The 233658-nt window shown below is 47.2% G+C and overlaps 24 protein-coding genes and 4 long non-coding RNA genes across 74 annotated transcripts; 9 read left to right on the top strand and 19 right to left on the bottom strand.

The window, feature by feature from the left end:
• Positions 1 to 25255: 25255 nt before the first annotated feature.
• Positions 25256 to 26850, bottom strand: foxd1 (forkhead box D1). The gene has a single exon (XM_049737413.2). The coding sequence runs from the start codon at positions 26848 to 26850 to the stop codon at positions 25819 to 25821; it is 1032 nt and encodes a 343-aa protein (XP_049593370.1). The 3' UTR covers positions 25256 to 25818.
• A 3764-nt stretch (positions 26851 to 30614) lies between these two features.
• LOC125979310 (uncharacterized) lies at positions 30615 to 33034 on the top strand. Its single transcript, XM_049737425.2, has 6 exons — positions 30615 to 30953; positions 31129 to 31395; positions 31600 to 31824; positions 31902 to 32186; positions 32301 to 32400; positions 32483 to 33034. The coding sequence occupies exons 1-5, from the start codon at positions 30878 to 30880 to the stop codon at positions 32375 to 32377; spliced, it is 930 nt and encodes a 309-aa protein (XP_049593382.1). The 5' UTR covers positions 30615 to 30877; the 3' UTR covers positions 32378 to 32400; positions 32483 to 33034.
• Positions 33035 to 33959: 925 nt separating this feature from the next.
• btf3 (basic transcription factor 3) lies at positions 33960 to 36110 on the top strand. Its single transcript, XM_049737447.2, has 6 exons — positions 33960 to 34078; positions 34576 to 34644; positions 34888 to 35001; positions 35069 to 35270; positions 35373 to 35435; positions 35695 to 36110. The coding sequence occupies exons 2-6, from the start codon at positions 34576 to 34578 to the stop codon at positions 35739 to 35741; spliced, it is 495 nt and encodes a 164-aa protein (XP_049593404.1). The 5' UTR covers positions 33960 to 34078; the 3' UTR covers positions 35742 to 36110.
• Positions 36111 to 36159: 49 nt separating this feature from the next.
• On the bottom strand, positions 36160 to 38657 carry ankra2 (ankyrin repeat, family A (RFXANK-like), 2). Of its 2 annotated transcripts, none has more exons than XM_049737422.1 (8): positions 38105 to 38657; positions 37804 to 37962; positions 37656 to 37721; positions 37428 to 37525; positions 37230 to 37355; positions 36956 to 37022; positions 36748 to 36848; positions 36160 to 36667 (listed from the first exon to the last, which is right to left on the bottom strand). In XM_049737422.1, exons 1-7 carry the CDS (start codon positions 38406 to 38408, stop codon positions 36760 to 36762), a joined length of 909 nt encoding a protein of 302 aa, XP_049593379.1. In that variant the 5' UTR covers positions 38409 to 38657; the 3' UTR covers positions 36160 to 36667; positions 36748 to 36759. The 2 variants fall into 2 exon arrangements, with proteins under 2 accessions (XP_049593379.1, XP_049593378.1); XM_049737421.1 differs by having other exon boundaries at positions 36768 to 36848; positions 38105 to 38656.
• A 1195-nt stretch (positions 38658 to 39852) lies between these two features.
• On the top strand, positions 39853 to 44162 carry agpat2 (1-acylglycerol-3-phosphate O-acyltransferase 2 (lysophosphatidic acid acyltransferase, beta)). 2 transcript variants are annotated; one of them, XM_049737428.2, is made up of 6 exons: positions 39853 to 40073; positions 41455 to 41588; positions 41696 to 41871; positions 41970 to 42065; positions 42594 to 42666; positions 42747 to 44162. In XM_049737428.2, the coding sequence occupies exons 1-6, from the start codon at positions 39901 to 39903 to the stop codon at positions 42899 to 42901; spliced, it is 807 nt and encodes a 268-aa protein (XP_049593385.1). In that variant the 5' UTR covers positions 39853 to 39900; the 3' UTR covers positions 42902 to 44162. The 2 variants fall into 2 exon arrangements, with proteins under 2 accessions (XP_049593385.1, XP_049593386.1); XM_049737429.2 differs by having other exon boundaries at positions 39927 to 40300.
• A 126-nt stretch (positions 44163 to 44288) lies between these two features.
• egfl7 (EGF-like-domain, multiple 7) lies at positions 44289 to 49271 on the bottom strand. The gene is made up of 8 exons (XM_049737427.2): positions 49129 to 49271; positions 47828 to 48035; positions 47527 to 47649; positions 46496 to 46608; positions 46136 to 46294; positions 45166 to 45245; positions 44935 to 45091; positions 44289 to 44678 (listed from the first exon to the last, which is right to left on the bottom strand). The coding sequence occupies exons 1-8, from the start codon at positions 49145 to 49147 to the stop codon at positions 44659 to 44661; spliced, it is 879 nt and encodes a 292-aa protein (XP_049593384.1). The 5' UTR covers positions 49148 to 49271; the 3' UTR covers positions 44289 to 44658.
• A 3943-nt stretch (positions 49272 to 53214) lies between these two features.
• Positions 53215 to 54720, bottom strand: LOC125979341 (uncharacterized). 3 transcript variants are annotated; one of them, XR_007485300.2, is made up of 4 exons: positions 54322 to 54720; positions 53728 to 53838; positions 53524 to 53634; positions 53215 to 53363 (listed from the first exon to the last, which is right to left on the bottom strand). It is a non-coding gene; the product is annotated as an uncharacterized lncRNA (long non-coding RNA). The 3 variants fall into 3 exon arrangements; XR_007485298.2 differs by lacking the exon at positions 53524 to 53634; XR_007485299.1 differs by lacking the exons at positions 53728 to 53838; positions 54322 to 54720 and having other exon boundaries at positions 53524 to 53713.
• LOC125979302 (transcription factor 7-like 1-B) lies at positions 53756 to 56602 on the top strand. Of its 3 annotated transcripts, XM_068652803.1 has the most exons (8): positions 53778 to 53917; positions 54671 to 55048; positions 55261 to 55338; positions 55513 to 55574; positions 55641 to 55727; positions 55793 to 55946; positions 56013 to 56129; positions 56204 to 56602. In XM_068652803.1, the coding sequence occupies exons 2-8, from the start codon at positions 54713 to 54715 to the stop codon at positions 56480 to 56482; spliced, it is 1113 nt and encodes a 370-aa protein (XP_068508904.1). In that variant the 5' UTR covers positions 53778 to 53917; positions 54671 to 54712; the 3' UTR covers positions 56483 to 56602. The 3 variants fall into 3 exon arrangements, with proteins under 3 accessions (XP_049593368.1, XP_068508904.1, XP_049593367.1); XM_049737411.1 differs by lacking the exon at positions 54671 to 55048 and having other exon boundaries at positions 53756 to 53917; XM_049737410.2 differs by lacking the exon at positions 56013 to 56129.
• Positions 56603 to 57034: 432 nt separating this feature from the next.
• On the top strand, positions 57035 to 84990 carry LOC125979334 (uncharacterized). Of its 8 annotated transcripts, none has more exons than XR_007485288.2 (10): positions 57035 to 57175; positions 59529 to 59689; positions 67302 to 67475; positions 77776 to 79344; positions 79477 to 79534; positions 80322 to 80433; positions 80534 to 81696; positions 81762 to 83001; positions 83072 to 83916; positions 84171 to 84990. It is a non-coding gene; the product is annotated as an uncharacterized lncRNA (long non-coding RNA). The 8 variants fall into 8 exon arrangements; XR_007485287.2 differs by having other exon boundaries at positions 79610 to 80433; XR_007485291.2 differs by lacking the exon at positions 79477 to 79534.
• On the bottom strand, positions 58562 to 59632 carry LOC125979344 (uncharacterized). The gene is made up of 2 exons (XR_007485303.1): positions 59485 to 59632; positions 58562 to 58674 (listed from the first exon to the last, which is right to left on the bottom strand). It is a non-coding gene; the product is annotated as an uncharacterized lncRNA (long non-coding RNA).
• On the bottom strand, positions 69950 to 77916 carry enc1 (ectodermal-neural cortex 1). Of its 2 annotated transcripts, none has more exons than XM_049737358.1 (3): positions 77768 to 77916; positions 73208 to 75017; positions 69950 to 71101 (listed from the first exon to the last, which is right to left on the bottom strand). In XM_049737358.1, the coding sequence occupies exon 2, from the start codon at positions 75009 to 75011 to the stop codon at positions 73236 to 73238; it is 1776 nt and encodes a 591-aa protein (XP_049593315.1). In that variant the 5' UTR covers positions 75012 to 75017; positions 77768 to 77916; the 3' UTR covers positions 69950 to 71101; positions 73208 to 73235. The 2 variants fall into 2 exon arrangements, with proteins under 2 accessions (XP_049593315.1, XP_049593316.1); XM_049737359.1 differs by lacking the exon at positions 77768 to 77916 and adding an exon at positions 75805 to 75952.
• A 4824-nt stretch (positions 84991 to 89814) lies between the features above and the next one.
• Positions 89815 to 95397, bottom strand: LOC125979338 (uncharacterized). Of its 2 annotated transcripts, XR_011087996.1 has the most exons (6): positions 94827 to 95397; positions 94428 to 94539; positions 93106 to 94327; positions 91804 to 93040; positions 90889 to 91733; positions 89815 to 90634 (listed from the first exon to the last, which is right to left on the bottom strand). It is a non-coding gene; the product is annotated as an uncharacterized lncRNA (long non-coding RNA). The 2 variants fall into 2 exon arrangements; XR_007485295.2 differs by lacking the exon at positions 94827 to 95397 and having other exon boundaries at positions 94428 to 94805.
• Positions 95398 to 96027: 630 nt separating this feature from the next.
• On the bottom strand, positions 96028 to 120186 carry fnbp1b (formin binding protein 1b). 25 transcript variants are annotated; one of them, XM_049737325.2, is made up of 19 exons: positions 115948 to 116293; positions 112828 to 112943; positions 111357 to 111413; positions 111131 to 111278; positions 108754 to 108816; positions 108035 to 108139; positions 107170 to 107184; positions 106032 to 106160; positions 105796 to 105942; positions 105117 to 105311; positions 103957 to 104136; positions 100983 to 100997; positions 100691 to 100726; positions 99569 to 99678; positions 99326 to 99458; positions 99129 to 99250; positions 98877 to 99043; positions 98632 to 98790; positions 96028 to 97990 (listed from the first exon to the last, which is right to left on the bottom strand). In XM_049737325.2, exons 1-19 carry the CDS (start codon positions 116077 to 116079, stop codon positions 97983 to 97985), a joined length of 2037 nt encoding a protein of 678 aa, XP_049593282.1. In that variant the 5' UTR covers positions 116080 to 116293; the 3' UTR covers positions 96028 to 97982. The 25 variants fall into 25 exon arrangements, with proteins under 25 accessions (XP_049593282.1, XP_049593291.1, XP_049593290.1 ...); XM_049737334.2 differs by lacking the exons at positions 96028 to 97990; positions 115948 to 116293 and adding exons at positions 119022 to 119333; positions 120038 to 120186 and having other exon boundaries at positions 98408 to 98790; XM_049737333.2 differs by lacking the exons at positions 96028 to 97990; positions 115948 to 116293 and adding an exon at positions 119022 to 119424 and having other exon boundaries at positions 98408 to 98790.
• On the top strand, positions 120106 to 122449 carry tor1 (torsin family 1). Of its 2 annotated transcripts, none has more exons than XM_049737416.1 (5): positions 120106 to 120304; positions 120906 to 121171; positions 121258 to 121433; positions 121524 to 121651; positions 121725 to 122449. In XM_049737416.1, exons 1-5 carry the CDS (start codon positions 120106 to 120108, stop codon positions 121967 to 121969), a joined length of 1014 nt encoding a protein of 337 aa, XP_049593373.1. In that variant the 3' UTR covers positions 121970 to 122449. The 2 variants fall into 2 exon arrangements, with proteins under 2 accessions (XP_049593373.1, XP_049593374.1); XM_049737417.2 differs by lacking the exon at positions 120106 to 120304 and adding an exon at positions 120408 to 120700.
• On the bottom strand, positions 122440 to 124532 carry nsa2 (NSA2 ribosome biogenesis homolog (S. cerevisiae)). The gene is made up of 6 exons (XM_049737431.1): positions 124365 to 124532; positions 123770 to 123957; positions 123540 to 123690; positions 123284 to 123463; positions 122972 to 123164; positions 122440 to 122806 (listed from the first exon to the last, which is right to left on the bottom strand). The coding sequence occupies exons 1-6, from the start codon at positions 124365 to 124367 to the stop codon at positions 122739 to 122741; spliced, it is 783 nt and encodes a 260-aa protein (XP_049593388.1). The 5' UTR covers positions 124368 to 124532; the 3' UTR covers positions 122440 to 122738.
• A 190-nt stretch (positions 124533 to 124722) lies between these two features.
• On the top strand, positions 124723 to 128893 carry gfm2 (GTP dependent ribosome recycling factor mitochondrial 2). The gene is made up of 20 exons (XM_049737320.1): positions 124723 to 124959; positions 125032 to 125113; positions 125181 to 125226; positions 125343 to 125440; positions 125510 to 125635; positions 125758 to 125846; positions 125919 to 126007; positions 126079 to 126139; positions 126272 to 126454; positions 126536 to 126616; positions 126714 to 126862; positions 126953 to 127093; positions 127162 to 127261; positions 127330 to 127492; positions 127563 to 127639; positions 127701 to 127839; positions 127915 to 128100; positions 128174 to 128289; positions 128358 to 128540; positions 128621 to 128893. Exons 1-20 carry the CDS (start codon positions 124951 to 124953, stop codon positions 128747 to 128749), a joined length of 2247 nt encoding a protein of 748 aa, XP_049593277.1. The 5' UTR covers positions 124723 to 124950; the 3' UTR covers positions 128750 to 128893.
• Positions 128890 to 133078, bottom strand: hexb (hexosaminidase B (beta polypeptide)). 3 transcript variants are annotated; one of them, XM_049737363.2, is made up of 14 exons: positions 132621 to 133078; positions 132159 to 132304; positions 131947 to 132012; positions 131675 to 131721; positions 131479 to 131589; positions 131294 to 131395; positions 130984 to 131116; positions 130661 to 130841; positions 130496 to 130582; positions 130359 to 130431; positions 130028 to 130205; positions 129362 to 129452; positions 129186 to 129290; positions 128890 to 129097 (listed from the first exon to the last, which is right to left on the bottom strand). In XM_049737363.2, the coding sequence occupies exons 1-14, from the start codon at positions 132881 to 132883 to the stop codon at positions 129034 to 129036; spliced, it is 1647 nt and encodes a 548-aa protein (XP_049593320.1). In that variant the 5' UTR covers positions 132884 to 133078; the 3' UTR covers positions 128890 to 129033. The 3 variants fall into 3 exon arrangements, 2 of the variants coding, with proteins under 2 accessions (XP_049593320.1, XP_049593318.1); XM_049737361.2 differs by lacking the exon at positions 130028 to 130205 and adding an exon at positions 129634 to 129814; XR_007485279.2 differs by lacking the exons at positions 128890 to 129097; positions 129186 to 129290 and adding an exon at positions 129634 to 129814.
• Positions 133079 to 133220: 142 nt separating this feature from the next.
• On the bottom strand, positions 133221 to 135977 carry si:ch1073-398f15.1 (uncharacterized). Its single transcript, XM_049737321.2, has 2 exons — positions 135558 to 135977; positions 133221 to 135424 (listed from the first exon to the last, which is right to left on the bottom strand). The coding sequence occupies exons 1-2, from the start codon at positions 135671 to 135673 to the stop codon at positions 133426 to 133428; spliced, it is 2115 nt and encodes a 704-aa protein (XP_049593278.1). The 5' UTR covers positions 135674 to 135977; the 3' UTR covers positions 133221 to 133425.
• Positions 135978 to 136161: 184 nt separating this feature from the next.
• Positions 136162 to 140593, top strand: LOC125979301 (homer protein homolog 1). Of its 2 annotated transcripts, XM_049737407.2 has the most exons (10): positions 136162 to 136578; positions 137786 to 137942; positions 138019 to 138150; positions 138226 to 138318; positions 138567 to 138614; positions 138830 to 138972; positions 139063 to 139222; positions 139288 to 139398; positions 139473 to 139553; positions 139666 to 140593. In XM_049737407.2, exons 1-10 carry the CDS (start codon positions 136574 to 136576, stop codon positions 139852 to 139854), a joined length of 1119 nt encoding a protein of 372 aa, XP_049593364.1. In that variant the 5' UTR covers positions 136162 to 136573; the 3' UTR covers positions 139855 to 140593. The 2 variants fall into 2 exon arrangements, with proteins under 2 accessions (XP_049593364.1, XP_049593365.1); XM_049737408.2 differs by lacking the exon at positions 138567 to 138614.
• A 1364-nt stretch (positions 140594 to 141957) lies between these two features.
• jmy (junction mediating and regulatory protein, p53 cofactor) lies at positions 141958 to 149241 on the bottom strand. Its single transcript, XM_049737319.2, has 10 exons — positions 147852 to 149241; positions 145402 to 145575; positions 144154 to 144304; positions 143905 to 144074; positions 143670 to 143835; positions 143389 to 143588; positions 143238 to 143300; positions 143068 to 143160; positions 142525 to 142981; positions 141958 to 142375 (listed from the first exon to the last, which is right to left on the bottom strand). The coding sequence occupies exons 1-10, from the start codon at positions 148578 to 148580 to the stop codon at positions 142065 to 142067; spliced, it is 2514 nt and encodes an 837-aa protein (XP_049593276.1). The 5' UTR covers positions 148581 to 149241; the 3' UTR covers positions 141958 to 142064.
• Positions 149242 to 150114: 873 nt separating this feature from the next.
• Positions 150115 to 162212, bottom strand: lhfpl2a (LHFPL tetraspan subfamily member 2a). 2 transcript variants are annotated; one of them, XM_049737438.2, is made up of 4 exons: positions 161953 to 162211; positions 157237 to 157297; positions 151067 to 152209; positions 150115 to 150525 (listed from the first exon to the last, which is right to left on the bottom strand). In XM_049737438.2, exons 3-4 carry the CDS (start codon positions 151494 to 151496, stop codon positions 150269 to 150271), a joined length of 687 nt encoding a protein of 228 aa, XP_049593395.1. In that variant the 5' UTR covers positions 151497 to 152209; positions 157237 to 157297; positions 161953 to 162211; the 3' UTR covers positions 150115 to 150268. The 2 variants fall into 2 exon arrangements, with proteins under 2 accessions (XP_049593395.1, XP_049593396.1); XM_049737439.2 differs by lacking the exon at positions 157237 to 157297 and having other exon boundaries at positions 161953 to 162212.
• Positions 162213 to 162487: 275 nt separating this feature from the next.
• arsb (arylsulfatase B) lies at positions 162488 to 165905 on the bottom strand. Of its 3 annotated transcripts, XM_049737365.1 has the most exons (8): positions 165478 to 165905; positions 165094 to 165280; positions 164845 to 165035; positions 164568 to 164775; positions 164020 to 164263; positions 163438 to 163508; positions 163225 to 163332; positions 162488 to 163103 (listed from the first exon to the last, which is right to left on the bottom strand). In XM_049737365.1, the coding sequence occupies exons 1-8, from the start codon at positions 165727 to 165729 to the stop codon at positions 162844 to 162846; spliced, it is 1521 nt and encodes a 506-aa protein (XP_049593322.1). In that variant the 5' UTR covers positions 165730 to 165905; the 3' UTR covers positions 162488 to 162843. The 3 variants fall into 3 exon arrangements, with proteins under 3 accessions (XP_049593322.1, XP_068508797.1, XP_049593321.1); XM_068652696.1 differs by having other exon boundaries at positions 164568 to 165035; XM_049737364.2 differs by having other exon boundaries at positions 163225 to 163508.
• Positions 165906 to 166257: 352 nt separating this feature from the next.
• dmgdh (dimethylglycine dehydrogenase) lies at positions 166258 to 171611 on the bottom strand. Its single transcript, XM_049737314.2, has 16 exons — positions 171291 to 171611; positions 170845 to 171013; positions 170622 to 170720; positions 170375 to 170539; positions 170101 to 170305; positions 169116 to 169364; positions 168846 to 169044; positions 168615 to 168784; positions 168342 to 168495; positions 168109 to 168274; positions 167915 to 168045; positions 167359 to 167576; positions 167141 to 167298; positions 167025 to 167084; positions 166816 to 166950; positions 166258 to 166737 (listed from the first exon to the last, which is right to left on the bottom strand). Exons 1-16 carry the CDS (start codon positions 171413 to 171415, stop codon positions 166525 to 166527), a joined length of 2616 nt encoding a protein of 871 aa, XP_049593271.1. The 5' UTR covers positions 171416 to 171611; the 3' UTR covers positions 166258 to 166524.
• An 876-nt stretch (positions 171612 to 172487) lies between these two features.
• Positions 172488 to 174538, top strand: bhmt (betaine-homocysteine methyltransferase). Its single transcript, XM_049737398.1, has 8 exons — positions 172488 to 172644; positions 172716 to 172848; positions 172954 to 173066; positions 173254 to 173445; positions 173516 to 173663; positions 173735 to 173917; positions 173994 to 174222; positions 174299 to 174538. The coding sequence occupies exons 1-8, from the start codon at positions 172621 to 172623 to the stop codon at positions 174477 to 174479; spliced, it is 1203 nt and encodes a 400-aa protein (XP_049593355.1). The 5' UTR covers positions 172488 to 172620; the 3' UTR covers positions 174480 to 174538.
• A 188-nt stretch (positions 174539 to 174726) lies between these two features.
• Positions 174727 to 178834, bottom strand: LOC125979304 (secretory carrier-associated membrane protein 1). The gene is made up of 9 exons (XM_049737414.1): positions 178625 to 178834; positions 177139 to 177225; positions 176947 to 177054; positions 176760 to 176871; positions 176565 to 176693; positions 176309 to 176468; positions 176132 to 176233; positions 175941 to 176058; positions 174727 to 175881 (listed from the first exon to the last, which is right to left on the bottom strand). Exons 1-9 carry the CDS (start codon positions 178679 to 178681, stop codon positions 175732 to 175734), a joined length of 1023 nt encoding a protein of 340 aa, XP_049593371.1. The 5' UTR covers positions 178682 to 178834; the 3' UTR covers positions 174727 to 175731.
• Positions 178835 to 179246: 412 nt separating this feature from the next.
• Positions 179247 to 185835, bottom strand: prkaa1 (protein kinase, AMP-activated, alpha 1 catalytic subunit). The gene is made up of 9 exons (XM_049737360.2): positions 185623 to 185835; positions 184365 to 184506; positions 183948 to 184041; positions 183328 to 183472; positions 183082 to 183169; positions 182779 to 183003; positions 182075 to 182594; positions 181848 to 181974; positions 179247 to 181773 (listed from the first exon to the last, which is right to left on the bottom strand). Exons 1-9 carry the CDS (start codon positions 185717 to 185719, stop codon positions 181487 to 181489), a joined length of 1725 nt encoding a protein of 574 aa, XP_049593317.1. The 5' UTR covers positions 185720 to 185835; the 3' UTR covers positions 179247 to 181486.
• Positions 185836 to 186600: 765 nt separating this feature from the next.
• Positions 186601 to 192679, bottom strand: aif1l (allograft inflammatory factor 1-like). Its single transcript, XM_049737448.1, has 6 exons — positions 192505 to 192679; positions 192325 to 192386; positions 191199 to 191265; positions 189808 to 189849; positions 189475 to 189640; positions 186601 to 188030 (listed from the first exon to the last, which is right to left on the bottom strand). Exons 1-6 carry the CDS (start codon positions 192527 to 192529, stop codon positions 187940 to 187942), a joined length of 453 nt encoding a protein of 150 aa, XP_049593405.1. The 5' UTR covers positions 192530 to 192679; the 3' UTR covers positions 186601 to 187939.
• Positions 192680 to 194889: 2210 nt separating this feature from the next.
• lamc3 (laminin, gamma 3) lies at positions 194890 to 230445 on the bottom strand. The gene is made up of 28 exons (XM_049737285.2): positions 229896 to 230445; positions 226269 to 226573; positions 218698 to 218828; positions 217551 to 217735; positions 215685 to 215873; positions 215026 to 215146; positions 213429 to 213527; positions 213079 to 213215; positions 212778 to 212897; positions 210568 to 210766; positions 208714 to 208817; positions 206908 to 207135; positions 201786 to 201974; positions 201476 to 201721; positions 201251 to 201404; positions 201046 to 201188; positions 200803 to 200981; positions 199464 to 199641; positions 199186 to 199397; positions 198261 to 198337; positions 198061 to 198195; positions 197784 to 197946; positions 197570 to 197716; positions 197405 to 197507; positions 197133 to 197335; positions 196935 to 197075; positions 196763 to 196862; positions 194890 to 196573 (listed from the first exon to the last, which is right to left on the bottom strand). The coding sequence occupies exons 1-28, from the start codon at positions 230266 to 230268 to the stop codon at positions 196311 to 196313; spliced, it is 4824 nt and encodes a 1607-aa protein (XP_049593242.1). The 5' UTR covers positions 230269 to 230445; the 3' UTR covers positions 194890 to 196310.
• Between the last annotated feature and the right edge of the window lie 3213 nt (positions 230446 to 233658).

Genomic DNA, 233658 nt, shown 5'->3' with positions numbered 1-233658 from the left:
GAGCCACCACGGTGACTTCCTTCTCGATATTTGGGCCGATGGCCGGGACCGAAAACCGCCGGCGTCTATTTCGCGGCGTCAACTTTGAACTTGGTTGTCTGGTGTCGATTTGACGACCCGAATGCGGGGAGGGTCTCCGGCGTCTTTGTTGTCCGTGTTTGTCCAAAAGCTCGGCGGAGTCGTAGGCTCCCCCCCAGGCTCCGCCCCACCCACATCACTGACTTTTACGGACCATTTAGAATTGATGTGGCCGTTTGCTCTCTGCGAGGAGAACCATCTGAACAAACAGGAGGACGCTGTAACTCAATTGGGCGAATATGGACTCCTCGGATTCCCCTTTCCCCCCCCGCGGGACCTCTTGCGGAATCACTCAGACCCGACGCCCACCGGGTCAAAGCAAGACCGATGTGGGACGTGAAAATATCCTGCTCGAAAAATGCCGGCAACCTAAAGCTACTTAGCTTTAGCAACAGCTGGAGTTGGCGAGTCAACTCGACTATTTTTGTTGATTCAAAATGACTTCTATGGTTGTAATACTTCTCCGGACATGCAGTCAAATAAAGCTTTTAAGATTGCTCAAATTTTTGGACTGGTTGAATTTTTGTTATGGGTGCTCCAGCGCCCCCCCAAAAATGAGCTAGATGTGCCCCTGGTCAGGCGGTAGCACTCAAGTCTGGATTCAATCGACATGCTTGTTTTGTTCCTTTGACCTCACAAAATATTTGAACTTGATGTTTTTATTCCTTCAAATGAAATAATCCAGTCAAGCTACCTTCCAAGCACAGGCAACAAACTTGAACCCTCCGAGTCCTTCCTGCCCTTTGCATACAGAAGCCCCTCCCGAGACGAGTGAGATTTAAAACGGCCAATCTGAAGCGCTGTCCAGTCCGCCGCCGCCGCCGCCGCTGCCGCATCATCAGCCCCGAGGAGAGGGAGTGGACCCTTTCGTGCTGTGTTCGCAGAGCCGTGTCACATGCAATTTCGTCATGGTAAGCGTGTGTGCATGTTAGGGTGGCGGGGAATGACTGAGACACGCTCAAATCTTCATTCATTGTCCTTCAAAAATGGGCTGTGAAGAAAAAAAGCACAACAATGTGGTTGCATAAGTGTACACACCCACCTATACATGTTCTCCATTAGCCAATAAGATGAAGCGGCCTTTTTTATTACAATGCACACAATTCTTTAGGAGAGGAAATGTCTACTTGATAAATATTTGTATTTTGCTAATTAAAGTGTGCTGCTTTAATTGTTGACACACATGGACACATTGTGTGCTTAATTGATACACACGTGCACAATAAGTTATGAGTAAACTGTTCCGATCGTGATGGGGATGTTATTGTCGGTATCTTCCACACGTGATGTACAGAAAAGCATGTTTGCATGTCACTCTTGCTTTGAACAATTCATGAACACACACACACACACACACATTGTGCATTCAGCAGATGGTTGTTTGCATTCTTTATTTGTCGGTATCTTTCAGCATGTGTAGCGCACACGGAGCTCTGTAGCGTGTCGCTGGCGTGCAAGCACCTTTACATGCCATCCTGGCGGTACTTGATAAGTTGCGCATTGAAGAGGAAGTGAGCCACCATGCTTTGTTCTTCACATACACTTTTAAAAGTACAGGAGACATTTTGCTTTTTTGTTGTCGCGTTGGCTTGTACAACAGCTTGAAATGCATTGCAATGTGTTTCTCTTCATGCAGTGTTGATGAAGGTCCTCCGGGCACAGATGAACAAGCGCCGACATTCCCGGGACGTCCACGAAGGCAACAGTAAGTCTAACGTTTCCCCACTCGCACAAATTAGAATTGTTTGGCGGGGGGGTATTTTGAGGCGAAGAAATTTACGTTTGTATTAAAATTCCACCTCTGGGAAAACTGCCGTCGCTGCCAATTTGAAGATGGAGATGATGTCGATTCCTGACTTGATTGAATAAAGTGTGCAGTGGGGAGAAAGAAGAAAGCAGTGAGCAGGAGGAGGCGAGAATGTTTAAAGATGGAAAATCAGCAGTTATTTTGCTTTCTAAATGTCTTTAGGAGCACATGTGGTCCTCGTTTTTTTTTTTTTTTTTTTGGGTTGGGTCCGGGTTTGCCCGAATCTCCGTTGTGACCCGTGACCCCCGGCTCCTCGGAATGACATGATTCCGCCTGTCTCGCTCCCCAGCCCCAGAGGTTCAAAGGTCAACCACGGGGAGCAGCAAATTAACCCAATGTGTCAAAGGCGCCATGACACCATGTTCACATTCGGAGGCCTAAATGAATTCACGTTTGAGAGCTTCTTAATACGCTAAAGTACGAGAGCATCATCATTGACCCTGTTTGAATTGCACATTTCAATTTCCCACGTGAAATTTAAATGACCAGAACCACAAAGAAGTCACAAAAAGTCAGCCATTTTGTTCTGAAACAATCGTTTTGGGCTCATCTTGTCCCTGAAATTTTTGAAAAATTCTGCCGCTTTCACTTATGTCACCATCATATAAATGTACCACAAAAAAAGATGGGCGATGCAAACTGTCAATTTCAGTTCTTGCGATTGGATGTGAGCAAAAATGGTGACTGGAAAAAAGTCAGTTCATCGCTGTTTAAAATTCCTTCCTCATCGTCTTGGTTTTTCTTCTTCGGGTGAAAGGATGCCAAGACTCCGCCTCTTTTCCCGGGAAGATCACCTTGCTGAGCTCCCTCACTCTGCGGTTAAAGACGTTTCAGTTCAGCTGTCACAAATTATGTTCGCCTGCCCAGCTGTCAAAACAGGGCGAGTGTGTGTGTGTGTGTGTGTGTGAGAGTGTGTGCGTGCGTGTGTTGGGGAGGGGGTGTCCCTTTCATTCCAGCTCACATGCCATGAAAGGGCATGGGGGAGGGGGGGGTGCTTTAAATGTCGTGTTTGGACACAAGCAATTATCTCTAATTATTGTTTTTCTTTTCAGTTTGCCTGTCCCGATGGAGGTCCGACATGCAATAATCCGCTCCGGTCGGCCGGGATGGGGTCCCGGGCCCGGGCGGGGTCCCCGCAGGACCTGGGCGGCTTTCATCTCAATGTGAGTCAGGAGTTGATTCAAACGTGGACTGATGGGAGAATTAACCCCCGGGACCCAGCTTTCAATGGGCTCAGCCGAGAGATTATGTGTGTTGATGGCAGCCTTTTATATGCGAGCACAACTTAGCCTCTGTCCACACCTACGACACCATTATTTGGAAAAACTTACTTTATGGGGGCCACACCGGGAGTACTTTCTTTTTGGACGGTCCGTGTAAAAAAAAAAAAAGCTATTCGCAGGCTGTCTAGTGCATGCCAGAGCAGCAGGGGGCACTGTAATGCTCAAATTTAGCCACCAAATCATTTTTAGACAATCGTTGTGGCCTTAAGACTGACATTGCAGAAGAGATATGAGACAACTTGTATTTGAGCGTGGTAGGAAAATGGCGGCGAAATGTCATGACCGGCGCTAAAATAGGAAACTCCCCCTCCAAAGCAGCAGGTGGCGTTATAGCCCCACAACTGCCATGTTAAATTTAAACTTTTGTTTTGTTTTGTAACTCCAAACTCGTGATTGACCCTCCAATGCTAAGCTAATTGCGGTGAGTTCCGATTGCACGGGCGACATCTGCGGCGTCCCTCGGCGAAGAGGAAGCCAGACCTCCTTTTACAACATACCGCTTGCATCCTTTGGTTTCGGCGCGAGAGCCAAACCCCAAATAAAAGGCACACTAAGGCCGAAGCCACAAAATTGGAGTCCAACATGGCTGCCGTGCCAAGGAAAGAAAAGAAGAACAACAAAAACAGACGCGCATGTTTGTCATCCGTAAATCAATCCTTTCAATAAATTCCAAAAGTGGATGACATCAGAACAATCCAATTGGACGTTTTCACGTCTTAGATTTTAACTCCAAAATGGCCACGTATTTCGTACCTACTAGGCGGATCGATAACACTAAATTATAAATTGTTTTTGTTCTTTCCTGGGAGCACTGTTAGCTTGTAGCATTAGCATTGTCACTGAAAGCGAGGTTGCGTCTTGTGTACACGTTTGTGTGAGAGGAGTCTTTGTTTCGGGGGTGGTCCGTGTCTGTGTTTGATTTGGGCCCGATTGAAACCCAAAACTCGGGGAAAAGCTGACAAAACACCACATTCCCAGGTGGTTAATGACTGCACAGAAATGACCAGTTGACCAGCATCGTATTGACTGCCCCATGCGCCCCCAAACCTCAGTCCGCCGCCCGGACCCCCCCATCTGCAACATATTACAGCCCCCCCCCCCCTCAAGGAAAAAAGAAAAAAGTAGTGTTTGTTGAACATGTGTAACAGATGGGTGGTCCCTTGATACGTCGTCGTGAGCTCTCAGAGTTGGCTCAATTTCAAATGAGGGATTTTAACGCCTTGATTTCAAGAAATCAAAAATTCGAAAAAAATATCTTTAACTTGAACTATTATTTAGAAATATTACTGATTATCAAGTCAAATGTTAAAAAAAAAAACATTTGTGCAATTTTGACCTTTTTTTTTTTTGCACCACCAAAAGATGAGTTTGCTCCAATTTGAGCAAAGTTGCAGGTGTCAGGGGTGAGAGGTCGTAGGTCCCGCTCGTGTGGGTGGCTCTGATGGAGTCCGGTCAGCGCTTAATGAGCCCTCCGCAGACACACCCGTGGAATCTTGTCACAGTGCTGGCGGGCGCGGAGGGTGGGGGTGGCGTTAATCGGCGAATGTTCCCTTTTGACAAGAGAGATTACACGGCGGCACAATGGAGATTTAGCTCGTAATGTCGCCGCTAAAGAGCCGGCACACAAAAAGATGGCGCATCGCTCCGTCATGGAGGCCAATTAAGGTTGGCGACGGGGGGGGCAGACTTTGGGAGGGGGGGGGGGGTGATGTGACACCAATGAAGACACACCACCAAGGGACAGTGGTGGGGTGAATGCACTATTTTTCTTTTTTAATGGACTGTTACAGTAATTGGACACGCGAGACACAATTTAGTTAAGTGCAGTAAGTTGATTTCATTTCATAACCAAGATCGTGAGTCGCTTTACTCGTAATTTTTCCTCCATTTCGGGGTCTGGCGAGATTTGTTTCGGTACTGTTTCTTCCTCTATTTAGTTTCGCCTTTGGTTTACTTTGGGTGCAATTCCACAGTTGACAACTAGATGGCAGCACATGATTTTGTTTGCTACTAACGAAGAACGCAAACAGGTAGTCTTTCGGTGAAATAATATTACGGCAGGTGAAGGTGAGCCTGTTGAAACGTTTAGCGCGGAGCGACCGGGGGCAACACGTGCTTCCTTTGTCGTGGTGTCGCGGCCGCCGTGCCTCGCAAGGCTTCCGTGCGGCCAACCTGAGAAGAAAGTCTTCCGAGGTTTGCCGTCTGGCCGGGAACGGCGCCAAACCTCAGCGTGCATGTGCTACAAATGTGCATGACACGGACCACCGGGGCTCCACCACGCTATATGTATTTTTATTTTATGATACATGTGTGCGTGCGTGTGTGTGTGTGTGGTGCGCGCACACACTTGCTAACCTTTGGAGTGGCGAATCACGTTGTCTGTAAAAGTCATTGATGCGACTACAAACCGCTAATACTCGACATCATGAGCTTTCCATGTGCACCACCGTGGAGACTCGGGTCTTCTTTTATTTCCCGGCCTAACCCGGCACAAATGAGAGAAGGTTCTAGTCCTAAGAGGGGGTTCAAGGTTCTAATTCAGAGAAGAGGTTCTAGTCCTGGCAGAGGCTACTAAACCCATGGGTAGGGTCTCTTCTCAAAAGGTGTGTGTGCGTTTGTGTGTGGGCGTGTGTGGCACAGGCCCGGCCGGGACCACCCGTGTAGCCGCCATATCGATAAAAAGTTACAATGAGGCTAATTCTCCTCCTGTACTTCAGATTTGATTGCCAGCGTATGAAAGTCAATAAAATGTGGTATTTGTGGCCTACAGGGGTGGGACGTGTGTGGGGGGGGGGGTCACGCTTACAGGGGGGGCTTACGGCAAAATCCAATTTAGCATGAACGATTCAGCAGCCTGCTCTGCCCGCTCTCTCGGCGTGATGTGTAAAAGTTCCTGCGGCGCGGCTTTTAGTGAGAGTCTCTCCAAGGTGTGCTGCCTAGCGCTGACTGAGTGCTCCAATGTTCACGTTACTCAAGTCCTTGACTGATAACAGGCCGGATGCTAACGAGCAATGCTAATTGGCTCGTCCATTAGCATCCGCCAACAGCTTGTTGAGTTGCACGATGGATGATAAATCCTAGCATGGACCCTCATTTGTCCTTGACTCCTTTCCCGAGGCTCTTCTGATGCCACCCGGTTCTTCCCCGAATACCTGACCCCTTACGGTGCCGTCCCAACACGACCCTGATGAACCCCTTCGATGCTGCCCGGGTGCCCCCCCCCCCCCCCCATCCCATAAGCACACTCGGCGTCCTTCTACCGTAAAACGGCACACAATGCGAGCTGTGCGTCGCAATCGTATGTTTGGGCACAAACCGCAGCGCAAGGGGGACCATGTGGGGGCGGACCACCCATGAGTGTCACCCCACCCCCACCTGCAGCCACCACCCATGTTCCCGCGGCTGCAGCAAAAGGCGGCTATGTTTTTACATTTCTGCTCTTTGGGGGCGGAGCCAAACAGGATGTTGTGAGATTTGTCAGCTCATATGCGCTAGTGTTGTGCATAATTGAAACCAGCAAATGTCTGAGGAGGCCAAATACAAAACGCCGTGGGGAGGCCGAAGGGAATCTGTGTCTTGGAAAATTCTGGAAAGGCTTTGTTTTTTGCCTTCTAGCACTGACGAGCGAGCACACCTTTATTGCGGGTGCGCGCTGTTTGTGAAGTGATGCACCAGCATTTAAAAAAAATGCTTCCGTGCTTGTTTAGCGACTTGCTAAGTGTAAAAAGAAGCGCTGGCTAACTTGTCTTGTTAAAGTAGCGGCGCTGATCCTGCGCCGCGTTTAACCTCCTTCACCTCGCCGCTCGGCAAAGCAAACAAACGTTAAAAGCGTGCAAAATGTCTGCAATGAAAGCCAGGCTGAGTAAACCAAGCAGAGTTTACAAGATGGCGGCGCGGCCCGGGCGGGCGGCCGACCGGCCGGCCGGCGCTAATGCAAAACAGCTGAGCGCACCCTTTAGAGAGAGAAAAAAAAAAAAAAAAAAAGTTTGACAAGAGTGTAGCGGGCCGTGGGACAAGATGATTTGATCATCTTACAGAGCAGCTGCGATTTCATGTTTCTCTTCCCTTGTCATTTTTTTTTTATTATTATTTTGATTTGAATTTGATTGTCCAGCCTGCATTTGTGATCGTCAGTGTGTCGGCTCACCAAACACTTGACAGAGTCTTTAACGTAATCGGGGATCATCCCGTTTGGAGTTATTGCACTCTGTCCAGGGAATAAGCCCCCCTACACACACACACACACATCCCCCCCCCCCCCGCCTAGAAACAACACAAGGCTTCTTTTCAACTTCTTCTTTTCCCTGATAAAAGCTGAATAAACATAGCCACACAATTGCAACAGTCCAGCAAGTTGTGGAAAAAAAAAAAGCTCCCTTTCACCACCCCCCCCTCTCCTAAAGAAATGGGGGTAACTTTTACTGAAACATTGAAAGCATCCAAACGCCTAAATGTCGCTTTCTGCAGGCGTTGACTGGGTTCGACTCATCATTTTGCTCGATCAGAACCAAAATGATTTTTTAAAGCCTTTTGTAGACTTTTTAGGCCCGTGCATCTCTTTCAACATTGTGACACAGATGGCGTACCCCCTCTGCCCCCCCCCCCCCCCCCCCCCCCCGCCCGCCCCTAAAAGGCTGACCAAAGCCTTTCCAGAGATGGCCGCGCGCGCACCGGCAAAATCTCATCCCGGAGGACATTAAACGCTGGTGATTGATTACATAAATACAATTTTCCGCGTTATTATGTCGTTAGGCGAGCGCCCGCTGGCCTCCATGTAATCATTTCCTCGGGATATTTAAAACAAACACATTAGGCCCAGAGGAATCCACGAGGTGTCTGCCACCATAACGTCGGCCCTGTTTGATTGGCACGAGGCGCGGGACGGCCATTTTGCTTTCCAGTAACCGCCGGCGTTGCCCAGCTCCCGCGTAAATGACGGGATAATGGGGCGCAGACGGCGGGCGGGCGGGGGAGTCGTGTTTATTCAGCGGGCTGCTTCACGCACGTTCTTGCCGTCGGCTTCTGGCGAGTCACGCGCGGTGGTCCCGCGATCCGGCCGACCCGCGCCATGTGTTTTCACTTTGACCCCTCTGATCTCAGCCGGCCCACCGGCGGGGAGTCAAATACAAATTGAACGGTAACCATTCGCAGGCCGCTCGCTACGCACCGCGCACCCCCTTGAAGCCGTCATTGCGTCAAGTGAAAATAAAATTGAATTGGAGGAGTGTTGCAAAATTTGAATGTGCCACATTCCAGAGGTCGGTGAAGGCGTCCCGCGTGTACAGTATGACCAGATGAGGGAAAGCGGCTGCTGATTGGTGGAGAAGCAGGAAGTGAGCCGATACTGACACGGCCGTCTTGAGTGGCGCGGGCTAAGTGGAGTCAACGTTGTGCCGCCGGGCGTGGGGATTCACCCTTGCGCCTCTCTGCAGTGTTTGCTTTGATGGACCTTGGCGGAGGTGGCCATGCAGGTCTGGCAGCTGCGAAAACACACGCAGCATTAGAGCTCATTTTGAAACATTTGGAGAAGACGGGCCCCGCACTGTTTATGCCCCCTCCCCTCACACGTGCAGTTCATATGATTTGCTAGGAGGAGATATTTGGAATTTCTGAGACAGTTATGCTGTGGTTTATTTACATGTAGTACATTAGTGATGTTGCGCAACAATGTGTTTTTTCTTTCGTTTCATCCATGGTAAATCTTTGGAGCCAAACGTCAGCCTCATACTTTTGCACGCTATTTGTCCTCAATGACATGAAAGAGGACACAAAAGTCTTTCCCTCAGCTCCTGCTATTTTCAGATTTTTTTTTTTAGTGGTCATCAAAAGCCTTTGTTGATTGTTTCCTTCTGTCCTTTTCTCTTTTTTTTCGGGACCGCCATCACCACCAGCACCTTCTAACTGTGACTTACGGCCCGTCAGCGGCGCGCTAACCATGCTAGCGTCATCCGGCGCGATGCTCCGCTTGGCGCAAACCATAATTGCTCGCTGCCAAGAAAGGAGCATCCATCACTATCGGCGTGTCGAGCGCCTTCAAAAACAACCCAAAGAACGCTTCAAACATGAGAGGACGTGTAATTTATTTCCTTCTGCCCAAGCCGCAAAGGGGCCTATCAATATCCGCTTGTTGGATGACGCCATCTCTTTTGTTTTCTTATTTTTAGCCACATCTTTCAATGGTTAGCGCTCGTACATGATGTCATTTCCCACCCCCCCAATTTGTTCATCGCAAAACGACACTGTCGCCCCGACGTGTCAAAATCTTTCCACGATTATCCGACCGGGGCTAACGCGGGCTAGCTATTAGCACTTGCGAGTCCACAATTTCAGCATTTCCACCTGCATCCTAACGACCGTCCGTAAATCGGCGCGTCGTATATTTTAATGCATGAAAATCTAAATAAAGCGTGGGAAAAGCCTAGCGCTGTTGGTGGCAGCCAAATTAGCTTCCATTAATATCTGGCGGCTTTGCACACGCTCGCTGCGGCAGCTGCGGGGGGGGAAACCACAATTTAGGGCCACTTTCGGAGGGGTGTAATTTCTCTAAATGGTTCTTCAACGCAGCCTAATGTTAAATGCTTGTATAAACCAGGTTCGGCCTTCATGGGGGGCAGGGGGAGCGAAGTTAGCCGTTGACTGATGACTTTTTCTTTTTTAGATGTTTACCAAAAAGCCTGAAGAGGCCCCTCCCCCACATTCCTGGATGGCTAAAATGGCTCGCCGAGCGTCCGCCACCTGGAGGTAAGTGAGCAACAACGATTTGAGTCCAAAACACAAAAAAATACGTTCTATGACAACTTTGGGTGAGAGTTCTGAAATTTCTGAAAGCAGTAGGCTTGGCGTTATCACCGGCGGATGCGGCGTTACACTTGTCATCGTTTCTCAGCGGCGCGGCGGGCGTACCTCTTCATCCCGAATTCTCAGTTGAAGTGCGTCTGGCTATTGTTAATGCGAAACACACTGTGGAGGGAAAGAGAAAAAAGAAAAAAAGCCCACTCGGAGCGAGCCCACCGCTTCCCCTCGGCGGCCGGCGTGAGACAATTAAGAGCACATTAGATCTTTTCAAGTGCTTGTAATTTCATAAGATGAGGGAGGAGAACCAAACGGGGGTCTCTTTGAGAGAAACAAAATGGGGAAAAGGCTCAGTTCCTCAAGAGCCACTTGGGAAAAGATGGAAAGCAGATCGAGGGACGATTCTCATTGGAAAGAGCGCCACTATAGGACCACACACACACACACACACACACACACACACCTGCAATATGCCAAACACACTCCCGTTTATTTACTCTTAAAGCTATAAGTTACACGCATGATTGAAACCCTGCTTCACAATGAGGAGAAAGCTAACCCCCCCCCCCCCCAAGACGGCCTTTTGGGCCCCCCGGTGATGTATTGTCCCAATTAGATGTCGAAATATGACTAATCCTCCCAGCATGCATCACTCCCGGCGTTTATTATTCCAGCGCGAGGTGCGGCTCTGTTTCACGGGGGCCCAATCACGCCATCGTTAGCATGTTGTCGCACATGGATCATTGTCTGCCTTTCATGTCGTCGTTTGATTACGGGGCAAAAAGCGATATCAATTTATCATAACTGGAGAATTTACGATTTCTGAACTCCAAATTTCAAGGCAACAAACGAGGAGAAAAGTTGTTGTTGGGCGTAATACAAAATGCACAAGCTACTGAATTTTTAAATTTTTTTAAATCAATATTGCAATTTTTGAACTGAATCCAAACATAGAACAAACACAATGATTTTGATGATCATTTGGAACAACTAGCTCCGGGTGCCGCATCTTACTTTGATGAGGCCTAATCACGGCGTCGTTAGCACTTTGGCGAAAACCATACATCACGGCTTGTGGAGAGGCGTGGAGTGGGCGGCGGGACCCCCGCAGGGAACGGCGGGTGTCAAGAGGTTGCACTGGCCGGGCTTTGAGGTCTGAGAGCGGGGCGACAGTGAGTGATGGCTGCTGTGTAACTGCACCATCCCGCCTTTAATCACGGCTAAGTGTGCGCAAGAAAAATGGTGCCCGCTTGTTTGTTCCGCCCCACGCACTTTCTTCTTTCAAAAAAAAAAATCCAGAAAGAAACAGTAGCGCGCGCTCAAGGCATTTTCAATGCTAACCTGTCTAGCAGAATCAAAAGTTAGCATCAACCGTCGCAGTGTTCTGAGCAATAAAAAAATTTGAACACAAACTGTGGTGCAACACATGTCGACTGACAATATCACAATACTCGCAGGCAAATATTTATCTTCTGCGAAAAATGACGCTGTGAGTTGTGCTCATCATACTGCCCCCCGGTGGTCGAGGTGGACACACAGCTCAATGAATTGAAGTGAAGTATAAAATGATGAGCACACTATTTTAAGTTACAATGAATGCGAGCTAAAAATTGAATTCCATCATATTTTCAGGAAGCTTTTCCGTCTAGTCCTCCATCACCCCTCCTCCTTTGAAGGCCGCCGCCTTGCGTGAGTGGCGGCCATGTCACCTTGACCTCGGCGGGCAAAAAAAAAAAAAAAGCGTCGCTATGGTAACGGCTGAGCCGAGACTCCTGACTGACGGCCCGGGAAAACACCTTCCCCCCCTAGCCAATATCCTTTCGCGCTCTCTCTGTCTCTCTCTCTCTCTCTCTTGCTCACACCATCGCCGCGGTAACCCTTGCGTGCAGAGGCAGCACCGAGAGCGCCGCATTTCGGCCCCGCTACCTTCCGCATGAGTAGGCTTGGGAGGGGACGGCTGGGCGCCGGAGGAAAGGAAAGGAAAGGCGAGGCGGGGCGGGGCGGGACGGGACAGGACGGGGTGAGGTGGCACGGCCGAGGGCTCAGGGAGCGCAAATAAACAGTGCAAATTATTAGGATGATAAAATCTAAATTGGCAAAATGACAATCATATAGAAATGATAAAATCATATATCATTCATAATAATACAATCCAATTTATTCTTTTTTTTTCCTCCAAGTCTAATAAAGACTGAAATTTGTCAGGAATGTTGCGTAAATAAAAATCTATATTTGCAACTCATAAATGCAAATTATGACTAACTGCTCTATGAGGAAAAAGAATAATTACCCGGGTAGGCATTTTTTAAATTTCTAATTTCATAGTTTAAAAAAGTCATTGATGCAATGTCCTCATGAATTTTGTCATTGTACATGAATCATAAATCAATTATAAATCAACAACACGCGCACAGTAACTACAGAATGCAATTTTGATGACATTTAGAAATTCCACAGAAAGAACAAAAATTCTCTTTCATGAAACACATCAACGTACACGTGTAAGCTTGCAAAAAACTTTGACTAAGAAAGAAAAGAAAAGAAAAGAAAAGAAAAGAAAAGAAAATACCCGAATGTAATCCAGCAGTGTTTTTCTTGCTGTGCGTGTCGCTTGCAGTGGTGCGCCCAATCAAAACCTCCTGATACATTATTTAGCATGGACACAAAACACACACACACACACACACACACACACACACGGGCTCAGAGCAGACAGGATGAGAGAAGCGTCTGGGCACGTCTCAAAAAAAAAAAACCCAACCCATAAGACATTTTTTACAACCATCATAAAATCTATTAAATGCAAAAACACACTTAGAATGAGAACTATTGTCAATAATCCCCAAACTTTTCAATGACAAGCTCTAAATAATTGAATCTCTAATATTTCTAGGCTATATTAATAATCAATTTCCAAGTGCTTTTACTTTTCTAATCTCTTCTGGGCATCAATGATTTGATCTTAATGAATCATTAAATGAAAACCTCCATTTATTTCCTACAATCTGATCTTCTCGTTTCTTAAAAAGGAAGAAAAGTGCTTTTCGTGTCCGTTTAGGCAAAAGCGTGTTATCGACGGCACGAAGAACTTTCTTAACTTAGGAAATGGGCTTGAAAATTGGCTCAGCCTGCGCAGTGTTGCTCGGCCCCTCGTGTGTGCGTGCGTGCGTGTGTGCGCTCGTGTGTGTGTGTGTGTGTCAGATGTCAGACCATAACGTAAACCCATTTAAAGCAGCGTTCCTCTTTTAACCCTGTTAAATAACAATAACAAAGTGAAGGAGGGTGAAAGCGAAAGTTTTGGGCGGCAGAAACGGCCTTGAAGAAGAAAGTCATGCAGCGGCAATTGCTTCAACGGCTTTACGCTTGATTTTAGGGCTCGTTTAGGGTACCTTTGAGGACCTTGAAAGTCAACGGCGCAATAACATAAAGTACCGGCTTGTTTTTACAGTCAAAAGAGGCCAATTAGAAAATATTCCCACGCAAATGTGAGTCGTTCCTTGATTAGGTTAAACTAATAATCATTTTAAAAAAAACAATTCTGTGATGATTTAGACATTTGGTTCCGAAAAGTAAAAACAGATTATAACAATGTTGTGCTTGAAATGTTTGTAAAAGGAAGAGTAAAAGGTGATCATAAAAGGGATTTGAAATCATCCCAGAAAGTAGGTGAATAAATTTGATGTAAATTGGGGCTTGCTAATGTTTGCCATCAAATAAAATGTCAAATTTGTCACGTTCTTAACATAATTGAAGAACACCGACAGAATGAGGAAAACATATTTGGTGAGTTTCAGTAAACCCCATGATGGGTTTCCGTTGTAGCAAAAAGTCATGAGTTGGACTGTGGCGTTCCTCAAGGTTCAATGTCAAGTCCACTACTTTTTAAATGTTCAACCAAAGCGATACGAAAAGTCCCAGTCGTGAAGTGCATCAAAAACAAATCCCTGTACCAAAACACACAATTGTGCAATTTGTGACCAAGTCATCGCATTTCTCCATCGAGCGACGTGTTTGACATTGCGCGTAAACAAGGCAGCCGACGCGTCTCTGCTTATTGTAGCGCGGCCTCCGCTTGTTTACCACTCACGGCCCGGCGGGATCACTTTCCGCTCAAAGAACAAATGCCAAGACATGGAAGGGGGGGAGCGGGCGGTGATGTCATCGAAGGCAGCCGGCGACCGCTGAAAGTTATTTATTGACAAATCGTAAAAAGGAGGATTTGTCTGGTGACCAGAACAATCTGCTTCTCCTCAGTCTTTGAAAGTATATGCGGCACGCCGCGATGTATATACCCTGCCATCAATCCGTCGGCTGTGAACGACATGAAAGCGCTGATGATCTAGAAGTGCGTCGAGGCTTCCTTTGTTGCGCTTACAATGTCTGCACTAAAAAGGCACAGGTGGTTAGCATGAAATGTTAGCATGGAACGTTAGCATGAGATGTTGGGTGGCATTGATGTCATAAAACAGAATGTGGACGACAGCAGGTAAATAAGTAGCAGTCGGTCAAAACATCTGGATTTTGCGTCAATTCCTTCCTGCCTTCCTTCCTTCCTTCCTTCCTTCCTTCCTTCCTTCCTTCCTTCCTTCCTTCCTTCCTTCCTTCCTTCCCCTTCACGTTTTTGAAAAATTTCCAAGCATAAAAGAGACGTTTGAAGTGGCAGCGCACGGCGGATAAAATGATCATGTGACGCTGTGGAATAATGAAAGCGCTGAATGAATGAGAGCTCGTCCGCTTTTGTCCCTGCTTGTAACCGCTAACTTTAAGACTGACACACACACACACGCACACACACACACACACTTGAATGCATTGTTCCTTTGGGCTGGGAGCGTATTCATGAGTCTTATTATGCGCCAAAGTTTTGTAGCTTGTCCTTTTGATGTGTCATTGTGCTCGTCGAGCCTTTTAGGTGGTTTTCCTCCTCGGTCGGCCCCAGCAGCATTACGTGAACACCCGCCACGCACACACGCACGCACGCACGCACACTCAAAAGCCTTCGCCATCTCAAAGTCTTCCAATGCCGCTAATGATGGGGGCCAGAAGAAAAAAGAAATCAATTAGGGGGCAAATTTAAAATCAAATATTTATTACAGACAATGATTGTTGTTAATTAAAGCATCTTAGAAAGTGAATCGATTATTTTATCAGAAAGGATCTGCTTCATTTGCCTGCAGATTGTAGTCTGTTTTTTTTTTTGTTGATCAATTTGCACAGGATTTGATTTCCGCCACCCGTTTAGGCAGCAGATGTGTTGAGTGAATGAACTGCAATGCCCTCTACTGGTTGCTGGTTCATTTCCTACCTGAAGGTGCGTTGTGGTTTGGTCCATTCCGATTTCTATGACAACCCGTTTAGGCAGAAAACTAGTTGGGCTGAAATGAAGTGTGTCCTTTGCTGCTTTCTGTCAGATTTGCTCACATGAATCAATCATCCAACCTCGGCCGCCATTGTTGTGGCAACCCGTTTAGGCCACACAATGAATTTTCAATTTAGCCTTTGTGGCGGCGCTCTGTACTTGTCCAGACTCTCGATGTCGCCGCTACGAGGCCGCCCGCATTGGAGTCCCACTCGGGCTCCCTCTGTTCTGCCGCCGAGACGCATGAGCTCTCGTGACCAAAAGAAGGACCCTTGTGCTGAAGGGGCCGCCCAATTAACACCACCGAGGTGTTACGACGGCAGCTGGCGCTTAGCGGGTGGCCGGCGGGCCCGGCCCGGCCCGGCCCGGCGGGCTCGCCGGTCGGCGCTTTTTGAACTCGGGCGGCCATTTGCAAATTGGGCGAAGGTTAAATAAGATGCCGAGATGGTTGACGTCGTGTGTTAGTCTTCGTAGTAGTTGCGAGTAGTTGGAATTGGCAGTAGTTGTTGAGTTAGTAGTCAGAGTAACAAGAGTGTCATTAGTCTTACTCCTCCTGGCCCACTTTCCCCGCGGACCCTCGGCTGGCTGAACCTGACCAGTCAATTAGCCCAAGCGACCCAACGTAAACATCGCGTGCGTTCCCGCCGCCCCTGACATACATCCCCACGCATATGCCGTGATAATGACATTAAATGCACTTTGAATGAATTCATGCACACACGCAGACGTCGAGTGGATCAATTGAGTAAAAGCATCCTGTGTTGTGTTTAAGGCACCCGTACGAAAATATGATTGCAGTTAATTATATCGCAATACAAAATGTCATTTGGAAAAAAAAAAGTACTGTATTTTTTGCTGTGCAAAACAAAATCAAAACAATTCATAAATATTCACAAATGCAACATCATGTTCAAATCATGCAACTAAAATACAGCATAACTTGAAATGCTTGACTGAAATGATCCCGAAAAATGCAGTTTCAATCTCCCAATTTACTAAAATGCTGATGCATAACTTTCTGAGACAACAAACGCCCCCATGCATTATTCTGAAATACACACAACTATGTTAATGCTTTTTTTGTGACGTGTGTGAGAATGTTTCAAAAGTGTTTGAGTGAAAAAAAAACAACGTAGCCATCTTTCTGAAAAACACATTTTTTTTCAGATGATTGAATTTTGAGAACAAACAAACAAGTCATTCCATTTTACAGCAAGAGAGAAATCCCCTTAAAAAAACAAGCAGCTGCACGCCATCAATATTTAATATTTAGGGAGTGGCGCACACACACACACATTCACACACTCATGCTGCAGTTGTTCGGATTTAAAACCACTTTATTAGGTACACCTGCATGGTCTCTCTCAAGATGTACAACTGCTGAAATGTTGTTGTTTTTTTTTTAAACATCATCGGTTAACCGCTGTTGCAGTTTTGCGTGTGTGTGTGCCACTTTGCAGAGTTTGGACTGGACGAGGTCCAGTCAGGAGGTTTTACCTCAAAGCTGCACACTGCCTCACCTTTGACACGCACACACGCACAATAAACTCAAAACAGTTCAGGAATTTCAACTCCCAAATTGGTTCTCAAATCAGGAAAAACATTTAATACTTAATTTATATGTATACTAAATTTAACATTTATTTCCATTTAAATCTGTTTATTTAATAAATGTAATAACTCCGAAACTAATTTACTACAGCAAAGGTGAAAAATATCAGACCATTATTTACTGTATAATGAAATAAAAGTACTAAAATGTTTTGTAAAAGGTCACAATTTTCTTTCATGTTTTCCTAAATGAGCGTCATGACCTCCCCTTAGGAGCAAAGCTGTGTTTTCAGGCCCTTTGCCTCAATGACCCTGGATCCCTGAACCAGGCCGCCTTAGCCAGGGTGCTTAATCCCACAACATGGATTTAAACAAACAGTGTAATCCATAACTCCTTTTTTTGAGGGGGGGGGGGGGGGGGGGGGGGCGGATTCCCACACATGCACGCTATGAGGCGCGTCAACTGTTAGCATGTTAGCATCTCACCGACACCTTAGTACCTGCTTTGAAATGAACGTTTCAGGTTGAGGCGTGTTTTTTGGCAGGCTAGCTGTTAGCATAGTTGCAGCTTCCATTCTCAAGATTTTAGCATGTAAATTGTTATACATACTTTTAGCATTTACTTTACTTTGAGTGTTTCCATTTTGTTCCGGCCACATTTACAATGTCCATTTTTGGCACCCGCGTGTAAATTAATTGACATTAGAAATAGGAATAGCCTTTCAGCTGTTAACCTTGTCATTGTTAGCATGCCAATTTCATACGCTGGCTTTAAGCATTGGAATTGCTTTTGGTCGGAGCCACATTTAGAATGTCTAGCTGTTAACGTCTGATATTGTTGCTGATGCAATTTTCTTCATTTTATTGGTGCGGCGAATGTCCACTCCAGATGTTCGCATGCTAACAATTAGCATTGTTAGAACTGCCTTTTTATGTGGGTTGCTAGCCTTCTAACCATTCACATGCTACTTGTTAGCATGCTAACCTTTATCCATTGTGAGACCTCTGACATGTTAAGTGCCCATGTGGGTTATTAGCTTGCTAGCTGTTAGCATTGTTGCAGCATCCATTCTTCTACTGCCAACAATTGCGCCGCCCTCAACCTGGTGACTTCAGGTTTGCAAAGGCACCCCCCGCCCCCTTTCCACCCCCAGGCCCACATCCAGCACCTCTGTGCTCCCTTGAAGCGGTTCATCAATATTTTGGTTGGCCTTTGACTTGACCCGGCCGGTCTAACAATGGGATTTGGGGTACACTAAATGGGCCAGCTTAGCAGCGGAGGGCCGGCTAATGAGAGGATGTCGTCTTGAGTTTGGAGTCGGGTCCAGAGGGCAGCCGAGCGGAAAAACAATCCGACGTTCCGTTAAGCCGCCTCACGCAAACTTTCAAAGCCGCCCGGGACACTTTGGAATCGGCCTACACCCCCAACGCCCCCGTGTCGTTTCCCTCCAAGCCTCCCTGAGTCCTCCCCACCACACTTGGATCCAAAATGGTTCCACTTGTACTTGCATTTCTGCTTTTTGTGGCGTACGCACACCGCAGGCAAAAGAAACATTTTTCCCGTTTACCTCCGTGCGTGCGAGGCAGAGGCAGCTTTTGTGCATTTCATGTACCGCCGCCGCGTTTTCAGGTGCTCAGCTGGAGTAACCAAAAAAAAAAAAAAAACGACTGCAGAGGCGAGTGCTTTTCTTTTTCTTACTTTTCTTAAGCTTGAGTTTTGTACCGCATGCTCATTTTCCGGGGTGAGGCAAATAAGGGAATTTCACTTGGCACTGTTGCTCTTTTTTAAAGTATTATAAAAATGCTTGGGAAAAAAAAATGACATCCATTTTCAATGGAAGTTTTTAATTAAACATTTTGACGGATGCAAATAGTTTCAAATTACAGGTAGAATTGATTTTGTATTCCGCATTATTGTTATAATATTCTGCTACAATTTTTGTGTCTGAATAATTAATTGCGCTGCTGCTTTTTAAAAACGTAACAGCTCCTATTGCAATACATGTAATATATTTTTGAACGGATTGAGTTTGCACCAGTTCCATGAAAGATAAATAATAATTAGACTTCTGAAGTTCATCAAACATATTGTACAAAAATATTACATTGCTCACTTGTGTGTGTATTATACGTGGGAGACAAGTGGACAAACTCCACAAAAAATTATTTGTCAAATAAAATAGCATTTTAACAATTACCATAACAAAAACAAAAGTAGAGTTTACTGAAAACATTTTTGTAAATTAAGAATTTGACTAATTTTTAAGAGATGCATAAAAATAATATTTGGCATTTTTAAGAGTAAATAATTTGTTTATGTTTATTCTAATAAGGAGTAAGATCAGATAAGCACTATAAAGCATAAAGTGGTAATTATTGACAATTGGATTTTTGAAGTCATAATTTATTCATTTAATTAAAACTGTTAGAAATACTGCAAATATTTTATGGCCTGTCAATGTGGTGCAAATGATTCATGGTAGCTTCACTACTGCTGTTTAAAAAACAACAAAAAACAATGTGCCTTTACTATTTCATTTGTAATGAATACAGAATTATTTTTTCAAATATTTTTTAAAATGACATTTTGTATGTTCACAGACTTAACAAGTTATTTGCTTCGTGTCCATTGTTCAAATGAAAGGCTGTTTGAAGACTGTATGAATCAGTATTGTGTTACTTTGAAAAGATTTGAGTCAACTTCAAATAACACCGCGTGCTACTTTTAGAACAAGTATTTGTCTTTTAAAAACACCCACAACCAATACAAATGTTTTACTGCGTTGGCAAATGTTTCCCCCCAAATCACACTTGCAGCTTGATGCTCACTTACTCTTTACCACAATGTCGTTTGTCCCTCAAATGCCATTGGAATGATAAATATTATTATTAATTCAAACTGAGAAATTACTGCACTTGTTGAATGCATTTGATGATGTACGCTGACGCTGCAAAATCCATTTAAAAAAATAATATATATATTTACGTATATATTCTTTAGTATATATATATTTTGTACACATCATATATATATATGTATCTTTATTTTAACAGTGCAAAAAAAATCAGAATAATAATTTGCTCATTATTAATCATCGGCGTGGTGAGAGCGTGTCCGCTTCCATGTAAACTTTGATTTATTAGCTGCGGGTGCTCTTGTTTACGTAGCGGAAGTCTTCCGACTCCATCACTGCTCTCATAGTGGGAACATGTGGGCTCTTGCTTTTATTTATCTCTATGCCGGCAATATTATGATAACACACACACACACACACACACACACTCTCCATCCATTGGTTGGCTCTTTCGAGGAACCTCCTCCCTGAGCGACAGACTTCATCGCTTTCGCTCCAATAATCTCGCACAAATGCTGCTGCATGTGGCCCGAGCGTCCCAAGGCGCCTTACGCACGCACGCACGCACGCAAGACACGGTGGAGTAAGTGGGTCGGACCAGGTTAGATAGCCACCTTGTGCGTAAAAATCTTACGTGATATCAAAGTCAGCAGCGCTTTGCTTGTTTGTGGCTGTTTAATGATGTTTCGGGGAGCCTGAAAGTACCAAAAGTCATTTTTCAGTTGACAGGATATTTTGATTGAAATTTCAACAGATAGATGTTTGGAGCCGCTCTGAAGTCATCAGTTCTTGTTTAGCATGTTGGCCCGTTGTACTTTTTGCCCGCTCGCCAGTTCCCAGGATCCATTGCGGCATGCGTTGCTGAACTTATGCCCGTCTTAAATTTGCTAACGATCAGTCAATTTGTAACCCGCAACTCATCCTCCTCACCCAAATCGTTTGCCAAATGATTTTTTTTCTTTTTTTTTTCTTTTTTATTCATCCGTTGCGTGTCCGGTCGAGGAGATTCCAACGCGGATGATTCCGAGCTACGGGGCGCCTCGCCAGAAGCGGCGGTCCGTTACAAGCGGATCGTTTACAGCAGACTGACACCCAGACTTCAACCCACACACCTCATAGGCCCCCTCTCACCGCCCCCTCCCCCTTTCACCGTCCCCCGTGCCAAAGCGGCCTCCTCTTGTTGTGCCCTCGCACCTCCGGCCGACGTGCACTTTGGGTTGACGGCTCTTGGGCCTCCTCATGTTGACAAGTTGACATTTTTCGGATGGGGGACAAACACAAAATTCTGTGACTCATTTATTCCTGTGAGGGAGACAAAAAACACTTAAGCGAGCGAAGCATCCCTCGCCTGCTTATTAGCCAGCGGGCCTTCCTTAACCTTGGCGCCTCTTGAATGAGGGCCGCTCGCTCCCGCCCTTTGCCAACTGCCTTGCTTCCCTTCTGTCTGGAATGGAATTAGAGTACAATTACAGCATGAGGTCATGGCTCTCTGACCATCAAGTCAACAAAAACCTTTGAAGCTGGAGGCTCGGCATCGGCGTAATCTATTGACTTTAAGTGAGACGGAACAGCGAGGGAGGGCGGAACGTTGGCCCGGGAATTAAAAAACACTAAATGTTATGGCACCCTTACCGTGATGACCAAAGAAGAAAGACAGGAAATGACTTTTTCCGATGAACTAGCGGACCCGCACGGGATCATTTCGGAAGTCTTCAAACTTCCCTCAGGGCTTGAAATGGAGAAGCCGCACACGACGGCCAAAACGCAGTCAGGCTGCTGCTGCTGCTGCTGCTGCTGTTGTCCCAGCAAAGAGCCCAGACGTGTTTCCCCCCCCCCCCCACCTCCTAATTTTCAGACAACTCACCGTGAAACATCACAATTGTGTCACATCAATATTTTTGCGTAAAAACAGATGGAGGCTGCAGCAGTGAAAAGGCACTTTTGAAGAGCGTGCGTGTGCATGTGTGTGTGTGTGCGTGTGTGGTGGCGGCGTGGGTGTGTAAAAGCCACTTTTGCAGCTCTCGGTGGTACGAGAGGGCAAATGGAAACCTAAGTGCGTCTCTTTCTGAGCGCTGCAGATACAAAACGCCGCCATCAATAAACAGCCAAAAGCGGCACTCTCGAATCGAGACGGGCGGCAAAAAAACATGTTGGTAATCAAATCAAAGCGAAAGAAATATCATGAGTTTAATTTCACTCTTGTGACAAAAAAGATTTCCCAAAGTCTCCTCTTGAGATCAAACTAGTAATTAACAATCCTAATGGAAAGAAAACAAACACTCAGACATCAGTTTTGATATCGTTTTGGGTGAAACTCTCTGTTTATTATCAGTGATGTGAGTGCATATTTTCATTTCTAGCCCCACAAAAATGAAGGGCGGCAGGGCGGCGGGCGGGCGGGCTCGGCCACCCCTACGCGCGCGCGCCTCCTACGGCGACGTCGTACTTTGATAGGGGGCCCGTGCTCATGTTGTGACAGGGAACAGGAAGTGCTCCTGCCCGGGGAGGAAGTATCAAATAAAACGAAGCGGCCCAATCGCGCTAACACAGTTGCAGGGGTGGCGTGTGAATTGTTTTATGAATGCAATGGTTGTTAGCGCTCATATGGTAAATGTCAATATAAGAAGTTTTTGGGGAAAAACAATCCCCTCAAACAAAACACTTTTTTTTTCTTTTTCTTCTCAGACAGAGTTAGCTCATCTGCCCTCATGAGGAAAAATGCTCTTTGCATGTATGAAAAGGAATGTTGTGTGTGTGGAAGTGGAGGAGCTCTCTCAGGGGCGTCTGCCATGCGTCACATTTGCCGCCGCGTGGCAGCGTGACCAAGGGCCCGATGATGTGTTTATGAGCTCGAGGTGTTGTTGCGTGTAAGTGGACAGGCAAGGCCTGCAGCTGACAATGCTAAATGCTAAACACTCACATGCTGCCAAACTCATACGCTGCAAGAGGCAATATCAAGGCCAAATATTTCCCCATTTAAATCACGTTTTCAAAATCAAGCCGATATTTAATAACGCCAGACCTGGTGCTAGCCTATTTAGCTAGCGAGCGAGCTAACTTGCGAGCTATAGCTAGCTATCTGACTGCAAATTACCTAACCTCTCATGTTGCGCTAGCTGGCTAGCTAATCATAGATGTCTATTATGGCCATCCATGCTGTGTGACATGTTAAGTAAAAGTAAAGACGGTGACTAGGGATGTAAGACTCGAAGTAAATCATACAGTAATAATCCAAGCCAAACTGTCTGTGACTCTTTCAACGTAAGTGGAGGCAAAGGAGCCGTGCGGTCGTCAGCAGGGACTTTCCCAGTGGCCGGCGTACTTTTGACGTTTATTGTTGTGGGCCGAGTGGGACTTTGTAATGAAGGTGGCGCTAACAAATGCCTGTTATTTTATCGTGATGGATAAGCTACAATTCGGCCGGGTTTTTGTACGAGGAACAACAAACGCGCTTGCACAGCGGCGGCGGCAGCAAGAAAAAGAGAAAAATAAGTGAAAAAATGTAGCGACACAATTCTGCAGCCGATATGATGATCTGCAAGTTCACGCCGGGGTGAGATGGCCAAAATGGAGGAGAACACCGCTCAAGGGTGCTAAGTAAACCTCACGCGGTATGTTAGCTCACACGTCGTGTGAACTAATTAAGTAATGTTACGGTGACAATAAAACGACGGGTGGACAGACGGATCGATTGGGCTAACTAAAAAGAGGCGAGAAAGTGGAAAAAGGAGGAAATGGGCAGGAAGCGAATACATAAAAGCGCTGACAATTCAATTCAAAAATATTGCTGTTGTTATATACATGTAATATTGCTAATAGGTTGTATCAAAGTTAGTTGTAGTTCAAATGATCCAAGTTTGGCTTGTCTTCAGCTCTTGGGTGTTGTGCCCTCTCATCGTGACCTCTGAACCTAGCAGGTTCAAATGCTCACTGAGCATCACTTGTGCTCATGTCCATGTCATCCATCACCAAAAAAAAAAAGCAACCATTCGAATGACATGTTCTTAAAGGCTTAACGGTCCTATTTGATTTAAAACTTAAAAGTGTGGTCTGGATATTTCATTTATAGTTGTGAAGGTGACGTGTAATCAACTAATGACTTATTTTCATCTATTTGTGGTTCAAAACTTTTTGTGTATGGAAAAGATTGATTTATACTAAATACATACTGTTAGGCTTCAGTTATTTTATTACTTAATAAATAGATTTGGATTTCACTTCAACACATTTAACCTTTATATACATTTTATTTCTATGGAGTACCTATTATTTTGAATGAATAATGTCTTTTTTCAGCAGGTACACTCCAAGCGTTCTTGGGTCTCTTGAAAGGTAAATACAATGATTGTTAATGAAATATAAATTTATTATTATTATTTTTATTAAATAAAAGGTTTTGGGCAAAGCCTGCATTAGGTGTACCTAATTTTGTGACCCTCCTGTGGTTTTCTGTGTGCACCCATAATGTGGGTCATCGCACGTTCTAAAACTCGTGATTTGTGTGTCTTTCAGGAGGAAACGCGCTCATGCCATTGAGAGAGCAACACTTGCGAGGTGAGTGTGTGTGCGTGCGTGCGTGCGCATTTTCGTGTGTGGAGTGGGGTGCAGGTAGGTTATCAATGAGTTTATTTACGTTTTTCAAACCTTCAGAATGCCTCAATTCCTCAAATAGAAGCTGAAAGGGAAATACTAAGGAGACAAAATCAACACTTGGGAGTAATAGGGACGAACGAACAGCTTATGTGAAGCTGCAAGATGAACATAAGACCATGCAAACAAACAAAACATTAGCCATGTTTGTCAACACACTGTCTTGCGCTCTCTGCTTCTATCTCTCTCTCTCTCTCTCTCTCTCTCTCTCTCGCTCCCCCACGTTGCGTGTTACATCATCACGCAATGGCTGTCCTCTCGTGGCCCAGTGAACTAGCTGCGAGCGATGCACCGATTTAGCTGCCTGCTATACACTACTACACGCACAAAAAGCGGATGGCAGTCACGGAAGCAGCAGACGGTAAAGTGTAATTATCTTCAAGCAAAAGCGTTATTACTATACTTTTACCCCCGGTGGATTGGATTGGAAACAACGGTGTTTGAAAAGCATCAACGCAAAAAGTGCAGATGTTAGAAAAATGAGTACACAAGTATCGCGTGAGGGTGGGTGCACCTTGTTGTCATGAGCGTGACAAGGGTCACGCGCCCCCCGCTCTTGTGCGCATGCCCCGAAAAGTCTGACATTAATGTACAAAGTGTGAATCATTTGAATTTAGCACAATGGCTAAGAATTATTTGAAGAGCGCGCACATGCATTGGGTTCTTTTGTGTGGGCGCGATTACATTTTAACGAAGCGATATTTTTTTTCCAAGTTGGTTGAAGTGGCAAATATAAAATATATTTAATATGTCCTCCACTTACATGTTATTCTTTTAAGAGGGTCATTAAAACAGCAAAGCACCTGGTGGCTGAATATATTTGTTCATGACTATATTTATTATTAGATGGGGGGGGGGGGGTATTAACCCTCGTGGATCATTTATTTCAAAACAGAATTTATTGTCCTTGTTAAAGCAAGTTGTGTAAAAATATCACACCTTATTTACATTTTGTGTAGCCAAAAATGTACATTATTTATTTGTTGCTGAAATAAAGACACACTGCATGTTATAAATGTATGACTTATTATTTTTTTACAAGTCTTGTATTTTTATTACAAAGTTTAAAATCAAAAGCCTGTTCAAATTGGCAAAACTATAATTATTAATAGTATTAAAAAGAAACGTGTTTGACACATTAATACATTATTATTATTATTACTTTAATAAGAAAAAAAAACATGATCATTTATAGCAATTCGTCCTGAGATTGTGGCTGGAGGAAACAAAGCCCAAGCATCCTGATTTTCAAGCTCCGCAAAAATAAAAAAGAATGGAATATGAACATTAAATATCCTCTCAAATGGCGTGAACGCGCACAGCAAGTTGTCGATGAGCGCGCGCTACCGTAAACATACAAAAATAATACTCCTACCTTTCACTGAGAGGCTGTTTATTTGTTTGTTCGTTTGTTTGTTTTGTTTGTTCGTTTTATAGTCCCGTTTAACAGCCGCCGGCGCTGAAGTTCTCCAACGGATGCAAGACTGCCGGTGGGGGCCCCAGCGAGGCGGCCATCACCGGGAACACCACGGGGGAAGTCCTGGAAGGGCTTGGCGAGCCGCCGCCGATGATGCTCTCGATGGAGAAGGGCGAGCGGTGCGCCGGCGAGGCGGATTTGTGCGCACCGGCCGGTGAGACCTGCGGCCCGGTACCGTGTTGGGGGTAGAAACGGCCACGGGAGCGCTCCGTAGAGGGCAGCAGCGAGGCGGCGGGGAGCATAGTGCCGCCGTGCCGGGCGGGCTGCTGCCGTTGCTGCTGCTGTTGCTGCTGCTGCTGCTGCTGCTGTTGCTGCTGCTGCTGCTGCTGCTGGAAGGCCAAGAGAGCCGAGTGCGTGTGGTAGGACTGTAGCTGGAGGCCGTAACCCCCGCAGCCGTAGCCCCCGTAAGCGTAGGCAGCGGCAGGGAGGAAGCCCCCGTGCTCACGCAGCAAGTCCTGCGTCTGCTGCCGCTTGAAGCGCTTCCTCCGCCGCAGGAAGCTGCCGTTGTCGAACATGTCCGCCGACTCCGGGTCCAGCGTCCAGTAGTTGCCCTTGCCCGGGTTGCCAGGCTCCCGCGGGATCTTGACGAAGCAGTCGTTGAGCGACAAGTTGTGCCGGATGGAGTTCTGCCAGGCGGGGAACTTCTCGCGGTAGTAGGGGAAGCGGTTGCTGATGAAGTCGCAGATCTCGCTGAGGGTGAGCCGCTTCTTGGGGCTCTGGAGGATGGCCATGGTGATTAAGGCGATGTACGAATAAGGCGGCTTCACCAACGGGTTCTTGCCAGCCGCCGACTCCGGCTGCTTGTAGGCGTCCCGCCCCGGCTCCGAGGCGGCGTCCGACGGATGAGCATCAGGATGAGGATGAGGCGGGGTCGGAGGAGAGCCGCGTCCGTGCTCGGCCTCCTCCCCCTCGCCCACCACGTCGATGTCGGTCTCTTCCGAGAGGACCGAGGCGTCCGACATCTCGGAGCTCAGAGAGCTCAGAGAGCTCAGAGTCATGGCTCGCCTCTCACGCCCGGCCGCGTCCGCCGCCGCCGCCGGGGCCAGATGAGGAAGCGCCGCCGTGCCCCCCTCCCTCGACGAGGCTCATGCGAGGAGTAGGGGGACGGGGGGCAGGAGAAGGAGGAGGTATAGAGGAAGGGGTGGCAAGCGGGAGACGAGGGACACTTTTTCCTGCCGCTATGTCCATACGCTTCGGGTCGGGGCGGCGTACCGTACCGTGCCGTGCCGGGAAGGGCCGTGCGGTAGGGTCGCTAAAATGCCGCGCGAGGGCCCAAAGTGAATCCGATAGGGGGCGGACCGTCCTCCACTAGTTATACGGGGCGGCTGCTCACGTGACCCACCAAACGTCACAGGCCCACCCCAAAAACAAAACGAAAAAAAAAACGGTCAAAAGAAGAAAGTTGCACTTATTTCTCATGCACTTTGCATTTATTCACTGTCAAATAATACATTTATTTAGTGGTTATTTTTAAAAAACGTTTTCTTTTTTTCCAATAACCCCCCCCACACACACACACACCCATGATTAATTAATTAACGTTGCGTAATGCATGGCGACAAATAAACCAATGCTTACCCAAAATAAAATGTCATAAAATGTAACACGTTTTAATGTTTCACTCATTCTTTGTCGGCTGTGTTTTATTTCGATACTCCACATACTAAAATAAATGCGTGCAGGAAAATCATATTTGACTTAACATTGCAAATTTGGAATTTATGATTTAAAAGCCCAGAAAAACAAAAAAGTGATAAGAGGAAAAAAGATGAGAACGCCAACAAAAAGTTCTGTATCCACTTTTTTGTTAATGAAGTGGTTGCAGGACTTATGTAAGTTAAAATGCAAAAAAAAGATCAAACCAAATTACTTTTAATAACATTAAAAAAACCGAATACCCAGTACAACATTAAATGTAAAATGACAATCTGTTATTTTTTCAATTTGAATACAAAAACATCTTAGAGCACTTCCTCTGTGTCTTGACAGCCTGCGCTGTACAATAAAATAATTGACATCGAGTTGCATGCGAGAGCAAGAAGAAAAGATTTTTTTTTTAAAATAATAAACGACAAACATTTCCTCAATTAAAGAACGATTTGCCTGAAAGCTGGTGGGCGTTGCGTGATTCGCTTGTTATCTCCATTCTCCGCCAGTCATTTGCAATGGCAAACAGTCAGCTAGCTGTTAACTCGCATCACTCACGGGTCACGCAGAGCATGACACGCACGCACACACACACACACACACACACACACACACACACACACACACACACACACACGCATATCGGCATGCGTGGAACAGCAAGAAACAACAACATTTTCTAAGAATGACATTTAAATGTCAGCAGCAATAACGCGCTCGCTGCTTGAACAAAACAAAGATTACAGTAGGTTTTTTTTGTTGTTGTTGGTTTTTATCCCCAGCGGCGTGTGTCAAAGACGGATGAGAGTGAAAAGTGGCCTCTAAAATATAATACAACTACCATCCATCCATCCATCCATCCATCCATCCATCCATCCATCCATCCATCCATCCATCCATCCATCCATCCATCCATCCATCCATCCATCCATCCATCCATCCATCCATCCATCCATCTTCTGATTGTGGATCCCTTTGGGGAAATTGTTTTTACAAACACAACAGATTTTTATTATTAAAAAAAAAGATAATAATAATTGTCGTCATTCATTCCCTGTCATATTTTCAACCTTTTCCGGTGCGCGCAATCGTGAGAACACGCCACGCACGCAGTTAAAAGTGAACTCGAAAACAATCCCTCGGGCCTTGTGGAGTTGTTGCCTTTAGTCCGACGCCACCTCGGGGTGGTATTTAGACTGCACTTAGGCTTGAGAAGCGCAAGTACAAAATTGCTCTTGGAAGGGTTTCTTTGGAAGCAAAGCACGCAAAGTCCAACTCTTGTTGTTGACCTATATATATATATTTATGTACGTGTGTACGAGACAGTATGTGAGGGGAAAGGATCAATTATTTGCAATGTTACCATGAGTCATTTCTGCACACCTAATGCAATTGAACTTTTGTCAAATGAGTCAGAGCAACCGATATGATGACAATAAATGTCTCGTTCATGATGCATGCATTTTATAAATGCACGGTAAACGATTGACAGTGTGAAATGGAGCAAAAATAATAATTTAAAAAAAAAAACGTCAGGTTTTTGAAAAAAATGAGATTCTTCCAAGGGAAACGTAGTTGTGCGACAAATTATATTTTCACAATAAGGGGAATAACAGTTTAAACATTTTGGGGGGAATTTATGTTGTGGATTTAAGAGTTTATTCAAATCGGAAAAATCGATGAAAGAAGATTTTCTTGTATACATTTTAAGCCAGAAAATAAAGTATCCTCGAATACCCAATCGTACGGAAGAATGTTAGGACCAGTGAAGAAAAAAAAAGGGGGGGGGGGGGGCGACAGGATTGTGCCTTTTTTTTTTATTATTCAGAATTCTGACTTTAAAGTGAGAATTCCCACTTTAAAGTCAGAACTCTGAGAGTAAAGTCGCTATTCTGACTTTACTCTTTATTCTCTGACGGAGACGTGGCTTTTATAATGTGCATGCGTTGCAATGAAAGCAGATCAAGAATATAGACGCTGAGTATTGGCGCTGCTTTTTTTCCTTGTTTAGTTTTTTTTTCTTTATTGTGCTACCTTTCTATTGTATTGTTTATTATACGTTTTGAAACGTGTCTGCATCACCTTTCAACCCTTCTTCTCAAAGTTGTGAAACAAACTTTGGAGTTTGCAAAATAAAATTCAGCCACGGCATTATGGTCGAGATTTCCCCAGTTTACCTTTTTGTATTGAACATTCTTTTAATATATATATATTTTATTTTCTTTGAAAAAAAAATCCGCGTAATAAGGAATAACTAAATAAAGGGCTAAAGAAATAATTCTGAGTGCCATGTGATGGTGTGTATCACATGCCCACACCCACCCCCACACACACACTGCTGTGCGTGCATAGCAAGGAAAGCGTGCCAAAAAATGCGCCGCTTTAGATTGATACAAAGTTTATTGGGGTTCCCTGCAGTACCACAGAGTGAGAGAATGCGCGAGGTGCGCCAAATGCCCATATTATATAGGCCTATGCATATTTGCCATCGTATTAGTACAGTATAAATTGAACGAGTCATTAATTAGCCATTTTATGAAGATAAAAGAGTCTTATACAAGTCCCCCCGGCTGTTCCCGACATACGACGTTTGGAGGTTACGTCACCCCTCCGTTAACGCTGCAATGGAATGTTTGATATTGCATGGCCCAAATGTCTGTTTCAGACAATTATGTACAGGAATGATGAATTGAGCGGATCCAGCTCAACTCGTTGTGGCTTAAAAATTGTGCACAGGAATCGGCCATCGGCAGTTCTTGGCTGCTCGTAAAAAGCCAAAGTTACTCCAGGATGTTTTCATTGTAATGCCACCAATCCTAGTTTGGAATGCTAAACAACTGGTCAAATAGGAGGGTCAAGTCTTGATGTATTCTTTCTTCTTCTTTCTTTCTTTCTTTGCCTCGGCAGGCAGGCAGGCAGGCAGGCAGGCAGGCAGGCAGGCAGGCTGCCTGGTTTGGAAGGGATGGATAGAACTTGCAAGATGGTCTCTCTCTGTCTCTCTCTCTCAACCAAAGGCCACTTGGAGGACACCGGGGGCACCGGCCGGCTACGTGTGGTCCTTCCTTCCTTCCGTCCGTCGTCGTCGTCGTCACAGAGGCTCCCGGCTCGTCATCAAGCCGCCGTGGAGCGCATCCAATCCTGAAAAGCCAAGTGTGCAGAAGGCTCGTCAACTTTCAAAGCGTACTTTCATGGCGACTATGACGACCGAACACGCGCGGCCTTTGTGGGCTTTGCCGCTACGTGCTCGTCCGTCGCTCGGCGGAGCCCTCCCTCGCTGCTCTGCTCTGCTCTGCTCTGCTCGCCTGGCTTGCTCACATTTGCCGAAGCAAGAGAAGAAGGAACGAGACACTTTAACACCGTTCAATCGATAGCGACCAGATGGACACTTTCCGGCTCCGGCTGCTGCTACTGCTGCTGCTGCTGCCGCCGCTGCCCGTGATCACCGAGACGACAGGTGACGCGCGCGCGCGACATTATTATCATTTTTCGTATTATGATTGTTGCCCTTCCGATTGAGATGGCCACCAAACGTGCTAATTTGGCCGCGGCGCCACAGTCGAGTCAGCACTTTGAGCACAGACTTGAGTGCCGAGCCCGAACGCTGATTCCGCTTGTTTGTGCTTTTCCAGATGTTGACTGTAACGGCACTGAAGACCAAACTAAGGACTGCAAGTGCGAGATTGGACAAAACCTCAAGATGAAACCCTCATCCGCCGCCACAGGCTCTCTAGTGTGGAAGGACCCTGATGACGAAGTTATTAGCACGTCTGGTGGCAGGTACGTAATGGCGAACAGTGATATGACACTCAAGGAAGTGGAAGTCGGCGATGCCGCCAAGATCTACACGGTCAACTATCTTACTTCCAAGTTCCAGAAGTTCAAAGTTATCCCTTTGGGTGAGTTTGATGCTGCCGCTCGGTCACGCCGCAAAGCTTTTTGCAAGGAAACCAAACAAAATGTGTAAAGATTATTTGATGCTTGTGGGGAAAACAAAAGTTGACAAAACGGGGAGTGCCTTGCGTCTATTTGTCGCCCGAGCCAGCAAGCTCAATGTGTGTGTGCACGTGTGTGTGCCGTCTCTGCTTTTCTGCTTCTGACAGTCGTGTGCGAAACCAACAACAAGGTGTGCAACACAGAGTTGGGCCAAAACGTCCGATTGAAGGCTGGCAGCGATAGCCTCAAATGGTACTTGGGATCCGCTGGGAAAACAACAACAAACGGCAACTTGGACATCCTTAACATCGGTGTGCCTGACTTGGGGAATTACGTGGCCAAAGCGAACGCTGATAGCGCCGCTCAGAAGACCATCACCCTTGCTTTTCCCGGTAGGTTGCATGTCGCCGAGCAGTCTTGCGCTGCTGCCTGACCCTAACTGGAACACTGCTGCGCCGTGCCCGGCCAGTGAAGAAAAGTTCCCCCACCTTGAAGCCTGTCCGCCAGGTTGAGGTCAAAGCCAGCAGCGGCCTAGCCAAGATGGGCACCAAATGGAGCCTGGAGTGCGTGGTCACCCAGAACGGCACCCTCATCACCGACGTCACCGTCTTCACCTGGCTCAAGGACGGCAAAAACATGATGGGCAAAACCGCCGCCACCGTCGACTTTGCGGCCCTCAAGGCCACGGACGCGGGCACATACGTGTGCGAGGCCGGCAAGGACAAGTCCGCCGGCTACGACTTGACTTTGCTGGGTGAGTTAAGTGAGTCGCGGCAGCCTGGCTTGGCTCGCCTGCTTGCGCCCTCGCTTGCGGTGGGTGCCCTTAATTGTGAGCATGTGTTTGTTGTGTTTTTTCGTCTTTTGCAAGACGGCGCCATAGCGGCGTCCTACTCGCTGGCGCTGCTGCTGACGATGAGCCTGCTGCACCTCCTCCTGTGCTACTAGATCTCCGGGACGGCGCCCGCCAGGTGGGCTCGCCAGGTGGCCTTGGCGCACCAGCTCGCCCACTACTCGCTGACGGAGCGTCTTTTTTTTTTTGCCTTTGTGCAGCTCGTCCCCGGCCGGGAGACGCCAGCTCGGGGCCCGCCCGGAACCACCACCGCCGCCGCCGCCGCCGTTTGTCCCACGTCTACACCCAAAAAAAGCAGAAAACGTGCATGCTTAAAGTTGGAAAAAAAAAAATTAGAATAAAGCACTCTCAGTTGTTACTCATTTTCTTTGTGTGGCGCTTGGATTTTTTCTTCTAAGAATAGGAATAAGAATAAGAGCGCACTCTCGGTTGGTACTCATTTTCTTTTTATGGCGCTTGGATTTTTTTTTAAAATGATAGCATAATAATGAGAGCACTCTCACTTGGTACTCATTTTCTTTGTAGGACGCTTGGATTTTTTTTTTTTTTAAGAATAAGACTAAGAGCGCTCAGTTGTTACTCATTTCCTTTGTAGGGCGCTCGAATCTTTTGAAGAATAATAAGAATAAGAGCACTCAGTTGTCACTCATTTTCTTTGTAGGGTTTTTTTTTTTTTGCTCCCCATTGCGCTGCATTCTTTGGTCTCCTTTTTCTGCTTCTGCAAATAAAAAAATAAAAAGCATTTGATTGTACTTTTGGTTTCTTACTATACAGTATAGCTGCGTACGCTTTGGGGCCTTGCACATTGTGTATGTTTACAACAAAACAAATGACTAGAAATATAGTAGTTCAAAAGGATCGCGCGGAAGAAAATGATCTGTGGCCATTTGCAGAATACAAGCATTTCTGTACACGGAGGTTGATCATTGTTGACTTTTTTTTTTTTTGCATCTTTTTGCAAACCGTTAACCAATAGAAATGAAACAGCCGACCAAAAAGACCCAAGTTTGGACTCCCGCTTGAAGAGCCATGCAGTCAAAGGGTGGTGCAAGGAGAAGGACAATTCTGCAACATTCAAAGACAATACAGGTTCTTTTAACGATGAACTGGATAAGACAGTATGTATGTGTGACAGATTTGTAGTAGCGATTTGTGTATATTTGATTTTCAATTTATTTGTGTATATATTTTTCTGTCTTGACTTCAGCCTCCTCCTATCGTCCTCGACACCAATTTGGTCATTTAGCACATTTACATCGGTGAGCTTGACCTCTCCAGCGCCAGCCAGCGTCTGGTCAAATCTGTTGATTGCAGTGAATTCAACCAGTTTTGCGCCATCTTGTGGCATCCAGAGGCATGCAGCGCAGAGAGCGAACGGACCAGCCCATTGGGGATGAAAGAACACGTTGCAAATTTAGATGCCGTCCATCCAACTCGTTTCGCCGACAGCATTAACAAATTCAATCGTTTTAAAAGAAATGGGACCTTCACTGAGTAACTTTGGAAAAGTTTGCTTCAGTGTGGTTGAGGTGTCCGTCTGAGGATTGACGTGAAATCGAACCCTTCGTTTGGTCAAACGAAAAATGAAATACTCAAAAGTATTAAATGGTAAACGCCTGGAATTTGCTCTTACCCTTTCACGTCAGGCTGCGTAAGAACCTGCGAGACATAGTGGAGGGCAATATACCCAGTTGGGGAAAATATACCAAGGCGACGGCACTTCTACCCGACGTCACTTCCGTCTTCCTATTTGGTGTCCATCTTGCTCCCCGCGTGTGTCTGCTGTTAGCTTACAGGTGAGCGCGGAGGTTTTCAGCCGCTTGTTTTGGCGCGCCGAGGGTGAACACAACTTCTCCGAATCTGTCCGAATGTGTGGGAGGGCGGACGCATAAAGTTGCTTGCTGCCTGTTGCGCGTCGCTTGCCCGAGGCGGCTGAAAGCTGACAAGCTAGCCGACGTTAGCTGGCCGCTAGCCGTTCCGAAACATAGCCGCACCTTGTTTTGCAAATTGTATTTTTTGATCGTGATGTTGACGTGTTTGCTTATCGCGTTTACCCACCAGGAACCCCGATTGTGAATGTGTTGGGTTTGGCTGCGACAAGTCCAATTCTTTCGCGTCCAAGTTAGCCTTAAAAAAAATAAAAAGCTCAGGTGAAACTATAGGTTTCAATAAAGTTGTCATTTGAACTTGGCGCACAAGGTGACGCTCACATGCTGTAAAGATTCATGTCTGCTTCGGTGAGAACCTCCTGCTGCACGGTGTTGTGTTGATGGATGTCGCATTTTTCTTACAGATGAAAGAAACTATCATGAATCAGGAGAAATTAGCGAAGCTGCAGGCGCAGGTCCGCATTGGAGGAAAGGTAAGTCCCGCGCTCAGCCAACATGTCAACATTGCAGTTGTTCAAATGCGAAGTTTTATGATTTGGAAAAAAAGGCCAGGAAAAGCCGTCTACTAAGTACTCATACTTATTAACACATTTAGTGACCAATTATTCTGAACTTAGAAGTTTGTTTGCTCGAGTAGGTAAGCTAAGGTAAGGTAAGGTAAGGTCCCATCCGCCTGGTGTATGTAAAGAGAATTTTGCGCGTCGTCGGTGTCCCAGGGCAGCGCCCGGCGAAAGAAGAAGGTGGTGCACAGGACAGCCACGGCGGACGACAAGAAGCTGCAGTTTTCCTTGAAGAAGCTCGGCGTCAACAATATCTCCGGTATCGAGGAGGTAGGAGCCAAAAATGGGTGTGGTGAGCCTGAGGGCCCCAACTGAACAGCTTTTTGGACTTTGGCAGGTGAACATGTTCACCAATCAGGGCACGGTGATCCACTTCAACAATCCCAAAGTGCAGGCGTCGTTGGCCGCCAACACCTTCACCGTCACGGGCCACGCCGAGACCAAGCAGCTCACGGAGATGCTGCCCGGAATACTCAACCAGCTTGGCGCCGACAGCCTTACCAGCCTTAGGAGGCTCGCCGAGGCCCTGCCCAAGCAAGGTCCTCCCCCTCTTCCGGATTCTCACATTTTCAAAGCCCAAATAAGAATATATTGGATATTTGTCGTCTTAAACGAGAGCGTGGTCTCTTCTTTTCCTGCAGCCACAGACGGCAAAGTCCCCATCGCCACAGTCGAAGAAGAAGAAGACGACGACGAAGTGCCAGGTCAGTTGCTCTTTTTCCTTGACTAACCAAAACGGTTCTTCTCAATAGCAACCGAGTGGCTGCTGCGCTTTGGGCCTTTAGGTGGCAAATGCTAAATAACTATATGTATATGTAAAAAACAAAACTGCTTCCTCGTGATGATGAAAAATGTTGTGGTGATTAGATTATTGACAATGATTTTGGAGTTATGATTATCAATTGCTAAAATTCATGACCAATCAGTGAACGATTTCACTTTGCACTTTTTGTGCGCTTTCAGATCTGGTGGAGAACTTTGATGAGGCATCCAAGGATGAAGCAAACTAGAGGACCAAGTCGGGGAAAAATGGGGGACCTTAAGACTGGACCGAGGGGGAGGGTGCCCAAATCTGCGTGCTTTTTAGTTCCCCCCCCCTGCTCAGTCCTGCCCAATGATTGAATGTAAAATATTTTCCCTCCGCGTTACTGAATCTTGTTCATATGTGGCCTCGTTTAACAACAACAAAAAATAGCCATGTCTGCAATCAAAAAAAGTGTAGCTACTGTCAATCAACAAATGCAACTTTGCATTTTTAGCGACTCGCGTGAGCGTGCGGCGAAGATAAACCGTTTTAGACTTCATTCCGTTTGTCGTTGCGATGATGTACTTTGGAGCGAAAGATGAGTTGAAGGAGAATAAAAAGATGGGAGTAGAAATGCTTAACTTTTTTTTTTTATAAATCAAAACACCACAAAGACAACCGTGTAGGCGTGCGCACGATTGTTTACTTCCAAACAGGAACAAGTTTGATAAATACATGAGGGACTTAATGCCTCCGACACACATTACTTTACAAAATTGTAATTGAATTTGAAATGTAATGACACAATTTCTATTTTGTGTCTTTTGAAGGGAAGATTATCATTGCAAAACTTTTTTTAACCACAAATTAGTTTAAATCGTACGTATTTTACATTTAAAAACAAGTGACGATTTTAAATTGCACTTGAAGTGCAGTGTAATTAAAAGATGCGTACATAAAACTAAAAACTCAATTCCTATTTAAAAACAGTTGTTAAATTAAAAATAAATAGAACATCTTTTTTAAGTAACCACATCGAGAGGCTTGAAATAAATAATGTGTGATGGGTAACGTGCAGCGAAAGCAACCGAAACAAGCGTCAAAAGAGCTCCGAGCAGCGCAGTCGTCAATGGCGTCACTCTCGTATGGCCATCAGCAACCTGAGCAGGTGCGCCTCCATCACCTGTTGCACTGCACACGCACGTGCCCGATTAGCATGAGCAACAAACCTACGTTCCTTTCACGTCCTGCCTTTTTTTAGCGGAGCTCACCATTCAAATTGCCTACGTACCGTTGCGATGTCCCATGGCCACTGCCATGTCCATGGCGTTGAATCCCGAGTCCGACTCCACGGTGGGATCGGCGCCGCTCTCTGCAAATGAAAATGATTTGATTTATCATTGCGCAAATGTTTATTTCTCACGACCGTTGTTCTCGTTGGGAACCTCTAGCGGGAGGTGCCTGTGTGTGCGTGTTTACCGAGTAGCAGCTCCACGCAGCGGATATGATTGCCGTGCACGGCGTAGAGTAGCGGGGCGCCTCCGTTCTGAAAGCAGCAGCAACGTGAGCGTAAGGTACTTCCTCAAATATGACTGTTCTTTGTCTTAATGGGTTTATTTTTCCACAGCTGTGACTAAGCACGGTTGCTGGTTAACACCCCCCATTTGTACATCTCGTCACAGCTCATTTTACTGTTCGAATTTCACCTAGTTTGGCAACTTAAATTTCAATAAAAATTGGATGTGTGACCGACCCAGTCGTACTCGTTGACGTCCACGCCGCAGTCGATGAGCATCTTGACAATGTCCGTGTATCCTTTGCTACACGCCAGCGACAAAGCGCTCTCTCGTCCTTTGGCCAACAAGTTTGGATCGGCGCCCTGCACGCGCGGCGATGCATCATGGTTATTGTGCTGATGTTTATAGCACCCTACGTGTCTGAATGCCTTTACATTCTGGAGCAGAAACTCCACCACAGCAATCTGCCCATGTGCCGCCGCCCACATGAGAGGAGTGAAGCCTTCCTCGTCCTGTGCGTTAATCACCGTCTCTTTGGAAAAACACAACAGTGACGTTTCCCATGAGAAGATTGCGTTACTTTCTCGTGATGGAAAATACAAAAACGTGACAGGTTTTTGTAGACTGGATGGAAAGCCTTAGCAAAGCACGGACACGTGTACCTTGCTCGATCCTGCTGGCCAGAAAGACCATCTCGCCTTGAGCTGCCAGCTGATGAATGGATAAAGCTGGCAAGACAAACAAAAGAGGAGATTACGTTTTGCTGCGAATGACAGGCCAAGGTGCGGGTGGCGGCAGCAGCGGGCGTACAGTGCACGAGGAGCGGCGTGGAGGAGACCTCGTTGCCGCGGTGCTTGTTGGTGAGAGTTGTGGACTGCTTGATGGGGGAGAAGTGCTTGGTGGTGGAGGGCGTGTACACGTGGCGCACCTGGATGCCTGCGGACGGAGACGTCTGGATGTTGCACTCCGCTGAAAACATAACAGGCACATGTTCGTGCAACATTTAGGAATACGGGCAGCCAGCTGTGGGCAGAGTCAATGGTATTTAGTTAAGTATACTGTTTTTACATCACGTCTAACGATTTTGTTATAATTGTCATTCCGTGCAAACCTTTGAAGAGCACGGATGCGACCTCCAAGTCGGAGTTGACCTGGTCTTGGATGTTCTTGCTGTCTTCCTCGTTGAGCGACTTGACGAATCGGGAACAGACGTTCATGTCGAAGCGGTTGGGCAGGATGAACTTGATACCCATGGCCACGTTGGGATTGCCCGCCTCCTCCGCACCGCTCACTGGCAGCCCCTGCTCCGTCTTGATGGCGTCCAGGGGTAAGACGCCGCTGCCGCCCAGGCCCTCCATGTCGTCGGACATGGCAGCGGTAGTCCCCGCGGACGCCGAGCCGGACACTATGTCCATTTCTCGGTCGCCGACTGATAGCTCCGTTGTCAACACAGCAGTAGCTAAGTTGTCATAACGCTTCGAAACAAATAGTCGGCACAGTTGATGTCTAATGGATAAAATAGTAGCATAAAATAGGAAATATAAAATAAATGCTAAAAGCGCTTTCAAAAAAAAAAATGTCGTAATAATTTTAAGATGAAATACCGCTACAAAACGCTACGATAACGGCGCCATCTTGTTTTTTTGACTTCTTCGTTTGCCAACAAAAGCGTGCGTGCGTGACCGCCGTCCTGTGGACAAAGGAGTGCACTACAGGAAAATGAGAATCTATGTTTCCTAACAAAATAAAGTGCATGTTTTCATTTCAGTTAAGTTATTTCTACATTTCATATCATCCTTACAGCCGTTTGTATTCAAAGATTTATTTTTGTACATGTTTTTTTATTTCATGCAATGTATTTTAATTTACTTATTAGTAACGTGAAATTTTCCTCCGACATCTTAGTGCAGTGTTTATGTTCAAATTTCAAACTGAACATAATGTTGACGTAACTTTTTTTTAGTTGAGTTGTTGGCTACAGTAATGGTGGGTAATTTTGTCATCGCAAAACCCTTGCATTTAAAAAGTGGTGTGTAGACTTGTTTTGTCTTCACTGTACCTAAATTTGGTTGGGAATAAACTGCCCGAATTTGTTTTGAACGGATGTATTTCAACTGTCTTGGAGGCATAAATGTCTTTGGTGTTTAAAGTACATTCAATTCATCCCCGACTAAATAAATAAATAAAAATTGGTGGTTTAGCAGCTGCCATACCGTTTGCCGTGCTCATAGTTATACTCATGGATCAGGATTTGATCAGGACGAAGGCTCCAACGATCCCTCCTAATCTTCCAAATTGTGTCAAGTGGAGTCAAAAAACTCCAAACAGACAGCCTCAGATTATATGGCCATGGATTGGATTAGCTCGATAATCCCATTATGTACATGCTAGTCTCATTCTGGGGATTGAGTAAAGTGAATGTATATTTGGCAATTACACCAAACTAACCAATTAGTTTTTTTTTATACTAATGCTAATTTAAACGAACAATTTACATATTGTGCCAAACAATGACATTATATTACAGGTATTATAGATACAATTAAGTAAAAGGGTGGGAAAATGCAATATTAATACAAATGTGTGATATTGGTTTGGAAGTGCTTCACAATTCTTCCAAATAAATTGCAAAGTAATTTAGCATGTATTATTGTAATTTTCCCTCCCGTTACCTAGTTTCCGCATCTGAACTTTAATGATAATTTAATCAAAGATAGGAATTGACAAAAATGAGATCAATTCAACCAAATGTTTGGAGCTAGCGAGCCAAAAATGTTTTTATTTGTGTACAATAACGTTTTAGGATGAAATAATTAGCATCTAAAGATAACGGTGCTGATGACGTCACATACAGCCGTACAAGCAGTCGCCGTCCCGGAAATTGGAGAAGAAGAAAAAAAACTGCGGATGACGACGACCGTGTGCTGGCTGGACTCCACCTCGCAACAGATGAATAGCGATACATGGTCGGGAGTACCAACTACCGTGTTATGTTTGACCGGCTCGCGGCGCCTCTCCTTTGCCGAGCAGCGTGAGCGGAGCCCCCGCCAGCCAGCCGAACAGCCAGCCTCAGCGAGCAGGCGAGCGAGCTTTCCCGCTTCCCTCTTTTCCCCGCTATGGATGTTCTCTTGTGGATGGCCCCGCTGGTGGCGCCGCTCGCGGTGTTGCTGCTGCTTTGGAGCAGCGGTCACGCGTTAATATTTTATTTCAAAAAGATCTTCTACGTGGCTTGGATGATGGTGCTGGCGTTGGTGGCGATACCGCTGTGTGTACTCAAGAGCGGCGGCAGGGACGTCGAGAACATGAAGTGAGTTTGGACTTGGGCTCGGTTTGACAGCGCGATCGGCTGGCTGCCCGTTAGCTCGCAAGGCTAATAGGCTATCCACCAAATCCAATGTATAAAAATCTGTCTAAATCTCTACTGCCGATGTCAACAAACGGTTTCGCTTCCTCTTTCGTTCCAATTCGTTTTAAAGATTCACATTAAAACCAAGCTAACGTTAGCGTATGCTGAACCTCTCACAACAAAATCAACATAGTCAAATTCTGGAATATTCTCTCGTGTGCGTGTGCGAGCGCGCGCGAGGGATACAATGCTACAGCTGCAAAACGGTCAACTGTCTTTATTACAGTTTCACTGCTTATCTTCCCAAAATATGCTTTCTAACACGAGATCATCCGCACGGGACTATCCCGCCCCCTATGTGGTGTGTGCGCATATTATATTAAGAGATTGAATATTTACATGCATGTGGGGTGCAGGTTAACATATTTACATCCAACATAATCTCTGAGATTGGGTCCCAAAGCTCCATTTTAGGCCCACCGTTTTAGTTTACTAACATCCCTTCTCGATCTAGTTGGCCCAGTCAAATCAAACGTGGAGAAAACTAACCTTAAGAATCAAACAATTTGCTTTTTATTTTTTTTTATTTTTTGTCTGCATTGAAATGTTTCCATTGAGTTTAAACTACCAAGGGACAGCCTTGAGCATGACCCCTTAGCAGCTCAGTCCTTTGTTGTTATGGCTGGTTAGAGAAAAAAAAAAAAAAACTGCAGCACGAAGCGAGGAATTGCATAACTGACGGCTTTTAAACTCTTGCCTTATCAGTGACCTGATGAGAGATAAGACAAAAAGATTCTGACATCTTGGGTAAAGGTTGCATGTTAAGTTTCGTAGTGCTACAGTTGGAGCCAAAGTAAGCCAAGCCAAGTGAGATCTTGCGATATTCACAAAGCCAATACGGACAGACTAAATGGAGACCCTCTCGTGCTTGGGGTTTAAACGAGGACGCGCTGCTGACAAAGGGATGTGGTGCAACAACGTGTCACGAGTATTTAGATGTCGGACCAGTAGTGACTTTTTTTCTCCCAGACGAAATGTCGTCAAAGGTGGCAATCCACTTTGTTATCCCTCGCTTGAAGCCCAACTTTTTTTTCCTTTTTTTCCGTCCTCATCAGGATTGTCCGCGGCCTGGTTCGGCACGTCAAGTATTTCCTGGGCTTGCGCTTCGAAGTCAGCGGCTGGGAGCACCTGCAGACGCCGGGCCCCTACGTCATCATTTCCAACCACCAGAGCTCCCTCGACGTTTTGGGTGGGTAGTGCCCCTTACTGCCGATTTTTTTTTTTCTTTTTCCGATCAATCGACCAATTCATTGGTTATTGGAATATCGTGGTTGATGTTGTGGCTTCCTCCCGCAGGGCTAATGGAGATCCTGCCCGACCGCTGCACCATGATCGCCAAGAAGGAGCTGATCTACGCCGGCTCGGTGGGCATCGTCTGCTGGCTGGGCGGTATCATCTTCATCAACCGCAAGAAGACCAGCGACGCCAAGAGCGTCTTGGGCGACGCCGCCAAAACCATGTTGGACGAGCAGGTAACACTTTCAAGCACGCCTTCAAATCGAATGTTGAAATCAGACCCTGCCGTTTGTTTCAAATTATTTTCAATGTGTTTGTGCGTGACCCTCCGTAGATCCGTCTGTGGGTGTTTCCGGAGGGAACGCGGAACCAGCGGGGAGACCTGTTGCCCTTTAAAAAAGGCGCCTTCCACTTGGCCGTGCAAGCGCAAGTCAGTACCTGTTCAAAATGTCACGTACCTAAAGCCACACGACCGACCTTAAGATGGATATTGAAGCTCAAGGGGCTTTCCATCAATTGTGCCCGTAACAGGAAGGCCCGTGGCCTCAATTTGTTCTCCAACAGCGACGATTATGATTCGAATGGTTCTTGTTCGTATTTGTTTTCGATTGTGGAGAAGATGGCGTCACTCTGCCACGGGGCAACCGACAGCTGCGCGCCTTAATGAGCCGCATCACCCCCCCACGGGTCACGAGCGTCTGTTCAGAGCCCCTGCTTCAGGCCGTGGCAGGTGGAAGCAACTTTACCAAATGAGGTCATAAAACATTGTGTGTGTGGGGGGGGAATCTACGTAGTTTATTTCCACATTTTTAAATGATTCTATACGTATAGGTTAATGGGCAAAGTCATTTGAATCTGCGTACGGGGGGGGGGGGGGGGGGGGGGGGTGTTGACAGAGGAATTTCTAGCAAGTAGTGGCATGTGGCAACAATCTCCCTGACCCTAACCCTGTTGGCAGGTGCCCATCATACCAGTGGTCTTCTCCTCCTACGGTAACTTCTACTTACGGAAAGAGAAGCAGTTCAAGTCGGGTAAGCACTGCTGGCAATTTTTTTCCCCCCACCCTCCCCACACAAGTCCCGAGTGAGTACTTTTGCCACCTGTGGCGCAGGGACCATCCGGTTGAAGATTCTCCCGAAGATTGAGACCAAGGGCATGACGCTGGAGGACGTGGCGTCTCTCGCCGACAAGTCCTTTGACGCCATGCGCTCGGCCTTCCTGGACATCTCCGGCTTGGCGTACAGCAACGGGCCCGTCAGGCACTGAGCGCTTGACGCCATTTTGTCAATCTCAGCCCAGTGCCACTTTTACCTCTCGCGACTCTCCGGCTAGGCGGCCGGTCCGCACAGTCCTGACCCTCACGATGTACGCGAGCGGAGTGACGGACGGCGAGCCCAGCTGTACGGATGTGCGTTGTTTTTCGTGCATGCCCTCGCGCGTTCTTCCGCTTTGGATGCAGGTTTTTGTTTTTTGTTTTTTCTTGGGGTGATCCTCTCATATTGCCTTTTTGTTTGGGTTGCTTTGGGGGTAAAAAATTGAAAAAGTTCTGCCGTATTGCATTTTCTTTCACCCTGATGACATTTTAGCATAGCGACTTAACCCCGTAGCGTTGCTACAGCAAACTTTGTAACAAATTTCACCCTCAAGTCGTATTTTGCGAATGTGTCCCTTGTTTGGGATAAGTGTGCGAGCTACTAACCACCACTTAACGTCTTTTTTGTGTGTGTGTGTGTTGCTAAAGTGGGCTGACGTCACTGCGCGCTAAGCTAGCCTTGGAGCTAGCACGCGTCTATTGAGTCAATATATAGCTGGTTTGACGAGTGACGCTTGCCTCTTCATTCATGTCGGCACATGCACACACATGCCATAGCTTAGTGTTGCATTCAAATGTCGTAGGAATATGACGTACTTATGAAACCAATTATTTGGCTTTTTTTCTGCCATGACTTAATTCTCAGAGATTTTTTATTAGCTGCACTGTCCCTTTGTTGATAAGTTTGTTTACGCCAGTTGTGTTGAAGCTAAAAATCAGTTTACTCTTATAAGATTGAGTTTGTTTTGAAAAAGTTTGAATTTAAAATTTTCTGTAAAAAATATAAAGTACAACACTCTTGGCTTCTGTATAAGAATTACTTTTGTCAAATATTTGCATTTTGAATGTCAAACCAAACCAAAAAAAATGCTCCGAACTGAGTATTTTTGATCCATTTTATACTCTGTTGCTTTTGTTTGCTAATGCATCAGGGATGAAGAGCCCGCCCCTTTTTTGACCATCCAGCCATCTGATTGGTCGAGCAGTAAGGATTATTATATGGGTGATCACTTTCATACTAATTAAAGTGTGGCAATTCATGGCGAAAAGATTACTTTTGTATTTTTCTGTGCTTGTTTTGACTCCACCTTTCCTGTCATGTTGAGGAAAATTAAGATGCAAATTATTTTCTAACATGATTTCTTTGGTGCTTTTATTTATTGTCTTTTTTTTTAATTTTCACCAAAGCTATTAAAGACGGGGTATAAGTAATAACTTGTAGCGTCTGTGTTTGTGTGTGTGTATATGTGAGTGCCCCCTCCCCCCCATTTGCAGTATTCTATTATTGAATATATCTTGTTTTTCAATAGACTTAAAATAAATGGGATAATTGTGGAGGCCTTGCAAAATTTTTCAACACACTTATCTCCATTTTATTTATTATTATGTCTTGTTCCCTACTTCGTTATTGAGCACTCATTTCATTTTTGCTTGCTGATGTTTTATTACAAAAGGTTGTATAAAAAAATCAAACTGAAAACTAACTGGTTGTAATTTTAAATAAAATGTAAAAGACATTTTTAGAAACATTACAAAAGGTATCAAAGACACTATTAGAACCATCAAAGACATGTTACAGTTGTTTAAAGCAAGACAACACTTTGCGAACATGTGAGGAAACATCCCCTTGCTGATTTGTTTGACAATTACTCGATGATCATGATCTTGATGTGTGCGTGTGTCAGCCATGTTGTTTCAGTTTTGGTTGCGGCTAGTTTTCCTGGCAGGAACCTAAAGGAGGGAGAAAAAAAATGTTTTTACAAGGTAATCCTTAGAATGGTTATAAGCTCGAATCTTTCAAATAAAAAAACTTGAGACACTTTGATAGTTGGGGTACACATTAAAAAATTTCTTTTAGCAAAAAAGAAAAACAAAATGTTAGTCCTCTAGGTGCTTTGACTTTGTAGGACGCCATATTTGTGAACTAACACATTCCCTTCACATTTTTTCTTTGTTCCTGGTTTTCCGGCGTTTAAGCTTCACTTACAGGTTCCCAGACGCTCCTCTAGGAATCCGATCTGCTCGCTCAGGGAGTCGATGCGGTCCAGCTGGCGGAAGGAGTGCGACAGCAAGGTGGCGCTGTTCTCCGATACACCCTCCTCTGGGAAAACGCTGCTGTACGGCGCCAGCGCCACCTGCAGCTTCTACAGGGAATTGCGAAAATTAATCATTGGAGAAGAAATCAAATATACAGAGAAAAATGCGTGTGTGTACGTACTTGTTCCAGAAGTTCCATTCTGCTCTTTAAGTTCTGCACTTCCTCCGTCACGTTCTTGAGAATAATACCTGAAGTTCCGCCTGCAGTGTTTGGTGTAAAGCGTAACGTTAGCGGGTGGGGAAATAAAAATGGTTTCCCCTAAATGACCGCCGTTTCCCCACGAACCTATTTCATTGACAAACGAATACAAGTTATCGCGCTACGGAGCCGAACTTTCTGGTCTGGCAGTGGCAGCCTTCAATTTCTGGTAGGTTCCCCGTAATTATATTAACTTGCTACATAATATGAATGTCATTTAAAGGTTTAATTCAAATTATGATTCAATGGTGATTAGAATTTTTATATTGGTCCATATGCAGTGGCTGATGGAGGAATTGCAGGGAGGCTGAGGGGATGTTTTGAAAGGTGACTTAAAAATGGACCTATTTAGCGCCCTGAACTCAAACTATGACATCATGCAATCGGAATCAAGATTGACTGGAAGCAAAAGCAGCAGCGGTGCCGGCCAAGCGGGCCAACAAAAAACTCCTCCAACAGCGGAATGTTGCTCTCTGCTGACCTAGCATTTTCATAGCCAGACATGGAAGTCTCCTCCACAAATGTTTCCAGATCAAGGTACAGCTGCAGCCGACAAACCTAGCTTAGCATAGCCTACCACGAAAAACTTTTTTGTAAGTTTGAATCGTTTAACAATTTATAAACGTTTATTTAAAAAAATGGGAGGAGTCGAAGCATCATGTGGAAAAACATATCCTGTCATTCATACTTTTGAGAGAGCTGTAGGGGGCGCCAGTCGCAGTGCATTATTACTCACGGTACGAGTTGAGAGCGGCATAGCGCGTACCAAAAGTAATAATGAGCCGCGAGGCTGGCTATGATCTCGTCTTGGTCTTCTTCATCTTCTTCACAAAAATACACAACACACACACACCTGTGGATACATGTTTGTTTGTGTTTTCCCTTCACTCACCTGTTGGTGGCGCTGGAGTGGAATCGGATGTTTCCATACGTCGGCAGGAGCGTGAATCCCCAGCTAGGAAGAAACCGTCGCGGCAGAAACATCGGAAACTACCGACTGTGTTGACGCACCCTTGAGAGCACGGATGCTGCTCCACACACTCGTCCACATCTGGAATACAAAAAATGTTTCAAGAATGACTACATTTTCCACGACAAGTGCTACAATTTGGCCCGTTAGTCCAACCTAGAAGGGCTTCCTCAAATTGTGTCCCCTGTTTTCAACCAATAGAATCTCTTGTCGAAATTTTAACCTCGCAAAGTCAATTAGCATGTAGCTTAGCGTGGTTAGAAATTTGTCCTAAATGTTTACCTTGGTTACAGTTGAGCGAGTGAAAGCGTCGCCATCCCGGACAACATTCCGGGTAGAAGTTGGAGAAAGACACGACTCTGCTCACCTGGCGATACGCTACCGTGTACACTGTTCTGTCGAGACAAAAAATGTCAACATTTCAAGAACGACCTCTACCAGGTCAGAGCCACTTATACTTAGCAACGTGAAACTTTATAGCAGTTACTATCAAGAATAGACCAACCAAAACAAAGATTCTCGACAAGTCGTGACCCAAAACACACAGGAAGTCGGCCGTTTTGATTCGAAACGGTCATTTTAAGGTCATTCATAGATGAGCTCCTTGTCGAGATTTTGTCTGATGTCCACTAAATTTAAACAATGTTAAGTACTGCAGACGGACGACTTTTTTTTTCATTACGTGTGTCCAGATTTCTTCCGCCTACTCGCCAGTTTGTCGCCACTTACATGTATCTGGTCTTCCCATCTTGTTTATAGCGCACTGATGTCAAATCGGGACTTTGAGGATTGCTATGAATTTATGTAAACACTCTCTGGGCCTACCGCAGACGTCGGGAAAAACGTGACTGCGGAGGACAAATATATAACCAAGAAGAAGATATCCAGCTGTCTTCCATCCGCCCTTTAACTTAGATATCTATGAAAGCGCACAGCCTGCATGAACACTAAAGTGAATGCTTTGATTTGACCAGGGTGGTGCAGCGAGAGTTAAAAAAAAAAAAAAGTTTAAAAATGGGCTTGGCTGTGGTGGGAACAAGCGAGCCAGGAGAAGGACGACCAAAATAAACAACTCGAGCGGTCTCAATGGGCGCACATTTCCCGTAGTTACACAAAATACTTGATAACGAAACTCCATTCCACTTTGACCCACTCGTTATCCTCTCGGGTAAACACTTTTTAAACCTTCCTCAGTATTTCTTTAAAAACATTCAATTGTGAATTTAGTGTTTTTTTTTAATATGAAATGATTATTAGTTCTGAAAAATTCTATATTTTGCGTGGTAATATTCCTGTAGATTTGGACGACTCACTTGTAGGTGCTGCAGAGGCGGTGGCCCTGGCACGCTGTCATGTAGGGCTTGTGCAGCGGCAGAACGTACGACTCTGTTGCCATGACGACGTGATGATGCTGGCGGCCGCTACACACTCTCCTCCTAGCAAGAGAGCCAGACAAAAAATGTTATTACTATTGCATCTAAAGCACGTGAAACCAAGGCAACTTTTAAAAATTGAAGAAGAAAAAAAGACTTTTATTGAGCAAACGATATGAATATATATATATTTTTTTTCTATACATGTATATTGTGTTAAAAAATAAGGGCTGTGATTTACCCGTAGTGAGCGCAGGCCAAGGGTGTGTGTGCGACGTGGAGGACGAGGAGGGCGGCGAGGAACGTCGTTTGGATCATTTTCCTTTCCCACGACGTTCCCCCTCTCTCTCTTTTTCTCTCACGCTCTTCCGAGCCGTGCCAGCCGTAGCGAAGAAGAGGAGGGGGCAACCGGGGTGGGTTGCAACGCACTCCTCCAACCAGGGGACCACCTGTGAGGCAGAAACTCGTTTCATTACATCACAGAAAACTTTTAAAACATTAACAAATGTGTAATATTTTGCAAAGTTACATCATATTCCGTTTTCCGAAGTCATTTTTGAATTTTCAGTCAACACTGTGTCATGACCACAATTGTCCACACGAGGTCGCCGTTTCCCCAACTCCCTCCCGAAAACGTCGACTTCCAACACTCACGACGCGCGCGCGCACGTTCTACTGTCGCGTGCACGTACGAAGCGGCGAAGCGAGCGCGTACTCCCGCACGTACACGAAACGGAAAGAAGCGCGCACTGAAGTGTCACCTTTGCTCTAGGAAGTGTCCAAAAAGTAGGAAAAAACTTGCTTCTGGTTAATCGTCCAATTCAAATAAATTTGTTATAATTCCAGTGATGATCATCGGAGTAATAGTCTTAAAAAATCCATTGAGCGTGTGTGCGTGTGTGTGTAGCTGGTCAGTTCAGACTGTCACACACACGATGCGCATGGGGGGTGATGGGAGCACCTCCCCCCACTCATGACCCCCCTCCCTCGGCACCCCCAGCTATTCAGTGACGTCATCACGTCTCCAATCCTTTTTGTCTCTTTGAAAATCCGAATTACAGTCGGATTTTTTTTTTAATTGTGTTTCAAAGCGTATTTTGCTGTGGTTAGATTGAGAAAATGACTGTTTTTAGATTTTTGTGGCTTTTACATTTTTAAAATGTGTTTATAAAAATAATTTAAAATCTATTTTATTGCCTACATGCAAAAAATTCCGATGTTAGGGACTAATATGGTTCTTTTGTTTAATATACTATTTATGCATTTTAATTTGTATGCAATTTTAAAATAATGAATCGGGATGTGAAAATCTTACATTTTTTGTATGCTTGTATTTGAATTTAAATACACAACTTTCTTTTTTTTTTTTTTGATTTGTATTAATAAATAACACAGATTAACCGACATATGGCTCGTAACAATCTTTTCTGTTGCTTAAAATCAACTCAAGTAAATTTTTGGCCTCCAGCACAACTGCGAGTCGTCATTGCAACTACAAACTGTGAAACAGAATGTTTTGAAAATACATCTGTTATTGTTTACCTTTGCATGTGCAGGCCATTAATTGCGTGGGCAAATGCCCCGGTGGTTCCCCTTGAGCTACGGCCCTGTGGCCCAGCGGCTGCCTCCATTGTGTAGTTGTCTGTGGTGTTGGTTCGTCTGGTCCCGGTGGCAGTGGCAGTCCTCCTCTGTGCTCCAAAATGATCTCTGGGCGTTTTTCCACTTGGTTTTATGCCGCGCTTCCTGTTGCAACTAAGGCAGCCAGGAACTGCACGGACAATCCCCAAAGCGGACTTCCTGTCACTGTTAGGCCCTGATAAAAAAAAAAAAAAAAAAAGAGCTGCACATACGTGTTCTCATCTTGTGACTAAAAGTGATTTGGAAGCACTTTTTATTTCTATTGGTTTGATGACACGCTCCACAAATGAGATTTTAAGCTGTGCAGACGCGAGGGTTTTACTTCATGTTTGGACCATCCCAATTTAGATGAGCGTCCTCATAGGAAATTGTGGCAATAGGATGAACCTGTTCCCAGGTCAAAGGCAAGAGCGCTAACTTCATTTCGTCAGGAGACTGATTTCAAGTCACTTGGTGCTCTACAAATGCCCTGTATGAAAAACGAAACAAAAACAAAGTAAGCTTTTTTTAAAACAACCCTATTAAAAAACAAAATAAAACTCAAGTTGGAACATTGACTACACAAGGTAGGATGCAAAATCAGTGCGAGGAAAGCGCCAGCTTTCGTTCTTTGGAATCCAAAAGCGCATCGGCAGAGGAGGCGGGGTCAGCATCAGCACCGCTTCCTCCTCCACAGGAAAGAGGAAACGGCTGCGCTGCGAGATGGCCGTGCCGGCTCCTTGCGAACAATACCAATCTCGCTCGCGCAGGAAGCGGATCTGCGTCAGACAGATTTGGCTAAAGGGCCAGCGGCGCTGACCTCGGAGCCGGGCCGGGCGGGGTGGGGTGGGGTGGGGCGGTTGCCCGCGCCGCCACTCAAGCTTTATGACTTGAGAGTGCACACATCAGCGTGATGAGAGCTGCTCAAGACATTTTGTGGGGTCACGTTTTAAGACTTGATGTTTTTGCCACATTCAGCCAGACACAGAAAGATAAGGGAGACTGTTGTCCAGTGTAGGACAGAGCCACCACTTGCCAGAACGCAGCTCTCCGAGGTCCACAAATTGGCATTTTAAAACATTTTCCCAAACTCTTAAATGGAGAATTGTTGGTCATATTAGCGGGACTTGAATGTTTAATAGTAGATTGTTGTCTCGTATAGGAAACAACACGTACTTGGCATAAACGCTCGAGGTTTGAAAATTGCTCTTTCTTTTGGGGCGGTTTCCATGACGACTTGTATATTCTGGACGCTGTTGAGTGCATTAGCAGAGAGTAAGAAGATCACCTTGACCGTGTTTGGGTTCTGCGCTTTTCCCTCGCAGGATTGTAGCAAATCTTTGCAATCACGAGTAGTGTCACGTTTTTTTTCCCCTTTCTCTTCTCGGTGGGGTTTCCATCCAAACAGGACATCCTGCCATCCAAGGCCTGACACCCTTTTCCTCTACCAGCCTCCTCCCCGGCCGGCTAAGGCAAGCTTGTCTGATGCCGCCCCTCCCCTCCCCTTCCCCCTTTTGCCTCGGTGGTCCCGGCGCTTCCTGGTGTAAAGCCGGGATAATGCAAAACGTGTGTGCGGCGAACCCTCGACTAATAATGCGCATATTGGGCTGGTCGATCCACATTGTGATTTCCCTTGAACGGCCTCCCTCCGTGTTTCTAACCCCTGCGTACTCTCTTGGATTTTTCCAAATGTTCCTGCGAAAGCCTCGTCCCGGAGTGACTTCATACTCACTCCCGGCGCAAATCCATAAATATTAGACGGAGCCGGCGGACTCACGCGGGGGATTTGATGTTTCTTCAAGTCGGCTGGAGCCTCGCCAACGTTTGCTGACAGCTTGACAGCTTTTATGGAAGGCGAGACGATAAATGTTTGGAATGTGCTGTAGTGATTCTGGCAAAATTAGCCCTCCCCTCACAGACTGGACATAGTAACAATACAGTAGATTGTTGTCACGTATAGGAAGCAGACAGCACAAGCCACAAATCCCTGCACGATTCCCGTGGGCCAATAGCGTAAATATTTTACTGCCAGACTAAGAAAAACTACATTCGATTGTTGTCACGTGTAGGATATACCCGGCCGGCACTTGCCAGCAATTCCTGCAGCGACGAGGTTTCCCTGGGCCTTAAACATAAAAACGTCATACGTAGAGCATAGCTTCATACATATAGTGAATCATTTGGCCGAGACCGAGAACAAACACGTGGCGATTGTTGTCACATATTGGAGATTGCACTTTTTGGAAACCCCTAATGAAATGAGGGCAGAAAAAGTTCATTGTGAAACATCATCCATGAATCGGAGGGACTTCATTTATGCCCGCCCCTCTCAGCAGTGTCCCGGGGGATTCAATCCCTGTCGAATTAGCTAACGTTTACTGACAGCCTGACAGCTTTTGCAGATGGCGGAACGCCGGCTAAAGGCTAAATGTTTTGAATAGCTCCGTTAGCATGTCATCAGATACTGGAAGCAACCCGGCCGCCACGTCCGACATCATGATGATGACTTTTTCTTTTTAAAATTGGAAGCTAAACCAGAGCGTCTGGGAAAATCAACAGCGTTCACCTCGGCGAGCTCACATTGAGAAAAGCATGGCGGGCGGTCCGCCGCAGGATGTGAGCAGGGCGCGGCCCAAGGTGGGCGACGTTGTAGAACTCGCGGCTCACCCGCAACTTAATGAACTTGTTTTGAATTCCTTCACCCCCGCGCCACGGGAGCGACATTCCGAGCCTTGAAAATAGCGACTTCAACAAAGACGGGAAGTGATGTGAGAGCACTTCCTGCCCACTCCCCTCTGGATTTATCTCGATCCTGCAGACCGGACCCCCGTGACCCCCCTTCGTGCCTCCTTTTTGCAGGGATTTGCACTTTAGAGGCAAACTGCTTGAGCCAAGATGGTGGACATCTGAGTATATGGTTTCACATGCTGCTAATAGCTAGCCTAAGCTAATATTGAATACAAACCCTTAGTGATAGTTTGTTGAATCAAACATGCGTTCAGGGGCGAGCGTAGGCCTAAGGACTTTTTGGGGGGGATGGAAATGGGGTGTTGGAAGACAGGAAGCGTCATTTAGCTACCGGCTTCAATCTCCTAGAGCAGAACTTCCGCTGGCCGGCTGCTTCCCCGCAACAATAACACGCAGGTCAGTGTCAGGGAGGACGAGAGGGGCACCACAAGAGACGGAATGTGCCAGAAGCGCAACCCAAAAAACACAAAAAAAGGCCAATCATTGACACCCTCCTCTCAATAATCAAATGATGAACAGACAAGGAGGGTGCTGGCTGTTTTTGTCTTTGCGGCAGCTTCTAATAAAAGTCAACAATAGTTGAGGATGACGTGAGCGCCCGCAGTAAGTCATGAAAGCTAATATTTGCAAGCACGCTGGCTATTCGTAATGGCACGCTAACAGTTCTTTGGCTGCATGCGGTCAACCGGCGACCGGTCATCGCTCCGCATGATTGATTGGCTCCCAGCAACCGGGCGCCTCGGCCTGAGATTGAGTGAGTGTTTCATAATAATGATGAATGAGCGGCTCCCCTCGCTAACGTTGTGTTTTCATTAAAGCTCCAGATGAAAAAAAAAAAGTCTTCGAAAGACTTTTTTCTTCTTTTTTTTCATAAAGAGTGCTTGCGTTCATTGTGAGGTCCAAGTACCTTTCACACAGAACCCAGCAAAGTGGTGTAATACTGTGCGGTTTCACACAGCTGATGCAGAATTCCGCATTTAGATGATCAGATGCAAAACAGCAGGGCAGGAGAAGCACACTGCTCTGTTGCCTCTGTGACCCCCCCCCCCCCCCCCCCCCCCCCCCCAACTTCCATAATGGGTGCCTTTCACACAGAACGCTCGGTTTGACCCCCTCGAAGCTCCTTTTTGGCCCAAGTGGCCTCTACTGCGCTGTCATCGCTGAAAAGAAAGAGACGGGGGTTCCCAAGCCAACAGGGCAGAATTAAAGTCGCCCATAACAAGGAAAATATTTGTGCTCAGTGAGAGTCGTACACTATCCAACTCCAACAGATTTTTTATTTTTATTTTTTTTTATTAGCCTGCAGTTACTTTTTCTTGCCGCACTTGATGAGCATGAAGCGCGTGGAGACTCTTCTGCACCAAGCCAGCTCGAGTGGCGCGGCACAGCTTGCTCACGTGTTCACTCACTTTCTGGAGAAAGAAAGAAAGAAAGACAGAAAGCTCACTCTAGATAATCAGCTAATCAGTTCTCGTTAGAAATAAATGTCATCATGTGCTATTATAGAGTTAAAGGTTGTCTGGAGTTGGATTTAAAAAACAATTCTTTGACATGTATATAATATACATTCACCTGTTTTGGGTTTGAATGAGTCGCCGACATCTTTAAACGCCGCCAAACTCCCGCTGAGTCGCAGGAAACATTTGGAAACCATAAAGTGTTTTTGTGCTCAAATGCATGAGGCTAGTTTGAGGGGGGGGGGGGGTGCATAAAGCTGAAAACGCGTGTTATATATCCATAAAAAGCAGATTGTTTACGGAACCGTGGATGACTCACGTGAGCTAGTGACGCGGCTGAGGTTACCATGGCGACCCGCTTCCGAAAGGTGGGGGCGGAGCTTCCAGCAAAGTCCACTTCATCGCAAGATCGAGACCACTTGACCGCAAACTGCACAAATATCGACAACAGTGGCCAAGTTGTGCAGTATCACCAGCACGCAAGACCGACTCATAAACAACTACAGTCGGTAAGCCGCTGTCTATAAAGCATACAAATAAAAACATTAAAAAGCCAAAGAGCATTTGTACAACTTGGGCGTTTTAGCTAACTGCTAGCTGAACACGTCAAGTCAAGTGTTAGGTAAAAAGTACAAGTTTTAACAAAACTATTTTTTTAGGAAAAGGAAAGCTTAGTGTGTTGTTGTTATTATTACACATGATTGTATACGCCCAACTGCGAAAAACCAAACACCATTCAATTCAAATCCTCATTTGTGAGACGGCTACGAAGTTCTTAAAATGGTGCCGAGCGCAAAATGTCCGCTCTGTCATTAACGCAAATCTTGTCTATTTTGAGCACTTTATTCCTTCTTTTACCTCGCGATGATAATTAAATAAAGAGTATGTACATGTATTTGTATGCTTAACCTACCACCGGTGTCTAGTCTATGTGACGTCACGCTTTCGTCTGCGCATTTTCAATGGGATTGCTCGCTACTCGTTGCATCATGTTTGCATTTGTCCTTTGATCAACTTGGGCTGCGTACTCTTCACTGTCAAGTGCTCCCAAAATGAACGAAAATAAGATACCGGAGATGGTCTTGAAAGATTTGATATCTTTCGGTTATAAGCACGTATTTCTACAACACGTATTTCTCCTTATTCCATATTTGTCAATTTCCTTTGAGGATTAATAAAGCGCTATCTGGATATCTCTCTATCTAATTTGTGTGCGTGCGTGTGTGTGTGTGTGTGTGTGTGTATGTGTGTGTGTGTGACAGCTGGAGGCCAGAGTTAGGGCGAGCTAGGTCATCAGGGCACTGATGGAGAAGCTCAGGGAAGAGTTTGAGCAGATCGTAGGCGAGCTCGAGTGGCAGGATGTTGCCGACACCCTGCAAGAGTTGTGCTCCAACATCATGTGTGACCCCACCAACACGCCCCCCCCTCACCCGCCCTTGAACCCCCCACCGTCTCCCTTGTACGGCGGGATGTCGTTTGACGCCCGCCCTCAGCCGGCCCGCTTCCCTCCGCGCCTGCCGTTTATCCCGCACGCCCAGTTAGTGCCGCTTCCCAGTATGAGATACGGGCCGCAGTTCAACCCGTACCTCATGCACCCCTATCACCTCAGCCGCCAGGCGGGGTCTCCTTTCCGTCTCCAGGTAAGTGGATGACGAGGAGGCAGGACTAGAGCTAGTCGATCAGGCAATGGCTCAGACTTGTGACCACCATCCAGTTTGAGCACACAGACAAAAGGCAAAAATGAAACGCTTTTGAAGCTAAGGCCACTCGACCCAGGATGTTTTTGTTTGCCACGAGAGTGTCGTGCTTATGTTTACATTTGTCGTTTCACACCTTTTCCCTCATCCCACAGTACTTACCCTGCCAGATGACGCCTCAGGTGGTCCACAGCCAGCCGTCCTTCAGCTACCCAACGGTGCCACCGCAGCCGGTACACGCACGCATGCGTACACACACACCCAACTCCGTCCCTCAGCAATCGGAGATTTACAGCTTTTGATTTTGGTCGGATAGCTTGCCGTCCAGACACATTTTGAAACATAAGAACTGCACACGCTGACATCTAGTGGACCCGTGACACCACTGCAGCCTTTTGTGTCCCCAGAAAAAGAGCCTCCCTGTGGTGCCGCTTCCCGAAGGTGCCACGCTGCACGCCGTCGGGATGCTGTGAGTCCCGCACACGCAAACACGCAGACTGACACTCCCGCCGCTCACATCCTGTTTGCATCGTAGTAACGGCGAAGTGTTGTACGCGGCGGTGGACGCCTCTCAGGCCGCGCCGCCTCCTCTTCCTCCCCCCACGACCACCTGCTCCTCCAGGTAAGACCTCGGCTGTCCCGGAAGACACTTCCCATTCATTTGACGCACGCGCTCTGGTCCCTCAGTCTTAAAACGAAGCGCAAGCGGCGACGCAAGCCGGCCGGGGTCAAAAAGCCGCCCAACGCCTTCATGTGCTTTCTCCGAGAGCGACGCCCGACGCTGAAGAACCAACTGGAGCAGAAGGACAGCGTGGCTGTCAACAAGTTCCTGGCACAGCTGGTGAGTCGAGCAACGCTCACGGTAGAATCTCAAACGTTGAGTTCCGTCTCAATTTGGTGTTGCCAGTGGACGTCGCTGAGCAAGGAGCAGCAGGCCAAATATTACGAACAGGCCTACGTGGAGAAGAAGCTGAACGAGCAGCTGTCCTCCGACGGCTCCAGCGGCAGCGACAAAGACGACGCCGTGCGTCCACGTTCCCGTCAATCGGCCCGGCCTTTTCCGACGTCTTGACGCGTGTTTGATTTTTGTGTGTGCAGGCCACCAAAAAGAAGAGGCGGCCCTGCGATGCCGCAGCCGCCAGCCACGAGCACAGGAACGCGGGCGATGACGCGCCCGCTTCCTCCGGCTCTTCTTTCGTCTCCTCCTTCTCCTCCTCGTCCTCCTCGCTCTCTTCGTGGCTCGAGGCCGTCATCTCCGACTCTCCCGCCGCACCGTGTGCCACCTCGCCCGCCCCCAACAAGTGTCCCGACTCGGGCGATGAATCTGACATCGAGGGCATGGACGCCAAGCTGCTGCACCTGCTCGGATGCTGTTAGTCTTGTTGTCGCTTTTATTTTTGTGTCTTGTAAAATGTATGTAAATAGTGTATAAAATAATGTAATAGTAATTTTTTTACTCTTCCCCCCCTTTCATTAAAACACCGTTTGGTCTTACTAGCTTCCTTTGGTTGATTTTTGTGGAGGCCAAAACTTTGGCAATTTTTTTTGTGGCCACAATTTAGATTGTGGAAGCACATTAAGCACTCTAGAAACAAAAATGTAATCACAAAAGCCTTTGACCCATTTGCTAGACCACCAAGATGTTTATGATGAGATGGCGCCATCTGCCGGTCACCACTGACGTCCGTTCCGTTTGCGGTTTGGAGACCTGCGGCGTTCAGGTACCCCTGCGTGAATGGTAAAATTGACAAAACCCACGCCAAGCATCAATTCGTCTCTCTGTCGTCCACGTAGCTTATGTAAGATAATGTTCATTAACACAATAATCGCCTACATCAAGTTTTTTTTTTAAACTGCACAGCGTAAAAAAGGACATTGGCTGTAGAGCGTTTTGTAGCCACCAGACGGCGCTCGTGTCACGCGGATGTAAATTCACTTCAGCTTTTTCTCATCAAGAAGAAGCAGGGTTTTTTTTTTTGTTGTTTTTTTTTTTTTTCTCCCATCCCAAAGTTTGGTGTTGCAGCGTTTTAAGTTATGCTGAGCCTCACAAAGCTGCTCGACACTCTTCAGGTGAGTTATTTTTGTTTCCATTTGTAGGTTTTATTAGCGTAAAATGCCACAGTCGTAAAATCCCCCATTACTAGCCGATAATGAAAAGCCAAATTTGTGCGCAGTTCAGTGCTCTCTGCCGTCTATCTCTAAGATGCTCTGTTGAAATCACTCTAAAAATCTCAAACCTCAAATATAACGCAACAAAGATTTGGCCTTTTCTTTGTGTGCGATAATGGGAGGACAAACATGTTTTTTTAAGTACGCGTGCTCACGGGCCTTCTGATCTCATTTGCATATTCAAATCCTTCGCATCCTGCCCACATTGACCTGTGCAGCTCAGGTGACCCGTCACATTCAAATGATTGTGTTTATCTGCGCTTCAGGCCGCAGTGACCATCCTCAACATGTTGCCATGTAAATCTAATCTGTCAAGGGCCTTAAGAATCAAGAACGCCGGCAATTTGAACTCCTGCTAAGAAACAGACAGCATGAGCAGAATCATTTTGATAAGAAGCAAGAAGCTCAACGGAAGGCAACCGCAAAGCCCATTTTCAAATGGGCACTTTTAAGGTGTCCCCTGAGGTTTAATGGAGCTGCTCCGGAACGGTCCGGCAAACGCGGCGGCTCCTTCCACAGCTCTTGATGTACGAGCTGCGATAATGAGCGCCATTTCGGCTCCATTTGTCCCCACCGCCACGCGCCAATAAACATCTACGTGATGGATGGTAATTAAAGTGCAGCAAATAAAAAGGCCCGCTGCAATAATTAAAAGCGCCGAGGCCTGAAAGGTTCCTCAATGATTGCCTCTGTGTCAGAAAAGCAGTGGGGGACAAAAGGACGCACTGTTCCCCGAGGGGCTTCAAGCTAGGCCGGCGCTGGGCTAACTTTAACCATTAATGTGACCTATCACCTTAACAACTCAATTGACTTTTTTTTGGGGGGGGGAGGTAGGCGTATATCATTTTAAGCAAACAAAGTAATAATAAACAAACAAAGTAAAACTTTCAGGGACCCATCAGCTAAGCTAAAAGCTGCATATTTTCCGAATCAAAACTCTTGATTTAGTTCTCGCAGACTGTGCGAAGGCTCACCTGGTTTGGTCTTTGCTTCGTTGACTTGTTTCGGTCTTTTCTAGTTGCTAGGCAACGCTGGAGTTGTCCAGCAGCTTGGCGAGCCCCAGGCAACGGGTCATGGGGTGAAGTCCCAGGCCTGCTCTAATTGGCTGCAAGTCATGTCAATGTGACAAGCTCGTATGAGCGCTGGGAGCCAAAACACTGGCACATTTCTTTTTTTTTTTACCCTTGTCACCTTTCTATATAAATGGCAACCACAAGGGCCTTTTAGCCCCTCAGAAGCTTGAACAAAGACATATTCCAAAACGTACAAATTGTCTTGACCTCTTGGTGACTTATTTCTAGATGTGTTTTATTTATTCATGACAAAGGTGAACAAAGAATGTCGACTTCATGTTTTCATGTGGGTTGAATTGGATATCATCAAACGCGCTCTTGTCTTTGCTGTGGGCACACATGAGAAACGGCGACAAGGTCAACAAACGAGTGTACGCAGGTCATGTTCTCAAGGCTGGCATCTGGTCTGTCCTTCCAGTTAAAGCCCCGCCCCCCTCGGTGCCCCCCCCCCCTCTACAAATAGGAAGTGACAATCAATGGCTCCTCTATGCTCCGGCAGTGGGCTGAAGCGGCGATATCGATTTATGCACATTTCGTTACATCCGGCCTCCAAATTCATTTTTGGGACGTTAGCAAGATGTCATGGCTAACTGTACGGTCATGTGACGGTCTGTGGCGTCATTCCAAGTATTCTTGAGCCGGACGTGTATGTTCGGTGACCTCTGATGTAGCATGATGCTACATTAGCTTGCACTAATGCTAGTACTAAAAGTAGTGGTTGAATTTGGGGGCGCAAAGGGATGGGGGAGGTCGGGGTCACCATAGCAACAAGACATGAAGTTGCTCCATACATGCTGCAGCTTTTTACGTCTTAAAGGCTTTCCTGGTTCGAGTCTGACATCTCATCTTTCACATTGGCACCACTTCTCTAATGCACACTTAATATCATTCAACACACGCGCGCACGCATGCTCGCGCTCCCCTTCAGGGACACAATCAGGCAATTTATAGTTCACGCCATCTGTTACCATGACAGCGCACCTGGCCCTGTACACACGCACGGCCACCTGCAAAAATCCCTAAAACCCTGTTATTGATCCCCGGGAGGAATTGGGAGAGCAGCTGGAAATCAAGCCAAGCAGCTTGAGCTGCAAGATAGTCGTGCACTTCAAATTGCGCTGCACTCGTTCGACTTACTCATCTTGTATTTTCTCCTCGTTTGCGACTCGGCCTCACATCAGCGCTCCACGGTCGAGACGCCAGCGGGCGGGGATGACATGTCGTGGTGCCCGCCACCGCGCCTAACCCCCTGACCTTGGACGGCCCGTTTCCATGGAGACCGACGTTGGCGACGAGCAGGGCCAACAGGGAGCGAGAACAGTTGAACCTCAGCGTCGTGCTGGTAAGTAAAATGACATCTAATATTTATTGCTTTCAATTTAGTTCATTTCAATGTATTTATTATATTAAAAAAAGCCAATTAAAATCGGAGTTGTAAATAAAATAATGCATAAAGAAAAATATATTTACCTTTCGACTGCACACAAAAAATTAGTGGCCCAGCAGCACGTACGCTAGGCGTGCCGTTGCCAACGGCGACAGGTAGAGCGTGCATACCAACCACTTCCTGTCCCCATGTGACGTGAAGTCACAAGATGGTGGATAAGCTTGAAGTGGAGCTCTGAAGCTCACTTCAACATAGTTACTTGAAAGCCAGATGGCGTCAAAGCACTATACCAGACTGCAAGTATGCGGAGGATTACTGTACCCCAACAAAAATAGTGACCCAGCTCGCCATCCATCATGTTTATCCCCTCTGTCGCTGTTAAACTTCAAATTGCCGCGACGGCTTCTTACTCCGGAGGCCCCCGAGCGAATCTCATCTCATCACCTCATCAATTTTGAAGACTCTGCTCCGGCGGGCCGCCATTTTACGGCGCCACGGCCCACTCTTACCAGCTTTCACCTCTGATTTGTTTCCATCTTCTGGAACTTACAAATCGAATACGGTAGATCAGTAGACCTATTTGACCCCCAAGGATTTGATAGCTGTCGCTCGGGGGTCTGCAAAAAATGTCAGTGAATCATTCTCATAAGTGTATACAGTTGTTAAAAAGTTTAAATGATGACAAGAATAAGCACACTCACATTTAGCAGGAGTTTGAATGTGATTGGATCATTATGAAGCCATCCCCAGATGTAAGCGGGTGTGTACACTTTTGCAAACTACTTCTTTTGGGACCCCCCCCCCCCCCATCAATTGAATTGTACGGCTCTTCACAGTAGTGGGAAAGTTTATAAAATAACTAACGGCGGTCTCACAAAAAATGGCTTTTGAGAGGGGTGTGTAGACTTTTTATAATCATTGTAAGTTCGGCATCGATGCGTGAAACATTCCGGGACAAAAAAGCTTGTCTTGTTTTTTGGGAATAGAGTCGTGTTTCATAGATAAAGGCGCGATAATGCGAAAATAATCCCGTTAGCAGCTAAAGACGCTAGTCTTCCGATTTTACGTCAAAGTTGGCCAAAGCAGAGAGTGGAAAGTGTTATTTTGCTGAGTGCGATGACGTCTGCGACCAAATAAATGTGAAGAACGGCTGTAATAAGGCTTTTATGGCCAGCCACAACAATATCCAGCACATAGTGCCGACTATAGATTTCTCCTGGGTGGGATTGCAAAGACTGGCAATATACTCGCTGGTGACGCTTCCAACCACAGGAGGACCATTTTTAGACCGTTTTTATATTTTCCAACGACGTTGCTGTTTGTCAGACTTTCTTCTCTCCTGGCAAGTTGCAGAAAGTTGCTGACATTGCGTTCCGATTTTGTTTTTGATTTCTGTTTTGGATGTTTGTTGCGTTGAGCGCTAGATGGCAAACGTGACCTCGTGGTTGACTTTGGCGAGCGGCCGCCAAGCAACGTCAACTTTGACGCGGCGTCAACTCTCGTTGACGGGAATCGTCGGTGGGTGCCGCTTCCTTCACCGCCTTCACAAATGTCACACCCGGGTTCCGAATTCCCAAAGCTTGGGAGCTCGTTGATCTGGCTCTTTTTTTTTTCTTTTTTTTTTTTAACCACAAACAACACAAAGGATGAATAGCATTGATTGGCGCTCCATGTTGAGTATTCTTGGGGGTTTGGTTCCTTTTAGCTACCTTGTCGACACCTCAGGCAACAAGAACATGGCACACGGCAGGAATGTTGACGACGTGTCGCTTTTGACACCTCATCCCGAATCTTCCCAGCCAAATGCGGTTGCATCAACATGACAGGAAGGAACTGGCAGAGCGCTCCGTGCAAGATTTCGTAATTGCTCACCTACGGTCTTGTTGTTGCAGGAGAGAAATGAAAGGAGGTCTTTAAAAAAATAATAATAATAATGATTCAATTTAGAAAAAAAATAAATAAATGAATGCAAATATTGAAAAAAAATGCAATGAAAAAATCATATTGCCAATGTGTCACATTCTAAATCTTTAAGAAAGAAAATAGCGTGAAACCTGCTTGACCCTCATCATAATAATGAATAATAATAGTAATAATAATAATGATGATGATAGTTAATATCAATCATGGCCAGAAAAGAAGACGGAAATGTCTCGTCGTCCGTTTTTCTTGTTGCTCTCCTCCCTCGGCGGAGGCTTTTCCGTGTTTGTCGACTCGGCGGTAATGACCTCCTCCCGGGCTCTCTCTCCTCCCTGCTCATAATTTGACGCCTGCGGGGATCCGCTTGGCACGCTCGACATCAACCTGTCTGAATTAAAGCAGGCGCGGGCAAGGAGGGAGCAAAAAGCAGCACAGCGGGAGGCAAGACAAAAAAAAAAAAAAAATGAAAGGGAAAAAAAAGGCCGCCAGCGACTTGACGCCAACAAAGGGAAAGCGTCACGAAATATTTGCTTTGGATTGCAACGCAGCCACATCGACAACAAGTGCGACCGACCTCCTCCAGGCGTGGAACAAACCAGGAGACAACTTCGGATCACTTACCCACTTACTTTGTGACTTGGTTGTTTTTGCCTCCTTGTTTGATTGGCAGCCCGCTTTGTTTCTCAACTGTTAGTTGTTGCTTGGTTGATTGGTTGTTTACTTGGTGGTTGGTTGGCTTAAGTTGGTAGACTGGTTGGTTGGTCTAAAACCAGCCTCCCGTTTGCCCCAGTTTTGTCAATTTTAAAAGAACTAATAATGGTTCTGCAGAAACAATCATCAGTCATCACTTCTTCCTTTGTCTGGAGAGCAGAATGGCTCCGCGCTCATCCTCATCCTCATCTTCATCTTCCAGCCGCACTCATGAGTCATCGTGACTCACGGCAACAAGTGCGGTCAGGGGACACGCGTGTGGGAGCTCCGAAGCACCTCGCCGTTTCTTCGGCGAGCGATCCCGCTGCCGTCAGCTTAACGGCAATTTTGAATAAAAGTCCAACAAATCGAATCGCACCCCGCAGTGACGCATAAGGTGATGGAGGGGGTCGCCATGGCAACAGTGGACTAACACGCTCACTGTTTGAAAACAGGAAGTGAAGATCCCCAGGCGTCTCTAAAAAAAATCCATCGCCCTTCACTGACCCACTGATTTGTTTACCTTTCAACACCTTGTGACTACTTTTGTTACCATGGCAACCGAGGTGCCCCAAAAATAAAGGAATCAGCCATCACCTTATGATGGTCAGTCCCCCGGACGTTTTCAATCGATTTATTTTTTTTATCTATTTTTTTTATGGACTGCCTTGAGTGAGCGATGCAGCAGCTCATCCTCGCCGCTCGCTTGTTACTTGATGAATCGTCCACTCAGCTTGTTTGAAGTCCTTGTTGTCGCTTCACTTTTGCCGCTTGTTAAAGAAAATATCTTCCCTCCTCAGTTCTGGATTCTCTTGATTGTTGATAAAAACGTTCTATGAGAATATTACATTGTAGTTTTTTTATTTTGATTTGAACTTCTTTTCATTTTGAGAATGATTCTTTTTTTTCGGAAACTTGTCCCGTGGGAGTCAAAAGTAAAGCTTTGAAAACTTTGATAGCAATGTTGGCATGAGAAATTATTATTGGCAGATACGCTGGGAAAAAAAGCCGCCGCTCTTTTTCTGCTTCTTCTTCCTCGTTGTCACTCAACAAAGGAATGTTGGCGAGAGGTGTGAAGAACAAGTGAAATCAAAATTCCCAGCACAGCAGCTCACAGAACGCCTGAGCTGCCTTTCGAAGTTTCCGACGTGGGAATTCCTGCACGGTGAATGCAAAATACAAATACATTGAAAATAAAATATCAATTTAAAACGTATAATACAAAAATCTAGCTAAATTAGAATGAGGGAAAAAATACAAAATATAATTACAAAATAATCCAAATAGATATTTTGTAATGCAAATTCTGATTTACAAAATGGGTCAATATGAATGCAAGTAATACATGTAAAAATACTTAGCTACATAATGAAATAAATGAACTAAAAATATTTAAAAGATTATACAAATATTTAAACATGAAATGGAAACTCAATGTATCTATAAATAATTTGACATTTGATATATTTATGATTTTTTTTTTTTTTTTTAAACACACACACACACCCAAAAAAAAATCCCAGCTGTGGATCGTCTTTGTTGTGGCCCTTGTGACATCCACCAAACATTCCTCTTCTTTTTCTCAGGTGCCGCGCACATTCCGTGCTGCTTTCACACCTGTATTTTGCACACCTTCGGAATCCTCGCCTATTAGCTAATACCTTTCAAGTCCGCCCGGCTGACAAAACTTTCAGTCAGACCTTGCTTTCAATTGTAGTCACAGCACTTCACTTTTGATCGTCCTTTTAAAAAAACTTTTGTCTTTAAAGGTTTTTGCATTGTGCTGCTCCTTCTGGCATGCTCGTCTTGGCCACCAGGAGGCGCTGTGACACATACGGATTTATTTGCCGAGTTGCTTAAGTTAAAAAAGTTAAAGTCCCAATGACCTCTGTAGTAGTGGTGCCGCGCTCGGGAATCATTTGGTGATCTAACGCCCCAATTCCAACCCAAGGTCCAAAGTCCAGATTTCACGCTAAGTCCTTTTGTGAAAGAATTGAGCCCGACATTATTTCCTTAAGAATACCTCTTGTGACCTTTTTGTTTGTTGCGCCGTAAGGTTTTCCTGCGCCATAAAGGTCAGCGGACAGGCGGCATTTGAACAACATCAGACAAACATCAGAGGTCAAGCGATGAAATATTAACTGCAGCGAGCGGCGTCAGCACTCCTCCGGTAACGGTGAATAATTCAAACTTTCCGACGGGCCTTTTAGCCGAGGGGCGGGGCCGCGGGGCAAAAGCAAGCTAATGAAGGAACAAAAGGGCGGCGCTGGTGCGCGTGCGCCGGCCGGCCGGCCGGCCAGCCGCCGACCCTGGCCGCATTCCATCCCTTTGTGGACGTGGACAAAAGTCAAAGCCAGGAATGCTGGAGCGAGAAGTGAAGAAATGGGGGCATTCTCCAAAATGAACTTGGATGATTACAAGTGAAGGCAAATTCATCTGGATTTGGGATGAATAATATCCCCTTCTTCTTTCGGTAAATCTCATTTTCCCGGCATTATCGATTTCCCATTGTTTGTCGCCATCGGGGTGACAGATGAGCCTTTGGCGCACTCGTCATTGCTTCCATTTATTCATCTGTCTCGACTGGGACTTATATTTGCGTCTCTCTTTATTCAACGTTCCACGAATGACAATGATGTCGCCCACAAAGCCCCCCGTGAGTCACGTTGTCCCGTAACGGGAGGATGGGATGACTCATCCTGCAAAGAGATTGATTGCACATGCAAACTGCTTCTTGTTGATGCTCAGAGGTTGCAAAAGTGCTCACACCCTGTACTTAAGTGGAAGTATATGCCTAGTTATGCAGTCTGGCGGGCTTTTTCTTTATCTGGTAGTCACACACAGCGGTAATATGTCATCATATTCTTTTTTTTTTTTAATTCCCACTTGTTTCTTCCTCAGTACAGTAAGAAAGAATTTGTTCGTCCTGAGTTGCCACCACTGGGAGAGCGAGAGGCTTGTTCACAAAGCTAACGACTTCATCTTATGGGCGCTCCAACTTTTTCTTATTTCTCGGGGAGCTGCCGCATTGCTTTTGCAATTGTGAGCGGGCGCACACGTAGCGCTCAGGGAAATGCGCTGGAAATCTCATTACGGGAATCGTGTTGGCTCGGGGGCACACGAGGCGAGGCGTCTTCGCTTGCATGGCAAATAAGCTCCTTCCCACGGTGAGAACGTAGCTTTTTTGGAGAGGGTTGGAGGTCAAGTGTGGCAGTGCCAACACGGACGAGCAATTGTGATTAATCTCACTCTTTCACAGATATTTTTTATTTTAGCCAATATTACAACTTTTTTCTTGCAATTCTGACTTTTCCCAACTAATTTTATCCCCCCCCCCCCCCATGTGAACTTTAATACACCTTGGAGAATATCTTCATTTAAAGCTACTTTAAAGCTAAAGGTTGTTGTTTTTTTAATGCTTTGAAAATAAACAGGTGGTAATTGAAAATTTAAAAAAAAAAAAAAAAGATCCTTTCCTCAATGTTCTCTCAAATTGATCTTTATTTTTTATTTTTTCCAGTGTAAACACATTTTAGGACCTCTGAGCATAGACGCGCTTTAATCTGTTTGCTAATCTCCAATTAAAGGGACCATTAAAGATGTTTGGCCAATGCAGCTGCCACTGGTCCTCCTCCAATGTCGCACACACACGCACACACACACACACACACACACACACACACACACACACACACACACACACACACGCACACGCACACACACACACACACACAGGAGTGTCCTGCATGGACTGACCTAGATTGAGCCAGCGACTCATTTCTGGAGACACAAAGAAGGATTATCAGAGATTAAAAATGACAAGGTGTGAGGATTGAGGAGCAGCCGAGCCAGGCCAATTATAATTACTGTCCGAGCATTTTTCAAAGATATATGAAAGTTGTAAACAGTCTGCGGCTAATCCAGTGGGTGGAGGTTTTGGGTCATTTGCCTCGTGCTGCCGGGGACCAATAAGGGAGGCGCAATATTTTGCAATAAGGGCAAAGAGGACAATTAAAGAAGAAGGAAAGAAGTCTTGAAGCAAATTCCAAAAGTACACTCGGATGCTGAATTTGCTTTTATTTTTGTATGACATTGTATGTTCCGTCTAAATCTATTTCGCCTTGAACTTTGCCGTCCCTGATCTTTACGAGCGAGTTTTCTTATTAGTTCGGCGGCTACTTTCTAGTTTTAACGTCGGCCGCACGACTCCCAGCACAGCCTCGGCCCCTTTTGGATGCGCGCCAGCGTTTTCATGCGGCTGTTCGGGGTCGTTAGTGTTCACTTATTAGGCGCTGGGGGCGACTTTGAAGGCCGGCGAGCGACGGCGCGCTTATCGGCTTTGCGAGCTGCACCTAATAAACGTTTAGCGGGGTTGGCCTGCCTCGTAACCTTGCTGAGGTTCCTTTTGAAATGGCTGAGCGGGGGATCGTTTCATGAGAGCTACTCGCCTTGCAATTTGAGTGTTTTTTTTTTTGTGTGTGTGTATTTGACCAGAAAAAATGCAGTTTTGATTTATCTTCAAACTAGAGAAAATTGCCACAGTATTTGTTTTTGTTTTTTGGATGTTTTTCTTCATCCTCCTTTCATGTGAAAAACCAAAACAATCCATGAAATTGCGCCCTGGTAATTAAAGAAAGAAGCATCATGAATGCTGGCTTTGTCTTCTTTCAGTCTTGGGTTGAACTTTTCAAAGAGATGAGATGACAACGGTTTGTGTGTCAGCTCAGCTCTGACCTTTACTGTCCAAACATTGTTATATGGCCTTCCATCATGTGCCTCTTTAAAATGCTTCTTTAAAATCAGTTAAAAAAACAAAAGTATTTGCTGACTATTTGATATTCTAACTCACCCTGGCAGGCATCGCTTTTGCCATTTCAAATCCCGACTCCGGACGGGTTGCCTCGTCCTTAGTTGGCTTCTTATCTTCCCTGAGAAATGTTTTTTTTTTCTTTTTCAGAATGGATGTTGTCGTGACTCAGCTGCGGCCCGACCTCGGCTGTCAGATGAAAGGTCATGCGTGCAAACAACTTGAGGCGACGACGGCGCGTCCAAACAAAATTGCTGGAATGGAAACACATCTGCGACGGACGACGCCACGTTATCGACCACCGCCTGCAGTGATGCTTAGCAGGTACGTGGCGCTGGGACCGGCCGGGCTTGACGTTTTGGGGTTTATTCATCTTCAAGAGAATATTTTTGCATATTTTCATGAATAATGTAGATTTATGAAAATGGAATGCTTTTGAAAATGAAGGAAATTCATTTAGCATAATTTCGTGAAAAATAGTATATGTATGTATATAATTTATATATACATATTATATATATATACATATTATATATATATATATATATATATATATATATATATATATATATATATATATATATATATATATATATATATATATATATATATATTTGTATACTTGTATTTTTTAATTGAGAAACAGGGTTCTATTTTTTAGAACAAACGTATATTTTTTAGCAAAAACATTTCCAAGGAAAACAATTCTTTCAAAAAAAATTTCCTAATATGTATTAAGAAAAAAAAAAGTAGTCTAATTCCAAGGATAAAGCGCTCAACTTTTGAGGCAGAAAACGCATCGGATACTTTTGTGCTGACGTAAGGTGACTTGATGATGGGTAGGGGAGGGGCTGCATTTAGGTGCGGGGACCTACCAGGAAGCTTTGTAATTAGCACATGTCTGACAGCTGGATGGGATTTGAGCGTACCCCGTTGGTTGCTACGTTGTACCTTTCAAGAAAAAAAGTATTACATCATGGGGCCCCCTGACAGCGGGGAACCCCCTTCAACTTTTCCAGGCATAACTCGCTCCAAATGACGTCCGGACCGGCACATGTGGTCCCCATCGGGGTGTCGGCGAACGTAAAGCCCGATGAAACGTCGCCGAACAGCGCCCGAGTGTGTGTGGTCCACACGCACACACACATCCAAACGGCCGCAGACGCACACTCAGTTGGCCACAAGCACTTAAACGCTGGCTCGCCGATGCGCCGCAAAAACTTCTGGAAGCCGCCAGAGTGTGATGAGAAGTCAGTGGAACTTAATTACATGTTAGCGACCCCCCACGGACTCGTCAAATTTTGCTCGGACGCGGCGCAGATGTTTTCTACTTGTATGCTGCCGAGATAAGAAGTAAAACGGAGTCCCCAAAAATCGGTTTTACACCTTAAGATTTTTGTAAAAAATGGATTCAGCGTCGCTGTCACTTTGGTTCTCTTATTTGCCTGACAAATATTTGTAGCAAGTGCATGTACTATGTTTTCCGTTGAGCAGCTTGCTTGTTTTAGAGATTACATCTGCGTGCAGTTTGGCAGCATTCCCGCCGGCGGGCACCGCTTGGATGAAAAAGTCTCTCTTCGCAAACATAATAACTTTCAGACAAGACCATCGATAGAGATAAAGAAATTTGAACAAACTCCTCCCAAGGAATTCTCCCAATTGCTACCAAATTCAAGCCCCAAGCCAGTTTACTTTCGGCCCATGCAATTTGGCAGATTTATCTTTCATGAGCAGACCCACAAAAAAAAAGTTAGACAGGTTGCCAAAAAATGTCCATCTTGTTTGGAAGCAGCCATTTTAAGTTCATTAACTTTGAATTTTTGAAAATTTGGTCGATTTATCTTTCATGAGCAGACCCACAAAAAAAAAGTCCATCTTATTTGGAAGCAGCCATTTTAAGGTCATTTTAGCCATTTCTTTGCAAAAGCCAACATGTCCCCAGAATTTTTTGGAATGTAAATCCAATCCTTGAGCAACATGGTAATTTGCTCTTGAGTAGACCCACAAAAAAATCCTTAACAAGCCCCTGCAGGAAGTCTGCCATTGTGGTTTGAAGTAATCATTTTAGGTGCTTTCGGGCCAAGTCTCTTTAAAAGCTAACTTGTTCACAGAAGAAAAAAAAAAAGATCATCACGTGTTGGAGAGCACTGGTGTGGCCTCTGTGTGTGGGAATAAGTCCAGTTTCCTGCCGGACAGGAAATTCAACTTCCTGTCGTGATTAATGTGACGGCTCTGGACTTAGCGCGGGGGGGGGGGTTGTTTGAAAAGTGGGGCTCCCACCCACACACAGCGTCCCCACATTTCACTTTAAATGTCAGCCTTTGTTAGCAGGCCACACACGCCGGAGAAAAGATCATTTTAGTGGCTCATTGCAACATCTCACCACTGAGATTGTTTATTTCTTTAGTGGCTCGGCCACCCCGTCGACCTTTTGTGGGTTCGCGAGGGTCAGGATCCAGTCAAACTGGTGTTTCTCAAACCCGTGTCACAAAGAGGAATGTAAACAAGCCAGGAAGAGACGATTAGATGATTTTTTTTTTTTTTTTTGCGACATAGCTATTTTAAAAAAAAAATGATGAGAAGTGTGAGAAAGGAGGGAAGTGAGAGGAAGAAGGGGTGCTTTTTAAGATTTCATGTTCTCCTCCAGCCCCCACAGTTTGCAGATAATGGTTGCCAAGGTGACTCGGGAGAGAAAGGGAAAGTATGCGGCTCCACTCGCGCGCAAAGTAAAACCAGCGACAGATTTCTCTGTCCAATGAAGTTTTCACTCGCCTATGCAAAGACACACACACGTACGATTTTTATACAGCCAAGAGGAAAAAACTCATGTTTATTCAGCCATGGATTTCACATTGTGAAAAAAGAACATGTACAAAATAATGCCATCGAAATTGAACGAGTCATGACATCAATGACAACAAAGCATTCTCACATTTTTGGTCTTTAGGAACGTAACGACAAAATGTTCATCGGGATGAAAGCGGCGAGGTGAACGAACTAAAACAAAGAGAGCACTCGGAGATGAACTGGAACGGGAAGGTGTTGTTTTGCAAGGCGATGTCTGCCACACAGCTAACCAGCTAGCCTAGCTAGTCGCATTCTTGGCCTCATTGGCCGCTAATCTGCTCCCGCTAATTGTTGCGGCTTTTTTTCTTTTGGGCGGGGGTGCACGTGGCGCTTGATTTAAGGCATTGGAGTTGGAATTCTTGTCGCTCGACCCCCCGCGGCCTTTGCGGCCTCACGCTGTGGGTAATCTGAGCTTCCTCCTTCTCATTAGCAGGTAGCCGCCCTCCCACACGCCGAGGGGAAATAAATAGCATGAAATCATATCTGTGCCAAAGTCGCCACCTGCCGTGGTGGGGGGGCAGCAGCTCGTGTTCAAAATCCATAACGGGCGGTTCCGAGTTATTAGCGCTCGTGAAGTGCAGCTGTTCTTTTTGTTGGGTCCGTTTTTTTGTTCTTTGTTTCAAACTGTTGCGTAGCAAAAAGTCTTCGGCCGTTCAAAAAAAGCAAACGCGTCCACCGCCGGCTTTCAAAGCAAAAGCATTCAATGGAAGGGCGAGCCGGGCGCATGTGAACAACTCATGCCGCAGTCAGCAGTCGCAGGTGAAAAAAAGCAGCATCAGCGACAGAAAGCGGCATCCCCGAAACATTGCGCCCCCCCCCTCCCCTCACAAAACTTCCGCCCTCAGCTCTCCTAAGCGGGGTTGGGGGGTCAGAGGAAGGAGCTTATTAGCGGATGAAGAGCTTTGTGCGCATTCAGTCCAAACGCATGCCAATCACTGAGAAAACATCAAAATGTAGGCGAAATGTGCCACGCTAGCCCCATTTGGTTCTCTCTTTTTTTTTTTTTGGTCCAGCATCCATCTCAGAGGTCTTCTCTCGGAATGCCTCGTCACAGTCGAGAGTTCAGTAAGTGATGAAAAACAAAACAAAAAGCCAAAGGAGATCTGGAAGAGAAAAGAATAAAGTATTTGAAATGAGTTAGGTCAAAAGAAAAACATGCCATCGTTGGTGGATGTTCGGCTTCCCTCGGGGAAAGACTTTTATTGCCATCTTTCTCCACTCGACCCCCCCCCCCCCCCCCCCCCCCCTTGTGCCTTTACCCGGCGAGCAAGCCATCAGCCTGAACCGTGGCGCGTACAAAAGGCCAGCTGAGGTTTAAATAAGTGGCAGGATTAAAGTCCTCGGGGACTGTTTTGAGCGAGGGAGTAATCCGGCACTATTAGCCGTTTCCCGGGCGTCATCCGACGAGGATGTACGCCACGGACGCTCGCCCACGCCTTGTTGTCAAGAGCTGGCAGCCATGTGTGGGTGACGGGTTGGCGCCATGCCGCCCCCACCCTGGCCGGGCCCGGGGCGACTGTCGCCTCCTACGTCGAGCCTGCTCAACATCATCGGCCTCGCAAGGAGGTCAGGGGGAGAGCGACGTGTTCACAAGGCAGTGCTGTTCAGATTTTAATTCAGGGATCAATTACCCCCCCGAAAAAATCTGAAAAAAATATTCAGACAATTCATTAATGAGCGAAGTAATTAAAAAATGCACAGTGTTAATGTGAACAAAATAAAACAATGTAAAAAAAAAAAAAAGAAGCTAATTTTTGCAGAATAAATCAACCAACCGATCTGGCTTTACTTTTCGACTTTTACTCCCTGAATTTGAAAACGACTTTGTATTTTATATTCCTTAGGCCTGTGCGAGTCGGCCCGTCACCTAGCGTGGCAAATATTCACACTTTCACACATCAGCCCCGAAGTCCCGCATTCAAATAATTCCATGGCGGCGCCGATTGCTTTTGACACACGATGGCGGAGAAGTGTTGGATGTTAAATTTCGCACCCTCGTTGCGCCTATTCCCACAGACTCGAGCTCCTTTCACACCGCGTCAGAGGTGAGGCGGAACACAGCAGATCGAGAATCCTGCATTTAGATGAATGGAGCGTCTTTCTAGAATGTGGGCCAGAACTCTCAGGCGAGCATGCTAACGCCTAGCATGCTAATGAAATGCGTCGCTTATAAAATGAAATGTGGCTCTTGGAGAAAGCACCGTTGGGAAAAAAAAAAAAAGTGATAAGTGCTTGTATTTTCACTGGCGGAGGCAGCACTTCATCACAGAGCCAGCGAGTTACACTTGTGAATTAGCATAGCATGTTGCTAAACACGAAAGATTGGCTTTAGTTCACACTCGAATGGGGCGGCACGGCGTTCAAGTTAAAAGTCGCAGGAGCCCGCAAAAATGTGAACGCTCCAGAACCACACCCCGGCAAGTCCAGTTGTAAGCCGTGATAAATGCTTCCCAACGGGGCGGCCTCCTTCTGGCCCGCCCGCCACCGAGAGCGTGACCTCATCAAAGGGAGGCGACGGAGAGTGGATTAGCCCGGCCCAGGCGTTGCAGCCTGCTGGCGTGTCCCCCCCCGTCTAATTGGCCAACCGTCTTGGAGTAACCTCCCCCACAGGAGCAATAAAAGTATCCTATTCTACTTCAATTACCCTCTCTGTCCTCTGGCACGTCCCCGCAGTCACTTAACTAACCCATGCAAACCCGCGGCCGGCCTGCTGGCCGGCCCCCTCCTCCCAGGCCCTCCCGCCAGTCGCCCGCCTTAAGAGCCACTCCGACATTCCTTTGTGTCCAAAGAACCTGGAGAAAGAGTCGGAGAAGTAAAGAGCCGGCCTGAATTGAAAGGTCTTGGAGCTTGAGACTCTCACTATTCCCACAATACTAAACTGGAATTCCCACGGCAAGAATTCTAGTAATGCCCGGCGGTAGGAACATTGACGACCGCGTGGTATCCCACCCCGCATCTTTTGGGTTTCTCACTGCATTCCGATACACAAAGAGAACCCGAGTACAATTAGATGGAATGAGACAGCATTTCAATTTGTATGAGCTAGCTGGAACTCAGACAAAATGGCTGCTTCCAATTAAAATGACCGATTTCCTGGGTCCTTGAGGATTTTTCAAAATTTGCGACGTGGCTAAAGTTTGCAAATCTTTCCAGTGGATGCAAGCCAGTGACTTTTAGGAGAAGCGTGTTGTCGCTGAGACCCTAGTTACCTTAGGGACCGAGTCCAGCGGGCGAGCTTCAGGCGGGCAGATGCTTCCAGGTGCTGACGAAGGCGGTCGGGATGAGGGAGTACGGCACCGTGGTGATGCTGTTCCACGCGTCCAGCGTGGGGTCGTAGCAGTCCAAGGTCTTGCAGCGCTGCGTGCCAAAGTAGCCCCCCACCACGTAGAGTTTGTTCCCGGACGCCACCGCCTGGCAGCTCATGCGCTTGGCCGTCACGTCGCCCACCTTAGTCCACTGGTAGCTCTCGCTGCTGAACTTATAGGCCGAGCACGCCGAGAACTCGGTGTCGCCGCCCATGACGAAGATCTGGTTGCCCAGGACGGCGGCGGCGGTGTAGCGCCACGGCTGCGGGCAAGAGGCCGGCACGGTCCAGCGGTTCTCCTGGGGGTCGTAGCACTGGACCTTGGGCAGCTTGTCGTGGGTGACGCTGGTGCCACCGAAGGCGAAGAGCTTGAGCTTGACGCTGACCACAGCCGCGTTGCTCACGCCCTCCCTCAGGGGCGCCACCATGGTCCACTTGTTGGCCGCCGGGTCGAACTGCTCTACTTGTTTGAGCGACACGGACGGCGAGGCGGGGAGGCAGCCGGTGGCCGCCGTGTGACCGCCGACCACATACAGGCAGTGTTTGAGTTCGGCCGAGCCGTGGCCGAACCTGGCGATGAGCATGGGTGCCGCTTTGGACCATTCCTCGTGGACCGTGTCGTAGACCCAGACGTCTTTGGAGACGCCGTTTTCCGAGCCCCGCCCCCCCGTGATGTAGACCTTACAGGCGATGGCGCAGGCGCTGAATTCCTTCCTCGGGCTGGGAATGTCTGCCTTGGGAATGATCTCCTTGGCCTTCTGGTCCACCAGATACAACTTGTCGCACATGAAGGTTTGGCCGCCGAGGAGGAAGAGGGCGTGGCTGGTCTTGCGGGGGCGGGCGCACTGACTGTTGACCACGCCGTCATTCTGCAGGATCCTCAACTTACAGCGGATGGCCTGGTCCACCAGCTCCTTGCTCCCGGCCTGGGCGTTGATCAGCTCCTCGGTGGAGACGTTCTCCATCAGAAAGATGGCCGGCAGCAGGGCCAGGCGGACCGTCCCGAGGAGTTCCGGGAGGTCGCAGTGGCGCCTCTCCAGGTCGTAGTTGATCCAGTTCAGGGCGGCTTCGTATACCAGCCGCTCGTCCTCGGTCTCCAGCTCTTCGTGGGACAAAAGCTGCACCACCATGTCTTTGGGCAGCTGTAGGAAGTCCTCCGTCTTGCAAATGGCGGGGAAGTTGCTGAGGCACATGCTCCAGGAGAGCTCCGACAGCTTGGTGCACTGGTGGGCGTCGGAGAGCAGCAGCATTCCCAGGCAGTTGGACGGGTGAAGGTTCCTCTCCAGGAACTCTGCGCAGGCGTCGCGGATGTCTTGAAACTCCAGCATGTCGCCGGCCTCCAGCAGCGACTCAGCGTTCTCCTCGTTGATGACCACCCGCGACGTGTACGCGTAGTCCAGCAGCAGCTCCAGCACCTCCGGGTGGACCGAGTCGTGGAAGTCTACCTCGCTGGCCTGGCTCTCGCGTAGCCCGCCGCTGAACATGGCCTCGAAGTAGCGGCTGCAGGCGGCGAGGACGGCGCGGTGGCACGGGAAGGAGCGGCTGCCGGCGTGGAGAAGCACGTCGGTGAACAGACGCTGCTGCCGCAGGGAGTTGAGATGCATGAGCACGCTGTCGGCGTACGACGACTTGTGGAACAGGTAGATGTTCATGGATCCGGTGCTGGCCCGGGACTTCCGGTTCTCATGGACGCACACGGACATTTTCATTGATTCCTGGAAGTAAAAGAAAGGAGGGATTGAAAAAACAAAATACTCAACTCACAAGTTTCAGAACACGCCAAAGTTTCTGAGAAAACAGAGAAGATGTCGTCGTCCGTCCACTGACAATTTGAAGCATCGAAACAATTGGAGGTGACGACGAGGTCGACGCACGGGGAAAGAGATGCCGGGGATTCCAGCTAGGACGATTAGGATTGACGTGTCACACGCATGAGTGCTTTTTCTCACTTGCTGGCATTCCAAGTATGCGTGCAGTAAAAGTTCACACGGCTGCTGGTTAGCTTTTTAGCTTCGCTGGGGGGGGTGCTAACTAGCGCTTTACTGCCAACAAGCATTTTGAAGACAGGATGCGATGGATTAAATACGCTAATCCCTTATTTGCCGAGGTTAGGGAACGGGCACTGCAGCCAATGGCAAAAAATATATATATATATATATATATCAACTGAAACTCCTGTCAATGTTTTTATTTTGCAGTTCCAACTGTAAACACAGCACAAGATAAGCCTTCTCAACATAATAATTGGACATCAAATGTTGCGCAATATTCCTGCACACCAGCCAACCCGACTTTCACATGTCACGGTGAGAGCATCGGGAGCAAATATCAAACAAAGCGCCAAAGCATCGGCCCGGCAAGACTGGTTGCATTCCAGCGCCGACAAAGGCGACGACGCGTCACCTCGTAGCCGCTGGCTCGGCTAAGACGACAACCGCGCACACGCGCGCGCACACACTGTGCCAAAGCTTGACCTAATTAGTCAATAAGAAAAAGGCTTACTGGTGAATTCACATGTCGGATTGGAGTTTGCTTCAGAACAACCCTCAATCTGGATCAGAACTGGATTCTAGTCTTTTGGTGGATATTAGCAAAAATACTGAGTTCAAACAGCTGTCCTTCTCTCTGCATTGATGGAAATCATTTCCTGCTTCTCCCCAAAGAAAACGAAACAATGTGTCTGTTGTTCCCACGCTCTCAGTATGACATTCAAAGTTATGGGTGGAGTGGTTTTTCTGTAAATAATTACTTCAATCACGCCAGACATGACTAATGGAGCCATGAGCTCATCCTAACAATCATCAGGCAATCCGACTCACCAAGGTCCTTTCGAATTCACAGCCGGCGACTTTTTGAAGTGGACGGCACAATGCATGCGAGTAAACAAGTTGATTTATTTCTTTTTTTCTGTTTGGACTCACTCTAGATTGGTCGTAATAAGCCACAAACGCCAACAAGGAGCGAGAGAGCCTCTGGCCGCCGTCTGAGGCCCGGATGGCTGGCTGGCTGGCTGGCTGGCTGGCTGCATGTAAACTTGAAATTATTGCCAGGTGTCCACAATCACGGACTCAGGAAGAGGGATGGGAATGTGAAAATGGAGGAGGGGAAGTTTCCTCGCAAGTAAACATGGGGCTCAGATGGGCCACTTGGACCAGACAAAAAGGAGATGATGCAGCGGAGATCATTGGTCAGCATCCAAACCCATCTGGATCTAATTTAGCGTCTCGGGCCAGCTGTCGTTGCACACGCGCCGGTCTAAAACCTCATTTAGTCGCCAGCGACACCTGATGTCGTCCATTTTATGTCTTGGGAAAGCGTCAACGACACCTCGCGCTCTCGCCAAGATCTTGCCCATAACCAAGGTGACGATTATGTCCGTGTCATATGGCGCAGTGTTCCCCGATCATTATCGAGGCAAAGTACAAATACCTGACAGCATTTTTTTTCTTCTTAACTTAACGTCACAATATTGTTAATAAATGCTAATGTGTCACTTATCCATGTTGTGACAATCAGCAAATATTTAATCTGTTGAATTATTTCTTACCTGCTTTCTGAAAACATTCATTCTAGTACGACTTGGAGTGTTTTGAAATGATGATGAGCTGGTCTCAATTTACTGGCAAATGTACTTAGTCAGTGTGAAACGTGACCCTTGTTCAGTTGAACACAAAACAATTAAAGGTAATTGTTTGTTTCATTGTGAAGTGTTCTTTGTGCAGTCTAGTGAGAGCGAGCGCCTTGAACTGCTCCGCCTGTCACTAACCGTCGCTGCCGTCCGGCATCGAGTCCGGCATCGAGCGCAGCGCAGCGCAGCAGGCGTCCTCGAAGCCTTTACGATACCAAAACCAATTGCGACTGTTAGAATAATGGTCAAACACAGCGTGGACGTCCACCAAGGCTGTCAAGCAGTGATCTTAATGACCAGAAAGAAAGTGTTTACATTGCTACGAATTGCTCACTCTGGATCCCATCCGGATTCAATTGATTAGTTAGTCACTGATATTTTAGAGGGAACACAAGCTTTTGCAGCACTCTTACTGTCACTCTTACAAACTCTTGGATCTTACAAACTACAAATATATATACGTACATTCATCCACTGGCTATGCACGCGTGAAAGATCCAAGTGTAATAATATAATAGAAGCATAATAAAATCAGGTGATGCTTGGGTTGAAAAATATTGACTGTAAAGTTGTATTCGCTCTTACCTACTGTATTGCCCACCAAAATTTGGTGAAGATATTTACAATTTCTGCGTTACTGTATTACACGACTCAATATTTGATGGCCGTAATTCCTTCTCGTGGCTGCTCTTTGTTCCTGTTGCGTTCTGTGCTGCATACTTGTGCATGGTGTAAATACCGCTGCTTGTTCCCTATCTGAACATAAGAATGCTATATGAAGTAGCAAAATCATTGCTTTTGAAATGTAGAGATGAAATGATGTTCTCTCTCACCGACCTCTTTAGGGGAACGCAGGAGTTCAACCTCGCCCGGAGAATCTCTCGGACATACCCGCGGTGAGAGAGCCACGATGCGGCCGCCGCCTCCCCGGTTCTTCTTCTTCTTCCCCTGTCACTGCAGCGCTCAATCTCGTCCCAGTCCTCCACGACGTGACTTGTACGTGTAGACTTCAGACCAAGACGGTGATCTTGGAGGAGGTGATGATGGCGAGATGGTGGTGTCTCGTCGCTTCTTCCCTTGTTGTCCAGCTGAGACTGACGCCCGTGCTCGCTGGTGCTTCGCCTCAGTGCTTTGGGCTGATTGGGCGGGGTTGTGGTTAGGGGCGGGGCTGATGCAATTCGGGGAGCCAATCAGGTGGGAGCGCCAGGGAGGGATGTTGGCATGCAAAAAAAAACAAAACGTGCGGTAGTTTGAATAAACCCACAACCCATTCATCGTCATTTGCCTACAATCCCCGCACATTGAACAAGTCAGTATGCTCATGTGGATGTGTTCCTGAATCCATCAGATCTTGGAACTGATGACATCATGTAATATGGGAAGAACCTGTTGGAAAAATCTCCATATAATGCGTGTCTATGTATGCAAAATCTCCTGAACGCAAGTGAAAATAGGGCTCAGTAGACTTTTTATATACAGTTTATGTGTGCATTATAGTTAAAGGCAGTTAAACCTCGAAAGCCAGAATTTCTCAATCGTATTTCTGTTCGTAATTTGGGCCATTTACTGTATTTTGTTGTTGTTGACTATTTGGGACGCAGTTGTAGTGTGACGTAAACGGTCATTTAATAAGCACCTAATTGAAATTATTTTAATTCGCTCACCAAGGGAGGGAATCTAGATCCATTTTTGTAATGTTAAAAATATATGCATCGGCTCCAAAAAAGTCACTTAGGTTTCAACGTTAGACAAAGAAAAGCAAACATATGGGACAACAGTGACACCCAGTGGACAATGTGTTTCACTTCATAGCCTCATATATAAAACGTCAGTAAAATCAATTGGCACAAGGAAAACATTTATACGTTTCTCTACATGTACTTGTCGGAAATGACGGGAGAACGACAAAATATCAGTTAAGACAAATTAGGGGGGTGGGCGTCCTATTTAAATATAACGTCCTCTTTTACGAGGTTACTTGAAGTAACACTGAGTGAACTGGCGTCCCTACGGTAAACGAGAAAGCTCAATTCAAATAGAACCAAACGCGTTCTTGCCAAGTTCCTTCTTTTGCTTGTCACTGACGCAGCAGATATTGCGTTTTAAACTTTATTTATCACAACTTTGCCCACATTTACAAATGCAATGGGCTGTTATTAGGTGTGGCCAGTTATGGTGTATATTACATTTGTCCAGGAGGCACGTCACAAACACAACAGCCAATCAACCATTTCCACAGTAGTCATGACAGGCGACCACCTGGTGGCGTCAGTGTGCCGAGCGCCGTTGGACGATCAGGAGAAGAAGATTTGAATCGACGGATGTGACGTCAGGGCTTTAGGTCAATTGAAGACAGCCGTGCTCGCTCAAGGGGAGTTATCATATGCAGGTGCCACCAAGCGCGTGGCGCTCGGGTAAGCGAGCATGCCAGCAAATGTTTGTCGTCTCCTGCCGTTTTTCACGACGGACGCCGTGTTTGTTGCACGATTGGCACGCTTTGTTGCCTTTTCTCACAAGCCTGTTTTATTTTATTTTGTTTGTTGCAGGATTGTCGTACTCTCGTGACTCGGCAACGTCACGTCCACCGCGACGGTGGGCCTGGAGGTAAATTGTAGTCCGCAGGCCATTTAGCCCGTGAGCAAATGTTTGCCTTTTCAAACAAGCCTTTTTTTTTTGCAGGATTTTCGCTGTCTAGGGAGTGCTTGAGGTTTCGGCACGGCACGCCACAATCCACTTTGCGTTGCGCGTTTTGGTGGCATTTTAAATGTCTTTCGCCGTGGTTGTTTTTTTTAATGCTTTTTTCCATTCGTCTGTCTGTAGACGGTTCGTCAATGACGCCGCCGATAAGCGCGTGTTTGTCTGACTATAGGAAATGTTAGTTTGACTCTAGTCAACTAAACCATTTTTTATTATTTTATATGATGCGTGTGCCATTTCCGTGTCATGCAAACTGGTGAACGCAACGTATATGTTACGTCGTGTCCAAATCCGACCAAATCCATTCAAAGATGGCGCCCGCCCGCTTTCGTTCCGTTACGCAACAAACATTTGCGCGGCGGGTTATTTTCTCCCGTTTTGGACGCCGCCAACCTGGATCATCTGTCCAATGTGAGGGAAGTTGTAGATGAAATTAAAATATGAATTATAATCTTTAATAATTCTTGTAATTTACTACAATTTAAGGATTATATATTTTTTTCAAATGTAAAACTACTTAGAATGTATAAAATTAAAATATTAACTATAATTTTGATAAATTATCATAACTTACTACAATATAATTTTTTCAAATGTAAAACTTCTAGTATGTATAATTGTTGGTAAAAAATCATGCCATTGGCACTCGACTCAATGTCTCTTTTTGTTGCAATAATTTGCTTGTCTTTTGTAGCACTAAAAAAGGCTGCCCAGCCAGCATCCTTCTATACAAAGCAAGCAGGAGGCTCTTGAAGGAGCCCTTTCAGTGATGTTGAGGACACTGAGGAAGAGTAGTCCTAAATCAGGTGAAAACCTGTTTTTGTCAAGTTTCAGCTTCCCAACACACAATGGTTGTCGAGTTTTAGCTTCCCAGCACACAATTAATGGCTGTCTGTGTTTTTGTAGGCTGCAAGAGGAGCCGCATGTGATAAGTATAATTCCATTTGAAAAGGCACAATGGCCTAGCCAAAGGAGCAATGGCCTATCCAAAGGAGCAATGGCCTATCCAAAGGAGCAATGGCCTGTCCAAAGGAGCAATGGCCTGTCCAAAGGAGCAATGGCCTGTCCAAAGGAGCAATGGCCTGTCCAAAGGAGCAATGGGCTGTCCAAAGGAGCAATGGCCATATCCAAAGGAGCAATGGCCTATCCAACGGAGCAATGGCCTATCCAACGGAGCAATGGCCTGTCCAAAGGAGCAATGGCCTATCCAAAGGCGCAATGGCCTATCCAAAGGCGCAATGGCCTATCCAAAGGAGCAATGGCCATATGCAAAGGAGCAATGGCCACATCAAGTGAAGAATCAAGCAGCGCGCCGCAAAATTCGACGTGTGCGGATCATGTGCCCAGGAGGGGGCAGCGTGGTTGCCATTGGTTATGGGTGCACGACGGCAAGGTTGCAGGTGTGGACAGTGTTTGGGGCTCTGATGGTTGGTCTTGCTTTAGAGGTGCGCTGTGGTTGTGGCTGGTCTGGATCCAGCGTTGTCTTGTTCTTGGTTGCCATTGACGGCTCACTTGAGGGAGGACGTGGTTCCGTGGATGGACACAAAACTGAACTTTGAGGTGGAGCTGAATGTCCAATTTTGCCATGACTTGTACCAGTTTGTATCTTTTTCTAACCTGCCACTGTCGTAGTTGCTGCGTTCTTTGTTCTTTCCCCTCGGTCTAGGGTGGCGTTGGAGCGAGCCCATCTCGAATGTCCAATTTTGCAATTTGACTTGACATTTTCTTTTTCTAACCTACCACTGTTGCACTTCCTCTAACCCTAACCTACCACTGTGGTACTTGCGTTCTTTGTTCTCCCCTAGGTGTTGGAGGAAGACAGTCACATTGCGTCTTTTTCTAACCTAGCACTGTCGTGCTTGATCGAAGCCACTGTGCGTCCTTTGTTCTCTAGGTGTAGGGGGCGGTGTTGGGGCGAGCCGGTCCACGATGAAGACTTAATGATGCGAGCGGCGCCCAACTCATTGCATGTTCTGCCTTTTGCAGGCCGGACGCAAAAGGGTGGGGGGGGTGCATGGCCCGATTCGACCCGGCGACGGTCACCAAGAGTACCTAACCGCTGTGATAAAGTAAGCAAGTGACCTACAACTTGGGGTGCTCTTTGAGTTTCTAACATTTGTTTCTGTTTGTGCAGATGGCGACCGGGACGCGACATTATCTACTCAGAGATGGACGGACCGCTGTGGCATCGCTCTGAGGTAGCAGAGTTCTGAGGGAGACCCGCTTCCCTGGAGGCGTCGACCTGCGCAGCTTCAGCATGTGAAATGGATTTTTATTTTTATTAATTCACACCAGCGGTGTCCAAATGTCTGTTTGAGGGCTGCATACTGAATCAAATAGAGAATTCTTTGACACAAATTCATTAACTCAATCACAAAATGTTGCCATTCATATTTTGTGCTACAAAGCAGTGTTGCGTTCATTCGTGTGGTGTGTTGATCAAGTTGGCCCGAGGCTACCATTTGGACACCAATGGTGACATGTGTGCAGGGCTGCACCTGGATTGGAAAACTGTCATATGGTGGTATAGGTCATTGACATGCACTTGAGGAAAACAAAGATTATTTTCTATTCATGTGGCAAATGAAACACGTTTTCTGGCCTCCTAACTATTTGTAATGAGTTTAGAAGATAACAAGTCATTGATGCAAGTTAAAGTTAACTGATCTAAGTGATGTCATTGCGATCAAATAGTTCCTCTCCATCCTAGAATTTTGCACAACTTTGCTCAATGCAGTGGTCTGGCCCAATACTGCCATATCGTTGGTTTTCCAAAATGTTGTGCAGCCCTCATTGAGTGCCAAACGCGCAGCGACGGCAGGCGCAAGCGACCGCGCAGCGCCGGCAGGCGCAAGCGACCGCGCAGCGACTGCAAGCGCAAGCGACCGCGCAGCGACTGCAAGCGCAAGCGACCGCGCAGCGACGGCAAGCGCAAGCGACCGCGCAAGCGACCGCGCAAGCGACCGCGCAAGCGACCGCGCAAGCGACCGCGCAGCGCAAGCGACCGCGCAGCGACGGCAAGCGCAAGCGACGGCGCAGCGAGACGTTTGTGCTTGTCTTGCAAGGTGGAAGAGACGATGTATGAAACGAAGAGCCGGTGGACGGAGGCCACCAGACCCGCGATTGGTGAGCGGGGTGCAAAGGAAGCAATCACCCAAAGAAAGCAGTCGCCAAATGTTGAAGAGGAGCCTGATGCATGAGTGGCCAAGGCTGGCCAGAGGTGGTGACATGGCAATCCAATATGCAACGCACATGTTTTTAATTTGATTTCCTTATTTGTCTGCCGTTCAGGGTTGCCGGGGCGGCCGACGGGACGAGCGCCAGCCTGCACCGAGAGGGACTGGGCTGCACCCACAAGACCAGGGAGGGGGCAGGTAATGAGTACATTGACAGAAGTGAGCCGCATGCAACTGAGTGCCGTTTGTCTTTATGCACTTGTGCGAGGCGGGAGACGAGTCCAACACCGGCCGGAGCAGACCCGGACCTTGGCCCGTGACGAGCGGCCCACACGAGACTGATGGGTGCAGATGCAGCCAGTGTTTCGGGGGGAGTATGACTTGGTTTTTTTCTTTTGAGCTTTCCCTACCCCTGTCTGTTTGAATAGGGTAACTAGTAGCACGCACAGGCATTTGGGTTGCTGTGACCCTCTAGATACGAATTGGCAAAGTAGACACCCCCTGCCTCCCTCCCTCCCTCCCCCTCCCTCTCTCTCTCTCGCTCTCTTTCTCCAATGCGCCCGGCAGTACCTGCATGGCCTGGTGCACTCAGGGTGGAACGTGGCTATACCTTGCCCTTTGTGGAATACCAGGGTATAATGTCTGCCAGTCTGGGTCCCAGTGTCGTCGACGGTGTCGAGGACAAGGAGATTCTCCGTGACGCTCTCCGTGACGTCACGTTTTCCTCTTTTTTTTTTCCTCTCGGGGCCAAGCCAGCTCTGCTCAGGGGGAACTGGCCGGTTGCGCTTAAGTGCGCACCAAAGCCTCTTATCTCCTCTCGCTCTCTCCCTCGCTCTCTCCCTCCCTCCCTCCCTCCCTTTTTGTAAGGGGTTAAACATTTCATAACCCGCATCGCTCCAATGCGAGAGGGCCGTATGAGACATGTGCCAGCCCGTGCGTGCCGCTAGTTACCTGATTCAAACTTACCTTAGTCAAGGTTTGGGGGGAATGCTAGTGAAAATGTTCCCCTTGCCAAAACCACCACAATATGTCTGCCTTTCAGGATTGCTGGGCGCAGTGGATCAGACGAGTGCCTGCACAGAGAGGGACTGGACAGGACCGCGAGACCAGAGGGTAATAATAAAAAACTTTATTTGTAGAGCACCTTTCATACAAGAAATGCAGCTCAAAGCACTTTACAACAAAGAAATAAATTATAAATATTGAATTCTTCATATAGGAACAGACATAAAAAAACAAAAACATTCATGTATGCATACGCAATTAATAAAGGGAGTTTAAAATAGGAGCAAGCTTTAATAGACAGGTACTGAGTATGTCCACAGAAGTAAACCACATGCAACAGAGTGCCGTTTTTCTTTTCGCAGTGGCACGAGGCGGAGGATGAGTCCAAACGTCGAATACCGGCCGGGGGGGGAGCCAACCATCGGCCGACCTTCGCCCGTGATGAGCGGCCGACACGAGGCGGACGGGTGCGGATGCGGCGAGGGCAAAGCGCCCAGCCAGCATTTAAGGAGAGTATGACTGTTTTTCCTTTTGTGCTTTCATTCTTTCCCTCCCTCCACTTTTTCACTGGGTGTGCACACTGGCCATCTGCATGAGGCCTCTCTCTTTCCCAGCGCTGCGTCATTTTGCAATATTGTTGTTTTATTATTGTGTTTTTTTTAAATACATGAAGTGAACTGTTTGTACTGTAATTGTGTGTGCATGTACCTCTGAACCTGAATTAAACTGTGAACTGAATTCAAGTGGTCCATTTTAAACATTTTAATCATTTGAGACATTCCCAATGACAAGACATTTGTAAAGTTAGTCTCAAACCAAATTGTCTTGTTAAATATGCCTTTTATTTTTTTTTAACTACACAAAAGCTGCATGCATTCTAAATTGTTGACAAAAGCCAAGTAGCCAGACACCCATGGATGCAAACTACAAGCGTACAAACGGTGTCTGTTGCGATCAATAAGTCATCTTTGGCAACCCTGCTTTAAAATGGCCACCGAACTCAGAATCTTGCAGAATGTTGGTACATTTTTCTGTATGAGTTAAAGCTGGTATTTTAATCTAGTCAGCCATTTTTTGGTTTGTTTTGAATCATGCATCATGTGGGCGTTCTTGTGAATAAAATCAACAGTGTTTTCTTCCTGTTGGTGGTCTTGTAAATAAAGTCAACTTTGGTGTCAGTCATCATTCGCGATGAGCCTCAATTGAAGCTGCATCTCTTGAATGTGAAACTTGCATGTTTTGTTGCAGGGCTTGACGTCTCCATTGGCTGTCTGACTACAAAGAAGGCTGTTTCTGTACAGTCCAGGTTGTTGCTGAGGTCAATTGAATTTATAAACATAGCGTGTAACGTTTAGGACCTTGGCTTTCAATTCGAAGCACAGTTTCTTAACTACACGGCCAGCCTCGGTACATGTACTGGGTGGTACCACCCAGTTCAGAGTAAAGTAAAGGCCAGAGTGGTCGTGTTAATACCAGCATCCTCATGAAATTGACCATGTCAGACAGGCTAGATCAGGGGTGTCAAACTCATTTAGTTTCGCGGGCCGCATTGTAATCATAGCTTCTGTCGGAGGGCCGTTATGACTGTCAACCCAAATAAATGTACGAGCACCTCATATTATATACAGTAAAAGCTACAAAACAAATTGACAAATCATTTTCAAATCAGATGAGTAAAAAGTGGTAAAAAAAAAAAGATATTAAAAGTGAAGACCATTTGCAAATCTGGTAATGACACACGAATTTGATGCACAGTTAGTCTTCGCGGGCCACATAAAATGAAGTGGCGGGCCGTATCTGACCCCCCCCCCCGGGCCCTGAGTTTGACACCTGTCGGCTAAATGAATTCCAAGTGCTACCACTGGGTGGCAGCATATTTGCCTCAAGCTGTCTGGTGCTGGGTCAATGCGATGCGTCTTTCGTTGTTTTGCCCAAAGCAACCTAATACACAATATTTGCCTCAAGCTGTCTGACGCTCCATTGAACTGTATGCAATAATTTTTAACTTGAAACAACTACATTACAAATGATAGGCGCCCTAATGAGACAGCTGGGTCAATGTTACCCGTCTTTTGCGGTTTGTTTTGCCCAAAGCAACCTAACAAATACGCATAGGTACTGCCGCTATCTCGCCAATGTGCATGTCTCTAAAATGTACAAAGCAAATTCATTTGCATAGTAAACTTCCAAACCACATGCTAAAAAATATTCATGTGATGCAGAAAGTCTTCTTCTGTAGCTTGCTAAGATTTGCCAATTTGAGCAATGCCGTATCTGAACCCGAGGCTGGGGGTTGCCCGTCCATGTGCCTAATCGCGCGGCCATTGATACATCAGCAATGCTTCTTTTTATGTCTCCTCATGTCCTCAGCACTGCAAACCTTTGTGCCGGTACACCATATGAAGTAAATGACGGAATGTTTTTTTTACACCTCCTCTAATGTGTATCAACCATACCAGATGGTGTTTTAGAACAGCCTAGAATAGTAAATTACAAAAGGTAAAAAAAAAAAATTAAAAAAAACTTGTAAAGTCCTAAAAAGTTATTAATCGCTGTAAGTGGGAAGTACAGGTAAATGTCTGTCTATTCATAGCTATGGCTTTGTGGAATATCGCAGCGCGGCGTATGCGGTAGGTGGCGCAGGCGGCGTGTAGCGCAGGCGGCGTGTAGCGCAGGCGGCGTAGAGCGCAGGCGGCGTGTAGCGCAGGCGGCGTAGAGCGCAGGCGGCGTAGAGCGCAGGCGGCGTGGAGCGCAGGCGGCGCAAGCAGCAAGGGTGGGGAATCGAACCCTGGATCTCAGGTGTTCAAGCGCAGCGACGGAGCCACTCGCCAAGCGTGGCGAGCTCGGCAGTCACCCCGCTTTCACTTCGAGTCATTCTTACACGTTCAGTATTTCGCTCCGCGCGCGATGGGTAAGTACAAAAGGGAGCTGACGGCCGCCAGCTGCCAGGTCACACTGGCCGACCGGTTAGTGACACGGCCTCATACCCCGTACAATGCTGGTTCGATCCCAGTGGTGGGAGCTTTCTCCAGCCCACTTTTGTAAGTGTCTGAATACATGCATATAGACTGCATGTCTACGCATTTATTTATGTGTAAATACCCAGTGCGGCCCCGCCCGCAAGTGGGCGGGGCGATGCAGCGGGCCCCGCCCCCACCGAGATGGCCCCGCCCCTGGCCCCGCCCCCATCGAAATGGCCCCGCCCCCTGCCCTACTAAATGACTGTAGGGCAGGGGGCGGGGCGAAGCCCCGCCCCCTGCCCTACTAAATGACAGTAGGGTAGGGGGCGGGGCGAAGCCCCGCCCCCTGCCCTACAAAAAGACAGTAGGGTAGGGGGCGGGGCGAAGCCCCGCCCCCTGCCCTACAAAAAGACAGTAGGGTAGGGGGCGGGGCGAAGCCCCGCCCCCTGCCCTACTAAATGACAGTAGGGTAGGGGGCGGGGCGAAGCCCCGCCCCCTGCCCTACAAAAGACAATTGAAAGTGTATTGAAAGACAGTAGGGTAGGGGGCGGGGCGAAGCCCCGCCCCCTACCCTACTGTCTTTCAATACACTATTAAAAGACAGTAGGGTAGGGGGCGGGGCGAAGCCCCGCCCCCTACCCTACTGTCTTTTAATAGTTCTTAATTCAATTTCAATACACTATTAAAAGACAGTAGGGTAGGGGGCGGGGCTTCGCCCCGCCCCCTACCCTACTGTCTTTCAATACACTTTCAATTGTCTTTTGTAGGGCAGGGGGCGGGGCTTCGCCCCGCCCCCTACCCTACTGTCATTTAGTAGGGCAGGGGGCGGGGCTTCGCCCCGCCCCCTACCCTACTGTCTTTTTGTAGGGCAGGGGGCGGGGCTTCGCCCCGCCCCCTACCCTACTGTCTTTTTGTAGGGCAGGGGGCGGGGCTTCGCCCCGCCCCCTACCCTACTGTCATTTAGTAGGGCAGGGGGCGGGGCTTCGCCCCGCCCCCTGCCCTACAGTCATTTAGTAGGGCAGGGGGCGGGGCCATTTCGATGGGGGCGGGGCCAGGGGCGGGGCCATCTCGGTGGGGGCGGGGCCCGCTGCATCGCCCCGCCCACTTGCGGGCGGGGCCGCACTGGGTATTTACACATAAATAAATGCGTAGACATGCAGTCTATATGCATGTATTCAGACACTTACAAAAGTGGGCTGGAGAAAGCTCCCACCACTGGGATCGAACCAGCATTGTACGGGGTATGAGGCCGTGTCACTAACCGGTCGGCCAGTGTGACCTGGCAGCTGGCGGCCGTCAGCTCCCTTTTGTACTTACCCATCGCGCGCGGAGCGAAATACTGAACGTGTAAGAATGACTCGAAGTGAAAGCGGGGTGACTGCCGAGCTCGCCACGCTTGGCGAGTGGCTCCGTCGCTGCGCTTGAACACCTGAGATCCAGGGTTCGATTCCCCACCCTTGCTGCTTGCGCCGCCTGCGCTCCACGCCGCCTGCGCTCTACGCCGCCTGCGCTCTACGCCGCCTGCGCTACACGCCGCCTGCGCTCTACGCCGCCTGCGCTACACGCCGCCTGCGCTACACGCCGCCTGCGCCACCTACCGCATACGCCGCGCTGCGATATTCCACAAAGCCATAGCTATGAATAGACAGACATTTACCTGTACTTCCCACTTACAGCGATTAATAACTTTTTAGGACTTTACAAGTTTTTTTTAATTTTTTTTTTTTACCTTTTGTAATTTACTATTCTAGGCTGTTCTAAAACACCATCTGGTATGGTTGATACACATTAGAGGAGGTGTAAAAAAAACATTCCGTCATTTACTTCATATGGTGTACCGGCACAAAGGTTTGCAGTGCTGAGGACATGAGGAGACATAAAAAGAAGCATTGCTGATGTATCAATGGCCGCGCGATTAGGCACATGGACGGGCAACCCCCAGCCTCGGGTTCAGATACGGCATTGCTCAAATTGGCAAATCTTAGCAAGCTACAGAAGAAGACTTTCTGCATCACATGAATATTTTTTAGCATGTGGTTTGGAAGTTTACTATGCAAATGAATTTGCTTTGTACATTTTAGAGACATGCACATTGGCGAGATAGCGGCAGTACCTATGCGTATTTGTTAGGTTGCTTTGGGCAAAACAAACCGCAAAAGACGGGTAACATTGACCCAGCTGTCTCATTAGGGCGCCTATCATTTGTAATGTAGTTGTTTCAAGTTAAAAATTATTGCATACAGTTCAATGGAGCGTCAGACAGCTTGAGGCAAATATTGTGTATTAGGTTGCTTTGGGCAAAACAACGAAAGACGCATCGCATTGACCCAGCACCAGACAGCTTGAGGCAAATATGCTGCCACCCAGTGGTAGCACTTGGAATTCATTTAGCCGACAGGTGTCAAACTCAGGGCCCGGGGGGGGGGGTCAGATACGGCCCGCCACTTCATTTTATGTGGCCCGCGAAGACTAACTGTGCATCAAATTCGTGTGTCATTACCAGATTTGCAAATGGTCTTCACTTTTAATATCTTTTTTTTTTTACCACTTTTTACTCATCTGATTTGAAAATGATTTGTCAATTTGTTTTGTAGCTTTTACTGTATATAATATGAGGTGCTCGTACATTTATTTGGGTTGACAGTCATAACGGCCCTCCGACAGAAGCTATGATTACAATGCGGCCCGCGAAACTAAATGAGTTTGACACCCCTGATCTAGCCTGTCTGACATGGTCAATTTCATGAGGATGCTGGTATTAACACGACCACTCTGGCCTTTACTTTACTCTGAACTGGGTGGTACCACCCAGTACATGTACCGAGGCTGGCCGTGTAGTTAAGAAACTGTGCTTCGAATTGAAAGCCAAGGTCCTAAACGTTACACGCTATGTTTATAAATTCAATTGACCTCAGCAACAACCTGGACTGTACAGAAACAGCCTTCTTTGTAGTCAGACAGCCAATGGAGACGTCAAGCCCTGCAACAAAACATGCAAGTTTCACATTCAAGAGATGCAGCTTCAATTGAGGCTCATCGCGAATGATGACTGACACCAAAGTTGACTTTATTTACAAGACCACCAACAGGAAGAAAACACTGTTGATTTTATTCACAAGAACGCCCACATGATGCATGATTCAAAACAAACCAAAAAATGGCTGACTAGATTAAAATACCAGCTTTAACTCATACAGAAAAATGTACCAACATTCTGCAAGATTCTGAGTTCGGTGGCCATTTTAAAGCAGGGTTGCCAAAGATGACTTATTGATCGCAACAGACACCGTTTGTACGCTTGTAGTTTGCATCCATGGGTGTCTGGCTACTTGGCTTTTGTCAACAATTTAGAATGCATGCAGCTTTTGTGTAGTTAAAAAAAAATAAAAGGCATATTTAACAAGACAATTTGGTTTGAGACTAACTTTACAAATGTCTTGTCATTGGGAATGTCTCAAATGATTAAAATGTTTAAAATGGACCACTTGAATTCAGTTCACAGTTTAATTCAGGTTCAGAGGTACATGCACACACAATTACAGTACAAACAGTTCACTTCATGTATTTAAAAAAAACACAATAATAAAACAACAATATTGCAAAATGACGCAGCGCTGGGAAAGAGAGAGGCCTCATGCAGATGGCCAGTGTGCACACCCAGTGAAAAAGTGGAGGGAGGGAAAGAATGAAAGCACAAAAGGAAAAACAGTCATACTCTCCTTAAATGCTGGCTGGGCGCTTTGCCCTCGCCGCATCCGCACCCGTCCGCCTCGTGTCGGCCGCTCATCACGGGCGAAGGTCGGCCGATGGTTGGCTCCCCCCCCGGCCGGTATTCGACGTTTGGACTCATCCTCCGCCTCGTGCCACTGCGAAAAGAAAAACGGCACTCTGTTGCATGTGGTTTACTTCTGTGGACATACTCAGTACCTGTCTATTAAAGCTTGCTCCTATTTTAAACTCCCTTTATTAATTGCGTATGCATACATGAATGTTTTTGTTTTTTTATGTCTGTTCCTATATGAAGAATTCAATATTTATAATTTATTTCTTTGTTGTAAAGTGCTTTGAGCTGCATTTCTTGTATGAAAGGTGCTCTACAAATAAAGTTTTTTATTATTACCCTCTGGTCTCGCGGTCCTGTCCAGTCCCTCTCTGTGCAGGCACTCGTCTGATCCACTGCGCCCAGCAATCCTGAAAGGCAGACATATTGTGGTGGTTTTGGCAAGGGGAACATTTTCACTAGCATTCCCCCCAAACCTTGACTAAGGTAAGTTTGAATCAGGTAACTAGCGGCACGCACGGGCTGGCACATGTCTCATACGGCCCTCTCGCATTGGAGCGATGCGGGTTATGAAATGTTTAACCCCTTACAAAAAGGGAGGGAGGGAGGGAGGGAGAGAGCGAGGGAGAGAGCGAGAGGAGATAAGAGGCTTTGGTGCGCACTTAAGCGCAACCGGCCAGTTCCCCCTGAGCAGAGCTGGCTTGGCCCCGAGAGGAAAAAAAAAAGAGGAAAACGTGACGTCACGGAGAGCGTCACGGAGAATCTCCTTGTCCTCGACACCGTCGACGACACTGGGACCCAGACTGGCAGACATTATACCCTGGTATTCCACAAAGGGCAAGGTATAGCCACGTTCCACCCTGAGTGCACCAGGCCATGCAGGTACTGCCGGGCGCATTGGAGAAAGAGAGCGAGAGAGAGAGAGGGAGGGGGAGGGAGGGAGGGAGGCAGGGGGTGTCTACTTTGCCAATTCGTATCTAGAGGGTCACAGCAACCCAAATGCCTGTGCGTGCTACTAGTTACCCTATTCAAACAGACAGGGGTAGGGAAAGCTCAAAAGAAAAAAACCAAGTCATACTCCCCCCGAAACACTGGCTGCATCTGCACCCATCAGTCTCGTGTGGGCCGCTCGTCACGGGCCAAGGTCCGGGTCTGCTCCGGCCGGTGTTGGACTCGTCTCCCGCCTCGCACAAGTGCATAAAGACAAACGGCACTCAGTTGCATGCGGCTCACTTCTGTCAATGTACTCATTACCTGCCCCCTCCCTGGTCTTGTGGGTGCAGCCCAGTCCCTCTCGGTGCAGGCTGGCGCTCGTCCCGTCGGCCGCCCCGGCAACCCTGAACGGCAGACAAATAAGGAAATCAAATTAAAAACATGTGCGTTGCATATTGGATTGCCATGTCACCACCTCTGGCCAGCCTTGGCCACTCATGCATCAGGCTCCTCTTCAACATTTGGCGACTGCTTTCTTTGGGTGATTGCTTCCTTTGCACCCCGCTCACCAATCGCGGGTCTGGTGGCCTCCGTCCACCGGCTCTTCGTTTCATACATCGTCTCTTCCACCTTGCAAGACAAGCACAAACGTCTCGCTGCGCCGTCGCTTGCGCTTGCCGTCGCTGCGCGGTCGCTTGCGCTGCGCGGTCGCTTGCGCGGTCGCTTGCGCGGTCGCTTGCGCGGTCGCTTGCGCGGTCGCTTGCGCGGTCGCTTGCGCGGTCGCTTGCGCTTGCCGTCGCTGCGCGGTCGCTTGCGCTTGCAGTCGCTGCGCGGTCGCTTGCGCCTGCCGGCGCTGCGCGGTCGCTTGCGCCTGCCGTCGCTGCGCGTTTGGCACTCAATGAGGGCTGCACAACATTTTGGAAAACCAACGATATGGCAGTATTGGGCCAGACCACTGCATTGAGCAAAGTTGTGCAAAATTCTAGGATGGAGAGGAACTATTTGATCGCAATGACATCACTTAGATCAGTTAACTTTAACTTGCATCAATGACTTGTTATCTTCTAAACTCATTACAAATAGTTAGGAGGCCAGAAAACGTGTTTCATTTGCCACATGAATAGAAAATAATCTTTGTTTTCCTCAAGTGCATGTCAATGACCTATACCACCATATGACAGTTTTCCAATCCAGGTGCAGCCCTGCACACATGTCACCATTGGTGTCCAAATGGTAGCCTCGGGCCAACTTGATCAACACACCACACGAATGAACGCAACACTGCTTTGTAGCACAAAATATGAATGGCAACATTTTGTGATTGAGTTAATGAATTTGTGTCAAAGAATTCTCTATTTGATTCAGTATGCAGCCCTCAAACAGACATTTGGACACCGCTGGTGTGAATTAATAAAAATAAAAATCCATTTCACATGCTGAAGCTGCGCAGGTCGACGCCTCCAGGGAAGCGGGTCTCCCTCAGAACTCTGCTACCTCAGAGCGATGCCACAGCGGTCCGTCCATCTCTGAGTAGATAATGTCGCGTCCCGGTCGCCATCTGCACAAACAGAAACAAATGTTAGAAACTCAAAGAGCACCCCAAGTTGTAGGTCACTTGCTTACTTTATCACAGCGGTTAGGTACTCTTGGTGACCGTCGCCGGGTCGAATCGGGCCATGCACCCCCCCCACCCTTTTGCGTCCGGCCTGCAAAAGGCAGAACATGCAATGAGTTGGGCGCCGCTCGCATCATTAAGTCTTCATCGTGGACCGGCTCGCCCCAACACCGCCCCCTACACCTAGAGAACAAAGGACGCACAGTGGCTTCGATCAAGCACGACAGTGCTAGGTTAGAAAAAGACGCAATGTGACTGTCTTCCTCCAACACCTAGGGGAGAACAAAGAACGCAAGTACCACAGTGGTAGGTTAGGGTTAGAGGAAGTGCAACAGTGGTAGGTTAGAAAAAGAAAATGTCAAGTCAAATTGCAAAATTGGACATTCGAGATCGGCTCGCTCCAACGCCACCCTAGACCGAGGGGAAAGAACAAAGAACGCAGCAACTACGACAGTGGCAGGTTAGAAAAAGATACAAACTGGTACAAGTCATGGCAAAATTGGACATTCAGCTCCACCTCAAAGTTCAGTTTTGTGTCCATCCACGGAACCACGTCCTCCCTCAAGTGAGCCGTCAATGGCAACCAAGAACAAGACAACGCTGGATCCAGACCAGCCACAACCACAGCGCACCTCTAAAGCAAGACCAACCATCAGAGCCCCAAACACTGTCCACACCTGCAACCTTGCCGTCGTGCACCCATAACCAAAGGCAACCACGCTGCCCCCTCCTGGGCACATGATCCGCACACGTCGGATTTTGCGGCGCGCTGCTTGATTCTTGACTTGATGTGGCCATTGCTCCTTTGCATATGGCCATTGCTCCTTTGGATAGGCCATTGCGCCTTTGGATAGGCCATTGCGCCTTTGGATAGGCCATTGCGCCTTTGGATAGGCCATTGCGCCTTTGGATAGGCCATTGCGCCTTTGGACAGGCCATTGCGCCTTTGGATAGGCCATTGCTCCTTTGGACAGGCCATTGCTCCTTTGGACAGGCCATTGCTCCTTTGGACAGGCCATTGCTCCTTTGGACAGGCCATTGCTCCTTTGGACAGGCCATTGCTCCTTTGGACAGGCCATTGCTCCTTTGGACAGGCCATTGCTCCTTTGGACAGGCCATTGCTCCTTTGGATAGGCCATTGCTCCTTTGGATAGGCCATTGCTCCTTTGGCTAGGCCATTGTGCCTTTTCAAATGGAATTATACTTATCACATGCGGCTCCTCTTGCAGCCTACAAAAACACAGACAGCCATTAATTGTGTGCTGGGAAGCTAAAACTCGACAACCATTGTGTGTTGGGAAGCTGAAACTTGACAAAAACAGGTTTTCACCTGATTTAGGACTACTCTTCCTCAGTGTCCTCAACATCACTGAAAGGGCTCCTTCAAGAGCCTCCTGCTTGCTTTGTATAGAAGGATGCTGGCTGGGCAGCCTTTTTTAGTGCTACAAAAGACAAGCAAATTATTGCAACAAAAAGAGACATTGAGTCGAGTGCCAATGGCATGATTTTTTACCAACAATTACACTTACTAGAAGTTTTACATTTGAAAAAAATATTATATTGTAGTAAGTTATGATAATTTATCAAAATTATAGTAAATATTTTAATTTTATACATTCTAAGTAGTTTTACATTTGAAAAAAAAAATATAATCCTTAAATTGTAGTAAATTACAAGAATTATTAAAGATTATAATTCATATTTTAATTTCATCTACAACTTCCCTCACATTGGACAGATGATCCAGGTTGGCGGCGTCCAAAACGGGAGAAAATAACCCGCCGCGCAAATGTTTGTTGCGTAACGGAACGAAAGCGGGCGGGCGCCATCTTTGAATGGATTTGGTCCGATTTGGACACGACGTAACATACGTTGCGTTCACCAGTTTGCATGACACGGAAATGGCACACGCATCATATAAAATACTAAAAAAATGGTTTAGTTGACGAGAGTCAAACTAACATTTCCTATAGTCAGACAAACACGCGCGTATCGGCGGCGTCATTGACGAACCGTCTACAGACAGACGAATGAAGAAAAGGCTGGCCGGCATTAAAAAAAACAACCGCGAAAGACATTTAAAATACCACCAAAACGCGCAACGACGCGACGCGACGCAAAGTGGATTGTGGCGTGCCGTGTCGTGCCGTGCCGAAACCTCAAGCACTCCCTAGACAGCGAAAATCCTGCAAAAAAAAAAGGCTTGTTTGAAAAGGCAACAAAGCGTGCCTGCCAATCGTGCAACAAACACGGCGTCCGTCGTGAAAAACGGCAGGAGACGACAAACATTTGCTGGCATGCTCGCTTACCTGAGCGCCACGCGCTTGGTGGCACCTGCATATGATAACTCCCCTTGAGCGAGCACGGCTGTCTTCAATTGCCCTAAAGACCTGACGTCACATCCGTCGATTCAAATCTTCTTCTCCTGATCGTCCAACGGCGCTCGGCACACTGGCGCCACCAGGTGGTCGCCTGTCATGGTGACGACTGTGGAAAGGGTTGCTTCGGACTATCCGTTGAAACTTTCAACACCGAACATGTTTGGATGGAGTCCTATCAATATGACCAAATCTCCTTTTGTTTCCGAGCAGGATGTGGTCGAGTGGTTAACGCCATTGCCTTCAATCAAATGAAAATATTTGTATGGATAGTTCATCCTAAAATGAATTGTTCTTGCAAAAATTCTGCGGCCGTTGCAGTGCTCCCGTGGACTCATTTTCAATTCAGTTGCTAAAAAACACCACACCGTTGCACAGAGACGATTCTTGAGTCATATCAAATCAATGATTTTCAAACGGGTCCAAACAAGTTTTTCCGTCATGGCTACAAAGATCTTTACGTTCACTCTCGTTCACTGAAAACATTCGTAGGGTTTCAAATAAGGCTAATATGTGCTGATTGACCAAAAAAAAAAAAAAAAAAAACAGGCGTGACTTTCAGGCATTTTTAATTGGCACAGTAAACACAATACAAAGTATTCAGTGCTCCAGAAAAGAAAAAAAAAACACAAGTAAATTGAACGATAGGCAACGAGAAGCAAACACGCACACACATGCACTCACACACGCGCTCACTCAAACAGACACACTAACATACGTGTACGTACTTTTGCAAAGCGACGCACTCCCCATAGTTAAAATTTTCACTTTGCATCTTGAGCCTTATATTTATATTTTCTATATTTATACTCTCATGGGAAAACGACGCCAGGAGCAAAAAGTGGTTCGATTTGACCAAGGAGTGGACACTGAAAAGAACAAAAATGGATGCTCTTAAAAAAATAAGTCGCAAGAATTGTAATATTACGACAAGTTTTGTTAGAAGCATAAAGTTACGGATAAATACTGTCAGACTTTTGTCGTTTCGTCCTCTCAAAATGTAACCTTTTCTTAATATTAAAACTACATTCTAAACTTTAGTAACATTTCTTTTCATTAAAAAAATAACTTTCTTGTCATTGAATTTGACTGACTTTGATTCTTGTCACATGACATCTTTGTTATGACTGCTTATCTCTAAATCACAATTTCAAATTAAAAGAACTACTGTTGTAATTTTCTCACATTGATCTCTCAATATAACTTTTTTTTCCAGAATTTTTAAGCAGCTTAAAAACCATTTCTATTACAATTTGTCATGTAAAACAGTCGACTTTTTTCTTCTTTTCAGCATGACACTCCGTGGCCGGCCGCACAGTTTGTTTAGTGGTTTTTCTCCTCAAGCAGAAAGCGTCCCATCCCAAACAAACACTCTTGCAGTAAAGTGGCTTTTCAGTGCCGTTCCGTGGCAGCAGAACACACGTTTTCTGCTCTAGATCATGAAAATCATCATCAATGAAAGACATATGTGCCATTACGAACATAGTTGGTGGAACAGAACAGCAAGTGTCAGTTGAACAGATAAAGCAGGCTCAAAAGTTAGAATGTTGTCATCAACGCAACAAGCTTGGGGTGGGGGGGGACGAACGATGGCAACACAAACCCTAACCTTAACCCAAACAGGTCAAAGTGAGAGGTCGGGGCATGCTATGCTCAGCACTAACAGAAATTACAATACAGAATAAAAACATTATCTGAATGACTCTTTCTGGGGGTTGGACAGGGAAGGGGAGGGGTGAGGAGGCAGACAGGGCAAGCATGCGGCAAACCATCAACGCCGAGACCCGATTGGCTGCAGAAGCTAGCTAGGTAGGGGTGGAGTCAACAGGTGCTGGAGGCGGGGTTAAGTGCAGGTGACAGGAAGGGGTGGGCGGCGTTGACGTCAAAGAGAGGAGCAGATGACATCATGACAGGAAAACACAGCCAACACCACACCACTTCAAGTGCCAAGCAGGTACACTTCATCCAATTGTAATTATAATGCTGCATTTCTTGTCATAATATCAATGTTACAAGTTTTGTGTCATGTATGTAGCATTAAAAAAAATGGATTGGAATGTTATTTTTCCATAATAATATTTTTTAATAAAAGTCCTAAAAATTAAATCCAGTAACATTTAATTTATATTTTTTTTGTTGAAACATTTGTAACATACTAATATTATGACAATCAAGCAGCTTTTTTTGTCACAATCTTCTGAACGTGTTTTGTTGTGCTATTGGCTCCAGGATGGATGGATGGATGGATGGATGAGGATGATGATGAGAAAATTGGGTGACGTGGTCCGGCGATGCTTCTGCCTCCTCTCTCTGACTACGCCGTTGCGGGTTAGTCGGGCGGCTGAGCTTGACTTAAGCGAGCCGAGCTGTTAGGGGCCACAAGCGTGTTAACAATTTGAATGTGGAGGTTTTTCTAAAAGTCTCTCTCTCTTTTTTGTTTGTTTTTTTATAAAGAGGAAGAGGTCCCTAGGCCGCTTGCCCTGCCGCTTCCTCAGCCAGCATCTGCTTTAGGAATCTGCAATGCAGGACAGGAAATAAACAAACAAAACAAGTGACACAAAGAAGAAAAAAAAGAAATGTTAGATGGCGCTGGAGTGGAAAAAAATGAGAATTGCATTGATTTGAAAGACAGCCATGACGACAGAATAAAAGCAAAGGCTTCAAGTACAATGACATCAATTGAGATGAAATGAGCGTATACATTTTTTTGGAGCTCGTGCTACGACAGGACGTACTTTCCTAGAAAAATAACTTTTCTCACACCTACTCTCATTGGTGTCCGACCGATATGGATTTTTTATTTTATTTTTTTTAATGCCAATTACGATATTTGGCAGAATTAAAGTTGATTTGAACCGGAAAGAAAAATCATCAAAATTCAGCCAATAATTTTTCTTTGATTGTGGGAATGTTTGACTCATTTGTCTTATCATGTGTTGAAAAAAAAAAAAAAAAGAACTAATCGGTCGGTCGGTCGGTCGGGCCCTACACTATTTATGCCCCAATTTTACAGCAGACGACATTTGGCATGCGTTCCAGTGAGATACGGCGACAAGTTTACATTCATTTGTTGCGCGGGCACGACGGAAGACGACGCGGCCGGCGGTGGGCTTGGAGGGGGCGGGGCTAATGACAGTCAAATGTAGGTCATGGCACCTTTGGCGTTGGTCCCCAAGAAGACCTCCACGTAGGAGGTGGGCACGTAGCCCTCCTCGTCCTGGTTGCGGCGCACCCGCGTCCAGCCGTCGCCTTTGTCCTCCTCGATGACGTAGAGCAGCTCGCCCTCGGCCACCGAGATGGTGCCCTCGTTGTGGCCTGAACGAAAAACAAAATTTAATGTTTTATTTTGGGTGGGCTCTTAATCCTATTTTTCCTAATATCGCTTGCAACTTTTCACTTACCGTCAAACGGATACAAGGCTTTGCAGTTTCCGATGGTGGGCAGCGACTCCTCGTCGTCAAACTCGTCGTCAAACTCGGGCGTGACGGCCACCGGGGGCTTGGCGTTGGCCACGTTGGCCTTTTCGTGGATCTCCGAATTCTGCTCCTCCGTGTAGCTGCCGTCGGGGCTGCTCGAGGGCCAACGCCCGCAAAGAGAGTAAAAGCTATGAAGGCGTGTCCGGGTGACTCCCCGCCGAGTCGAGTCTACCTTACCTCTCTCGGTCCTGGGCGCAGTTGTTGTTGACGGCGCCGCTGCTGTGGCTCTCGTAGAGTCCGCTCCGCCGATGCGTGTCGCTCTTGGAGGGCATCCGCTCCTCCACCTCGGCCAGCCAGCCCTGAAGCGGGTGGTTGCCACAAAGTCAGGTCGCCGTCTCGGCGAGGACGAGCGCTACACGCTGACGTCGACTCGCCTCAAATTTCTGCACTTCAAACTGCAGCTTCTCGATGTTCTGCCCGAGCTCGGCTAACCGAGGGTCCAGGCTGGCGGCGTCGCCCATCTGCGGATTCTTCACGTAAACGTCTTTCATCTTGGTCAGCGCGTCCCTTGAGGAGGAGGAGGGGCAAATGGTCATCAGTGTGTCACAAGTTAAATGAGCTTACGCAAAAGCAGCCTGAGAAGAAGAAGATGTATTTCAAAAGTTGAATTTTTGCACCTCTGGTCCGTCTCCTTTTGAATGTCTTTGTTGAGCTCGTCCAACTTGCCCTGCAGCTTCTTCCTTCGCTGTTCCGGCGGCAGGTGGCTGAAGTCCTCAGGTCCGGAAGCCTAAAACAGAAAGTCGAAATGCCACAACTGCGGTTTTTGTTTTTTTTATGGGGATAATCTTTTTCTATTCTTTTTAAAGCCAATTCATGGACACTGGCCAATATGATTAGGTGACATTTACTTGTTGTATTATAATTTGTTTTGTTTACAATACTTAAGGCATTGTTTTGGGGACGGCAAATAAAAAGACGAGCGATGGACTTGGGAAGGTGGATGGGTGTGTTTGGATCTCATTGAGTTTTGCTCAGCACAGGGTGTGACTGCTGGAACTACAAGTGCAAAGGAAGGGCTACACATGCTTGGTCACCATGGCAACCGTCCCCGTCGACAACGGGTGGGCTGACTCCGTTTTGCAACACGGTTATGAAGACTAATAGGCATTGCAATGCATTTCTTGACTTCAAAATAGCAAAACGGAGTTAGCCCACTCTAGTCCGCCCACATGCAACACTTTCTGGACACGCACACCAACACACACACAGATCCAACCTGTCATGCACAACATGCACAAAGCTACCAGATCAAAATCAGACAGTTGATTTGCATTCGTAGTTTGGATCTTCTACCAACCGGCTACAGAGTGTTAACATAGCATACCGGCTAAGGGTTAGCGGGAGCTAGCAGGTTAAGCATTTGTCGATTGTGACGATAGCGATTCGGTTACGATGTGTAAACTAATTCTTTGTTTTATTACAAATTGGGTAGAATGGAATTCATACTAATTAACTAAATACTAGTGATGGGACTTGATTTATTTTTGGGGGAGGGACAATCATTATTCATTTATTATTCTTATAATCTGACACCCGATTGGCAGAATTGGCAAAGTTTTCAACCAAAGCAATCGACCAATCAAACGCCAGCACCTGTGACGATGACAACACTCAAGTCTTTCACAACGATGAGCAATCATGCAGTGCCGGCCAAGACACCGATGGACGGCCGCGACTCCAAAGTTAGTATTTTGCTGATAGGAGGGCGGCTACAAACGACGACAGTAAAACATGATCACCTCAATGAGATTCCGGACGTGGGAATTGAGTGTGAGCTGCACCAAAGAGCAGGGGATGAGGGAGGGAGGGAGGGAGGGAGGGAAGGAGGGATGAGGGAGGGGGGGACAACAAAGCCGTGGCATAAAAAACAATTCAACAGAAATGAAACAAGACCCGTCGTGAGGTCACAGCAGATCCAATGGAACGACTACAGCACGACAACTTGCGTTATTGACAGATACACGTGTTACTGGGTGGGCATGCGTCATGCTGAGGATGATGGCGGTGATGCGGTTACACGGTCATGCTTACCAGCTTGAGAGAAAGCTTCATGGTGAGGGAGCAAATAAAGGGGCGAGGGGAGGCGGGAAAGAGAGAAACAACACAATCAACGTCAAGGGGGAAACAAAGAGGGACATTGTGGCTTTTCAAAAAATAATTGTTGCGCAGTCTGACAGCGGTTCTCAAAGTCACCCGTGGGAATAGATCCATCTAGTTACATATAAAAATAATTATAATAAATATAATTTTTTCGGATGATTTATTTCTTGGAGAAAAAAAAAGATTTGACTTGTCACATTAGTAGTCCCCCACAAACTAGGACAACTTTAAAATTGGGGCTATAAATGGTATTTAAACGTAATTCTGCTAAAAATATCTCCCATGAATGACAAAATGTTTGAGAACCCCTGTGCTAAAAGATTAAGAGTTTAAAGGGAAGTGGGGTAAGGAGAAGTGCATGAAAATGTGCCCCCTCCCGCTACATCCTGCTGCCATGACACACGCTGGACAGCAGAGGGCGCTGCAAGCACGCAAGCAGATCTCAAACAAGGAGGCAGATGATGGACACTGCAACGAGATATACTGTAGACGCCTTTCACATCCTCCAATCCATTCACACACCCGCCATTTTGTAGCTCAATCTGCACAATAAAAGCTGCTGCGACTCAGAAGCACTTAAGTCCCCAAAAAATAAAACCTCCAAAAGTGTCATGCAACTTCAGCTCAGTGACCATGTGAAGCAATTTCGCTGCATGACGACGCTACCATCCATTCTGGCCACCTTAACAATGCCTTTAAGCAGTCAGACAGACAGATATAAAACACGTATATTGCGGGAGGCAGCAGGGCTCAATTACAAGGCCCCCTGATGTGATGTGATGTGATGGGTGGGAGGAGCTGATGAGGTCATCGTCCCGGATCAACGGACCCAAAAACAGCTCAGGGGGGAGGCTTCCTTGATGAGGCTGAACTTACGACGTACTGCCGGGCTTCGAAAGCGTACGTGGGCCGGCCCAGAGTCCTCTTCATGAGCTCTTTGTGACAAACGAGCGAGCGCGGCGGCGGCGGCAGCGGCAATTGTTGCTGCTGCTGCGGAGGTGCTCGGTGAGGTGGTCGGAGAGAACACACGTCAACTCACACACTTCAATTGTAGTCTATGCAAAGCTATTGCAGCACTTAGTATCTTAAGGTCCATGTACTCGCTCAGTCTTTGACCAAATTTGCAGAGATTACTAGTACATGGGCCTTAATTTGGAAAAGGATATCTATCGCTCATAAAAATGCTCCAACAGGTATTACAAAAAAATAATAAATGCTTATGCTTTACACAACACCCCCACTGGCACAACTGCTCCACACCGAGTGGTGATCAATGCATGGCTATACTTTTTGTGTGTGTGCAAATTTGCACTTTATTTCTGGGGAAACAACCGCCAGTTATTTACTAGAAAAGGTGCCACTTCCATTATACCACAAGAGGGCGACAAAGCCACGTCTGGTACTTGGTATGCGTCTATACTGCTTACAGTATATTGGGTATTTCTATTGAAATAAAATCATCTGTGTTTAAAAAAAGTTAAAATCCAAAAGGGAACAAGAAAAATGCTATTTGATCATGAAAATTCATTCCAATTTGTCAATTTGATGAATAATGTAATAATTAAACGGTTTTGAGATGGTTCAGTGTTTAACCACTACTGATGTTTTAACTAATTAATAATCTCAACGAGACAATCGTTACAATTTAGCAATATGCAGCAAGTATCAAATAAAGTATCTGCGATACTGGCCCAGTATTTACTTTGTATCCTCTTGACAGTAGATCTTCGACAGATCCCCGGTTATTCATTTTGTGTGCCAGTGGGGGTGGAATTGACAAAGTATCATCCCTAAAGTTTGTAACGGACAAACATGGATCGACACGAAACATAGAAAAGTTGAAGTGCTGACTCTGAAAAGACACGTGGTGAAAATGAGCAGTTTTCATTTCAATCATCTCCATCTGAATGCTCAAAATGTGAGCCGACGCGTTGGTTATCGCGCTTTCAAAGAACCGTCGCAGCCCTTCCTACTTTTCAAAAGCTTCCTGCTCGAAAAAAAAACCCCTCACTTCCTTTTTTTCTTCTTTTCTGCCAAACTTGAATGGTTTCCTCGACACTTTGCATTGTGCCTTTCAAATGTCACATTGACGCCTATTCAAAGAATAACGACTGGCTCTTTTGAAAGACAAACTGCAATCAAATTGGGGAAAGCGATAAACGGGTTGACAGATTGCTCAAAACATGACCTTTGTGAAGCGGACTGCACCGTTTGGATGACTCAAAACTTTCTCCAACTTAACGTCACCCATGTGTCACGTCATTCAAAATGTCCTTTCCACATGTACTCGTGTGCAAGACTCTCCCTAAGAACCCAGGCTAAACTTAGCTTGCATACAAAGCTTGTCTTAGCCGAGATGAATCACCAAGATACTTTCCTGGACCAGTTACTACTTTCCTAGTTGGATGGACATCTTCAAGCGTTTCAGACCAAGCGCAAAAACGTGACAAAGGTGAATCTGCTGCAGATGACGATGAACAATCTGCCTCCAGCAAGAACCAAAATGCGTGGCTAGGACGAGGACGGGGCGGAGCGGGGTTGGCGTGTCGTGAAGAGTTAAGAGAAAGACGACACAAGATGAAGAAGACACGGCAGACAGCCATCACTGATTCATGGGAACGGGAAGCAGGTGAGAAAAAAAAGAAAGAAAAAAGGACCTGGACCCCGCACTGTATGAGTCAAAAAAGCTCACTTCATTAAAAGAATAATAAAATGCATGCCGTACTTCAAATAACAAATGCTTTGAATATCAGGCAAATTAAAAAAATTGTATTTGTGGCTGTTGATGCTTTGTTGGCCCATACAGTGGCGAAGGCGAAGCGCTCGCTCGGGTGCGGAGACACGCAAAAGCATGCACGAAGCTTGGCGCACACACGCACGCGCTGGCACTGGCACACACACTTACCCCTCGCCTCAGGCTCCGCAGGCAGTGCATTTTGGGCTTGGAGGCCATGAAGTCGTTGAGGCGGTGCGAGAGGGGCTCCTTGTGCTGCTTGGGAGATTGGGAGTCGGCAGAGGGTGAGGGCGGGGAGGAGCCCGGGGGGGCGGGCGGGGGCTGGCGGGGGGACGTTAACAGGGACATAAACTACCGGTAAGAAAAACATAGAAGAAGAAAAGGGGGGCCAGAATCCCAACGGAAGGAAAAGGAGGGAACACAAAAATCAATAAGCCTCCTGGACACCATCCAAAAAATGAAATCTAACACAACATGAGGATGTCAACGTGTGAGAAGAAAAAAAAAACCGCAAAAGAAGACAAAGCGTTAAAGCAAGCAGCCATCGCAGCCCGAGCGCATGCAGGCGGCCATTTTGAGCAAGTCTGGCAAAAGTTATGCCGTGAGCTGTGATGATGTCATTCCCAGAAAGTAAAGCCAAACACTATCAGGTAGCGCAACCCCCCCCAAAAAAAACGGCTATTCTGATGCTCGTACAGTAAGCCCCCGCGATTCACGAGAATCGACTCCAAACACTTTAATACGATTTCATTCAAACATTTTAAAAATAAAAAGTCAAATGTTTGGCGCAAGGACAGCTAGGATAAAAAGTACAACCTGCGATTTTATCATACGTACTACTTTCCTAATGATTTTTTATATAAGTGCATTTTTTTTAACAAATAGCTTTCACCCAAAAAATAAAATAATCGTGAATAAGTGGGGCATGACTCTCATACACACCATAAGAAGGACACTCATTCTAAAAATACTCAAGCACCCAAAAGTGACATGAAAGCCTCGAGAGGAGTGAAAAAAAAAAAAAAAAAACGACCAGCCCGCAAGTCAGAAATCAGGTATCACTGCTCCAAGTGGACAGCCAGCGAGTCAGTCGGTGGAAAACAAGAGTGAGGCGGTGGCGGGTGAATTATTACAAAGTGGCGGGAAATGCATTAGTGTGTGTTACAGACGGGACGGTCGCTCCACGTCGGTGTGTGTGTGGGCGGGCGGGGAGGGAGTGGGGGATTATAAAGCAGCATCAAAACACGGCGGGAGACAGCGCCGTACAGTTTGTGAGAGTTTCTGCTGCGTGCGTGCGTGCATGCGTGCGTGCGTGCGTGTGCGTGCGCTACCTTGTTTTTGTTCTTGATGAAAGGCCAGAGTTTGCCTTTGCTTTTGCCGGTGGGCCTCTCGCGGACCTCCCCCCGAGAGTTGCTCAAGCTGCTTTCCGACACCGCCCTCTTCATGGCCTGCTCGTAGTCCTCGAACTCCACGTCCCCCGGCGGCTCAAAGCCGGACTTGTACGACTCCACGACCTGCTTGGAGTCCTGCAAAAAAAAAAAAAAAACACGTTTTGATGAGAAAAATTCATTTTGCATGAGATCTCCGGGTGGCCAAACATTTGTCCCTGGGCTCATCTGTCAAAGTGTATCTTAACACGGCGCTGTCTGCTTCCTGCGATTCTCCGACTAATCGGCGGAGTCAACAGATGCCCAGCGGCGGCGTGTTTACAGCCGGGCTGATAAGAGCCAGAGAAGAATAGGGCACAACTGGCTCAATGTGTCAAGCGTGACGAAAACAACCAGTTGCGGGAAGGGGAAACATGAATCAGCCCGACACGGCATTCAAGTCAAGCCCATTTGGTTGGTTCTGAAAATCAAAAGTGGCGGCCAATTGAAAGCACATGACAGGCTGGCGCCGTGCCAGGCGGAAAGCATGAAATAAATCTCCCTCGGGAAACCTTTTCTTCACGCGGCCGGCATATGACTCGCCGACCGATTCCACACACTTTTTGTTTTTTTGTCGGCTCACCGTTTTGGCCTCGATGGCCTCGGCCGCCTTGCTCATGCCGTCCAGACACTTTCCCACGATGGGGATGACCTGCCGGTCCACGTCGGCGAACGTCTTCATGCACGTTCCTAACCTCTCAATGCGCTTCTCCTCCATGTCTTGGAGTTTCTGTCGACCCCCAAAAAAATGAGTGTTTACAGCAGAGTTGAAACTATTTCAAAAAAAAAAAAAAAAAAAAAAAGGAATGTCTTCCGTACCTGGAAGATGTTGGGTATGATGGTGTAATAGTGTTCGTTCTGCTCCTGGTTGAACTTGTGCAGGTAGGACGAGTAATCGCCCTTGCTGTCGGCCGCCATCTGGTGCCTGACCTGAGCCTGCTGCCGCGCCTGAACAAAAACAAAAATAAAAAAAAAAATATATATATATATATATACATGTTGCTATGACAGCTATCAAAACACAGCTGGAGCACAGAAACATGAATTGCTATTTTATTGTGTGTACATACAAGCACATGCAGACTTTATGTATTCTCAGAAGAATTTCAGATTTGTAGAAATTATTGTATTATTTTATAAATTATTATAGATAAAAAAAAACTCAGTTGGACCCCATTAAAAAAAAAAAAAAAAAAAAGAAGCAAAGTTCCATTGCCACTCTTGCCTCCACATCACAATGAATCTTTTTTTTTTTTTTTTGGCCGTCTGTGTAATCTTGGTCCGGTGGGATTTGAAGTTAATTTGGCTAATTTGACATTCATGATGATCAAGTGCAGCAGGAGCAGATTTATTCCAGATCGCAGCAGATGGAGATGAGATTATCTCAGTGTGTGTGTGAGCAGCTAAACTTGCTAAGCATGTCCGTTTCAACTGCGCAACACAAACCCGACATCACTTGCCAAACTGCTCAGCGCGCTTTGACGTACCAAAAGTGTTGAATGTCGAATAAGGGGGGGAGATATGAGTTGAGCTAGCCGTGTTTGAGTGCCATGCATTTTTCTTTTGAAATTTTACAGACGCACACACACTGACGGACGGATAAGCAACAGCCGACGTCATAGATTCCAGCAGGGGAGGCACATCCGCTCCCAATTCCCAAGTGTGGAAGTTACAACCTACGCAGAGGGAAGGTGGATACGGCTAGATGAACGTTGAAAAGGGGGGAAAAAAAAAAAAAAAAAGAAGTGCATGTGTGAGCATGCAAAGTGCGCTTGCACAACACCGAGGTGTGTCGCCACGGAGACCAAATCACCATTTCCTGACAGCCGACGTGTCACATATGGCAGATTTCAAAATCACCCTCATTTTTTGCACAGGTAAAAAAAATAACGACAAAGTGCGGCAAGCCACGGACGTCCAGACACACAAGGAACTGCCTGGCGCCCACCGCACCTACCTTGAGGGAACTTCGCTTCAAGGCCAGCCATTTCAAAAAAGTAATATACAAACACATAAACACAAAAGAAAGATGGTTAGGCCTTTCCACAGCAAGAAGGAAACAAAAACCAGCCTCGGGGCTGATCTGGGATGCGAGTCTAAACCCCAAATTATAGGCCAGGGAACCATTTGAGGTTTTGGCACGTCCGCGGCGTAAAAAAAAACAACACAACTGACAACATGACACGTTAATGACGGGAACAGTCACGGGCACCTAACTTGTCAAAACAATAGCACGCGTGCAGCAAAGCCGCCCGCCACGCGCGTATGTGTGTGTGTGTGCGTGTTCGGCACATCCAGTGCTTGAGTCAAAGCCAAGAGCAAACAAAAAAAAGTCACAAGACGACTTAATGGTGATGAAGTGTGGTGGAATGGTTCTGACTGTCAATAAAAATGGCTGCCATAATGAGATGAGATCTCAAAGACCAAGAGGATGATTTTGCAAAGGTCCAAGTCAGAGCCCGGGACCCCCAGGTTGAGAAGCAGTGACTCAGCATTTTCTAGACAACTCATATGATGTTATTGTCGTCACGGCGTGGGCTAACTAATGATGTGCGATGCACGAGGCTTGCGTAAACGCCTCCACTGTGGACAGCAGACAACGCGGCTCTTGTTTGGCCCGCTCGCTCCGGGGCTCTGAGCTGTTTGTGTCCATTGAGCAGAAAGACTATTTATTCGCCGGCCCGTATTTGCATAATAATCGGCTCCGAATTGTGTCAACTGCTGAGCCGCGCAGGCGAGTCGGAGGACTCTTTGGATTGGATGTCAAAACAGGAAGTGGCAAGTCGAAACCGGGAAGGAGAAGGTGACGGCGCTCGACGTACCTTTTCCACGTCGGCCTTTGTCACGTTGATGTCGGCGTCCATCTTGTCAAAGTACTGCTGCGCTTTGTCGGCCTCTTTGCAATCCCGCTCAAACTTCCTTTTGCACTGGAAACAAAATTGTCATTAATGATGTATTTTTTGTAATTAATATGCCTTGGAAATTTTATTCTACCAATTACAGAAATCAGCATCCCAAAAAGATTTTGTGACGATTCAAAACATCAATGCGGCGCCAAAGCGACCTTTTAACCGAGCATGCTAATGAGTGTCTGCAATGCGTCACGTCAAGTTTTTTCTACGCAACACGGGTCATGTTATGACACGACGAGGTTAGACATACGTTCATAGTGGCGTTTTACGTGCGCAAAAATAAGCATTGGTGCAAGCCGGCGTCGACGGCCCCTCCCGGGCAACAATCGCCAGTTTGTCGGCCTATCAGCCTCACAAAGAAATCATTGAACGCAACTCGTGCTCATTGTGGGGAGGGGGAGGGGAGGCACAGATAAGACCCGCCGTTGCTCTCCACTAAAACAAATAGATGAGACACGGCCGCATCCGAGTCGGTCACACTCTGGACAGACGACATTTGCGACTCATTCAAAGTTGGAGTCGTGACAATTTTTGGTCAAGAGCGATTATTTGTGTGTGTTGTCGGTCGTCATCGCAACGCTGGTCTTTAATTAAAAGCAAACTTGAAATCTGTGCTTGACGTCACTCACCGACTCGAGCTGTTTCCACGAGCTCTCGATGTGCTGCTGCGCTTTGCGGCCATCGTGGAAGTGCTGTTGGAAGACCAGAAGAAGATGATGTTGATGACGGCGACAAATGATCATATTTGGTGAATGTTTTGAGATTGTTTGGAGAAATCTGCTGGATTGACACGGCCAATTTACCATAAGAATAGTCACACTTCCCTTTCCACTGAGTTTCAAGGGAAGCTGGTTAAAATAAGGAAGTGCTTGAATGTTTCAGAGGAAGTACTCCAATGCGTGGCCAAGCCTCAGGGGTCCCGTCATGTGTCTATTTTTTTGTTGTTTTTTTTCAGCCGCGAGGCCTTCACACTTCCAACAGCACGAGAAGACGGCTTCATTCCCGCGAGCCAATGTTTCCCCACTTGTGGAAAATATTCGACATCCGGTTGGCTTCCAAGACGGCCGTCATCGCGACCCGAAGCCTCATCGCAAGACAAAGCCGGTACTCTTTCCACAAAGGAATCCAAGCGCCTTTCAGGTTATCAGACGGCAGCCGAGGCGTGCGGGAATGCGCCGGTGCCAACGATTTTTCTTTTTGCTCTCCGTCCAACAAAGAAATTGTTTACGCATGTGTCGGGGGGGAAAACAGAACACTCTGTCATGTCCAAACTTTTTCCCAAATATAAAAAGGGGCTATTAATTAGAAATAGTACACATCTGAATTTTCTAACAAGACTGATAAGTGATCCATGACGTGCTTCACAGGAATTCACCCCCTCCACACACACACACACACACACACACACACACACACACACACACACTCCTGCCCAGTTGGCTCCACACACAATAATCCGTGTAAACAGCCACAAATCATAGAAGAAACGAGGGTAACTCAAAAAAGGCCAGCTAGTCTTGGATCTTGACTGTGGCTCACATTCGGCACCCTGGGCTCATATCGGTTTACGCTTCAGCTGTCTTAGTCTTGCTAGTTTTTGACTGAATCTGTGTGCGGTTGCTTCAGCGGCCTCTTTTTGCGCTTGCAGCTTCCCCAGCACCGGCCCAAAGATGTCTTACACACATACATTGTGGTTTTCAGCTGACTTTTGCGTACTTCCTAAGCGAGGCCCGAGTAAGATGTCATCTTTCGAACTGGTTCCAACTGGTCGAGCGCAACGGATAAAGCGCTAAATGCCGAGTCGCGTTAAAGTAGTTAATGGAGATGATGGAGACGTAAGCCTGAGATCAGCGGCCTGTTTGCTGACTCAACAACTTTGAATGGCTCCTCAGAACACTCGTATTGCGCAAACAAAAAAAGCCTCGCTGTCCTATCCGATCACAAACACAAGTTCAAGACTTAAGTTGAACTTGGATCTCTAGTTTAGTTCGTTCCAATCAATACTGCATACGTGTCTAAAAATGTGTTTTCAGAGCCTTTTTTTGTTTGAAGCATTTTGGTGTCATGGCAGGAGGGTTAAGATTGTTTTTGTTAATTTGCTAAAGGAATGTAAATGGTCGATTTGACCCACAACATAAGAGGCGGGTTAGAATTTTATAGCAGTTTAGCAAATAATTTGAAGGTCTCAAATTGAACCGAAACATAACGAGCATTTTTTTTTTTTTGCGATGCCAAACAGGTCAACTTGACCTGCAAAATGCTTTAAGATGTTTTCTTTAAAAAAAAAAAACTTTTTTGCTGCATTTATATTTATAAAAATGAACATCAGGGCGTCAATTGGACGCACGACTTAGCTGCAGAGAAGAGCTGTGGGAAAATCCCCACAAGTGACACTGGACGGAGAACGTTCCAACTCCAATCCGGCCAAAAGAGCAGGAAAAGGACATGATTGGTGGAGGGGGCTTCACAAAAGCTTACCCCCCCCTCCCCTTGCCCTGCTCCCCCTCCCCCAGCTATGGAACAACATGAACAAAGTGTCACATAAAAAGTGATGGCTAGCCGTGACCCCGGGCAACATGTCAACATGCACTTAAAAAAAAAAAAGGGGTCAGTGTTGCTTTGAAAAAGAGCCTCTGCTTTGACTTTTTTTCCACTCCAGTTCCCTCAGCTGGGGGCTTCCGTGATTCCAGTGACCCATGTGACTTTTTTTTTTTAAAACATTTTCCAGCCGGTCACATTTGGCTTAATAAGCGCAGACACGTTAGCGATGACTAACAAGCATCAGGTCGGCAACTCCTTTGCGCATCACGTTTAGCCGAACGTCGGTGACGTCGGGAGAGCTTCTGGGCGAAGCTATATTTACTCGAGCGCGACCTCAGCGCGGGGTGAGTGAGGCGAGCTCACCAAATTCGTTCCCTCTGCTTTCATTTTTCAGACTTTTTTGCTACGTGCAAATCTGCAGCATTTTTGCCATAAAAAAAAAAAAACACGACCGAGACGACTCACCGACTTCCTCTCGGTCTTGAGATCCTGCAGGTAGCGCGAGAGCTCGGTGATGATCTGCGACGTCAAGTTCTCGGCGATCACCTCGTGCTGCCCGGCGTAGTCGTTGAGCTCGTTGAGGGTGGTCAGGAAGGCCTTGCAGAACGTGTACCTAAAGCCACGGCGGGCGTAGCGGGTGACGTGTCGTTTCAAAAAGAGTGATGGACGGCGTTCACCGTGCGGCTCTTACTTGCTCTCCTCCTCTTCCCGCGAGTTCTTCTTGGGTTGGTACTTCTTGGATAAATTCCTGTGAGAGTCATTTCATCTTTGTTAGGCACATGAATTATTTGAGTGGTCCCAGACCGAGGAACATTACAATGCGGCCGTTTCCAGACATGACGGGTATTGTGACACAGTCCTTGCCGAGCTGTCAGAGCGCCTCGGCTACGACATCTCCATCCTCCGCGTCGGGTCATAAATCATCCGCCCGCGAGTCCCCCGGGGGAGGTCAAACGCGGAACCAGTCACCAGAAACTACGGAACCAGTCACCAGAAACTAACACACTGGCTTCTCAGACGCGCCCTTGTTGCAAGTCGGGCTGAGCGGCACGAGACGGGAATGCTACGTGGCCTAATGAGGATAATGGAATGGACGTTACCACTTAAGGAGGGGAAAATATGTATCAATAATAAATATTGGAAGGGGCGAGCTCTCCACATAGTTGATCTTCATCCTGCTTAATGTGCCCTTATCCCTTATGATGCCCTGCTTACACTGTTGCTAGGCAGATTTAACCATCCTAGTCTTCCCCCACCTCTTTCTTGTCTAATTTTAGCACCCAGGTCGCCATTCAGTCATTCCAGGCCAGATGTCACAATTGCTTGGACCTACTTAAGGAAACGTGTCAGAATGAAAGGTACTAGTCCTGGTTGTCACCGGGCCACTGTGGACTGGAATGTATAGCCTGGACCGGAGCATTGTGCATGTTTACACCACTACAATTGGAAGAGGATTAGATGTGGATTAGTGCGGCGTGTGCGGTTGCTATGGGAGGGAACAGATATACCGCATGCTGTAGTCCTTATTATTGCTTTGTATACTTGTTAACGGGTCATTAACTGCAAAATAGATTCAGATGCAACTGCAAATATATTCATGTGACAAGAAAATAGGAGGAGATATGTCACAATTTCCCCCCCCCCCAAAAAAAACATTATCTTTACCAAAATAATGATTAATTTAAACTGAATAAAATCATAACATTGTTATTTGAAGTAAATAAAGTAATTAAATTCCATCATCGGGTTTTGTTGCTAGGGAAACACCGTGACGGTATGTGTGAAACAATATTGCCAGTCCTCTTTAAACATGACTAATATGTGTGTGTGTGTGTGTGTGTGTTGTAATCCCCCACTATGTCGGGCTGCTCATACACTCATCGCCTAGTGGGGGGCTGGACACTTGTGGTTGGCGGAACGCAAATCTGGGTCAGACCTAGGGGGTATACATAAGGCTGATACCTAGATGTCGCCATGGAAACGCACAAGCACCGCCCTCACAACCCACATCACGCCATACACACATAACGCCTTTCTCTCACTTGACGTCAACAACACACAACAGTCGTGCATGTCATTTCCTGTTTCCAAAATTCTTATTTATTACACTTATCAAAGTTAATTTGTCAATTAAAAAAAAGAACTCCTGCTCAAGTACTCACCTAATTTGTTTGGCATAGTTGATTTCGATCTCGGACCTCTCCTTGACAAATTTGGCGTACTTCTCCAGAAAGTCGATCCCCCACTGCGTATGCTTCTCCAAGTTGTCAAATTGATCCTGCAGGAAAGACGGACATCACAAACTTTTAGAGGCCCACAAACAAATGTAGTTGGACGAGGGACCTACAAACTACACGCTAAGCTAAGCATTAGCATACATGTTTATTATTTTTGTTATTTCCCACCACAATCACACATTTGCTCGAGCAATGAGCAACCGGTGTTTGTGTGCAAAAGAAACAAAATCCACGAGCGTACTCACAACACTGTCGCTATATTTTTGCAGAGAGAAACACGTTAGCTTGGCGTGGCTCTGGCAGCTTCCCATCCTGACATCTACCACATCTGGAGCGTCCGCTCGATACATTCATGACCCGAGCCTGCGGGCGACGTTGACTGACTGATGCAGGAAAGCGTGTTTTGTGACACAGGAAGTCGCTGCAGTGTGTGTGTGTGTGAGAGCGTTTCCACACATCTCGCGCCAAGTTGCAACTAGATTGTGGTACGCCATTTTTAACAGACTAAGTTTTTGGTAAACTTTGATTCAGTCTCTCTTTGACCGCTACATTAGTTAGCCACGACGTGTACATGTACAGTCATCGGATGTCGGATGAAATGGCCTTCACCGCTGAAACACTCAGAAGGTGGGGAACAAAAGATAGCGCCTTGAGTGAGACGGGAGTTTCCGGACAGCTTTTGTTTGCTCGCTTCAATGGGCAATCACTCATCACGGGAGTTACTCGGCGGACCAGATAACTGCAGACCACTTGAAAAAAGTCATCTCCTTTGAAAAGTGCTAGGCAAATTGAGGTCGGCTCCACATTGTTTACTCCGTCTGACCTGATACAATTGTTTGTTTGTTTTTTCTCTCTCCTTTGAAACCTCTGAGGGATCCCTGAATCTAAAATTTGAGAACCCATGATTAATCAATACACACACACACACACAATATATAATGAAAAGCACTACTTTGCGCCTAACCCGAGTTACCCTTTTTTGCAACGGCACCATCATCTCCGGCTTTCCTCTGGTGAAGACCCAAAACTCAGGTTAGTCCGAGACGGCGTCCGTCCGCAGGAGCATATCCGGTTGGGAACCGTACCCGTTGCGATAAGGAGTTCTTCCCGATTGTCGGGCAGAGAACGCCGGTAGAGTCCGCTCTCGGGAGTCAAATGCGTAACGCGGCGCCAATGCTACATCGGGCGTAAGGTGCAACGGATGCGATGGCGGAGGAGGTCAGCGAGGGAGTGGAAGAGAAGAAGGGAGGTAGGGACGAAGGAAGGGAGGGAAGAGGGATGGGCGGGATTACACAGGAAAGGGATTACAATTGAGGGGGGAGAGTTGCCCTTGAACCTCCCATCCCTGCAAGCCTTCACCAATGTTTTTTCTCCTTTCAACCAAAATAATAACGTTACAATCCCCAAATTTGATTCATTTTGAGCCAAACTATCCATTTGGCTGCATGTGAAACTTTTCAAAATCACCAAAGAGAAAAAAAACACATTGATTTTTTTCCCCTTGTATTAATGATTTTGAAAAGTTAAAAAAAAGAAATATTTCCGCCTGTTATTTGAGCTACCGCTCACCGTGTTTTGCGCTCCATTGTACTCGCCCATCAGGGAAAACAAATACAAGCGCGCAGCTAAACGTTTTTTTTTGTTATTATTATTATTCAGGAAATGGAAAGAGTTCAAGCTCGGACAACAAAGGAGCCCCGAGCTAAATATAAGTACACAAGGCCCATGTGACAGCAAGCAAACAAATAGGCGCTTGTTGAAGGATCAGCCCGCTGACCCACAGGACGGGGATTAGGTGTCGTAGAAAAACGTGGCGTAGCGCCACCTCATCGCGGCTAATGCACGTTATTTAGCCTCCGCTGCCCAGGGAATATTGATCTGCTCCAGCCAGATAACAGGAGTGCTCCTCCTTAAAGAGCGCAAATGACTCAATCACATATGATGCAATCAGGCCTTCCTTCAGGGTGCTTACTGGGCTAATTTCTCCAACCTTTCCAGGTTATGATTGATCTGATTTACTTCCTCATCTGCTCCTTTCACAAAAACCTGTTACGTCAACGCAAAGCAGATGTTCCGACAGCGTCTTTGGGTCTGCGGGGGTGGGGCCCCGAGGCCTATTATTAGGAAGACAATGTATGGCAGAAGATTTGATCATCGGGGAGGACAAAAGACAGGATCTGCTGACGATGCTACGACCTGCTAGCGACGCTCACGTCACCTGCTAGCTTGGCTGAAAATGACAATCATCAAGAGGAAAAGTCTTGTCCACATCTCCTCCATTAAGGCTGTCTTCACATTTCTGCTAGGCCGCTTCAGTGCAGCAGGCCGTGGGCGAACGCAAGCGCGGACAAATATTTGGCGGACATGCCGAGCCCTCTCTTCCGACACACACGGCGCTTTGTCCGAGGAAGCGGGGTGGAATAATGTTCCCGTAGCCCCGAGTAACCTCCTCGCAGGGGAACAAGGGTCGGAGAGAAACAGCCACGAGTGCCAGAACGAGGAGCTTTGGCCAAATTCGACAGCTATCGGGAAAAACTAAAGGAAGTCGATGTTGAGGCATATTTTTAAAAACAATTTTAATCTGCCTCTTGTGAAAAAGTCATCTCTTGGAAATGTTCCCGTTCAGTTGGTTAAGTTAAAGCTAAAGACCTCGAGCAAGGAGCAGCTGTTTGCTGACCTTAAAACGAGTGGCCGTTTGCATGCCGCGCGGCTATTTATAGCGTCGACGCCTCAGCCCCGGCTGAAACGCAAGACCGCGCTCGTATGACGAACGCCTGCACAACCAGAGGCGCTTGAAAGCAACGTGACTCACGCTAACTGGAAGCCTCCACGACTCATCCGGTTCCTTTCAGGTTCTACCTCCAATCAATCAATCTCAAACTTGGCTCCAGAAACCCGTGAGCCGTTAAGAGAGTCCCCAAAATAATTAGTAATAAATAATCCTGCAAGAATATCTTGTGCCCTGGCACAAAAGTGGATTAATCCCGGTTGTTAGCTTTTGAATTCAATGCTGAACTTCTGATTGGCTGCCTGGCGCTCACTCACGGTGCTGGTCATCTTCATTTGGAGAAGCACCTGCAGGTACTCTTGGTAAGGACTCAGCTTTCGCCCGACCTTCTCGGGTTTCGCCGAAGGGCTGTCCAGGAAGATAAAGAACTCGCTACTTCGGCGCAACATGACGCAACCAAAAATGTTATATTTTAAAAGATCCGAGGGAGTTCAGTCCATCTTTGGTCAGGAGCAAAAAAGTGTGGAGGGCAGAACAAGGAGTAAGAAAATTAAAATGAGCAGATATTTATCGGATTACGACACCTAGCCAATGAGTGGCCGGCCGCTCTTCGCTCGATGGATTAAAGCCGCTTGGCCTTCAAGTACACATCGGCCATTGTTGCGGCTGAGCTGTTTTTCGTTCCTCCGCAGGAACAAAGCTCTTTAATGCTTACACAACAGATTGTCTGCAAATACTAAATGTGCTCAAGTTGAATAAATGTTATTCGAGGAAAGACCATCGTCACTTTACCTTAAGCTGCTGCTGTTTGAGGAGACTTTCGACCTTATCCATATTGCCCGAGCGACAACCAGACGACACGACACAACACTCATGGGCTCGTCAAAGCATTGAAAAGAGTTCCTCTCTAATTCCCAGTTCTTTGGAGAAGTGAAATTTTCAAGGTGAGTCAACAGAGAAAGGTGAACTGATAACGTTCACATGCGGAAGCTGCTTTTGCCAACGGTCGACGATAGAAAGCAAAGTAAATCCATCCCTTTCCGTCGCACTTGCCCAACGCTTTAAGTGGTTGCCCAGCTCGACATTCTACAAATGTGATGTCACAGTAGCTCTGGATTTGGAATTAAGATTTTGCAGCTGCTCGAGTGGAAACATTCCTTTTTGTTTTGTTTTATCCGGAGTCTATCTGGTGAATTTACAAGGCCGATTGTCGTCATTTTACGGCAGTAAGTGAAGGCCCGTTTTTGACAGGCGGGTACATTTGGTGGACATTTTTTTTCTTCTTCTAGCCAATCTCCCCAATTTTTCGATGAAACGGCAACCGCAAAGCCTCTATGTTGCTTCATAAGCGTGCTTGCGGGAAATTGCGAAATCCTGCTTGACGGTGACATCACTTCCTCAAAGATTAGTTGGTTTCCTGATCACAAGGTAGCGGGCATCTTGTCAAAAAAAGACATAAAATCAAATCTTGTGAGGCGTACAAAGGCACTGAAATCTCTTCAGCTATGTTTTCGACTTGTTCCATGCACGCCGCGTTACTCAAGTGCACCTGCGAACGGCAACATCCTGCTCGCGCTCTGCAGGAAGCCGCGGTCGCTGTCGTTATGTTTCCGTTTGTTCTCATTTGAGCGGACGGGGCAAAAAAAAGTAAACACTGTCTCCAATGACAACCACATGTGGAGTATTGACGCGCCCGGTTTCGGATGGCCGCGACAGGTGTCGGCCGTCGGCATCTGGATGTAATACAATACCGTCTGTGCGAGAAGCTCAGTACAGTGGAGGAAATGTTTTCCAGATTTCAGGCCAGTGTGGAAGTCTGAGAAGTAGCTCCAGGCTTTGTTGTACCAATGTAAAAAAAAATACACGGACTTCAGAAAGACCAGGCAAAGAATGCGGCTTTTCTCTCTGAACTTTGCACCAGGTGAATTACTGGCAAGGGAAGGAGGCTTCGCTTTCCCTCCCGTGCGTCCCCCAGTTAGAAAAATATATCCCGGACGGACTTAACTATGTCCAGGCCTCCTCCTGCTCCCTGGGAGGGAACAAAAGATTGGATTTTGGAGTTGACTTAAGGCTCCGGCTCACCTGCAAACCGAATCACGACAAGGCTTATTGAAAAGCATGGATGGAAGACGCCGTTGCTTTTAAGACGAGGCCGTAGCGGGGGGTTGACATCCCGTGTAGCGACTTGCAAGCATACCAACGCTTGTCACCGTGCGCGATGAATCCCGCAATGACAGGCCGCCCGCTAAGCTTTTCCACAACAAGCCCAGGAACGCCACAATCCTCGCCACCTCTTATTATCCTCTTGTTTGTCACGATGGAGACCCGAATGTCCGAAAAAAAACACAAAAAGAAGCTAATGAAAGACTTGCCGGTGTGACACAACAAGACGGGAATGTGCTGGGAGGCATTTAATGTGCACCTGTAGAAGAGCCTGAAAACCACCTGGAGCGCTCCGGTGGCGTGTCAACACTTTGCAATTATTCATCTGCAGTGTATGACGGTCACAAACAATCGTGGAAGATGCAGCGAGCTTGTTGATTTCAAAGCACCTCAATTCGGTACCAAGCACTACTTTTATCTTAAAGCTCAACTCACTTCTAGTTCCTTGAAAGCAAGATGTCAGGAAGTAGAGCCCATTTGCTTTATTGACGGTGTCGCTTTGAATGCTTTGATGGCATTATGCAAATTTCTTTCGTGTTTGTGAATGTTACTGTACAAAGTAATCTTTGAACTCGGGACTAATTTGAAGAAAATCATAGCTCAAAAATCATAATATCTGCTAGAAAAATGGCAATTGCATCTTTTCCTAAACTCTTGCGTTTTGAAGGACTATCATGTTTGGGAAATCTTGTCATGGAGAGCATAAACGGAAGCAGCAGGGAAGCCATAAAAATTCTTTAACGGGCAAGGCAGGTGGGGACAGAAAAAAAAAATCAGTTTGCAATCAATCAATACCTGAAACTAGATGGAAAATTTGAACTCTACACATTTAACACAGCCTTTACGTTGTGATTGTGTATGACAAATGATGACGTAACGCACGTGATGTCTCCACTGGACTTTTTGCAGATGGATACATCTCCATCATGACCGCATGATGGTTGTTGTAATAATACCTAATTAACGTGTCGGCCCAAAATGGACGACGACGTGAAGACAATATAACTAAGGATGACGTCAACAAATAAAGCTAAGAAGATAAAAGCGATCAAAGACGGCTAGCTATGCTAAAATAAATTAGCTCAGATGCGTTTTATTGGGAGCTAGCCAGGCTAATGATACTGGTTGGATGTGGTTTTTTTAACGTTATATCACCAGGTTCAAAACAAACACTCGGCGGGGAATAAAAGACAGTAGCAGTAATGATGATAATCAAAGCGAGACTTACCCATAGCTCTGAGCCCCAGCTCATGGTTTCGGGACGATGTCCTCGGAATTAATCCACGACGCGGCTACTGGGTCTTATTGTTAGGATGATAATGGTGGTTATCACTGGGAGCAATCCACCCCCAAAAGCCTCTTTTTTCTTGCTGTTGTGGTCAGCGTCTCATCTTGAGCTTGCGGATGGATTCTCGATCAATGCAGCGCTCGCTCGCGCGCGCTCCCGCCTGGACTCAATGACAGCTGCTGTGGTGGTGCGCGTGCACGATGGTGGGCGGCAGGCGGTTGGGGTCCCGCTGAGTGGACTTCTTTAGTCGTCCTGTTGCAGCAAATAATGCAAATGTTAAAAGTCTCCTCGCAGATGTTTTCACGTGAAGTGAGGCTTGAAAGGAAAGTGGGAAGGACGGCGGGGGTGCAGTGAGAGAGGAGGAGGAGCACCCTCCCTAAGGACACACCCACCCACCCACCCACGAACCAAGGCAGATGTTTCATTGAATGACACCCCCCAGTGGGCTTAACAACTTTTCACATCACTTCTTTTTATGGCCTCATTGTCTTCCATAAAATACTTGATACACACACACTGATATACACCGAATTACACATCCCTGTTTGAATTTAACGTAACGCACGAGCAGCATATTCTTCTGCATAAAAAAAAAAATAGTAGATGTAGAACATGTTTACGCATCCCTGTTTGAATTTAACGTAACGCATAAGCAACATATTCTTCTGCATATAAAAAGTCATTCAAATATACATTGCACGCATTGGGGTCGGAGGCGCGTGCTTGGGACAGACCAATCACGCGCGTCTTCAACATTTAAAAAAATCTTAAGGTTCTTCAGAAAAATCAAGACAAGCTCTTACATTATTACATATGCATTCAGGAACGATTATGAAACCTGGAAAACTTGGAGAAACACTGGAAAACTTTGAGTCTGTGTGTGACGTCACGAAAAACTACTTCCGGCAAAAAAAACAAAACGCAAGACTCCCGGTGCGTACGAATGACGTAATTACCCGAAAAGCTTCTCCAGAGTTTTAACCACTGGTGGGAGTGGACTTGCAACAAGTAGAAGTCGTCCGTCATGTGGCGCCGGGTCGTTTTGTCGTTGCCGCCGCTATTGTTGCTGTACCTGACCAGTTCGGCGGCAATCGAGCCCATCAGCACCAGCATCGCAGTGGGCATGGCGGCCGCTTTGACGGGTTTTTTAGCCAGCTACCAGAACATTTTCTACTATTTTCACGAGAGCTGCCGCCCCGAATGGATCGCCTTCAATAGAACAGGTGAGAACAAAGACATGACTTGCTCGTTTTACTGTTTACGTCCTTCTTGACACACAAACAAACAAACAAACAAACAGTGGGAGGAGCCTGTGGGGTTTGTCGCGGGTTGATGACGTAGACGGAAGTGTCTGGCAAGAAAGCAAGCTTTTCACTTTAGTTTTGAGCGCTATGTCCGTTTATCGAGCGCACCAAGTGTTGAAAATCGGCGTTCGACAATGAAAGCCAGGCGCGCATGTTTGTGGTTGCACGCTTTGTCGACTGTTGCGGTGCTGGCCGCTGCTTTTGACCCAATTACAACCACCGTGGCGGTCAGCATAGGCGCCGCGTTGAGCCGAACTCTTTATCAATATTTACTCGAGAGCTGCAATTCAAATTGGATCGCCTTCAATGCCACAGGTGAGACTCACCTTTTATTATGCATGACCTTTATGTTTGATTTATTCTCATAAAATACCACAAAATCTTTGTTTGATTTATTCTCATAAAATACCACAAAATCTCAAAATTAACCAATACAACACTGGCAAAATATTCACATAGTGCTCTAACGCCATTCTTGGGGGCTGGATGTTAATGAATGTGTTGTGCATTGTCTGGGCAGGTCTGGAGGAAGACCTTAGTACCAAACTGTTTGGGCAGCACCTGGCGTCGCACATCATCACCAAGGCAGTGAATGGCTTCATGAACAACCCCAGCCCCAAGAAGCCGCTGGTGCTGTCTCTGCACGGCTGGACCGGCACGGGCAAGAACTTTGCCAGTGCGCTCATCGCGGAGAACATCTACAAAAAGGGCATGGACAGTAAATATGTGCACATCTTTACCGCCGAGCTCCACTTTCCGCACGCCGGCCAGATGGACACCTACAAGGTACGATGAGCAAAATTGGGAATCAATATTTTAAATAGGTGTGGTGTTTTTACCTGCCATTTTGTTCTTGCCGTTTGTTGCTGCAGACTCAACTGCAGCAGTGGATCAGAGGCAACGTGAGCAGCTGTGCTCATTCCATGTTCATCTTTGACGAAATGGACAAAATGCATCCGGGCCTGATTGACAGCATCAAGCCCTACTTGGACTACTACGACAAGGTGGACGGCGTCTCCTATCGCAAAGCCATCTTCATCTTTCTCAGGTCAGACCCAGACTCAAGACTACCAAAGCGTAATTAAGGACATCAGCTTATGGTGACTTTTTCTTCCCCTAACATCTTTTGGCGCCACAGCAACGCTGGTGGCGAGAGCATCGTGCAGACGACGTTAGATTTCTGGAATGCGGGCAGAAGTCGAGAGGAGATCGAGCTGAAGGACGTGGAGAACTCGCTGGCGCTGTCCGTCTTCAACAACAAGAAAAGTGAGTGGACCAAAACGTGCAGACACATCGTCTTTTGGCAAAACGACAAGTTGTCCTACAACTCTTCCGATAGGCGGCCTGTGGCACACGAGCCTGATCGACAAGAACCTGGTGGACTTCTTTGTGCCCTTCCTGCCTCTGGAGTACAAGCACGTGGTTCAGTGCGCCGTGGCCGCCATGAGGGCTCAGGGCCTGGAGCCCGACGCCGTGGTGGCCGACAAGGTGGCGGCGGACCTGCTCTACTTCCCTAAAGCCGAGCGTGTGTTTTCCGTCAAGGGCTGCAAGACTATCGACAGCAAGTGGGAATACTACACATAACGGCGGGACCGACGCCGCGCTTTCAGCATCGCCGTGTGAACTTTCCGACGAGCGAGGGGGGGGGGGGGGGGGGGGGACTGAAGTGGGATCGCATGCACTGAACTGTAAAAAGAAGTGATTTCCTTTTTTCCTACCATGTGATTTTTAAAAAAACGTTTTAGTAACAGATGCCTTAATTCGGTTTTGTTTTTCTATTTTTTTTAAATAATTTCTCCCAAAAATGAGTCATCTACTGCGGTTTTTCTGCTCAACATGGGGGAGGGAAGATGTCAACACAACAAGCAAAAGTGGACATGCTATGTTCCCACTGTCATTTAAAAAAAGTCTAAATGTTTTTTAAGTGTTGGTGACCAGAAATGTCTAATTTATTTTTTGTAAGTAAATGTTTTCGGACGATTTAATTGGAATTGGATCATTTGGGCGCACCTTGATGGGGGTGGGCATTTTGGAAGCTGAATAATAAACACTGATTTGAGAAAACCTTTGCGATGTATTTATTGTACTTGTGAAGGGACAGATGAGACGCAACACAAAAAGCACTTAAGGACAATTCTGGAAGCTGTCACGTCATCATGCCTATCACCGACAATAAACGAGACCTTCCCTTTGAAATTGTATTCACGTGTTTGCTCTAACTTTATTGGTATCAACTGTTAGCACGAGTCGCACGTTGACCTCGTTGAGTGTCCGGTATCTGCTTAAATTAAAGTCCTCACACCCAGCACATGTCTTCACCAGGCAGTCTTTAGTTTTGAGTGAGTAAAGAGTCTTAAACCAGAAGGACTGCGTTGATGCAGCCGTCGTTCTCGGGGTTGTTGGTCACCTGCGCGTATTTACCTGAAAGGGTTGGGGAGGGGCAAAACATTTCAATTAGAACATTGTGCTATGACCTCCAAACCAGTGAGTTTGTCTTCAAAGGACCCCTGAAAATGAAGCCTCAAAAGGCCTTTCCAACCAACAATCAACCTAAAATGGTGGCAACATGGCCCGGCCTGAACTTACCCCACACGACTTTGCCTCCCTGCGTGACCAGGCCCAGCTCGCTGACGTTGACTTCCACCACGGTGCCCTTGGTGATGACCCCCAGCTGGGTGTAGAGTGGCGACGACGGGTTTTTCTTCACACCCAGGATGGGAAGACAGAAGGTGGCCTTCAGCTCGGGATGCGTCACGTGCGCCTTCTTGAAGCGCAGACCCTGCAACATCCAAACAGTCTTAGCAAACGTACGGAATTGAGGATGCCCGATGTACTTAAGCCATGTGATTTTTAAGTAACAGTCCTCCTATTTGAGTCCAACGTTTGTGACCGACTCACCATCGGTCTGATGAAACGCTCGTATTTGGGGGGTTTGCGCGTGAAGCCGTCGCCCACGAAGCAAACTTTGGTCACCATTCGCTTCCAGGCCTTCTTCTGCCGCTTGCCTGTCCGGATGACTTTCAGCACCTCTGTCTCACCCTGTGCCCGCACCTTGGGCAGCGGCACCTCCCATTTGCCCTGAAAGACGACATCGATGTCAAAAGCGCAAACGGCGAGGATGAGAAAGGACGACAGCGGCGCTAACGAGACTCACCGCCTTCTCTTTGCGCTTCTGCTTGATCATGTTGGAGAGGACCTTGGCTCTGGTTTGGCCCTCACGGTCCAGCAGGTAGGCGGGCACGGCGCCCTTGGGGGTCTTGTCGTCATCCTTCTGCTTGGTTTTCCTCTGCTCGTGCATTTTGATGCTGAGAAAAAAAGTGGCACACTTAAAAAATAAACACGCCTACAGGCAGATGTTGAAATCCAGACGGGCGGGCCACTCACGTCTTCTTCATCTGGATCTTCTCGGAATGCCGCTGCTTGTGGTAGAGTTTGGCCTTGAGGCCGATCATCTTGCGGGCCTTGTGCGAGCGAGTGTGAGCCTCACGGCTCTCCCTCTTGCGCTTGCGCTCGTGGTAGTCCAAGCGGTAGCCATGGCGCTTGCGGTGAAGCTCGATGTGCTCGTTCTGGGGCTGGAAAAGAAATACCAAAAACATTTTCTCAATTCACAATTACCATAAAATTGGACACATTTAATTTTTGGGTTAAACTTGATTAAATAATTTATACATTTTAAAGAAGAAAAATCTATATCAGGGGGGTAAAATAATTTTAAAGAAAAATGTCAGTTTTTCCTAAGAGAGTAAATCTTCAATACCTGCGACTTGTTGACTTATTTGACACGGTTAACTGAATAAATAACTTCTTTTACTCGGCCTTACGATCACAGAGGAGCAGAAAAAGTCATTTTCCATAAAGTGTACCAAACTTAAACTCGCTTGGTTCAGACAACCACATGGGGGCTAGCTAGCCTTAGCATCTGGTGCTGTTTATCGCGGTAATTATCCCAATACTGTGCTTAACACATCATTCTACTCACCATGTTGTGTTGCGAGTGTTACGATGTTCAGATGAAATTGTTACTGCTGTAAAAAAGTAAACAAGAGGATGTTTTTGTCTGGAGGCTCGGGTTGTTTAGGTGTCGATGCCCCGAGCCGAATTATAGAGGAAGTACGTCACGGTGTTTCTTATCTAATGACCGGCTGGTCAACGTGGGCGTCACTACAGTGCCAGGGTAAATATATCCATTAAAATGCACTGATTTGATAAATATACGTTACAATTTGTAGCATAATAAATACAAAATAAGTGTAAACATTTTTTTAAAAAATTAAAAAACACTTTTCTCAGGGTTGCTTTTATTTGCGAAACAATAGGCGTTAAAAGTTCCGAGGGGCACGTATTTCGGAGACGTACCCAATAGAAATGTGACTTATGACAGCTTGGAATGGTGTGTTCAGTGTAAACAGAGTATTTGCTATTTTTGTCCAGAACACATTGTTAAAAGTATATTTTTTTTCCAATGGAAAAGTCATATTGACCTAGGCTTAAGTAATCTCCCTCGTAAAGAGTGACGAGGAGGTCAAACGGATCTTAATATGCGGGTGTCATTGGACATTTAAAGGATGATTTGGGTAAGATGGGGACCGCGAGGTCAATACCGATTACACCTGCTCGTGTTGTGAAACGTTCACTGTCCTTTGCAGGGAAAGTATTTTATGGTACTGCGGTGCTGCACATGGAGACCGAGCAGGTTTCCAAAGAGGAGATACAGCTTTCTTCCTGGTGGTAAGTCATTTAACACATTTAGAAACATTATAGTTGTTTTATATGTATAATGACCACACTTTTACAGATGATGTGAAATCACTGAGGTCTGTTGTCAGCCCGGATGTATCCAAGTAAGTGGAGTAGTTTTACTTTACTTTAGTCTCGTGAAGGGGTTTATTTTTACACTGAGTATTGAGGAGTGTCATCGTGTTTTTTTTACATTTATAACCTGTTAAACGTTTCCTAGGATCCGCAACATCGGCATCATGGCCCACATCGACGCGGGAAAGACGACGACCACGGAGAGGATGCTTTACTACTCGGGCTACACCAGAGCGCTGGGAGGTGAGTTGGTAGGATGGGGGGGTGCGAACAAAGATGACAGAAGGCATCGAGTTGCTTTCATCCTTACAGATGTGGACGACGGCGACACTGTGACGGACTTCATGGCTCAAGAACGGGAGCGCGGTATCACCATCCAGTCAGCGGCGGTGACCTTTGACTGGAAAGGTCACAGGATCAACCTGATCGACACGCCGGGTACGCATAATGACTCAATTGTCGTTTTCGAGACATATTCTTACGGTCATTGATCTCGATTTGCTTTTATAGATGTTAAGAAAAATAAAATGTATGCAACTTTCTGTGTGACGCCATACCAGGTCACGTTGACTTTACTCTTGAGGTGGAGCGGGCTCTTCGAGTTCTGGACGGGGCCGTCGCCGTGTTTGATGCTTCTGCGGGCGTTGAGGTTTTCACGTTTCTGCTTCAAGTTTTTTTTCCCCAAGAAAACAGTTTGAATGTGTTCATGTGGATCTGTTAGGCCCAGACGGTGACTGTGTGGAGGCAGGCGCAGAAGCATCACATCCCGTGTGTTTGCTTCCTGAACAAGATGGACAAGCCCGCAGCCAAGTGAGGGCACTTAGATTGACTAATTGTAATGTATTCAAATGTTTATATAAAGGAAAACATTTTTTCCTTAGTCTCAGTTTCTGTTTGGAAAGCATCAGGCAGAAGTTGAAAGCCAATCCCATCCTGCTCCAGGTAACATTTACAGGAAAACATTTCTGGATTATTTTAAAAAGAAATTCAAAATGTGCCCAAAAAATCTTAACCATGTATGTATCTATTTTAATTAGAAAAACACTTTAAAATAAATATTTACCTGCTTTGAAGCTTCCCGTCGGCAGTGGGAGGAACTTCTCCGGTGTGGTGGACTTGTTGACCAATCAGAGGCTGACGTGGAAGCCAACGGACGACGGGCGTGTTTTTGACACCAGGCCCTTTAGTGCATCCCAGGAAGAGGAGGCGGAGCTCCTGCTGGAAGTCCGCCAGGCCAGAGCTGTGTTGATTGAGCAGGTGCAGATCGAATTTTGGAGTTTGGGGAGGAGCTAAGTCTAACCTGGGTCGTCCGCAAAATCAAATCAAAGCGTATGACAGGTTGCGGATCTGGACGACGACTTTGCGGAACTATTGCTGACCGACTTCGGGGACAATTTTGACGCTGTTCCGTACATAAAAGTGAGTTGTTTGCTTAAAACGGCCACATCAAACCAAGAACCAGAATTTACCAAATGTTCTATGATGGCTGGCCTCCTAAGCAAGGTTTTACCCTCAGCTCCAAGAGGCAGTGCGTCGGGTCACTCTGACCCGTAAAGGCGTTCCGGTGCTGTGCGGAAGCTCTTTGCGCAACAAAGGCGTTCAACCGCTTCTTGATGCCATCACAGCCTTCCTTCCGTCGCCCGACGAAAGACCTCGCGACCTGGTGTGCGTGAGAAGCGCGTCCTCCAACTTTCGACTTGGTTGCAATTTGAAGGTTCAGACTTTTGACTTGCTTCCTCTCTGGGGTTCTAACAGGCGCTGGTACAAAGACGACTTGTGCGCCTTGGCCTTCAAGGTTCTCCACGACAAGCAGCGCGGCCCTCTGGTCTTCCTTCGGATCTACTCGGGAACGCTGCGAGCGCAGACGGCGGTGCACAACATCAATAGGAACGGCACGTAAGTATGGAGCGAAGCTGTCAACGTTGTGTCGGAATAGATACTTAAGATTCCCACTTTGTCTTCAGTGAGAGGATGAGCAGACTACTGGTGCCTTTTGCCGACCAACATGTGGAAATCTCCTTCATGACGGCGGGAAACATCGCCCTGACCGTCGGACTCAAACAGGTGAACTTGGACACCGCCGTCTCTTCTGAATGTTCTTTGATAGACCGCAAGTGCGTCCTCTCTCTCAGACAGTGACCGGCGACACCATCGTCTCCTCCAAAGCGTCGGCAGCAGCCGCCGCCCGCCGAGCACAAACCGAAGGCCGGACAGGCGTGGTTCTATCCGGGGTGGAGGTCCCCGACCCAGTCTTCTTCTGCACCATCGAGCCGCCCACCATGGCCAAACAAGCTGGTGAGTTTGCACGTGAGGCTTCTCCCCAGCCTCACTTGCTATTCACCGCAATTATTTTTTTTCCACCCAGATCTTGAGAATGCGCTGAACAACCTCCAGAGAGAAGATCCCAGTCTCAAAGTTCGGATCGACCCGGATTCCGGACAGGTGACCCCCATCGCACAGTGGCGCTTCTTCACGCGAGAAAAATGACAGCTCAACTTTGCAGACGATTTTGTGCGGTATGGGAGAGCTGCATATCGAGATCATCCACGATCGGATACGAAGGGAGTACGGCATCGAGACCCACCTGGGCCCTTTGCAGGTGGCCTACCGGGAGACCATCCTCCGTCCAGCCTCAGCCACAGGTACAGTTTCACTTTGACGACAATTACTTAGCTGCTTGAAGGATCTGCCACAGCCTGTTTTTTTGATTGCGACAGACACTCTGGACCGCACGGTGGGCGATAGGAGACACGTGGTGACGGTGGAGCTGGCCGTCCGACCCGGCGAGGACCTCGGTGCTGCCGGGTCGTGTCAAGTGGCGTTCCTGGAGGAAGCCGCTGGGACCTTGTCGCAAGACATGAGGGAGGCAGTGGAGAACGGAGTGCAAAGCTCGTACCTCCAAGGTGAGCAGTTTAAAGTCCTCCTCGCCATTAGTTGGCGCTATACTGTGGACAATTTCTTATAATTGCCATTCAGGTCCACTGGTGGGCTCTCCTCTCCAACGCGTGTCTACACTGATCCAACGTGTCAACATGGAAGCTGGAACGTCTCCGGCCATGGTTTCCGCCTGCGTGTCCCGTTGCATGCTGAAGGTTGGTGAGATGACACGCTGCCTTTTGAAAGGGCATCTTTGCTCCAAAGCTCCTTCGTCCGTGCCCAGGCTCTGAGGCTGGCCGGGGGGCAGATTCTAGAGCCCGTCATGTCTATGGAGGTAACAGTGGAGGAGGAGCACTTGGGGACCGTGTTGGGCGACCTGGCTCAGAGGAGAGGCACGATCCGGGACATCCAGAGTCGCCACGAGGACAAGGTGCTGCTGGCCAGCGTCCCCCTGGCGGAAACCAGGGTGAGTCCCGAGATGCTGTATTTTTGTCAGCGGCACTTATTGACAAGCTCACTGAATTAGTGCTTTCTCCAACGGCAAAGGGCTATTCCACGGCCCTGCGAACGTTGACCTCGGGGAAGGCTACCTTCTCCTTGGAGCTGGACACCTACAAGGCCATGAGCGCGCAGGAGCAGAACGCGCTGCTGAAGCGAATGGCCGGCTTGGCGTAACTGGATGTTGATTTGGACCAAAGACGCGGCAGCTGAAAGAACTCTCTACCACTCTGGACTCAGCTGACTTTGGCGGGATTCAAGCCTCCGAGCTCAGAGGCTGCCTGAACAATGATAATAATAAAAAAGTGTACGCCAGCTCAATTTATCAGCATTTATATTCACAGTCAGTCTTACAAAGATAAAAGAGTGCATTGATCAGAGCGTGTATGTGTGCGTGCGTTAAAAAAAAAAAGGTGCCTTCTATCCGCGCTGGCACACTTGATTCCTCATTTTCTTGCTTCTCATATTCCCTTGAACTCGTGGGGGCAGTAGCTGGAGAACAACGGCTCGGCGGCGATCCCGCGCCTGCCGCCGACACGGGACAAAAAATCTTTCGTTCACCCGCTGCGCCGTTTTCTTCTAACGGGAAAAAAAGGCAAGCGACGGTACTCACTCGACCAGGCGGCAGCGGTGCGAGGACAGTCTGGCGTAGGCGTCGTTGACGTCCGTCACGTCCTTGGCGCTCCACAGACGCTCGGCCACGGCGCTGGCGCGAGGCCTGGCCAAGCAAAAGCGTGAAAATTACTTTCCCATAACGTTCGAATTATTTTCTGCATGGAAAGGTCGTACCAGAGTCGCGGCGTGAGGTTGGTGGCGTCCACGTATTCCCCCCACATGCAGGCTTCTCCGCCCATCACCAGCTTCTTCTGCGCCTCGGTTCCTATTTTGGGAAAAATTGACCAGAATGAGGATTTAAATACGCTAAAGTGTTTTTTTTTTTTTTTAAGGAAAGGGTCATTCAACAGGCTTACACTTATTTGTACAGGAGCTTCGATGAAAATTGGTGAGAGTTAAAAGTTTTGGGACTTTTTCCATTGCGCACTATTTTAGGGGACACAAACCCTGAAAGTCCTGCGGGTCGGCCTTGTAATGGCCCTGCCAGTCCTGGCCGTAGGAGATACGGTTCAGGTACCAGGGGGTGGACAGTAGGGTCCGGTAACCGGCCGCCGTGACGTTGGCCATCTCATTCTGGTATTGCTGCTCGCTGCCTTTCCACACGTGGATGAGTGTGTCGGCCTTCAGCTACACAACACACAAGACAAGGCGAGCGTGTCACAAAGCAGGTGTGCCCAAAGTGCGGCCACGGGGCTCTTTACGGCCGCAAATACAAAAATTTAGGTTTGGCGATGATCTAAAGATTACTCGAGATAAACTAGCCTCATCTTCCTTAACATTGCTGTCACGCCTGCACATTAAGTGTAAGCCCGACAATGACCACCATGTCCTCGGACTGACCGTTGAAGCTGAGCGGTTCCACCTTGTAGTACTGGACCCAGTCCTGGGCGTAGCTAATGTAATTTAGGTACCAGGGTGCCGAGAGGATGGCGGTGAATCCGGCCGCCGTCACGTTGCGCAATTCGTCGGCGGAGTTGGCGCCGCCCATCCACACGTGGACTACGGTATCCGGCTTGAGCTGCAACGCGCCGAGTTTAGTGGCGCCGCTTGCGGCTCGCGACACTCGCCTTTTGTTGCTCGCTGGATGATATTGATTTTGATTTGTGCGTGGATGTGCGATTGACTACTTCCCCCTTAAATGAGAGTGGCAGTGGCATAAATGTGCATTTACCTTCACGCCATTGTCAAAGACCTCCTGCCAGATGATGTAGCCCTTCTTGGTGGAGGTCACGATGTCCAAAAGTCTACATCCAATCAGAGATATTGATTGCCAAAGATTCAGCCTGCTGATGAATTTTCCGTTCCCACCGTTGAATATAGAAGGATTCCAGCTTGCTGTAGTTTTTCCCGAAGCCTTGCTTCTCCATGAACTTCTGGATGTCAGGGTTGGACTTCCTGCAAAGGGGGAGAAGATGTCCAGTTGAGTGTGTTGACGTGGAGACGTTTGCTTATGTGTTTGAGCGCGAGGCAGACCAGCAGGTGAAGTCCACCTCGTCACCTCCCAGGTGAACGTAGTTGTCCGGGAAGACGGCGGCGACCTCCTGGAAGAGGCGGCTCATGAAGTCGTAGCTGGTGTTGAGGATGGGGTTGACCGGGCCAAAGCTACCAGATGGTTCGGCGCCGGCAAAGCACGGTGTCAGAAGATCTGCCTGTCCTAGGGATTGATTGAATCAAGTCTCCAATGAGATCAATAAACCAATTTCAGGATTTCAACTCAATTTGGTTGATATGGCGTCAAGTGCTCTCGGGTCACGAGTTCTGGCAGCTTAATGCTGAGGCTAACACAGGACACCGACCTTTGCCCCAAGACTGCGTGTGGCCCGGAGTGTCGAATTCCGGGATGACGCGGATGCCTCGCAGGCGAGCGAATTCCACGATCATCTTCACGTCGGATGGGGTGTACACGTGAGTGTACGGGTGGTATGCCCCCTGTAGGCGAGGTCGTGAAAAGACATTGGCTAAGCTAAGGGGCTAATCTAATGAGGCTAGCTACACAACAAGGGCAGCAAAATGCAAGCAGAAATGAATTTATTAGGCAAACTAGTTTAAACTTTGCTAGCTAAGTTAAACAAGGCTAGCTGGTTGACCAAAAACTTCACTGCTGACCTTCTGGCTGAGGTCCGGGAATGTTCGGCTCATGTAGGGAAAGGATTGATCGTCTACGATGTGCCAGTGGAAGACGTTAAACTTGTTCATAGCCATTGTTTCCTGGTGTCATGAGGAAAAAAAAAAATGACAGGAAAACACTGAGGGATTAAAAAGTTAACAGTTTGGATTTTTCTTCAACATACCAGATTGGTCAAAATGACTTTGACAGGTAGGAAGTGTCGCGAGGTGTCCAATAAGATGCCGCGGTGAGCAAATCGGGGGAAGTCACTGATTTGGGTCCAATTGACACTTTTCTGGAAGACAAACCCAAAACCGAATGACGCAAAGAACAATTATGAAGAATACACTGATTGTGAATATCAATTTAAGTCCACTTACAGCCCCAAATTCATCTTCGTAAACCAACTGGCTAAAAGTTTCCAGACCTGAAAACAGACAAAAGACATCCTGACCAAACAAATATGAGTGTAACAGTTATTTCCATTTTTTTTTTTTTTTAATTTGTCAACCGTTATTACACAATTGTTGCTTTCGTTACACAATTCCAGCCTGCTTATTCCTCTGTGTGAGTGACAAAATATCAAGAGTAAGCAAGGTTTTTTTAAATCTGATTCTGAGTGAGGAATGATTCAAAATAAAAACAAGCGTACCATGCAAGGCGCCCCAGACTTTTGGTGCCTTCAGGATTGCAATGGGCTGGTCCACCAACAGTTCATCTGAAGACACAAACATGTATTTTTTTACTGGCATCTTCATGTGACATTGTGAAAGAACTTTGAATAGGTTTATAGCTCAGAATCTAGGCAATAATTGCCTGCAAGCGACTTTAAAGAGATTGGAAGTCAATGTTTGATGAATTTACATGACTCATCGGACGAAACACTGGGGTACTGGTCACACTCCGGGTTTGGGTCTGTGATCAACACCTGCAGACCCATCAGTTCAGGAAAGGCGTCTTGTGTGTGTGGCTGTTTGGATTTAGCCCCACCAAACATGTACTTGTAGTACCTAAAAATCAACACACAAAATTGATGTAATTTAGTACATTTGTCTGATTGTTGTTGTTTTTTTAGCTTTGTTCCCCTTTTGGCTAGATCTGGGATTTTGTTTGTGCGTATTCGCATTGCAATTGTGAATGTGCTGTAAAACCGCTTTAAACTATGATATTGATTTTAGTTTTCTTTCTTCCAAACTTTTGACTTTTCGTGTAGTGTACTTGTTTTTCAGATGTCGTTTCCTTTTACAACTATGTATACGTAATTACTTACGTTACTCCCCACCACAGACCATATAAAAAAATGTTTTTAATTATTATTAACAATACCTTCTGTAGGCGTTCTGCAGGAGGTTACAGCTCGGCCCCGCCGACGACGTATTACCGTCGAAGATTTGAAAGCTGGCGGCTGCTAACTTGAACGACACGTCAAAGATGTCCACTCGCTGGGGTAGCGGCCACAACGACCCCCATTTAGAAGGCTGTGTGTCCCGGGCGAGCTTCTCGTCGACCCAGGTTTCCTGCCGGTTCCCCCAGCAGGAGGACGAGACCCCCAGCAGGAGGCAAACATTGACGATGATAGAAGAAAACATGCTGTGACGAGAGTGACAGCGAGTTAGAAGATACTGACACTTCGAAAGCAAAACAGCATCCGGGGCTGAAGTCTAATGGGCGGGGCCAACGTGACACATGCGGAAGTAACCTCGCAAAAGAGGATGTGTTTAAAGAGAACGCTCACTCTTTTTTTTCCACTCCGTTATATTAAAGTTTGAAACTCAATATCTCCTGCGTCAGTGACTAATCAAAACAAGGAACCTTGGCAAGAACGCGCTTGGTTCTATTTGAATTGAGCTTTCTCGTTTACCGTAGGCACGCCAGTTCACTCCCCGCCCTGCAGGGGGGGTGACTTTCTTTTGAGGGCCATACAAATAACTTGACACATTCACACTTATTTGTGCAGAATACTATTATTACACTATTACACTAACTATTAATTACAGGTTCTCATCTCAGAAAGTAGTATACACATTTTCCCCAATAGGTAAAACAACTAAACAAGGCTTGAGCGTCTGCAAGGTGTCACCCACGATAAACAGATTTACTGAATATTAATTTTGATTTGAAGAGAATGATACTAAAGAATGACACAATTTGTTTTTGCTGGCTTGATGGGCAACGTTGCCAAATGATCTTGTTTTTCCGGATGAACCTTTTCTGACTCGGGTGCTTTATGTTGTACTTGCGTTAAAGCTACTTCAATGTCCTCTAGCGCGATTGGTTTCTCATCAGTAATGTCAGCAGATGTGTTGCCCTGAAGAATGTGAGAAGGGAGTGAGACCTCCTGATTTTCATCCTTCTCATTGCTGGTCTTGACCTGCGTCTCTGTCTTGTCCTCTCGCTGTTTTTCCCCGGTTGGCGTATCCTCGGCCGGAGTCAGAGGAGCCAGGGCCAGACGCTCCTTCGGGGGGCATCTGGTTTTTCTTCTGGGAGGAGGGCAAGGTTTGAACACTTCAGAATCTCGCAGCCACATCTGTTGATTGGATCGCACTAGAGTATCAATGTCCTCCGAAGTTACGTCGTCAACATCCATCCCTTCCCAGTCAGGCTCGGAGGAAGTCTCAAAGACCTCAATGGGACCTTCTGGAATCCCGGTGTCTCCTACAGCTGTTTCTGTAACACAACTTGTAGGGGATGGACTGCCGTCGTCTTCTCGTGAAATAAGAAAATTCTTGATGTCACATGGAGAAGAACTAGCACTTGATCTAAAGAAATCTGTAATTTCCTCCTCCGAGTTTGGCATTTCACACTCAGGGGACGTGAAGGGAAATTCAGCAAAACCTTGGGATAAAAGTGAAGATCCGAGCTCAAGAACTGGTTGTGCCTCCACCACAGGTGTCTCATCTATGAGGACATACTTCTCCAAGTAGCCCCTGGCTTCCCGATCTGAATGCCTGCTGTGGAAGGACTTTTCAGAAGTCACGCTCTCTGTATCGTCTTCTTTTTTCCGACTTCCTGTTGCCTCCTCGTACAAGTCGTTATACAAAAAGGCCATGGCTTTGGGTTCTTCTAACAAAACGGGGTCAATAATCTTGGGCGGCCCTTCAGGTAGAAAGACCGGAGTCAAGATATTCTCTTGGCTTCCAAACAAAGTGCATCCGTTGAGTTTAGACGGAGGCGGGGAGACTTTGGGCTCTCCGAGGGGATCCTCGCTGTCCGGGTGGCTTCTTGTGAGGTAGTCGTCCGTACCGCTGTAGAAGAATTCCTCTAGAGCCTCACTGGTGAGTACGGCATCTGGGCTTTTGTGATCCTCACCTGTTGTGGCGTCTTCGCCCTGAACTGGTTCCTCTGGGACAGGAAGTCCAAGCTTAGGTGGCACCACAGCGGGACTTCCCGGGGCGTGATCATCAATCAAGGCGAATGCTTCAAAGTAGTCCACATTACAATCAGCGTCCTTTCCTGGTGGCCTCGCAACAGGAGCTCCTGGTGGATCTGAAACACTTGGAGCGACCGGTGGCGTAGGTTGGGCTTGTGCAAGTGATTCTGCTGAAGCGTCCTTCCTCGGCTTGCTGTCCTGTTCAAAGGACTTGCCACAGGTCTCCTCTTCTTTGTCGTCAGCTTTAGAAGAAGATCCTTCCCCCAGATAGGACAGGTTGTCTACCATCACCTTGCTTTCCTCTTCATCCACGCTCGCCAGCTTGTGAGGAACAACAATGTTGAGGATTTCTGAGCCTTCAGACACTAAACTAAAAAGCCTTTGCTCCTTATCTTGACGAGGAGCCCGCTCTTCTTCTTCATCTCCCTCGTCTTTCACATGCAGTGGGGCAAGTCCCACTAAGTCGGGCTTTTCTGACCTGCTGCCACTTCTCTCTCTCTTTTGTCCTTCCGCTTCAGATTTCTTCCGCCTTGACATCAACTCCTCATCCATGACGAAGATAATCCTTCCTGCCGGAGGGCCGGATTCCTCGGCGGGTTCCTCAGCTTTGGGTGCCCAGGATGTGGAGCAGCGAGTCGGGGTGGTCTCCCAGGCGATTCCGCTGTCCTCACTTTGCATGGTCACCATGGAGAAGGAGGTGTCCATGACCAAACACTGCATTTTTGGACGAACGTTGTCATCGTGGACGGCTTCACGTAAACTGAAGGACAGAATGTAACATCGCTGATGAGATGTTTGGAACTTTTGACACATTTTTAAAATTTGATCTTGGCCAGGCACCCTCTGAAAACAGCTTCAGTGTACACAAACTTAGTGGCGCCTATCCAAACGACCTGTTTTGAAGGTTCTCCACTTCATCGACAGTATCCCGGTCCGGCTTGGCGACATCATCAGGTGTCAGAACTTGCATCTCGGTGTCGACATCGTCGTCCCCTGTTAATGCCTCCATCGTTGGATCTCCCTGATGAGGTTTTTCCTTCACCCTTCTGCTCTGCTTGTCACGTTGCAAACAAGTTCACTCGAGTTTTCCGACTCAGCGTACTCTTGAAATAGAAAACTGGTCTTCCTGTGTTTCATGAGAGGCATTCGCTCCATGTCGGACGTGACTTGAGCTGGGGACTTATTTTGTCAATTGACCTTTCGCTCAAAACATCCACCCTACAACAACAGTCGTAGTTGCATAAGTCAAATTTAGGGTGTTAAAATGGAAGACACAGGTTTTTATTTTCAATTTTCAAAAAGTTCTATGGCATTGTTGAAACAAATAATCATACAATTATTTGAGTTATTATAAGCTGCCTGGAAGATGAATGAATGAATACATTACAAACGTGTCACTCGTTTTTTAAAATTATTTTTGGGGATCAACAACATTCAACCAATCGCGTCAAAGTACGTGATGACGTCGTCGACTTACTGTACATCCAACGAATGGATGTACAGTAGCGAATTTACATGGACATTTTTCAAAAAACAAAACATAAAGAAAACAATACTAATAATAATCTGGTTCGAATGCATTTGGCATCAACTCGTAAGAAAAGTGAATTTTAATTCGCTTACAGCCGGGTGCAGGGGTTAGTGTTAAGGTTAAGTAGTGGATACGAGTGATGCTAGCAGGTGTTAGCAGGTTCTAGCCGGGCGGCGGGCGGAGGAGGAGGGTTCGCTCGCGGTCATCATCATCATGCGCGTCCGGGCACGCATGCACCCACGGCCGCCAACACGTCAGGCCATGTCGGAGTGAACCGTGAAGACGAGGAGCGAGGGGATCGAACCAGCGGGGACGACGGCGGTGGCGGCTGGAGGGGAGCGAGCGTCTTCGGGACCCACTCAGATTACACCAGCAACCATGGGGTACGTTTTATTAGTTGTTATTTGCCGTGCGGTGCTTATGCCAAAGCACGAGTGCGGTTTGTTTTCGCGCACCTCTGCACATTACTGCGCGTCACTGTCAAGATCGTAAACTAACACCACCAGTGCAGCTCTTGGAACATTTACTAGCTTAGCCTAGCCTAGCTGGCTAGCCACCGCTTGTTCGCTAATAAACGCTCGGAAGGAGATTAAAGCCGCTCGTGAGGACAGCAGCTGTCAATAAATCCACTCACAGACTGACACATTTTGTCATGTGTCAATTCTGCAACACCATTCGGAATGTGGGTGGAGACGCACTGGCAGGGTTGTTGTGTGTTGCCACCAAAGTCTGCGGTTGGTTTATTTGTATTTTTTTCTGGCTAATTCAGTGAACCCCCTTTATCACGGGTCTAGTTCCTGACCCACCTCTAATAAGATGCCAGAGAGAACATATTAAAAGCAGATGTTTTAGCCCTGTCACATGCTTTTTGTCACATGACATCACTGATTAAAACACAAAGTATTCTTTGATGCCTGTCCACAGTTTGAGATAATTCTCCAAACATGAGGCAAACCTTTCTTCTTAGGCTTAACCCTAACTGTAACCCAAATCAAAACAAACCCCCATACTTTTAGCAGATCAGATCAGACTGGCTGAGTGAGTATTTGTGGAAGGGTAAGAGAGATGCGCTCACGTGGCTTGTTGCCTCGTTGCCATGGCGACGCAGCATCTAAGTAAGTAATGCCGGTTTGCGGCTGCCAAAACGGCCGCGTGTTTTGCAGTCAGATTATTTAGAATTACGCTGGTGAGGAGCCCTTCATGTGCACAGCTTTTATTTGTCGAATCATTCACGCGGGGTCACAGGAAGGTCTTTATGAAGGTGTGACCAAGAACGGCCAACTCTCACCACAACAGATCTACTCGTGGAATGCTTTCATTCCCCCCCCCCCCAACATTTGGCTCAGCATCCTCATCCCATCCATCCAGTGGATTCCTGAACTCATTGTTCCTTTTCAATTGGATAGCGTAAAGGGATTATGCTTGAACAATGGCAAAACACAAGGTCACATTTGGATCCAGGTTGTGGTGGAACATCACTCGCCTTTTAAAGTCACACACACTCAAAGTCACACTATTTAAGCGGATAACGACCAAAGGTGGTCAACGATATTCTTAATGTAAAACTCACCTCCGTCTGTCCCCGTGCAGTGAGCAGCCCATCTTCAGCACGCGGGCACACATCTTCCAGATCGACCCGACCACCAAGAAGAACTGGCTTCCCACCAGCAAACACGCCGTCACTGTTTCTTACTTCTTTGACAGCACCAGGAATGTCTACCGCATCATCAGCCTGGACGGAACCAAGGTTTGCACTCATTGTTTCAGTTATATTTGACTGTTTCAAGAAATGAAATCAAATCTTAATCCAACTTGTCCGCCAGGCCGTCATCAACAGCACCATCACCCCCAACATGAACTTCACCAAGACCTCGCAGAAGTTTGGTCAGTGGGCCGACAGCCGCGCCAACACCGTCTACGGCCTCGGCTTCTCGTGCGAGAGCCACCTGAGCAAGGTCTTTCTTTTATTTGTTGTAACTGCTAGTTTGTTAGCATGCGGCTAACCGACTTACGTTTATTTTTTGACCCAGTTTGCGGAAAAGTTTGCCGAGTTCAAGGAGGCAGCGCGACTTGCCAAGGAGAAGTCGCATGAGAAGATGGAGCTCACCAGCACGCCCTCGCAGGTATGAGTTATGCTACTTATTTAAAATATTCATCAATTCAACATTTATTCCTACCACCACTTTGAATTACACGAGTCACTTAAAAAAACTTTTGTTACCCTATAATCTCGGTTAACCGCCAAAATCAGGGATTTATTTCGTCATTACTTTAACATACTAGCTTCACAACAATTGAGCTAACGGTCAATCCAACGCGCAAGCTAACCTTGGACTAGTGTAACTTCCTGTTGTGCCCGACAACACCGCAGGGCAGCGCTGTCAGAAGGAACGTGTTGCCCGCCAACAAACCCAAGAAGGTAAATCTCACGTGAACCCTCCGTGGTGACCCTTTTTTCTCACTCACACCCTCGCAAAGTTTCCCTTTTGGTGGTCTGCAATTGTCGCTCTTCCCTCGGGCAAACCCCCGTGCTCTGTTTGAGGCTTCGTGTAGCCATGGTGACGGTTATAAATGGTTTCAAGGGATATATGTATACACAAATAATAAATTGATATATTTTTTTAAAATGTTGAGGAGTCCACCAGCTGCCCTCCACAGTCACCGCTGACGCCGGAGAGCGTGAACGGCACCGAAGAAGAGAGAGCGGCGGCGGGCACGCCTCAGCCCGCGGAAGCCCGAGCGGAACCTTCCCACAACGCACTTCCCTTCTCGCACAGGTGACGACGTCAACAACCGTGTTCACACACAAAAAAAACTAAACGATGAATTGATTAACGGCGCCGCGGTCTCTTTGTCAACGGCTGTAGTTCGTCCAGCATCGGGAAGCACTTGGAGGCGGAACTGGCGGCGCTAAAGGGCAACAACGCTAAGCTCACGGCGGCGCTGCTCGAGTCCACGGCTAACGTCAAGCAGTGGAAGCAGCAGCTGGCCGCTTACCAGGAGGAGGCGGAGCGCTTACATAAACGGGTAGGCACGCACAGTGCTTCTTTTATTTTTTTGTTTTCTAATAACTTTTTTAAATGCCATCAAAGGTGACGGAGCTGGAGTGCGTGAGCAGCCAAACCACATCGGTGAAATCGGAGAAAACGGAGTTGAACCGCACCATAGAGGAGCTGGAGGCGGCACTGAAGGCCAAAGAGGACGTACGTGCACGGCGATCACGCCTCGACTTCTGACCTTTTACCCTCAGCTCAACCCGCTACGTTTCTCTCGTCAGGAGTTGGAGTGTCTCAAAGTCGAGGTGCAGAGTGCCAACCAGTTTCGGTCCCAAAGAGACTCGCTCACGCAGAAGCTACAGGTGAGCGTTGGAATGTCTTTTCAAAATGGCCGCTTCAGGTTAAAATGGCTGGAAAACGTGTCCTGTCCTAAAAGTTGCGCTCAAGCATCCGTGCGATTTTCCCCTTTTATAGCAAATGGAGCGTCGGAACGAAGCACTGGAAGTGCAACTGGGCGAGCTGGAGCAGCGCGTGGACGCCAACCGGCAGGAGCGCGAAGTCTTCCGCCAGAGTCTACGCTCGATGCTGCAGCTGCTGGACGGCAAGATCTTCGAGCTGACCGAGCTGCGGGACGCTCTCGCCAAGCTGCTCGAGTGCAGCTAGAGATGGACTCGCAGCTGGATTGCAACTCGGATGGAACTGGAGCGCAGCTCGGGCGCCACTTTTCACTGCCGCCATCACGTCGCCACGACACGGGACCACAACGTCTCGAGATGTTTACACGCTTTCTACGCATTTATGGTACTCGCTCACTTTTTGCCACGCCCACTCGGATCGTTTACAGCAGCCAAGTGAACGGCCGGGATCATGATGATGCCTTTACCGCCGTTACACTGGGACTTTTTTTCGTGTGCTTCTTCAATCATTAAACTTGGAGGGCTCGCTCCCGCCTTTTCCCTCCTTTTTTTCCGAACGACATCATCAGCCAAATGAATCAATGGTGCGAGGACTTGACAAAGGTGCGCTGTAGCACTGGGGCGGGCGACGGCGAACCGCCAAGCAGCAATACAAAAGATGACAGCCAAGGGTTTAGCCTAAGCTTTGTCACTTTCAGGTACTTTGTTTTTCACCTTTGAGGTGAGAATTTTGACTGAATTTGAAATATAATTATTTAAAAACTGGCAATATTTTTGAACTATTTATCAAGTAACTAAAGCTTGTTTGGATTTTTTTTTTTGGGCCAAATGTTTTTTTTTTTCCTTCTGTACAGTTATTTTTTTGCTGACATTGCCTTTTAGTCAGTTGTTGATTTGTTGCCAAAAAAAACGTCGGAGAGACACATCGCAACTTTAAGGGCTTGTTGTCAAAAGTATTTGAAATAAAATGTTTAAGCTGACTGTCATTTTGGAGTTTTTAACTGAAAGCTTAATCACATGTCTGTGCTTATGCATTTTTGTCATATTCTAAGATAGAGAAAAAAGTAAATGTTGGCTTATTTACATATATTATATAGGCATATATTTTAGTCTATAAATGCAGTGCTCAATGATCAAATTAAATGTTCTCAAGGGACTAACACAAAATTTCCATTGCAAATATATCCTCAATCATAAATTACTCATAAATTACTCAACTGTAATTCAACTTTTTGGGGGTTGTTTATTTTTAAAGAAAAAAGTAACAAGAAATGCCAGAGCATTAAAAAAAACAAATATGCAAATCTTTTTAAAATTTAAAGCATCAATAAATACTTGAATACACATTAGGCATGCAGTATATATATTTTGAACGTGTACGACGACACGTGGCTTATTATTGCACGTTTGCTGCGAGGTCCGAGTACAAACTGTCAAACTTCAAAATAACCATCACAAACGCAAACTTGTTCCTCAGAACTTACATACAAAAAATGTAGCGACACGTTAGCGGCTTTCGGGAAAAGAATTGTGAAGTTATACTCACCGTTTCTGTCTTTCGGTTGTTAGCGTTGTGATGCTAATGCTGCGCTAACTCCCTCCAAACATTTTTGTTTGTGCTATGATGCTGAACTAACTCAAATTCATTTATTTCTTAGCAATGTGATGATGTACCACTAAACTCCACTTAAAATGTATGTTGTTAGCACTTTGATGCTAACTCTAAGCTAGCTCTCAGCTCAACTTTTCCCGCGGATGCTAGCATGTTGCTACACGCGTACGCTCAACACATTTTATACGTGATGGGACGGATGTTAATAACCAATCAACTCGCACACGCACAACACACGTGATATATAAAGGACACGCCTCGAAAAAGAAAATGTAGAATACAAAAATCAATAAGAAAAACAAACTTAAACATCAGAATCGGCATCAAAAGGTTCTTAGGGAGCAATGTCGTTCGTTTAAACGGCCGATAAAATTCAACAAATTTGTAATTGCTGTTTCCAAAATATCTCATCAAAATTTGCATATTATTACTTTAAAAGGCTGATTAAAAGGACCTGTGGAACTTGCATAAAATTGTTGCTTTAAATAGATAATAAAAAAAAAAGCTCCAGAATGTACTTCCATTGCTTTAAAATCGCTGACAAGTGAATCCCATTACTTTAAACTGTCACACACAACACAAGCTAGAATCATTACAAAACATCTTGAAGTTCATTCTATAAGATGGTGAAGTAAAAAAAAAAAAAAAAAAAAAAAGATTTAAAAAAACTTGGGAATACTTGATGTGCATTTTTATGTGGACCTCCTTCAAGGAAAGTACAGTACGACAGTAAACACAGGTGACCAAATGCGTGTAGTAGTCCACTTGTACAAAACCCACTTCAGATACAATTTCTTCTTCTTGTTCAAATTGCACTCAAAGTCACAGCCAACCGGGCGGGTGCTCTAATTCTCCCAGTCGGTGCAAGGGAGGCCCTCGTCCTCTGATTCGGATTCGGGCGACGCCTCCTTGATTCTGCGCAGAGCCTCGTGGATGCTTCGCGTCAGGGCGTCCGCCGAGTGCGCAAAGCGATCGGCGCGGCGCGGCCGCTCCGGCGGGGCGCGCACCTGCCGGAGACGGACGCCCTGCCGGATCTGCGCCAAGATGTTCTCGCCGTCGTCGTCCGGGTCAGGGGCGAGGACGCGCAGTTCGGCTTTCCGCAGGTGGAAGCTGCCGCGCTTCAGGGACGCCAGAACCTCGTCCATCGGGGAGCTCGCTGAGCACAGAACAAAACAACCATGTAAAGTAAATAACATTCAAAAATGGTTCCAAGCTACAACCATTTGTATAACTTCAAAATATATGTATTCATTTTAATAATTAACCTAACTAAACAAATTGACCTTTAACATTTTTGTCTCTGACCTCTCCTCCATTGCGTGGCGTCCTCAGCCGACGTCTTCCTCAGTTTCTTCCTGGCCGTCAACAGCTGGCTGCTGTCGAAGAAGCGTGGCGAGATCGGACCCAGGGGCAGCGAGGCGGGCTTGGACTCGCGCAGCAACGCCGGACGCGGCTCCACGGCTACCGATGGCGGAGGAGGCGGAGGGGGAGGAGGGGGCGGCGGCGGAGGACCTCCACCCAGGGTGAGAACGGCCGTCGGCAGAGAGAGGAACGGAGGACACGACTCCGGGTCGTCCAGGTGGATGGCGGGTAAGGACTCGCAGGCGTCCTCAAGAGGAGGCACCGAGAGCTCCGGCAGGTCCGAGGCGACGCGGTCGGTCTGGACGCCGGCCGCCTGCGTGCAAGGAGGCTGATTTGCTCGCCGCTGCGTCTGAAGCAGCCTCAGACGGCTGGACTTCAGTGTCACGTGACCTGGATAACGCTGAGTTGCAGGAGAGCAGGAATTAGGGTCCGAGAACATCAGGAATCATCAATAACTACATGAAGGTGCCAATGGAGACTCTTTACCTGATTGTGGCTGCGAAGTCGGTCCAGAGTTCTCTGCCTCTCCAGACTCACTTGCGCATTCCGCTCGGCTTCCTCTTCCTCCGTTTCCCGCATCTGCGGAACCGAGCAGCAACGACCGTCAAGTCGGGCTCAAAGTTCATCGGGGATGTTGGGCGGCTGCGAGACAATACCTGCGGGGTGAGGACGCCCTGACGTGCTTCCATTTTCTGCTTGTGATTGGAGATGCAGATTTCCTGTCACGAGAGGAGTCAAATGAGAAAGGGACAACTTGGAAGCCCTTTTGTGGATCAAATTCTCCAATTTTCTATGTGGCCAGGTCACCTTCTTGTTTTTGAGGTAGACCTTCTTGGTGGTGATGCGTCCCCTGCGGGCCTCCAGCTGCCGAGTCCTCTGGCGCAGGATCCGCAGTTCTTCGTCGTCGCGGAGGGGCGGCAGAGGCGGCGGTTCGACCGGGTCTTCCGCCCCCTTCATGGCGTCGGGGCTCTCGAAGGCATCATAGTACACCACCTCGTCCTGCCTCTCTGCAGACAAAACAAAAAAAAAGCGTCTTATTTGAGGAGAAACCTTCAGGGTGGACACTGGCGCCGGGTGATGGGTCTGACCTGTGATCTGTCTGCGCAGGCTCTGCAGCTGCGCGGTGAGCAGCAGCTCTTCGCAGCGCAGCACCTCGGCCTGGATGTCGTACAACTGCAGCTGGAGTTCGTAGTACAGCGCCTCCAGCTGGTCCAGGTGCAGCATGGCGTCCTCGCCGCCCTGCAGGCTTCGCATCTGGCCAAGAAAAAAAAAACAGGTGATGAGATGTTGATCGTGACATACTACACACACACTCCACCCTACCTCCTCCTTGAGTCCGTGCTTCTTCTGTTCGAGGCAGACCTCCTTGGCCCGCATGAGCTGCAGCGTTTCTTTGGAGACGGAGTACTGCAGCCGCTCCATGCGCTCCACCGCCGCCGCCCACGCCGACTTGCCGAGCCTCCTCTGGTCGGCGCGCATACGCTCGAACAGCGCTGAAACGCGCACGCCCGAGACGTTTTGTGTGCGCTATGCAGTGGCGGCGTTCGATGCGCCCGAGCGAGCGCTGTTTACCTTTCAGCGCTCGATTGGTGGTTTCGAAATACTTGACAGTCAGGTCCTGGATGGCGAGGACGGCGACGTTCGCCTTCTTCTGCCACTCCTCGTCCTCCCTCCTCAGGCCTTCCACCCGGCGAGGACCCAGGCGCTCCGTCTCCAGCGAAATCTGAGCGACGAGGATTAAGAAGTCAGGCAGGTGTAATGCGCACGGCGGCCAGCAGATGGCACCAAAAGTGAGGGAACGGATTATTTCATGATCTTTTTACAACGGAACCAGTTGATAGTTTTACTCCATTAGTTGGCCCACTATGGCAAAGGTTGCCCTAAAATGGAGGAGAAAGACAACACTTGGTGGCCTACATGGAAAGCAAGGATAAGAAATAAATGCTGAAACGCCCTGAACCACATTGGCCTGGTGTGCGTTAAAGGAAGAAAATGAACTCCCAGCCGGGGCCTAAATGTAAAGCAGATGTGTGTGTGTGTACAGTCTGTACCACGGCCAGCAAGTGTGTGTGTGTGCACGTGAGGCAGCAAAGCAGCGCAAAGTTAGGAACAAGCCGGGAGGAATACTCAGAGAGATTACATCATTGACCAGAAACGTGTACAACTTCTAAAGAACCAGAACACAAAGACGTCTCTGTGTACTGTAGCTGTGATATGGCCATCAAATCAAATCTCTGGTTTTAAAAAAAGAACAATTTTGATCACCTACAAAAAGAGAATGACATTTTTCAAAACAAGTTTTGCTCTATTTAAAATGTAGCATTGTAATAATAGCATTTGCTGTCTTCGCATGCTAGCTGCCGTTAGCAAGCAAGACAAACGAGCTAGCGCTGCTAAATTTAACGCCTCCACGTTTACGGCCACTTTGTTGGCCTCTCACAGCCGTTGCGATTCGTCTTCACGACGACTAGCGCCGAAACTCAGACGCGTTGCACGCTAGGAAACATGGCGTCTTTCTTATCTGGCGCGTGAGGGCGTTAATTTTTGCGTAGTTGACTCCGCCCACCGGGCCGAGATAAGCAGGAGAAAGCGCAGAACAGACGACCAACACATGAAAGCGGTCACAAGTTGTTCTGTTTTGTCAGCCCTAATCAAGAATTGAATTTTAACAATGACACATCGTAGACAAGATACAGCTGCAAGTGTATTACGGCGAGTATTTGGCTTTGGGGGCTTGCTCCGGGGCAAACTAGTTAGTCGCAACCGCGACTAAGCCCTAAAACAGATGGATTTGTGTGTGCGCGTGTGCGTGCGTGTCACCTTAATCTGCTGCCGTCGGAGCATGGCCAGCTCCCTCATGTCCCGGAAAGGCTGCAGCAGGTAGTGGTAGAGCTGCGTGGCGGCCTCCAGCATCTGGCCGTACGCCTCGTCCTCCTCGCCGTAGACCTGCAGCAGCTCCACCATGCTGTCCAGGGCCCGGTGCTTGTCCAGAACCTGCAACCCAAGCACACGTTCACAACGACATAGATATTCAACAGTTGTGATGTTTTGAATTAAATAATAAAATTGATATGCTACGTTACTGCGGGCTGAGTGCTTTTACATATCGACTGACCATCAATGGTGTACCATACTTGTGGACTTCCAGTGAGGAATCCGGTGGACACGACGACTACGCTGTTGAGCTGCGCTAAGAGCTCCGGCCACAGATTCCCTTTAATCCCAGATTAGCAAAGCTTGGATTTATGGTTGGGATTGCAGCGATTTTTCCAAATTCAGCCAGTTTGTGCATGTCATAATCATCATAATAAATAATGTATATATTTTTGAAAAACCTGCATGTATTATAAAGATGGAAGAGAGGCGCTTTTATGGGCAGCAGGCCGGGTCAGGGTCTCACACAGAGGACCATTCAGGCGAGGTAACACTGCTCCTACTGTTTACAGCCCTGCACCGTCTCCATGACAACCACACTCCCCGTGTGTGTCCGTGTGTGTGTATGTGTGTAAAGGGAATGCTGGACAGGCGGGAGAGTTGTCCCTTGGTGTCAAAAGCGTCGCCGTCTGACAACTGTTTTGTACGTCACGCTATAATGAAACATGGTTTGTCACAGAAGCTAGTTAGCATTTAGCGGCTAGCTTTGAGCATACACCTCGGAAAGGTCTCCAGTCAATCACCGGGCTCATAAAGAGTCCTAATCACAACAAAGAACAATTTGACTAAACCTAAGAAGCATGTTCCGGGCTTCCAAGGAGTTCTCACGTGCTGAATTTAGCAGCAACGGCTCTGCGTGTAATTACAGGACGGCGTTTTTGCCGCCTCAGCAGCGTGAAACCGGTCATCAACGACCCACTCTACCAGTTTGCTCAGAACCGGAGCTGCTGCTCAGTCTGCCTAGAGCACTTTTTTTTACCCTTTGGAAACAACACGCCCTGCTTGCCAAGTTTTGGTTGAAGAAGAAAAAAAAAAGAAGAAAAAAAATCAACTTAGACATGAGACAATATGGGCAGATTTGCCACTTGTTGCTAGGCAGAATTGTCACAATAGCCTTTCTGTGGTTCTTCCAGTCTCTTTAGTACGATGGCAAAAAAATCAAAAATGATGTCAGTCTGTGACATTCTAAGTTCCGGCGCCACTTCCTTCTGAGAAAAAAAACAACATTCAAAGCCGCCACCCAAACGTTTGTTATTTCCGAGACAGACTCGCCAACCACACGTGCAACGTCTGGCTCAAGTTCATCGCGTCATCTCGTCTGCTTTGTGGTCAATATTTGACAATCACGCCTGACTCGTGTTTGCCTGGCCGGGTGTCACATGGTGATCACCGCGAACACAAACACGTCGGAGATTTTGAGCGGCGGCGCTGAGATTCTTTATCGAGGCAAATGTTTAGTGGCACACTGCTCCAAATATTTGTTAATGGAAAGGGTGGAGCGTTTATGGAAAATACCTCATCCTGTCAATGATGTCATGAGGAAGTGCAAGTAACACACTCATTGTGCTTCTTTTAGCAAATATTTTCTATATCTTGGCAGGTGCTTGAGTCAACGGACAGGTTTCAGCAACAAAAGAGGAAGAAATTAATCTTTTATACTCTCAATATCCTTTGATTGAAATCAACAAGATGATCTATGGAGTCACAAAAGCCGTACTGTTATTTAAGACTTTTTCCCACCAAAATAAAACGTCTCAGATGTTTCGACCCAAGCTACTCCCATGAGAGGACAACAAAGGGGTGGAATTTCTTCAGTAGGAACAGTGTCAACTCTTTCCAGGAAATAGTTGATTCTCCAAAAAGGAGTCGTTTGTTTCGTGTCGCTCGCATGTGCCGTGCGTCATGTGACGTGTCGCATCCTGGGAGGAGGTCGACAGCTGCTGTAACTCGAGCGCAAATTGTTGTCTTTTGTCCCCGCTAACACGAGGGCTCGATGTGTGGGCCTCGGGGCCGGATCGGGTTACAGGCGTGGGGAAGTACGGTGGCAGATGGGAGGTGGCGGCGTTTGCAGCCGTGGGATAAAGGAAGGGGAGGGGATTTTGGAACAATTGGAAAAAGTGTGCATCTCTGTCACATCCTCAAAAAAACAGCGTGTCGGATAAACGTCATGATTCGCTGCCAGTCTGGTTGGACAAGGTGGTAGAATAACAGAATACCTACGTAGTCAGCCAAGGTGCCAAGAGTTAGTAGCACACGTCAGTTAAGGTACTAGAGTTGATCATAAATCCAAATAAAGCATGCAGATGATGTGTATCACGTTAAATCTGTTGCCTGACCTCTTGCAAGCGCCTCTTGGCTCTGTCCAGCCCGTCTTCGTAGCCTTTCCTCCGCAGCTCGCTCAGACTCTCGTAGTACTCCTCGGTGTCGTCGCTGTCGGTGAACAGCACCTGCGAGAAGATCTTCCAGCCGCAGGTATCCAGAGCGTGGCTCAGGTACACCTGTAGCTGGTAGCACAGCGCCTCCGTCTCCCGCTCCGACGAAGCGGCCGAGGCGCCGAAAAGAACCGACCACACGCCGGACGGCTCCTCCGGGAATGCCGGCAGGCAGGGCTCCAGCTCGGCGTTGACCGCGCACAGCTGGAGGTGAACCGCTCGGAGGTCCTGGAACGAGAAGAGGCCGGCCCAGCTGAAGTCTTGACGGCCGTCCTCCGCGGGGGAGAGCGGGGCCCCCGCGGGGTCCACGAACTCCATGTCGGTGACCTTGGGCGACACCAAGTCCCAACTGTCAACTTTTCCCTTCGGAGAAACTTTCGCCGAACGACCTCCGTCTTTTGTCGACATCATCTCGGGTTGCTTGTCGTCCGCGTACGGGCACCAGTCGAGGAGCGGGTCGAGGAAGCTGGTCCGCTTCTGTACCGTCCGGTTGTGGCAGGTTATGGCAAACTTTCCCTCGATGTCGTTCCAGGCCACGATGAAAGCGAATTTGTGTCGTTCTTTCTCGTCGAAGGCTTTGGGCCGGACGGACACCCAGCCGGACTCCAAGTTGTCCTCCATGGCGAAGGACATCGAAGCCGAAGCTTGACAACGAGCGGACGGTGATCACGAATGTTTGGTTCAAAGGGGGAGAGTGGTACTAGGCTGTCGATGCTAAGTGCTAATGCTAACTAGCTGGAAAAGTACAATTTGTAACAAGCTAGCAAGCCGATTAGCACGAGACGAGCGGCCGAAACAAAGGCTCTCGGCTCCGTCCCCCGGACACGCGAGCTAACGGCGGCCCGGAACGAAGGCAGGCCCGAACAAAGCACGTCGACTGTCATGACACCCCCCCCGGCCCGCTCAGATCGGCTTGGCTTCTGGACGGCTCAGTCCACTGTCTTCTTTCGAACCTTTTCTCGTTAGTTTTCTTTTGTTGTGTCCGTTCCGTGACGACGACGTCGACGAATCAGCTCAGCTCAGCTCAGCTCCAAAACAGTCACGTGTGAGCTTGTGTTTACAAGCCGAGCGCGTGCACGCCAAATCCGGGGGAGGGCTGCTGCGTTTAAGAACCATCGAGAAAATTGTACATGTAGCGATCACAAATAGTCGACCTACTAGAAATGCTCGATCAAAGTGCTAGAAATTAGTATGTAGTTAGAAAGGTAAAACAAATAGACCTGGTTAGCACATGTAGTAGACTTAGTCAAGGAACTAGCAATGTTATCCAGTCGGTATTATTTTTTCCATGGCGAGCGCGTGCAAAATCTGTAGGGGCTGACGCTCTACGTTCAACAAGTGGCTTAAGACAACAAAGCACGGCTCCTATGTCTTTTTGATCGACGTTGTTTTCTTTTGTATTATCGATTAAATGAGTAAATATGTTTAGTTAAGGAGACGTGTGCCATTTGTCTCGCTTTTGTTCTCTCCCTCTTGACGTCTCGACCAGCACGAGGAGCATAAACATCTGCACGTGGGAAAGACAGTGACGTCACACGCCGACGTGTCTGCCGACGGGGTGAGTAGCTTTGGCTGCAAAGTACAGTTGGAGGCGTGGCTTAATGTGGGGTGGACCTAAACGTTTGACTCCGCCCATACTGACTATTATCATTGCGTTTTTTCCCCTGAACTACTTTTTTTGTAAAGCAATTAATTTGGCAGGTTCAATGATGCGTCCTGACGTTTTTTCAATTATTTTAAACACTTTATAACATCAAAAATAACAAACTCATCCCTCGTTGTTTGTTTGACGTTCATTATGGGTGTAGACTTTGTAGAGCTACGCAAGGCCGTTCAGCGTGTTCAGGGTCCCGAAAATGGGGGGGGGGTTGCAGATGGTGGAATGTCGAGGCCATTGGGTTCAAAAGTTGTGGTCGAAAGAAAGACGTCCCCCAGATACTGTTAGAAAAGAGGGAGTTGGATGCAGTATCAAAAGTCCCCAGCAGAGGGCACCCTCCATAGAAGATAGCTCAGAAGCCAGAGTGCACTAGCAGGCATGTTACACTTGAGGGCGCCATTCTACCATCTTTGACAGTTGTGTGGGCACGTTCACGCAAAACTTTACACAAAAGCACATACGCGTGTGATACACGCACACAAATATGCACACGCACACAAATACGCACACTTGGAAAAACAGAAAGCCATTGCAATGTGGATCATTCCACACGGAATGGATTTTTTCTTTATTAGTTGGAGTGGCTTATCCCCTGAAAGAAGGATGCGAGCATATGTACACTTATTTACAGCGCGGCCGACCGAGTCTTTGGCGTGGGCGGCGTTCAGAGGAGGCAGATAAGGCTCTTTCCCTCCTCAATCTCCTCCTGCACTTTGTCGCTGGACGTGGCGATCTCGGCCTGCGCCGAGAAGACGGCGCACAGGAAGGTGAGCGCCGTGCCGCCGGCGGCCGTGTAGAAGGCCCAGCCCATGGAGCACAGGCCCACCCGGTACGGCGACGCCTCCACGCCGCAGTACAGGCGGGCCTTCTCCGAGCCCCAGCCGGCGGGGTACAGCATCAGGCCCAGGATCAGGAACAGGCCTGGCGAAAGGGGGCGGGGGGGGCACATGTTAATTGGGGGCTTGAGCTAAATAAAGAACCATATCCCAATTCCTCACTTCTAAGAAGGTGTGCACACATGTGCAACCAAATTTTAATTAAACGGAATTAAAGATCAGATTAATGATGGAAAACGTTTTGAAATGTTGACATTTTTCTCATACCACAAAAAGCTGGCGTTTGAACAGGGGGGGGGGGTGTAGACTTCTTCTACTGCATGCGTGTCATTGTGTGCCTTTCTATGGCTTTGTTTCTCTTTGTGTGGAAGGCGTGGTGTGGTGAGAAGGAAATGAAAAGTAGGTCATAAATTCTTTCCACATGTTGCGCTACATCTGACGTGCAGGCCGAATTGAAGGGATGCCTTGAATGGGCCAGCCGTGCACGCACACGCAAAATTAATTAGCAAAAAGGACAATGACCTCATCATGAAATGAACTATTTTGTCTCCCATTTCTTGAAACGCTAGGAAGCACGTTTTTTTAAAAAAAAAATACTCGATATGGCCGATTGTCACGCGTCTCACCGGCGATGCCTTGCAGCAGTCCGCAGACGTTGAAGATGCTCTTCTTCATGATGCTCTGGAAGCACATGGTGAAGACGGAGATGAAGGCCACGGCGCACAGCAGCAGGATGCCGGCCGCCAGGAAGATGGACGTGGCCTGCCAGAACCCGCTGGCGATCTCCCCGAAGTGGACGGCGTACGGGCCGCACAGGACGCCGCCGCGCTGGAGGTGCGGCAGCTTCACGCAGCGGCCGTAGATGCCCAGCGTGGGGCGGTAGGCCTCGCCGGCCGAAGACGACGACGACGAGGAGCCGTGGTGGTGGCGGTCGGGCGTGCGCGGGAAGCCCACCAACCACTCGCTGCTCATGAAAGCGATGAGCTCGCTGAAGGCCGCCACGATGCTCAGCAGCGTCCACAGCATGGAGCGACACGTCACGATCACGTGGCACATGGTCGACGCCAAAGTCTCAGCTCTTCCGCGAATCCTTCACGGCTTTTGTGGACTTCAAGTTCTTCTAAAAGTTGTTGTTTTAGGAGTTCCACAAGTCCTGGTATTAGGTCCTCTTCAGTCCGCTCTGCTTCTGGCTCCAGTTCTTGCTTTAGTGGTTCTTTAAGTCCTTGTTTTGTCCTTCCAGTTCTTGAAGTCCTTCTTTAAGTCATTCACTTCCTTGTGTGAAGTCCTTCCAATTTGTGTTTTAGTCCTTCAGGTTCTTCTAGCTCTTCTCAGTTTTTCCCTGAGCCCTTAAAAGTCCTTCAAGTCCTTCTCTAAGTCCTTCCTCGCCTTCTTTGAGCCCTTTCACTCCTTGTTTAAGTCTTTGGGTCTAGTCTTCCATTTAATTCCTTGTTTCTGTCATTCTCGTCATTCAGTTCTTCTTCTCGTCCCTTTTGTCAGCCCCACTGGTACTCTGGAGTCCTTTTAATTTGTCTGGTCCATGTTGTGGCCACTTAACTCCTGTTGGGTCCTTTCCTCTCTCTCCTTTTTCGGTCCTCTTCAGCCCTTTTTATGAGTGGAAGAAGTGTTTTTGTTTTCCAGGTCACCTTGCTGCTCGCCGTTAAACTTCTGACCACCGTTTGATTGGCTGGCCGCCTCCTGGCAGTTTGGCAGCGCGTTCCGCCTCTACATCGTTTTAAGGCGGCGTCCAACTCCCGGTAGCCAGGTCACACCTGCCAGATAGTAAAACAGCGAGAGGTGAATCACTTTTTTGTTGACCTACTTTATGATGGTTTCATTTTAAAGGGTGCTTTTTTGGATGACGGCACCATTTCGCTCTCCAGCTGGCCCATCGCGGCCGTAAAAGTGCCACAAGATGTAAACAAACAAACACTCGCCATGGCGACAGTACAGCCAAGAGCTGAGAACCGTTTCCTGTTAGGGACAAGAAAAAAAACATAACTGCTGACGGGCTAGCTTGAGCTGATAAGGGCCGACATTTCCACTCACAATTTTAACGTCTTCAAGGTTTTTCTTTTTTCATGATTTTTTATCATGTTGTAATGTAAACGAACCACCGACCGACCGATCCTTGATGAGCATTCTGGCTCGTCTTCAGACAAACCGAGAGCAGCATGCCTGGCCAATGTGCAACCGCTGCCGAGGGTTCAAAGGTTAAATGTCCTGCCGCGACCTGGCGTCTCATCCGTGCAGCTGCGTCCAATTATCGGCGCCGCGTCACGTGTTTTGCGGCAGAGAGGAATTAGGCTTCGGTGAATGGCCGACAAATGTTTGACCCTCACAAAAAGAAAGAAGCCTTGAACGCATTTGTCTTGGGTCCCCGTGTCAAACGGAAAGTCTCATCAAAGGCGCTCTCGGGATGCTGCAAACTCTCAAAGGCGTTGCGGCGAGGCCAGCGCTGACGGGATTGAGGTCATCGTTTTTGAACGCCTTGCTGGAAAAGCGGGGGATGGCCAGGATCATGTCAAAGACGGCTTAGCAACATATGGACGCACAGTCTAATTTCAACAAGACAAAAAACTGTGTGTGTAAAGTGTTCTATATTTATATATTTTTTTTTTAATCCTTGGGGTATTTTTCTGAAAGCATGTTATTTACACCCCTGGGAACTGTTTTTAATTGTGATAATAGGCTTTATGACGACTAATTGGGGCAGGGTATTTATTGGTTTGTTTGAGGAATCTGAAGCATCTATCTTTGGCCAGGCAGACTTTTTCTATCGGATCTTTGTGTTCGTTGTAATGGGGCCGTTGTACGTCGGGAAAGCTTATCAGCAGTCCCGTCACGTGACACCCGAGCAGCCGTTACGCTATCAGGCGCCGGCTGACCCCAGGTCAGCTGCTTCATGGAGAGCCTCAGGGACAGCTTTTTTTTTTCCCCCTCGTCTCTTATCTCTTCTTTGCACGCTAAAGCGGACAGGAACTCCAGTGTTTCCTTGTAGACTTGACAACATGACCTACATGAATGATAAAGAAGTCAAATCCCACCAAAATAGAAAAGATGTTGCGAGCCAACAATGGGCTTAGTAGGTCGCGTGCAGATTTTGGATGCCTTGTCACCAAGTGAAAGGGAATATTGATGGTGAAATAAGAGCGGGACGGCGGAGTCAGCTTTTCCACCAGCCACGAGCCAATCTTTCCGAACACCTCAGCACATCTGCAGCCATGTTTTGATCGGGAATATCGAGGGCGTATTACATCAGCTTCAGCGTCTCCGTGGAGGCTCGCGGTCCGGTTCTTCACGACACTCCAAGTGGCTAGGCCACCCCGAGCCGTTCCGCGCTCACCCCTCCCACACGTGTGCTCTGATTGGCCGATCCGCCAGGAAAGAGGGGTCACTTGGTGAGAGGGTCCACATGGTGGCCACTCTCGTGCAGCGAATCTGGGTTAAGATAACAAACGGAGCTGGATCTCCCCTCTTTTGTCTCGCTGGGCTTTTTCGTCAGCTCTCTCCAACGGGCCAAGAGCAACATCCCGTCATGTGGGAGCGCTCAAAGCCGATGAGCTCACCGCGTGGCAAAGCTCCCTCCAGGCATGGTCAGATAAGAACGCTGCCAGGATGTCAAGGAGCCCGTCCGGACGTTTCATCCGCCATCCCGCTGACCTTTGTGTTCGCTGACACAGGAAGCGCAAATGAGTTCCACATGTTGGAAAGCCCGAGGCCAATGAGGAGGACCTGGTACAAAACATTAAGCACCTGTTTGTCTCGACTGCGGACTTTGTTTAACTCCGGTCAGAGATTTAAGTCGCCAATTTTAGGAGTCGCCGAGTGGCCGACGTGCATATTAGTTACGACCCACTGACTTGATTTATGACCGGCTTAACCAAAGTAATGACTCGACTGGGTTGAATTTTAGCGGCGATCCGACTTCTCCTTCTTGACTACCGCCACAGTTTGACTTCTAAGTTATTGGATTTCCGTTAAAGTCCGCAAGCGGGATTTCACATGTTGCTTGATATCAATAAAAGTAGCACGAGTTGATTCCGCGGCGACGCTAACGTGACGCCAGCGGCACCATTAAGTCTATACGTCTTTCTTGCACGGTTCCAAACTAAAGTTTTTCCACTAGCTTTCTGGCCTTGGAAGTTCCACCGTTAAATTTTACAGCGGATAAACATTCCTGGGAGTTGGCGATGCCATTGAAAGAAAATAAGAAGTGTCAGTGGGAGGATGAGGCCGTTTGTCGCTTCTACTTTACAGTCAAACAGACAAAACAAAAGAGAATCTCAAAGAATTTGCACTGTAAATATTTTGCAAGCCGGAAGACCACTTGTTGGCAGCTCTTCTATTTCTTGCCGAGAGACAAATCTACCGAGACCGTGTCTATTTTTTTTTGTCCTTGGCGGACAAATACGCATCTTTTAAGTGTTGTCGTTTGCACGCTTATGACATCACTGCCGCCAGGTCGACTCGTGTGGAAAGAGATGGCCGCTGAGGAGCAAACGCGTGGAAAGAAAGAAAAAAAAAAAAAGATGGGAGATACAGATGGAGGAGGGAACATTTGGCACTGCAAGGAGCCCGTCGAGAGAGTTTTCCAGTGGAAGAAAAAAAATAAAATAAAATCACATAACGGCCACATAAAAGCCCGCTGCGAGATGCAGGTTACCAGGCGACGGCTCAGAAGAACCAAAACAAACGCGCCGGGAGCAAAGTATCCGATAGCTGACGGTTGCATTTTAGATCTCCGGCCCGTAAAAAACGACCTGACCCACGAGGGAGGGATGTTGGGTGGATGTTGTCTGCAACCGGAGAAGCTCGGCGTCACGACCATCTGGACGCTATGAAGAGCCTTCCACCAGCACGTGGAGGCAGATGTGGAACATGCAAACAATCACAGGAAAAAAAAAAAAAAGAAAAACGACGCGCTGCATGTTTACGTCCATCTGTACTTACTTAGAGGTAGAAATAATGCATACATTAGAGGGATGAAAGCCTGACAGGAAGTGACCCAAAAATTTTTTTTGTTGCATTACGCTCACGTTACAAGGTCTGACCCAAAAATTGAGAAAATAAGTGGACCTTCACGTGCACTGCAAAAGTATTGGGACACACACAGGATACAAGGACCTGGAGTAGTTAAAGTTCAAATAAGTGGCCCTAAAACATTTCCCTGAGGGACTCCAGCAGGGAAAAGTATTTGGAAAATGCACAGACAGTGGAAAGAATATGGAGTTCCAGCTTTACATCGTCTGGGAATACATTGCTGAGGTTGCAGTTGGCCATGGTGGAGAACATTTAGCACTCAGGATTCTTCTTTGGGGGGGGGGGGGGGGGGGGGGGGGGGGGGCATCAGAATAAACACACACGGATGTGTTGAAGGTAAGGAAATCCCAACAGTGACGTCCAGAGGAAACCAACGTGGGAAAGAGTGGAAGAAAATAAGAGTTGCGGTAAACAGGCGGCGCACCTGCGTGGGCCACCGGGGGCACCGACACCTCCGGGGGGGGAGGGTCAATTTGATGGTGAGGTTGCGGTGGAGACACAATTGTGTTGGCAGAAACATGAAAACCTCTCCCTTTTGTCTTTTGACTACCAATATACAACATGTGCGGGGAAAAAAGGGTGATGGAAATGCTATTGTTAGCCAAATACGGCTAACTTGAAGTTAGCAGTAGTGGGAAAAATTTTCACACGGGCGGCCAACGCTCGGTCAAGACGAATTTCACCCGTAGGAAAAAAGCACAATGGCGCTAAAAGTGGAAGCTAAGTGAAACGGAGCTAAATTGAGGGTTACATTCTTCACACCTCTTTCCTCGGCTTGCTGACGGGTCGGGGAGCCCCGAGGGGCCTCGAGTAACTCTCTGTTTCTCACTCTTAGCACTCAAGAGCGCGGGGGGCCTCGGGCTCGACACTGCGGCCATTATGTTTAACCACTTCCAGCCCCGCCTGAACCCCCAAAACAGCGGCGGGAATCGAAAAAAGCCGCTTCGATTCTTTGCGCTTGTGTTTTCCAGGCCAGACGAAGGAAATGGGTAACCGGGTTACGCTCGGGCGGAAGGTATTTTGTCGGATATTGGGAAGCATTGTTCCCACCGTCTTTTTGTGCGGGCTTTAATCCCGACTTCCCCGCGGGCTCCGACCTGCTGAGGTTCCCACAAATTCTCAAGCGGCTTTATCCCAACAGCTTTGGGAATGGCGCTGAATCAAAAGATGTTAGGGGAGGGGGGGTTTAAAGTCGAGTAAAAAAAAAATGGTGTCACAGCATTAATGTTGAACTTGACCACGAAAAACAAGGAAGAGATAACAGGAAGCAGGCGGCCGACATCAACAGTGACTATTTTGGACGTGACAAATGAGCACCTTGTTTGTTATGGCAGGGGGGCTTTCCACTTTCAAAATGACCTTCACAGGTGGTCTCTCGTCCACGCCATTGTTTTCCCCCGTATTGGAAAAACATACATCCCCCCCGACGGCCTCCCTCAGACACCCCCGACTTCCTTCAGCAATTTCCAAAGTCGGCGGAAGATGACGGCTTGCTCAAATATATAACGTGAGCGGACCGTGTGGAGTACAAAGGGGGACCAGTTGGCATCTGGACCAGTTGTGATGATTTCAAGATGAGTGATGGTGCCGTCCACCGGCAGGGAACAAAGACAGGAATGGCAATGGCTTTGTAGTTCTGCTCGTGAGAGGCCCGGAATATCAAAGCGAGGAGAAGCAGGAAGCCGGGTTTGTTTTTAGTCTCGACGCCTGGCATGGAAAGTGTAAAACTGAAGACGCAAAGGGGCGGGACACCAACCTCTCACGTGGAACCTCCGGGTGGACTCTGCCGCCGAGGGATGACGAGAACGATGAGTCGACTGTTAACAGAAACAAGGCATGACTGGTTACAAAACAATTCAAGGTTCAACAAATGTTTGTATTCCAAATTTCATACGAGGCTTTCCCATCACATGACGGTCGCCGGTAAACGAGGTCATCCACTCGGGAATGTCCTCCTCCTTCAGGCCGCTTGGCTCCTCTCCAAGTCATGACACGCATACATCAGGCTGGAGATAATTAACTAATGGCTCCGCCGTCCGTTTACACGAGCCAGACCTCGGTTCACCAGCAGTTCACCGGCAGAGCGGGAAACCATCAGCACCGCTCCAACGGAGACCATTACGTCGTCACGAGTACAAAAAGTACACACACACCTGGCTTGCAGGAATTTCGATATTTTCTCAATCTTGAATTCCCACAGAAACCTTCCTGAAATTACCGACAAACGATTCACACGGCATTTGTATTTGTTGGGAAAAAAAAAAGACACAAACTCAGTGCTGCTGTCACCGATTTGATCTCAAAGAAATATAATCAAAAGAAAAATTTGCAATAAGCTTGGAATAATATGCAATTCCGACACCGGCGTGGGCGGGATCACGAGGCGTGACGACCATAATAAAACATCGGCCACTGAGAATCGGGTTCCAGTATTGCCTTTTCGAGTGAGGCGATTAGCTTGCAGCTAGCTCGCGGCTAGCTCTTGGCAAAGGGGCCTTGCTGAGCGCTTCCACAGCTGGGGGAGGCCATTATGCGGGCCTGGGGGGGGGGGGGGGGGGGGGGGGGGACATCTATAGCTCACAGCAGCCAGCACTGCCACAAAAGAATCTATTCAGGCGCTCTTTGGGGTAGCTCAGGCTTTTAAATTAGGTGCTAACTTAGCCATGAATTGGCTTTGGTCGAGATCTGACCTTGTGGTCTGATTATTAAGAGTCATCAAATTTGTCATAAAAATACAAGCCAGCATATTTGAGGGTTCAAAACATCATCTGCAAATGAAAAGTTTGGTTTTTCCTTCATGGCGCAACATCACGCGGCTAACCTCCATGCTAACCTTCATAAACACTTAAAGCTGCAAAGGTAAAAGAAAAAAAAAAAAGTGTTCTGCTCTCCGGGGCTCACACTGATTACACACTGGGCCGCTAATTCAATGCAACGAGCCAATTTCCTCCGTGTGTGTGTGTTTTGTGTTGGTCATGTGCGCGCGTGTATGTTCATGCATGCGAGTGTGTGCAGACCGCACACACAAACATGACATCATGGTACAATGATGAAGCTGGACGTGTAACAGATGGCCGTCGATTTGGGAAAGCTGATTTATAATTGTTATTCTTCAAACAAACAAAAAAAACATGGCGGAGAACGAAGGAGCGAGGGAATAGATCATTGGCAAAGAATGATGACGAACACAATGCACTAATTGAACTTTGCTCGGGCTTCTTTTGGTATAAAAACAGGTGCGGCTTCCTTCAGACTTGAAGTGGAGGTCTTGGAGACCACCGCCGAGTTGGAACAATCGTAATTTTGATGGCGCTGGACTTTTTAAGCACATGTTCCATGTTGGTGTTTCCACGTATGTTGGAATATCCTTCAGTTTTACAGCCATTTTTTTTTTGCCGTCGCAATATCCCGATACGGGCAGAGTATTTGGAGTACTAACAACTTTAGCGATGCCCCTATTGTGGTTTTAGGGGTGTTGTGGAAACAACGCAAAGCCTTATGATGGAACAAGAATCCATTAAATGGAAAAAAATAAAAGAGCAGGAGTCAGATTGAACGATTTGAGACGACTAGCGGGAAGTCATAGCTGGCGGACGGGGGGGTATTTTCTAAAAGGGGACGGAGGGGGGGTTGCTCCAGACGCCTGCCCCCAGGAGATGGATCACAGATGTCTGACCCCGGAACGCTGCAGTTAATTGTGAAACTAAAAGCCTTGTGCTGACTTTCTGTTTTTATCTCAAATGTTGGTCTCTTGGATCTTGTTTTCGGGTCAGCCCAATGCTCACTTTCGGTCCGGATCAGTTTCTTGTGAAATAAGTTGCCCTAATTTGGATTTGATTCTAGTGTCTAAAAAAAAAAAAAAAAAAGACAATTCATGAAAACCCTTTACTGGTATTTGACGTTAGCTTTGTGCGTGAGGTCCCGCGGGTCACGTAACATTATCCCGAGTCGGTCTGCGAGTCACCTGGAGAGTCGTCACACTACAAATCAAACCACAGCTGCTCAGACTATTAGCCAGTCTTGCGCTATGTGAACACGACACCAAATTAATTTTTACAACACACACAGTCTACATGGTCACGTCAACGTCTTGCGTACTAAAAAAAAGGCCCGACGGACGGTAGAGTCGAATCATTTGGTTTGAAAAGTGTCACACAAATTATTTCAAAACATTTGATTCCATCTTTGTCATTTTATAGCGCGCTATTGTTCTTAACGTGTCATAAAAACTATCAGGGGAACGGATTTACAGCGTTTCCATTCATTTGAATGGGAAACAGTGATTTCAGATACAAACATGGTTACAAAAAAAAAATCTAAGATGATATCTGAAGGCACAAACGTACTCGGCGCCAGCCTGCACAGCTGCGAGGCTTTCCCTCTTTGATCGAGATGATTTGGGCGGTGATGATGGAGCTGATGATGACGTCAGAGCGGCAGCCGTCTGCTCGCCCCCCCCCCCACGGATAAACACCACTCCCCTGCAAACTCCCCACAAAAAGCCACTTCACCCTTCCCCCACAAGTCATTCACTCCTTCCTTTCTTTTAGGGGGAGTGCTTTGTTTTGGCCCAGGACCCCACCCAGTAAGCTCCAGGGGCTGCGGGAGGTTCTGGTCCGACCCCCACCGCAACCCCCAACAAAGAGCCGCCTAATCTAATCAAGAGTGCATGACTGCAATAAGTTTCACGCCGCTTTGTCGATTCCAAAATCAGCTGTTTGGCAGCACAAGTAGGACGACGGAAAGCCACGTGGGAACGTTCAAGTGCCTGCTGCACTCTGTCATATTTCACACCGACCTGACGTGTTGTGTTTTTTTTTTCTTTTTCATTTGGAAATTTGTTGAACATCACACAAAGTCGGAAAAGCGCGGATGGACGATGCAAATGGGTCCAAAGTAACACGAGACTGGGAGAAAAAAAACAGCTGTTTCATATAAAGCAGTATTAAGGCCACGCTGAAAAGAAATCAAAACAAAATTGACAAAAGCATTGACACGTCATTTTACGAGGGGAAAAAAATGGCTTAATGTGATCAGAAAATTGTCGGAATATAACAAACAATAGGGTGTACTTCCAGACAAACATATTTGAAATCTGCCGAGCTTTTACAGCTGAAAATATATAAAGATACATTACAAAAGTGGAAAAGACACCTCATCGCAGAAAATGCGTGTTTATTTTTGCCATTTCTATCTCCTCAAAAATGCTCCCAAAGCCTCTAAGAGGGATTTATGAGTGAAGACCAAAGCGTGGACAACTTCTGAAGAGCATTCATGAAAGGCCCGCCATGTGGCCCACGTGCGGGGAGGTTGTCGTTTTCCGCCGTACTGTACACTCTAATTTGGGTCCAAATGCACGCGTGACGACAGGACGCTCAGCTTTTCCGTGCTTTCAAAGTGTCGTAACGCAGCATCTGCACCCTTCGTCTGCCAAGAAAGACAGCGCGGCACTTTTTTTTGTGTGGCTTCAAAGAAGGAGAGCGGAGTTCCGCAGGGACAGGATGAATGAACCCCGGATTCCTTTTTAGTGCTTTTGAAAGGGGCCCTAACACGGTACCATGAGGGACGCCACAAGCCACAAGCATTGTCACAATAGCAATAGACCCCACCCCAAAACTTCACACCCTTAAATTGCAGAATTCACATATATCAATGAGGAATTGTCGGCATGGATCTGTTTTTCGCTTTACCGTCCGACACCCAACACCGAAGTGCTTTGTCATGGCTGACAACACTTTCACCCGGAGTCACAAAAGAAGATTAGCAACCTTAGACGCCGTCCACTGACTGCCAACGCCCCTGACGACAAATCACAGGCGGAAGGCATTAGCCGGGGTTAATGATACATTGAAATGACGCTTTGTACAAAGGGTGCGACTTTGTTTGCATGAACCCGATTCGACTTTCAGTTGGAGTTACGCTCCAGTCGGAGGGTGTATCGATTCAGTTGAGGAGGGGTACCCTGGATTGGTCGCCAAACTGTCAAAAGGGGCATGATGACAGAATATATATATATATATATATATATATATATATATATATATATATATATATATATATATATATATATATATATATAGTTTTGGTGTGGAAACTCCATGTCAAAATAAAAGCATTATTTTTCCCAATGTGTTGACGTCATAGTACTTTTGGCAGATTCAGCACAAATCAACGTTGAATCCAGTCAAATTATTGTTGTCAATATTTGTTGACCAAAATAAGCTTGTTCGTCAATTTATCTTAACACAGAAAAAAGAAAAAACTACGTCGGATATATACTTATAGCAGACAACAAAAATTAAGAGATGGATACGCCACATCAGAAGAGCTTCAAATCGAAAAAAAGTCTGTCAGCCCGGCTTCGATAAGGCCAAGTATCTCGCTTCGAAAAGGAAACGTAGGACAATCAGAGAACATGTAGGAAAGTGTAGTTTTTGTAGAGAGGTAGGCGAAATATTATTTCAGAACTTACGTGGGACAGAGAGATGCTGAAGCGAGCGTTTGAAAACTCCCACGCGATGGAAGACTCCCTTCGTCAAAGTGGCTGGATGTTTTCCTCTCTTTTTGTGCTGTGAGATAAGATTCGGCCGAACTTTCCCTTTCCTTCGAGTGTGCAGTCTTCTGCTCTTTTTTGTTCCACGTCCTCCGTGGACCGCAGAAGAATGAATGGCCGCCGCCAACCTCCACGACGTATCTGGCCAGCCCAGTCAGTGGCGGACCGATGCGTGGGTGGGCGTGATCAAGTAGCCGGAAAGCCACCAATCAGCGATCAGCTACCAGTAACAACAAATGGAAAAGAAGAAGCGTGGAAGTAGCCAATCAGGACACCGCACCGTAATAGTTAGCGAAGTAGTGGATAGCACTTTAACATTTTTTGGAATGTAATAATAACTTCAAAATTAATTGCAAAACATTTATTATTTTAATAAAAAAGAGATGAAAAGAGTTGTCATTGCTCCCAGCAATAACCAGTCTAAAGCAAGCTTTTGCATAATAGCCAATCAGGATGCCAGCAACCGTGATTTTATTTTAAGAGGAAGTCGATCAAATTAAAATTAAAAAAGCACTTATTGAGTAATAATAATAATAATGACAAAAACATGAGTGATTAAAAAAATAAAAATATATTCAATAAATACATTTTAAATAAATGTATCAATACTATGAACAGCAGCAAAGCAACAGTGATCAGCAACAAGCAATCCAAAGCAAGTTGCAGACATAATCAATCAGGACAACAGCACCATAGCTTCTCTTCCCAAAACTGTTTGCAACGTTCATCAAGGTACAATGCGGCTCCTATAACATCTCATTAGATTGCATACATGTCCCATTGAAATGTTCAGGAAGTCCTCCTCATCATCTAGGCCCAGGGTCCCCAAGTTCCGGTGGGGCCCGGGTCACAGCGTGGGTCCTCGTCGGGAAAGTTGACGGGCAGGGCGGTCTGCTGGTGGTGGTTCAGCCGGCCTAGGAGGCGCTCGACCACGGCGGGGTAAATGGCCGACACCTCGTTCCTTTCCTCTGGGTCCTTGTCCAAGTCGAACAGCATCACGGGCTTCAGGGGCTCCGAGCGCCAAGCCGAGGAATCGTTGTGGCCGGGCCGCGGAAACCAAACGCCGCAACCTGGAGCGCATAGAAGAATTTGGCTTTTTCTTTGGATTGGTTCAGCTCAAAGGATTAATGACTCATTTTGGACCATAACTGGTTATGGGAGAAACCTAAACACGACACACCAAGCCCTCACCTGGGTATCCAGTGAGCAGCTTCCAGTTTGAGGATCTGATGGCGGCATGGATGGACGTGTTGAAGCCGGACACGAAGACTCCTTTGCCGTCACGCTTCAAGCCAGGACCTGCGAGGAGGACACTTTCAGGACATGTATCCAGCCGAGATAAACAAACAAAAGCAGGCTGGGGGGGGGGGGGGGGGGGGGGTGTTTCGCATGTCACTGACTTACACGGGGCCATATCGTTGTACATGGGGTCAATGTTGTGCAGAAGCTCCAGTCTGGGCGAGGCGAAGCCTTTGCTAGAACACAAACGATGGTGCGTTAAACACACACAGCACACAAGCGGGATGTGTAAATCTAAAACAGCGCTCCCGCCCGTCATGTGCTCCGACCGCAGCGTCTGATAACATAAATAACTCTGCGCCGCCCGCCGTTTTCACTCTCTGCGGCCAATCAGAAAGTGGCGGCGCAGGTGGCGCTCAACTGAGGCGCAGCAGCCAATGGGAGCGCCGCGGCGGGACGGGAGGTAGCACTTTGTGGTGCGGCGACCCCGAGTTTCACCTCCTCCTTCACCGCGTCCGCATTTAGGCAGCCAGCGAAAAGACGTGTCCGTCAAAGTGGACTCAGCTGCTGTGAGGGGAAAAACAAACAGAGTACGACGGAATGCCCGACTCGTACGATTCGGAATTCCGGGAAGGATATACATCAAAAGTGCCTCCGTTATTCAGAAATCATCCAAACTTGCATTCAAATCATTCCAGCGTGATCAAATTTGTATTGTGATTATTTTTTCCAGGTCATCTTCATCACCTGATAGCGTTCCAAACGTCGAATCCATCCAGAGGCTTGGTGGCGTTGAGGCGGCCCCCCGCCAGTCCCACCAGCGTGGGTAGCCAATCGGAGACGTGAAGCAGCTCCCGGCTGGCGCTGCCCGGCTGCTCCAGGAGCGGCCCGGCCACAAATCCCACGCCGCGGACTCCCCCCTCCCACAGCGACCACTTCTGGCCTCGCAACGGCCAGTTGCTGGCGCCATGTTCCGGCAGGCCGCCATTATCTGTCCAAGGGAACCAACCGGGTCACAACTCAGAGTAGGTGGCAGATTTTTTGATGTTTCTTTTTTGGTTGCAGGTGTTTACTACTGGTAAACGCTCACGGCGGACATTTTATGTCTTCATAAAAGGCAACTGGATGGAAAGAGGTTTTAACAGCACTTCCACCAGAGTGTTTAATGGCCACTTAATGAATAGGCTGATGTCTTGGCACAGCTATTTAAAACCCTGAGCTGCACTCTGTTGGACATGCAGGGTACTGCAACTACATTTTTCACATCCTGGATTATTGGAAGTGTGCGCGTGTACCTGTGGAGAAGACCAGGACAGTGTTGTCCCAAAGTCCAGCCTGCTGCAAGGCCAAGCTGATGTTGCCCACCGCCTCGTCCATGGCCGACACCATGCCGGCGTAGACTCGGCGATGCGGGTCCTGGATGAAGGCGTAGGGCGCCATGTAGCGCTGTGGCACCTGCAGAGGTGCATGGACGGCCTGTAGCGCTACGTACAGGAACAGAGGCTGAAACATAAAAATAAATAAATAAATAAATAACTTCATATATTTGAGAGGGAAATATTGGCGAGTCACCTTTTTTGGGTCATGTTTGGTGATGATCTGGACGGCCCTCTGGCTGAACATCTCAGTGGAATATTGGCCTTTGTATCCCGGAGCGGGCGCTTCGTCCTCCCGCAGGTCTAAAGCGCAGCGGGTCTGGTTGATGGCAGCGATGGGGTCACAGCGGACGTGAGTGTAGTAGTCCTCGCTCCCCGTTAGATACCCTGGAGAACATATCAACGTCTGTTCCATGTCTGTGGTGAGACTCATTCACGTACAAACCAAAATAGGAGTGGAAGCCACGTCGTGTGGGCAGGCAGTCCTTCTTGTACATGCCCAGATGCCACTTGCCCACCATGTGTGTGGCGTAGCCCGCTTCGGACAGCAGCTCGGGCAGGAGCGTCTCGTCCAGCGGCACGCAGTACGGCTGACATGGCCAGATGATCTGGTGCTGCATTCCCGTGTGGATCTGTCAATGTCAAACATGCAACATGCTGGTGAAAGACCAGAAGGGGAACAACAGTAACCACATCCACATTTTATAACTGTCACTGCCACAATAGTGCTGTACCTTGCTATTATTATGATCAGTTATCATTATTATGATCATCATAATTATCATTCTATCACAACAACTCAATGACCTCCAGGTGTGGTGTGTCTCACCTGGTAGCGTCCTGTCATGAGCTGGTTCCTGGACGGGGTGCAAAGCGGCTGGACGTAGTAGTTCTCCAGGCGGACCCCCGCGGCCGAAAGCTTGTCCAGGTTGGGCGTGTTGATCTCCGAGCCGTGGTAGCCGACGTCGTACCAGCCCAAGTCATCCGCCAGGATGAACACGATGTTCGGCTGCTTGGAGCCCGACGCCGCGGAGGAACCGAATGTCAACAGCAACGCGACCAAAGTCAGCTTTTCGGTCATGTTCGTCTTTAGATTTGAGCAAAGTGGAAGTGAAATGGCTTTCAGAAAATAAGGTAGAAAGCCGGCAAAAAATAACTTTTTTTGTTGAAATAAGCAACTATTTCAGCCGCGACTCTTGAAAGCTCTGCCACCCACTCAGGAGCCAACCAGATGCCCGGAAAGAAGATGTCCGGGTCACGTGAGGAAATCGGAAGTGGTACCAGCAGAACGGAAGCGGTGATGCTGTCATTATGATATTAACTTGACTAAAGTAACAACTTAGATTTGTCAACTTCGTTGTCGATTTGAATATTAAAATTATTCTAGCAAAAATGTGACAATATTTGTTTTATACTTTTGAGGGCGACATTTTGAATTGGGTCAAGCTGTTTTTTTTCCTTCCAATTATTATTTCTAAATTTTGATATAAGTGGAATAAATGCAGGCATTGTTTTACAATTTTCATTGTAGTATGTACTGTAGTTCTTCCAAAATTTGAAAGGTCTAACTAATTATAAAACAGTAATCCATTCTGATTTCCAGAAGACAGCAAGTTCTATACACTTTATTTCTCACGGTATTAATGTACAGTATATTGTTTATTTCATATTTGTTAAAAAAAATAATTATAAAAACTGTACAAATGTTTAATTCTGTGACTTACTAAACTAATGGCATTATATCTCTAATTGTAAGAAACAAAACGTAAACCATGGAATTACAAAATGAATTAAGACACTGCGGTTCAAGTATGTCATCAAACGTGAATGCAAACTCCCATGTGAAGCCTTGCCACCATTGTGCAGATTTTTTTTTTTATGCTTTGCTCTTGGCTTTGTTCTGCAAGCGGGTCCTCGTGGGCTCGGTGAGCACCAAGGGCTCCTGGATGACGGCGGCCGGGTACTTCTTCCCCAGCAGCTCCACCTCCACCTTGCGGCCTTCCGAGGACAGCTCCACGGGTAAATAGGCGAAAGCCAGGCTGTGCTGGGCGCTGTAGCTGTAGGCTCCGGATGTGGTGTTGCCCACCACCTGATTGCGGAGACGCCAGTGAGCGTGAGTTTAAAAATCCGAGGGATTTGGCAACAGCCGAGCGTGGCGAGGGCAAACCTTTCCGTCGTGCCACACCGTCTCGTTGCCCTCGGGGTCCACGTCGTGCGTTTCCACCGCGAGGTAGGACAACTTCCTCTTCAGGCCCTTGGCTTTTATCTCCTGAAGTGCCGCCTTGCCGATGAAGTCGGCCGGCTGCTCCCATACAAAAAAAAAAAGTATTATGATTCAACATCAGAAGAGCTTGCTAACCGAGCTAACTTGGTTACCTTGTTGAGCTTGATGAAGTAATCTAAGCCTGCCTCCAGAGGGTTGGTGTCACAATTCATCTAGAAAGAGGAACAAGAGTCATGAAAAAGCCTTTGAGGGGTATGAAAGGATCTACCTCAGCCCCCCATCCTCTGAAGCCTTTCTCCAGCCTGAGGGAGGCCATGGCATAGGTGCCAAAGTTGTCGATGCCTTCTTCTTCTCCTGCTTCCATTATGGCCTGGTACACTGCCGCCATGTCCTTCTGGCTCATGTACAGCTCCCATCCCAGTTCACCTACAAGCACCAGTGAGGTCAGCAAAAATAGAAGCAAGATCCAAACAACGGCTTGCGTACCAGTGTAGGAGATCCTGATGGCTCGGAGCTTCACGCCGGCCAACTGGATCAACTTGCACTGGAGAAATTTAAACCCTGAATGGCTCATGTCCTCCTGGGTGAGCTTTTGAAGGACGGTGCGAGAGTTGGGACCGGCGACGCCCAGTACGCCGATTTCGTCCGTCACGTTGGCGATGTCAACGTCGTAGCCGCCGGCGGCAGCTTCTGTCTCGATCCACCTACAGAGTGCGCCAAAAGTCAGTTTCTTTGCTTCTCAGGGGATCATTGGAGGGGGGGGGGTGCCCCCACTGTCCTCACTCTAGCTCCGCCAGTGTGTCCAGTATTTATAGCTGCAATGAAAACTCTTGGCATGTGGACGTTTGGCCAAATTGCTACGAGAGGCTTCTACACGAAACTGATCTGAGTTGAATTGCAAGCAGAGGCTTGAATTTATGACCTGCTGTTTGCAGCCAAAGGTGAAGTTGGACGAGCAGCTGCTGGAACGTTTTGGGTTTCAGCCAGCGGAGCAGAGTCAGAATCATTCCAAAGCAGCTTCATATTGAGGTTTGTATCGTACCTGAGGTCATGTAGCTCCGATCCTGAGCCGGTGATGAGCAAAAACTCTCCCGGTGCCAACTGGGTGATGGTGACCTCAGCGTAGACTCTCCCGGTGGGCGTCAACATGTGGCTGATGTTCGTCTGGCCCACCTGAAGGCACAAAGGGTGTGACGTGACATCCGGGGGCCGTTCCACCTGTGTGAAGGTTCTCACCTTGGGCATGGTGTTAGCAAACAAGCGGTCCAGCAACTTGAGAGAGTCGGCCCCCTTCATAACAAACTTGCCGAAAGGCGTCAGGTCGATCACGCCCACCTTCTCCATCACCAGCTTGCACTCTCTGCCGACGGGCTCAAACCAGTTTGTGCGCCTGAAACTGGGCCTGGTGACGGACACGAGGAAAATCAGCTCTTGGTTTACGGTGGATCTCGGCTCCGGTTCCGCCTTACTTGTATCCGGTGTCGTCTCCCGCTTTATAAAACCAGTGAGGTTGCTCCCAGCCGGCGTGGAAGCCCATGGATGCTTTGTCCTTGAGAAGATCGTAAACGCCGCTCTTGCGGCAGGTGGGTCGGCCGGCAAAGCGCTCCTCCTTGGGGTATCCGACTGAGAAGGGGGGTGGGACAATTGTCATTTGGTTCTCTGGACTGGACCAAACCAGATTCAACCATCTACTGAATGATTCCTTCACATCTGGCTGGAGACGCAGCTCCTCTTACTCTTACCCACATTATTGAAGCCATAAGATTCTCGGGCTTTGGCGCACAGGAAGGGCACGTCGACCCAGCTCCCGTAGCGGTTGGGGTCGCATTCAATCAGGTCGTACGGAGGCTCGCCGTTTCGAATCCAGTCGCTGAGGAATTTCCCCACTCCGCCAGCGTGGATGACTCCGTATCTGAGTACGGGAAGCGGTGGGAAGCATCGCCGCTGCTGATGTTCCTCAAAAGGTGTCTTACCCGAATCCGATGGCCGTCCAGTAGTTGCGAACTCCTTGATGCGGTCCGACCATGGGCAGTAGGTCGGGGGTGTACGTGATGGGGCCAGACACGATGTTGATAATGTCGGCTTTCTTGAGCACAGGAACCATCTCCATGGCCATTTCCACGTGCTCCATGATCCGGTCCAGGTCAGACTCAAACAGCTCCTTGCCAAAACCTGTAGCAGTAAGACATCCCTGCTCTGAATCCGAAAGGACTCAACAAAGGCTCGCGAGCCAGCACACAGACCTGGGGGGACGCCGTCTCGGACCCAAGAGTCCTGCAGGACCATCTTCTCCATCTTTTCATAAGGCCCAAACAGAAGGCCGTCCCTTTCCTGGCGCAGGTAGTACGAGCCCTCCAAATCTCGGATGACGGCCAGCTCCTTCTTGAGGGCCTTGACTTCCGGCACAGTGGCGGTCACAACATACTGGTGGTGCACCGGTATGGTCGGATGCTCAAACCCGATCATCTTGCCAACCTCGCGGGCCCAGAAACCTGAGACGGAGGGTTGGAAACTATCATTGCATGCTCTAACTTTTTTTTCCTCTTCTTCTATTTACTCTGAAATGTTTGATGCGATGCCAGCACTTGCTCAATACCTGGAAAGTATCTTGAGGTAACGTATCACTGTTGTGTTATGTCATTTGAAAAATATAAGTAACGTCCAAAGTCCGTGTGTCGCCGCCAGCTGCACAACTTGCACACAAACCAGCTGCTGAAGTTATATTTAACATAGACAGCGGTTACGAGGCAGATATGTTGAAAGCGATCTCGCCGGCTTGCATACGTCCTACATTTATAAAGGCTAATTTTATTCATACACAAGTTAACCTGCTGTGCGTCATAGCTGCTTTACTGTGATGTTAATGATTGGACAGCGTGTCTGGGTATGCAGGCAAGGACGGAAAACGGAGGCTGAAAAACAAAACCGACCAAGAAAATCTCTTGTGAAAACCGCCCGGACCCAGTTCAAGCTAGTTGTCCCTGAATCTGAAGCGCTCCATATGTGCAAAGGTCTGAGGAGTTAGATAACGCGTTAGGTTGAATAAAGGCTGAAAATGTCTCGACTGCAGTGTGGTAAAAAATAAAATACATTTCTAAACTTTAACATTGGTTCGGTATTTTTCACACAAATCAGTCTAAAATAATGTTCATTTATAACCAGCTTTCTGCTCGAAGCTTTCCATCCACCTGAAATTTCCAGATGGATGGCGATCGATCGGGTTCAAACCTGTGGCGTTAACCACGCGATTGGCCCGGATGGTTCCGTGAGGCGTCTGCACGTCCCATTTGCCGTCAGCTGTGGGCGTGAGGCCCGTGACGGGGGCCGGGTTGTAAATCTGAGCGCCGTACATGCGAGCGCCCGCCGCCAGCGCCATGGTCAGGGAGTACGGGTCGATATGGCCATCTCCCGGGGTGTACAGACCGGCCAAGACCTGAAACCAGCGGACAGCATATAAAATGTTACTATCGAAGTCTTTTCTTGACTGGCATTTGGACTGCACCTTGTCCATGTTGAGGAGAGGAAAGAGTTCCTGGATCTTCTCAGGCCCAATCATGTACTGCTCCGTCACATGCCAGTGGGTTCGGGTCATCTGGTACTTCATCTCATCCACACGGGCAGCCGTCGACGCGATGCGGACGCTGCCCGGCTGATGAAAGCCCACCGCCTGCTCGCACCGAAACCCAACATCAACAGTTGCCTCGATTGCCGGCGTTCAGCATCTTCAGGCAGACCAAGCGGCAGCTCACCTGTCCAGTCTCGGCCTCCAGTTGCTCGTAGAGTTTAACGCTGTCATAGTGGACTTTCTTCAGGTTGATGCCCGGATGGTAATAGGTGGTCAACCCGGCCTATGATGAGGAAAAACAAAATAAACTCTGAGCCTGATACCAGTCATTTGAATCTTCTGGTTCCACATCAAAGTATGCTTGAAGGTCCATTCGTAAAAGCCAAATAAAATGGCAAGCAAAGTACCGCATGCCAAGTGGATCCGGCGGTCAGTTCGGACTTCTCCAGCAGGACCACGTCCTTCATGCCGCTTTTGGCCAGGTGGTAGACGAGACTTGTGCCCACGCAGCCCCCTCCGATGACCACCGTCTCGGCTGTGTCCTTCCATCGCTTGCCCAGCACGGAAGACGTGTCACTGACGGGATGGGGCAAAAATGTTTTTGCACAACAAAATTTATCTAGACAGATTTCAAATGATGATCCGCAGCACTACACAGTATTACAATTTAGGGCGCATCTCTTCTATAAAACGCAAACAAATCAGCAACAGCGCCTCTGCTGGTCGCAGCGAGCAGTCCAACAGCTCCGCGTGAATGTCTTGCGAGACATCCCAATTTGTTTTCATTGCCAATGCACTGAAGCTTTATGATGCATTTACAAAAGTAAGCCAGTCGACTGGTGGTGTTTCTCACCTTTGCTCATCTCTTCTCCTGGTTGTGCAGCTGAAAGTCCGCGAAGGCTGAAGAAGGGAAAGAGGACCAGAATGCGCCCTGGAGCGTAGGTGCACCTTGACTAGCTTTAACATGAGAGCAGACATGACTCTCAAAAGCGAAAAAAAAAAAAAGAGGCACCGGCTGGAGAAATTGACGTGAAGTTATAAATGCCTCACTGGCCCTGCAACTGGACTCTGGACCCGCCCCACAGGGTCGCCGGCCGTCTGTGGACGTAACTTTAACTCTCCCCACCACCCTCAATGTAGGTCACTCTAACTCTATTATTCATTTTTAAATATACGGCTTATTGAATGTTACTTTTGGAAGGAAATTGATTCAATAAAAAAATATTAAAACGTTCTTCATTTCATTTTTTCTTATTATTTCATGTTATATTAATGTATACTATCAATTATTATTTGTATTGATTTTTTTTTCCGAATAAGTAAATCGTGTGGAGCTTAGAACTCCACAGAATGTAAAATGATTAAAAAATAAAACACAGAATTGTCTCCTGAAAAGAGCTTTAAACAAACAACTTGACTATTTCGTTTCATTGCGGCAACGCGCTCTTATCGAGGAACATTTGGAGATCTCGAGTAAAGTTAGATAACAGTGCACCAGCGGGCACTTGGCACTCTTTTTGGGCTATGTTTCCCGAGTTGAACCGTGAAGGTCTGTATTATACTGCCCCCGTGTGGCAAAAGCACAAACACACAACAAAAAGGAGCAACACAATGTCCATGGATGGAAATGATTCCCTTCCTGTTTTGCAAGAACATCTCTTTGGAAAAAGAGCTGCTACAGGATGTGGTGGTCCTGAGAGATTTTAATCATTTCAAGGGGGGGGGGGGGTCTCACTCCTCCCCCAACTCAATATCATGTGTCAGTCATTGATGAGGGACTTATCTAATGAATGGCTACTCTGCAGCCTTGTTTGAAACATTAACTTGTCTTTTTTGCTTTGTAAACTAGCTAAAGAGTGGCCCACCCCCCTCAACTTGAGAGTAATGCAGCTGCACATGTCTGACATGCGACAACCGGCTAGAAAGGTCGGAAAAGTTGTTAAATATAGCGAGCACATGGCAAGTTGGCAACACGTGTTATTTAGTTCTTTTTCTCTCCAACTGCTCGAGGATTTTTGAAGTTCAATTCTTCCTCTGGGTGAGGGGTTGACAGGGCGAGGTTGAAATACGATGAGTGTTCTAAAAGTGAAACTGACCCCCCACACGCACATCCAGAGGGTATAAAAGATCCTCGGCCGCCTGAAGAGAGCCCTTCCCCATCTCGGAGACGACCAAGCGCAACCATGGCACCGGCAGGGACAAAGAAGGTACAAGATGATCTCTTTGTCTGATTTTTACAAAAGTACTTACCTTGTGAGTTACCTCTGATGTCATCCAGGGCATCCTGGAGAGGCTGAACGCCGGCGAGGTGGTCATCGGCGATGGCGGCTTCGTCTTCGCCTTGGAGAAGCGAGGCTACGTCAAGGCGGGGCCGTGGACGCCCGAGGCTGCCTCCGAGCACCCTGAAGCGGGTATCGTACATGTCATTCTAAGAAAAACGTTTTTTTACTAGTGAGGACAAAAGCGGACCAATCAAGTGACTCGAATATCATTGTGATGATTTGCTTTGCTTTCAGTGCGGCAGCTGCACAGGGAGTTCCTCAGGGCGGGCTCCAACGTCATGCAGACTTTCACCTTCTACGCCAGCGATGACAAGCTGGTGAACAGGGGCCACACCCAGCGCTTCACCGTGAGTGCCCATTCCGATGCATCCTCCTCGCCCTGCAACAACCGGAAATGAAATAGTTGAACTGAGCTCATCAAGACAATCAGCTCAACTGACCCGAATGGCTCCTCTTACCGGCGTGGCTCCGTTTATATCTGCAGCTGCCTCGCATTGTGTAAGATGAACCCGGTCTTCTCTCGGTCACCTGCAGGGGCAGCAAATCAACGAGGCGGCGTGCGACCTGGCGAGGCAGGTGGCCGACGAGGGCGACGCCCTGGTGGCGGGCGGTGTGTCCCAGACGCCCGCGTACCTCAGCTGCAAGAGCCAGGATGAGGTCAAGGCCATCTTCAAGAAGCAGATGGACGTCTTTGTGAGCAAGAACGTCGACTTCTTGATCGCTGAGGTATTGGAAAGGACGGACGGCGGGTGTGGCCCACGAATGCCTCGCCTCAATTCATCCGTAATCTTTGCAGTATTTTGAGCACGTGGAGGAGGCGGAGTGGGCGGTGCAGGTCCTGAAAGGCACCGGCAAACCGGTGGCAGCCACGATGTGCATCGGACCCGAGGGGGACCTGAACGGAGTCAGCCCGGGAGAGTGCGCCGCCCGCCTCGTCAAAGCCGGTACTAAAACGTTACGCCCGGAAAAAGCCGACCCACGTTTTCAAGCCTCATGTTTCCCTCCTCGGCCGCAGGCGCCGACATCGTTGGCGTCAACTGCCACTTTGACCCGGCCACCTGCGTGCGCACGGTTGCCATGATGAAGGCGGGCGTGGAGAAAGCCGGCCTGAAGGCGCACTACATGAGCCAGCCGCTGGCCTACCACACGCCTGACTGCAACAAACAGGGATTCATCGATCTGCCCGAGTTCCCCTTCAGTACGTTCCACCTCATCTAATTATGTTTGTTGACAATTAAGAAATCAATCTACTTGACCAAATTGTCCCCGGCCAGGTCTGGAGCCGAGGATCCTGACCCGCTGGGACATGCAGAAGTACGCTCGGGAAGCGTACGCCGCCGGAATTCGCTACATCGGCGGCTGCTGCGGTTTCGAGCCCTACCACGTGCGCGCCTTGGCCGAGGAGCTGGCGCCCGAGAGGGGCTTCCTGCCGGCGGGTTCCGACAAGCACGGCCTGTGGGGCAGCGGCCTGGAGATGCACACCAAGCCCTGGTGCAGAGCCAGGTAGCGTATTGCGCCCACGGACATGTCACAGTTGAATTCAAAGCCAAGGTCGCCCACCTTCACGTTTTTGCTTCAGGGCCCGCCGAGACTACTGGGAGAAGCTGAAGCCGGCGTCCGGTCGTCCACTGTGCCCCTCTATGTCCATGCCAGACAGCTGGGGGGTCACCAAAGGTCACGCAGACCTCATGCAGCAGAAGGAAGCCACCACCAAGGAGCAGCTCCAAGATCTGTTCAGCAAAGCTGACAAAGGCCAGTGAGAACCTGCCATGAGTGCAAATGTCATTTTTACAGCAACAATAAATGTTTACAAAAAGTTCTTTTTCTACTCTCCTGATTTCTTTGTCCCAACCAAAAATGGTCTCGCTAAGGAGAACAACGCTGACACCTAGTGGACATTTGTAAAGTGCAATTTTGAAAAAAGGCGCATAATACAGTACAGCTCAAGTTACAGATCTTGATGTATCTTAAAACGACAATCCATCCTTCCGAAGAAACAAGAAAAAATGATTTTTAAAAATAATTTTATTTAATCTAGAAACAATAAATATACAGACGTTACCATCATGTCATCATGCAAACCTAGAACAGCACAATCTTCTAACCCCCCCCCCCACACACACACATTTCGATTGTCAGTGTTCCGAACATCTTTCACACCTTGAAATAAACCAGATTTCAACAAAAAAATTCAATACGATTCAAGATGTTAGTAATTACATTCCGATTAAAGTGAAAATTCAAGACTCGATGGCTTTTTCGTAAGTAGTGTATAAGGCAAGTGCGCTCACATTTAGCTAGTCATTTGTCAGTGTGGTAAAATTTATGTCAATAATCATAATAATGATCATAATAATGATGATGAGAATGACTGTGGGCCGGCCATCCTGAGTGGAAGTGAGGTAAATGCGCACACGCGAGATGCCTAAAGTGCAAGATGGCGTGATAGCGGTTTTAATTTTCTCTTTTCACCGACTTGGAGGTTGTACCATTATGTTGAGTGGAAAGCGCTTAGTTACTGCTGCAGTTGCTGTGAAATGCATACCATAAATAAAGTTGCATTGTATGAAGGAAATAGTGGGAAAAAAAACAAGATGAAAAAGGAAATCCACTATTATGTAACTAAATGTCATTCTTTTTATAATGTTAATCCGATTGTGGCTTTTCTCTTTTATTTTTTAAAATGGAAAAAACGAGCAAAATGAGAGCAGGCTTTGTGATGGACTAAAACGCAAATGGAATGCTATTCACAGGAACGCCAGTAGGGGGCAGTGGCGATTCACTTTGCATTCGGTTTGGATGTTAGCGATTTCTTCATTTAGCAATCTTAGGGACAGCAAAAGACAAGAAAAAAAAAGCAATTGTTTCCTTCCAGTGTGGCCCTAATACTCTCATGAGCTCTTTTTTTTTTCTTTTTTTAAAGGAGGCAAGGCAGGATGTAGGAAAATTGAAAGAAGAGGGGTGCTGAGAGACCAAAACCTTCAGGGCGCATGCGTGCTCTGATGCCGCCGCTCAGATGTGCTCCTTGAAGGCTCCTCGGGCCGCATTGGAGGTGGCGTTAGCGGCGGCCGCCTGCACCGTCTTATTGGACATGACGCCGGTGGCCAGCTCCTGTTGGGCCTTCTGGAAGCTGGCGCCGGTGGTGCGGTACAAAGTGTGCACCTGGCGGAGAGAAAAAAGGCTTGAAAACGGCGGGAGGGCATCTCAGGGCGGCGACATACCTTCTTGAACATGATGAGAGACATGACGGCCAGCGAGGTGAACAGCGCCGCCACCATGATCATCAAAACGCCCGCGGCCACGCTGGTGTTCAGGCACATCAGGGCCGAGATCCAGCCGCTGAGGACGGAATGAACGTGTTCTTATTTTTATTTTTTTTAAATCAGTATTAGTGCACTTGAATGTTTCCTACCAGGCTCCCCATCCGGCGATGCCGACGCTCTGCAGCACGTAGACGCCCAGCTGGCATATGTACACGAAGAAGAACAGGAAGAAGCGGAAGGAGCTGTCACTCCTGCCAGACAAGAAAAAAGACGTCGATGACGCAAAAGCGGGAGCAGGACGTCAACGTGCTCGGCCGGGAACTCACTTGAAGGCCCCGTAGACGGGCCGGTACCAGCACACGAAGGAGCACGGCGTGAAGAGCAGGAACCACAGGATGGCCAGACCGAAGTCCACGCCGCGACCCGTGTCCACGCTGAACCAAGCCAGAGCGCCGACCAGGTTGGCCAGCAGCGTCCCCGTGTGGACTGGAGGTGAAGTGCACGCATCACGTTTAAGCGCTGCTCCGCAGCGTCATGTGACCACAGCATGTGAGCGAGCACACCACGAGGCAAGAAACTCACACATCCAGAGGTAGTACATGAGCTTGACCGTCTTCTGGTACTCCACGGGAATGTCCACCGTAATGTCGTGATAGAAACACGGCCCCACCGGGAACTTCTCCGGGAGCGGGGGCCAGTTGTTTCTCCTGCCTGGGGGGTGTTGAAGATTCTTTCTTACCAGGACCTATTAAAATAGTTTTGTAGATGGTGACGCACCTCCAGAAACGTTGAGCGACTGCATCTCCCTCTCTCGCCGGTCCAACTCGGCCGCTTTCCTTTCCAGCTCTTCTTGCCTCTTCAGCAGCTCGCTGGCACCCCCTGTTGACTCCTGCGCACCAGCGACGTTTGTGGCTTTGTTAACAAGTGTGAGGTCGTGGCGGGAAGAGGGGCGGGAAGAGGCTACCTGCGCCTGAGGTTGCGAGTAAACCGGAGGCTCCTCGGTGGGCTTCATGACGGCGGGCTGCGTCGAGACGCCAGGCGCCACCGAGAGGGGCTTGCTCGTCATCGCCGTCTAGACGGGAAGCAGGCGTTCAGAATGAAAATGACGCCGTCCATCCAATCTGACCAAGAGACACGAGCGTGGTAAAATACTGACTAGTTTGGAGTCTGTGAAGGGGTTGTACTCTTCTAATCCCGCAGCCATCGCTGTCGACGTCTGTCTTGCCAGTGTCACGGAAGGATCCTGAAACAAATGGCAAGAATCCATTAGGCATAAAAAAACTCCAAATTGACAGCTACATGCACGACAACACAGCAAATGGAGTCAAGCAGGCCAAAAAGTACCTTGCTCGCCAGCCTTAAGCTCAACACGCATGCCAACGTCCTGCTAGCTTAGCATCAGCCTTGCACACGCGCTCGCTTGATTCAAAGTGAGACGATGATCGCCGTCCTCCTGACCACATCCCCGCTATTGCCCTCCCACACACAAAGTCGCTCCGGCTTGTCACCAGACCGCCATCGTAAATAATTCACGCGGAGCCTGGCGTGAAACATGAATACGGCACAACATGCCAAACACCACTGTTTGCATGGAAAGTGATGATCATTTGGATTATTATTACTTTTTTTTGGAAGGGAACTACATTTTTATAAAGAGTGCTCAAAAAATGGATGGATCAGAAAAATCTAACTTCCTTCGAGAAAAATGTAAATCCTGACTAGGGAGACACTTTCTAGAAAACACAATATTTGGTAGGTTTACAATATTTTTTTTTTTTTTATATAAATATACCCAACCTTTTCTAGAATCAGACTCCAAAAATTCACATTGGAGTCAAACTAGAGAAGGGTTGTTCCGATTTGCAGGGAAAGTAGGCCGAGCGGGGGCGCGTGGTCGTGTCGCCTGCGGGTGGGGGGCCGTCATTTTCACATATGCTTCCTTCCATGAGCCCTCGGGCGCTAGCGTGCATGCCAAAAACATGTTGGACCTGCAGGGTTCTGTTTGAATAATTCACAATTTTGCAGAAAATATGAACTCAATTTTAGTCGAATAATAGGATCAATACTAAAAGCGGTTGACTTATTGTTACACTTGCAAACAATCCACACAGAAAGGCTGAAGAAAAACTTTTGTTGTGACCCTGCAGTTAGGTTACATGGATGAATCTCGAAGTTCCGACTGTCTTTAAGGCCGTGAAGGTGACTGAATGATTGAATGTTTGGTGGGAGGCAGGTGTTTTTTTTCAACCAGCGATACTCAATCAATCAGCAATATAATATTTATGGCTTCATTTTTTTGATGACTTCAAGATACTAAAGTAAACCACAAAATGTGCCAGAAATAAAAGCATCTAAAAAAAAAAACACAGGCAGTCACATAATAGTAATGCATTCTTTGCAGAGTTCAAGCAATTTAGTCGATTTTGTAGATTAAAAAAAATATATCAGCTTCTGTTATTCATTTATTTTGAAACCAAAATCTCATGTTGTCAGCATGATAAAGATAGACCGAAGACATTTTAAAACAGCCGTACTTGTAAATTTACATTTCATTGTCGTTATATTATAAAACCGGCTGCGCGTGTCAAAATGTAAATAGTGATAATGTGGCTAAGCTAAGGGAACTAGCCAGCCAATCTTACCTGAAACGGATTGCTGAGCTCCGGTTCCGTGAACGGGTTACTGTCGTGTTCCGACATGACTGTACCACCTTCACGGACGTGACTCTCGTTGAAATGTGAGTCTTTTATGTCTAAAAGATTACAATTATTCGTGAAAAGGGTCCGGAAAGCTGACAGTCACGTCTAATGTTGACCGTATCCTCAAAGATTCTCTATTGAGAAGAGATGAACACAAGTAAACGCGGAAGCAGTGAAACTTACGTCCAGTTTTTCAATTGTTCAACGGTAAAAGTGCATTTTTAAGATGTTAAACAACATTACAAAAAGGTACGTTAAAATAGTGTCATAAAAACAAATTTTGCTAAATGAAAAATTAGGCTAAACAGCAAATTTATGAAACGAACTTGGCTCGAGCCGTGTCACGTGTTTGCATGCGTCCGTATTATGTAGCGCATTCAGAGATGCTTTCTGGAGAGAGATGAATTTACAATGTAACCAATGCGGAAGTACAAAACTTTTCAATTTAAAAAATGTCGTTAGTGTTTTTGCAAATGGCTGCAGTAGAATTAACTGATAATGTTCTGTTTAATATGATTTTATATTAATATTTTATATATTATAAAACAACGGCCAAGCGCTTAGGTTTGTGTGCAATTTAGCAGTTTATTTAGGCAGTTGTGGATAGGAACAATTCCAACACTGTCCATTCAAATAAACACAGGTCACTCTTGGAAAGTAGGGTCCCTTTACACAAAGCAGTTCAGACAAATTCCACTCCGAACAGTGACATTTCCCCAAACATTCACCTTTCAATATACATACATACGGAAAACAAATACACACCCGAAATTAAACCCTTCCCCAAACTTAATGATTCAGATTTTCCATAAACTTATTTCAACATAACAAAGTTAACTTGGTGTTCAGTCGGGATGAAATGTAACATTTTTTTTCTTCTTTTAAAGCCGTCAACATCAGTAATGACTGATACTGCTTCATAGAAACATTGTGTCAAAAAAAAAAAAAAATCTCCAACCACCATCAAGGATCAGAGGTCCGCAGTAGTTTGGCAAAAATAATTCAAAACAATACAAGTGCTATTGTTTTTTTTCTTATGTGTGACTTATCACTGGGAATATAAATGGATCAATAATTCAAAACAACAGTACTGATGATGATGATAAGGCAGCGGCGGGGAACTTTTTGTCCTATTTTATTCCTCCAAAATTTCTGGGAAAAAAAAAATCCTCCCAAAATGTATTATTAATTAAACACATGATGTGTCAAATGTTTTAGGGTCGTATGAAGTTATTGTAGGTTCCCCGCTTCGGCCGTATAAGGCAACCCGACAGCAGACGATAAAAGATTTCCATAACGAGCGACACATTCATAAGCTTGTCATGCTTTTGCAGTCGATTGTAATTAAGTACACACACGGGGGGGATTTGCTTATAACATTTTTAGCAAAACTGCACAAACAAAAAATCAATACAACACAATTCCAAATGATTTACATCATAACAAAAACTAGCAAAGTATAACAAATGTCATTTTAATAGTTGACAATAGGGGAGGGGGGGGGGTCCTATGAAGTCTCAGAATTTGGACTCATAACTAGCTTAGGGGTTTCCAAACTGATTTCAATGTTAAGATTGTCAAGTCAGAAAATTGTAAGCTACTGTTTTTACTGATCATCAAGGAGGCACACGATTTCTTGGCAAAACTGATGTCAATTCACACACTAGCCTCTGGTGTTTGTTAGCAAGAGTTGATACACACGAATTGAATAAGTTGTGATTTATGATTGACAAGTGATGCCGATTGGAAAAAAGTAAAGCAGGGAGAAAAAAAAAAAATTCCAGCAACAGATCTCGAAAAAACAAAAATTTATCTTCGCTTGGGTTGGATTTACACGGCGTGGTTCAAGTGACACAATTGTCACTTTAGTGTTATGAGCAGGTCGCTACAGAGATAAAGCCAGAGACTGGAGGTGTTGTGAATTTTGCTTGTCAGGATATGTGTCACTGTGAAATTGATTATCGGTGTGAAGTCGGAATTAGCCACTTGTGCCTGCAGTGTAAATCCAAAAACATGTCCCAACACGAATTCATCTGCAATTAATTGACATCATGTCCACAAATGTTTACAATGGCCAATAATGCCACGGGATGGCGTCAAAGCACTTCTTAGCCACAGCTGTGGCCTGCCTGATTGACCCTCCCTCCTTCCTTCAAATTCAACTTCAGCATCAAAGCACTATTTGGACATGGCTGAATGAAGCATCTTCCCTCAACAACATGGCGTCAAAGCACTACTTTGACTTCAAGCTCCTCACTTCACTTTTCGCATTAAAATGCCATGCGATGGCTTCAACGCACCACTTTTAGATTAGATGACAAGGCGACAGTTGCGAAAATAAAACAGCATCATTCGGGGGGGCACTTTAATATCGATCGATGAACTTCGTCCACACAAAGCGGATTGGGGGGGGGGGGTCATTGCACTTCCTAACAGCTCGATGAAAGCGCCACCACTTGGCGGAACCCCCACCCCCCCAAAAAAAAACGAGAGCAGCAGGAATGAAAAGAAAGGTGTGCAAAGATGCTTCTTCCTTCTCCCGCACAGGAAAAAAAAAGTTGATCTTATTTTTTTTTTTTTGCACTGGAAGCTGGCTGACTGGACAGTACAGCAAATTCAGTGTAATCACTCCAGAAGATGTTAACATATTGATCCAAAATATGCTCTCGGCGCCTCCCGGCCATCCTGGGCCGAGCTGCCGTTGGACTGCATGCTTATTGCTAACAAGACACTCGGAGAGCAAACAAGGCTATAGCGATCGACGTAGGTGTGTGTATGTGTGTGTGTGCGTGCGTGTCTAGCGAGCTATCGTGCGAGCAGTTTGATGAGGTTAGCGCACATCTCAAAGAACTCGATGGTGTGGCTGCCCGGGCGAGGCACAGACAGGACGTCGGCGCCCCCCGTCGAGTCGATGGAGGAGGTGAGCGAAGATGCCAGCGAGGCTTCGGCGGCCGTCTTGGCCTGCGAGGCGGCGCTGGTCGATGGGGGGGAGTCAGCGCTGTCCGCCTCGCTCTTGATGGTGGTGCGGTAGTTGCCGACCGATCCCGAGCGGAGAGGCGTCGCCGTGCCGGATTTGGTTTCCAGCATGTCATCTGGAAAAACATAGCAATTATTTAAAATATATATAAAAATATAAAACAATGAGCGTCATGAGCGTCGGACGCACCGTCTATACTTCGGAAGTCAAGGAGGTAGGTCCGGCTGTCCACTTGGTACAGTTGAAGGCTCATCTTGGTCTGCATGCCCGTCACCGGGTTTTTCCTCTTCACACGCAAATAATAAGGATTCACAACCTGAAAGGTAAAAAGAAAAATGAACAATTAAGTCACACGTCCCGTCAGCAGCAATTGAGCTCAACTCCATAAAAACCAAACGTGTAAATCTCCGGCTCACCTTCCACTCGTAGTCAAGCTGCTTCATGGCGCGGCATACTTCGGTCATGATATCGTTGGGTCTGCTCTGGCTGCGGATGCCCAGGTGCCACTTGGCCCGCCGCACGCCCTGGTGCTTGGACTTTTGCGGATTCAGCTCGTCCAACGTGTGGCGGGGCCGCGGCGGCGTCTCCGCCACCAGGAAGGGCACGCGCTCCGGGTGGGGCTTGACGCTGGCCGCCACAGAGGTGCCGGACGAGCTCAGGTGCTGGTCGTCCAGGAAGGAGTCGGGCGGGCTGGAGGCCAGGTAGAAGTCCTTGGCCTCGTTCATGATGCGGCGGTTGTCGATGATGAGGTGGTAGGCCACGGCCAGCGGGTCCTGGTGGTTGCGGCTGTAGATGCAGGCCAGGACCTCCTCCTCTGTGCACTCGAACTTGTCGCACACTTCCTTAAGGGCCTCGTCGTCAATCATGCTGTTGCTGTACGACGGGTCCTCGGGGAACAAGTACTTGGGGAGGTCCTGCTTGAACCAGTCATCCTCTCTGCGAGGGGAAACAAGTACTTCTCATGCATCACGTCACAAATACTGTACATGCAGCACCACCGGTGTCCAGAGGGTGGCGGTAATTCTCCCAAACTATATGATAACCGCCAAACGAATGCAGATGGAAAAAAAAAAAACAACTGAAGCAGTAGTCAAGGCAACAAAGGCGTGATGTTCCTCACCTGATCTCTTTGATGGTGGCTCTCTTCATGGGGTCCACCTGCAGCATGTGCTTGAGGAGGCTGGTGACGGCAGGGTTGAGGTACGGCGGCGTGAAGAAGATGCCATCGCAGATCTTCTTGAAGAGCGTGGGCACGTGGTCGTCGTCGAACGGCAGCGTGCCGCACAGCAGGGCGTAGAGGATCACCCCGCTGCTCCAGATGTCCACCTCGGGCCCGGCGTACAATCTGACAGCAGAGGCGAGCACGGGAAATATGAAATTGTGTCGAGAGTATTGACAGGTGCTGCCGGAGGACGTTCAGAACCTTCCAGAGATCACTTCAGGAGCAGCATAGTTGGGGGAACCGCAACTCGTCCGCAGGAATTCTCCATCAGACATCATGTTGGATAAACCTGGACGCAAAGATTTTGATGTGGATTCACGTCATTGATTTCATGAGCTTTATGCCAGAATTGCATCTGCCAAAGTGGGAGGATAGGAGCAGAATCTGCTGACTCCTTGACGATAACCAATCAGATCTCGCCTTGGCGTATGACGGCGACTTGCTTACCAAAATCAGCTATCTTTGCATTCATGTGCGCGTCCAGCAGCACATTTTCCGGCTTGAGGTCCCGATGCACCACCATGTGCCGGTGGCAATAATCCACGGCTGAGATGATCTGCTGGAACAGTCGACGACTCTCCTTCTCGTCCAACTACCGGAAGAATAAAGGTGCAAATTGAGTGCGAGGTGAGAGGCGCAAAGCGACGCCTTTCGTCGTGTTCTGACATTTCGGTGAAAAGTGCAAGGCTGGCAGTGACGCCACGTTCTTCTCGCCTGGCCGCTTGCAAAATTGCTCTTCATGATGACATAAGCAACTAGACTCTAAAGAATTTCACACTGCGCACCCCGAGTTCGTGTTTCAACCAGTCTTTTGGTGTGTGCACCATGGCCACCAGGGGGCAGTATAGAACAAACAGCCAATACATGAAGAGTTTCACAAACAAGTTAAAAAGCTGCAGTAATTTTTTTTGCTTTGGGTAAACAATATGATCAACTTGTGATGCTAGTTAGATTAGCCCATCAATGGACTTTTGCACAGCATGTTAGCATGTTGTTCAAAAGTGATCTAATTATTTATGTTGTCCCATCCAAAATGGAAAAAGAGGAGAAGCAGTGAATAAAACTACCTTTCCATTCTTGAGAATGTAGTCAAAGAGCTCCCCTCCCGAGACATACTCCATCACCATGAAGATATCCGTCGGGGTGCTGATCACCTGATACCTGTTTAGTACAAAATATGAATTAGGCCAACTGTGCACCGCCAGCAGAAACAAAGTTAGGAATGTTAGAAATATTTTTAAGTTAAAAAGAGCTTTCAAGGGCCACTTTATCTCATGCCACCACTGATGTGGTTTAAATTTAGCAATTTTACATTACACCTAATTGTGAGGGGATAAACGCGGCTCAGACGGATATCATCCCAAATGGATGGCCTGTGGAAGCCTCCATTCGAGGCTGGGAATAGCTCAGTGGGTGGCAATGATGTGGCGCCTTGTGTGGGGGGGATTAGGAGACTCGCCCGTGGATTGTAATCTAGGACTCACAGTTTAATGATGTGGGGGTGCCTGAAAAGCTTGAGGTTCTGGATTTCCCGGCGGATCTTGCCCACCACGTCCAAACTGCGAATCTTCTGCCGGTTCAGGATCTTCACTGCTACTTGGTGCTTGGTCAGCTCGTGTTGGCCCACTGCGAGAAGATACAACGAAAACAATGACCACCAACATTTTGCCCACTGTAATAGTTTCTTGTGCACTAAAGAGGATTTTAAACAGGGACTTAAAAACTAGAATGGCAGGCAATAACTTCAAAATACTGCTAAACACTTTGCCTGTAACGTTAGTATAAAGTTTTTTTATGATTCTATAACAGTGCTTACCAACCTTTGTTGAGCCAGGGTAAATATTTTACAACAGGAAAACTTCAAGGCACACCGCCCAAATAAAATGTCACAAAAACTATATATTGGATAGGGGTGGGCAGTATAAATGGGGTAAGAGATCTAAATTTGAACAAAGTTAGTTGCATGGCGCTTGTTTAGTTTGTAACGATGAGGTTTTTTTTTTTAAAATCTGCATATTGGTGTGGAAAGGTGACCAGAACTGGCAAAAGTGACAGTGATGTTTTTTTCCATGTAACTAATTTTGGATCAAGTTGCAACTTAATAGCTGCACTGCTAACTGCTAAGGGTACAAAAAGAAACAAAGACTTCAAAAACAACAATGGCAGTGGACTTAATTAAACTCCGGTCACGTCGCTTGTTTCTCACCAAATGACAAAAGTTCACAGTGCCACCCCCCTCTCCGCCCCTCCCGTCACCAATCCACGAGTGTCGCTTCAAAATAATTTACCTACACATTTAAATACCTAGCTTGACAGTCTTTTAAATGGAAGCCAAAGAACATGCCCGGCGGCGTTTAGCGTATAGCGGCATGATTTCTTCAATTTAAAACAAACAAACATATTTTAGCTTGCGTGAGCGTCATTTAGAAGAGCTTCACTTCCCGGTGGCTACCTTGACAAGCGACTTGTGGCTCCCTACGGCTAACCACCAACTCTACTGCCCTCAACAAAGCGAGCTGGTACTAACCGGCGGTGTGTGGCGACGTTAAGTCGTCGCAAACAAGTTGAGCAAACGGGTAGCATGAGGAGACAACAAGTGCGAAGCCTTGCCCGGGTTGACAAGTTAGCTTTGCAAATTAGCCGCGATGCTAAAAAGCTTCGCCGGCCACCATCTTTCAGTTGAAGTAAGTGAGGGGAGGGAAAAGGAGGGGGGGGGGGGGGTCCTGTCTCGCTGCTTCTTACCTTTAACCTTCCCAAACGTGCCCACTCCGAGCGTGTCGCCGAGGATGTAGTGTCCGATTTTGACTCTGCCCTCGTGTTTGAGTTTCTCCGTCGCCATCTTCCCGCAGTGTCCTCGCTAGCCAAGCAGCAAGCGACGGGCACGGATGGACTGCGAGCTCCGACTCCGAGCTCTAAGAGAGCCTCCGCGCCGCACGTAGTGGGAGGGGCCGACGCAGACGACGTTGCCTCTGCTTGCCTGACGTAGTCAAACGTAAATGACGTAGCGTGATACCTTCAGGCTACCCTCGGAAACGTGAAGTTTATTTAATGCCCCGCTGATTAATTCATTTGACAATCAATTGTTCTTTTCAAGCATGTATGTGTTATTTGGTACGTCACCACAAAATAAAATCAACTTCTAAACACCAATAACGCTGTCCTACCTCGTCTTTACAAAAAGTTTAAGGTTAGGGAACGCACTCGCGTCCTTATCTCCTGTTTACACTCAACGGGCACTTCCTGCTAATCAGAAGACAACGATCTCCTGTTTACACAATTTGCCTTCAAGGTCAACCAGAAAGAGACGTTGCTCTCCAAACTGCTCATATAATTGGCAATCTTTGTGAAGAATACAGAGGTGAATTCATCATAAAGCCGAAAGATTTGTCAGACTGACAGCTTCAAGGCCCCCCCCCCCCCATCAACTCTTTTTACGTTGCGTTTACGTACTTTTATCACCCTTTTATTGTCTTCCTAATTCAGCATGCATCCTCGCTCAGTGCATGAATAAAAGTGATCAGTAGGTGGCAGCAGATTGCTTAAAGACATAAATCAAAGCAATTGAATGGGGTGTTATAAAGTGACTGGCATGTTTTGACAGTCTAAGTGAGCTGGAAAATGGAAACCAAATCAAGTCTTGTGCTTAAGTACTTTCAGCTCCTCTAATTCCCTCTTTTTATTTAAAAGCAACACATTAATCATATCCCGCAGTAAACACAGTATCAGAAGACTGTTTTAATTCCTTTGGTGTCTGCAAAAAAACAAAAACAAAGGGGGAAAACAATGTGCATTTTTTTTAATAAACAACGCTAAAAAAAAGCCTGCACGCTGTGAAACATACACCAGCTCAAGGTCAAACAAAAACACATGAAATGGGCCTTAAAATATGACACAATCACAGTTAGACAGTGCGAGTGGAGATTGAGAGGCACAAATCACAGCACACACACACAGGACAACAAAAGTGAAATTGAGTGGTACATCCAAGGCCCTTACGATTGAAAAATTGGAAAAATAAGACTTTAAAAAAAAATAGCATCAGCGTACTCTAATGGACCTCATTTCGAGAAGATGCTCTGGCTCAATTTCAGGCTAAATATACCCTCCCAAATATGTGGAGTGCTACGTTAGCTTCTCGTGTTAGCAGCCGACTTGGTAGCTGCCATATTTTTGCCAAATATTCTTCATTTGAATCATATCCCGAACATCCAGCCCAAATATCGGATCCTCATTTTGTTAAACTGATCTCAAACCTTTGAGGTACCACTGTAAAAAGTTCGAACATTGACAAAGACTCGTGTCAAAAAGAAGTCGGTGGACAACTTTGACAATGACACAGTGTTAAAAGGAGGACGACGATCAATCACTCAAAGTACAACATAACAAATGCGACAAACGTGAAGAGCGATTTCACGGATTTGTGGAGTTCTCATTTACTGCTTGGACCGCGCATTTGCACGAGCTCCCTGTTGGTTCCGCACCGAGGCACTTGGAAAGAACATGATTGTGCTGCTGTTATTGTCGCGTGGTACGTTTGCACCCGTAAATCGCAGTCCCCCTGCATGCGCGCTTGACCTTAAAACACGACGCAAGCGCGAGTCAAAAGTCCAAAAGGCGGACCCGACAAAACGAGTTACTGATTCCAGATCAGCGTGCCGGCTCCCTAGGCAGCGGGGCCCGTTAATCTCTCAAACGCGGACCGAGGTGGGCGCGGCGAGAATCCTTGCGAGGCTGCCACGGAAATGGGATGAAGAAAGCTGCTTGTGCTGCTCGAAAAATAAAAGCGTCTTCCCTTAATACGCAACACTCGACTACTTAAAAAAAGAAATCAACTCGACGAGAATACACGTCCACTACTGATGCTACAATGTACCTAAAGGATAATATTCACAGTCAAACATGGTATACCGACAAGCTCTAACGCAAGACAGACACCTTTCCACGCGGCGCGCGTCACTCCTTCGTCCATCAGTGGTCCACCTGGGTAAGAAGATGGGAAAGACGCCCGTGAAGGCAGGAAAGGGAGGAGGAGGGGGGGTTGGATGAGCGGTGGGCAATCTTAAGGCAGGCTGGAGATGTCCCGCTTCGGAGGCGGGCCGTCCGGCTTGCAGGACGGCGCCCCGTTGGCTTTGTCTTCGAAGATCAGGACTCTGCGGAAAGAGGGAGATGAAAAAGGGTCAGAAACAAAATGGCCGTCCTGGGTGGCGTTTATGTGCAACATTTTTGTCTGAGCGCCGGGGGTGGTGGGGGCAAGCGTCAAAGGGATGATTGTACGCACTGAAAAGATTTGCAGACAGCTATTTTGAGCCAACATCTTTAATTTCCTTTTTGGGCAAACTGGCATGCGGGCTCCAGTAAGCCCCCCGAGAAAAGTCAAGCAGATGTTGAAAGAGCGGCTGATGCTCATTTTGTTCTCCACTGCTGGCATTTTTTAAAATAGATTTTCAATGTTCTCCGTTTATCGTGATGAGCCGCCCCGAGTACAAATTAGGAGCTTAATGGACGTTAATTCTCCATTAAGTGTTTTGTCTTCTGCCAATGGCTTTGGAAAAGCATTCCTCCTCCTATCGCACTTTCCCTGCGAGCTCAGGAGCTGCATTTTTCGCCTTTGCAGCTGCCAGCGTTTGATTAGGAATTCAGTCAATGGTGTGGAATGTTATCATTACGGCATAGAAAAGTTCTGCTCCAGGCCTCCTCGAAGGTTCTTTTCTGTTGCTGGGCGGCTGACAGAGTCATGGTTACATTCCTCAAGAAGTTATTCTGCGGCGGTGAGACATAGTGACATTGACTCACAGCACAGTTGGCTTGTTCTTGAGTTTTTAAACACGCGTGAAATATGTCAAAGCTTTGTGGACAATAAAATCAGGTCAGGTCAGGGCCAACTAAATGCCAGTGGAGTCCCCCCCGGCGTACAGCCAGGCCCCCTGGCAATATCTGCCAATCTGTTTCCTTTGGGTGTGCCCACCAATCGCCGGCATCGGAGCCATCCCCGATGCAAACCGTCGACGCTGATCTAGAGTGAATAACAAAACAACTTCACTGGTTTATTCACCGATGACAGCTGTGTGGGGTTGAGTGATGTATTTTTGTGTTTAAAAATAAAAATAAAGGGATGGAGGGCAAAAGGAGGAAAAGTTGTGCATTTTTTCCTCGGTCGGCGCATTTAAGGATAAGGAGATTTGCCGACTAAACAGTGCAGCCGGCTTAGTCCCGCAGAGCTGACATGCATCTCGCCCCCGAAGCCGGCTGCTTTAAAAGAGATCAGCTGCGATAACCCGATTCAAAATAGCGGCAAACGTCACCACCGTGCCTTGCAAAAAAATATATTTGAGTATTTTTTAATTACTCCCATGCCATGGGACAACAATGACCCCTAAGGTTCAAAACTTGTGTGCATTTATCGGTGACTCACCAATAATCACCTCCCTAACGAATCACATGATCACACGGCTAAGAATAACGCCGGCCGGGTTTTGTCGCTATGGAGATTAATGGCCGAGGCGGCCAGTGACATCAGCGTTCATCTCCGCGGCCGCATGACACAATTGGCTGACGCAGATGGTTACGAGATGGCCGTGCGGGGGGGGAACTCACAGTTTGAGCACGGCCGAGCGTTTGCCCAGCATCATCTTGACAAAGTCCCTGTAGTCGATGGTGTTGCTGCTGCCGCCGCCCGTCACCTCCATGATCATCTTCTTCAGCTCCAAGTGCGTCTTGGGAACGCCGAGCTTCTCCATCATCCGCTTGAGGCCCATCAGATCTGAGAGGCGGGACAAATCCATCCGTTATTTTTGTTTCTTTTAAAATGGCCGTGCAAATGTTTCAGCCTCTCGGCGATAAACTTTTTTTTTCCGACAATGACACAAGGTTTGTCATTGTCCCCCGGCTGTTGACTTTGCACGTTGAGTCAACATCCCGGTTACTCACCGATCTCGCCTTGGTCATTCAGGTCAAATTCTGCATATTTATCTGAGGAACAAGCACAAGAAGAGATAAGAAAGAGAGAGAGAGAAATAAAAAAAAAAAAAAACTTCAAGCAGCTGATGCCGACAGGCGGCTTTTGTTTTCCTTTTGCACAGAATCATACTCCAATAATGTCCACACAAAACGTCGAGTCAGATTTATGCGACACACTTAAGTGACAGGAACAAGAGTGTTTTTACATCTGCTGTTTTGAAAAGGCTGCTTCTCTCCTAAAATATCGCCGCCGTTTTTCCTCTCCTCTAGTCAGATTACACGTTCTGCCGCACAATGGCAGCTGTGTGTGTGTGTGTGTGTGTGTGAGACGGAACTGTGTTAACTGTGTGAACCCGTGGGGAGCGGGATGGGACAATGATCAGCCTGTTCCCAAACTTGGGGGAGTAGGCCTCCTCGCATAACACACACACACACACACACACAGCTGAGTGACACAGCCTGTTGATCATCTGCAGCCGCAGAAAACAAGCCGACCCGAGTCTGCGGCCTCTTTAGAGTCCATATTCAGCCAGACGCTAACGTGCTGCTTTCAAGGACAGCTGGAATTTAGGGACACATGGACATTCTCAACATACCAATACACGATATTGCGTAATATGGCATCATTTATGTCAGCAACGAGTGCTGCTTTGTCGTCTGTGCCAAGGAAATGAGATTCATTTTAGGCAAAGGCTTTGTTTTGTCCTCGTGTGGGATGTGTTGGCCTTTTTTTTTTTTAAGAAGGGGCGGGGTCAGTTACTCATATTATTGTTTAATGGTGTTTACCCAATCTAAAATATGTGCCTTGGCTCAACAGAAGGTGGGGAACATTGCTTTAGCAGATTTGCGATTTGAAAATCTCAGCATGAATATTAGTGCATGCCGCACAGCGACAAAAGAAAGAACAAGCGCGCCGGTTTTGGTCTCCAAGGTTCAGTCCTCAGGGAGTCTTCTGTTGTGGCTTCTCGAAGCAGCTTGACGTCATGCTGAAATGCGCCGCCGACGAGGAATATTTACCCTCGTGTGCGTTTATATCTCACAATGAGGTCGTTGTAACGATGCTTTTTGTGTTTGCCGGCGGGCGGGAGTAAAGTTCTGCAGTGCATGATAACACCGGGCTGCGATAAAAAGAAAAGAAAAAAAAGAAACATTCTTCTGCATTCCATTGCGGGCCGTACTTGGCCTTGCCAAACCTCAACGCAGCCTATTCTCACACGGGGAAGTGTGTGTTTGTGTGAAGACATTTAAAAAACAATTGAGGCAGTAACACAACTGCATTCCGATATGTTTCATCGACGTGGTGCTTCGAGAGTATTGCGCTGGAGAGTAGAAACGTGGCTGTCAAAACACTGACTGCTTACTTTTGAAACCTTCCAGCTTCTCTGCGAGGTCCTCTTCATCCCTGTACTTTTGGTCCTCCAGGAATTCCTGATCAGAGGTAGAAAAACACAAGGATTAGGACAATTCTTGCTGTCAAAAAGGCTTAAATACACGATGACTCGCACGACGGGGGCGCTCGTCCCGGTTGATTCGTTACGACTGAGTGAGTTTATAAAAGTAGGGCACCTCGTCAGTGCGTGAAGGAAAAAAAAAAAAAATGCCAGGAGGGCTCCACGCTAATGAAATGATAATGAAGCAATTCGCCATGTGGAGTCACATTCTCGTCTGACCTCCAAAAGTCTGCCGCGTTTCAAATGAAGCGTGATGAAGATCAAGAGCAGTCTGCTTCCAGCGTAGCGTCCTCATTCAAATTGGAATTATGGAACGCACCAGTACTGACACCACATCTGGTTGCTACCAGAACTACAGGATAGGTGCTGGATATTTGCCCTTGTAGAATTTTACAATGTCATGAGCGGTGATAAAATTTTTTCTTCGATGTTCTTGATAAGCATTTCAAGGTTGTATGAGTAGGCCGAGTAGGCGGGGAGGAAAATGACTGGGCAGAGTCACACTGAATTGTCTTACTAGTGAGGACAAAGAGCTTACCGCCAATAGCTTTTCATAGACGCCTGCTCCAAGAAGAATATAAATCAGCAGATATTTGGCTCATAACGCTAATCTTGGGGGAAACCCCCCTGCTCCAATGACATAAAAAAATAAGGCAGTGATGTACAGGAATGTCCCAACAGGCCTCATGAATTGCCTTTTCGTGTTCTCACAAAGGAGGGGCCAAAATTTAATGGGCAAATAATACATGCAAAAGAAGAGCTTCATATCAGCGCCAGACAAAAAACCTCATTGATCGAATGGCGCACATGCACACGCACACCTGTCCCCCCCCAGGGGGTCAAAACACCCACAAGACAGGTGTAACGTCGGTAGTGGAAAGCAAATCGAATAAAGCACAATGAGGTCAGACATTTTGAGATGACGTCCCCGAGCATCGTCACACTGTCAAGTGCACGCGCGTACTTCCCAAAGTCGATACGTTGGCCGCCAAATAAATAAATAAACAAACAAAACGGACGGTTGGACATAATTCACCTGATTCACCTCCTCCAGTTTTTGCCTTTGTTGCTCCTTTAACAGCCCGAAGGCTTTCCCTCCTAAATGAAAGAAAAAGACTGTGAAAATGGACGTCACCTAGCTTAAACAATCCAATGTAATTACTTGAATTGAAGCGCGCCACCGAAAAATAAAATCGGACACAAAATTCGGTTTTACCTTGTAAGTTTTTACTCGCAGGCATCCCAGCCGTTTTTGTTTGCGTGTTATAATCCAGTTTAAGGGTAAATGTAGAGCCAGGAAGGCCACCGCAAGCGTGCGGGTGATGCTCCAACCTCGCTCGGTCAAAGGCTGCGTGTGTTTCCCTCCCACTCCGTCTGAAGCGAGCGGCAACCGCTGAATCGGAAGACCCACTAAGATAATCCATATCCGGTAACGTTTATTCACAATAAATGACAACATTTTCGAAAGCTTCACTTTCACGACGCAATATCCATAAAAATAAAAGTTTATTCCTTTGTTCGTACACAAAAATAATAATAATGTTTTCAAAAACTTGTATAAAATCAACAAGTGTGCACAACAAGGGCAGTCCAAAGCTTTTATTTTGAAAGATAAAACTTTGTGTTCCGCTGTAAATTGCAATCACGCTCGCCATCGTGTGGCCAAACTAAATCTTGACACAATGAGATGAATGGACTCATTGAAAGTAAACAAAATATTGATTTATAAGCACTGTGAAGTTGGTGTGTTCATGGACAGTGGCGTATCTTTTAAATATCAATAATGTAAACAATGAAAATGGAGCATTGTGTATAAACCCGAAAGTGACCATTTATTTCCCCCGCAAGGTGGCGTTCATAGATAAAGTAAATGATATTGTGCTGATAGTTCAGCTACTACACTACGTCATAAATCATATATATAGTCAGAAATTGAAAAAAAAAAAAAAAGAAAAGCAGTCAAGCTGCATTTTGGGGAGAATCGATAGACTTGTGGATTCTCGCTATTCGCGGCAACCACTTTAATTGCAAAGTTTATCCAACGAAAGTTGACTTTTTCATGATGCCACCGAGTTTGAAAAAAAAGCTCAACGGTAAATTTTTAATGTCTACAAGGACCAGAAACAAGCTGACTGGTCGCACCGTTTAATGCAGTCGGTGCAAATGAGTTCCTGGCTCAAATGTCACTGTGGGTCATAATTCAGAACCACGTGTGGGGGCAAAAAAAATGAGACTGTACAGGAGGTGAACCGGGCCAGGGGTTAAGGGGTAATTGCATCCTTGGAGGCTTTCGGGTAGGAAAAAAAAAAAAGAAAAGAAATCCTCAATCCGTGGAAAGAGAGGAGGAATGAATAGCTGCGGGGAAGAGAGCCAGGAAGAGTCAAAGACTGCAGAATGAGGCAGATGAAACTGCGCCGTGAGCAGAAAATGCGATTTAGATTGGATTTACCTTCCTTACACACTCGCCCCAGAGAGTGCAGTGTGATTTAGGCCAGCAGAGTATTTGTTTTTTCCAAATAACAATCTTGAAGGTGAACAGTTAAATCTATAAACTATGTAGAAATGTGCAAAATCTTGATAAACTACCTTCATTGTGACTAAAACGGGTTCAAATTCTCAAGGGTGTCCCTAATGTTGTGGCTGTTTTGGTGTTTCTAACAGCAGCCACACGAGGGCAGCATCGAGTCACGCTGGAGTCGCTTTACCAGACTGGGAGGTGCTGCATGAATATTCCTAAATTGGAAGATGGTTAGTTGCCCTGCATGAGCTGGAAGAAGCCAAAAGACTCTTAAATGGCCACTTTGAAACAAAATGGCCGACTTTGAAGCACTTGAGACATTTTTGTGGGTCCTCTCATGATCGACTCAGTCACCAAATTGGATGTTGCAAAGTGAAACTGGCTTTTGGGGCCGAGTTTTAACACAACATGGGGGGAGTGCTAACTGCTGAGTTATTACAGATTCTCCTTTTATGGCAAGTCATTAAATTTCACTGCCATACTGCGCCCACATGCAGTGATGAAAACTTGTGGTTGAAATTTAGAAACCATTGGATATAATCTCTAGGATGACTTTGCCTTTAAAGGACAATTGCAAATGGGCCAAAAATTCAGACTTTGTTGGCTATTGTTACATTCATCTTGCTCATGTAAGGCAAATTCGACATACTACAAACATTTTTACTAATGAGGCAAAAGCGTGCAGTAGTTGACATGAATGCGCTAATTCCTAAATAGCTAGTTTAGCTAGTAGTTAAGTGAAACCAGCTTAGGGGGTTGATTTTTGTAATTTTAAGAATACTACCTGGTTTGTGGGGCACTAATTGGCCAATTTATGGCACTGCTTGGGGCCACGGCAAAAGTGTTGAAAGAAGACAAAACAAATTGGCACAGCAGCATGAAAGGGAACCTGCTGATTAATGAGAGGCCGGCGTTTCCTTTGCTTTTAATCGAATTAAATTAAATGCTGAAAAAGACACCGGGCGGTGTCACAATTTGTGCTTACGAAGGCCATTTTGTCTCTACGAATTTAGGCGTTGCGAGGCTGACTCGCACGTTTGCTCGCCTTGGTGCGAAACAGACAAGCGGGCTAATTGACTTGACTAATTGGTTCGATACGTTTTAATTAGATGATGTGACAATCTGCAAAACACCAAAGGATGTGCCCCGACCGCGATAATAATGAAGCGGGCGTTATCAATATTGATCTGCTTAATTCAATCATGTATTGTGCAAGCTGATGAAAAAAAAAGTTCTTGCAAAAAAGGTAGTTTAACGCCACCACCAGTCGATTGCTGAGTCAAGCTAGCTCTTGTTAGCATTTTTGGTCTGTTTTCATCATGGCCGCCCTTGCGGTGATTAAGGGGTCCATCGTGGACAAACGCCCGCTGTGACTCAGTGGCATTCGTTACTGCACTGACTCAGCAGGTCCTGGTGTTTAATAGCTTGCTGATGCCGCTGCTTTTTTTTTTTTTTTTTTTTTTTGCAAGGTGTCACCATTAATTGCGCTTCGGGCGTATAGGGAAATCGTTCACAAAGCAAGGCGATGACAAAGTCGCTTAGTCACCGCACGTTTTACTTTATAGATCACGTTTGAACATTTATGAGCTGTACAGGTTATGTGCTAAGTCACATTTTTCCATATTTGACCATCTATAATTTGGACAAAATGTAAAAAAGGGCTTCTTTTTTTTTAACCGCATGTTAATTTTAACATGGTATGTTATTATTTCTTGTCGTAGCAAATGCGGTGAGGACGCCATTTCAGAGTACTTTCGTCATATCTATTTTTGTTTTTTTAAGTCTTTTTTTTCCGCCCCCACATCATTGCTGACATAGTTTTGTGCTTTGAGCCAAAAGGCAACCAGAAGGGAAGAGCAGTGTCACTGTGAAAAGATCTCTGATTTGAAAAGATTGCTGCTATTTTGCCAGAAAAGTGGCGCAGCGGGAAGTTGCCATTAAATGCTTTCCCCTGATGCATTCACAGGAAGAACATTTTGATATAATACCCGCAACGTTGTGTTTTGAGGTTACTGCTGATTTGGAGTGACTGATGTTCTGTGGCTGGTCAGCGCTTTTCAAAATAAAACCTTTTTGTCTCATAAAAACAACTCATAATTTAAACCGTTCTGTAAATAAATCAATTCTTGTCAGACCCCCCCAAAAATTATTTTTTGTCGTATTTCAAACATGTTTTATGTTATAAGAAAATAGCACTGCGGTGTATAAAACATAATAAAAGACATTGGAAAGAAATAAACTGCTGTTCTAAAGTGTAAACACTGTACATGCTGAAGGATTTGCGTGTTTTGATGTGTGCCTTTGAAGGGGCGTGGCCTAGTGCATGACATCAGTAGCTATAGTTGAGTCAGCCGGTTCTTTCAATGTGAGCGTCTGGGTGCGAGTTGTGGCCTACAGCAGCAGCTCCATTTGAGTGTTCTCATCTCAACGCAATGCACAAAAGAATGACATCCGAGTCGGGTCACTCTGAGGTCAAAGTACCGGCGTATCCTTTAGTCCCGTGGTTAGCCGCGGCGCTTGCCGCCGGCCTCAGCACAGGAAGGCGGCAAGTGGAGCGCGATGTCCCTCAGACTGTCTCTCTCCCGGACCATCTCTTGCACTTCCTGTTCCAGGAGCGCCAGGCGGCTGCGCTGGCCCTCTGCCGCCGCACGCAGGGTTCCGATCTTGGCGCTCAGCGGGGGACCCTCCACGCTGCCGCGCAGCGTGCTCAGGCGCCGCGCCGTCTCGTTCAGGATGCGCTGGAAACGCTCCAGAGGCACGCTGGCGTCTGCGGCCGAGAGGACAGATTGAAGAGAGAATGGCAAAACGGCAAATCGCTAAACCCACGCAAAGGCTGCTCTGGTAGACAGTTTGTGGTTCTTGAAAGTCCAAATATTAAGAGAATTCATTTTCATGAATATATTTATTTAAATTTTTATTGGAATTGGAAGGGTTGAAGAGAAAACGTAGTAGTTACCAATTTTGTCAATGAGCTGGGTGAGGGTTTGCGAGTAGGCCTCCAACTGCATCTTGGCCGCCTCCATGTCCTTCCTCACGTCGGCCAGAGAGGGCGCCGACTAGAACGTTAAGGCTTGCCTGAATATTTCGATTGAACCATTCGGGCGACTACGGTAAGTACGACACCGTACCTCGGACGGCACGTGAGCCTTTGCGCTCTCAGCTTGCGACGTCTGCGCGTCCAGACTTTCCAAGGCGGATTCCACGTGGGAGCCGAGGTGGGCGAAGGCGGTCCTGGTGTGCTTGGCTTGCGTCAGGAGGCCTTTCGATTCCTAGAATCACATGCGGGTGGTTTCGCCGTTCACAAAGCTCAGCTCTCGTTTGCGTACCTCAGCCACGGTGTTGGCGGTACGCTCCGCTTCCTGAGAGACGTTTTTGGCAAGGTGGGAGTTTTCGCGAGCAGGCTGAAGGGTCTCTCGGATCTCCGAGACCAGTTTGGTGACACTGGCCAGAACTTTACCCTCCAGGGGCTTCTTCTTCTTCATAGCAGCCCGAGTCTGAGTCTGCAGACGAGGCCATTCGCGCACCATGTCTGGGTGGGAAATGAAAAGGATACAAAAGGTTGCCACAAAATCCCAATTTTTTTTTTTGTCAGCCTCACTTTCAAGATCCCGATGCAGGCTGATTTCTTCTGACTCCGCCCCTTTTCCTGCCACCACTGAAGCCAAGGCAACCATTTTGGCCCACTGAGCTCGCCCTTGCAGCTGAAGGAGTCAAAACAGCAATCAGCACGCTGCCGTTCGCTGAGCGCCTCGAATTTCATCACCTCATCTGCGTCCTTTAGAATTTCCCGCTTAGCGTTGACATCCGCCGCCAGGTTGCGAGTGTCGTTGGCCATCTCGCCGATGAGGTCGTCTTTGGAGCCGACGCTTTGATCCAGTTCTTGAGTCTTTTCCAACAACGAGCCGGCGCGCTAAACAGCGGCAAGAAAAGTCAGCAGCAGAAAAACGATACGGGTTTCTTACATTTACGGCGGTTACCTCGGCAACCGCTCGACTGGCGTTTGTGCGGCTGAGCTGCGACGAGACGTTACGCAGGGCGAGCTGCAGCCCGACGACGTCCTTCTGTTGGGCCTCGTCGTCGGCAACGCTTTGGTTCGCCCAGGCGGTCAGATTTTGCCGCTGCTGCCGCATCTGGGTCATTCTGAAATGACATCATCATTCATAACGGTCTAGTCTATTTTCTGTTAGCATTAAGCTAGCACCCAAAGCCGTTTGGTCATTTTAAATACTTTCGAGTGTAAACATCTTTGCTTACCGTCGCGTCAGGTCCTCGACGTACTCGTCGGTGGAGTTGTCCTCCAGGAAGTCCGTCAGTAAGGCGATGGCGTGCTTTGAAGTGTTGAGCGCCCTGCCGGCCACGACCTCCATGCGCTCGGCGGCGTCTTCGTGGCTACGAGTGCGTAAAACGGGAAGTGTTGAACAAACGAGTGACGCGTGACAAAGTGACGTACTCACCTTTTCTTGAGGGCTTGAGACTCGTTCACCATCATCTTCCATTGATTCGATCCCGAATCAATTTCAAAAGGAATGATCTAGCAAGGGAACACATTTCTTAATTATTTTTGGGCTTATTGAGATTTTTTGGGGATAATAAACACTGCTGAGTGATTGGAGATTCGTCCTTGACTTTGTGGTCGTGCCTTGCTATCAGACAATGACAAAAAAAACCTGTTTAATCATGATAGACGTGCGCACCCAAAAGTTTGGGAACTGAATTAAAAATAGGTCGCAACTTTAAAAGTCTGGCACCATTCAGAGAAGCAGTCTGTGGGAAAATGGTGGCCTGCCATGTCACCAGACTCACCTTGTGAACTTTTTAATATCTTGCACGGTTCAAAGCGGGGTCACAAAAAACAACATCATCATCATCGTCTCCTGCCATCCTGTCTCCATTTTATTTGGGATCATGCAAATGAAACAAATATGTGGAAAATACATCAACAATTGATGCCTTGGTTCCCCGCCTGCACATTTTTTTGTCTTCCCTCCCTGCCGATTTTGCTGCTCAAAAGGTGGAGAAGGATGAAGAGGAGGCGGCTGGATGAGGAATGAAAAGATTTGCTTTGAAGGTTTGCTTTGGTGGGGATTTGGTGGCCTATAAAAGGTGGCTGGGCTCCAGAAGGTTGGAAGCAATCCTCCTTTTACAGCGGCGGCGCCGCCGCCTTAAAGCACCTCGTCAAACATGTATGACTCAAAACTCAACACGGAAGAGACGATATTTTGACGATGCGGGGCCACTTTGGATCCGTCAATGGCCGCCTCCTAAAAAAATCTTACAAAATCATCTAAAAACGATAATAAAATAATAAAAAATAAAAATAATAAATAATGATGTTATATAAAAAATATTACTTTGATGTGCTTCAAATTAAGAACCCACCATGAGGTCCAGGTCCTTTGTGGCCCTCTTTAGTTGCGTCTGGGCCTCGCCGACCATCAGCGCGATCCCGGCTAACGTCCGACACGCCCCTCCTTCTTCTTTGGACTCGTCGCTGCAGTTGGAAGCGGCCGACACGTCGCGCAGGCGAGCCGCCAGAGCGCCCGCGGACACCTCCAGCGAGGAGAATTGTCCTACGAAGGCCTCCTGAGCCTCTGGAAGTGAAGAAAAGACCCCCCAAAAAAAAAGGAATTGGAATCCCGGAGTGTGTCCGCGTTTACCTTGGAGAGCCAAAAATTCCTCCAGCGCGTTGGGTAACGTTGGCCCGTCCCGTAGGTTCTCGTGAGTGGTGTCGGTGGGAAATCCCAGCAGGGGGCGCCGCTTGGTGAATCGGCTTCGGCAATCCGAACCGGCCAGGAGCTTTTCGGTGTCCTGCAGGCTTGTCCTCAGCTTCTCCGCCTGGAACAACGCTAGCATTTAGCACTCGGGGTGTGCAAAAATTGAACGAACAAGAAAAAAAATGGGACTTATTTATCGGGAGGAGGGAAATGCGACAGTCCGACAAAAGCAATGAATAAATGAATCGCAATGGAAAGATAAGCGGGGAATGAACACATGCTCGCCATTTATCTACCTTTAGCGCCTTTCACAATTCCTGTAAAAAAAAAAAAAAAAAAAAAAAATCCCGTGTCTCCGGTCTGTATAACTCGGACTGATGCTGAATAAGCGGCCAAAGTCGCTTCAGGAAATTTTCCAGTGAAATATCAGTAGAGCCAGCATTTTTCCGCCATTGCCTTTTAGCCCATTTTGCACAAAAAAAAAAAAAAAATAGATAAATAGCAAGCACCCACCGCGATTTATCACTCAGTGTCAAAAAAAGCCCAGACCCAAAAACGAAAAAAAAGCTGTTCTTATTCATCCCAAGGAGGGAGATGAAGTATTCCGACAGAAGCAATGAATAAATGAATAACAACGGTCAGATAAGTGGCGAATGAAAGGCCGCTTCATATCTAACAAAGCGGGAAGGGAATTTCTCCAGATATGAGATTTCACAAAAAAAGTCCGTCAATGTGCGGGACATTTGTCCACAGTCGGAAGCATTGTTTTTTTTTTTTTCCCTCCCCAGAAAGGTTGGAACACTTGTCACCGCTGACATTGTTTTAACCGGCTTTTTCCTTTCAAGATCCTCCTCGGTTTCCGATTTTGCCGACGTGCTCGTTTGTCTTCCAAGCGGGCGGGCGGGGCGAGAGAATGCTTACTTTACTCTTTACCGATAATTCCAACAACTGAATGTAGTTTTAATCCTGATTATCAGTGACGAGATGACCTTTCTGAGGCGCTCATTATTAATCGAACAACTAATTGGTGTCGTCTGAGGCTTTATGTCTCGCCTGTTAATCGCGGCAACAAAATGGAGGTGGTTTTAATTGGCACAGTTCATTCTGGCTTTTATGGGGGGCTTTAATTCTTATTATTATTTCGACAACTAAAGGGCCTTCGGGGAAGCTTTCATTCTTATTTCAACTGATTGGCCCTTTTGGGGCTTTCGTTTGCACAGTTCAATTTGACAGCTAAATTGTATTTTTGGGGGGGGGCTTGAACTTTTAGTTGTGAAGGCACCTGCTGCTGCACCAGTCCGTAGCAGGCGGGACACTCCTGGCACTGGTGCGTGCCTCGGTGTAGGAAGTGGTTGGGCCGGCATTTGTCACACTTGGAGCCGGTGAAGCCGGGCCGACACGGACACGTGCCGTTGGCGTGACAGCGCATGGAGACGGAACCCATCGGGTCGCAGTCGCAGGCTGCCGGGAGAACGAGCAGAAGTTGGAAATCTGGCAGCGGGCTCGATCTTGAAAAAAAGCGTACCTCTGCATCCTCGTGACGAGAATCCAAAGAAGCCCGGTCGACATGCGTCGCACAGCCGTCCCTCCACGCCGCCTCTGCACAAGCACTGCCCCGTGACCGGGTGGCAGGTAACGGACGACGAACCGATGGGGTGACACGAGCACCTGGAGGGAGCCCATGTTCCTCAAAGTGCTCTTCAGCTGAGTTCTCCTCGGCGTGGCTTTACCTCTCGCAACCTACGCCGTGCCGGAGGTTGAAAAAGCCTTCCCGGCAGTGGCCGCAGTCCCGCCCGGCCACGTGTTCCAGGCACGTGCAACTTCCCGTCTCGGGGTGACACTCTGTAGCGTGGCCCGAGGTTCCTGCGGGGTTGCAGCTGCACGCTGGAGATGACAATTCATTTTACATGAGGAGATATTTTGGTGGACTTTGGTGGACTCGACCGACCACTCACGCTTGCACTTCAGTCCGGGCGCGTCACTGCGAGCGTCGCCGTAGTAACCTCGGCGACAGCTCTGGCAACGCTCGCCCTCGGTGTTCCCCGCGCACTTGAGGCAACGGCCGGTCAGGCGGTCGCACACGCCCACCGCGTTGGGGTCCACGTTACCGCTGCAGTCGCATCTGACGCACTCCCGTGCCGTCCCCGAACGCCCCAGCGGGTCGCCGTAGTAACCGTCATCACACATCTGGCAGCGGGAACCTGTCGACGGGAGGGAGGGCGGAGTCAGACCGTGACGTTAGCGCCGGCGGAGCGGGTCACTCACCTGTTTGTCCGGCGGGGCAGTCGGTGCACAGCACCTGGTCCGACTCTGGCAGCTGCACGCAACCGCTCCCACCGGGGCAAGGGCAGGGCTGGCAGTCGCTCGGCGTGCCAATCAAAGCGTTGCCGTAGTAACCGTGCAGGCAGCGCTCGCAGGTCAGCCCGCCGGTGAAGTCTGAGCACTCACACTCGCCTGGAATAGAAATAAAAATGAGCAAAGCTGTAAACTAACATCAAGTGCTCAGTTTTCAGACATGTTGAGCCCCTCCAAAAAATGACTCCAGGACACAGAAGATGCAGTTCTAGTCATTCACCAGCCGGAGGCGCTGCGTCCTTGACACTCATCTCAACTTGGCTCCAAAACTCTTTCCGAGAAAGACAAGCGGACTCGGCCAGGCCGTAATTGCCTTCAAGGGAGGGAGGGAGGCGATTCCCTCGAGCTACCGGCAGGCAGATTAGCATGCCTATGAAGTAGTCCCGGGGAAAACAATAACAAAAACATATTTAAATCCTGGAGCTGTGTCCATAAACATTTTTTTTTGAAAAATACCAGATTAATTATGCTGTTTTCATGAGTTATTATGCTGCAAGAGTGATAAATCACGGAAGCCGGCGAGTGCTTTATCTAATTGCATCGGCGCCGAACGTGACATGTCGTGCTGAAGTGGCATCGGCGTTTGCTAGCAGCTTCATTTAATCGTACATCTCGTCATGGGATGTTGCCATTATTTATTCAAGGCCCGCAACAATGCAATATTAAACACGCTGCAAGATCAGGAAGCGTTCGTCGACTTAATACCGAGCATGGCCAGACAGTCAACTTGAGTTTAAAGTGTCGGGCGGGACTGTTCTCACCCGCACGTTGTCAAATGATTAAACATGAGGAGTCACTCGATTATATATTTTTTTTGTCAGTTTAAGCTGAGCCAAAGATGAGGTTGCCACGGCGACAGTGGAGATGCGGTCTCCCTTTTTTATCGAAGCTTTATCACCTGGATGACTTTGAAGCTGTTATTTTAACGTAAACCGACATGGCCGTTCCGCCTTATCCGACTGCCTGGTAGATTTACACCTTTTTGTTAAACGGGGCAAAGAATCGTCTTCAAAATGGTAGCAAAGCGACGACACGATGATGAATTTAACAGTAACGCTGACTTTACCGAGTGTGAAGATGACTGAGCGGGATATGAGGCAGAAGAAGGGCCTGCGCCACACCGCCATTGTCATTCTGAGACCGTTTTGTCCATTTCAATTCAGATGGCAACAGGCAGAAGGTGAAATTTGATTGGAAGCAACATCCAACAAACGCATTCATATTATTTATTGTGCTAGCTAAGCTAACGAGGCAACACCCTTGCTAAAAATGCTAAGGCTAAGCTAGCAGGCTTAGCATGAGAAGCAAACAAGGCTAGTTATGAAGCCTAATTTTAATGCTATGGGGCCAAGATACCTTCAATAGTTAAGTAAGGCTAATGCTAATGTTCTAAGGCCATGCTACTTTCCGTCAATATTTGTACAGGTGACGTCGCTATCCATGCTAAGCAAACAAGGTGAGTTGCGCACTCTCAGTTTGTTTATTATCTGATGCTAAAGTCAAACTTCTGCCCGCCTCGGAACAGGACACACTCTGCAAAGAGAATTCCCTGCTCCACTTCCGCCCTCCCCGCCGGGAGCGTCTGTCTCTCCTGCAGACTCATTAAAGAAGATCCCAGCGGAGCGACCGCATCGACCTGCAGGAGCGGCCGACCCGTCCTAACCCTGTAGACGCTTTCCAGAAAGCTTGAGACTGGGCTCAGACTGGCTGGGCTTTCCAGGCTCCAAACCATAATGAGGTCACCTCGGGTTTAGCGCTAGCTCACTTAGCTGCAAACAAGCAGCGAGAATGATGGCTGATGCTGACAAAAAGCATTTTACATTATTCTGCCACCATACTATTCAGTATTTTACAACAACCTCACATCTTTAGAATGGACCATTCTCAAGATGAACCTGTCCTAGAGTATGATGGCAAAATATTTGAACGTAAATACTAGCAAGATGGATGAAGCTGAATTGCATATCCTCGGAATTTTCATTGGGTGGAGCGTGCCGGTGAACTTTGATAACTCACCATAAAACATAAAACAGCTCCATAAGGTCATGGAAGAACAAAACCTCCCACCCTTGAGATTCATAGTCAACCCCCCCTACTGGCAAAAAAAAGTATAGACGCAATAACTCTGCCCCCCCCCCCCCCCCCCCCCCTCGCTCTGATTTGTTTGCAGCTTTTGCACTCATCCATCAGTCGCTGCCGCCTGCGAACCACACGTGCCCGCGAGCAGACAAAAGCCCAAACAAACAAATAAATAACATTCTTACAGTCCGGAGTTCAGCACATACTTGTTTGTCACGTTGACATTTGTACCAGGCCAACTTTTGGGGGGCTGGAATAATGCGCGGCTCTTTTGCATGGCTTAAATGTCACAAGTGCCGCAGTGTGGTGGGAGAAGCCAAGAAACACAAGAAACCCTTTTTTTTTTTTTTTTAGAGTCTCTTACCGGAGCAAAGGGAATGAGAAAAAATCAGAAAACTGCCTTCAAAAGGAGAATACCTGTCTCATTGCATCAATTAACGTACAAGCAAACGCTAAGGCTATTAGCATGCTAGCCTGTGAGTCATGTTTACCAATAAAAGACCCCCCCCTCCACACACCCTCCTCCTTCTTAAACGGATGTTTAAATGTCATCTCTCAGAGGCAATGAGCACAAAAAGTCGAGCGAGAAGTTGACAAAGCAGTCGAGCATCGCCGACTGGGCTGCTCGGGTGCGAGGTCACCGGGGGTGAAAAAGCCGCAACTTTAGGCTTAACCCTAACCCGACGAAGGGACAAAGACGGGGAGGGTATGTTTGGCTAAAGTTGAATCACTTGGGCTGTTTGGGATGGGGGTGACATTTCTCATTTGGTGCACAAATATGAATTTTCCAATGTGCTGCTGTTGCGCGACTGCAAACAAGCGGCACGACGCGGCGAGCGTTAATAAATCACGATTAGGAAGCTCCGACTTCCCGCCACGTCGGCTGAATAAATTCCGTTCCCCAGATCACGTTCGTGCTCCTCCCGTGATTACGTGGCGATTAGGATTCTGGGCGGAGGAATGGCGGGTCGGGGATGCCTTACTGACTCTCTTGACAATATTTTCTATTGTTCGTGCAATAAAATCGAAGCCCGACGACGGGGCTAATTTTAGCTAGCGGGCGCTAAAGGACACCCCGTGGGATGGTTGTAAAGAGCGACTCAAGAGGACACGCTTGTTTCATCATTAGCATGCGTGCTAGGAGCGGCATGTAAATAGCTTCAAAGTGCCAGCTATACTTAGCTCATTAGCGCAAATGAAGTCGACAAAGTTTGGATCGAACTTTTGTGACTACAAAGTTTGTCCTCAGCTAGCTTTGCCACGTGAAGTAAAATGGCAGACATCAACTGGACGCTTGACTTGGTACAAGGCAGAATTTGATTGTAGTTGGTCTCAAATGTCAACGTGGAGGCAAATAAGATTGTGAGCCTCCTGTAAACACCGTCAATGTCTTACAATCTAGAGTTTGAAAGTAAGTGAAAAGGCTCCACCGAGGCATAACATTGTGGAATTTCTTAGTACTGTTTATATAACTCCATTTTGTTTTGGCTCCTGTTTATTTTTTTTAAGTAATTCCACTGTCGGTTACTCGAAACAGGAAGAATGAAAACAGTAAATATTTCAGGGTCAGCCTAGTTTTTTTTTTTTTTTTTAAATGCGTTGAACATTTAATGGATGTCAGTGGGCAAATATTCTATTAATAGAAATAACATTTATCTATATATTTATCTTCCATCATGTTGGAAGATGTGCCTTGCTCGGTCGGTGCTGCTGTTTTGGTTCGCAAATTCGCAAAGCCTTTTACAATTAAAGCTTCTTTTCTAAGGGTGAGCAAACACATGAAAGGGGAGCCGTAGCAAAAAAAAAAAGAAAAAAAAGAGTGTTCAGGAAGCGCTGCAGGATGAAGACGAAGCGAAGAGCAGGTGCAACCAGGACGAAGGAAGGGAGATGAAAAAGAGCAAGAACAAGCCGGCGAGTGTTTCGAGGAGAAAAAAAAAGAGCCTGTCGCAACACAAAGAGCCGCAAGCAAATGAGACGTCGTTGGCGGAGTGGCGGCTAACCAATCTAATCAGGCGCTCATCAGAAAAAGGAGCAGAAGAACGCCATTAAAAAAATGTATCTAATTAAATGAAGGCTTTTGTAATTAATCAAAATCAATCAAATACATTTTTCTTCACACAATAAGCAATCATTTCCTATTTAATATAAGCAATAGTGGCTGCTGTTCTTATTTTGTCCTGTGGGGGTCGGGAACGAGCTTTCAAATGGTTTCCCCCACTTTCAAAACAATAAAGAAGAAACATTTTAATGTCTTGCCTGTTTGTGGGCAAGTAATGCTTAAAAGATTTGAATAGCTATCAAATAAATATGTTTTTGTCCATTTTTTGCACTTTTAATTACCTCCCTCCTACATAATCAAATTGATAACAAACACAATGTAAGCGCCAGTCGCAGCTGGCGGCGTCTGCAAACTGGGTCGAGATTGAGGAACGATAAAAGATGGGAGAAAAATCTCTGTCTTCTTTCTAAAGGGAGGGGGTTGCTTATTTTTTCTTTTTTGCCTTTTCCACTCACGAGAGCGCGACTCCGTAAAAGACACTCCAAGAAGGCCTTGTGCGCGCACATCAATATAAATAAATAAACTTGCCATGTTTGTGCCGCCCAACGGCTGCCGCGTTACTATTTTACAGAACATCGCCTGCGGGAAGTGAATCAGAAAACCCACACTTGGAAAGCAGTATAAAACAGAATTCACTTGTGAATTATGTATTGGGGGGAAAAAAGTGTCACATTTATGCTTTACAGCTAATCGTGGGGAGGACACTGGATGTTCCAAATCCATTTGCAGTAGGTGGAAATCTACAACTTTTTTATTTTTTTTATTCAGTTTTACCCCTCCTAGACACCATTTTAACAAACAATAATGGTTTGCGATTAGGCCAAAACCGTGTCTAATGAGAATAATTATTAGTGATTTGGCACCATCTAGTGGCATCCTTTGGCAATCACAAACCTGTCTCTGGGTGGCAAGTTCCGTGCTGATGGCAGTCGCAGGGGACACACGTGGAGAAGGGGCCGCCGTTCGGGACCTCCCGTGTGAATCCGGGCGCGCATCGCTCGCAGAACTGGCCGACGAACCCGATGGGACAGGTGCAGCTTTCCACCCAGGGGGCAGGGGGCGCCGTCTCGCCAGCGGCGGGGGATGCCGAGGCCAGATGGACCGCCGAGAGCTGGGATGTGTCTGGAGATGAGACACAAGCAAAAGACATTGTTGACTTGGAGAGATACCAAGAAGTTGGGATTCCAAGGAAGCAGACATGCTAACCACCGCTAGCACCTCTGTGCTAATGATTTTCTACTTTTGTCCCACAGAGTGCCTTTCAGACAGAGGCGTCAAACCTTCATGTCAAAATTCCATCAAGGCTGCTCTCATCTGCCATCTTTCGGCGCTCCAACTCTTTTTCTTTTTTTTTTTAACAGTACAGAAAGAGAGGAAGCTAGTTACCTGTCGTTATTTTAATGAGGGCAAAATCTGGCGCCTCTGTGCTTAACATCCTCAGCAATTTAAACCCAAAACCGGAATTTGACTTCTCTGACATGCACGATTGATGGAGATCTTTTCATTCCTCTAAATTCGGCGCCTAATTTCACACTTTTGACTCCTCTTCGGCGCTATTAAAATTCCGAAGGCGTGCCGCCGAGGAGGCAATCCGGGCCCGTCTTATTACGCCGCCGCTCCGCAAACGAAGGCGGCGTTCATTAAAACGGACAGAATGTCGGCACGGCCACTCGTTAGAAGCGGTCACGTCACGGTCCGCCTTCTTCGCTCACGTCGCCCTCATTACGCCGCCAATGGTTTTCATCCGTCTGCGGCCAAACGGGACGGCGTCACGCCTCGGTCAGAGGGAAACGCCGCCGCCGCTGAAGCGCTCCTCACATGAAATGGAGAATCCCCATGAAAAATGATGACGGTTAAATGACCAGCGAGGTTGCCGCCACCGGTTTCTCGACATCTATGTCAAGCCGCTTTTAATGGGGAGGAAAAATGTGAACTCCAGGGGACACATGTTCCCTGTCTCCCTGCAGCGACATTACATGGAAGCTAAAAGCCTGGCGGTGGCCGCTCAGAGCAAAATTACTTTCCGCTCTCTTTTAATAAGAAGAAGAGCCCTCTATAACATGGTACTTTATACAACAGACAGTAAAAGCACACTTTAATAAAGTGTAGAGTTCAATTTTTTGCTTCAGCGCAATGGGAATTGTGCTGTGCCTTCTGGTGTTTGCGCCTTGGCCACAAGGGGGCAGTATGAAACACAAATACACTGCAACTTTGATTTTGTAGGGGCGACGATCCCAAAAAAGGATATTAGCTTAGCAACGGCGTATCCACCCATTAAATATCTATGACTCATTTCTTTTACTACACATCTTTTGAAATTGCTATTTTCGATAGCGTACACAGTTGTTATTTTCTTCTCTAATGGCATCCGGTTGTTGCGGAGATGAAAAACGAAACCATTTCAAGAGTGAGTGAGCAACATTTGGGAATAAACGTCCTCTTTCTAGCGCTGGGTACAGCTCGCCGTGTTCTCCGCTCTTAAAATTTTATGCTCAAATCCTTTCTGCCGCATTCCAATTATTGATGAGCATGTGACAGTGCGTCGTCTACACAAGGAAATGTCCCAGAAAAAAAAAAAAAAAAAGGAAAAGCTTTCTAATTTGGATTAAGGGCAGAAACTGCGAGAAAGTTTCCGAAAAGAAAAGCCCGGGTTGTGTCTGCGACGGCCACTGGAGGCGCCGATGCGCTCAGGTAACTTACAATTGAGTCCTCCGGCGTTGATGATGCGTAGCGCCGTCACGTTGCGCAGGAGGCGGCGAAACTCCACGACGGCCAGCTTTGGCGTCATCTGGCTTTCATCAAGCCTGCGACGACACGAGAACACATCCTCTTAATTTCCCGCAGATTAAACAGCAGATGTGCAGCGCCTCTTTGATCACACTTTAGCCGCAGCGCGCCAGTAATCTTCACATTTGGGGATGATTACAAGCTTCCCGCCACACACATTATATGCCAAGATGTAAATGTGCTGACTCTGACATCTTCGGGGGCCTTGACGCTTGAGCTTTACCCAGACGGCTGCGGGATGATCTGTAAATGCCACGCGGCGACACATCTGACATGTACCGTAGCGCCATGTTTGATTGCCGCCGCCGTAGGTGCTGCGTCAGCTCCCCTACCTGAAGACGAATCTCACATTCGCCGAGGCAAGTGCAGCGGTTGGAAAAAGTTGAGATTGAACTTGTCAAACATTCAGATTGCTCAACAGGGTGGATATTTGGAAGGCTAATGTTAGCATGAACAATCAATTGGGATTTCCCAATGATAAAGTGAACGTGTTAAATTTGACCAGTCACGTGACTCGGGACTAAACACAAGCCAAAGAACAAGCCAATTGAAATCTGGCGCCGAGCTTTGGCATTTCCATCGGTGTCCATGACTCCCGTCTAATTAAAAGAGAAGTGATCACAAAGCGGGCCTCCGAGGGGGCCGACCAAGATAAGCGGGCACAGTGAACAAATTCGGGCGCGGCGCTCGCCCCCAAGGGAGGGCCATTGTCCCGCCATAATCAGTGGCGAGCAGAGTGTGGCCGTCATTAAGACCGAGCTCGCTCCATCAGCAAGCCGCGAGATCATCATTGGACAAAAGAGCCGCACTGGTGTCAACACCACTTTTAGGGAAACAAACAGTGCTGAGCTCATTTGATGGGATTGCGAATTTTTTTTTGGGCTCTGAAATATGATCTCTCGCAATAAGCGAGGATTCGCCGTAGTTGCTTTTCTCAAGTGGTGTGTTTGATCCAAAAAGGCAAACAGGGCGCCGTTGTTTGCCCGGCTCAGCTCATCTCAACCAATCATCGCCTCCGCTTATCTTTTGGCCCACGGCTTAAATCCTCGCGGCGCAATTTAATCGACAGCGCCGCGATGGCGTGATGATCTTAGCACCGCCTAACGTGTTTACCCGACTGGAATTTGGAGGCTGCTAGTTAAGAGATGGGACATTTTTCACAATAGTTCCACTATTTGGCAAGCATCCCCTCTTCTTGAATGTCAAATTCCTAACGGCGGCTTTGAGTCTTTTTGTCGGAGAAATTCCTCTTTCGGCCCTCGTTTGGTTTTTACATAAGGTGCAGGCGGCACACGCACTTTTGGCAGAAGGTTGCGTCACATTTTTGGCTTCGGGGCTTTCAACCAACGTGAGAGCTCTGCTGAAGAATGAAAAGAACTTTTAATCATGTTTTATTTAGAAATAAATTTTGTAATCTCCACAGTTTTTTTGTAATATTTCAACTATTTAATTTCATTCTTTTATCATCAAGTCCAAATACAGTGTAGTATCTCTTGGCAAAAAAATAGCGCTTCATTTTTGATTTTTACGATACGTACAACGGTACAAGTAGTATTTCCTTTCCTGTGTGTCCCAACTGTAAGAGAATTTATTCTCGCCTGTGGCTGATCTATTCCCATTCCGAGCACGATTATATGTTCGGGGCAAGGGCGAGAACTTGTGGAATAAGGAAAACAATTGAGGAAATAAAAAATAAAAAAAAGGACTGACATAGAGAGCATATATGCAGGAGACAAGAATCCTCTGCTTGTAAGAATTTGTTTTTACCTGAGGAAAAAGGTTTCTTGCGGCGAGAGGGCAGGGTCGCCCTGTTGGACGCGGCCGGGCGTGAGTTCGGCGCCGAGGGTGATTCCGTCGCCGTCGAGCATGGCGGCGACGCGCTCGGGAAGCAGTTCCGGGCTCTCCGAGGTGAAGGTGACGGAGAGGAGCTGGCCGTAGCTGTGGCTCTGGTCACCCGTAAATTTGTCTAACAGAGAAGCAAGTCAGCAGTTTGAAAAGTTTTAAATTAAATTTATAAGCGTTCACTCCTTAATGTGTGGAAAAAAATGTAATTTTTTTTTTTTTTTTTATCATACAGCAACCTTTTTGAAATTCCAAACGGTTCACAAAAAAAAAAAAAAAAAGCAAAAGCGCAGGACGGTGCAATTAAAAAGTTACCCTCTTGCCAGTGATAAGTCTTTCCATATTTTTACATATCTTTCTTTTTTCTGCTGGCGTAGGAAGATGCCTTTAATGACGCTCGTCGAGGGAGACGCTTTTACACCGGGGGAGGCGAAAGGCAATTTATAAAGCAATCCAGCATTGTCACATTGCAACATGCAAATAAACAGCAACTTTTGAATCATGAGGAAATTGAAAAATCAGATTCAATAAAAACCTGGAGAGCCCAAATGGTTCATTGGAAAGGGGCGTCGAATGTTCTTAAGTGGTCCCTGCTTCGACATCATCAAGAGTCGTCATGGCGACCTGTTTTTTTTTTTTTTATGCCTCACTGGAGTGCTTAGCTTGGTGTGAATGAAGCAAGCGCCATGTGTCCTTGTGCTGCTTTATTTTTATGCTCCACTTAAAGATTCAAAACACAGGGAAAAGTTGGCGCGTCTTTTTTCCCCGTTTTCTCGTGCATTAAATAAATGGCGCTCCTCAAAGAAATGCTTGAAGGCCGGCTTGAACAAATGGAGACGCTTCCCAGTTTTGACCTCTCCCCAAAATAGACGTGTCTTTGTTTACCTCGTGCACTTGAACAAATAAACGCCTCCTCTCAATTAAATATCTCCCTGCTTGCGTTGTGCGCTGGAATAAACAAACATTCCTCAGCACGTTCGAGAGTCGCTTGCCATTTTCTGTCGGAAGAAATAAACACATCTGTTTCTATTGTCCACTTGAAGTGTCTCCCCTCACTCACTCAAAACATGAACCCCCTCCCCAAATAATCGCCTGCACCCATTTGATTTTCCTACTTTCCTCGGTGGCACTTTTCTTTCCTCGCCAGATTGCATGAGGGCCTCAAGTGAGACGACCCCACCCCTCCACCCTCAAGTCCTGCTCGGCAGCTGCTCTCCACCGGTCGGACTGGCGGTGGCGCCGCGGGGGACCCCGAATCCGCCTGTGTCAAGGATCAAGCAGATGTCCGGGATCACGCTCGTGTCCAGCCAACTGCTATCATACCGTTAAGTTTGTTCCACTTGACACTGCAAGATGTCCACTCCAAATGAAAAACGGATGCTGAAGCGCCCAAGAGTGACGTCCCCACAATTCAACCCCCCCCTACTTTCACGCTATCTGCGGAGCTGTCGCCGCCAAGTCCGACACCCACTTGTCAGCCGCCATTTGGGAAGGCACCAGCGTGACGCGTGGTCCCGCCGAGTGTCGGCTTATGTCTCGGGAGCCGTGTGAATGGCTAAGACCGTCTTTGGTCCGCTTGGAATTTCTTAAAAAGGATTGATGGAATCCCGCCCTCCTGGCGACTGCCGAGGGTGGCGAGCGGCCGCGCAAATCCGCTCGCGTAAATCTGACAATTTGCGTCCGATAACATGGTAGCGACAACAAAAAACACAAAATGGGGGAATGTTGGATTTAGTTAGTTATTTCGCATTTCGCCGCAAACCCCGGCGGAGGCGTCGTTTAACGGGCTGCCCCGCCGGAGGGGTTTGGCGAGCGGCGAGCAGCCGCCTCGGTAACGCAGCCAATTTCCACTTTGTCGCCGCTCCGGCGCGGTCAATTCCTTCAGGCCTTCGCTGCCGGGGCAGCTGATAGAAATGAGCCCTAAATCCTGCGGCGGGGGCCGGCTTATTCCCTTATCTTCTAATGGTTGCGATAAAGGATTGGGACGGAGGGACGGACAAAATAGCCGCACTTGGACACACTGCCAAAAAAGCGCATTTCATCTCAGACGAGCACTACAGATGCTCCGCCGTAGAAACGAAGGGCCAAAAATAAGACGGTAAACATTATTAATGGCATTCAACGCGTGCGCTCACCCGGGGCTCTGTAGTAGCCCGGCTCGTCCTCTGAGAGAGGCAGCAAATAGACTTCGCCTTCCTTCCACAGCAGGGGGTCCAGCTGACCCCCGGAGAATTCGCCCAGCCAACCGTCCTGATCTGGAGTCAAGAAAGAGCAAAAGCTATCCAACACCGGGCCAAAGGATCTTGGACGTTGAGCTCACACATGCGTCCAGTTGGATTATTTGGCGTTTGGTCACATTTCGTGCGTCGATATGTAGCCGGCAATCAAACACACCAAAAATCTGAAAAGAAATATCTGCCCTGGCAGAGACTTTACCTTCCATAAAATCCGAAATAATGTTGACGGCCACAAAGCGAGAGGATGAGGAACACGCCAGCGAGTGACCGAAGCAGAAACACGGCTGGCAGCCGGCCGGGTTGTTTTCTTGCAGGTTGAAGAAGCCTGGCTTGCATCTGCACAAATCAAATGTTTTGTCTTTTCACCACGCAAGGCCATTTTGGGTCCAAATGGTGCACAGCTGTGAGGAACTGCGACCCCACTGGGACTTAACTGTGTGCCAGGCATGTGAGGTCAGGCACAATATGGCCGCCCCGCCCACACGTCATCTTGCTGCCGACTCCGTTTATATACGAGAAAGTCGGCTTTGAAAACTGCCGACGCCTCACCTGCCGCAGCCTCCCCCCTCAACGTTGGCCTTGCAGCGGCAGGCGCCGTCCAGCGGCGCGCAGTCCCCCGCGCTGCCAGCGGGGGCGCACTCGCACGGCCTGCGGATAGACAGCAAGTCGACAAACAATGAGTCAGCCGCCCGAAAAGAAGAACGAAACAGGGGAAAAAGAGGTGCCGGACGGCCTTTTGCGATTGATTGCTTTTGTTTGGAACAGCAAATCTAATTTTAATGAGAGGCGCTATTGCAAATAATTTAATTATCTGCCAGCAAAAGCGTCTCCCCTTTGTTTCTGCTCCAGTGGGCTGAATAATTCACACTGCTGTTCAGACGCCTGATTTTTCAGCATCTATGATGGAAGGAACTCTGTGTCTGTGTGTGTGTGTGTGTGTGTGTGTGTGTGGCCGTCTACATCCTCCCCACGTTTCACAAAATCTAATCTGTGTAATAAATGGCCATAAGGTAAGCGAAGCTGTGATGCATCGGTGTCCTCCTATCTCATTCCGACGTGAGCGCGTCCCGCAAAGGATTTGAGCAAATAAAGCATCAAATAAACAATAAATAACGGCTGATGCGATCCCTCGTTGCGTTGATTCGATTTAAAGTGGAGGAAACAATACGGAAGCGACACCTCGAGGCGAGTGCGCTCGTTAGCGTTAATTGGTGCGCCGGTTTGTCTCAAAGTAGAAATCACCACGAGCGTGTCAAACGATGACTTCCAGTGTTGACGCGTACCTAATGTTGTGGCCGATTTGGCACGTAATCAAGATTGCCATCATTAACATTCCGTCCGGCAGGTGGTGCGGGTCAGGGAGCGCCGCCGTGGACGTACGCACGTTGAATATCAATTAGAGGGGAAGAAAACGTGGCCCTTGCGCTCAAGTTATCATCGAGCATATTTAGAATAATAAGAGGACCCATTGCATAATGATTCAAAAGTCAGCCATTTTGGTTTGAAGCGAATATTTGAAGCTTGTTTTAGGACAAATGAGAATTGACGTCGCACGAGAGACCTCTTTTTTTTAGCTTGACTTGTTCATGGTCAACAAAAATGCCAAATTTGCCCAAAAATGTTTTTGTTGTTTTTTTTGGGCATGGCAGTCGAAGGATCATATTTTTCTCCTACGTCTCCATCTCTCCCGTGAAGTTTAGCTGATGGATGTGGTCACCATGGCAACAAGCAGGTTTGGTCGGAGGTCATCTACGTGCGCGCGACGACGAGCTAGCGGCGCGGTGGGTGGCTGGCTGGCTGGCTAGGGAGCCGGGCGGGGAGGCGGTGAGGGGGAAAAAATGACGGGAGGCTGTTTTAAAATGTTTTTTTTTGTGTGAGCTCTACACAGTCAGCTGCAGCGTTGGGATTTGCTGCTAAAAATATGCTAATGTCATCCGCTAACTAATGCTCTTATGCAAACGTGCTGCAGGTGATAATGCTGTTGTGTGTGCCGCTCATGTCAAATACGTAAACACGCCGCTTGGCGGGAAGTCGGCAACAAACAAAAATTGTAATCCTGACGCTATTTCTGGAGGAGACTTTGGTGAAACTGTCGCTTTGCTTTAGCGCCGAAATCTTAACACTGCTCGGTCGGCGGCCTTCTCACCTGCAGCCACCGGGGCCGAGCGAGTGGAATCCCGGGCGGCACGCGTCGCACTTGTCGCCCGTCACGCCTCGGCCGCCGCACGCGCATCGTCCCTCGCCGTCACACTGCAGACTCGCCGAGCCTGTCGGGCCAACGGCGGCGGTTACGGCGGGAAGACATAAAAAGGACAAAATGGCCGGCTGTGAGGATTAGGGCCACGGGCGGTCGATACGCGCTTAATCAATTCCGGGAATAGCAGAACACCTGCTATCGGATTTGCGTTAGGGAAAGAGGCGTCCGGGCGAGCGGGAAATTATGTGGACGCGCCGCCCGCTCGGCTTAATGGAGAGAAAAGAGCGGCTGGGGTATTGCGGCCGGCGGCGGATGGAGTCTGTTATCGCCCATGATCGTTAGGCGGGACAATCGCCTTGCACCGGTGAGGAATTACATCGCAAAAATCGCCATCCTCCGCCAGTAGCGAGCCTTCTGCCGGTGAAACATAAAAAAATAAAAATCGATTCAATAAAGCATGAGTTAGGGTTTCAAATTAAGTGTTTTGGAACAGGGTTATGCATTGGAATGAGCTATTCATGTCACAGTTAGCCTTCCGTACAGTTAGCGAAAAGCTAGCGCATCATTGCTAGATAAAAAAGTTTTTGTTTTTGGATGTGTGGATTCACCGTTGGCGTTGCAGTTGCAGGGAAGGCAAGGTTGCTCAGATGACGCCCGGTAGTGGTTCTCCCGGCAGCGCTCGCAGTGAGCGCCGTCCGTGTTGTCCCGGCACTCCAAACAGCGCCCCCCGCTGCCCGTGCTGCGGTACTGCTCCACGTCAAAGACGCAGCGCTCTGAGCGCCCGCTGCACTTGCACCCTGAAGGTCAAAGAAATGAAAATCCCAAATGAGGGGAGACGTGCGGGGCCGTCGTGGGATCGGATGATCGTTTCCAAGCCGGCTGCTAATCTCATTTCACACGGGCCTAATGAGGAGCCGCTCGGCCGTCGGGGGGGAAGTTGAGATAGCGTAATTTATAATTTGTGTTGATACAAGAGCAAATTAGTCATCTGATAAGGCGGCATCGTAGCGCCGAGCTGCGAATCCCTCTCCGGTTTTTGCCCGGCCGCCCTGAGGGGGGATTTAGGTGAAATTGCCCGTTTTATTATGAATACAGCTGGTTCTGGTGTGCTACTATTAGCCATATGTCGAAGCTCAACGCCGATAAGCCAGCTACAAAGCGGCTTGGAAAGAAAATCTCAAATGTTTTGCCAAAGTTGATTTGTGGGCCACAATTAATTGAATTGCTTTTTTAATGGAGTCATTTTGAAATGAGGTTTTTCATTTTCAAGTTGAGGTTTAGGGCTTTTAGGCTGTTTCAAGATGGGATGCATGCATGGAGGTGGGGAGGAATATAGTATTTCCAGCAGCGGCCGCGTTGTCATTGCTCTTTAAGCGGCCGCGCGCTAACGTCTCCGCGGAGGCTCTTAGCGCAGCACATCAGAGTCCCATTGGCCGCTTCTGAGCACTCTTTAATTTGCATAACGCGACCCCGCAGGAAGTTGGTGTTGCCCCGGTATGGCTCCTCTGGGCTCGGTCTGCTGGGCATTAGCCCGGTTGAGAAAGTGACGCTCACTTTCATTTTTTGCGGCCCCTCGAAAAAGGGAATATGCCCATTAATAGGTATGCAAACAATTTATTCACTCAACTGCTGATGGAAAACTATATATGACGCAAAGTTTTTATGTTTATTTATATTGTTTTTTAATTTCTTTTTCTCATTCATTAGTTGGACGTCTGTAAATTGCTAGCATGCTAACGAACTAGCATGTTTCTGCATTTGAACCAAATGGCCACCATATAGTATTAAATGAGCTCAACTTAATGTTGCGTAATTACAAGATATGACTCATGAGTTTGTTCTTATTTACGCTACTGGTGATTAGCAGAAACTAAAGCAAGTGCATGATGGTGGCTAACGCGCCATTACAAAGACTTGGAGACCAAAAACTGAAGCGACACAAAAGCCCGACTTCACATTGTGTTTCTTCCCTGTGATGTAGACAAGCGCTGATTAAGTCGCCATATTATTGAAAGCGGCTCGGAATTAAGAGGAGGAGTAATTAAAAACAAGCCCGCTGCAAAATCGACTTCAATGTAGGCTCTGTGTTTTCATTCCCCCCAAAGCGAGCCAATTGCGAGTCCTCCCTGACAGCCCTCCGTCAAAGCGTGATGAGCCAAGACTGATAAACATTCCGATTCTCACACACTGACGATGCTTCTGGCAAACAGATGTGCAAAGCTACATCAAATGTACGCGTCTGCACAAAAAACACAGATGCCGCTTCAAAGGTACAGTGCGTTCCAGAATTTCCGCATATTTATAGCATGTACCGCAGCAGCCTTTATTTAGTTTGTTTTGAATTCACGTCATCTTGTAAGCTGGTCGCACGCTTTTAGAAGCGACATTTTCAATTTTTGATAGAACGAAAGCAAATACGTGATTAAACTAATTAATGAGTTCATATTCGGGTGTTTGGCGGCAACGTCACTTACGCAAGCACTCGTTGGCCGACTCCCCCGTGGCCCTCGCCCAGGGCCTGTCCCGGTAGAAGGGCTGACATATCTGGCAGTCGTCTCCGGCTGTGTGATGCTGGCAGGCGCAGACCAGACGTCCGTCTTGGTCATCGCTTGTAGGTTCCTCCCACACGCACTCGCTGGCGTGGCCGTTGCACTTGCATCTGAGGACGACACGTGTTAACGACTTTGAATGTCAATCAATAAATACAAATTGACGAAATGAGTAGCCTCTAACTTAGCAAAGAAATCAGGCAAGCTATCAAAATACTAGCCGACCAGCTAATTAGCCAACCAGCAACCTGACCTATAAAAGCTCCCCAAAACACCAGCACGTGTCAAATTATGATTGCGTTGAGCATTTTGCATGTGAGGAGGTGTCAGCCGAGTCCTCCCGGCGCTGTCCGCCATTTCGTGGCAGCGTCAGCAGGTTCTGTCAAGCCACTGCGACCAGTCTCGTCAATGACTGATGCCCGAGCTGGCTATATGACTGAAGTTGGCCCCAGGCTCGGCTTATTGGTGCTGTCAATCACGCAACAGTGCCGGAATAAATTTCAAAGTGCCGGCAATACGCATCAAATGTCAGCAGAAAGGCCGTTTTGCTTGTAATTCTTGTAATGTCCGGGCAACGTGGGTGCTTTGATTAAAATGTCACGGTGCCGGGCCCGGCCGGGCACTCGGCGTTTTCTGAGGGTGTCGTGAAAGCGGCATGTGTCTCCTGACTAACACGTTGTCATGCGGGTCTCCTCCCTCAGGTGTCGAGACGGTGCCGGGCGATCTGTCACGGTCGCTCCGCTGAGCCTGAGCAGCCGTGACAGGTGTCAGATCAATTTGAGACTCCGGCTGAAGGCTTCGTCGCAAATATTTAACAGCTCTACCTGCGCCGGGCCAGCTATTTCCTCAGCGGGAGTGGTAAACAACTGCGAGTCTTGCCACATACTGCACTTTGCTGACCCCAGAAAAACTCGACCCAAAACAGCAGCGGCTACCTTGAACGTGTCAACGGGGGAATCAAACGTGGAGGCGAAACACGACATTTTTATTGAACGTTTTTGGCTTTCATGAGTTAGCTAACTACTCTGTTGCTAGCAGGATAAAAAGTTGCGCATTTTCAGCCGTCCCTTACCTGCCGCCCATGGAGAAATCCGAGACGGCGTAGAAGTACGAGCGCAACACTTTGGCGTCCTTGAAGACCTCGTCGCCAAAAGTGTTGAGCCTGTCCAATGAGATGAGCAAGTCGGTCGCTGTCACCCATTCCTGCAAAACAAACAAAAACGGATCCGCCATGTGACCCCTATTAAAAATCACGCTCTGAATCATCTTAAAAAGACAACAGTCTCTGGAAGTTGGGCGCCACTCTTCTACTTTTGTAAATACGACACAAAGTCTACAAGGAACCGAAACGAGCGCGATAGTGCTCGTGCTGCCCTCTTTGATATGATTTGTAGCTCCTCTGTTTTTTGAGTCCGCCGCAAAGGTAAAGACGGGATGGAGCGAGAAGAAAGCGCAGGCGGGATAACAAACACGGGAAGCGTAAACAAGAAGAAGAAGACAGAAGTGTGGCGAGGTAAAAGAAAGGGGAGCGCTTGATGCCAGGAATGCCTGCGAACAGTCAAAGAAAACGGGTAAATTGAAGCGGATAGCCCCAGAGAAAGTTTGATTTCTGGCTGCTTTGTGACTTTGGGAGTCTTTGAAAAGTGCCACCGGGTGCGGAGCAGTCGTGTCTTTGTTGTACCCAACCAATTAAGAGCGCTTAGACAATCAATGGCCACCTACCGCATTTAGCCTAAAGGCACCTTTTCGCGTCAAAGCCCATGCTAATTAGCCAGTCGTCACCTCGTATCCAAACGTGACCTTTAAACAAGTTCTCCTGTCGCTAAACAACCGCTGAACTGTGATTCCGACAAATATCTACAATGGCTGCCATCATTTGCGAATGCTCGTTTACGTTCTACGTCTGGCGGAAAGGAGCTAAGGTTAGCTCAGGGTGTTAGCGGAGAGTTTTAGGTGTCTTACAGGTAAAATAAAAAAAAACAATTAATGCTTCAGAAACCTTAACACTGTCTGGAAAGGACGCTAGGTTTGTAGGTCGATCGTGGCTACGTTGGTCAGGAGATAGCTAGCTAGTTCGGCAGTTAGCTAGGCACTTAGCTCGGCGGTTAGATAGATAGATCATGTCAGAGGTTAAAATGACATTTATCTACGACATAAAAAAAAGTGTCAGTGACGGTGTCAGTGGCATTAGGCGTGCGGCGTCCTCTGCGTCGGCCTCACGGGAACTCATGCATATTACATTAGGCTTAAAAACCTGCAAATGCATCCTGCCTGTTTTATTAGCATTTTAATCCCTCCGCGCCACCGCCACTCGTGCCTCGGGCCTGAAGAGACTTTCCCATACGCAGACACTTCACACACACTTCACTCGCCAGCTGTAAAGACACACACGCGCACAGCGGCGAGCACGCGCTGCATAAAGGTCAAAACAAATTACAATCCCAAAAAGATACACTTGGGGAATATGCATCTGCATACGGAGTATATCATATTAGGATTTATTAGATGATGTTGCTGCAATGGACTGACCTTGTAACAAATCATATTTACGCATTTTTAAAGTACGCCAGAAGAGCGCCATAAAGTAATTTTGCTTCAAAATGGCACTTAGGATAAAAAGCATCAGTATGAAGCCGCATTTAATGTTTGGCCTCGTACTGAGCGATATTACTCTTGCCCACAGCCATACGCTGCATACTGATACGCTGCGGCAAAGTTTTTTTTGTAATCAGATCGATGGATCAATATTATCCCCAGCCCAAAATTCGATATTGGGATTTGTTTGTCCACCTTCCTGCTTTCCGTCCTCGCCCTCTGTAAAGCGGCTCGGAATGACAATGAACCAAAATAGGGGAGTTCCATATTGGGGGCGCGGCCAAGTTAAGCAATTAAATTAAAAAGTGATTAACTTTGAGAATGGAGGGCATTACTCTGGGTTAGGGGGGGGGGGGGGGCGGAGACGAGATGACACCCATCCGTTCCTGGAGGTTAAAACAACAGCGGCGCAGACATGTATGATAGCCTCGGAATCTTTGTGGCCGCTAATTGAATCATGAATGTTTTGTTTGCGCCAAGCAGCGGCTGAATCGTAGCCGACGTCAGCGCCTCCCCCGTACTGTACAACCGAGCGGAATGTGAAAGTTAATTAAGCTTTTGCTGTGATTTGCACAAATAAAAAGTAATGGTGCTGACTGGAATGCTAATTAACCTAAAGGAACTCTCCTTTCTGTGGAAGAAGTGCTATTTAGAGGCCAGTCTGCTGGCTTTTCTTTTCACAATTAGCACCGTTCCCTCGAGCTTGACTAATAACGCTTCTCCGCCATCATGCTCAGTGGCTACCAGACGAATGACCCTGTTATATATTTTTTTTGCATGGCTGATCCATTTTATATCAATAACGATGCGTGCCATCAGTCAACAACATTAATGTAATCGTTTAAATGGAGCTGGTAGTGGTTATTAGTAAGCTAGCTCGCGGTCAGGAATAAGCATTGCATCAAATTTGAATACAAAATATATCAAAACTACCCATACGGGTGAGTTAAAGTTACAAAGAAACGGGTTACCGGGTTACCGGGATTGCCATTCAGCGGTAACCCTAACCCTAACCCGCCCAAACCAATCTTCAACCTAATCTGCTGAGTGAAAATAATGAACCCAATCCTGGGTAAAGTTACCCAACCTGCTCGAGCCAGCGAGTAGGTTAAGAAAACAACTCAGCATTTTTTTTTTGTGTGCACAGAGGGAAAATGGAGTGCTGACTGTTAAAGCCTCCTCGGTCCTGCCTTCCCGTCATTCCCTTCTGGCTCCGTTACGCTTGGAATACATAATCCAGCAAATTCACAAACCAACTTGCACCCTCGGAAACACAGCGAGAATTCACAGCTTTAATAGGCCATGTGAAAGGGCTGATAATACTTCCCTCAAGTAATTAGCGTCAGCCAAAGACTTCCTCTTTATTGGATTTGACCACAAGTTTAACATTTCAGACTCGACTGGCTCTTTGTTTCTCTTTCGCTCCTGCAACTGTCACGACAAGAAGCCGATGGAACTTGATGTGTAAACAGAGCAAAAGCCACCCCGACTGAAAAGCAATTCTTCAGGTTCCATCTCAAAGAGGCTGCCCGGGTGTTCAAGTGGCTCCGAGTGCAGCGATAAGGCTTGGCAGGAGAAATCAAGAGGCCACATATAAAGGTGGATGGAGTGAGAGGCCATTTCAGAGAAGAGCACTTCATTTGCTGGGTCCAAACATCCCCCCAGGGCAGACAGTGGCACATTTACACCAGATGTTGCCCCTCCAGCGGGACCTTTGACCTACGGGAACCTCATCACGGCGTGTCACAGAGTTGTGCTCCCAGGTGGTTTCAATCCCGAGTCTCTTTGAAACATGCTACCAGGTCAGAGGTCGTCCAGCCTCTTCCAATTCCAGCCATTTGTTTTCTGGAGTGCCCGTTGGCATGATGCTAGCAGGGAGCTGGAGTTGACTTTGAGGTATATTTTGGAATGCTCCAAGGCGAAGAGGCATTGGACGGATGATTTAAAGGTATCGGTGGATGGATGTGCCACTCTAAAACAAGATTAATTTTAAATAAATAAATAAGTTCTGGGTTCCTAATAAAGAAAAACCAGGCTTGCATTGTATAAAAGCTTCATGAGATGTCGTCCGTTCCGGTCGACCGGTCGAGCGGCAATCCGTTTGACTTTGTGTAAACAACTTTGACTATGGAAAATAAAGGTTGTTTCGGGCCGAATTCCAAACGGCGCCACTTCAGTGTGATTAACCGAAAAGTGCCTTTCGCCAATCGTGTCATCCCGGCGTGCGGTGTTCTAATTTAACGACCCATAAAACATAACGGCGGGACATTGACGCTAAATGCCAAGCGGAGTCGCCGTAAATGACCGACGGCCTCGTCCCTTCCCACGGGCGACATTTGTTTTGCTTTCGCTTAAAGCCGATAAATGTTTGCTTCCATGGAAAAAGAGCAAATACTCGTTGGACTTTGCACTACGGAGAGGAAACATCTGCAGTCACCAACTCGGTTTGTTTCTTTGCAGAAAGTCACATATGAATAATTTAAACGGGTGATATTATGGAAATTTTACCCTTTTATGTCTTATATACAAATACAGAGCACCCCCGCTTATGTTCTCTTTGCTAATGGACTTTCTCGTGCTTGAGTTTTCTACTCTGTGTGTGACTGTCAAGTATAAAATATAATATATAAATAAATACAGAATAATATTTTATACGGCGCTCCTATATCGCACATTTCCACCTGTTGCTGATGGATTTGGAAGGTATCCCCTGCGATAAACTCTGATTTTATTATAATTGCTTTTCGATGATGTCCAGCAGGGACATTTTATTGTGTAGCTGAGAAAGAAACTCGGGTTCCATTGTCGGTAGTAAATCGTACGTATTGAGTCTAATCCTCTGTCTCGTATGCATAATCCACCTTTGCTGTTCAAAATGAAAACATAGCTTGGACTCAGTCAAAACAGCACTGCCAATATTCTCCTAAAATTTTGGTTTTTGGGGTTTCTTAACTTGCTATTTTTATAATGCAGTTGTGGTCTTGTGTGACTCCAAGCGCTTTCATAAGCACTTTATTTTTCTCGCCTCGGTAGGGAACAACTACTGTCACCGTTGGAGAAAAACATGCGATGCCGCATTTAATTTGACGATTCTCTTTGTACCGAAGATTGTTTGTGGTTTTGCATCGAGGATCCGCTCTTTTGCTCATGACAACACCTGTCCAAAGGAAGGAAAAGAAACACTCCAGGGGCCATTTAATGGGGACCTAGTGTGGAAAATAAACTTTTTAATTGCTAGTATACAAAGAGTTGGGTCTCTGGAGTGTCTCTGTATTGGTGTTTTGTAATATTAGCATTTGGTACTGTTAGCATTAAGCTGGCATTTTGTGAGGCAAAAATGAAAAGCTTTGGTTGCGTAAATGTCGGTCCTCAAAGACATGTTAGGGAGCGGTTTTAAAATGTGGAGAACAAAATCACAATAGACATTTTCACACCTACGTCAAAGTGCCAATAGCTCCCGCGTCACCGAAGGTAAACAAACCCTTCCGTCTCATTGACCGAGCGGAGTCGCTGAGAAAACACGGCCCATGGCTTGAATGATAATTAGGACTTTATTTGACGCCACTTGCCGGAGGAAAACTGCCACTGAGGGAGAGCGTAATTTACATTTCAACAGGTAATTTAATTGAAAAATAGACACGGTGGATATTCAGAAATAGTTATGATCATGAGGGACCGATTGATTAAATGACTTTTGTGTTGCTCGAATTTATGACAAAGACGTGCTGCTTTCACACGCTGCTGTGGAGGAGCTAGCCGGCTAACTGGTATGTTTTGGCTACATTTCTAGAAGGACCTGTGGAAAAATATTCTTTCCCATTCCCCATGCTAATATGGAGGATACGTTAGCTAGCCAATATGTTTTAGCTACATTTCTACAAGATACTGTTCCCCAATCCCAATGCTAGCGGTTCTGTGGTCGTGCTAAAGTGGCTTCCATGCTAATACGCAGTGTTGCTATCTTCTCCGTAGAGCTCTTTCCAACTCCCACTCAATTTAGCCTCCTCACCATCAGGTTCCACATGATTAATTTATCTGGCAGTTCAACCTCAAGCCCAACATGATTTTGTCAGTGCTCTGCCGCTACTGTTTACAAACATTATGAAAAGGTTTTAATGTCTCCCTGCAACTGAGTCATTATTTGAATCCAGTAGGAGATGGGATCAGAGGCGAGGGCGGGTTTTCTTATCTCGCTGTAAAAGCCGGGCAGCGTCGGTCGGGCAGGTACCGCTGGGAGATTTGCTACTCAATCTGTGTGCGGGTACCACTTATTGATCTGGCGCGGCTTTATAATCTCCGGTTCGACGCTTGCGTATGGAAATATAGCCAGACGCACCGTTAATGGGCTGGTTTTAATGTAAGTAAAGCTTCTGCGCTGATCTCCTGCCCACCCAAAGGGCCCCAGTCAATTATGCGGTGTTCACAATGGATATGAAAACATTAAAAGGCTCGTGGGTTAATTAGAGATTGCGGTATTCTCAGCACTTAACGATGGTGACAGCTTTCCCCGCATGCGACAAGAAAGGAAGTGCAATTTTCTCGCGGGGCCAAATGAGGCTGCAAGCGTGTTCGGAATATGTACGATCCTTTGATATTACCACGACTCTATAGGAGCCTTATCTTGAAAAACTCTTCAGTCAGGCCGCCGGTTTCTCTAGACACCGCTGTACGGTACGACTTTTGAACCTTACTGTTGACTATTTCTCTTTGGTTGGCTTGCGACCGATCAATGTTAGCGCCCGGGCTCTTTCCCAATGTCAGTTTCGCCTCATCCGTGACCCCAAGTACGTTAGCTAATGGATGGAACGGTAATTAATTTTCTTGGACTGAAATATCCATGGAGGCCTGCGCTAGGTCTTTATTGATCGAAGAGTTGCTCCGTCTCCCCTCCTCCATTGATTACCCAGTCAGCAGCATCCTGAAGACGACCACTGAGATGTTGACCCAAGGACTAAGGACCCCAATCAAAAGCGCCGGCTAATCATTGCGAGTTGCTGTGAAAGCTGTTCAACCAAGCCTAAAAGCCCAAGACAAACAAACGATCCCAAGACCTCTCGGAGCGAGACCCCGGCCGGGCCTCTGTCGATGTTGAGCCACCGTACGATGTTTTCACGACAACAACCGAGGAGAAAACTGGGGAAAGCTTTATCTCAGTATAGATTTTGGACAACAGTGTGAATTTCAGGTCGACCCAGCGGGGAGTTTGCATGTGATCTCCGGACTTGCAAATCCACTTCTCTGGACAGATGTGACACGTCCACGCCACTTGGCACTTGACAGCCGCCAAACATTGTCGCCTCTGGATAATCCAATCGTGTACTCCGTCTCTATTTTTTCTCACAGAGGGCACCCAGGGGACCTTACATGATGAGAGAAAACTATTTCTTCTTCTTTATGCTTGGTGCAGCTTAAGGCTGAGGCGATGACGGGGCCGAGACCGCCTCTCCATCTTCTTCCAGCTTAGAAGGGGATCAGGCGGGAGGAAGGCTGCCGTCTTTTGCTCCGCGGGGGTCCAAGAGCCCGCCTTGAAAAACCGCGGCGTTGAGATTTAAAGGGCGGATGCTCGAGAAGGGCGTAGTGGTGTTGCGCTCTGTCCAAAAGCTTATTTTCGTGAGGAGGTTAACGGCATTAAAGATTTCTCCAAACTGCTACTCGACGGAAGAGAAGAATTTTGAAGTGCCAATCGTCTTATTTGACCCTGAAGTATTCCTAAGACATGATTGAGAAGTCAATGTGTAAAACTCCTCCTGAATGTGTTTTATTTTGAGAATTTAAGGAAGTTGGATTCTTTTTTTCTTCACATGGCCATTTTTAGCCCAAGTTTCACACCTGGAAATTCCTGGGATCAGTCAAATGTGTGACTTTGGCACGTGTAGTGTTAAAGATTCTTTTTTCAGGAACGGATGTGATAATCTCACATTATTCAACATCGTTTCCACGTGACTGGAGGGCTGACAATTAAGATCCTTCACAGGAAACTCTCAAAGTTGGAATAAAGCTTTTAGGTGCTGCCGAAAGTTCAAGAGTCACTGAAATAACAAAACTGACCTGCAATACGAGACTCTGGTCAAAGTTGTAGGCGCCGGGTCGTCCCTCCAGGGTGGAGAAGGCCACGTTCCCGCCGGTGAGCGGGGCGATGTCGCTGAACTCGTCCGTGCACAGGGCCGTCCTCTCGTCGTCGCCCAGCCGCAGGAAACCGTTGGCGGCCTTGCCGTAGGTCTCCCTGCAGGAGGCGCTGTAGAACTGATAGGGCAGCCAGGGTCCGCCCGCCTCGGTGCGCTTGTAGATGGCGAAGCTCTCCGGCCGGCTGGTGTAGAATTTCAGGCGGACGTAGGTTATCTCGAAGGCCTTCCCTGCGGACGGAACGCACTTTTTTTTTTTATCAGCTGGAGTGAAACAACCACACACGTGGATTTCTGGCAAATGTCAGAAAGGTATAGAAAATACGGTAAGTCCGTTCCTTATATCACAGATACTAAAAGTCCATTGTACTCGTAAAGGTGGTCCGATCTCCGGTTGATACCATTTCATGTCGGTATTGTTTCCAAGGGAACAAAAAAGGCCGACTTTTACAGTCAGCGTAAAAGCGCCGACTGTTGATTTAAGACGCCATCCACTCGTGGGCTCTCGAAACAAAATGAGAACACTCCACGCCTGCCGGAGAGCGTTTCTTTTGTCCTTTCTCGTTGCCCAACACTCTTCAAACTAGTCAGGTGCCGCTAATGAAAGACGTACGACGCTTGTAATTGAGCTGCCGGCTGTGTACGGATTGTCCTCGCCCTCGCATCTACGGGGAAATTTGTCCGACATCATTAGACACAAGGTCTCCCCGAAGGTAGGGGTGAGGCGGGGGGCTCCCCTCCCAGGTATCGCAAGCGTTCTTGTTTTCCCAGCCGTCCGTAATGGTTTCTTTCCTCTCCAAGCCGAAAGATCGTTAAATTTTCATTTAGACTCTGCGTGAGGTGACCGCAGCCCCGCCGGCAGCGAGGCACAACTCATCACAGAGGAAAGGCAAAGTTGCATCTGATGCTTTGCGTAATTTCGCACATTCCATGCTTAATGATTCGTGATTTCGATGAGTGGTGAGGGGGGGCACAGTTCGGTGTTTGGGGAGGGGGGGGTGAGATTTCATTACAGCTCATACGGTGTTGCTGTAGCTACAGCCGCTAATATGGGAACACGCCGAGACGATGGATGGTTAACCGATGAAGAAGGGAGGTGATGGAAAATTGCAACTGCTGTTGAAAACAAATGACTATCGACCTGAGCTACCTACCGCAAGCATTTTGATCATTAAATTGTTCAAAATTTGCTATTTATTTCGTTTTTTTTCCAGGTGGCTAGTTGAAACCGGTTCAAGGATTACAACTTTACATTTACAGCTATCAAAACGAAGTAAGTTCGGACATCGTAAAAAGTTTAACTTGGTCATCTTGCGTGTCTTCATGGATTTTGATACGTGGGAAAGATTTTTCATCCGTTAAATTTAAGACATTCCATTTCATTTGACGTATCCGTGGACACCCCCGCTAAGAGTTTTAAGTTAATCCGAAGACCGCGTCGCTTCGTACACATGACCCGAGCGACCTCACAAATCCAGAGTCTGATCTCAATTAAAGTCTGCGCCGGCCCATCGAGAAATAATCCCAGAAAGATAATCGACCGGGCCCTTTCGGGTTTGTCGGAAAAGCCACCGGAGTGGCTCCTGTAGAGTCGATCTATTAACGTAGATCTATCTGGAAGCTATTAAAGCGCAGTGTGGGAACATTTTGACCTCGCGGACATTCTCGTCCAGACTAAACTGGAAGAGAATATTTACAATGGTGCTTTTGCACGGGTTTTCAAACATGTCATTGTTGTTTTTAGATGTGAGTCAGGATGTTGGTGTTCGTTGACTGCGCCCAACGAGAACCAGCTGCAGACTTCAAGGATGCGAGTGTTTCTCTTAGTGGGAAAAAAAAAGATCACCCTGATTCTTAAGCAGCATTTTTTCTTTCTAAGACCCCCCACCGCTTCGTCCTCCCTGGTCGTATTTTGTTTGCCTCCAGACTCCCACTGCCATGTTTGTCATCCTAGCTCTCCTCCGCTTGAGCATGTTTAGACTGGAGAAGCAAAAGACAACAAACGTGTCCAGATCCCGCCCCGTCAACATCCAGATGGGTAACATGCTTTTCAAACCTTTGAAACAAGCACAGTTCAGTTGTTAGCGCGACCCATCTTTTTTTTTTTTTTTCCATTTTCTTGCTTTTCTCACAACCTTGGTTGTGTCACTCGGCCTTGAAGGCCAGACGGCTTTGTGGGGCAGCGCATCCATCACAAATATTCTTCGGCGACTGGTCGCTACTTTTCGGTACACTCTTAAATGATCGAAGTAAAACCTCTAAAAACAGAAAGCCGCCGCTGGAAAAAAAAAATACACTTCCTGCCCTCTCGACACACAATACGACAAGTCGTTGACATTTTTCACTCCGCTTTGTTTAGACAGCAATTTAAAAGATATCAAGGAGAATTCTATTTTACATGTTGGCACGCTTTGATTTCTGTCAACTCTCATCGGGTTGACAGTTGGAACTTGGTGCACTTTGTTCCTTGATCACAGACACGAAATGCATTAATATTGCAAGCGAGACATGTTCCAGCCTTGGCGGAGGTCTGTGGGGTGTCTCTCCGTACCAAGGATGCAAGCTGAAAAAAAAAAATTGTCATGTCAAAAGAAACTCCATGTCCTCCTTCTTGACTTGAAATCCTCCCTCCAAAACTCTCCGATGAGCCCTCGAGGGGGTGGCAGGCGCTTCATGCTCACCAATTCCGACTCGGAGCCGTGTCCAAGTGTTTTTACGCAGACGGGGCTGAGCCACGGCCCGCGCTGTTCGACATTAAGCACGCCCGTGCCAGTGGACAGACGAGACGAGGAAAGACGCGTCCCCGAGCCAAAATGTCAGCGAAGCTAAAGCGGTAAAGCTAACGCGCTTTTCCCCGTGAAATCCCATCACCACAACCACTAGCAACCATCTGCATTCAATTATGTTGTTAGTGTTATTATCTTCATTTCCAGCGTGAGCGTTTTGGTTCTATTCGTGGAGATGGCAAAACATAAGACGTTTTTTTTTTTAAAGCCGGCTAAATTGAACAAGCGCACGAAAAGAGAACATTGTCAAAGTTGAGCGACGGGAACTTTGTGAAAAGTTCAAGTGCACCTCCCAGCCTCTCCGTGAACCAGGAAATCAGTCGCAGACTCGGATACATTTTTTATGGCAAGTGAAATAAAAACAAAAAGGACAATCATGTCGAAGCAGTGAAAAGTCAAGTGGAAACAGAACATCGTCGGAGAATACCATTCGGGTCACCACAAAAACTCAACTTGAAAGCATATTTTGGTAAATGGACTTTTTAAAGGGGAAGTTAGAAATATTCAGGAGACTAATCCACCAGTTTTCAGCCATCTCAGGGGGCTGACATTTTACCCAGAGTCGCCCCCTGCTGTTGACTGAAATTGACGTCAAAGTACCAAAATATTCGCAATACGAGCCCGAAGGCATTTTGACGTCAATTTCGGACTGTGGACAGTAAGCGGTAATGCTTGATAAAACGTTAGCATCGTACAAAGAGACCTTAGCATTGTCGCTGCTGTTTTGGTTAGCAATAACGTTCAAATTGACAACATTTAGTCCTTACCCAGATGGAGGGTGAGGTTGATGGAATTTGGGTGCTGGACACCATAGTACATGGACTGACTCTGCCACCACGTGGGTTCGTCGTTTCGGTGGAAGTCGGTCAGCAGGGCGGCGCTGTGGCTGAAATCCGGAACCGAAGCGTCGCAGCGGTGGCACGAGCGCGCCGCCGACCCCATCTGCATGCAGTAGTCCTCGGGCGTGACGCCGCACTGGTTGGACACCACCACGCTGCGATTGAAGGCCACGTTTTCAAACTTGGGCAAGCAGCGGCTAGGGGAGGCCGTCCCGTCGTCGTAGCAGGAGTCCATGGAAGCGCCGGCCTGAGGCTGGAGGAGGGCCAGGAGATGAAACCACACGGCGAGACGGGCATCCATTTCGACACGACGGCTTCAATCGCCCGGCTTTCCACATCTACACTTCACACACGCAAAAATGGCTCACGCTCCACCACTTTGATGGGAGGGATGAAAATACACAAAGAGCAGCCCCGCAGCCAAACTCATCCCAGCCGGCTCTCTCCGGCCTCAACATATGTTCTCCCTCTGTGAAGGTCCATGCAGGAGGAGGGTCCAGGGACAGGGGGGGGGCTCGTCAGTGGGCGGCATTGGGGCCACCATGTCAGACCAGGAGCATTCCTCCATCTGCTGGTGGAACACAAGAAGCTTCAAAGGCATTATTCTCGTTTTTTTTATTCTGAATGTTCAGGCCGCAAGGTTGGTGAGTAGTTAGCGCAATCATCTCACTGCTCTGAGGTCGCTGGGGTTAGAATCCTTGCTCCGGCCTTCTGGTGTGAGTGTTTGCGTAAATGTGCCAAGCTAGTGGCTGACCACCTGTCTCGATTAAATAAATAAAAAAAGGTAGGTAGGTGGGCGGGATTATTTTATTTTATTTTCCATTTGAGATCCAACTCTTTGTTTAACTTTTTCATGATGTTCCGTTTTGTTGATGGAAGCATTTAAATGATTCATGCTGAACATTTCCATCTTCATAAAGAACTAAGTCGCCCAATACAAATTAGTGCCGGTATCTTTGTTAAGGAAAAACACACAGAGGCAAAAAAAAACATTTAAATATGCATAAGCCAACCCTAAAGCTCTGCAAGCGCTCACAGAGATCAATTGTGTTTGAATTGTGCACAGATCTGTTTATAAATAAAGAAAGAACCGAATAACACAATTACATCGGGCAAACAAAGACGGCCAGGGCCGACGGAAGGTGTACATTTATGATCCCGGGGGGGATTTACGGTAAAGTTTTGCACATGCCACCGTGCCGTTGCCTTGATTTATTGAAGCTGTCTGCACTCAGGCTGGCGCTTTGCGAAAAGAAGGAGCCGCATCAGTTAGCTGTCAATTCCTTCGTCGCTCTCCACGGCTTCATGGCTTTTTAACTGTGGCTCGCCGCAACCCGATACAAACAGACGTTTATTGCGTGGATTGAATACGTAGCATACGTTTACTGCCGCGTCGCCTGCCGAGACGCAAATTGACTTAAACACAACTCAAAATAGCATTTATTATGCTACGTAAATGTCAAAAATAGAGTTCAATAAGTTCATATTTGTGTCACATGCTAGCACGCGTGTTTGCTAATTTATCCCAAAAAGGAGTTTCTTTGTGCAGACATGCTAGTCGCTTGATGTTGATGCTTTGTGATCCTCTGCACTTTAAGGACCTTTAAGTGACAATTGTTTTTTTTCCTTTGGTGTCAGATTTTCTTAATGTACAATATATATTCTCGGGTTAAAAACAAAGGTTGAGAGAAGAGTAGGCAAGATGAAAGTAGTTTCTTGATCCATATGCACTTTGTTTGGCGCCGGCACTCGGCGGACATTATCCGGGTTCCTCTCGAAGCTCTTCTTTCAACCGAGCGTGACATCATTAGCAGGCACGGCCGCGCTCAACAACACTCCGGCCTACGCGCTCTTCCACGTAGGTGTTTTATGAGTAGCGCCATCGAGTTCATAACCAACGCTAATGGATGAATGGTCATTCATTTTGTGTTGTTTTTTTTTGGGGGGGGGGGGGGAGGACGCCACTAATGGATGCCTCGCACACAATACAGCTAGTAGTGCAAAGAGAAGAAACGTCTGTCATACTCTACCAAGTAATCAAAATTCTGGGCTGGAGTGTTTGTTCTGGTTTCATACATAAAACAGGGCTTGCTGTTTTTTTCCCAGAATTTTAACACAGAAATACTTTTAAGCCGTCTCATCGAGATGTGCACTCCTATCGAGTGAAGTGGGACGCTAGCTTGGAAATATCTGAACCAGGAAGTCAAACAAGAAGTTGAAGTGCGAAAAAGTAAAAATACATTTGTTGCCATAGACGGTGACCAGTTAGTATAGCAACTTGTTGTGCCATCTTGAAAGCATCTGTTAGCTGAGCAGAAATCAGAATATTGCGTTTGATTTCATCTGACTTTTTCCCCACTTGCGAGCGGTGCATTTCGATCAAGTACACCAAATAGCTCCATCTTTCCATTGAAAGAAAAAGGTTAGGAGTTACTTGACTTTGCAGCAATTTTTAATCTCTAACAGCATATTTCAGACAGTTTTATCATCCAAATGCTGGAAACTATGAAGAGAAAGTGTTTAATACTCTCAAGTTTTGTGCAAGGAGAGGCATTCTTGAATAATTTAGGTTAAAGATGTGGAAATCTTTATTGTGTACGTTATTACATTTCTGTCGGCGGCCATGAAATTTGCATCACTCCTGTTATATTGATATTTTTAATACACGCTACCTTCAATAGAACACGCTCAACGCTGCTAACGTACCATATTTACATCTTATTTCTGCTTCTATTGGAGACAACCACTTCATTGCATTTCAATCATACTAATGCGTTGTCTCTGCTGTGTGACATTTGCATATTTCATATCCCATACACCTACAATGTCGCATATTTGCATGATACAGTATTTGACTTTTTAACCACATTTTCAAGACACTTGATGTCAGATTCTGTATTTTATCTCACTTTATCTCTGTACAAATTGGGCCAAGAGGGAAAAGTCCATAACCATGACATTGAGTGGAGTGGAATTAGCGTATCAAAAACCACATTGAAAGCGAATATTCCGAATGCTTCGTGCTGGTTTGGCCCAACGTCCCACACTACAAACCGCCTCCATCCTGCTTTTCATCTACTTTGGTTTTATAACGAGTAGACTGTAGGTCTGAGAAAGACAGATTCAGCAATCACTCAGCATATTAATCCCCCCCATTGTCTCCATTTAAATGCAACGCACGGGCTGGCTTCAAGCGAGACTCGCATGTAAATGTATTACAAATGTAATTTTGCACTTAAAAAAAAAAGAAGTGGAAAAAAAAAAAAAGGAAAAGAAAAATATTGCGCCAGCCACGATTTGGACGTTTGGCTCATGAAAAGGTGTCAAGGCTGTTGTTTTGCAAGCACTTAAAATAAACAGTCGCCCCCGTAACGTCGTGTGATACAGTTAATTAAGATAGGAGGGAGCAAAATCATTGGAAATATATGCCAGGAGCATTTGTCAAACAATTACGCAGCCGGGCTCTCGGTGCAAACAATACCTCCAAGGCTGTCCTTTTATTTCTTAAAAAAAAAATATAATGTTTGTTGTCAAGGACCTCCGTGAGTCAAGAGGGGAAAAAAATTACAAACAAGAAAAAAAAAAAAAAAGCCTTCTTGAGCCGCCTTGGAGGTGTTTCAGTCATTAGCAAAAATAATAGGATCATGTTAACGTGTCCTTACATCCCCCCAACGCAAAGCAAATCACGCAA

This window comes from Syngnathus scovelli, chromosome 13 (genome assembly GCF_024217435.2).
Source record: "Syngnathus scovelli strain Florida chromosome 13, RoL_Ssco_1.2, whole genome shotgun sequence".
Classification (NCBI taxonomy): domain Eukaryota; kingdom Metazoa; phylum Chordata; class Actinopteri; order Syngnathiformes; family Syngnathidae; genus Syngnathus; species Syngnathus scovelli.
Note: the sequence above shows the minus strand (reverse complement) of the source record. Positions and strands in the feature narration are given on the sequence as shown.

Excerpts from the sequence above, each read along its gene's own strand:
- hexb (XM_049737361.2), bottom strand. The coding sequence starts at position 132,883 with ATGTTTTCTTCTATCATCGTCAATGTTTGCCTCCTGCTGGGGGTCTCG. Across the intron at positions 130,842-130,983 it reads CACGCAGTCTTGGGGCAAAG|GACAGGCAGATCTTCTGACA; the intron begins GTCGGTGTCCTG and ends ATCAATCCCTAG. Across the intron at positions 129,815-130,358 it reads TCTTTGACAATGGCGTGAAG|CTGAAGGCCGACACACTCAT; the intron begins GTAAATGCACAT and ends TGTGTTGTGTAG.
- jmy (XM_049737319.2), bottom strand. The coding sequence starts at position 148,580 with ATGTCCTTCGCCATGGAGGACAACTTGGAGTCCGGCTGGGTGTCCGTC. Across the intron at positions 144,075-144,153 it reads CACCAATCGAGCGCTGAAAG|CGCTGTTCGAGCGTATGCGC; the intron begins GTAAACAGCGCT and ends TGCGCGTTTCAG. Across the intron at positions 143,589-143,669 it reads CCTGCGCAGACAGATCACAG|AGAGGCAGGACGAGGTGGTG; the intron begins GTCAGACCCATC and ends TTTTGTCTGCAG.
- LOC125979301 (XM_049737407.2), top strand. Across the intron at positions 138,151-138,225 it reads GCGAGAGCCACCTGAGCAAG|TTTGCGGAAAAGTTTGCCGA; the intron begins GTCTTTCTTTTA and ends TTTTTGACCCAG. Across the intron at positions 138,973-139,062 it reads GCACTTCCCTTCTCGCACAG|TTCGTCCAGCATCGGGAAGC; the intron begins GTGACGACGTCA and ends CAACGGCTGTAG.
- ankra2 (XM_049737421.1), bottom strand. The coding sequence starts at position 38,408 with ATGGACATAGTGTCCGGCTCGGCGTCCGCGGGGACTACCGCTGCCATG. Across the intron at positions 37,963-38,104 it reads CGCATCCGTGCTCTTCAAAG|CGGAGTGCAACATCCAGACG; the intron begins GTTTGCACGGAA and ends TTATGTTTTCAG. Across the intron at positions 37,356-37,427 it reads TGGAGTTTCTGCTCCAGAAT|GGCGCCGATCCAAACTTGTT; the intron begins GTAAAGGCATTC and ends CCGCGCGTGCAG.
- prkaa1 (XM_049737360.2), bottom strand. The coding sequence starts at position 185,719 with ATGGCGACGGAGAAACTCAAACACGAGGGCAGAGTCAAAATCGGACAC. Across the intron at positions 184,042-184,364 it reads CACCCCCACATCATTAAACT|GTATCAGGTGATCAGCACCC; the intron begins GTGAGTCCTAGA and ends TGTACTAAACAG. Across the intron at positions 183,004-183,081 it reads CCTGAAGTGATCTCTGGAAG|ATTGTACGCCGGGCCCGAGG; the intron begins GTTCTGAACGTC and ends CTCTGCTGTCAG.
- bhmt (XM_049737398.1), top strand. The coding sequence starts at position 172,621 with ATGGCACCGGCAGGGACAAAGAAG. Across the intron at positions 173,664-173,734 it reads CGCCCGCCTCGTCAAAGCCG|GCGCCGACATCGTTGGCGTC; the intron begins GTACTAAAACGT and ends CCTCGGCCGCAG. Across the intron at positions 174,223-174,298 it reads AAGCCCTGGTGCAGAGCCAG|GGCCCGCCGAGACTACTGGG; the intron begins GTAGCGTATTGC and ends TTTTTGCTTCAG.
- enc1 (XM_049737358.1), bottom strand. The coding sequence starts at position 75,011 with ATGAAAATGTCCGTGTGCGTCCATGAGAACCGGAAGTCCCGGGCCAGC.
- LOC125979302 (XM_068652803.1), top strand. The coding sequence starts at position 54,713 with ATGGAGAAGCTCAGGGAAGAGTTTGAGCAGATCGTAGGCGAGCTCGAG. Across the intron at positions 55,049-55,260 it reads GGTCTCCTTTCCGTCTCCAG|TACTTACCCTGCCAGATGAC; the intron begins GTAAGTGGATGA and ends CTCATCCCACAG. Across the intron at positions 55,947-56,012 it reads ACAAGTTCCTGGCACAGCTG|TGGACGTCGCTGAGCAAGGA; the intron begins GTGAGTCGAGCA and ends TGGTGTTGCCAG.
- foxd1 (XM_049737413.2), bottom strand. The coding sequence starts at position 26,850 with ATGACTCTGAGCTCTCTGAGCTCTCTGAGCTCCGAGATGTCGGACGCC.
- lamc3 (XM_049737285.2), bottom strand. The coding sequence starts at position 230,268 with ATGGATGCCCGTCTCGCCGTGTGGTTTCATCTCCTGGCCCTCCTCCAG. Across the intron at positions 208,818-210,567 it reads CAAGAAACCTTTTTCCTCAG|GCTTGATGAAAGCCAGATGA; the intron begins GTAAAAACAAAT and ends GTGTCGTCGCAG. Across the intron at positions 201,189-201,250 it reads CACGGCGTAGGTTGCGAGAG|GTGCTCGTGTCACCCCATCG; the intron begins GTAAAGCCACGC and ends GGCTCCCTCCAG.
- nsa2 (XM_049737431.1), bottom strand. Across the intron at positions 123,464-123,539 it reads AGAAGCGCAAAGAGAAGGCG|GGCAAATGGGAGGTGCCGCT; the intron begins GTGAGTCTCGTT and ends GTCGTCTTTCAG. Across the intron at positions 123,165-123,283 it reads AGCGTTTCATCAGACCGATG|GGTCTGCGCTTCAAGAAGGC; the intron begins GTGAGTCGGTCA and ends TGGATGTTGCAG.
- tor1 (XM_049737416.1), top strand. The coding sequence starts at position 120,106 with ATGTGGCGCCGGGTCGTTTTGTCGTTGCCGCCGCTATTGTTGCTGTAC. Across the intron at positions 121,434-121,523 it reads GCCATCTTCATCTTTCTCAG|CAACGCTGGTGGCGAGAGCA; the intron begins GTCAGACCCAGA and ends TTGGCGCCACAG. Across the intron at positions 121,652-121,724 it reads CGTCTTCAACAACAAGAAAA|GCGGCCTGTGGCACACGAGC; the intron begins GTGAGTGGACCA and ends CTCTTCCGATAG.
- btf3 (XM_049737447.2), top strand. The coding sequence starts at position 34,576 with ATGAAAGAAACTATCATGAATCAGGAGAAATTAGCGAAGCTGCAGGCG. Across the intron at positions 35,002-35,068 it reads ATATCTCCGGTATCGAGGAG|GTGAACATGTTCACCAATCA; the intron begins GTAGGAGCCAAA and ends GGACTTTGGCAG. Across the intron at positions 35,436-35,694 it reads AGACGACGACGAAGTGCCAG|ATCTGGTGGAGAACTTTGAT; the intron begins GTCAGTTGCTCT and ends GTGCGCTTTCAG.
- gfm2 (XM_049737320.1), top strand. Across the intron at positions 127,640-127,700 it reads TCGACCCGGATTCCGGACAG|ACGATTTTGTGCGGTATGGG; the intron begins GTGACCCCCATC and ends TCAACTTTGCAG. Across the intron at positions 128,101-128,173 it reads GCAAAGCTCGTACCTCCAAG|GTCCACTGGTGGGCTCTCCT; the intron begins GTGAGCAGTTTA and ends ATTGCCATTCAG.
- agpat2 (XM_049737429.2), top strand. The coding sequence starts at position 40,110 with ATGGATGTTCTCTTGTGGATGGCCCCGCTGGTGGCGCCGCTCGCGGTG. Across the intron at positions 41,872-41,969 it reads AAACCATGTTGGACGAGCAG|ATCCGTCTGTGGGTGTTTCC; the intron begins GTAACACTTTCA and ends GACCCTCCGTAG. Across the intron at positions 42,066-42,593 it reads ACTTGGCCGTGCAAGCGCAA|GTGCCCATCATACCAGTGGT; the intron begins GTCAGTACCTGT and ends CCCTGTTGGCAG.
- aif1l (XM_049737448.1), bottom strand. The coding sequence starts at position 192,529 with ATGCCTGCGAGTAAAAACTTACAAG. Across the intron at positions 191,266-192,324 it reads AACTGGAGGAGGTGAATCAG|GAATTCCTGGAGGACCAAAA; the intron begins GTGAATTATGTC and ends ACCTCTGATCAG. Across the intron at positions 189,641-189,807 it reads GAATGACCAAGGCGAGATCG|ATCTGATGGGCCTCAAGCGG; the intron begins GTGAGTAACCGG and ends CCCGCCTCTCAG.
- LOC125979304 (XM_049737414.1), bottom strand. The coding sequence starts at position 178,681 with ATGTCGGAACACGACAGTAACCCGTTCACGGAACCGGAGCTCAGCAAT. Across the intron at positions 177,055-177,138 it reads CCTTCACAGACTCCAAACTA|ACGGCGATGACGAGCAAGCC; the intron begins GTCAGTATTTTA and ends CTTCCCGTCTAG. Across the intron at positions 175,882-175,940 it reads CTCTCATCATGTTCAAGAAG|GTGCACACTTTGTACCGCAC; the intron begins GTATGTCGCCGC and ends TCTCTCCGCCAG.
- fnbp1b (XM_049737323.2), bottom strand. The coding sequence starts at position 116,079 with ATGTTGCGCCGAAGTAGCGAGTTCTTTATCTTCCTGGACAGCCCTTCG. Across the intron at positions 108,140-108,753 it reads CGTGGAAACAGCTCGAGTCG|TGCAAAAGGAAGTTTGAGCG; the intron begins GTGAGTGACGTC and ends TTTTGTTTCCAG. Across the intron at positions 99,679-100,690 it reads ACGTCCGGAATCTCATTGAG|GCTTCCGGACCTGAGGACTT; the intron begins GTGATCATGTTT and ends TTTCTGTTTTAG.
- arsb (XM_049737364.2), bottom strand. The coding sequence starts at position 165,729 with ATGACCGAAAAGCTGACTTTGGTCGCGTTGCTGTTGACATTCGGTTCC. Across the intron at positions 164,264-164,567 it reads TGTCCTGGTCTTCTCCACAG|ATAATGGCGGCCTGCCGGAA; the intron begins GTACACGCGCAC and ends TCCCTTGGACAG. Across the intron at positions 163,509-164,019 it reads GACGTTTGGAACGCTATCAG|CAAAGGCTTCGCCTCGCCCA; the intron begins GTGATGAAGATG and ends TTTGTGTTCTAG.
- si:ch1073-398f15.1 (XM_049737321.2), bottom strand. The coding sequence starts at position 135,673 with ATGGAGGCATTAACAGGGGACGACGATGTCGACACCGAGATGCAAGTT. Across the intron at positions 135,425-135,557 it reads GTGGAGAACCTTCAAAACAG|TTTACGTGAAGCCGTCCACG; the intron begins GTCGTTTGGATA and ends TCTGTCCTTCAG.
- lhfpl2a (XM_049737439.2), bottom strand. The coding sequence starts at position 151,496 with ATGTGCCACGTGATCGTGACGTGTCGCTCCATGCTGTGGACGCTGCTG. Across the intron at positions 150,526-151,066 it reads ACTGCTGCAAGGCATCGCCG|GCCTGTTCCTGATCCTGGGC; the intron begins GTGAGACGCGTG and ends CCCTTTCGCCAG.
- egfl7 (XM_049737427.2), bottom strand. Across the intron at positions 47,650-47,827 it reads TTGGCCTGCGCTCACTACGG|GAGGAGAGTGTGTAGCGGCC; the intron begins GTAAATCACAGC and ends CTCTCTTGCTAG. Across the intron at positions 45,092-45,165 it reads GAATGGAACTTCTGGAACAA|AAGCTGCAGGTGGCGCTGGC; the intron begins GTACGTACACAC and ends AATTCCCTGTAG.
- LOC125979310 (XM_049737425.2), top strand. The coding sequence starts at position 30,878 with ATGGACACTTTCCGGCTCCGGCTGCTGCTACTGCTGCTGCTGCTGCCG. Across the intron at positions 30,954-31,128 it reads CGTGATCACCGAGACGACAG|ATGTTGACTGTAACGGCACT; the intron begins GTGACGCGCGCG and ends GTGCTTTTCCAG. Across the intron at positions 31,825-31,901 it reads CATCACCCTTGCTTTTCCCG|TGAAGAAAAGTTCCCCCACC; the intron begins GTAGGTTGCATG and ends GTGCCCGGCCAG.
- dmgdh (XM_049737314.2), bottom strand. The coding sequence starts at position 171,415 with ATGTCTGCTCTCATGTTAAAGCTAGTCAAGGTGCACCTACGCTCCAGG. Across the intron at positions 169,045-169,115 it reads CCGAGACGGCGTCCCCCCAG|GTTTTGGCAAGGAGCTGTTT; the intron begins GTCTGTGTGCTG and ends TTACTGCTACAG. Across the intron at positions 167,577-167,914 it reads TCGGAGCTACATGACCTCAG|GTGGATCGAGACAGAAGCTG; the intron begins GTACGATACAAA and ends CGCACTCTGTAG.